Source organism: Colius striatus, chromosome 1 (assembly GCF_028858725.1).
Source record: "Colius striatus isolate bColStr4 chromosome 1, bColStr4.1.hap1, whole genome shotgun sequence".
NCBI lineage: Eukaryota > Metazoa > Chordata > Aves > Coliiformes > Coliidae > Colius > Colius striatus.
Window position 1 is genome coordinate 96,281,035 of NC_084759.1, and position 225,347 is coordinate 96,506,381.

At 44.0% G+C, this 225,347-nt stretch overlaps 2 protein-coding genes across 14 annotated transcripts; one reads left to right on the forward strand and one right to left on the reverse strand.

Annotated features, from left to right (window-relative positions):
• Nucleotides 1-1,631: 1,631 nt before the first annotated feature.
• On the reverse strand, nucleotides 1,632-6,642 carry SOD1 (superoxide dismutase 1). Its single transcript, XM_062001991.1, has 5 exons — nucleotides 6,411-6,642; nucleotides 5,676-5,769; nucleotides 5,110-5,179; nucleotides 2,777-2,891; nucleotides 1,632-1,939 (listed from the first exon to the last, which is right to left on the reverse strand). The coding sequence occupies exons 1-5, from the start codon at nucleotides 6,483-6,485 to the stop codon at nucleotides 1,829-1,831; spliced, it is 465 nt and encodes a 154-aa protein (XP_061857975.1). The 5' UTR covers nucleotides 6,486-6,642; the 3' UTR covers nucleotides 1,632-1,828.
• A 14,595-nt stretch (nucleotides 6,643-21,237) lies between these two features.
• TIAM1 (TIAM Rac1 associated GEF 1) lies at nucleotides 21,238-222,717 on the forward strand. Of its 13 annotated transcripts, XM_062002054.1 has the most exons (30): nucleotides 33,151-33,224; nucleotides 61,760-61,859; nucleotides 85,815-85,870; nucleotides 90,676-90,735; nucleotides 133,248-133,426; nucleotides 138,637-139,619; nucleotides 155,775-156,222; nucleotides 158,304-158,476; nucleotides 162,478-162,702; nucleotides 163,873-164,058; nucleotides 166,898-167,044; nucleotides 169,154-169,228; nucleotides 170,240-170,410; nucleotides 175,847-175,951; nucleotides 179,550-179,631; nucleotides 184,576-184,662; nucleotides 188,662-188,886; nucleotides 198,328-198,434; nucleotides 206,568-206,747; nucleotides 207,188-207,256; nucleotides 207,586-207,711; nucleotides 209,381-209,489; nucleotides 211,604-211,783; nucleotides 211,897-212,015; nucleotides 213,734-213,842; nucleotides 215,369-215,427; nucleotides 216,358-216,460; nucleotides 217,181-217,268; nucleotides 218,080-218,252; nucleotides 220,258-222,717. In XM_062002054.1, exons 6-30 carry the CDS (start codon nucleotides 138,648-138,650, stop codon nucleotides 220,740-220,742), a joined length of 4,803 nt encoding a protein of 1,600 aa, XP_061858038.1. In that variant the 5' UTR covers nucleotides 33,151-33,224; nucleotides 61,760-61,859; nucleotides 85,815-85,870; nucleotides 90,676-90,735; nucleotides 133,248-133,426; nucleotides 138,637-138,647; the 3' UTR covers nucleotides 220,743-222,717. The 13 variants fall into 13 exon arrangements, with proteins under 13 accessions (XP_061858028.1, XP_061857988.1, XP_061858019.1 ...); XM_062002072.1 differs by lacking the exon at nucleotides 61,760-61,859 and having other exon boundaries at nucleotides 33,152-33,224; XM_062002077.1 differs by lacking the exons at nucleotides 33,151-33,224; nucleotides 61,760-61,859 and adding an exon at nucleotides 73,961-74,021.
• Nucleotides 222,718-225,347: the final 2,630 nt, after the last annotated feature.

The window sequence follows — 225,347 nt, forward strand, 5'->3', positions numbered from 1 at the left end:
CAACTACTAAATCTCTGGCTTTAAAGACAGGTAACCCACAAGTGTGTGTCAAGATTAATTAGATCAGCACAAGCATCGTTAATGATAAAGATAATTAACGCCTCACTGACTGAGCCCACACCTGCCAGTCACCATGACTGATAGCCAAACCCAGCCTTTGCTCCAAGTCCTTCTGCCACAGCCATCAGCTGCTCAGACCCAGAGGAGGAGGCAGGCTGGTCAGTACTGGTGTGTACCCACCCAGCTCCCAGCACAGCCAGTGTCCAGCAAGGCACCGAGCTCTGCCTGCCCTTAGCGAGTACCGGCTGCTTTTGCCCACTCCAGGAAAGGGCAGAACCTTCCCCTATTTTTTCTGATAGCAAAGAGGTGATGCTGGTACTTGGGGGTGTTCAGCATCCAGCCTCCTGTGCTGCTTAAGGAGGGAGACGAAAGGTACAGCCTCTGAATTCTGCTGTAGCTGGTGCATAGTCCCTTCCACTTTCCTCCATAGGAAGAGGTACAGGTGGGTAGAAACTGCACACGCTCTTGCTCACTGCCAGCAGCAAGTGGAAGTTGTAAAGGCTTTTACAGGATTCCTGCTCACCCACCCAAAACTCTTCCCTTTGTAAAAAGCTAGACTAGAGTGCAGGTGTCTAAAATACAACCAACTGCTTCCATCAATCTCCACATACAAGATAAACAATGTTGATACAAGCCTTTGTTAAAATTAGTAATTTTCTCTATTAAAGGACTTTGAGATCTGTACATGGATGCTGGCAGTGGTACGTGGATGCTGGCAGTGGTACGTGGCCTCTACACTGCTAGAAAGCTTTCTGGACCTAAATACAAACTGGCTCTATTAGTCCTTTTAAGGAAAGACCTGTTCCTTGTTAGATGCTCCTGGGTTGTCTTCACCAAGACATCTGGCCCCTCACTGCACACCAGCCCAGCTCACACAGCCAGAGGTCTCCAGTGCTGGAGCCAGACCAAGCTGGAGGCTCCAGGTTGCCCCACCACACACACCCACTGCAGTCCCACATCCTTATATTTCACAGCAAGAAGGGACTTCTGCAAAAGAGCAGTTGTCCTTAAGTGGTACATAAACCCCTGCCAGAAACACGCAGAGGGTGTTAGGCTGTTATCCCAGCACATCAGATTGTCACAGGAAAACACGTGACAATGCAAGGATCAAGAAACACTGAACTTGGGTCTCCATTGTTTCAGGGTGATTTGCTGGAAACGGCTCACTGGATGCTACTGGCAAGTTCACTGAGAGGAAGAAGTCCCAGCCCAATTTCCACAGGAGCAACACAGCAGGCAGAAGGCTGGTGGCTGTTGGTCACTGTTTCATTTTATAGACAGGCAGACCAAGGTGCATTTGCCCAGCAAGTTTATTACACAAGATTGAAACCTACAAGTGCTGCAACTTCACCAGGAGGAAGCTCAGACACAGAGTGCCCCCCACTCTTTGGTGGGCAGGTGGTCCTCCCAGAGCTCCTCTGGCCAACCCTCTGAGTCACACCATCTACTAGAGGTTTTGGTGTAACCACTACTACAAACCTTCCATTACACAGAAGGGAGGGGGGTTCCAGTTAGTAAAGTCATACTTAATGGTGACACAGCAGATGCTTTAGCAGAAGACTACAAAGACATTCCATCAGCATCACTTTAATTGCAATATACATCATACAAAATTCAGTCTTCACCAGTTTAAGTGATACTCCAAATGCAGAGTAGTAATGAGATTAAGTGATAAATCTTTTGCTTGCACAGGGAAGGGCACATACAGCATTTGCAAAGAAATACAGCCCCTTCATCACTGCCATCGTGAGCATCTCGGATACTGCACTTAGCTCTTTGCTATTCCAATTACACCACAAGCTAAACGAGGGCCAGCATTTCCAGTTAATTTGCTCTCGTTGTCTCCCCCTCTACCCAGGTCATCGCTTTTTTCATGGACCTAGAGAGAGAATTGAAGATACCTTAATTCATGTTATTGCATCACCAATGAACTTTTTCCAGTCCCCACACAAGTGACAGCAGTGAGAAGCAGCACTGCCAGCTGCCTGCTGGGTGCCTCACACAACAGAGAACCATGCACGATGCCGACACAGTGCCTGTGCTAAAGGCTTTAGATTAGACTTGCCTAAAAACAGCAGTTGTCTCCATCTGAATTTGTTTGAACTGAAAGTCACGGAACCCCCATGCTTCAGAAAGTTGATGCTAGTCCAAAAGCAAGCTTGCACTTGCCTCAAGGCCACCCTTAGACCACCCTACTGACCACTGCACTGTGGCTGCAGTGCCTCAGCCGTGCTGCCCAAGGGCCACCAGTCCCAGCTCCTTCCCTGCAGAAGCTCGGCAGTCTCAGCACACACAGGAGTCCCAAGGGGCATAAGACTGACAGTGCTGGTGAGTGGCCAAGCCTGCTCTGCCTCCTTCCTTCCCAGAGGGGCCACAGCACAAGTAACACCAGCAGTTACCAGACACGTGTCTGGTGACCAGTGCCACTGCCATGCCTCTGACAACATTTGTGCCAGGCTTTAGTCACTTCCAGGTGGAAGAAGCACAGTTAAATGCAGAGGCACATCTGTGGAAGGCAGGCAGAAAATTAGGACCCCATGGCATTGAAGTACCATTTCAGGCAGAGCTTCAAAGAGCTCCCCACATGGGAAATCTTGCACTCCCAAGTTCTGTAACAAACACCAGGGACTGTCCTCCAGCACCAAAAAGTCTCCACTCACTGTTAAGACCGCTCCAGAGTTCCTTAAAGCATCCCAGGGGGCACCAAGACACTCACCACCATGGTACGTCCAATGATGCTGTGTGGTCCACTAAGAGAAATGACGGAATCTTGTATTTCCACATCTGCCACTCCTCCTTTAGCAGTCACGTTGCCAAGGTCTCCCACATGCCTACACAAAAAGGTGGGAAAACCATTAGAAAAAAAAATGGCTGAACCAAAAGATCTTTTAAGTGATGGCCTGGACACTACAATACCCACGGTGACTACCTACAAGTCCTCCACCATGTTATCTTAAACAGCATGCATGGCCTTTACCAACCAGCACAGGTCAACCTGGAACACTTCCACTACTTTAACTCCTTTAAATCAAGGGACAATGAAAATTCAGTCCTAGGTGGAACCTGAGAATGGAAGGCGAATAAACTTCAAGGGAAAGGAATGCCATCGCTCCCTAACACACCAAGCAAATGATGCTCAACCTACAAGGTCAAGAATTCCTCCATGCTGATGTCATCGTCCCTGCTCAAAGGAAGTCTCTCAAATTTGGCAAAACACCTTCCTTTCACATACAAGGTTTGGTGTAAACACAGCTGCTGTTCTTAAGAGCTTTTAATGTCTATCACAAGTCATCCATTCCACAAGCAGCTGCAGGCTTTGGGTTTAAAAAGGATTAGTAAAAGCAGTTTGTCAAGGGAGAGGTCAGAGAGAATGCAGTGAGCACTGGCTAAGATCTAGTCAGGGCCAGGGAGGACTTGTCCAGTTCACCTGGCAGTGTCCCCCACACTTGGCAATGTCCCCTACCACACAGCCTCTGTCAGAGCCACCTCTCCACTAGGATTTCCCTTCAGAGTTAAGCCTCAAGCAGTTTGGTTTTCATTGAACTAGCGGAAATTCCAGCACAGTTTTTCCCTATGCACCTGCCCCAAATAAACCGTTCACTCAAAAGAAGGCTGATGTTCTGTGAGGCTCTTCTATGCCCATTCAAAACCCTGAACACCAACCAACTTGTTTCTAAACATCAACTGAACACCAACTGAAGCCCAGTGCTCCCCATACACACAAAGCAAGTGGCTCAGCTCGCTGAATGCCATCAGCTTCTTAGATGGCACAGCTCCAACTCCGTGGTTTTAACCAGGCCCTATAAAATCAGGTCAAAGGCAGGTTTTCCTTTAGAAATTCAATTTAAGCTTCCAGGAAGCTTCAGTCAAGTTGCTTCAGCTCTATGTCAATGAAACCATGGTCTTACAGCCTCACAAGGAATTCCCCAGCCTCCACCTGCCCAGGCAGGCAGGTTACAGCAGGAGGATTTGACAAAAGGCAGAAGCCAGGCTGTTTCACGCAGTTCTGACCTTTAGCCCCGGGGCAGTCGGCTACCAGCAAAACCCACGTGCACACTATTTCATGCTGCTCCATCACCCAGGCAGCTGGCTAGCAGCCAGCTTGCTTGGTCTGGCATGCAGCCAATCACTCAGGTACACACTTTGGTCACAGAAGGTGCAGGTAGACACAAATATGAGCTAATCGCAGGCTAATCACAGCACCAGGCTGGCCTCAGTGCTCACGCAGATCCTACCTGTGCAAGGCCAGCCCATTTTTTACAGTTGCTGCTATCTCTACTCATTGCCACACTGCCCTTCAGCTCTTGTTCAGCCCCCTCCAAGTCTCCAAATCCAACCAGTTGCTTAGACCATTAGGTCTCAAACATGCAAGGGTTCTCTGAAGGTAACTGGATCCTGAAAACTGCTTCCAGGGGTCTCAGGTCCCATGAAGGCAGAGAGATATTCAACACAAGCATCAGCCTCTGTACTGACACTATGCACAGAGTCCCTGAGGACACACTGCAGGTAGTACAGTACCTAACCTAACAGGCTAAGAACAGCCCAGACCACTCAGAAAGCCAGGGTGTCTGGGCACACATGGCTTTGTACTCATCTTTCAGTCTCCCCTGAAGCCTCAGAACCTTCCACTGATGATCCATGACACAATAGCCTGCACACAGCTCAACAATTGACAGTTTAAGGCCTGCTCTCAAAAGCTGACTGGCCCCAAAAGAGCTGGCAAATCACCATCGACAAATAAGGCTTTGACACACCAATCTCCCCCACCTCCATTCTAAGCAACCCTCACTCACATTATTTCCTCTTCTCCTCAACAACATATCCCAAAAACTACATTTCAGCCATAGCCTTGGAGCCAAGGTGTCTAACACATCATAGTAGTTATTAGAGCCGTTGTTAAGTGACCCTAAAAATCCTGCAAGAATTATCAGCTTTCTCCTGGTATTGTCCTAGCATTATATTCATGTGGCCTCCCGAGCACAAAGTATCACTTAAACAGCTGCTGCATGAAGTAGCCACCCAGTCGGAGGCCAGGCACATTAAACTCACCTTTCTGCATCACCTGGTCCACCATGCTGCTTGCCTTCAGGATTGAAGTGAGGACCTGCACTGGTACATCCTGAAACAGAAGGTAGCCATCAAAACTAGATTTATTTTTTGCAGTAAACAGCAACAGTTTAAATCTGTTGCTTATACACCACACTGAGGCAGTCATCCCATAGCCAGAGGGAGTGAAGTTGCTCATGATGGAACAGCTACTCTCCTGTTAGATCTTCTACTAATCCTCTGGAAGTAAGTAACCTACTTATAAGTTCAGGAAAGTAAAATTACTCGTTCTAGAATGCTCGGGTCTCAGCTGAAGGCTTTCTTATTTCTTAACACTAGGTTAAAGTATTTAGGCTAGTGCTTTATACGTCAGATCCTGAATATCAGCCTGAACATGCTGAAGTACTAAGTGGGAAGCCATTCCTTAGGAAATGTCATAATTTCTTCATACAGCTTTGCAGTCATGCAACTGCACTTATACTAGTTGCTGCTGCAACACTAAAAGAAGCTCTTTAAAGCTAAGCAATCATGTTAGAGCTGTAAATCAAAAGCTTGCATAGACACCTTACCATTTGTATTGTCACCAAATTCATGGACATGGAAGCCATGATTTCCATCAGCCAAGCCATTGATCCTTCCAGTGACTTTTACTGGTCCATTGCCCTTTAATGGAAAGAATCTGTTACTACCAAAATGATTACGGCATTAAATGGCCTTGTGTCGAGTGAAGCTGCCACAGTCAGGGAGGACCAGAGCCTCCACCACGAGTTCGTTCACGCGCGAGCCTTTACCTTACATTAACCGATTCTATATCCCAACGGAGCATTTCACCCAACGTCTGCACTTACTCAGCCACATAAAAGACACTCTTTATGCTTTTAAGATGCAATACCGCTCCCACGCAGCCTACGTCTCTTCACCGAGTATAAACGACGGGGTCAGAAGGGCTGCGGCCGTTCAGCACCTCGAGATCCGGCAGGTCCCGCTCCGACAGCGGCAGCCAAGCTCCGCACGCAGAGCGAGGTCGGCTCCGGCAGCGAGGGCTGCGGCCCCCGCGGGCGCCCCCGCCGCCTCCCCCGGGGCGGCACACGGCGGCTGCCCGGCAGCACTCCACTGCCCCTCCCGTCCCCACGGCGGCCGTCGGGGCCGCAGCCCAGGCCCGGCGCGGCTCCCGCCGCACGGGGCGAAGGAGAGAGGAAGGGAAGGGAGGGAAGGGAGAGCCGCGCCAAGAGCCGCCCGCCCCACAGGATGACTCAGCACTCGCGGCGCGGAGGGACGGGGCCCGTCCCGGCGGCGGCCCTTGCCTGCTGCTGGAAGTGGATGACTCCCTGCACGGGGCCTTCTCCCTTCATCACGCACACGGCCTTCAGCGTCGCCATCTTCGCGCGGAGCGGCGGGCGGCAGTCACCGTCCAGCCCCAGCCACAGCACTGGGAAGCGGGGCCCGCCTCCTGCCGCCCTTATATAGAGCGCGGCCCGTCAGCACCGCGGCCAATCGCGGCGCGCCCGCCGCGCTCCTCGCGCAGTCACCGAGTGGGCTTCGGCCAATGGAGGGGGGCGGGCCTGCGGCCGCGCGCGGGCGGGCGCCAATCGGCGGCCCCGCCTCGGGGCTGAGGGGCGGGCGCGCCGCCCCCTCGCGGCGGGGCGGTTGCGTAACGCTGCCGGCGGCTGAGGCGCCGCGGCCGCCGCGGTCGGGGCGGGAGCTGGGTCGGGTCCCGGGCCTCGGCCTGAGCCGCGATTTGTCTCGATGGCCTCTGGGAATTTGCGTCTGCGTTTCACACCGTTGCGGCACCCGTGCCCCAAGGAACCTCTGTGCTCGCCAAAACCGGCTAGCTCCGGGGCTGGGTCTTCTAGTGTTATGTTTTCCCACAAGCACAAACCTTTTCCTTCAGGTGTGCCCGAAAGCATCGCACTGCTGCTTTCCTCTGCTGCAACCAGTTTTCTTGTAGTATCTTTGCATCTATTTAAATTTCCTCTGAAGGCTCCCGCAGCGAGAGCCAGGGCTGTTTAGCCTGGAGAAGACCAAGGGGAGGATGTCATCAGCGCTTATAAAGAGCAGATGTTGGGAGGATGGGGAGACACTTTTTTCTGTAGTGCTCAGTGAAAGGACAAGGGGTAACGGGCAGAAGCTGAGATGCAGGAAGTTCCACTTAAACACAGGAGAAACTTTGCTATGAGGGTGAAGGAGCCCTGGTACAGGCTGCCCGGGGAGGTTGTAGAGTCTCCTCTGGAGGCTTCCCACCTGAATGTGTTCCTGTGTGACCTGATCAAGGTAAACCTGCTTTAGCAGGGGTTTGACTGGATGATCTCTAGAGGTCCTTTCCAACTCCTGGCAGTCTGATTCTGTGATTTTCCAGTATTGCTGTAACTGCGGTGTGGCATGTCATGAACTCGTCCAAAATTCAAATGGAGTTCTGAAATTACCTCTCAATAACTGCATTTCAAAACAGTTGCCCTCCCAAGAAGGCATTTTGTACAGAAACCATCAAAGTTGCAATCTGAAGCTGGTGTTGCTTGACTGCTGACTGTTCTTGAAGGAACCTTTACACTTAGACTGACCATAGCGACAGGCTGGGTATGTAGCACGCAGCTGAGGGCTCTGCTGAAACCGGAAGGCCTCTTGAATCACCTCTTGCCTGAGGGATGTATAGAGGATAGCTAATGAAAGATTCTCTGTAGGCTGATAGCACTGGCAAACTAGATTCCAAAGGTTAACACCTTGGACTTGGGGAGCATACAGCTCTGCAGTTCTCTTCAAAGGTCTGCAACCTCTGAACATTTTAAGAATGAAGTACTGGTAATCCCGTGTTGCTTCTTTTTCTGCTGGGTTACTAAATTAAATTGGAAGAACAAAATTAGCTGTGACTTTAGGTAATCTGTGACTGGAGTATAAATTACTTAAAGCTAGGGGAGTTTTAAATCATGTGGTTGAGAATGCCGTATGGTCAGGGAAAGATGTACAAGGTTTGTTTCACATATCAGACTCAGCCACGACACCTGAGTCATGTCTCAGGTGGTATGACTGAAACAAACAGGGATTTGTTTACTTGAATGGTGTGTTACTCTGCTCAAGAGAGAAGAAGCAGGGGGAAAAAAACCCACATAAATACATGGAGACTATTTGTCTGAGAGATAGACAAAGATTTGTAGTTTAATCCCAGAAAGAAGCTGAGAGAAGAAGAGCTGGGCAGCTTCCCATCTAGGAAGTATCTTGGCCCTGTGAGGTCAACTCGCTACAATATCATTCCTGTTGTGCTTCGAGAGATGCTGTGAATGACTTGTGAGCAAACAGATCTGTGCTCACGGCACAACATGCAAGCCTTGAGTGCTTGCTAGATCAAGAGGAAATATACCAGTGCCCTGGAGGAGAATCTTGCTTGTTTTAAAATGATTTGTAAACTTGAAGGGAGAGAGGGGGGTAGCAGTGACTTGTTTTACTTGTAGTTATCTGTGGCTTCCTGTCTCCTATCTTTATTTGTCCATGCCCTTTTATAAAAAGGGGCATCTTGGGTGCAGTGTTATAGTGCTTTCTCTTATTTCTAGGCCTGTCTCCAAATCTGCCTACATTTTTATCAGACAGATTAATTCCTTCCTAAGTTTTCAAGATCTGTCTTTCTTCATGCCCTTACATGAATGTAGGACAAATGCGTAAGAACCAGCTGTATTTGGCTTCTTAATATGTGCAGTGAAATAACCTGCAATAATGGTTTCAGAGGTTTATCGCATTAGGCATCAATGTCAGGTTACCTGTAAAGGTGCCCTGAGGTGCCCTATACTTGTTAGGCAGAACGCAACTAATAAAGCAGATGTGCCAAGAGACACTGTGGTGAAGAGATTGGCAGTAGGAGGCTAAAGGAAAGATTTTAATTTCAAGGACTAATATACAAAACTATGCATGGTGCATGCAGAAAGAGATCAGTAATCTTATACCGACCTCACCCTGTAGAGTGTTTTCTATTATTCTCTTCTTCAGAAATATAATAGAAATACCAAAGTATAGGTGTATTCTTTCACATAAATCTCATACAACAAGACAGAGAAAGGGAATTGATTTGTTTTCTCCCACCTACTTCATTTAAACTGATTTATTTTCTTAAGTCTCACCAGTGGGTGAAAAAATGCACCCCAAAGAAGCTAAACAGGGTGTTTGGTAGCAATACTCAATTTTGTTGTTTGGAGTATCAGAGTGTAAGTAGAAAAGAAAGAAGAAAAATTGCAAGGTGGGATTCCAATCTTTGATAGTTGGAACTACAGTAGGACAGGTCTGGCAGACATGAGAAAGAGTGGCATCTCGATAATCTGAACATGAGCCAGCAATGTGCCCTCATGGCCAAGAAGGCCAATGGCATCTTGGGATGCATCAAGAAGAGTGTGGCCAGCAGGTCAAGGGAGGTTCTTCTCCCCCTCTACTCTGCCCTGGTGAGGCCTCATCTGGAGTCCTGTGTCCAGTTCTGGGCTCCTTGGCTCAAGAGGGACAGGGAAGTGCTGGAGAGAGTCTAGCACAGGGCCACAAGATGATCAGGGCACTGGAGCATCTTCCTCATGAGGAAAGGCTGTGGGAACTGGGGCTGTTTAGTCTGGAGGAGACTGAAGGGGGATCTTATTAATATTTACAAATATCTAAAGAGTGGATGTCAGGAGGTTGGGGCATCCCTTTTTTCTATAGTAGTTAGTAACAGGACAAGCGGTAATGGGATGAAGCTGGAACACAAAAAGTTACATTTAAACATAAGAAAAAACTATTTCACTGTTCAGGTGAGGGAGCCCTGGCACAGGCTGCCCAGAGGGGTTGTGGAGTCTCCTTCCTTGGAGGTCTTCAAGACCCGCCTGGACACGTTCCTATGTGACCTGATCTAGGTGGACCTGCTTCTGCAGGGGAGTTGCAGGGGGGCTCAGTTCCCACATCATAGTCCCAGAAAAAACAGACCAGGCTACTCAGCTTGGGGAAGAAAATGAAATAATTTAATCTGCCTCGAACTAAAACATGACAGAGATATCCAACTGGAAAATAATACAGAGAAGGACAAACGATGGAAGTTCAACCAGCTCTTTAAGATCACCTTTCCCCCACCCCTTCTCTCTTCCCTGGCTCAGAGCACTGAGCCCAGTGTCATTACTGCCTCCCCCTATAAGCAGTGCTGGAGGCAGGGAATAGGGGGTGCAGTCAGTCCTTTCCTGATGTCTCTTGCCACTTACCACAGTTCTGAGGAGAAGTGCTCCTCGACAGCTCTCCCTTGCTTTAGCTCGTGGTCTCCCATACACCAGGCAGTCCTGCATGGGCCACTCTGACAGGATGCTGCAACCCCAGTTCATCTTCTTTGGGTTGGAGTCCACTCTGCTCTTCCCCTTTGACCTAGGATCTCTAACTTTCACCCCCTCTGTCATGGGGCCTCTGTCTCTCTTCCCTTTTGTCACAGGGTCTCTGTCTCTTGGCATGGGCTGCAAGGGCGTCTTCTTTCCTTCTTTCCTGCCTATGGGGTCTGTGTGGTCTCTGCCATCTTGCCCTTCACTTCCATCTCCTCCCATGAACTTCAAATTCCTGTCCTTAAATAGTGATGGCAGAGGCACCAGATTGGCCCAGCTGGGCCAGATCCCATCCCAGAGCCGGGGGAAAGTCCGAGAACTCTTTACCAGGTCTGTACTGCAGCCCCCTCCCCGTTACCAAGCAAAAGTGGCTCCTCACAAACCCATGAGACTCCAGCACCTCAGTGTTCTTGTAGTGAGAGGCTGAGAACTGAACACAGTACTCAAGGTGCGGCCTCACCAGCACTGAGTATGGAGGGACAATCACTTCCCTGCTCCTGCTGGCCACACTATTTCTGATACAAGCTGGGATACCATTGTCCTTCTTGGCCACCTGAGCAAACTGCTGACTCATGTTCAGCCATTGCCAACTAACACCCCCAGGCCCTTTCTGCAGGACAGCTTTCCAGCCACTCTGCCCCAAGCCTGTAGTGTTGCATGGGGTTGTTGTGGCACAAGTGCAGGACCTGGCCCTTGGTCTTGTTGAACTTCATGCAGTTGGCCTCAGTCCATCAATCCAGGTCCCTCTGCAGAGCATTCCTGCCCTCAAGCAGGTCTATGCACCCACTGAGCTTGGTGTCATCTGCAAACTTATTGAGGGTGCACTTCTCATCCAGATGATTGATAAAGATGTTAAAACAGACTCCAGCACTGAGCCCTGGGGAACACCACTGGTGACCAGCTGCTAACTGGATTTAACACCATTCCTCACCACTCTCTGGGCCCAGCCATGCAGTTTTACACCCAACAAAGATTACGTTAGCATGACCTTAGTGTGGCACTAGAGAAGACTTTCTGCATTTCAGAGTCATCTAGTGCACAGAGAACACAATATATGCTTGCTTGTTCTGCCTTGCTTGGTAAGGAGAGAGCTGCACCACGTGTAGATTATTATTCTGTATTTTGAATGCTCTGGAAGAGGCTTGGGTTGGTGTGGTCTTTTTCCTTTGGGATCTCACAGTCTAGATCCGGAACCTCCTTGTGTCTAACACTTTGTCAGTGGACTCAGCTACCTACACATCAGTGTCTAGCACCATCCAAGGTACTCCAGGCTTAATCTCCTCTGACCTCTAGCTGCTGCAGAGGGACTTGTGGAGCTGCTGTTCCCTACCTGCCAGCCCCCTGTGCATCCTTGAAGGCATTCCAGAGCATTGCAAAGAGCACTAGATATCTATGCTGATAAGCCAAAACAAACCCTAAGCCGTTTTGTTGTCCTGGGCAAGATGTCATGTGCCATTAAAGCCTTCTTCTTTGATTACATGTGGGTAATGACACTTCCTTGCCACTAAGGGATGCTGAGCGAGGTAATTAACAGAGTTCATATTTGTATAGCATTTTGGAGATGAAATGTGTGTAAATGTTATTTCACTAGAAACTTGGTGATGGTGGCTCCCCAGTGGAAAGCCAATTAAGGGGTAGAGGCGCTGATAACCAAAGTATTCATGTAATTAAAACGGTGTCAGCTGGAAAAGCCTTTGTGTGGAACATACACAATTAAAAATAACATTCACTTTTAACAGCTGAACTGAGCTAATCTGCCTGCTGCAAGTCCCTCATCCTCCACTGCTTGACAAACTGAGCAAACCTGAAACATGAAACTCAAAGGAGAGGTTGTGTAAATGTTGATGAAGACCTTTGTACCCAGCATGGGGTTTGCAGCTGCAAGTTACAACCCTCCTGTGGCACTGGTGCTATTCAAGGTCTGCCCGCTGATTTTCTGATTTGTTTTTTTTTTTCTTTTTAGCTTGTTAACATTTACCAAGGGCTGCACTTTAAATATTTCAAGCAGTAGCAAAGCCCGTGCATGTTATTCCAGTGTGTGTTTCTCGTGAATTCAATGGGTCATACAGGTCCCTGGCAGAACCACATGGGAGGTAGGCAGGAACAGGCAGAGAAGATGCTCCTGGCAGTGCCTGCTGCCAGGGGGCATTTCAGGTTCCTAGTAGCTGCCAGTGCTGCATTAAAATGCTGACTATTTTAACATTATATTGCTAAGGCTATGCTATTGTTTACTTCCATCTCCCTAAAAGAGCAGAAGTAGTTTGTAAGAGGAACTGTAGCCCTCCATTTCTGCTCAAGTGGCAGTATGTGACCTTTGGCTAAAAGAAATCCTAAGAAAAGGAGGAGTTCCTGCCAGGCACAGCTGATCCTGCAGTGTCCTGCTTCAGAGCTCACAAAGGGGAGCTGCTGCACACCCACAGCCATTGGGTGAGTTTCCCTATCAAAAGTGCCCGACAGGCTTAAACTGGCAGCAGAGAGCAGCTAATAGTGCCCATCAGGACTGTTGTACGCAGGACAGGGTGAATGCACACATGGATTCTGGGGGTTCCCTGCTGTCTGCAGCAAAAACAATTTGCTGAGGTCTTTAAGGGAGCTGATGCTCTAGCTCATAGCGATGACTGCAGTCAGACTGAGCTGTGGGGAAACCTGTCTGAAGTTTAAAATGGCTTTTAAGCTATTAATATTTTTTTAAAATCAAGTTTGACTAGTTTATGTGAAATTCAAAAGAATATTTTGGTTAAAGTAATGAAAACCTTAATCTGAGACCTTATTCTCCTGTACATGCCCATTTTAAACAAGTGTTGCTCAGTCAGCCTCAGCACATAAACTCCTTACCTCAAGCAGTTTATTTGCTAATTTGGATTGTAGGCAGAGAAAGAAGCACAACGCCAGCCAGCAGCCAGGGAAACACCTGCCCCGGTGTGCAGCCTGCCGAGGTGATGGGCACCTCTTCTCTGGCTGTGGCAGCCCCTCGCAGCCCCCACCTCCTGCTGCTTGGGGGTCAGCCACGTGACTCTGTGCTGCAGCTGGGCAAAAATCAACCCCAGAGGGTTTGAGTTTCTGCTCCTGCAGGAACACAAGGCTGTAGGGTAGAGCAGAGTCCTCCAAGGCCTTCACCCTGTTTCTGGCAAACAGGCGACTCTTGAGCTGCCTGGCATGCCGCCAGGCCCTTGGGCAGTCCCATGCCAAGCCCAGGAGCAGCAGAGCAGGAGGTGCTGGAGTTCTGGCATCTTGGCCAGCTCTTATCAGGCATTTGCACAGGGCAGAAGGAATAGGGGTATGTGCGTGTTTGAAGGTCGTTTGAAGGTTGTTTTGTAGTCATGTGAACTCTGTGCTGCAGCTGAGCAAAAATCAGCCCCAGAGGGTTTGGGTTTCTGCTCCTACAGGAACATGGGGCTGTAGGCATGGCCAATGTAGGGCAGAGCAGAGTCCTGGCAAAGCTGAGGTGCAGAACCAGGGCTGCAAGGCACGCTTCAGGTTACTGGCAAGTCAAGTTTTTGTTATGGCAAAGTGAACGTGTTACCTTTGAAGCTGACCAAAGACAGAACATTGACCAAAAAGGTAATCTGAAAGACACTGTGTTGTTGGGCAGCGGCAGAGGTGTTTCATGAGCAAGAAGCAGAACTCAGCTTGGGTTTGTGCAGCTGTCAGTGAAACGAGGCTTCTGGGTGCTGTTTTAACATAAGCAATTAATAAGTAGGAATGCAGCTGCAAAATGCATTAGCCAGGTATTGTAATACAATTGCCACGGTACCACGTAATTAACATTTATGTGTCCCCTTGGCATCTGTTAGGAAGAGTTTTTTCCATATGTCAGCAGACATATCCAGCCTTGCCAAAAGGACGAAGTGCAGCACAGGAGAAAGCCTGCAGACTTTGCACCCAGCATGCACCCCGGGAACCGTCGTCCCTCTCGGTTTGTGTGATCTGGAATGCCTTCATAAAATGTGGCCAGAGCAGATAGGCAAGTTCCCAGTCAGGAATCATGCATTGTGACTGTTGGTGTTGGTGGATAGAAAGAAAAAATCCTCTTCCACATTCCCTTGTGTCAAGAGACTTTTACAAGCCTGCAGTGGGTCTCTGCCAGGGCTGAGCGTTGTCACTGTTCTGGAACAGGCTGCAGCATCCACAGAAACCTGCGCCTGATTGAACAGTGTCCAGCTCTGTTGGCACACTACCCAGTGCCGTGGTGCTGGCCGCTCCGAATGAGCACGTGGGCCCGGCAGGACAGTCCCTGCACCTTTCCAGAACTGGAGTAATTTAAGCCTACTGAGGGACCCTGGCAGGCGGCCCATGGTGTCAAGTGCCTGTGAACCCCTTGGCTCTGTGGGTCTGTCCATGACTGCAGCTACGGCATCCACCAGCTGGGGGGCAGTATCGCTTCCTGACTGCATGCTTGTTACATGGGAATCAGGGTTGATAACGAACTAAACATGAGTCAGCAACGTGCCCTCCTGGCCAAGAGGGCCGATGGCATCCTGGGATGGCCAGTAGATCAAGAAAAGTTCTTTTCCCCCTCTACTCTGCCCTAGTACATCTGGAGTACTGTGTTCAGTTCTGGGCTCCCCAGCTGAAGAGAGACAGGGAACTGATCGAGTCAAATGGAGGGCCACCAATATGATCAGGGGACTGGAACATCTTTCTTATGAGGAAAGGCTGTGGGACCTGGGGCTGTTTAGTCTGGAGAAGAGAAGACTGAGGGAGGACCTCATCGACACAAGTACCTATAGGGTGGATGTCAGGAGGATGGGGAGACACTTTTTTCTGTAGTGCCCAGTGACAGGACAAGAGGTAATGGGCACAAGCTGGAACACAAAATGTTCCAGGAGCCCTGGCACAGGCTGCCCAGGGAGGGTGTGGAGTCTCCTTCTCTGGAGGTTTGCAAACTCGCCTGGACATGTTGTGTGACCAGACTGAAGTGAACCTGCTTTAGCAGGAGGTTGGACTGGATGATCTCTAGAGGTCCCTTCCAACCCCTACCATTCTGTGATTCTGTGATTGTATGATTCTGTGATTCCTTAATCAGTCCCAGTCACTGTGATCCAGCATAATTTGCATAGTTTTCACAGGCAGGGATTTTCTAGCCAGGATCACTCTGTCATAATGTGGTTAAGGAGCAGCTCCATTTCCAGTTATGCCTGGAGGTCTGAGGGACAATGGCAACCTTTGGTCAGGGCAGGCTAGGTCTCTGTGGGGGCACCTGTCTCCACCATGGCATCTGCAGGAGGAGCAATCACTGTCACTGTGGTGAGTTTGCATCACTGTGCTGTGCGAACTTGCAGCAGAGGCAGTTTGTGTACGTTACCTTCCTCACCTGTGTGTGAAATGCCCTCATGTTTCTGATCAACATCCCTGTTGTCATCTTGGTTATGGCTGATTTCTGTGGTGGAGAAAGTACCCATTTCAGAGTTTTTGGGTCATATATCCCAGTTGTTCCTGGTTCTGAGTAGCTATGGGCCCGTGTGTGATACTTCTGAGATGGTTTGTTGCCAGCTCAGCAGGTATTATTTGGATGCCAGGACCTGCTGTATGCCTGGGGATAGTGGGGGAGCCCTTAGACTACCTGTTCAGGTCCATGTGTAGAGCATGACCTCAGCTCACAAGAGCTCCCATCACAGGACGACCACCTCTGGGCTGGTCAGTGAGTCATGTCCTTTGTCTCTCCAGATCCCATTCCTGCTTTCCTTTGCCTGTGAGACCCTCAGCTCCTCTCTCTTTTAAGCCACCATCCTGCTTCTTTACGGAGTTTTGTCATTGCTTTCACCTCAGCAGCCTCTGCACACCAACCTCTTCCTCTGTACCCATGAAAACCCTATGGAGCATGAAAAGAAATGAAATATTTTCTGTCTGAAAGCAGACAGAGAATTCCTCAGAATGGATCACCTTTCTGCTTCCTTCTCTTGCTTTGGAAGCGGGAGATGGTGTCCTCTAGCAGAGCCTGCTTCAAGTCCCCTGCACCAACGCTTGGGCGGATGCACAAACACGTCCTGGCCTCATTTTGTGGTCCTGCAGCTCTGCCTGCTCTATCTCAGCAGTTGTGGGAGAGGAGCAGAACAGAACAGGATGCAGATAACTGTGATTTAACTGTGGTGGCCTTTTGCTAATTGGGTTTTTGGAGGCTGTAGCAGTAGGTGCCAGGCTGATCTTTCTAGTTAGCACAAGCCATTGTGAAGAGAGCTTTCTCCTTGCCTCTTGCTAGATGACACTGAGTGTTCCTGTGGCACCCAGCTGTTCTCTAGGGGCTACATGGACTATGTAGGGGTGACAGGGTATGACCCTGTAACACACCATCACAGAAACAAATAAAACAAAGTTAGTTCTGCTCCACACCCTAAATTCACTTTAACACGCTCCCCCCATGGTTCTCAGCTGAAGGTACTCATGGCAAAAGGGCAGAACAGCTGAGTGCATCAGGTGCATGAAGAAAGATCACATAGAAACTCAGTGGCATGTGCAGCATTTAAGGGGATTAGTTGACAGAGAATAAGCTCCAGATGGTACTTGCAAAGACAACAGAGATGGGAAAGGGAAAATGGGCTGGAAACAAGCTAGATACAAACCTATGTGGAGTTTCTTACAGCCTGGACTCCGATGGGATCAAGTGTGAAAAACACCCGCTGTGTGAATGATTATAAACAGCGTAGAGGTAAGAGTTGAGAACTGATGTTTGTTCCGGTCAATTCAGGGTTTGTTAGCGCTGGCAAGTGTGTTAGTGCGTGGTAGCCACGCGATGGCAGTAGTGGACAGACGTTTCCTTCCACAGAACTTCAGCCCTTTGCTAAGATACGGAAAAAATGTAGCTAGAAAAAGAAGCAAGGTACTCAAACACGTTGGTTCTTCATACACACGACTGGCCCTGCCCTCTCTCATGTTAGTACTAGCATCTTCACCCTTCTTTAGGAAACCCAGACATGAAAAGAAGTTCCGTCTGCAGCTCGTAAACCAAGAGACCAACCACCAGCTTTTCTGAAGCAGCCACTTACTTAGTGCAGCCCATCTCATTTCATTTTTGGGCACTTGATTTTTAGCAGTATGGGATTCAGGCGAGCTCTGCTCAGATGAACCAGTAATGTGCAAGTTGGCCGTGTCAGACCCTGGGAAATATTCAGCTCTTCAGAGAAAATCCTTTGTGGGGGTCCCCTGCACCCATCTGCCAAGCATTGAGGTCTAGGGACTGTGAGAAACCAGAGCCCAGCTGAGCCAGACAAGGTTTTACAACTCATGCTTAATTCTCTGTTGGTGCATAGATGCATTTCAATTAAAATAAGACATAAAAGGAACATTTTGAGAAGACAGTTCTTGCTCCACTGAACAAAAACTGTTGTGGTAGGCTCCTTATTACTCCTCTTCCAGATTATCCTTTTAACCAGCCAACATGCTTCATGTCTAATCCCATTTAATACAGATTCCAGCTTCAGACCGTCCAGCAAAAGCAGGACGTGGCCAAGGCCTAATATTCTTTTGCATATGATTGATAACTTTAAGATTTGTGGGTAAGGGATCTGAGGAAGCAAAGGGAAGAAATGATGTAGGTTTAACAGCTCAACAAATATAAAATTGCCTTTTTGAATTAAGTTTTTAATTTGGAAACCTTGATGAATCTTTGGCTGTGTGACAACCACACACACACACAAAATCTTTCCTTATCCCCCAATGCCTGGAGAGGATAGCTGATAGTTTTCTGGAAGAGAGAATCTGTCTAACAAGGGTTGAAAACAACTGGTCTGAAAAGAGATCAGAAAGCCTTTACGTTTGTGCAGGTGGTTACTCTAATTCCTCTGGGGACACAGGGGAGATCTTTATTCGGTGTCTTACATCAGACCGTAATAAAAACAAGAGGCGTAAGGACTTGCTTATGGGGGGAAAAAAACCCATCCATTGCAGAATGTGGAACCAGTCTGTCATCTTCACGTGGTCCGTCTGGGGAAAAAGGATTTTAAAGTGAATAACACAGAGATGCTTTGTGAATTTTCTAATATTAGAATAATCGTATTTTCTAATATTGGAATAATCATGTAATGTAACTGGTTCCTGCCAGTAAAAATGGCAGGATCTGAGCTCTTGCTCTTTGGCAAAACTTAGGACTCACCAGGACAGAGAGAAGTGGGGAATATAGCAACCCCATATAACAGAAGCCCACTTGTATGCCTGAGATGGGAATATCAATTTAGGTAACATCTGTCTTCTGCATCATACCATTTCTCAATTTCACAGGCTGCTAAACAGTTCACCTTGCTTCAAAAATGAAAGCAAAATACCAAGAACACAAACTAATCCCATAACAAGATTTAGTAATGAAAGAGTGCAGGGACGGAGCTGGAGCTGAATTCCACGAGGAGCCTCCAAGTTTTTTGCTTCCTTCTCTCCCCTCATTTAGCCAAACCCTCTCAGAGCAGTGCTTATGGCTGGTCATATGTACTATGCTTGGCACAGGGCTGTTTTGTTCCCTCCACTTTCATCACAGACACAGAGTGTAGTTTGCCCGTGTAGGCAGAAAACAAAGGTCCATCACTGAGAAACTCTTTGCTGGAATGAAAGAGTAAAGTGACTTATTACCTTCATTAGCCTGACAGGGTTGAGTTATTGAAGGACAGCAAAAGCGCTCGTGTAAATAGAAATAATGGAACTAATAACCACAAATCAATAGGCACGAGCATTCCAGCAACATCTAACCCTCTCTGGTCTCCTCTGAGGTGGGATCTGACATCTGTCACAGCAGGCAAGGGAAGATGGATGGCTATGCCCTCAGCCCAGCCAGTTGTACACTCCTGAGCTGTAACAGCAAATTGCCTGCTCCAAAGCTTCTCAGAGCTTTAGAGTCTAAGCAGAAATTTCAAAAAAAGCCCCAGTTCAACGAAGTGACAGAGTGGTATAAAACTGTCTTGGAAGATGCATCTCCAGGGAAGTTAACTCAGAGCCTGGTTTTACCAGCTTTCTGCCTTTTGCCCCAAGTCTTACAGTACATATTCTGGCTTGTGAGAGTCCTTGCAGGTGGCGCTTTTGTTCATAGCTCCTCAAGAAGATGGAAAGTATGTCTCTAGTCGATGAGTATAGGAGGACCAATCAACTGGGTTCCTAGTTATCTGCACTAAATAATTATTAGGTCAGTGTTTTAGATCATTTCAATCATCCAGCCCCTCCAAGGTATGCCTGCTAACAGAGCAGGCTAGCTCATAGCCATGCACAGGGCATGTACTGTTTGGGTGCAAAGCTAGGATTCAGTCCTTGCTTTTCTTCTGTCCAGCAGGGCAAGCATTAGCCAGAGGTGTCAGAGAGGACTTTGGGACTTGCTTCCTCCCAGGGCTGGAGCCACTCATGCAGCAGTTGTGTCAGGCTCTCCTGCCACTGAGATGTGACCTGAGTCAAAGCCTCTGCTGCCGGGTCAGAGCAGCAACCCTCTTCCAAACCCCTTTAAACCACAATTTCTTCTCACCTCCTGCCAGCACATGATCAAAGCTGAGTTAGCAACAGAGAAGCAACCTGGTGCTTTCCCACAGTGGCCAAGAGTCACCAATTTATGTGGGACGCATATGCAAGGAATTGTCTCTTCTGTTGCCTGATTCTTCATCTTCCAGCACATCTTAACTATACCTGAAATCCCTTTCAAGACCAAGTCCCTTTCAAAGGGATTGCAAGTGCAAATGCCTGGGCCAACTGCTCAAAGCTTGTGGTCACTGATTTGCCAAACCATTTGTTAAGCTGTGTCTTTAGTTGCAGTAAGTGACTCCCTGCAGGTTCTTGGTTGACATTGGGAAGTCCTGTGAAATAAAGATTACACCAGTGTTGCTTGTGGCACCACAGACAGCAGGAGTAAGAATGACACCAGTTTGCACCGTCTGTTTACTTTGTTGATTTTGAGGAAAGGCAGTGAGACCCTAAGTGGCTACCTACAGAAGCAATGATGCTAACAGTACCTTAAAAATTTAGATAAATTGAAGGAAAGCTCACTGAGCCATCTCCCCCTCCCCTCCAATTCCTTCTTTCCTTTCCCCCTCTACACCTGCATGCGTGTGGGAGAAGATGGTCTGCAGCAACTCTGACCACTGTTTTTTGCTCTCTGTACTGCCATCTCCAAAGGACTAGGATGCTGGGAATACTTCCCATTGCTTTCCTCCCCTTGGGCAAGGACAGCATGGGCAGGCTATTCTCTAACACACTGTGAAGTGAAAGTTCACTTCTCTCTGGCTTTAATATTTTAAATTAATTATTCAGAGAGTCTGCAGGCACAATCACCTTTGCATAAGGAGCAGGTAATCATGGAAACATTAATATTTGAAGAAGAAAAGCTCCAGGCTAATGATTTAGACAAGAAAGACAGGGAGATTCACTCTCTATCACTTCATAAGCAGCTTTGTGCTTCTCTACATCTCATGGCCCTGACACACTATGGGGTAAAGTATGGTTAATTCTCCATAAATAAGTTTGTGTTGTAAGTTTGCCTCAAAAAGGCAAATTGATTCGATATCACTGGGGACAGAGGGCCTGGAGGTTCAGGTGAGGCTTGCTGCAGCCTGCTCACCTTTAAGCAATGGAGTAATTTACCCCTTTCCCCTGTCGTTCTGCAGGCTACAACCACGTTTCCTCAGATAGCCCTTTCAGGAGGCAGACCAGCAGGCAAATCCAACAAACTGCAAAGCTACATCCGTAAGACTTTGGGAGTACGTTCCTGCGGGTCTTCGTGCTGCTCAGAGTCAGTTTTAGCAATCAGGAAAACAGGTGAGAAGAGCCATGCTGAACACTGCCTGCAGGCGAGCGGCCTGCTGCTGCAGCACACAGGCTGGGGAGACACAGCTTTAAGCCATCTCTCCACAGAGCTGGGGCTGAGGCATGCCTAGCTTCTCGTGAATCTGCCCAGGAAAGGCCACAAGGTTGGACATGTAGTAGCCCAGACCTCAGCCCAGCAAGGCACCTGAGCAGGAAACAGGGAGAGCTTATAACGGCCTGTGCCAAAGCCAAGCCCTGCAGTTATCAGTGTCCTGGCGCACTGGTTGAACACAGACGTGGCGGTGCTCACCTACTGCAAGAAAACCCTCTGATGGCAACACAGTCCCTGGGATGCATCTCACTCCCTGTCCCTCCATGCTCCGGGGTGAGTTTAAAGCTATACCCTTTCTCCCCACTGGGGTTTGTTGCCTGACTAAGGCTGATGGGCAGCCTCTGATTCTGCATGGTCAGTTCCTGCTTACTCTCCTCTTCCCATGCTGAGATGGTGTGGGAACAGCAGGCCTTCAGCAACCACCTCTGTCCTCATGCCGGGGAGCAAGGGTGTGACACCTCATCCACCCTCTGGTCAAGGTGTAGGGAGAAATTCAGCCCTGTAAAACAAGCCAACATTCATTTAAGTTTTACATGCATGGTATCTGCTCTCCAGATAGTAACAGTGTGATGTACAGCCTCCTTGGAGGACTTTGTAAAATTTGTGGGATGTATAAATCCTACATAGCTCTCTAAAGGGGTTCAGTGATAATGTTGGCCGCTCCTGAGACTCTTACTGAGCAGCAATTTTCACACAACGCCGGTTGTAGGACCAGCAGTCTGTTAGTGTCACCTGAACCAAGTTCTCCTCGAGTTTTTACTGTGACTTCAGTCACTGCAGGAGGAATAACTTAGCTAGAGGAGAAAAACGAGTGAAGATGAGAAGAAAAGGGCAAGGAGGTTATGGAGCACCACAGTAATGGGGCAACCACAGTAATGGAGCATACAGAAACGAGAGGTGCTGAAGTGGTACTTTTTCCCTGCTGCTACCACCAGATGATGCTGCAGAGCAAGGGATCAGAAGCACTGAACCTACCTCTGTAAGGAGCCCCCATACTTATAAGCTGAGTAACACCATTTTCGAGACAAAATGACTTTTAAAAATCCATTCCTATTACTCATTCAGGTATTTCTTATACATGATCTCCGCAGAACAGCAGTACCTCTCCTGAATTACTCAGCCGAGCTCCTCACTAGGCCTCCCCAAAAACAGGGGTTACTACACAGCACTGGCTGCAAAACTTGTCATGGCACATCCCCACCCAGCAGAGTAGTCAGGGGCACACACCAGAAGCACACACCGGTGTCTGTGCCACTCAGTGCACTGCTGCTCTTGAAGAAATAACATGGGGGAAAACAGGCAGCCACTAGTCACCAGAATGAACTACAAAGGGCCCCCAGAGAAAGGTGTCCCAAACTGAAAATGCGTGAGGGAGGCTATTTTGCCTACAACAGACATTCTGAGGAGCAAAACACCTTCAAAAGGTGAATCTGGAATTAAAAAAACCTACTGGCTGAAATGACACCTCAGCTATAAAGAAGATACTAACTTTTAAGATAAATTCTATATAGGTGTTTCTCTCCTACTAGCACCTCAGTATCCCACAAGCAGTATTACCCACCTCTCCTACCACCTCTCCCTGGTGAGCACGTCACAAGTGCTGACTAAACTTGCTCTCAAATTGTCCAGGTGATTCACATAATTCAATGAAACCCAGAAAAACTCACCTCAATCTGTTCTTAACCTGAAGATTGCTACTTCTGTTTCAGAAGTGAGGAAGGTCTTGTGTGCCTGAAAGCTGCAGGCTTTTTTCAGTGAAAAGAACCTGCCAATCTCCCAGCGCCAAACCAAACTGCCTGTCCCCCTGAACACCTGATTTGTGGGCTTAGGCTGTGCTTTTCTCAATGGCAATGACACTTTGAGTGTCTTCTCTTTACTTTCCTCACCCAGTCCTCCCTCCACCATCTCCTTTTGCTGCACCAACACCCCCGTTGATAGCACTACTTGCTATACTCTTTACATTATAGCTAAACCAGTATGATAGCTATCTGTTAAAGGGAAGGTTCGTCTTTCCTTTTGGCTTGTACCAGCACCCACCTGTCCATCCTTCCAGCTTGCTCAGGGAGCTAGACCAAGAGAACACTGACATCTTGGTTTTGGAGAGTTAATTTCTGGATGACTGAGCTTGCTCATTGCAGGGTCAGATTATGCAAGGCAAGCAGTGAGGGAGTGAGACCAATACTACCGTTTTGCACTGTCATTTGCTGTCACAGGTGGCTTAGACGTAGCACCAAGCTACATGTTAAGAGAAGAAATGAGATGGGTTAACCTGCCTCGAGGTGCCACAGAAATCTATGTTCTCAGCCTGTGTCTCCTAATGGCAAAGCCCACTCTCTGTTGGGTAAGCTGTCTTCCTCACTCTGCCATTTTTAAGAGGTACCTTTCATGTAGGCACTTCCTTCCCATCTAGCTTTCAAAATTGTGGTTATTTCTGTCCTCTTAAAGTGCATCCTTGATGTTTCAGATATCACTAGTGCTCCCCTGTCACTCATGCACTCAACACACCAGTCTCTTGCTGTTTTACCCCACAACTCTGTGTTAGTGTGATTGCAGACAGAAAGGCAAAAGAGGAAAATGATGCCACAAAGTGTCATCTCTGTTCTCTCCTCTGCTGACCTTCATGGGTTCCTTGTGGTTCCTTTCACAAAGGCAAAAGCCAAACCAAAGCTTGCTGGGGTTTTAGTGAGGTGGTCACAAGGGCAAATGTCCTCTTTGGGATTTAGTTAAGGATAATAAATGATTTTCTGTCTGTGACCTACATCAGAGCTGAGGCCATGTTTCTAGTAGTAAAAGACTAATGCAATTACATGGATTTTGCTTAGGTTTACATGTGTTGGTTAAGCTAATCCAACAAGAGACAAATATTTTCAGTGATGGTCCATTTTTTTCCCCCTGCCTGCCTCATATAGGCTTTTCAGTAATGCATTCTTTATCCATAAATTGAGGTCAGTGCTCAGCTGAAACCTGGTCTACTGGAGGCTGATAGAATCCATCTGTCAGAGAAGGGAAGAGCATCTTTGATCATAGGCTTTCCAAGATAGTGAAGAGGGCTTTAAAGTTGCTGAGGGAGGAGAACCTCAATCTACCCCACTCCTGCCAGTTTGATGCTGGTGCCAGCGAGAGATGCCCAGAGGTTGGAGAAGGATCAGAGGTCAGCAAGAGAGCACCTGAACAGCAGCACAAAGGAATTCCAGCCACTCCAGCCAGTTAAGTCAGATTCATTGGGGGCACAACTTAAATGCTTCTATGCAAATGTGGGAAACATGGGGAATAAACAGGAGTGAAAGATATGTACATGTCTGCATGGCTATGATCTTACTGGCATTACAGAGACATGATGGGATGGTTCCTATGGCTGAACTGTTGGGAAGGAAGGATAAAAGCTGTTTAGGAAGGACAATCAGGGGAGATGAGGTGAGGGTATTGCTTTCTATGTCAATGACAGGCTAAAGGGCATGGAGCTCTGCCTGGAGTTGGGCGAGGAGCCAACAGAGAGCTTATGGGTCAAGATTAAAGGGAAAGTGGGGACAAGTGACATTATAGTGGGGTTCTGTTACAGGCCACCCAACCAGGAAAACCGAGAGGATGTCACAGGGTATGATCTTCATGGGAGATTTCAGCCACTTCAATACCTGCTGTAGGGTCAACAACAGCATGGTGCAAGCAATCCAGGAGATTCCTGGAATGCATTGATGATAGCTTCTGTCCCCACAGGGGGAACACAGAGAAATTGTCTGAGCAGCTAGGGATCAGATTAGGAAAGCTAAAGCCCTGATAGAATTAAGTTTGGACAAGGACGTCAAGGGTAAAAGAAAAGCTTCTATAGATATGTCAGTGATAAAAGGAAGACTAGGGAAAATGTAGTCCCTCTCCAGAAAGAAAGAGGAGACCTGGTTACATGGAATATGGAGAAAGCTGAGGTACTCTGTGACTTTTTTGCCTCAATCTTCACCATCAAGTGTTCCAGCCATACCGCTCAAGTCACAGAAGGCAAAGGCAGGGACAGGGAGAATCAAGATTCACCCACTCTAAGAGAAGATCAGGTTTGAGACCACTTAAGGAACCTGAAGGCACACAAGTCCATGAGACCTGATGAGATCCATCCATGAGTCCTGAGGGAACTGAGGATGAAGTGGCTAAGTGACTATCCATGGTATTTCAGAAGTAATGGCAGTCCAGTGAAGTTCCCACTGGTTGGAAAAGAGGAAGCATAGCCCTCATTTTTAAAAAGAGAACAAAGGAAGACCTGAGGGAACTGCAGGCCAGTCAGTCTCACCTCTGTTCCCAGCAAGACCATGGTGCAGGTCCTCCTGGAAACTATACTAAGGAACATTGTAAACAAGGAGATTAGTGACAGCCAACGCAGCTTCACCAAGGGCAAATTCTGCCTGACAAATTTAGTGGCCTTCTATGACAGGGTTAAAGCATTGGTTAATAAGGGAAGAGCAACTGGACTGGTGCAAAGCATTTGACACCATCCCACGTGACATCCATGTTTCTAAATGGGAGAGACATGGATCTGTCAGGTGGACCACTCAGTGGATAAGGAATTGGCTGGATGGTTGCACTCATAGTTGGGGTCAACGGCTTGATGTCTGAGTGAAGACACGAGTGGTGTTCCTCAGGGGTCAGTATTGGGACCAGTGCTGTTTAACATCTGTTGGTGACAAAGACAGTGGGACTGAGTGCACCCTCCGCAAGTTTGCTGATGGCACCAAGCTGTGTGGTGTGGTCAGCATGCTGGAGAGAAGGGATGGCATCCAGAAGGACCTTGACAGGCTTGAGAGGTGGGCCTGTGGGAACCTGATGGAGTTCCAACAAGGCCAAGTGCAAGGTCCTGCACATGGGTTGGGGTAATCCCAAGCACAAACACAGGGCAAGGCAGAGAATGGATTGAGAACAGCCCTGTAGAGAAGGACTTGGGAATGTTGATTGACAAGAAGCTCAGTGTGATCCAGCAATGTACATTTGCAGCCCATTAAGCCAACTGTGTCCTGGGCTGCATCAAAAGCAATGTGGCCAGCAGATTGAGGGAGGCAATTCTCCTCTACTCCACTTTCATAATATCCCATCTGGAGTACTGTGTTAAGCTCTGGGTCTTCCAGTGTCAGAAAGTCATGCAGTCATGGTGTGAGTCTAGAGGATGGCCACAAAGATGGTCTTAGGCACTTCTCCTGTGAAGACAGCCTGAGAGTTGGGTTGCTCAGCCTGGAGAAGAGAATGCTCTGGGAAGACCTTAGAGCAGCCTTCCAGTACCTAAACGGGGCCTCGGAGAAAGTCAGAGAGGGACTTCTTGCAAGCGCATGTAGTAACAGGACAAGAGGTAAAGGTTATAAATGGAAAGAGGGTAGATTTAGACTAGTTATAGGGAAGCACTGGAAAGAGGTTGCCCAGAGAGGTTGTGGCTGCTCCATCGCTGGAAGTCTTCCAGGCCAAGTTGGATGGGGCTTTCAGCACCTTGGTCTATGGAAGGTGTCATGGCAGCGAGGTGAAATTAGATGATCTTTAAAGTCCCTTCCAACCTAAAGCATTCTATGATTCTATTAAATTAGCAATGACTTTCAAAGAAATCCTTTAATACCAAAAAATGACAATAAAAACAAGGATTGAAAGCAAAGGCTATTGCCTTCACTATATGTGTCCTTATGGCATGAGCAATCATATCCCCAGGAAAGCTCAGGATTTGCCATTATCCAAAATACCCTGGTTTTACATATCACTTCACTTGCAACCAGCAGTGAACTAAGATAACAGAATTCTTCAAAAGAGAGGCTCAGATAAACGATAATTCATCAAATACATCTCCTCTTTTACATAATCCTAGATGTGCAATAATGTGATCCTACTATTAGCCTTTCTGCAGCCTGAACATTTGGCAGGAGAAATACTGGCTGAAAGAAACAGAGAAGGCATTATTATATTTTTGAAGCATGCAAAGACCTGGGAGAGCTTCTTTGAGGGACTATAAGGGGTAATAAATAGTTTTGCACTCATGGAAGCAGACCATCCCTGCTCAAAGGGATACTAAGCAGAGATAGTTACTTTCTACATATGGAGTTCAGGATCTTGGAACTAGGCTCAATTACTCGTACTTAAAATGCAGAAATAAACCTCCATTATTACATCGTTGTTCCTGTTTTCAAAGTAAGAAGAAGGCAACAACTTCTGGGTTGTGGTTTTTTTAAGTGACAGGCAAAACTGAAAAGAAAAGAAAATAAGGAAGCATGAAGTTCACCAGTACAGAACAAGTCCTAATTCAAGCCAATTTTGATGGCCTTGTTAGGACTTTGGTGGTAAGCAATCCTTATGCTAACTGTGTGCAGGATGTAACATGTCAGCTTACACACATGCAGCAGCACATCCTTGGAAGGATGTACAGGCAACAATCTACAACTATTTTTCAAATAACATATTTCTCTGGGTTTTTTTAACTCCTCGTTCAGTTTTTCAACTTGAAATGTCCTCTCCCACTTTGTCAGGTACGAGAGCATATTCTTTTGTGTAGAGAAGAAATATCAAGACAGGCATTGCAAGGGGAAAAAATGCTTTAATTCCAATAACTGAATTTTGCAAATAAACAAGGAATCTCTGTAGTGAAGAGAGAAATTTTCTATTGATCTTTCCTCATTCAAACACATTTTTCAGTAAGCAAATGCTGTTTCATATTTTCAATCATGGAACTACCATCACAGAATCACACAGAATCACAGAATGGTAGGGGTTGGAAAGGACCTCTAAAGATCATCTAGTCCAACCCAACCCAGCAACAGGTTATACTCTGTGAATTGACAACTATGTTTTTTTCCTGAGTGAGCTACTCCTGCATGCCCCTGTCAAAAATGACCATGTTTTTGCAACTTGATCATTCATAAACTCAGGCAGAATCTTTATAGGACAAGGCTTTAATTCTTGTTGAAAACAAGTTGGAAACTTGAAAACAAGGTTTGCTGATGTTGGGCAAATGGTTTTTAGCAAGGGGAGTTTTCTGCTCCGTCCTGTGTTCTGCTCCCTTTTCGAATTTTTGGGAGGAAACTGAACTTTTTATGCACACAATCACCGTGAGCCAAAAATAACAACTCTTAAATTAGCACTGAGTAGGTGGAGGGGTACAACTAGCACAGCAGTTTGCCATAACAGTCTGGATATATAAATGAAGAGATAGGACTTGACATGTGGAATAACTAGAACTGTCAGATGACTAATGGATTTCACTCATTATATGCCGAGGCCCTGGAAAAGTAGCTAATGAAGTGGGATTACTTAAAAACATGCCTGTATTAGCTGGCATAAGCCCCTGTAGTGCAGTCAGGTCTCTGAGATGCAGCCGCTGCCCACATGTGCCTAACTGCTTGAGCTGCATCTGTCTGGGGCTGCAGCAGGGGAGGAGTCAGCAGCATTGAGGAGGGGCAGGGGGATAGCTGTCCTGCACAGTTGTTTGAAATGACTCAACCCTGCACTGTGGCCTGTGCCTGCTTCCCTGCACAGGTTTCAGCCTCTGTCTCCTTTATACCTGCTGGTGCTGACATGAGCATCTCTAGAGCAGAATAGTGAATGGGATGCAGGAGCTGGTCTGGATGGGAAGCAGACCCTCTTCCCTCAGACACCTGCAGATGTGCAGAAATATCCCCTGACTGGATCTGATGGTAGATGTCACCTATAGGTCAATAGCCCTGATTCTTTTGGTTTCCCCCTGTTCTCGGGCATCTGCTGAAAGCCACACCAGTGTTCAAGCAAGTCGTGCACCATGATGTCAGGATGTGATAACACCTCTCTGGTGTTGGACTCTTGTCCACCACTGGACATGTCTTGCTAGCATTTTGCTTTATAAGCTGCTAGAAAATGTCCTGCCTCTCTTCACTGTTAGCTCTTTACCATTCTTCCCCACATACTGCAGCAAACCTATAGGACAGAATGGATACTGGGTTTGAGAGGAGCCTGGGGGATATGTTGTGCTGTTTGGTGCTCTTCAGGAGCTATGGGCTGAGAAATGGAGGCTACAGGGTGCAACAGGATCTGCCAACAGGATGATTGGCTGATTTATCACCTCATATTTGTCTCAAACCATTCTGACAGTTGTGGGATTTCTCCTTTGGACACATATGAAAGCCTCCATAGCAGAGGGATACTGGCAGACCAGAGTGTGTCAGGTGGAAGGACACAGAGGAAGGGGCTGGAGCTCATAGTATGCAAGGAGCACAGATTGCCCAGAAGCTGTGAAACCTGCAGCTTTGAAGATATTCAGAACCTGATGAAGCAAGTCCATGCACAACCTCCCTGACTATTAAACTTGCTTTGAGCAGGTTTGTCTAGAGGCTCACAGAGGTCCCTTTCACTTCACTTTCCTGTGATTTACAGTCCCACTGATGCTCCATGTAATAAAGAAGACCTTCTGTATCATATTGCTTCCCTCATCCCTCCTTAAAATACCACTCTGTTCTCCTCCCTTCACCCTCACTCATTTCAATGAAACTGTCTCTGAAATGCTTTGCTTACTGTGAGAGGTGGTAGCAGCTTGGTGTCTCCTCTGTAACACACGGACAATTCAGCATGCTCAGCTTAATCCAGTGCTGGCTTTCCTTTGCAGAATCACATAAAGTGAGAGTGCTTGGCTGCTTGTCCTGATTTTGCTCCGTGAGGATGGTCAATTATGAAAGCAGTCTGCTGCTGGATGTTATTGGCCTAACCTAGGAAATGACACAGTCTTCCTCAACCACTGCTTGGGTAAAGCAGCCCTGATGCATGGAGGATCTTCTGCTGTCTTTGGTAGCTTCTCCTTGCTCAACAAATGATGTTATCTCTTTTTTTTTTTTTTTTCCAATATCCCTTTTCCCTTCCCTTTCACCAGAAGTTTTCCAAAGTAGCAAATCAGATTGGATTTAGAAACCTCATTAACAACACAACTAATATCCAGGCTGTGAGACTTTAAATCTTCATGAGCTGTTATTATAAAGGACAGCACGTAACAAGAGTGTCCAAGTGTTAGCTGAGGAGCCAAGCACAGCCTATGAACCACAGGAGCAGATTTTCACTGGGCTGTGTGGAGCTGCTTGCAACGTGGAAGAAGTTGATCCTGGGCTGTGGGATTATACAGAAAAAAAGCAGTGCTATGCCAGGCACATCTGCCTGGTGGGACAGCACATAACCAGACTTAGTCTGACACATGACGACAAAGCAGCCTTGCCTAGCCTGACTTTGCCAAGCCAGAGACTCGGTTGCACTTGTGGCCAAAGGTACTGGTGATGCAAATGAGGCATGAAGCACACACAAAGAGCCTGAAGTGGAGGAGGTGCTTAAATTTGCAGGAGGGGAGGAAGACCAGGGTGCACAGGGCCACAGACTCACTGGAAGGCTGATGTTGGAAGGGAGCTCTGAAGATGACCTGGTCCAACCCCTTGCTCAGGCAGGACTAGCTACAGCCAGTTGCCCAGATAGGTTTTGACTGTCTCCAAGGTGGGGCTCTCCACAGGGTAACCATTTGCCACTTTTGCTGCAAGGGCACAAGGTCCTTTTTCTGCCAAGTCACTTTCCAGCTGGGTGGCCCCCAGCATATACTGATGCATTGGGTTACTCTTCCCCAGGTGCAGCAGTTTGCACTTCCCCTTGCTGAACTTCATGAAGTTCCTGTCAGCCCATTATCTCTAGCCTGTCTAGGTCCCTCTGGATGGCAGCAACACTCTCTATTTTGTGTTACTTTTCCCAGTTTTGTACTGTCTACAAACTTGCTGAGGGTACCTTCTGCCCCATAATCCAGATCATTAATGAAGATGTTGAACAAGACTGGCTGCAGTATTGACTCCTGGGTACACTGTTAATTACCAGCCTCCTATTGGACTTTGTGCTACTAAATCACCACCTTCTGGAAACAGCTGTTGAGCCAAATTTTCACTCCACCTCTCCGCTCATTCATCATCTTGTCTATGAGGGTCTTATGGGAAACAGTGTCAAAGTCAAAGCTGACAATACCGACTTGGTCTCCTCTCATCTACCACGCCAGACATTTCATTGTAGAATATTATCAGGTTGGTCAAGGATGACTTCCCTTTGTGATCTTAGTTGTGACTGAGTGCTCTCCTCCTGGTTTGGCATACTGTAGGAGGTGCAGCAGCCCTACACAGCGCTAGGATGGCTCTTGGGTACATGGAGATTTTGACATGCAACCATAGTTTGATGAGATTTGTTTGTAAACTGACGGACAGTTTGAAGATCTATTTTTAATTGATTAATGAATTATGAGCTATAAAACAAGCTGCACCCCTGGGGTAGCTGTCTCCTGCTTGGGTTTGTACAATTTACTCTGAGTGGCCAGCTGAGTAGCCCAGCTTTCCTAATCCAGGGCTGTAGCACACTATCAAATTTTAATAAGACCTCCTGGCCAAATCGGTGGAGAATTTTACCTAAAAGTCAATGTCAAGAAAAGACTTGAATTTAATCTTGCTGATTAAATACTTTGACTAAAGTGCTTGGTGTGGTAATGCCACTTAAAACTTGACATTAATTAATCAATAGCTTGATGGATTTGATTTGCAAGCAACATAGGGAGTATTTAGTTGAGATTTTGTATTTTTAAAAGTAGAACAAACACACAATGTTTGAAAAGAAAAGTTCTTTATTTGATATATATCCAAGCATTAACAATTGATTTGGATTTCCCCATATTAAGTTTCAAAGCTGATGAGGAGGTGCTTCCACTTTTTTTTGTGTTTAAAGATCAACTTACGTATTTTGGCAGGTTTTGTAAAATAAGACACAGGTCATGTTTATTTATTAGTGCATTTTAAAGTGTACTTATCCAGATTTGAGCTGAGTCACTACTTAAAAAAACCCACAACATTTTGGCAGCTGGGGCAATGCTCGTGACAAGGTGCTTGCTCTCTGACTCTCCTGTGGAACAGTCTGCACGCGTGATGCGCTGCTAAAGCACAAGGCTTAAATTCCTGCAAAGTCTTCAGCTGCAGAAACAGCACCGGAGCAGGCTGGCACGGGAGAAGAGCTATTGCACCCTATTCGAGTCTCTGAGCCATATAGATAGCTCTGGTAAAGGTCAGAGAAGGAAGGGGAATGTGGTGTGAGATGGTGCCCAAGAGAAGCAAGTGTGGACAAGGCCCAGGTGAAAGATTCGGGGCTACCAATGCGTGCTGGGTGATGGCTCCTTCTAAGTGTCTGGTGATGAATGCGAAGGAGGAAGAGATGGGGAAAGCTCAGCACCGCTCTAGGTGGCTTTGAGGGGGTTGGGAGCCAAACTGACCTCTGAGACAGTCAGGCCCCTTCCTCTCACGGCTCCGGATCCCCTCGAAACCAAGCTGACTTCTGAGGCGGTCAGACCCCCTTCCCCTCACAGCACCTACCCCGCTCGCAGGGGTCAGGAGCCCTCTGCCCGAACGGGGCGCGGCGCGGCTGCTCCTCCCTGCCGCGTCGGAACTGGGTCTGACTCCGAAGTCGCGCTCTCCCGCAGCCAATCGCGGTCGCCGCCGCCGCGCGCGCCAACTTCGCCCACCGCCTCCCGCTTCTCCGGGCTCCCGCCCCGGCCGGGCTCCCCCGCGCGGCCGGCGGCCCGCACGCCCCATCGCCCGCCGCGGCCGCGGGCTGCGCGGTGCGGAGCGGAGCGGAGAGGTGAACGTGGCCAGCACGCGGCGCCGCCCGCCCCCCTCCGCCCCCCGGGGAGCGGCCCCTCCCCTGCCGCCCGGGAGCCGCGTGGGCCATTGTCACACAACATTCCAACTCCGAACGCCCCGCTGTTCGCCGCCGCCGCCGCCCATTGGCTCTCCCGGCACGGATCGACTCACCCGGCAGCCAACGGACGCCGGTTTCCAAGGCGGCCGCCGGCGCCGCCCCTCGCAGCGCCGGCAGTAACAATATGGCAGCGGCGCCTATTGGTGGCGGCGCGGTGTGAGCGGCGGTGGCCGCGGGCGCCCGGCGGCGGCGGCGACGGGGAGCAGCAACCTGGGGCGGGCGGCGGCGGCGGCGGCCACGACCCCCGGCGCCGAGCCCGGCCGCGCCAGGTGAGTGGGCGACGGATCGCGTCCTTATCCTCCGTGTACGGCATCTCCTCTCACGCCGTTGCGCCCCGGCGGAGCTCCCCGCGCTGGGGGCGTTGTGCGGGGCCGCGGCTGCGGCCCGATTCACAGCCCCTCCGCCGCCGCCCGCACCGCGGGGCCCGGGCAGTGTTAGTGGTGGGGGTCGCGGCGGCGCTGCCCCGCTGCATGCGGGTGGGCGCCCGGCCCGCCGGGGCCCGCTTTATTGTTCACAGTGTGGGCCGCCGGCCGCGGGCACCGCTCCCCTCTCCGGTGCGGCGGCGCGGGGGTGGCCCCGCTGGGATGCCCGGGTCTTCGCCGTGGTCCGGCCGCGCGGCTCCGCAGCTGGCCCTGCCGCAGCCAGCCTCACGGAGCGCCGCTCCCGCGCCTAACATGTCACCGCCATCCCCCGAGGGGGCTGCGCGCGATCGCTGCGGGATCTGTCGGTTCCCCTCGGAGAGCCCCAGCAGCCGCTGCTGGCCCCGCGCGGGGAGGGGGCGGCAGCCGCGTCCCTTCGCCGCCGGGTGCTGCTGCCGCTGTGCTGTGGGTGACCGCCACGATACGGGGACGCAGCCGAGGTGTTACTTAGGGAACACGCACTTCATCAGCGTGTAGCGGGTAAGGGTCGTGTGCTTTCCCCGGCGGGTCACCGGAGACAGGGCACAGCCTGCCTGCCCTGCCCTTGCCGAAGTTAGGGGCTCCCGACTGATGCACGCAGCCCCGTGGCTTGACGAGAAAAAGCTGGCACAAATGCAGTCTTTTGGTAGAGCTGCAGGAGCGGGTGCGTAATTCCAGCGTGCTACCACGTTGGACTGGGAAGCGCTGGGAGAACGGACTTTCTGTTCCTCACTGGTCCTTCATTCCCGCTTCCCCCTCTCCGCGGCAGCCAGATGACCCTGGGCTAGTCAAAGCTGACTGGAGCTAGGAAATAGGCGGTACTCCTGACTTGTTCATCGTTTTGCTATGTATGAAATTCTGATTAAAAAATGTATTGGAATAAATTAGGGGATGCTGAGATCTGTGGAGTGATTACTTGGGTGCCTAATCTATGATTAGAGCATCTTCTACCCTTCCTGTATTGTGAAAACGCTCTGTCAATTTCAATGACACTTCAGTGTTTTTTATTAAACAAGGGCAAAAGAGACCTCCTTCACCTTAGCTGCAAGAGCCCGAACCGACAAAGAGCAACTTCCTTCCATGCCTCCTGCTTCGGCAGCTGTTGGAACCCCTCTGCAGAGTCCTTGCTCCCGTCCCTGTGTGGTCCCTGGCTGTCCTTCCCCTGGCAAAAGCTGCCTTGTTCAGGCGGAGTATTGCTTATCGGATTGCATGTAACGGTTGTCCTTGCTGCTTGCCGATGAGCGTGCATGGATGGGACAGTCCCATGGGATTTCCAAGTGACCTTGGAAAGTGCTGTGGATTTCTTTCTCAGCTTTTGCCTTAATTGCCCTCATATGCCACGAGCTCTTTGGTCTTTTGGGGACCAATTTATGCATAACTCCTGAGAAGTGTCTTAAAATCTGATCATCCCCCTAGGGGTAGTTGTTGCATATATCTGGTAATGGCAGTGAATGTGCTATGGTAGCACCTCCATACTACTTAAGGCAAAATGTGATTTAGGAGTGAGTGGGCAATGGGACTGGTTTTTCCCTTCTGAGCCCTGAAGTGGTGGAGGTGGAAAAAGAATGTGACATACCCCAGGGAACTTGGTTCACCTCTGCTTTGGTTACAGGCGGCTTAGTGCTGCTTCCAACTTTGCCAGTGGGAAGACTTGCTGCCCCAAGTCACATTCTCTGTGGAGGAAAAGGCTGTTTCCTTCTTAAAAAGCAGGGCAACTTGAAAATGTGATTTTTTTAAAAGGAATTCTTCCAACAGGAGTTTAATCTAGCCTTTTTGTTATTGTTGCATTAATGGTTCAGTTATGCTTTCCAGTATATCAAAGGCAATGTTCTGAAGTCCCTAAACAAATGCTTGTCATCTTTAATGATAACTGACTTTGGGATCTGTCTCTCCATGATCTCAGACAATGCTGACTGTTATCTGCCTTAAGGGAAACAAGATATACTGCTGTATTAAATGGCCTTTGTGTCTCCTCTGGTTGCTCTGGACCAAAATACAATTTAGTGAATCCCACCTGATGTCTGTCCAGTGATTCATCTGGACTTGCTTGGAAGAGGAAAGACAGTGGTGTTTTGCTTTTCTTTTCTGTCAGAGATGATTATGCTGTGTGGCCATGCACATTGGAAAAACCTCGTGAGACATCACTGCGTGGAAAGGGGGAAAAACCCCACATTTATCTAATACCAGAGCTCTGTGTTTCTCAGATGAAGTTCTTGTGCTGTAGTGAGGAGCATGGTATAAATAGCAATGCTAGGTTTTAGCCACTGAATTCAAAGTTATGGTTTCCACAGCAACCGGCACTCAGGCCTTCATTTATGTATGTAATGTTTCCCCCTTTTAATAAAGTAAAAGAAAAAAAATCTGGCTTTTGGTGTTGTGTTGTGTCCAATCCTCCTCTGCAAACACCCCACACTCATTCTTCATACTCTGCTTTTGAACACCCGCCTCTGCTTTCCTTCTCCCAATGGCAATTGTCTTGCTCCATTCCCAGCTCCATGCTTCTTGTTGCCTTCTCCTGGGCCAGTTGCTCAAGTCTCTGTACCAGATCTCAGCCTGTCCACCATGTTAATTGGTCTTCTGAGACCTCCTTTTGTAACCAGTGTTTGCTTCTGGCTGTGCCTGCAATGTGATAAGCACCACAGAAACACTAGGAGAAACAGCTCTCCTTTGAATTCTTGGCGTATCACTCAAACACTCACCTGTGTTTCCCCTCCCTCTTACCTGAAGGATCCTTGTCTTGATGGTAGGTAGGTGCACATGCTGTCCTGACTCTTGCTCAAGTCTCTCCCCTTGATGCTTAAAGGAGATGCAGAGAGAGAACCGTGCCCTGGGTGGCAGGCTGTGAGATGTGCCCTTCCTATATGAAAATCAGGATGCAGTGATTGTTTTTAAAAATGTTTGTCACACAAATGTGCAGCGTTGCTAAAGTGTTTTCATTTATAGCCAGGGGGTTGATGCATCTACATGGCTGTGTCCAAGTTACAGTTTCCAAAGCAACTGGAGCTTTGTATCTTGGAAGACTGTTAACTAAAGCATGAAACATCACATCAAATTTTCCTTTCTTAAATTCTATAATTTTAGCTACTGTTAAAAATGCAGCTGTGTTTATCTGAGAACATATTTAAAAACCTTGAATGACCAAACAGATCTCCAGATATATACCTCTATGATGAGAATAAGAATGGGAAACTTTATCCCCCAAAGTAATTATCCTTAGAGTTACAGCATAAGGCACTTCAGTAAAAAACCAACCAAGCAAAACCCAACAAAACCCCAACAACAACAACAAAAGAATGAAATGGAAGTGCCATGTCATCTGTATCTCTAACCAGAACTAATGACAAAAGTGCAATCTGGCAAAGTGGAGTGAAAAGGCTGATGTTGGCTGAAAGCAAACAGCAAGTGAAGGATTCCCATGGCTGGAGAGGTGATCCTAACAAGGAAGGGGATTCAAGATCCTCTGGATGTGGGAGCAGTTGGGCTGGCTGTGGTGCCAGAGGCTGGTGTGATATAATTTTTTTCTTTCCTTTTCTTTCCCTTCTCATTTGGCTGCTGCTTCTTGTGAAACTGGATCCCTCTTGGAGTGTTTCACAGATGCTCTTCCTCTGAGCAGTAGCGCTCAGGGCCTTTGTCATCAAAACAGGTCACTTGCCCATTATAACTCAATTTGAGCCAATATTACTTTAAAAAAAGTGGATATATCTGTATTTTAGGTTTTCTTCTTACTCTGTGAAGAATTTTATCAAGCATAGGCATGTCATTTCCTTTCAAATAGCCCTACTGGATACTCAAATTGGTTTGAGCAATGATGCTATAAAATGGTTTGTAGCTTACCTGTATCTCAGCCAGGAGGCTTTAAGTGTAAAAAGGCATTACAAAGAGAGTGTCCCAGGGGTCTTCCTTTCTATTTTTGTTGGTAACTTTCCAGCTCAATATTTTTCTTTTTATATATAGTTTGTTCCATTGATGTTGCCGCCTATAATAGCGTTGTCAGCAGCCTATGGTTTTTGCTTAATAAAATGGAGGAATGATTCTTTTCCTACAAGATGCTTTTTAAATGAAACTCAAACCCAAACTTTGTTCTCTTTGGTGTGCTGCCCAGAGTACAGAAACAAAATGATTGAAACAGCATCTGGCAAGGGCTAGAAGTGAGTTGTAATACCTTGAACTTCTCCCTGGGTCACTTTGAGCAAAGGTAGGGATTTTGTTTTCTCTGTAGTCAGCCCAACCTTTGTGATATGGCACAGACCAAGAAAGGATTTTAGCTTCTACGCCTAGCACATGGGAGCAAGCTGTTGCTGAGTAGTTGTAACCTACCTCCATTGCTTCCGTGGCAGGCGATGTTGCCTGCTGGGTGGTGAGGCAGAGAAAGCTGGTAACAAGCTGGGAGAAAAGCCAGATTCTTTGCTGGAATAGCTACCCGTTTATTTTTCTGCATGCTCAGAAAGTGCCAGTGTGTACTGTGCTATCAACTTAATTGTCTAAGCCTTTCTAAGTGAAGGTACCAATGCTGAGGTGCAACGTTGCATAAATGTGTCTATCTTGGCAGTGGGATGCTTAGTTTTACTTTTCTTCAGTGCACGATATACACACACCTTCTTCTTGACCTTCTCTGTTAATTTCGGTGTATCAAACCAGGTCTTCTAAAGGAGCCAGGGATTTGAGAGTTGGAAAAAGATACCTAATCCATTAACATTAAAGTAGACTTATTTTAAGAATGTCTTCCCTTGGAAGAGCAGGCAGTGAGTAAGGGTGGCGGGAAGGTCTTGTATTCTTAACCATGTGTTCTGGTGTGTCACCACAGCTCTTCAGTCCACCTGGGAATGTACAGGTGTAGTGCCTGACCAGCTGCTTCTGTGGTAACCATTGCTGAGGGAGTGATCTAACAAGGCTGCAGTTGGCTGGATTGTTGCTCCCATCTTGTATGTCTTCTACCTGGGAGGTCTCCCATGCAGTTTGGGTAAACACTTGGCTTCAAAAAGCCAGATGGAGGACAAGGGGGTTAAGATCAAAGATGAAAGAAGTTATTATTTATGCCTCAGAGATGAGAAGAGACAGTCTGGTCCAAAGTGTTGGATGTCACACTTTTAGAAGAATAGCTTATGAAGTATTCTGTTTGTGGTTTGTTTTGTTTTGGGTTTTTTTTCCCCCTCAGAAACCTTTTTTTTGGTTTTCAAAAAACATTTTAAAAGTTCAACTCTTTCAACCTAGGGAAGGTAGCCACTTTTGGCTGGAGCTTTGTGCTTGCTGAAAACAATCATTTTACCTTACAGTTGGAAACATTTCTTCTAGTAGCAGGAAATTCTGTATTTTGAATTTTGCAGCCCAGGCTGCAATAACACAAACACTCGTAACACCCTTGGTCACAGTTGTCTTGGGCGTGAGGGAATTCTCTAGTGCTTCACATTATTCAGCATGTCTTTATGTCTAATTGTTTTTCTCCTTCGTATGCTCTGTTCCTAAGATTAGTACAGTTTTCTTCCTCATGGATAAATAATTTAAGCACCTGAACTGATTAAATGCGTGCATCTGAGCTCAGAACAATCACAACTTTTTTTCTAAAATTTGATGCAAAGACTGAGTTTTCTGAAGAAGATTCAAAGCAACTGAAAATAGCTTCATCACAGAAACATCAAGCGTAACTTGAAAATTATTGCTATCATGTCACGGGTTCGGCAGTGTACATTTGCCTTCCCATTAGCGACGTCTCATTGAACAATCAAGGGTTTATTGACAACTCGTTTACTTTGCCTAATTGTATGACTTGCTGGAGGGCAGGACTGTCCTTCCCTTTGCAAAATGATGGCAAAGACTCTGATGCAAAGTGGGTCTGTGTGGCATAGTGACTTGATTGTCCTCAGGAAACGCTCTCCAGCAGAGCAAAGTTGACTGCAGGAGGTTTGAGGCAACTTCCAATGGTGGATTTGACTGTGCGTTACATCCACTGTGCCCGTTACCTGGCATGGCATAGGAAGATGCCAAGGTTCCTTGTGCTAAATTTGATGTCCCTGTTAAGTGACAGGGCTTGTGGTGGATGGCTGGCTGCTCCACAAAGTCTGGTCTCAGTTCAGTGGTGCCAGGAACAGCAGCTCAGAGCTGACAACAATCAGTGCTGGTGTAGGAGAGGTTTAAGAGCCAGGTGCTGTCAAGTTCCCCCTTTGCTGTTGCTTTTCCTGCTGCTGTGGGCTCATCTGAGGGCTCATGCGAAACCTTTGAGCTGGTAGAGGCAGATGTGTCTCTTGCCAGATAGGGTAGAAAGGCTGTAGCAGTGCTTCCTATCTGGAAAAGTCCTTTCTTCTAATTTTCTTTCCAAAATGTCTTTTCAAAGATGAACATTTCTCCTGCTTTCCCCATGTAAAGCCGTACACGCTTCACAGCTGCCTTTGGAGACCTGCAACCCCAAACAACTACCTAAGGGAAGAAGTATTTTTCCCTAATGTGAGAGCCATCTCATCCTGTGTCTTTATCAGTCAGTGCTTTGCCTTTTCATCTCAGGCTGGCTGACAATAGCACTTTCAGCTGACTGGAGTTTCCTCTCCCTTTGTTGTAAAAAATACTCTTAGGAGCTACTTTTACAGAGCAACTGCATATCTGTAGGCTAAAGTTAAACCACAGCTGGAAAACATCTCTCATCTCTCACTCAAAACATCTTCTATCTAGAGATTTAAAACCTCATGCCAGGAATCTGTGGCCTAATACTTTGCTCCTGATTTCCTGCTGTATCAGCTCACAAGAACATGAATACCTTGATTGCCTGTATCTTATCTGTCTATATTTGTTGAGGAAAATGGGAAGAAAACTTGTGCTGTTATGGAAATTTCGCTTTGTGTTTTGACCCTCTGCCCTGTATGGGGTGTTTTTTGTGTGTGTACAATAACCTATCTGACCATCTGTATTTGTCATCACAGTAGCCCTCCATCTGGCTTTGCATCCTCCCTGATAAGCAACACTCAGTGAGGCACCAGGCTTTCAGCAAACCAAGGCAGTTCCTGCATGGATCCAGTTACTGCTTGTCAGTTGGACCCATCCACCCACCACTGTGGCAGCAGTGGGGTTTTTTGTCGTGTTAGGGTTTTTTGCCTTTTTCTTTTTCCTTGTTTCAAATTGCCCATGTCTGTTAGGGTTAATTTCCTTTGCTTCTTTTAAAGCAAATCCTGTGCCTGGCATGGTTTGGGGACAGATGTGGCTTTGCTCATTAACCCCAGGCAGGCTTCTGACTGCTTCCCACCTGACTTCAGCTCTTGCCATCCTCATCTCAAAGTCTTTCCTCTCTCCTGTTTAGCACCTCCTCCTACTCCAGCACCACTTGATCTCTTGGGCTGTGGAGACCCCTAAACTTTGACAGCTCCCTGTCAGCTATTCCTTCCCGGTGAATGGCCTTGTGATGGAGCTGGACTTTCTGTGCTGTGCTCCACTACTCAGTCCCACCACTGTCCTCTCTGCTGGTGCTTTGCACATAACTTGCTGCTGTTAATCACCAGTGAAGTCTTGGGCAACACAGTCCCAGCTAATGCTCAAGCAGGGTTCAGTTTGGTTGCATCAACTCCTCATCTCTGCCTATCAAAAGCATGTCTTAAAACCTTAAGGGAGTACTGCTTTCTAACCACCTGATGAGTTCCTGCAGAGTTTCAGTGCTGAAACTTTTATGAAAGGCTTAATTCATGCCCTAACTGCACTTCTGTCCGCACCTGCATAATTTGCAGGAGGCCTCCATTTGTAGCTTGTTATTAATCATGGACCTTCTCTAGAGTTTTTGCAGATGTCTGTCCAACGCGATTGAAGAGGCACATTTAACACTCTTCTCCACTGACTGTGTGACAGGTGATTTGCTGAACCATAGTAAAAAATAAATAAATGCAGAAAGCCCTGACTTGAGTTAATTTTTCCAGTTGCTATCGTGTCATTTTATTGTTATACTATTAAGAGGTGACAGTGAGTTTTGACCTAAAGGGTCTGATACTTGCTGTGCAAGGAGATGGAGAGTTGTTACAGTGACGAAGCAGCGTGACAGCTACTGATACTTAACTTTTTCAACTTGGGTGCAAAAAAAGCATCTTCCCTAAAGAGACTTGACTTCCCTGCACTATTAGCCAAGACCAGGTGAGGGAGGAAAAATGCAAAACAGTGCAGAAAGTGCAGAAACTGGATGATGCAGGAAATGTTTTGGGTTGAGGCTGTAGCATATGCACTTTTTTAGCAGCTCTGCTTAAGTCACTTCTTGGCTGCTCAGATACAGCTGAAGCAAAAGAGCCCCAGAAGAATTTCTGCCAACATTACTGCCCCTGGTGCCCAAGCTGCTTCCTTCCAGATGAACCAAAGGTTTTCAGCCTGGCTCTCTCTTATGTTGTGCATCTGTGGGAGCTGGGACAGGTAAGACATGAGCTAGCTGTGATGATTTCAGATTCAGGAGGAAACTCCAGGAGCAGTTGAGGCTAGGCAGATGCTGTGCTTGTTTAGCCCGTGGGAAAAGCTTCCCAGACCCTAACTAGTACTGACATCTGCTTGTTTCTGGGGTGAAGGGTGCAGGAGGTGCTTTAGGGACCAACTGATTGCTCGGGGCCATGCATTTCCATGTTACTTAGCATTTTGGAGAGCCATTTTGGCAGGATTGTCTCTGTAACACTAACCAAGAAGAAAGACTATCAGCCTTAAGTGACCTTTTTCTTTAAGAATATTTATCTTATTTTGCTTGTAGACTTTAATGGACCTGTGTAAAAATTTTCAAGACTTGCTAATGGAGGGATGATGTTGAAGCATAGTGTGGTTATATGGAGTGTAGCAAGAGAAAAACCTATCCTGAAGACTCAGCATGTGATGGTGAGAAAACCTGTTGCACTGCTACAGCAGAGGAGGACAAATGTAGCTTCCATTTACTCTGTGCTTAAAAATGTACATGGAGTGTAAATCCTGCAATGTTTACTTGTCCTTTGCTTGGTCATCATTGTTTTCTTGGAAAGTCCCACCAATTGTATTAACTTAATGGCAGATCTGCTAATGAAGTCAATGGGTTCAGGATTTCACCCTGTGACACTGAAAACTGTTTATTCTGTTGCTATAGGCTGAGGGGTTATAAAAATGTGATTACTTCGTGCTGTCAGTTTGCAAAAGGGCAGTTGTGAGTAAGGAAACCTGAGCTGACAGAATTACCTGCCAAAATAATTAAGTGCATAGCTAAATGGATATAAAACGACCAGACAAGTAAATTGCTTCTGTACAAATAGCCTTTTCTCTTCTTTCTTTCTTTTTTTTTTTTTGAGGCTTGCTGAAGTGTAAAGATTTTTTGTGAAAATAAGGTGAGCAATTAGTATTAATTGATTTGGTTTTTAATATTGGTTGGGATGAACTTACTCAACATTAGCATGGAAATGTATGCAATTTCAGGAGAAATTGATTGCATTTCATTTCTTCCATGTGTAGCTTTCCCTTAAACTGCTAATGAAAGTTCTGTAACTGATGAGCAGAATGTTTCATTAAATGTGTGCTCAGCTTAGGGTAGTTAACTAAGTATCTTTTTGGGATCTCTTTTCCTTGATAGGCCTCTCCTTTGCTGGGTGTACAGTCTTGGATTTGCTTTTTTTCTATGTTTTTAAAAGACGTAAGTGGAGATAGTAAGTCTTTTGTGTCTATTCCTACATACCTCTTCAGAAACGATTTTGCACAGAAAGGTTGGGGTTTTTTTGTGTGTGTTTTGCCTTTGGTAGCAATTACTGCTGCTTGCAGTTGTGGCTTCCAGTTCAGAACAAAGCTGTTTTGTGTGCCTAGCCAGTAATAATTGTTGACAGTTGATAATTTTTTGAGACCTCTCATTGTGGCTGGGATTTGAATTATACCAACTGCTGCTGAACCCAAATTATAGGTTTTTAATTTTAGCTTCAGGGCTCCCACGCTGGAATGTTCTCTTTCCTCTGGTAATAAACAAAAAAAAAACCGTCAGTGCTAAAGGTCTTTTCTAAACCTACCAAGTAAGACACAGAACTGAAGTATTGGAAAGACTGCCTAAATTTCTATTCTTACCCTTGTCTGCTCTCAGACTTTCTTGGTAACACCTAGTTATCACCTCCCATGAGGCAGTTAAACTTGTTCTCTGCATGTTTAAATCTGCAATATATATGTTAGGTGGAATATATTGAGTAAGAGTGGAATTGCTGGGAACTCTGCACGTCTAGTTAGTGATGCAGCTCATGGACCACAAGCCATGTAGAACCTAGCCTGAGCAGCTGGAAACAGAGGGCAGCTGCTGCGCTGGACAAGGGCAGCTCGATGAGGAGCCTCCCCCCGGGCTGGGGTTGCTCCCCATGCCTGCACCAGCAACCAAAAGTTCCTGCTGTAGACAATCTTTCTTGCTTACAGCTTTGAATGAAGTAACTGATGTTACCTGGGCATTTTCCAATTTATTTTCTTGGTTAACTTTTTCATGAGTCGGATGGTATGAAAATGAATATGTCATTAACCAATGTCCAGGAATGCTGTTTGCTCAGAAGTGAGTAGGAGATTAAGTAATGAGTTAATTGTGATTATTCTGCTGGAATTCTCCTAATGTGCATAGACACAAGGAATGTATCCTTTCTGAAAGGGTTGTGTCTGGGGCTCACTTACGTAGGGGTGTGAGAAGGTGTCTGAATTGTGTTTCTCTGAAGAATTATTTTTTGGCAGTTCACATTGTTATCTCTGTTTCCCAAATTAAAACAGTTTAGCTTTCAGCATTGAATTGACCTGAAATTTTTACTTCTGCATGTGGGAATTGTTGGCAAAATATGATTTTAGGGAAGTGTTCTTTTTGCATCACAGGAAGGCTCAAGAAACTTGTGAGACTTGTCACTTGAGTCTGTAAGGAGGTAGCTGCCGAGGCAAGAACATTTAGCGTTGTTAATCGGGTACATATCATCCATATCAGAAATATGTTACGTGCAAAGCTTGTGATGGAGCAAGGGAAGGCCTGGATGGTATTGGCCAGCATTCATCAGTTTAGATGACCAGATCCATGGGTGGAGTTTGTTTGGTTTTTATTTTTTTGGTGCCTTGGGTCAGGAATGAATTAATTTTGATGTTAAAAACTTGGGCATAGGAGCAGTGGGGCCATTCATGGCTTTCCGAGGACAACCACTGAAGCATATGACTTAGTGGTTCACTAATTACATTACTCATTTCAGCTTGCTTGAGCCATCTGTGGTTAACACACTGCTGGCTCTGTACCACGGTGTTAAGGTCTGATGGCTGTAGGTGTTGCTCAAAAGAAAAGCTGGGCTTCATCTCTCTGCCAGACCCCTACAAATGGATGCCTTTCGACAAAGAGGTGTGGGACAAGTCTCCAAATATGAAGTGCTCCAAGTTCCTAGGAACAAGCTGGGTGTGGAAAAAAAAAAAAGCAATGCTTATAAAGTGTTAGGACTTCAAAAACTGGTGGTTTTCTGAGGAAAAACGGTATCTTTTCTGTATCTCTTTGTTGGCAGACAAAACTCTATCTTGTGTGCAAGTGTGCCTAGCCCCTACCAGCTGTGGGAAAGTGGAGGGAGTGAAGGATGGGGAACAAAATGCAGCAGTGAAACACAGGAAAGCTGCTATGGGAACCCTCTGGTATAAAAGACCCTGAGAAAGTGCCATTAGTATCAGCTGTGGGGGGTGTGTGTGGTGTGTGAATTTCTTGGAAATTGTGGATGGATAATCTATAAATGAGGTCTTCTGAAATGACAAAAACCTCCCTTGCTGTACCTTGGTTTCCATCTATGTTAAATTAGAAAACACGCTCTGTTTTTAACAAAGCAGACTTTGTTAGAAAGAAAACCTGTGAGTCTGGTTGCCCTTAAGCCAAGATTAAAATGTACTCATTTGGTATTTGGATGCAGTTATGAAGCCAAATGCTTGACTTAACTGAGGGATCCCACGTGTCATCCCCTTTGCTTACCTTTTCTCCTCATTGTGAGGTGAAATCTGCCCTGATGTCCTCCACTTGTGACCTTATCTGGGAGTGAAAGAGACTGGGGGACAGTGAGGAGGCATATGGAGAATGTAATGAATCTCAACTGTTGGTCCATTCCCACAGATCCTTCTCTGGTGGATCAGTGTGATTGTGGCTTCTGTGAATGGAGTCCTAAAATGCTGGAGGGCTTCCCCTGGCTTTGCACAGGTCTGTGTAGAGCAGGTGTGTCAGGCCAAGGAGCAGGAGAGGCAGCAGCAAAGATGGCTGAACTTTGTGCATAAAACCAAACTTTCATCTTGGTGTGGCTGGAGAAACAAAGCCATAATTTTTCTGCAGAGTATGCAAATAGTCTTTAAATACGGGAAAAGAGGAAGAGAAATTATGCTTCAGGTTGATCCTTGTGCTTGGAAGTGTGGGAGAAGATGTCTATGCCAGGGTCTTGCCTGACCTGTTTGTTCCATCCTGGGGTAGTGGGGGGAAAAACCCAAAGGGTATCTATCAGTAGAGCTCTGTACCAGAAACAGAAAAGACCATTTTTCTAGAACAATTTGAGCTGTGCTCTGTTGGCATACTGTAAGGGGCGTCAGCATTAGTGAACACATGGTTTTGCTGCTGGTAGAGAGCCCTCAGAATCCATGCCTGCTGAAATCCTAACCAAGGTCTGTGTAGGAGGTGGGGGGCACCCTAATGGGAATCATCATGATGTGGAATTTGGAATGGCAGCACATGAAATGCCTCAGGAGATTTGCCTGCTGCAGATGCTCGAAGTCTCAGGAGTCAGTGAACAACTGAGTCTCAGTCTGCTGAGAGGTAATTTATTCTTTCTCTTGATGGGCAGGAGAAGGAAAAGCTCATGCATAGTGCCTTTTGGCAAGTGCAAGAGGGAGTGAGCAGCAGCATAATGTGAGTGTCTTGGGCTGAGGATCCTGCTTGGCGACTTGCACAGCCCAAGGGCCATGGTCCGTGACAGCCAGCAAAAGCAGCAGCTCCGGGGAAGCTCCTAAGGGCTTGGTTTGACGCTGGGGAGTTGTGGCCAGTAATGCGTGGCAGGCCTACCCATGTAATTCCAGGCAAGGTAACAGCACTGGATGAGATGTCCTGACCCTACCAACCAGGCAGATAAAACAGACTGACAGCAAACAGGGTCTGCTGGTGCAGGCAGAGCTGGGTGAGGGGTGGGAGGTCAGAGGGATGCCTGGTCTCTGAGCTATGCAGCCCATAGGCCAAGAGCAGGCTTGTTTATGTCAGCAGAGCCTGACACGTCTTCAGGGGCTTTCACTCATAACTGATAGTAGTAAATGTTGCTCTCTTAGATCTGCTCAAATCCTTGTTGACAGAAGGAATGTGTAGGTTTCTCGCCTCATGCCTCCTCTGCTTCGGCACACTCTGCATGCACATACAGAGGGGGACTCATTTATCTGTTTTTCCTCTGGGTCACTGATAATCTTTAGGTGTTGGGACTGGGAAGCCTCCTGCTGGGTTTCAGTTCCTCTCTCGAATGGGAAAGGCTTGTTTGAAGAGGTATTTCAGCACCCAGCTGCAAACATGAGAGTCTTTTGGTTTTGTTGCTGAGTGACTATCTTCTGAAGACGTCTGTAATATGTGACCCTATTTGTACACATACACGATTTTCATCTGTGAGGATGCTATCTACTGAAGCTGCTGAGACCATGCCCTTTGTTGGAATGTGGGGAAAAAATGATGGACATGGTGAGGATTCAGCATAGTGTCTGTGACAGACAGAAGTCCGTCTTTAGGGCTGGTGGCTGTCCTTTAAAGGATGTATACCTTCTGTCAAGCAGAAGCTGAAAATTGCCTTATTTTTTGTACTTTTGAAGAGTTTCCAAGGAAGCAATAAGATTCATCAAGCATTTTGAAGGTTACCCAAGAGTGTTGTCCTGCCCAAAATCTGCATATAGGTTTTCCAGTACCAGTGTGCTTGCTTAGCTGATCTGCTAATCTAAGCATCTCTCTTCATGTCACTAAGTTATTTTCTTGGTCTCTGCTGTCAGTTGCACCTCAGTGGTTAAACTGCTGTGTTTAGTGAGCTGTGCCAGAAATTGCTTGCAGCTGAATCTGCTGTAAGAGGGCACTGGGTATAGTCTGTAGAAGTTAGTGAGAGAAGACTGGTACCGTCATTGTACATTTATGGTGACTGACAAACATTAGGAGAAGAGTAAGATTGGTAAGGCCAAACTCCATGAAGGAAATAAGCCATCACCAGCAGGTTGAAATGTGAGTATACATGTGTTTCTGAGATGGGGAGAAAATCTATGCTCAATTTGTTTTGTTTGTAGAACTGCTTTGGTCTTTTTGAAAATGAATAATTTATTCACTTACTATTAGCTCTAAGTGTATTGTCAGGTTTTCAGGTGTTAAGACCACCTTTGCTTCTGAAGTGATTATAAAAACATAAGCTCATGGGGAGACAAGAAGTTACAAATGTCTTCACCCAACTTGAGCTGGTAACTCTGTTTTTCTCCTCATTGTGGATAAAAAGAACAAGTTGTTCCAAGGTGATAATTGAGTCTCAAGTTTTACAGAAAATATCCCCCCCCTTTTTGTCATTTCTAATATATCTTTGCACTTAGACTTCACTTCATGTTACCCAAGTATTTATTGACATGGAGTTTTAACCTAAATAATATCAGAGGGAGGTTATTTCACCATGTTTCTGTGTGCCAGTTTCCCACTTCCCTCTACTTTCCTCCTCTGCCATTTGTCACAGACCTGCCAGTATTAAAGCAATGCATGTGTGAAGCTGTAAAAGACCTTCAAACCTTTACCCAGGGGCTCTGCAGTCCTGAGTCCTCCTCCGGCACACATGTTGCTGTGTTATGTGAGGCCTGTTGTCTGTTTTCACCCATGCATGGTAATCATAATCATCTCTTTAATAAATGTGGGTACACAGAAGTGTTTATACCATCAAAGCATCTGATGCAAACATACAATCTTCGCTTGGCACCTCCTTCCTTCCCCTGCGTACTTTAAAGCCTCCTTGAGATGGTGGGAGGAATTGGATGTGAAGCCCTCTCTATGTTTCTAAGAGAGCAGGAACTATACCTTCTCCTTTTATCCCCGTGAAAGACCAGTTTTTCTTCTTTTCTTTGGGATTTCCCTTTCTTGGTGGTGTCACAAGCCACACAAAATAGGAAGATGCCCAAAGTACATAGGAAGGGCAATTGTGTGTGTGTTGTTTTCTTCCTCCCTGCACTTGGCTGTGGCAAGTGGATCATTCTCTGATCCATAGCAGTATCTGGCCACTAAATGCTTGCCTGATGAATCGTAACCAGTGCGAAATTTGAAGATAACTTGTGTTGAGAAACATCACCTGCTTCTCACCCTCCCATCCTGTGGGTTAAGGGTGAGGGATACTTGGAGGTGTCCCCAGAACATGGGTACAGAAACACTCATGCTTGGCTTTGCAAGGCCGTGGGATGCCCCTCCCTGCTGCTTGCCATTTGTGCTGCCTGACCATTAAGAAGAAAGCACTGATACACACAGGATAGGTTTTGTTAAGGGGGCAACTGTTTTTGCTGTGTTTTACTACTATGCCATTTCCAGTCTGGTCTTCACAGGAGCTGCGCTCTTCCCTTTGCATTGTGCCTTGTCTACTAATTGCTCTCTTTACAGGGATTCTTGGTGCATGTTGCCTTCTCTCCAAATCTTTAGATATGTGTTTAAGACTTTTTTCTTCTCTCTTACTAAGTGCTGACAGGTAAATGCTGGTGGAACAGCTTATGTTTTTGAGGCATTAAAGATGACTGCATTTCTGAAGGAATTAACAAGTGATGGGATCTGATCTATCTGAGCATATTTCTTGCATGTGCTATTGCATATTTCAAGACTGGGACAATAATTGTTGTAGGTTTAACTTGGTAGCACATTGAGATGGACAATTTGGCTGAGTCTATAGACTTTAATACTTCAGTGGGACACGCTGTTCCAGCTAATACAAATTCAAAACTAAAGTCATCTTGTGCAGTGCCATAAAGCAAGTCCTAGCTTTGCCTAAGTGGGTTGTACAGTTGATATCGATGGAGTTCCTCCAGCTTGCCAACAAAGCTTAATCTAGCTTTAAATCTTGTCTCTCAAGTTAGACATAGCAGTGTTACTTGTCAGTGGATGCTTTCCTTCAAAATTGTTTTTGTAATGGTTAGTATAAGAAGATAATTTCTACCCTTCCAAGCTCTTGAAGAGATTGGATCAATTTGTCTTTTGTTAGCCTGTGCCAATATTTTCTGTATTTGAAATACCATTTCTCCTAGCTGAGATGAAAATGTTGAATTTCCCATTCTCATTTAACTTAAAATTGTTCTACATTTCAGGGGCTGAAAGTGTGTAGCATTGCTAAAGCAGACTGAGATACCCATAGGCTTTGTTGCAGAGAAAATATTCAAAAGCATAGTCTTTTTGTGTAACCTTTTTTTTCCTTTTTTTTTTTTAACAGAATAAGATAGGACTTGCAGATATCCTCAAGAGGATTTAAACACTGATACCTATCCATCCATCTACACAGTTAAAGCCACAATCATGTCAAAGTGATTGTCATACCCTGGGTTTCTCCCTTCAGATTTTTCAAAGGTTTGTTCTGATGTCTAGGTCTGTTTTAACCTCCTCATCTTGTTATCAGAGTCCCCATGCCACTTTCAACTCTCTTTGTATTTGGCTTGTAATACTTGCTTCCACTCCAAATGCCTAAAGTAAACCTGCTGCTCCTTTTGTCCAAGTAGTCTCTTTAGTTGTTTTCTTTTGGAGGTGAGTGTCTCCTGGCATACTGAGTATTTATTTGTTTTTAAGTGGTGTCAGGCTAGTGACCCGAAGGCTTGGTGTGCTTAAGCAGTTCAAATAAAATAGCCCTTGTCTCATAAATAAAACACTAATAAATAAAATAAAGTCTAACCAGGAGGATGTGAAGATCATAGGATGCTGCTGCCATATGGTTCAATTTCACTCCTTGTGGTACTAGGTAATGTCCCTGACGGGCTATAAGATCAGTATTCTACTGTAGAATAATTAAGAGAATCAGCTGCTTACATTGGGTACTTTTATTATCTGCCACAGTGAGTGAAACTTCTAGTGGTACTTGGAATGTGTTTACTGCTCCAGGTGTCACAGCCAGCCCCAACAAGGGCACAGGAGACTAAAGGCAGCCTCATCTGCAGCTAATGTGGCTTTGCAGGGCTCCGTGGCTGTCGAGAGGGCTTGGTGCAGATGAGAGTCTATGTGCAGTCTCAATAGGGCTGCTTCTACCGAAGGAATGTGTTTTTTATGTGGTTTTTTTTCCCTGCTGTCTTTTGAAAATGCAGCTGGTGATCCCTTCATTTCTGAAAAGCTGATCTTAGAAAGGCGCTGCAGAGCTTTCTTAAAATAGATAATTAAGTATGAATTTAAGCTTGTCTGTGTGAGAAACTAGCCAGCCTAGTTGTAATAGGATTGTTCCGGCTCGTTTTAATTGTGCTGATCTAACCTGTGAGATGCTTTAATACAGGGTAACATTTAGGAACAGACTTCTCTCTGAAAACTGCAGTAGAACCAAGCCATTGTGACTGTTTGAACCCTTCTTTGATGCCTGCTAGAGCTCTGAGACTTGCCAGCAGTTATGAGTGATCCAGGTAGCAAAGAACATTTCTAATGCTTGTTCTTACTAGTCCTTGCTGCTTGTGCTGTGGATCTGAATGTCTTTGCACTGCGAATGACCCACATCAGGGAGTAATGATAATAATATTTCATAAATATTTTAAATCAGGAGTTACTCATGCAAACAGTATTCAATTTAATTTATTTATTTAACTCAGTGTTAAGAAAAGAAATGTTGAACGCTCGGAAGTTTGGGGGAAACCCTGCCTGAAGACTGCTTGTGTGTATTCATCACAGCAGTCTTAAGTAAATGGTATGCAATTGTGTAATGAGTTTATTTTTTTTTCTTCCTAGGACCTTCGTTCAGGACGTTTCCTTTCAGCAAAGAATCAATAGATTTTTTTTAAACATCCCTTATGTAACCTTGAGAGAATATTTTAAGCAACAGTTTGCTTTTTCTCCCTTTTTCTTTATTAACAGTAGCTTGTGGAGAAATAGCAGGACATATTTTTGATGGGTTACTGTCGCTCTGTTTTGTATCTCTCTTGTGAATTTATGGAATTGCTATTCTTCCTCGGATATGGGAATTCCCTTTAGAAAAGATTTAGATGCAGGGGGAATTTGGGCTGTGTTTCATGTCCAGTCTTTGTTGGGCTAGAGTGATGATTATATTTCTATTAAATTCTTGTGCTACGAGCAAGGAGATGAGATGGGTAGTAACCCCTAAGTCTCAAAGCAAGGAGGGCTTGTCGCAACATCTCACTGAACAGAAGAAGCTTTTTGCTCTTCCCTGGGGAAGCAGCCTGGTTCCCTGGCTGACACTGTTGCTTGATGGAGGGGTCCAAAATCTCCTTCTGCAGCTTAAACATGGCTTCTATTGGTATTTTCCCCTTTGGGGTTTAGATCAAGCTTTTCATATAACGGTGTCACAAACTAAGGAGGAAAAAGTATGCAAAAACCTCCAAACACTACCTCTGAACACTTCACTGCAAAAGTATTTGACTTTAATGGCTTGTTTTAAGCCTTGGCTTCTGAGCTCCTTTCAAATAAGATGTATTGCTGAAAACAATTTGCAGTATTTCTTGAGTTGTGCCACTGAGTTTGGTGTGTGTGAGAGAATACCTTTCTTTTCCACAGTGAATGAACTGCTGTCAGGTCAGTTGTCCTTTTTGTGGAAGAAATTTCAAAAGACTAGAAGTATAAATTCTCTATCTTGACTTGAATGGGTAGCACTGCTGAAAACTTAATGGAATGGAATAGCCTGGATGACGATTTCTCTTCTGATGTGAGGAAGTTTTATATTCTTCTTTTCAATTGCCTGATGAGCTTTCTTCTTAACTACCTATGTATCTATCACATTTTTCTTTTTTTCCTTCAGAGCCAGTTCCCTCAGATGCTGGTCCTCTTAGGCAAGTTAGCAACACCAGTGCTGGTAGAGTAAATTGCTTTTAGAGATCCGACTGGGCCAACTGCCGGCATGTTTAATACAGCTCTGTACACTTGGTGTTTGTGTCAATAACCTCAGGCAGTTTGGAATGCTTCAACTATGTAGAAATTACACTGAAATAAAAAGTTTTTATACTCAAAGATAGTTTTCTGCACTAGAGGCAACAGTGACTTCCAATCTCTTTTTTTTTTTTTTCCCCTTGGTGCGTTGGTATGACCTTTGGTTGCCTCCTGCCTCACCATGAGCAGCTTTTGGCTTTGCTGCAGGTTGCTGTGAGAATGGGCAGTGGAGCATGCTGACTGTGTGAAAGCCATCTAAGGTAGCCCTGGGCACCTCTGTGACAGGTGGCATGGACTGAACCGGCCATAGCATTGCTGCTGCTCCCAGCCACCTCCTTGGGTGCCCTGGCAGGAAGGGTGGCAGGCAACACTCCCATGGGGAGCAAGGAGCAGTCCCAGAATGCCTCATGGGTGCTCCTGGAGAGAGATGGTACTTGGCCTGGTGAGGGGAGAAGGGCCAGTCTTTGCATTTATGAGGTTACCTCCTTCTTTCTGTTCACTTGCACACACTGATTTTTTTTCAAGGGAGTAATGACGACAGGGTAGAAGCAGATTGTACTCTGGAACAGTGTTTATATCACTTTGCAACAGCATTTATTTCCTGTGGGCAAAACCAAGTAGCAAACCTTTTGGATTGCAAAGAAACGTTAATTACTGTAGCATGTTCTTCTCTTTGACTTGACTCTTGTCATTTTAAGAGCCTAGGTATGGCTTTTTCCATAGCTTAGATTTGTTTTTGTGTGAAGTCGGAGTTATGTAATGAAAACGAATTTGTTTTCCATCAAAATGTTTTCCCTTAAATAAGTAGTGTCTGTAGCTGTGTAAAAAACAAGTAGTGTCTTTTGAAGTTCTCTCTTTTCTTTGATACTTATTTAATATGCTGCACATAATCGGCAATTTCCAATATTATTCTTTGTAATTGTTTTATGGTCATTGTCTGCTCTGGTTTAGAAAGGCTCATTAGAAAGAAAAGAACTTCATCCTCAGCTGAAGATTAATATTTATGATGTGTTATGTGCACTTGCTTTGGTGAGGGTAGTTTGCAGAAGATGTTTTTGCTGTTTCAGGTCCTGCTGCTGACAAAAGTGGCATTGACAAGGAAATTACTTTTTTTTCCTGTCTACTGTGCTTGAGCAGTTTGTGCTGCTTAGAAATGGTGGACTGTCTCAACTTTTGGCTTTCTGAGTTGGAAGGCGGACGGCTTTGCTGCAGCCCCCTTCCCTCTGGAGGACCTGACTCAAAGCTCATAGCAGAAATTACAATGACAGCGCTATCGTTGCATTCAGACCAAACAGGGAGCTTGTTGGGTTTCTGAGCAAATGGGAGCCCATGTGGTTGGGATTATGTAGTATTAAATGAAACAAAAAATGTGCAAATAAAATCTGGGTGCTCTGTGTGTTACTTACTGCTTGTACATCTCAAAGATTTATGCTGTGCCGTGGCAGGTCTGAGGACTGTATGGCATAGAATCATAGAATGGTAGGGGTTGGAAGGGACCTGTAGAGATCTTCCAGTTCAACCCCCCTGCAGAAGCAGGTTCACCTAGATCAGGTTGCATAGGAACATGTCCAGGTGGGTCTTAAAGACCTCCAAGGAAGGAGACTCCACACCCTCCCTGGGCAGCCTGTGCCAGGGCTCCCTCACCTGAACAGTGAAATAGTTTTTTCTTATATTTAAATAAAACTTTTTTTGTGTTCCAGCTTCATCCCATTACGCCTTGTCCTGTTGCTAGATACCATAGGAAAAAGGGATGTCCAGGTGTGGCTGTTATTAGGATGTTAGATTTGTAGACTGGAAATGGAAAGTGAGAATGTACAAGAATGGCACCTGATTTAAAGTACGCTTCAAAAACCAATATTTTGCAGAAAGAGCTATGTTGGCAAGGGGGTATGGAATCATCTTTCTTCCTTGCCTGCCTCTTGGCAGGGGAATACCTTGAGCAGGCAAATGGTCCAGTAAGCAGGCTGGTTTAGTGTCCTTGGCTGAGGAAGAGGCTAAGGAAGAAACTAGGACAGGCCTTACAGGAGGAATTCTTGGGAGACGTGCACAGGCCTTGATGCTCTGGGGATCTGCCTTTGTGGCTAAGGGGCAGGGACAGCACTTGCTTATGGCGACTGGAGACAAAGGCTGTAGATCTGTGTTTGTATAATGTGGGCACCTGAGATGTGGCTGCAACTCTTGAGGTCTGCAAGATATCTACAAATAATAATAGAGCTGCCCTGAGAGGGGTTTTTGCTTTCCTCACTGTTGCAGTGATGTTTATACACAATATGCTTTTTGAGGGACATCCCTGTTGTTTGCTGTTCACACTCATCTCAGCCTCTTATTTTGCAGTGTCTTGATGCTGGCATGGATTGGAACTGCCTCTTGTATAAAATGATGCAGTTCAACTGAAAACCATAAGCTTCGTTCAGCTCCACTGGGGTCATCAAGCTCTCTGGAGCCACGTCATATTGGAGATAGAGAGATAAGCTCCTTTGGATATGACACTGAAATACCACTGCAGTCCTGCTGAGATTTGGGCATCTGCTTAACTCTTAGGCTCATGATGTGTCAATATAAGCCATGCATGATTATGTAAAGCCAGGCACACGCCTTGGCCTCTGCAGGACTTATACCATCAAATGCAATGTGGAATAGCCTCTCTCTAATGGATATGTTGCAAGAAACAAACCAGGGTTTTAAAAATTACTATTCCACAACAGTTGCATTTCTTTTGTCACTCAATTGCATACATTTGCATTACACATACAGTTACATTTGCACTGAGGTGATTTGGAAGCACTAGCCTCTGAATGGTGTTCATAGAATCAGAGGATGGTAGGGGTTAGAAGTGACCTTTAGAAGTGATCTAGTCCACCCCCCCTGCCAAGGGAGGTCCATCTAGATTAGATCACACAGGAATGCATCCAGGTGGGTTTTGAAGACCTCCAGAGAAGGAGACTTCACACCCTCCCTGGGCAGCCTGTGCCAGGGCTCCCTCATCCTCACAGGGAAACAGTTTTTCCTTATATTTGAATTAAACATTTTGTATTCCAGCTTCTTTCCATTACCCCTTGTCCTGTCACTGGATACAACAGAAAAAAAGAGATGCCCCAACCTCCTGACATCCATCATTTAGATATTTGTAAATATTAATGAGATTCACCCACCCTCCCCCCACCCCCACAGTCTCCTCTTATCTAGACTAAAAAGATAAAAGACTGTTGATTAAGCAGTTACCCATCAGGAATTGACCTGGGGGCTTACAGAACTAAAAAGCCATGAATTATGACAGCCTTCAAGACCTTGGTCTTTAATTGAGGTTTTGCATCCTTTGTGCATCAGCGGCAGAAGGGGACTTACCAGTTGGTTGAATTCACAAAGACAGCCTGTTCACCTAGATGGGTGCACAGGGAAGAGAGACCAGACAGAGCAGTTCTTCTTGTTCCTGCTATCCACATTCTCAATCTTTTCAGAGCCTGCATTTTCAACAGCAAACATGCCTGTGCTGTTAACTTGGCTCAGTGGCATTTGTCTTGCCAAGTGAAGAACTCATCCCGAATGGATCCTGTGGGATCCATGGAGCCTCCCATTTTCCTCTGTAAGGAGAAGTTGTGCAGACTTCTAACTCAGGCATCAGCTTGGCCCCTGCTGACTTCAACAAGGCATGAGGGTGCTTGGAGAGGGGGAAAATCTAGCTCTAAAACTTTCCTGTAGTTTATGCATCGTTATTTTTTGCTGTACAGAATCAGAAAGGTCATTTATAGTAACCTTTTCTTCTTTGCTTAATTTCAACATGGCTGTTGTGTTTCTGGAATACTCTGGCTGCCTAGCTGAGTATGCTAATGTCTAAAGACAAGTCTGTATATCTTTGAGTAACTGGATACAGACCATCTTCCTACCATCATCTCAGCCTAAATAGCCATTTGCAGCTGGGCAAACCAGTAGCCAAATATAAGGGAAAAAGATACTTTTATTGTCGTAGTGGATTTGAATACTAGCTGCGTCGGTGAGCTATCGGCGATTGCAGGAAGTTGCCTTTGAAACTGTCATCATCATCTCCATCACTCATGCAGATGCTCCTTTGCCATTGGAACAAGACGCAAAAAAACCTTTTCAGAATGTTCCCTTTCTGAATTAAATGAGAAAATGTTTGTGGTTGTAGTATGTGTTACAGTATTTACAGCAGAGCTCTGCTGTAAATACAAGACTGAATTCAATAGTGGTGTTGATCTGCAGCTTGCTCAGTCCACCTCCCTCCCTGACTTTCAGCCCCTCAAGTGAATTACGCCTTGTGTTCACTGCAGAGCCATCTGTTTCCTTGTATGTTCTCTTTTGCTGCAGCCTGATTTGAATGGAAAGGTGAGTCTAAATACATATGATGAGAAGTGGCTCTTTTGTGCTTCAGACAGCTTGTCTTCCAGCAGAGGAGCCAAGTGATAAAAGAAACACTGGGTTTGTAGGTGTTCTGCGAATGTGCTCCCAATGCAATGGTCCAGGGGGTTATTTGGAGCACAACTGAGGAGCATCTGAGTTTTGGGATTAATTTGGCACCTGAAAGGTAAAGGTCTCTTGTGACTGGGCCTGAGCAGCCTTTTGAAGATGCTGAAAGCTGTATTATAACCTAAAGCTGCCAGGTAGCCCCATCCCCCCATGTCCTCCTGATTTATGCAGAGAACTGTTGCTGCTATCTAGGTTTTTTTGTGCTATCTCCTGTTACACTGTAAATGGTAATTTAATTTCCACATTTAGAGACCTTAATTAATTATGAATGAAATAATTTGTATGAATTTTAGAACTGAAAGCTGATGGATTAATGGCTCTCTGGAAGCACAGGGCTGCTTTACCAGAAGGGATTCAGCACAGGAGTGACTGTGCTAGCTCTGCCCTGTTCTGACCCAGGTGCAACCCTTTGGCATGGGATGGAAGGCGAAGGAATGAGGGTTTCCATCCTCTAGCATCCTGGGGAGGCTGGCACAAGAGAGGGGACAAGGAGAATGCTAGTGACTGTGTGGTGAGGTGTTCAGGGAGCCAGTCTGCTTGAAAGCACTCTTAGTAGGATTAATTTTCACCAAGGGTACACTTCTACCAGCACAGCCAGAGTTCCAAGGCCTTGGAGGCATCCAGGGCTGGAGAAGCAGAGTCTGTTATGCAGGGTGCAACAGCTTGGGCTTTGACTGAGACACTTGGCGTGGCGTGCAGCCCTGACTGTGTTGGCATCATGGAAGAGGTTTTGTGCACACCATTTTCCACTCCCTTGAGGATGATCGTGTCTGCCTGTTCTGCTTCCCCAAGCTCCCTGGCAGACTCAATCGCCATGTCAAGTAAGTTCAAGGTCCCCTTGATGGCTGATTTTAATAGTTCTGATGAAGCAGGAATTTGGTTCAAAATGCACATTGTCATATTTTATGCATGGTTGGATTTGCTTCCTGTCCAATGGAGTAGAACACTGTGCAGATCAGCTCTGCATGTCTCTCTTTGTGCCTTTTTATTTTCCTTTATTCTTCTTTCTTTAGGGATCACGGAGTTCATGGAAGCTTTTAAGCTTGGTCCTCAGGTCTCTCTACAGGCAAAACTTCCAATGATTTCAGCAGTCACCTCTGCTTTTGGCAGGAAACTGGTTGCTTGATGCCTGCAGACATCAATCATTTAAGGACTGCAACATTTATCGGGTGCTACTGGAATAGCTCTCTTCCTTCAAGTGTTTTGCATTTTGGAGCTCTTTACAATTCCCTTTTTCTTTCGTTATCATTCTGCAGAGGCTAGTGGGCCTAAAATTACATCTGCTGCGTCAGTCTCCTGGCTCTGGAGCAGCAGCGCCTGTTTGCCTGCCTGTGTGTGCGTGCATATTGCACTGTCCTCCTGCTCTCTCCGCCTGATCCTTTTTTTTATTCTTGGGGACAGGCAGGGTACAGAGCTGAGTCCAGTTTTAGATTCCAGGCACTTCTAGGACTGAAAGGGGTTTGTTTTCTTTTCCTAGAAGCTTTGTTTGCAAAAGAGAACAGTGAGCAGTCCAGCTTCTAGCAGTTTTATTTGGCGAAGTTTCCTACTTTGGGTTGTCTTTAGCTCTTCCTCTGCAGAATCGGTGGAAATGTTATTGTTTAATCCCAGCAGCTTTCCCAAAGTCACTGAGTTTGTGTTTCTGGCTCATCACCCTCCCATGTGCTGTGAGTATTTATCTCCAGTTAGCAGTCCCGCTGGATGATGCCTTGGCTTCCATGCAGGTCGGGTGTTGCGCAAGCTCTGTCTGTCTGGAGGGCAGATTGCCATCAACAGGCTTCAGTATTTTTTTTAATGAAACAATGCTTGATGTCCAGGGGTCAGCTGGAGGTGATGGTATCGTGTTCCTTGGAGTGACTGACAAGGCAGTGAAAAAGCTTTATGCTGCATAACTTGTTTGAGTGTATCGCCAAGCGTGATAAACAGCTCCCTTGGACCCTGCAGGCAGCGTGCAGGGAAGCTGGGTTAAGGTTTTAAGTCGTTTATAACCAACTATCAGAAAAACAGTCTAAACAGAAATGGTCAAATTACTTGTGAAGTCCCTGGTTTTGTATGACTTCTTCATACTTAATCATTTCTTTTCCAAGCTCATAATCCCATAGCATTTCTTTCACGAGGTATTAAAACAGAGTCTATGTGAAACAAATGCTGTTTGCAGAGCGCATAGGTGAAGGTGGTGACATAGGTCGATGTACTACACATCCTTGCCTTTAGGCTTCAAATGGTGCTCAAGAAGGTGAAAATTCCATCTGTGGTGAAGATGGGGCTAAATTATGGGACTTCTTCATTGGTCTCCCCGTTGCCCTGGCCCACCCCACAGAAGCAGGGAAGACTCACTGGTGGGGAGCGCTATTTCTGTCCCATTGCCCTTCTATGAGTCTGGCCAGAGCCCCACTGGACAATAGCGACCAGCTGCATTGGGTGAGTGCTCTGCCCAGGATCCCTCCCCATTTTACTCTGTTGACCTCTTGATCCTCATACCTTTCCAGTTTTTTGCACATGTTGTCCCTGGGAATCATCTAGCTGCCCAAATCTTTCTCTCTCTCTTTACAAAATATAGCTGACATTGTTCTTTAGTCCATCTCTGTTACTCCTAAACCATTGGTATTGTAGCCCAAGCTGCTTCTAGTGAAAATATGATTCCTGATGGTAAAAGAGGCACAAACTGGAAGCCTTTATGTTTTTGCATGTATTTACCCCAGTACTACTTGTGCTATGCTATTGTTAAAGTTTTCTTGAAGGTTTAAAGGAAAAAAAAAACCCCGTGTTTTCATAAATGTGTTGAACTGACACAGTCTGAGGAGGGACCTCATTAATGCTTACGAGTATTTGAAAAGTGTATGTCAAGAGGATGGGGCAACACTTTTTTCTGTAGTGTTTAGTGATAGGACTAGGGGTAATGGAAAGAAGCTGGAACACAAAAGGTTTCACTTAAGGAAAAAACTTCTTTCCTCTGAGGGTGAGGGAGCCCTGGCACAGGCTGCCCATAGAGGATGCGGAGTCTCCTTCTCTGGAGGTTTCCACCTGGGATGCATTCCTGTGTGACCTGAGTGAGATGGACCTGCTTTAGCTGGGGGGAAGTTGGACTAGACAATCATCAGAGGTCCTCTCCAACGCTCTTTCTTGTCTGTGAAATGAGAAAACAAGACATGTTCAGCTACTTCAGTATACACTCTGGCATATAGCCACAGCCTCTCTTACTGAATTGCCCAGCTGCTTTGTGAACCTGATCATAAAGGTCTGATTTACACTAGTTACACTAGTAACTATAGTTACTATTGTAACCTACACTAGGAAGATATTGGTTTTTTGTTTTTTCTTTTTTAAAAAAGGGCAGAAAAAGCAGAACTTCATAGCTTTCTTGGCTGTATGTTACTCCTGAATCATGCAACTTTTCCAGTTCCTTCTTGACAGTTAATGTGGTTGCTTAGTCTTGCTTTTATTTAAACCTGTAGCATTGAAACCACTGGTTTCTACAGGACAAAAATCAAATTACTATAGCTAATAATAACATACCATTGTGGCTGTTAATGAGATGGTGATACATGAGTAAAATACCAAGATGAGGAGGATCTATTTCTCTGAGATGATGTAACACTTTAAGTGTTGCTCCTCTTTTTCAGGATGTTGTGTTTGTTTTTCAAAAAAGGAAGAGAAGGGAGGAAAAAGAGCAGTAGAGAGGGTGAGACTCACTGTGCTATCCATGTCCCGCCCAACCTAGTTTGCCAGAAGGATAAAAGTCCTAGAGTTACGAGCTCCCTCCCTTCAAATCCTGAGGCGTGTGGCAGCCCCATGGGCATGAGAGCTCCAGCCTGTTGTAGGGAGCAGTAGAAACAGTGCCAGCGTCTCTGCTGCTGAGAGAACTGGGAAGGGATGGCTGCGAGGAGCACAGGCTGGACCAGTTCTACTCTCTGCTTGATTAATTCTACTTGATTATTTCTAATCATCAGTCTATGGAAAATCCCTGCACTCCTGGCTGGGATACTAATTATATCCCCATAAGTTTTGAAAGAACAGCATGTTTTTTTCCTAGTGAAACCCTGTGTGTGTTTCTGAAGGCTGTTCCTGTTCGGCGCAGTCCGTTGAGTGCCTGTAAGCGCTGATCTGGCGGATGTTTCATGTCACCCGTGGGCTCTGTTTGAGCTGTGCATGTTTGGGCTCAGCACCCCTGTGGGGCTGGTGGGTGGGCACGATGGGGTGTCTGTTCTCAGCCATGCTGGGTTGCAGCCTTTGCATCTCCCAGACGTGGGTGTGACTCCCCAGTGAGGTGAGCATAGAGATTTAACTCCTCATCTCTGTCTTCTTGTGCTGGCAGTTGCATGGGAGTTTTTTCAGAAGCAGGAGGTGGTGAATATTGCAGGTCAGGAGGTGTGTGAGCTGTGCAAAGCTTCTTAAAGGAGTTTTCATATGTGGCAAAGTATCAGGAAACATTATTACGCTTTTGATAGAGCTGTGGATTAGTCTGCCTTGCTTGTTACGCTCACACCTCCACCTCAAATCTGTCTGAAATAGTTTCAATACTCATTCTATTGACTTTTGGCCACTTCTAAACTAGTTTTAAAAAGTATCTGGAGCAAAAATGGGTCGCTTAGCAACCTGTTCCTGATGAGGTCTACTGGAGAATGGGTCAGTGATTAACAATTATGTACAATCGAGGTTAAAAATGCAGGGCAGCCTGCAACATTACTGCTCTGATGGCTAGAATACTTCTGTTACCATGCTGGGATTTATGGTGGTGGTAAGTAAATTTATATGAGTTGTAGTTATGACCTCATGAACACGATGATTCAAGACTTTGGTGTTATGAAATTGGTGTGAAGCCTCTTTTCTTTGCTGATATACTAGAAAGAAAGCATTAAATATCCATGGTATGAGTACAGAAGCATCATCTCTGCTTGACATATATTTTTTTCTCCCCAAGGCTCTGGGCCTTTCTCTGACACATCTGACTTCCCAGACAAACAGATCTACATGGGAGAATGGAAAACTCAGAGTCTATAGAGCAGAAATGCAAAGAAAAGGTGGGTTTCTGGTTTTGGTCACTTATCTGAATGTTAATGCACTGTTCCTCCAAGCAAGGAAACAGCAAATGCCACATCAGTTTGATGAATATATCTTTCTGAGCCTTATTTGGGCAACACAATTTTTTTCCCAAGTCCTTGGTGGTGCTTTGGTTTCTGGATCCTTGGCAGCTTTTTCTCCTTTCATGGAGTAGGAAAGGAAGTAGCTCGTTTCTGATTTCATTTACCTCAATAAATATCCCAGTACTTATCATTTCTGCAGGAACATACAGTGAGGATATCAATCATTAAAACAGCACTCCCATCTCTTAGATGTTTTTATGACTCTGGCAGTAAAATCAAGGTTGTTTTGCCAAGCCATTTACTTTCATTGTCTAATCAATTTCTAAAGGTTCTTGCCTATTTGCTTCTTTGTTTAATTCACCCTTCTTTTCAGGCTTACCCCCTCCCAGTCCTCATCCCAAACTTGAGAAATAAGGATCAGCTGACAGTGCCTCTTCAGCAGTCACGGGAAGTGCTGAATTCCAGGAGCCCTGACTGGTGGTGATTTATATTCCTAAGGGCTAATCTTCCATCACTGTCCAAAGCTGACAATGTCACAGGCGAGTGGGCAGCATTTTTCATTCACTCCCTTGACCTTTTTTTGTTTTTCCTGCTTCCACTGAATAGACTTATTCTGTGCCAACTTAACAAATATTTATTTTAAAAAGATCTCTTTCAGGCTAAAATTGCTCATCATGTTACTCACCGGCTACCACTGGTGAAGGAGTAAAGTCATCTTAATGTCCCTTTCCATACGAGTAAGAAGATGTCTTAATGAATGCTCTCCTTTTAGCAGTTTTGGTCCTTAAACATACTTTATTACTGTTGACTCTTTATGGTTTCTGTCTGCCAAAGTGAGGTTAAGTGGTAAAATCCATACTTGAGGCTTTGCAGATGCTTTTAGGTGTCATTAAAGGTCATTAATATGCAGAGCAACCCCATATGACAGAGGCTGCTGGGATAGGAAGTGAGATCCATCATCTGTTGTTAGAACTGCAGGATAACTTTAGGTCAGGAGAGATTGGTTACTGAGGCTGGATTTGGGCAAGAATTCTTAAATAGTAAGCTGAAAGAGTATGGGTGTGAGGTGGGGATGGAAGAAGGCAAACCTGAGCAGGTCTGGGGTTCCTCCCATCCTCATATTGCAGTGTTGGTTTGGATTGTCTTTTGAATCCCATGGTGCTTGCAGTCACTTCATTTACTAACTACAGAAAGACTATGCCCAAACTTGATAGTTTGGACTACATTTGTATAAATTGAATTAATAGCCAATTTTAGGCTATCTACTGCCTGCTTCTAAAGGTCAAATATTTTTTTCCCTTTTCCTGGCTTCTTGATTAGGATTTTAACTTCTGCCTTCCAAGGTTTTTTCTGGTTTGGCTTCTTTGCCACCAGAGACTGATTTCTATACCCACTTACCCTGAGGCAGGTGATTGCATGGGGAGTGCTTGTGCCTGTTGGTGACTGTCCAGATTTGCTGTGGCAGTGTTGCCAGATATCACTGCTCATTGCCCCATGCCCGTGCATGGCAGCCAGTTGGGTGCTCAGCCTCCTAGGGGATGAGATGGGAGATAGGAGTTTTAACCCAACAAGCTGCTGCTTTATTGGAAGACACTGGATGCTGCCCCTGCTCTCTGCTGTGTTTCCTGCTTGCTTTCAGTGGTACATCATAGTTTATTAAGACTTTCCATCTTCTGCAGTACAGGCCTAGTTTTTGTTGGGCAAGCACTTTGTTGTTTGCAGCAGGAGCTGTCTTGGGGCTGCTTGTGATGAAATGTCTGATCCTGTGGCTATAAAGATGCTTGCTGGGTAGCCTATGTGAGGTTTCTGCCTTTCTTCCCTTGCCTTGAAAGGCCTGGAATATCAGGGCTGGGGATAGCAGGAAGCAGGAGCATTTCCTGCAGACGTTCATGGCTCAGCAAGGAATAGAATAGAATAGTTTCAGCTGGAAGAGACCTTTAAGATCATCAGATCAACTCGTCCAGCCTTTGTCCCAGCCCTATCAATCATTAGAACGTTTCCCTAAGTGCAACATCCACGTGTCTCTTAAACACTTCCAGGGATGGTGACTCCACCACACCCTGAGCAGCCCCTTCCAATGTCTGACAACCCTTTCAGTAAAGACGTTTCCTTCTGCTGTCCAGCCTGAACCTCTGTTGGTGCAACTTGAAACCATTTCCTCTTGTTCTGTTACTTGTTACTAGGGAGAACAGACCAACCCCCATCTCGCTACAACTTCCTTTCAGGTAGTTAGGGAAGGGAGGCTGACTGAACAACAAATTATGTCTCGTCTTTAGCTACTTAAGAGTTTCTCCACCTTGGAATGTTCAAAAGATTGTTCTGTATGCTGGTTTCTGATACAAAACAAGCTGGAAATGTTAGTGGTTATGTTAATGTTGCTTCTGGCCCTTACGGCTTTCACTTTTGAAAAATAGAAATGGCGTTAATGTGCTTGGCCTGGAAGCTTTAATTTGATATGAATACTGTCAGCCATATTAAAAAGATGATAAATTGCACTGTTAAAAATGTGTGTTTGTTTCTAGTAGCAGCACTAGGGTAGAGCCACAAATAGCATAAAAGCAGAATCCTGGAAAATGCAGGTGTTTTGCCCCTCCTGGCTCTTGCCATGCTGTGCTGCACTGCTGTTTGCAGGTTCTGTCCCAGAGTTGCTTTTTGCCAGTGATGAAGCCAGCTCCCTGTGGCAGTGGGGTATCCATGTTATCCCATGTGGCCTTTCCTCAGGCTCCCTGCTGTCCGCTGGGTGGTGGGAGGGTTCCCAGGCATCCTCAGCACAGGACCCCCCTCTAGCACTGTCATGTTGGGTTTAACTGTGCACTGGCAGTGGCAAAAGCAGGGCTGCTTCCCGGCTACAGGCTGTTCCCCTGAAGTCTTGCTTTTTGGAGTGTTTTTGCCTGTTGTTGGTTGCTTTATATGCTCATTAAAAGCAGTAGGAATTCATGGGTAAAAGGCAAGATAGAAAATGTAACCCAGAGTAAACTCTAATAGATCTGTAGATGAAAACCAACTTGACATATTTCTGTATTTGAGATTTATAATCTAATCATTCCTTCACTTGCACAGCAGGGACTGAGACAGCATGTAGTTATTTACATATAGGGAACATTAAACAGCCACTTCTTTAAACCATATGTGAACATAAAATCCAACAACCACTGCTGAGTAATGGGTATCCGTGAAAGATAAGAATAAAAATAAAGCAGAAGCAAACATAATGAAAAGATATTATTGCAAGAAGTAGCTGTGACAGTGGTGTATTATATCCCTGAAATTGAAAATGTGACCCTGTAAATCTGTATCTTCCTGCCTCTTGAATTAACACTGAATACACTGAACATGTGCAGATGGTCTTCGTATTCCTCTCTGGTTGTAGTTAGCTGGTGATGCCTTACCACTTTGCATAAAGGATGGCATGCCGTGCCACATCAGTCCACACTGCTTTGGATTTGTTGTCATTGCTCTTTCAGGGCAGTTGGGATTCCTCAGAAACCTGGAACCTTCTTTTAATTAACCATCAGCTAACTTTGGGGCTAGCTTGGTTGCTCAGTGTACTAACCTGCCAGCCAGTGGAATGTCTGCCTGTCCTTCAAGATGTGGTGCCAGGTAGCTGGCTCTCAAAATGGCTCCAGTCCTGCAGGGATTAGGATTAATTTGTCCAAGTGCCGAGACACACTTCTGTGACTGTATTGCCTGAACTGTGATGCTGCCCACAGTGCTGGCATGGGCACCTTGGCTTTGCCATAGTCACTGTGGATAGTCGACAACTCCTGTGGCTATTGCCAGGCTGCTGCAATATAAAGCTTTATGTTTCAGATGGTTTAGTTTTGAGATTGGCAAAGGGATTAGGGGCTGTTAGTGTCTTTTCCTTCATCTTTATGGACAAAAATGTATGGAGAAATCTCTGCTCTCTCTGTATTGTGTAAAGTAAATACCTGTAGAGACTTTCCCTAAAATACTACGTTTTTATGTATTCTTTCCATCACTTACTTGGTTACACACTGCCTACTCTCTTCTTTTCCATCTCTAATGCTAATTATGAACAGAAACTTGAAAATAATTCCCTAATAAAGGAGAGGCATCCCCAAATGGATGCAACTGCATCCTGCAGAAGCCATGCTTAACCTATAGGTTTGATTTGATGATCAGGCCCCGATGCTGGGGTCTTGGCATGCAGGTTAGATGTAGAGAGCTGTTAGTTGTGAGAAATGTATTTCCTCCTGATAAATGCTCATCCGAATCTCATCATTATTGGAGTCTTCAGTGGTACTAGTGATGGTGAGCCTGAAAAGAGTAACTTTTGTTATTTTTTAGGATAAAAAGAAAAGCTAATTTCTGTGCTACAGAAGGATAAGACAATGAATTTCTATCATAGAACTAAACTACTGTTTCCTACTACTAAACCAGCATTTTAACAAAATGCTGTCACTGCATCTCTCTCTTAACCCTCTGCATTTCTCTATCCTGAAGGGAGGGTGATGAAAAATGTGGATGGCACGAGGCCTAAGAATTTTTTTTTCTTAAATCCCCACTATTTTTAGGTGGAACTTTAGCAATCTCAACTGTATTTTAATTTGGTTTGTGAAAGTATAATTACCACGAACAAGGTAAAAAACTAATTTGAACACAGCAAGTGTAGTAGAGAATCCAATTTTCAGAAATCAGTGGAAATGTAATTGGAGTCATTAAGTGCTGACTTCAGTAATTAAGAGTTGGTTTGTGACGTTTCAGACTTGCATTGCTAATCGTCCATGGAGGAGGTAGAAAAATATTTTGTTTGTTGTAAAAATGGTTGCTCCCCAGGCCTGAGTAGCTGATAGCATGCATGTTGTCTGGCAGCTCAGGCAAACCTACAACATTTGAGGTTTTATCACTCGGATCTCAAGCTCTTCATCCCTCCCTCCCTGCCTGCTGCTGCCATTAGTGCAGGATATGTGGGAGCGTGTTTTGAGGCTGTCATGTGCCAGGACCCATTCTTCCTGCTGTGTGGGATGCTGGTGCTGCCTCTTCTACTGCTGGGCAACCCCTCATGCTGGGGCATGGAGGAACTCCTAGGGGCTGGACTGCATGCCGAGGCATTCTTGGGATGGAAAAACCTGTCTGTGGCTGGGCAGGCATGGACTTCAGCTGTTATGTGTCTGGCCTCAGTTGGGGAGAGCACTTGAGCTGCCCTTGGGTCTTCTCTGGTCGAGAAGAGCCCCTGGTACAGGAACTGGACCAGTGCAAGAGCTGCACTGTCTCAAAATGGGGCCTGGCTACACTCAGACAAGATTTTGGTAGCATGGCGAATGGCTAGCAAGAGACTTCACTTCATTGACAGATGATGCCATGCAGTGTTGTGTCATAGAATACGGAGCTAAAGTGAGTCCTTCATGATAATATTCAGGAGAAGGATTTTTCTAAGCCAGAGGTGGCTGCCCAGCTCCTTCACCTATTCTGCATTCAAACTTTGATCTTGGATTGCAGGTTCATCTTGGTAAAATAACCGTATCTCTCTGCAAATTTAAAAGCTGTTAAAGTTGCATATAAAAGAAATCAGTGGTAGAAGTGCATCCTCGTCACTTCTTGTTTGCACAATTATCTCCAAGAAGTAGGAATGTTATTCATTTTTAACTCGTGCAGTTCCACAAGGATAGTTAGCACCTTTTTTTGTGATAATGTAGAAACCATTACAAAAATCTGACATGCTGATAGTTACCATATAAAACAAGCCTTATATTTACTTTCGTGTTAAAAATGCGAGTTTTGCAGAGCAATGGCATTTATAAGGCGTTTTTTCTCTCATTTTGTTGTTTTCCAAAACCCCAGACAAAGCTGTTGTTTGGGCCTCCAGCATAGAAGCTGATGTGACAGTTTTCCTGCTTTTGAGCCTTCACATCCACAAACAAATCCTTTGGCAGCTGAGACCTCTTGCCTGTGTTTGAGCTTGTAATTATCTTATAGCCTAGTGAAAGCCAGAGCTCAGCTAGGAAGTTGCTTAAAATGTGTCTTTAAAACTTTGACCTTGCTTATTTCTTAGGTGTGTGAAACCCACTGGCAGTTTAAACATTTGTTTTAACCATAAATCCCTTTAATTGCAGTTGTAGTGTTTCTGGCAGTGCCTTGCAAAAATGCATTTCCCTTCTGTTCCTAGGCTTTCTTGTGTACTTGTTCACATGTGGGCCATCCTCTGAAAAACATGAGATATTCTTTGAATTTGGGTACATGATGCATTGGGCAGCCAGGGGTGAGCACCCTTGGGGGTGATGCTCACAGGAGCAGCCTCCGCCACCCAGCTGTGTTCAGAAGAAGTAATCTTGGTGACCCTCTCCTGTCCCTTTGCAGCCATGTAGTTTTCTGGATAACACATTCAGAATCCCTATTAATGGCTGAACGTGGCACAGCAAAAGCCAGAGAAGCACTTTAAATAGTTAGAAGAGGTTGGAGAAATCATGCCCAGTTTTACTGTCCAGGCTGGCTAGTTGTCTTTGCCGCTTGGTCTTCCACGTGCCCAGCGAGCAGCTCTTGGTGACAGGCAATTTGCAGTCTGGGGTGTGAGCTATGCTTTCTGTAGCTTGTTGTGCCCCTCTCCCAGGCACTGGGCACCCTGCTATCTTCCTGCTTGCTGATTAAGCAAGTAATGAGGATACATTTTGCTTTAGGCATAATTTCTTTCCTGTTACTTTTGCTTCCCTTTTTGTTTTATCTCTTTAGACAGCCTGTGTTGCTGCCTAATTGGATTACTAAGTTGCTTACAGACTGTATGAGGACTGCACAGGATTGGGCTTGGACCAGTCACTGGAGCTTAGCAGTTTAGGGGGCTGAACATAGGGCAACAGCCTGCTGAGCTGCTATAGTCCTGTGTGGGCCTCTATTGAAAATAGCATTTCTCAATGAACCCTACAATGGCCACAGAGAGGAGCGGATCCATTGTCATAGAATGGTAGGATTGGAAGGGACCTTTAGAGATCATATAGTCGAACCCTGCTGCAGAAGCAGGTCCACTTAGATCAGGTCACATAGAAACGTGTCCAGGTGGGTCTTAAAGACCTCCAAGGAAGGAGACTCCACAATCCCTCTGGGCAGCCTGTGCCAGGGCTCCCTCACCTGAACAGTGAAATAGGTTTTTCTTATATTTAAATGGAACTTTTTGTGTTCCAGCTTCATCCCATTACCCCTTGTCTTCTTGCTAGATACCATCGAAAAAAGAGATGCCCCAACCTCCTGACACCCACCATTTAGATATTTGTAAATATTAATGAGATTCCCCCCTCCATCTTCTCCAGACCGAACAGCCCCAGTTGCTGCAGCCTTTCCTCATTAGGAAGATGCTCCAGTCCCCTGATTATCTTGGTGGCCCTATGCTGGACTCTCTCCAGCAGTTCCCTGTCCCTCTTGAGTTGGGGAGCCCAACACTGGACACAGGACTCCAGATGACAACATTCCTTCACCTGGATTTTTAGCTTTAGGGAGGAAAACTTTAAAAATTCAGTGTTTCAAAGTGTGCTGCATGGTGCATAGCCTTGAAGTAGGACTGACCATCTTCTGGGAGATGTATCTAAATGTAAAACCTTGAATGCAGTTCATATGTTTGCGTATTAGAAATGAACAGCTCTTAAAAAGTGTGCTCTGTATCTTAAACAAAATACCTCCTTGCAGTTTCCATGGCAAACTCTCCTTCATAATTTAATAACAGTCATAAATGGTTACATAAAACACACGTGCAACGCCACACCGTAGCTGAAGGCTGCACTTGTCAGCTCTGTGTTTGCTGTTTGTGCAGGGGAATGTGCTGGTACCTGATGATGAAGTTTCACCCAGGGTGCAGCCATTTGGTGCATCAGCCCTGCAACCCCAGTTGCTGGAGCTTGGCTCCCTGCTGAGGCTTCTTGTGGTTGTCCCAGTGCAGCCTTGTGACTCTAAGGAGAGACAACTGTAGTAGCTGTGAAGGCCATAATCTGTTAATGGGACTACATGGAAAAAAACTCAGAACCTCTGCTTTCAGGGTATCTCTCTGCAGATAGTCATGTCAATCTCTGTCTTTCCAGAGCTGCTATATTCATCTGGAAACCGTTAAACCTTTTTAAAATAAGAGTTCTTGCTAAGTTGACGTGTCAGACAATGTTTTTAAAACTTCATTCTTTTTTTTCATTCTTCAGTGACTTAGGTGTTTTCAAGAAAGAAAAAAAAAAAAAGCTATACCAATTCTGGGACAAGAGCTTCTGTTCTGTTCTACCTCTTAGGCTTTTACAGTTTAAGTGTGTGGGTGTCTTGTCATGTTGTTGTCTGTCCCCCACCATTTCTGTGCCTCTTCAGTTATGAGTCTTGTTTGTTTAAAATTTGTCACATGGACCCAGCAGCTGTTTAAAAAACAACCCCACAACACAAAGCAAAAAAAAACCAAACCCCAACAAAAAAGCAAACTTGGAAAACGCCAAGTGTGAAGTAGACCTCAAAGTTTTAGTGCTTGAAGCTTTGCAAGGCTGTATTTCCACTAAGGAGGGGGTTTCACTTTCCAGGCAAGAAGATGTTCATCTTACACTCAGTGTGTACATTGTTGAACCCTGCTGAAGGCTGCTCTGCCTGCACCCTGCTCTCCTACCTGTGTGAGGTTCTGTCAGTGGCAATCCCAGAAACGTGCCAATGGGTTTCCCAGATGGACACATTGATCCCAAGGGTATGGCTGTAGGTTGAGGAGACAGGACAGAGCTGCTGGAGTCAGCTGGGTGCATGGCATGCAACCAGCCTTGTGTGCATTTCCTTGACCTTGCCTGTTTCCTCATGGGATGCTGGTTCCCCAGACCCCTGCCTGTGGGCCATGTGGTGGTGGGGATGGACGCTGCATTTGGGGTTTGTCCTTGCCAGCTGCACTGCATGTGCAGGTGGGTAATGCCAAAGCATGCCCTCTGTCCACATGCCTTTCCTGTTAAACTGCGGGTATGTCCAGGGGTGTTATGTCACCTTGGGAAGACTGTGTGTGACAGATTACTTATGGATATTGTTGTGCTGCTTCTCCCTCCTTGTGGCACTGTCAATTTACAGGCAGTGTCTGCTTCTCCAGCCCTGTGCTCTCAGCACTTCCCAATTGCTGCACATATGGCGTGTGAAATTGCCGGGCGCTTGGCAGTGGAGTGGCAGACTGAACTCAGAATTTTCCCCTCTCCTCTGGAGGGAGGGGGCAAGAGTTTTAGTTCTTTTGTGTGTCTGAGTTCATATCGCAAAGTGTGTTGGAAGTAAGCCCACTGCTTGTGTGTAGAGAGGAGAGGAGGGATGCAGGGTAAGTGACAATAAAGACATCATCTTTCTTCGCTCCATCCAAGGAGCAAGACACTGTGGGATTTCCTACTTTTCCCTTTGACTGCCCCTGTGCTCACACGTTGGACCCGAGCATCTCTGTAGGAAGCCTGTGACGCCAGCAGCGTGTCCCTGCACTCTGGGCTGGTGGTGAGCTTGCCCGCTTGATAGCCAACATGTTGGGACCAGGGGCTGGGCAGGGAGAGGAGTGCGAAGCAAGAGGCTTTGCAGTCTTGGAGTCTCTGTTTAACCTTCTCCCCTCCTTTTTTAGTAGGGGGAAAGATGAGGGAGGTGGGGAAGGAGAATAGATGGTGTTGCTTCTATCTGTTTTGTGGCTGAGTTTTTTTTTTTTTTTTTGCTTTGCAATACTGTATGCCCCCAGGGCACCAGCCTTGCCAGCCTGCCCCTGACACCCTCTGCAGTGGAGAGGGGCACCGGGGCTGTCTGGGGGCTCTGGAGAGCTGTGTCAGCTTCCACCCGTGGCATTTTCAGCTCAGCTGGAGAGCATGGAGGCTTCACTTGTTTCTGATGAAAGCTGAAGCTCTGCTGAAAAGGGAGCAGCCTCCGAGGATGCTTCTGGCCTTGGATATGTCTGAGATGGGGTGCTTTCTCCTCCCCCTGCCTTTTCTGGTTTCCCCTTGGGTTTTTGCTAACTGTAAAGCTGCTAATGTAAAATGAAGGCATGGAAATTTCATATTGTAGCAATTAATCAGTCCTCCCTAATACTTTCCAGTTGTAAATTGCCAGTGCGAACAGATGCGTGCTGTTGCAACCGAGCAGCAGATCCTGCCAGGAGCTGATGGTGGGTTTGTTTGGTTGGTTACTGGTCTGAGGAAGCTGTAGCACACCCCTACCCAAGTATAGCGGTCTGATTAGTTCAACAGAAACTTTCCAGTTATTAGTTTAAATGTGTTTTTACTAATCTTTTTCCCCCCCCTACTCCTGTACTTAAGTGAAACTAAAATAGAAAAGGTGTTACATCGCCACAGGACAGCCAGCGCAAATTTCTAGGCTTTGGCTTTGTCCCTGCAGTGCGTGAGAGCCGGTCAGTAAATTCCTGTTTGATTTTGGTGGGTGTGGGATTATTTCTGCTGCGGGTCATACACACACAGATCTCCTTGTCAAGGATTTAGGGGGAAAAAAAAAAGCCAGCTGAGGAATTTTGCCTTTAACAATGCCTTGTGCACAGAAACGGGATTTCTTGCCCTCTGGCATCCCCAAGTCAGAGACCTTTGAGTAACAGAGGTCAGGATTTGGGAAGGGAGAGAGGAGGGTATTGGTTCAGGCTGCACCCCACTGATGTGACTTGTCGAGTGCAATCTATACAAAGCACTGCTGTTCCCATCTGCCCGTTGTCTGATGGATGGAGCCGGCTGGAGTGTTTTGATTAAAACATTACAGGGAGGGAAAAATAAGGAAGAAACTAAGCGCATTTCCTCTCTTAGATTTTTAGGAGACACTTAGGGAGTACGCTTGGATGAATAAGGGCAAAGGCAAATTGCAAAAAGCACTTACTAAACTTGTCTGGGGATTTCACCCCTGTAGTTCATAGCGTGAAAGCTGGGCTTTTCTTTAAGAAACAGAAATAAAAGCCGACAAGCCTAAAGACCCAGATTAATTTGGAAACTCTGCAGTTGGGGGAGGAGGGGTGGAAACAGAAGTGCAGTGACTCGGACTGACCTTTCTGTCAACTCTGCTGCTCTTCCAAAAATGTGTGCAGTGCCCGAGCTGTGGTTGACCTGCGGGGTACCCCGGGTGGCACAAGGCAGGCTGTGCTTCGGACACTGGGGTACCACCTTGCTCCCCAAAAGGAACCATATCTGCATGGCCGATGTGGGCTGAGGCTCTCTATGGCAGTCTGACCGATCAACGTAGTAGGATGCTGCTGAAGTAGCGGCACGAGGATCGGTCCCGAAAGTGCTGAGCAAGGCACGCAGGCTATTTTGCAACACGTAGCAGCTCTTTTGTGCAACTTACAGAAGCTGGCTCACAGTTATATGTGCTGTCCGATGTGGATTATTGGCTATTATAAAGGATTTCATTATCCTGGTGACCCAAAGTATCAAAAGAAACAGGCCTGTTCATGTTGAGCCGTGATGCTGAGCATTGTTACTTCACTTCCCCCTTGCTTTCTCCTCCCTCCTCTCCAACATAAAGCTACAAAGTGAAAGATGATACCAGGATTCCCCTTTCCCAGGCTGCTATATACAATTGTGTCTATGATCTTTGTTTACATAGATCTAAGGCAGATTAAAGCGCCTTTTAAAATCAGAGTAGTTGTCAGGAGACTGGGTGAGCCTGTGTACGTATCTCACTGAGAGTATTTCAGGCCTCCTGGTACCTTCCATCTTCCTTTCTTCATCTTACATTTGTGCAGCTGTGCATTTTTAGTCCTCCCCACAAGCTTCCTGCTGTTCTAGGAAAATTTTAACCATTTACGAAGTCTAGTAAAGCTACAGGCAGGTTTCATCCCAATATTTATTAATCCATATTCCCTTCAGTGGGAAGTGGAGAAGTCATCTTCCCTGACTGCTGCACCCCTTGGAGGGACATCAGTACCTCTGTAAGAAACCCATAGCAAAGCTCATACCCATAGCAAAGATGAGCCCTTTGCGTAACTAAGCTGCCAGTCTGCCTCTATGGACAAAGACTGAAGGACTGGCAAAGGCTTGGGGAGATGTAGTGGGACTTCCCAGATGGAAACAATTCTGCAGGAAATAAAAGCTGTGTCTCTTCATTCCTTGTCCAATCTCTGTCAATAGGATGGGTCTCCTGACTGCGATGAATTTCATTTGGATTAGAGATTATATCTCCCTTTAGTCTTCTGTACAGGTAGGTTATTATATGACTGATCTCTCTCCTGAAGTTGTTTAAAAAAAGCTAATAGTTGTAAGTGTTCATTTATGAATACCACATGTTCACCTCTACTGTAATTTATAATGGCATCTTGTTAGTTATTAGATTACTTTTCTGCCAAGGTTTTTACCTGTGTAGAACAGGAGTATTTACTGACAAATTTGTTAAAGCCTTTTGCCTGCTCTTCAGTTGATGATGGTTTGAGTAAAAAAAGATTTCTTTAGGAGCACGTCAGAGAAATCCTGTTTTGAGAAGCTGTTTGGTTTCTTAGGAGCGTGTGCACATGTGTTTTTCTCTTTATGATCTTAGGTTTCAATGGTATTTAAGCCCCGTTTTTCAAAATGGAGTTATTTAGAAACATTAGCTTCTTTAACAGTACCTAAAGTGAACATGACTGTTTCTGAAACTACTGCATGTGCATACCCATGTGTGCAGTACAGTCCTTACAGGGCCTGAGTGGCATCTTTGGATCACTGCAGAAATTTGGGAGCGCCTTACTCTTGCCTGTGCTTTGCCTTCAGGCAGTGCAGGTGACTCGGCTGGAGCTCACACAGCAGAACACACTGTGGACATGGAGAACTGCCAGGTTTTTGTGACTGGCTAGGGAAATCCCACATATAAAGCAGTCTCATTTGAAGAGGTTTTTGTGAGGCAGCTGGAAGAGAGCAAAACCTTGTGTTTGGTGTTATGGTTGATAAGCATTTGAAGGCAGCTGCGGTATGAGCTCTGAACAGTTCATCTAGGTCCTTATCTTTACTTGCCCAAATGCTCTATCAAGTAAGAGTTGATTTGTTTGCTGAGCAGAGGAACAGGAAGGCTGCCGCTTCATCTCTGGGCAGCAGTGAAGCTCTGAAAGTTCAGTAGAAACAGGGGAGAGCTTGCTGTCTGTTTTGGTACACTGACCTGTCCCTTGCATCCTCACATCTATATCCTCTGCCAGGACTGTGACAGCCCGTGGGCAGGGATGACCCTTGCAGGAGCTACCTGTGTCACACGCATGTATTTGAGGAATCAACAGCCTAGAGGTAAACAAGGCAGACAAACCTTCATCTGAAAACTGCTCTTTCCTAAGGGCAGGATGCTAGGGGAGTGGGCTATGATGGCACAGAAGGACAGATTGGAGTCTTGTGTGTTGCCTGGTTTGTGATTATTGCAGTGAAAAGAGCTGTAGCCCTGCTGACCCTCTAAGAGGCCTGTGAAAAGGCCCAGGACTGTAGTGGAGGTGTCTGCCCCGTTCAATGTCCATCTCTGCCTGTGGCAGAGGTTTCAGCTTCAGTACCAGTGGTCATTCTGCTCTTAGCATTGCTTCTACAGATTACAGTAGTAATCTTTGTCTGGTGGCTCTGCAGGTTTCACTTTGTGGTCTTCTCTGCAATGATGGAGGAAAAGAGCACATTAATTTAGTTTTAATGCTAGGTTATGTTGGGAGTACTATCTGTTACCAGTGAGGTACGCTCAAGTAGGCGCTGTTCATTTGACTATGAGTCCTAAGAAAGATTATTATATAAGCCTCTCCTCAACAGTTTAAAGCCTAATTAAATATTCTCTGTTCCCGGTTGTAAGGGAGATATTATTTTAATTACAGAGACTTTCTTCTGATACGCGGTGCACTCAGTTGCCAAGAAGAGTATGGTGGTTTTCTAAACTCAATCTGCATGCTTTCTTGTAATCTCAGTTGGGTTCACTGAAAAGCTGACCAGAAGATAGGGTAGTAAGGTATAAGTTATCCAGACTTTTCCAGTTTGTGTCATCCAAAGCTGGTATTTTTTAACATAAGCACACAAGTTTCTATTCTTCATTGTTTGTGGAGAAAATAGAAGATAGTTTGTAACCCTCTTCCCTTTGTCCTTTCTTTACCATCTTTGTCCTGTTAACTTTCAAAAGACATTTTGTGAACAGAAAGCCTGAAGTTTGAGTAGAAAAACTGTCGTAATCTCTTAAAAAACACACTACACTCTCCAGATGTTTAATGGGGTTGATGTGAAACAAGTCTCTAGTAATTTTGAAAATGAGAAGCTATGCATGCATAGAGCTCCTAGAAAACTAATCCATCAGTTATTTGTGGGGTTTTGAGCATTTGGAATGATTTCCTAATTTTGCAGGTGACTTAGCAGCAATCAAGGGCTAACCATTTCATTTCTGTCTGCCTCATTTACTCCCTGTGTAAAAGACAAATAATACTGATACGAGAGACTTGTATGAACAAATGCTTATGATTCTCTGGTGGTATGCCCTGCATATAACGTACTGTTTAGATATAGTTAATCCTGCCTTGGAGGCAGCAGGATGCCTTGTACAACCTTTTGAAATTTCTTTCAACCCTCTGATCTAGGCTCCATTGGCTCAAAACAAGCAGGCATGTTTCATGTAGGAGTTCAGCTGAGCTGTGGTGGAAGCCCTGACTGTGCTTCTGTGTAGCATGGCATTTCATTTGTTTTCTCACGTTACCGTGGTTAGTCATCTCTCATCTTAATTTTTCCTCCTGACTTGCAAACCAGATTCTTCTTGGTGGATGGTGTGTATCATTGCAAGAATTTGCCCTAGCAACCAGTTAGATTTCCAAAAATAGCTTATCCCATCGTTGCAGAGCATCTCTGAACCTCAGGATGTTGTACAGTGGTCTCGCTGAGTGGTTAAAGGCTATTGGATTGTTTCTAATGGTCAGACAAAAATAAACCATGCCACGAGTGGACTTGACTTTGTGTGCAGAGTGGTGTTATTTGAGACATGAGAGAAATTCCTGCAATGTTTATGTGCTGAAGAAAAATGCCTTTGAAGCCAAAGTATTTCTTTTGTGTATCCATGTGTATAATTTTGTTTACAGCTTGTTATCTGAGCAGTCATCTGCTCAGTGAGCACCTGATCTTGAAAGGCGTGTAGTGCCTGGGTTGGCCATGCCAGGTTTGAAGTTATCTACTTAAATGGCTGCTCATGAACCTTTTGCCCCTGGTACCTGGAGCAGCCTGGCAGCACTCTTCCTAGGCTGAGGAATGGGGTGGCCAATTAATGAGGTCTTTCCTTTGTGGGAACGTGGGTATATAGGTTTCTGCTGCTATTTGTTGTTGTTTTTGTGTGCTAGTCAGTCCAGGAAATAATTTAAGATACTTTTGGAGAGTGGCTGTTTTGTTTTCCCCATCTCTTCAGTCTAAGAGAATTCCAGTATTTGGGATATTGTTGCATTTCCGCAGCACTATAGGAGCATGAGAATTTATAGAGATGTGTTCAGATGCTGATCATCTTCTGCTGTGGCAATGCTTTTTGCAATAATTATCTTTTCATTGCTTTTGGAGGGCATTCTGCAGTCTGGCGTGCTGTTTCCTGATTATCAGCTTCAGTTCTCTTCCAAATCCTTTCCTCTAGCCATCTCCAGTTTTGCTATATTTAAAACTATCCCTTACAGCTCATATTTTTTTTAAGATCTTTCTCTGGATGTCTTTCTTCTTAACACAAATTCAAAATGAGGAATTTTAAATAACTTGACATCACTGTTGTGTTTTATGCATAGCTTTTAATTGCACTTGTGTTGAAAATGTAAATGCTGTCCTGTGAAACTTGAATAAATCAGAAATGTTCTCATTGTGCTGGGTCTTAAACTGGATTTGAATCAGAGAGGCAAGCAGTAAAGAGGCCTCTGTGGACTTGAATGATGAGCAGTGCCTTGGCAGTGATCAGAGGGCTTGGCTGGAAAGTGGCAGCCCAGGTTCAGATTCATAATCTTCCCAGCACACCTCTGATCCTTCCAGGTGAATGGCCACAGGATGGATGAGTCTTCTGGGATTACTCTTCTTGTTTGAATAGAAACTTTCATCCCTTGAACAAAAGACTTCTTATATTAAAATACATTTTTGTAGCTTTTTTTCTGGTATCATTTTTGACAGTCACCTTCTGATTTCACCTGGTTTGCCTGGAGGGGCACAACAACTAGAACCTGCAGGTGTGGCCCAGTCTGTAAGCAAAAAGAGCCAAATTCATGAGAGTTTAATGTTAGAACCCATTGCAACAGGCAATTTAGGAGTGGGCGGGAAGCACTCATGGAATATACTGTGCTTAAATGCCAAATGTGAGGCTCTTTGTGCAGTCACAGAGCATATTTACTCTACAAATTTCACTCTGCACTGTTTCTGTGAGGTAACTGTGTTTTGGAGGGATGGTTTCTCTTGCCTGGGCTTGCTTGTGTACTAAGGGAAATAGCTTGCAATGTAACTTGGTTATTTAAACAGCTAGCCTTCATCTTCCATGAGAACAACAAGCGTGTTCAATGAAAAAATAAAAGAAAGGCAAGATGTACTAGATACCAATTTCTATTTAGTATCATATTAACCAGTATAATACTAAATAAATTTTTTATCATGCCCATACACTTTTTCTTTTTAATGGTAGAATTTGCTGGAGAGTCGGATGGTTCTCCAGACATTTTGCTGAGAGGCCTCTTTGTCTTGATCTGATAAGAACTGTGAACATGGATTTCATGGTGTGAAACAATGTCAGAGACAACTGACATTCACAGTCTTGGGCCAAAGCCAAGTGATGTCCATAGAAAATTCTTAAGCTTGTGTTGGTGGGCTTTCCAAAACAGCTTATTTTTTTTATGTTGACCACCATAAACAGCTTTCAGTAATACAAAGAATGATGAGTTTATGTTGCTTTTCTCTTCAATGTGATGGGTCTGAGTCCGAAAAGCACCCTCTGTTAAGAGCTAAAGGAGGCAGACAAATGTGTAGTACCTGAGGGCTTGGCTTCTGATTTGATCAAGCTGTACCGTGCAAACTTTTCTTCCTCCTCTCTTTGGAAAGCTAAATGTTTCTTTAGTATTATACACTTATTTATTTACCCATATTCCTTTATAATATAGCTGTCACCAATTAAAAAAAAGAAAATCAACCAACTCAAACCCCAGAAGTGAATTGAAATAGTGGCAGATAATTCAGTTTGAATGTATGGTAACTTTTGGCCTTCGAAGGCCAGAAGTTACCTACATGGTTAGTATAGAAGATGGAGGACTGCTCAGATTGAAATGGGGTGCCGGACGCTGATTTCCTTTATGTATGTGGGAGAAAAGAAACAATTAGATGTAATATTTACACTGAATTACACAGAGGGATTTTTTCATTATTTCCTTTCTCTAGAGTATTCTATAGTCTCTAGCATATTTCTGCCATATGTGTTTAGTTTTCAGAAGTTTATATACAGTATCTACTTTCCGTTCCAAACAATATAACATTTATTACTAGTTTGGTGAGTTGTTGTTTTAAGGCGGAAAAATCTGTATGAAGCTGCCTGTAACTTCAAGTTCTGCTCTGGCACTATACCATATACAATATATACCATCTGCATCAAAGAGGTAATTTAAAAATCAACCAAGTCATCATGTGACTTAAAGTCATTCACAGTCATGAAAATCTTTTTGAGGGGTTTTCCTGATGCTTCCCTCTTGGTTTGTAAGATGGCTTTGAGCCGTGACTGAAGCAAGAAAATATAGCTCATGTTTTCAAAGTAGTGATGTGCAGTCTGAAAGTTGCTACAGTGACAAGCAACCCTGGTGCTGCTTTGGGGACCCATCCCTCCCTGCCCCTCCTGGAAAGCCCCTGTGCTCTGCTACTTGGCAGCTAGTGCTGTGCTGGAGGCAGAATTCAGCCCTGAGAAGAATCTATAGAGCCACAGCTGGGTTGTCCCCGAGCCCTGTGGCTCTATCACAGAATCACAGAATCTCAAGGGCTGGAAGGGACTTCGAAAGATCATCTAGTCTGGGGATGAGTCCTGGGCAAGGAACGGTGGAAAGCAGCAGCTCTCAGGTCACTTGTTTGTAGAAACAAGGGCAAAGACAGGGGCTGTAAAGTAGCCTGAGAGGTGCTGGATAAAGATGAGATGTGAGGAGACAGAAGCAGGCATCTTCTGCACCAAATAGTTTCTAGAGTCTCTTCCTAGCATCCTTTCCCAAGATGGTGAGAGTGTGCCAAAAACGAAATGACAAAGAAACACTCTGAGGCATCATAGAAGGAAGCTTTTTGATGAGAAATTACTCTCTGCTTACGGGTTGTGTGCTTGCAGCCTTATGAATGATGGGTAGAAAATCTGTATTTCACATAATAATAAATAAATAGAGGCATTGCTGCAGTGCTGTAACATTGTTATCCATGCTCACCTTTTTTTTTTCTTTAATTACTTACGCTTGATTGTTGCAATTGATTGCAATTGTGAGAGCTAATTCTAGTGCATAAATTCTATAATGGAAGCCTGCCAAGTGTTTGTGTAATGAAGGGTAGCAACTGCACAGAGTTTGGTACAGGGTACGTTTGTCTTCCTTTCTCAACCAAACGTTGGCAACCATTTCATGGGCTGATATATTAGTAATAGACAGTTTTCTCAAAGAAGAAAATTCAACCACTCCCCCTGTGAAAACAGAAGAGCAACTTAGATAACTGTGGTGAGTTTTAAGAACAAGCTGGATTTAATGCTGATGATACAGTGATCATTGCCTTAATTTTAGGACAAATAGCAAACCCAATTGGGTTCACTTCTAAACTTTGCATGATAGAATAGAGGGTAAATAATATTGTTCCAACCCTAAGAAACAAATCTAATATATTTAGCCGATGAAGTTAAAGTTTAGCAAATGGGTATATAGATCTGAGCCCTTAGAAAATGTCATGACAGTTTTCCTAGCAGCCTGGTTCCATTTCCGTGAAGTTTAATGTCAGGACTTTCAGGGAGAGGAGATTTAGTTGCCACAGGGTAAAAATCAGAGATTTATTTTCAAGTGAAATGTTAAGTCGGGAATAAATTTTCTTTCCATATCCACATTTTCTTGTGTCCTGGATTCAAGATATAGTAATTTTGGGTCTGTTTAATAGGACTTTTGTTTTCTTCGAAGTGCATTTGCCCAACAAGGAGGAAGAAGTTACAAGGGGTAAAGAGGATGTGAAGAGTGTAGATGGGTTTCTGGTGTTTAAGGTATGATTTTTACATGGATTTAAAATTCATACTAAAAAAAAAGAAACCAAAACCAACCAAACCAGAGCAGCTTATCTAATAGATTAGTTTTGGTACTCAAATTATTAGGTGAGCTCACTTGTAAGCGTGAAGTACTAAAACTAATTGGAACTCATGTCATCTTTCTCCCACAGGTTTTTGGTGTCTCCTCCCACTTTTGTGTTTTATACTGTCATTTCAATTGTGATTTGTCTTACATGCTTGTTTGAAAACAAGTCACATTTTCAAGCTCCCATTATACAAACATTTGTATTGGTCATCCTTCCAGAGTTGTTCACAGATGTACATGTTGGCGAACTGAGGACCAAGAATGAAACAGGTAGTGGATCCACCTTCCTGAAACATTGGGTCACTCTTTTGTGTTGGTTTGGAGCACTTTTAGTTCAGCTCTGTGCCATATTGGTTGTACTTTAGAAGATAGCCTGTCCCTGCAAATGCATTTTTAAAAAGGATACAACAGTTTAAATATGTTCAAGAGAATTAATTAAAATGCCTTTCAATTGAAAGGGAATGAGAGGTGGTGTGTTTTTAAAGTTTTTTGTTTTTCTTTCAAAATAAAGCTCCATCCTTGTGAAACATTTTGCATCAATTACAAAAAGAACTTCAGTACATTTTTCTAAAACTAGGAATGCGCCAACTGCATCTGCTAGGTGTAGGAGTGACATTTCAAAATCCTACTGACAGTCACATTATCAAATTAAACATCATCTTTCTCTTACTGGTGCTAGCTGAAGAGTTCCTTACTTTCTAGGGGTGAAATTATCCCTTTGGAAAACACTGGTATGGCATGGGCAACTTTGGACCAGAAGCAGAATAGAGCCTGCAAATCTCTACCATAGTAAAATTTACTTTCTATAAGAAAGCAAACTTAAAGGCTCCTTATCCTTAACTACATCACAACCTGTGCCAAGAAGAGGCATTCCTGAATTTTGTTTGCCAAGTCTGTTTGGTAAAGACACGTTTGTTGTCCTGGCACTGACGAGGTGGCTGTGGCTCCTGGTGGTGCTGTGATGCTGGCAGACCTGATAGCCGCTGGGGGTCTTTCTGCTCCTGCTGCCTGTGGCTACATGCTGGGGCAGGGCTGAGGGACTAAGCCTCCAACACACAGAACGTGTTTCTGCTTTGTGTGCTAGTCAGGGCCATCTCCAGTCTCTTCAGAAGAGTGTTAAAATGACTGTAAAAATCACCTCATTTAAATAGCATATTTATATGTCAGACCAGCTTATCAAAGAGGACTGAAGAAAGATAAAAAGTGTGAAATATTTTTTTGGGCAGTGATGAGTTTCACTGTTGGTTTGTAAGTTTTTTTTCAGATGATGAAATCATCGAACCACAGAATCGTAGACATGTTTAAATTGGAAAACACCTTTAAGATCATCAACTCCGACCGTTAACCTATTACTACCACATCCACCACTCAACCATGCCCCCAAGCACCACATCTACATGTCTTCTACATACCTCTAGGAATGGTGACTCAACCATTCCCTGAGCAGCTTCTTCCAATGCTTCACACCCTTTTAGTGAAGAAATGTTTCCTAATATCCAACCTAAACCTCCTGTGATGCAACTTGAGGCTGTTTCCTCTTGTCCTATCACTTGTTACTTGGCAGAAGACATCAACACCCACCTTGACACAACTTCCTTTGATAGAGTCTCCCTTTAGCCTCTTCTTCTCTAAAGAACCACATTTCTCTCAGCCAGTCCTCATAGTTTTGTGCTCGAGACACTTCACCAGCTTTGCTGCCCTTCTTTGGACGTTTGCCAGCACCTCAACACTACTGTAGTGAGTGGCCCAGAACTGAACACAGTATTCAAGGTGAGGCCTCACCAGGGAGCCAATCACTTCTCTGGTCCTACTGGACGTGCTATTTCTGCCACAAGCCAGGATTCCATTGGCCTTCTTGGCCACCTGAGCACACTGAGGGCTCATATTCATCTGACTGTCAACCAACAGTCCTCGGATCCTTTTTCTGCTGGACAGCTTTCCAGCCACACATACCCAAGCCTTGCATGGTGTTGTCTGAATAAAGGGCAGGTCCCGGCGCTAAGCCTTGTTGAACCTCACACAGTTGGCCTCAGCCTGTTGATCCAGCCTCTCCAGGTGCCTCTGAAGAGCCTTCTTACACTTCTACTTAACTTGGTGTCATCAGCAAACTTACTGAGGGGGCACTCGATCGTTAATAAAGATATTAAACAGATCTAACCCCAATACTGAGCCCTACTATAGTGATGTTCCACAGTCTTACGCGGTTGTAATTACCTACATACCGACATCAGGATTTTCACTAGCAGGCTACTAGGTACATTGGAGAATACGTCTGATGTCTGCATTAATGAGAATGAATTGTGATTTTTTTTTTTTTTTGAGAAGTGAAATGACAGAGCAAAGGTCATGCTGCAGCACTACAACACAGCTGGGAAGAAAATCTCTGCTGTATGTTGTCAAGCAAGCAGTGCTATTTCCAGTTCTAGTCTTTATTATTTTATTTGCAAAGTGTTGGCAGAGTTGTAGAGTTGTGTAGATTAGAAAAGCTCTCTAGTCTCACCTCCTCAAAAAGCATTTATAAACATTTTTATGTGTGTGAATACGTGTGATCTGGTGCAGATTCCTTATGCATATTGCCACCTTGTTTGATGCTGTTGCTGTTCTGAGAGGATTTCTTTGCCATGTTAGTCCAGAAGAGATGTACTCAGTCCTATAAAAACTTCACATCTTGCAGTCCTATCATAAAGAAAGCTATAACATGAACTTGAAGGGGTCATTGGAGAAACTTATGGAAAGACTGAAGTTGAAGGAAAGGACTGGGTAGGCATGGAGAAAATAATGCTAGCAACGTAGCAAACAGTGTAATAGAAGGCCAGAGCTGTGGACAGGACCACAAGACAAAAAAAGCAGTGATGGAAGAGAAGCAGTAAGATCAGAGAGGGTGTTTTGAAGGCAACACTGGAAATGGAAACAGAGGGGAGATTGTCCTCTTTGATCTCTTTGATATACAGATTCATAGAAACTTGAGGATTGAACAGTGGTGGTAGTCATCTGCACCTGCAGCTCTTTGTCCAAGAATCCTTGGGAATCTACTTTGAGACAAGATCTTCCAGAAGTACCTATGAAAGGAAGTTCATGTTGCTGTGAGCATAGATGAGCTTGTTCAACCAGGAGCCATTTCTGCAAGGGTTGCTCACACTCTGGGGAATCATTTGCAGAACAGAAACCATAGGTGAGGACCCCAATCCAGTCTGGTCTTCTGCATGCCATCAATCACAGCATGTCACGTACTTTCTTCCCAAGGCCTTTGATGTGTCAGTTCAGGTTGCTGTGTATCTCTTCAGATCTTTGGCTTCTTTCACCATGACTTTGTTTGATGACAGTCTGCTGTGCCCTTGGGTGAGTACCTCTGGCACCGTGTTGCTTCTGTGCTGAAATAGTTGTTCAGTTTGGCCTGCACAATATGCCTGCAGTAACATCAGAGCTGGCTAGAGGAGCTACTGCTTCAATGCGATAACAAGACAGGAATCCAGTGAAAGGGTTTATGCTGTCGCTGTCTCGTTGCCCAACACCTGCACTGCTGTATTACTTGGAAGCCCTCTCTGAGTTGGGGCTGTGCGGGCTTGTCGCTGCTGGAGGAATGACGTATGGAAGGGTGGTGAATGGTGGGAGCCATGGGAAAGCAGTCACTGTAGGGTGAGCCAGGTGACAGGTGAAGATGGCAACAAAGAGCTTGCACCTCAAGGAGGTATAGAGGAGAGTGGACATAGTGGTGGCAAGTGGCCAGCTACCAGGTGAGGGGAGAAGAGCTGCATCTGCAATCACTGGTGTCTGTGTCAAGGTATAAGCTGTGTTTTATGTAAAACTGCTCATCATACATGCAACATCTGCTTTCTTTTTCCCTCTTCAGACTTTTATATGTTCCTAAACTTTACAGTGTTTGAATAGCACAGTGCAATTAATAGCACTGGGTGACTGGGGGTAGGAACAGAGCAAGGGAGAGGGCACAGGGATCAGTGCTGCACAGAGGAGACAATGTCTGGGTTTGTAGGCTTGTGGGAATGCCCCAGATAAGGGAGAGAGGAAGAGGATGAGAAACGGATGTCAGAAGTGATGGGTCAGGGGTTTGGGGCTGTGAAAGGCACACTTCAGTGTCCAGCTGTAGGGGCAGAGCAAAACAGCATGGTTAAAGGATATCATGATGCTGCAAGGGTGGAGAGATGATGCAGCCCAGCAGAATAGGCTGGGGTTATTTCTAGGCACCTTGCAGACTAGGTAGGGCAACATAATTAGTGAAACTGTGTTAGAAATGGTTCATTGTGGAGTGGGATGCTGTGCTCCTGGGATAAGATTGGATATTCTCCTCAAGTGCTGAAGCCAAATCAGCTGTCTGCCTTAAAAGCTGGTTGAAAAGAACACAGAAGAAACTGTTCTGAGCAGTGTTGATGGTGTTGAAGGAGCATGGCTAGGGCCAGCCACAGCCTGTTCCCTGTTTCTCTTGGCTTACTTTTCATTAAAAAAAAACAACAAAACAAACCCAAAAACTTTCTTGAGCATCTGAGCATCTGCAGCCATACTTGGGTGGCATGAAGGAGCCAGTGGGAATGTGCAGCCTTGGGTCATAATGTCCCTTTCATGGTCTTTGTTTGAACTAATAGGGAAAGTTTATCCTGAGTGACATCTGCCCTTCAATTTTAGTATTACTGTCAATATTTAGTTGATGGGAGTGATCAGCACAGACAAAACCACCCTGTGGATCCCATTTGTCTTAACCTTTCCTTTTCTCTTAGTGTATGTTCCCGTTTGTGCTCAAGTGGAGCTGCTGCAAGATGAGTCAAAAGCATCTGTAAGTGCTACTGTTACATAAATACTTGCACATAAAGTTTCTCGAGAGCGCTGCCTGCTCTGTGGGCTGTCCCTGGGCTGCAGCATCAGACCTGCTGAGAGCTGCATGTTTAGAAAGCCGGGCTGATGTTCTCACAGAGATAGAGCTGTCTTGGCTGGCAGATGCTGCATAGCCAGGGTTTAGACTTGCTAATAGTGACTAAACTATGAGTTGTCAAGAATGTGTTGGAGGCGTCATATGAGGAAAAAATGAGATGAGGTAAGAGACAGGTCTTGGGCAAGAGCACAGAAGGGGGTAATGCAGTGAAAGAGAGAGGATATCACCATAGGTGAATGGTGAAACAGCATTAAAACAGGGTTTCAGTATTAGATGATGATTCAACAGGTATATACATGTGTCATGGAGGATAGGCCTTAGGAACAGGGCACTTTGAATAAATGAAACAGAAGTGTTCTAGCTCTAGTTTTTTAATGCAAGAGGTAGGTATGTTGCTGAGACGTGGAGACAGTTAGATGGTGGCTCAGCTGATAAAAGATGTGAGTTGGCATGATTAGTATTGGGCACAGGAATGGCCATGGGCAACTGTCAGTGCCCTGAGGTAAGAACATATGTGCAGTTTGGGGGGATCAGAGGCAGAAGGGATCAGAATGGGATGATTTGCCCCTGCCAGTAGCATGGTATGCTGGTGTGGTTTTACCCTACTACCCTAGCCCCAAGTTTTAGCACAGTCACTGAAATATAGAAGATGGATTTTTCCATCCATGCGTGTGTCCATGTTTCTTGTTTTCCCTTCATTCTGTGCTTTTGCTATCTCTGCTTTTGGGAGCTCTCCTTCTGACTGTTCTGCTCTAGATGGGCTCTTGGCCTTTAGCTTGTTATATTGCTGTCACTTCTGAAGTGACCTTGATCCTTATGATCCTTATGGCATATGTTCCCTCTGCCTTGTGCTCCTTGGGAGGGGATTGACAGACCCCTTGATTGTATAAATTGTCTTTGATAACATCTTTTAGAGAGGGGACACTAGGGAGATAGCACAACCATCTCTTTACACTGTACTTCAGCGGGGTGGCTATTACAAGCTGAGCTGGGAAGCTTGGCAGGGTAGTACAAGTTACGTGACAATTGCTTTTTTTTTTCCTCTAGATTTGCTGCAAGATGGGAGAAGCATTTGGACATGACCTGTCTATAGTTTGAGATAATTTCTGTGCTGGCAAACACAGAAAGAGATAAAGCAATGGAGAGCTAAGAGCTAAATCTCTTCTGTACAAATGCTGGGAACATAAGTAATAGGATTGCTGGAGTTACGTGTTTTCAAGGATAAGTACTGTATGACTGTATGACTGTTGCTGCCATTCTTAAACCAGAAGAAAGGCCTGGGGATTTGCAGTAGTTGTTGAGAATTTTTGGGCTTCGCTACCAGCTTCTAGAACAATAAAACGGAAGAAGAGCCCTTTTCAGAGAAGGCAAAATGGTTCCCTAACTGGGCTGAAGCTCCAGTTGAGGGGAGGCCTAGGAGAGGAGAATGGGAGCTCTCTGACTTCAGCATAGCCAGGTATCACAGATTTTTCTTACACAAAATACAGAGATAAGGAAACTGTAGATCTTCTACCTGAGCTTTTATTAATTTACAAAGTAAAAATTTACATTTAATAAGAAACATTTTTATTTGTTTTTCTGTGGACCTTTCAAAAGACATTAAAAACTGTGTGCATCCCGATCTCTGTGTTATATACTTATTATTGAAGCTACAGTTTTAAGGAGGCTGGATTTAGAAGATGTCAGAACTGAGGTTATCTGCCAAATCTTAACTTGACCTCTTTACATGTGAGCGCTTCAGTGCGGTATTTAATTACAGGATACCTGCCTTGCTCACAGCACGTTTACTTCCCGGTGGTGCTGATGGTTGCAGGTGGGAAGTGAAAGCTATCTCCGACCCTGGTTTTATTACAAGAGGGACTTGAGAATGGTGAAGAGGGGCAGGCTTCTCCTTGCTGTTGCTCTCTAGTTTGGGAAGCCTGTGGTCTGCTTCTCCTGAAGACTTGCTGGTCTGGATGGGTAAAAAAGTCTGGTCTAGGCTTGGTTTGTCTCAGGATCCATGACTCTGTCACTTATGCTCTTTGGCATCTAGCCAGGTGAGGGAGGGAAATGCCTCATGTGAGAGGGGGGCTGCTTTTGGGGCAGCTTTCTGTGGTGTAGGGCAGAGGCTGGCTTTCTGGGACAGAAGAAGGATTTTGGCATGCATGCACTATGACAGCCTATACAAGTGTTTGGTGTGAGTGTGCCAGAGGTGCTGGTCTGCACTTGAGCACGTGGCGACTGAAGCTCTCTGAAGCTGCTGCCACTCTGAGTGCTGGGCCTAGGCCAGTGCAGCCTCTCCCCAGGGCTTTCCGCACCCGTCCGGAGGCGGTGGGAAACGGGGGAAGCGCCCAGCCTGGCCCTGGGTATCGACGCAGATTTTAATCGTAGCGGAGCAACAGTTCTGCCCGTTGTTAGGATGCATGCCAGCGAGTTTTAAGACTTCCAAGCTGATTCTCTTCATGCAGGTGTAGTAATGCAGATAAACTTTCCCACAACTGTTGCTGCTCTACCCCTGGCCCTGCCTGAGCTCCTTACAGACACAGTTCCTCTCCTGCCAAGTCCTTCTTGCTCCACAAATTTTGTGTGTGGACCTTGTTGCATTTCGACCTGTTTACAGGGCAAGCATTTCTTTTCTGAAAACCTGGCTGTGCTGAGAGAAAACAACAACAAACACAAGGTAAAAAAGACTTTGGTAAATGACCGAGTGACTTTGTCTTGGCCCAGTTGCTGTTGGGAGCTTCTCTTCGCCTACATGAAGGTGGATCAGGAACTGGGTTGAGTATTTGAAGCTGCTGCCTACTGGCTGATGAGGGTCCTGCTCCAGCCTTGCTGCCTTTCGTCCTGGGTGGCATGGTGGCAAGCAGGCTGTGATGAGAAGCCTGCTTGATTTATTTCTAGTTTGGCTAACGGGATTGCTACGGTTTCTTGCTTTTTGTTGTTGCAGTTGCTAATCCTGCAGGCAAGCTGATTGTTCCTGTGTGTTCTTGGCTTTTGTTTACTTTTTGATGAAAATCCCCTTCTAGTGGTTTTGTTTTGTTTTGTTTGTCCCTCCCAGTACTGGTGTGACTAAATGGGAAAATGCTTTATCTTACCTGCAGCATAGTGGAGCTTTACCTGCCCTATAGGAAAGGAAAAGCTTTTATTTCTTTGAGTGGGTTGCTGGGAGAGGGGAGGTGTATCAATGCATCTGAGACATGTATCCAAACCCCAAATCTACTGCTGGAGTGAACTAACGTCCCTCCAGGGCGGTTGGTGGAGCCTGTGTAGGCTTTGGTGGATCCTTGCAGGGCAAACCAGGCTTGAAAGTTTTCATCTGAAAGCTGCTGTGTGGGGCATTGCTGCAGCATTTGGACTGTCTGCTCTGTAGCTCCCTCCTCTCTTTTTCAGCTGTGTTGCTCTTTAACTGTAGCCAGTATATTGTCAATTAGCAAAAGACCATTCATGTTGAACTATGGATGCATAAAACAGTGGTGGACTTTTAATTGGGTGGCTATTCAGAAGGCAGGTGCTTGCTCTTGGGGTTTAAGTTACCAAATTCATCAGAGCATTTCAACTTCTTGCATTTTAAATTCCCTGATCCTAAAGAACAAAGTCATTTTCTCAGCCTTAGAGGCTGACATCTGCTTGTAGGGATTAAGCGTGTTCCTGTAGCAGTGGGCACAGATTTTCTTTGTGGAAGAGGATGTATTGAAGAGAGTATTAAACCCTGGTACAAGTTCCCGTAGTGGGATGGGAATTGTTTTGCAGGTTTGGAGGGAGGCACGTCAGAGCTTGCTTATTTATTTGGCAGATGTCTGATGATGTTACATCATCTGCAGCACATGGAGCCTGCCAGCGTTTTGAAAGGGCTTAGTGCATTGTGGTGGGTCGAATGGCAATGGGAAGCTCTCCTCTTCCTGTTTTCTTGTTATGGGAAAACAACCATTTTAAATAATGAGCTGTCAGCAAGCTCTGCCTCCTCCAAACCTGTGTTTTGAGGTGATGTGAAAATGGTTGGTCAGGAAGAAGGGCCATAGAAAATCTCAGTTGGATGGCGCTCAGGGAGTCGTCAATCAACTCACGTTTCCAATCTCTGAACAGCATGTGGTGATGATATTTGCTGGGGATAAGTGACCTTTTACTACTTTAGTTGGACAGGCATTCTAGAGATTTATTTTTTCAATGTGTTCTGTTTTACTACCTTAAACCTACGTCAGTGCTTCCCATTCATTGTTTTGTGAGATTTAGGCTTAACCAAATTTGGCACACAAGTGGAATTTTGCTGACAGCATGCAGTTGGGAGCCTTTTATAAAACTTCTGGGAGCTTTTTATAAAACTCTAGATCAATAGAAATGGTACAATTAGCTAAACCCATGTCCAGTGGAAAGAGTTGCTTTTAAACAAGTAAATGTTCCCTGCAGGATTGGCAGCCCCAGATACCTTTGCCCTGAGCACCTGGAGCTGACTGACTGCAAACCAAAGGGAAACCAACTTAATTGGGTTTTGTGACTCTGGCAAGAAATAAACAGCAATAAATTGTGAGAAGCAATTTGGATCTGAATTATTCCCCCCTCCCCACATTAATAGGTCGAGGTGATGTTAGTAATAAAAATCTGGCCATCTCTTTGTCTGCTTTAGTTTGGCAGTGGTCTGTTGCAGGTAATGAGGGTCATGCCGATTAACTCCAGCTGTGTGCATCTGGCTTGATGTTTGAAGTTGACCTGTTAATCTTTTTCTTCTATTCCAGAAGCTACGCGGGACAACAAATGTTTCGGTACCTTCCCACTTACTTCCGTAACGTCCTCATGTGAGTAACAACCGGAGTTGTTTTGGTAAAGACTTTTACTGTTGTATCTTTTCGCAGCTTCTGCCCACCCTCCTTCTGCTTCGCTTACTTGTCCTTTCTTTTCTATATCCTAGGGAAATGCTCCATAGCCTGCAGAGGAGAATGAGCAGTCTCTTAGAGATAAAAATGTTAAGGCTTCTTTGAAATACACAATGTAATACATAGTGAAATGTTTATATGAAAAATCATGTCAGCAGCTGCATGTTTTATCAAAAAGAAAGTATATTCAGAAATGTTTATAGGAACATGACAGCACTAAATCTGGATAGTTGGTCACTAATCTTTGCAAAGATACAAAACTGATTAAATAAAAAAGTTCCCCTGAGGCACCCTATAACTTACAATATATGTATGACCCAGGCTTTTACAGGCTGCTCTCCCGCCCTTACTCTTCTCCACACTTCCTCCATGTGGTCACTCCAAATTGCTGCCAGCTGGCCTATTTGTCATGTGTGTTTGTTTGTGCTGCTTTTAATTTTTGACCTTTCAAAGAGACAGACAAAATCTGTGGCTTATGCAAATCTTTGAATTTGCAGCCCGCCTAACAGTGGGAAGGGAAAGTACAGGGAGTTTAAACCGCAGAGAGGAACAGATTCTGTTCTTTAGTGCCTCAGTGTTGACTATAGACCCTAGTGTGCCTATAAATGAGTTGAACTCTTGCCTGTTGTGTTTCAGCTTTTCTTACCTCCATCTTACCTCCTTCTACTCCTTAATTCAGGTGTCAGTTTGGTATTTCCAGCTTCACAGTCTGTTTTATTTGTTCCGTTTCTTTTTTCTTTCCGACTGAGTGGTTTTGTAGTGTGGTACCTCTGCAGAGAAACAAAACAAAAGAAAAAAAATGATTTTAAATAATATCAGCATTGTAGAGAAGGAATAATGAAACTAGAAGATCAATACAAATCATCAAACTGAATGCACCAGTATATGAATATATAGCAAAACAGTTAACAGAAAATGATAGTGAAATTGGGTGATATTTCCAGTTTCCCTAGAGTGAAAGCACATGCAGTTTACAGTGGATAATGAAATGTTATGGTTTGTATGTCTAATATGTTAATTCTGCCAGTGAAGTAGTCCCGAGGTTCCAATCCACCGTAAGGCTGACATTTCTGTTATAAAGAGATGCACAAACATTTATTGAGGATATAGACTGACAGCGCATCTTTAAAAAAAGGAGAAAAATGTGAAAGGTCTCCTGTTAATTTTCTCTTCCCTTCTCTTCCATTCCATCATATCAAATATTGACTAATGTCAAAGAGGCTGCAGCTCTGAAGGCTGTTGCTCCATTCATGGAAAACCCAAAAGTTAATTCCTTTTTTATTTTTTGTAGTGTGGGAAGGGGAATATTGTATGTGATGTTTTTGTGTTTGCGTACTGCTTGGGTTTTGTAAGAGGAAGTCTTCAAGGCACTTCCAGCTTGAGGCATCTGGCCCTGTCACACAACTGCATCACCAGGGTGAATCAGACCAAGGTACAGATCCAGTGTATTGTTCACTTGGTTAGCCATAAGCTGGCCCCATTTCCCTTCTGTGCTTTGCTGACGAGTGGTGGAAGCATGGCTCTGAGCTTAAGCTATCATTTTAATCAGGGCCATGTGTTCCTGCTCCCCTCCTTGCAGCAGAGCAGTTTGCAAGTTCAGAGAGCCAAAATGGCCAGAAAACAAAAATATGTTTTTTGGTACAGCTGTGTTTTATGAGCCAGAGTGCTAGAAGAGGGCTGGTAATTGACTGAAGGTGGAAACATGTAGGCAAGATGTGTCAGCCCTCATGTGGAATGGTTTATGTGAGGTGAGTAGGGGCAGGGATGGAGGGCAGGTGGCTGCCTGGGGATGCTTTTGGCCAACAGCACACATCCTTGCCTTCTTTCAGTGCCCGTTTGAGTAAAGATGTGTTACCACTTACTCCTATGTAGCAAAATCTATCAATATGATGATCAGCTTTAAGCAGATACCAGATCTGTTGTTTCTAATGTATCTAAAGTCAGTCCTGTGGCTAAATCTTTACTGAGGAATGACAGGCAGTTTCTGAGGCTGTCTGAAAGGCTTTGCTGCACCTTGCTTTTTAACAAAATGGACCATTAGAGGTCACGGGCAGCCCATGGAGCACAACAGGATTTCTTTTTCTCAACCCATCAGTGATGTCCCTTGGAAGCTTTGACATAAAGAGGAAAACTCCTCTTGCAGCCTAGTGCTTCCTACCACCATTTGCAATCTCTCCTTTCTAGTGCATTGGGACAATTTATCCCAGTGCTGGGAAGCCAGCTGCTTCCTAGTACTTCTGGACTCTGCTGAAGGCTGATTGAAACAAAAGAACAGTTTAGTGAAACATTTTGCGAAGCTTGGACTCTCCACCGTGTACTTTGGGACAGTCCTTCCCAATTCTCTTGATTTTGGATGGAGTTCTCAAGCACTTGAGCTCCTGCAGAGAGGGATCCTGCTTGTAAGGGGCTGCTTCTGCTGCTTGTTCTGCAGCACTCTGTGCCTTCAGCTCACAGCACTCTGTTTCTGACATGGATGTTTCTCTGAATGCTTTAGTGCATCCTCCTTCTGAACTGTGCATCTGTATGCTGCCTGCAATGAATAATTTCTCAAGTGTCGTTGTTACTGCATAAATATAGAACCACTCAGAGGTCTGGCCCTCCTTTTCACTATTCTAGGGCACAGATAGCTGTGGCTCCTTGTGGCCCCCTGTGGCTCTGCCCTTCTGCATCATCTGGGTATGCCATTTTTTAGGAGATTTGAGGAGAAAGGAAATGTGTTGCAACCTGTTTAGCGCTCTCATGGCCTCAGCAGTCTGTGTCATTAGGATCCTTCACTCCAAAGCCCAGTGATAGATGAACATCCTCGATTAACCCTTCGTTGCCAGCTATGAGATTGTGCTTTTTTTTTGCTGTGGATTTTAGAACTTCTTCACTTGTGTCCTGCAAGATGATGCCCAGGAGATACCTGCTTTAAGGACCAGCCAGAGATCCATACTGGGCAGGGAGTGAAGAAAAGGAGGCATCTCCCCAGATCTCTGGATCACTCATGCTGGGGGATCGCCTAATTGGAATACTCCAGGAGATCTGAGGCCTTCTGTGCTTTTATTCTGCTTTTGCAGGGGTCTCTCCAGGACTTAAATCTGTGGCTGATGTAGGAGGCTCCCTTTTCCTGCAGCCAGCTGTGTTGTTGAAATGGACAAGAAGATTGATGCTCACACCCTCTGTGCTGGCCCAACCTCAGCTAGACTGACCTCAGCTGTCCTCCAAATACCTAGGCTGGTTTTCACAGAACCCCAGAGTATGGAATGTGGTCATTGAAATTTGAAGAGTTCCCTTATCTGCTGAGTGCAGCTACAGTGGGAGAAGTGGGCCAAGTTATAAAAGTAATTTCTTCAATTTACTGAGTGCCACATTCTTGATATACTTAAGCACACACTCTCCGATCACTGCTTTTGTGCAATTAATACAACTGATGAAATGGAAGTATTTTATTGCTCTGCAGTGTATTTCTATGTTCTCCCTGCCATTGCCATGTGTATTGCCACTTTAATGCGTACCTACCATTATTCTTACCATGCAGCTGTCCCACTGTGTGTTAATCACGGGGCTTTTTTTGTGGGGAAAGGAATGGAATAGGGGAGAAGTATTTTGGTCACGCAGACTAATGCAGAAAAGGATCTGCCCTGATACTCTGACGTCTCCTAGAGCTTCTTACAGTTGGAACAGTGACAGCAGGCAGCATTGGAGTCCGCCTCCCAAATGTTGTGTTTAACCACAAATCAGGCTTTAACATTCAAGTAACAGGCAAATGCTGAAAAGCCTTGTAAGAAATTAAAGGAACAGGCAGGACTTTAAAAGGGAGAAAAAAAAAGTTGCAAATCAGGAAAATTAATCAGCAATTCCAGAACAATTATGATTTTCAGAGTATCAGGCTTTTGTCAGTAAAAGAGACCTCCCATGAGGTTGCTTAAGCAGTTAATCTGTGTGTAACTTCTTAGTCTAAGGGATCACTCAGAGAAATTATGCATATCTGAGCATTCAAAAATACATTTGTGCAAGTATAAAGACTAGGTCAAGTAGCAGTGGCATTAGAAGCTGCAGGCTCAGGCTCAGACATTAATGCAGATGTTCCGAAGGTGAGTGTGTAACACCATGCATATATACTGATGTATGTGTTTTCTCTCAGTGTTGCCACTGGTTTCCAAATACTGAAGAGTGGGCTTCTGCAAGCCCACTGTTTGACTATCACAAACCATAGATTCTTTGCCTGCTGTGTCTGTAACAAGCTGTGGCCTTCTTCCAAATAGAAGTTAGGAACAAGATTTGGAGACTCTTTATTTTCTTTTAAATTTACTGGTATCAAAAGAAAGCAGACTTCAGACTGCAATTCAGAGAAGACAATTTCAGTTGCTTCATGCTTTCCTCCTGCTCTTGTTCTGCACATCCTTTCCTTGCCTGCTAACCATGAAAAGAAGCCAACTTTTAAACACTGTTTTTTGGTCATGCTTCTCAGTTTCTTATTTCCTTAATAAAGAGAATCTGAACAATTTCCTCTAGTTTTGATGCTTTTCAGAGCAAAACGGACCAGTGGCATTTCTCAGTACTATCCTATGCTAGTATGCCTCTGCCATGGTTTGCTCTTGGCCTCCAAGCTACGGACAGAAATCCCTCTGATTTGTTCAGTTGTAGGTTGTGAATGAGGGTGTACCTAGAGATGTGCTCTCCAGACAGAGGAGGTTGCCATCCTGCTGCTACCAGGTAGTACTACAAACCTCTGTTGGAAGTCAGTGACTTTCAGGTTTGTTGGTGAAACTGTTTTAGTGAGTGTTCATGCTCTCTGCTAAACTGGACAACAGTGAGATGCTTTAACAGAGACCTGTTAAATTGTCTCCTCAGCTGTCTTGGACTGAAATGGTTTGAAGGTGCTATGGCCGGCCCTAGAGCTAGGTTAGTAGGCATGTTTGTCAGATGGTGTGGTTTGACTAAATCAAACCCTTCCATAAACAGTGAGGAGGCTTCAAGGCAGTGTAGCTATGTGGACCCAACACTGATGAAAGGTTCGTCTCCTCTTGATGTGGAGGTTTTCCTTCTCTTCCAGGCGTGGTCCAGTGCATTTGATTGATAATTGTTGGGGAGGGTGCCTCTGAGCCTGGACTCTGTTTCAGAGTTGCTCAGTTCAGAAGGCACATGTGGGAGTCTGCGAGCCAACCTTTTGCTCAAAGCAAGGCCAATTCTGGGACTAGACCAGGCTGCTTGGGGCTTTTCTCCAGGCAGGTCTTGAAAACCTCCAAGGATGGAGCTTGCACAGCCTCTCTGGAAAACATGATCCCACTTCGCTCTTCACCTGGAGCATCTTCATGATAAAGATCTCTCTATATCCCAACAGAACTGCCAGTAATTCACTTTATGACCACTGTAACACAGTATGCCTAGACTTGGCATGGACACCACTAAAATGGGTGCTTGATAGAGACTGTAGATGGAGACAAACTATGCCTTGAAAATTAAAGTTTTTTCATTGTGAGGAATGCAACACTGGCAAACAAGTAAGTAGATACAGAATTGTATGGGATGTGTCATGGCAGTGAATGAGGAAAATATAAATAGGAAAAATAGAAAACCAGCATATTTTTTATAAAACTGTGTTCATATTCAATTAAATAACTTGATGTGAGTTTTTAAAAGGGAAAAAGACCTCAAAAATAATGCAAAAGAAGAAAAAAGGGAAGGCACTAAGACATAGAGTGCCATATTTCCTTGAGTCTCCGTGAGACCTTTGGAGGATTGCAAGTCCAGATGTGCTAGCCCTGTGTGCCAACTATGGTGTTTATAACTTTGAGTCATCCTGTGAAAATTAGTGGTGGTAGCCCTCAGGGCAGATCCTGGAGCCAAGATCTCTGTTGACATTGGAGGGCTTTGGGTCAGGCTGTGAGTGAAGAGTGTCAGGTCAGGGCCTCCCGGGAGAGAGGTAATAACTGAATAGTGTGATTCCTGTGTCGTGCTCTGGTCTGGGGAAGTTGAAACCAGGTCAGGGCTTCTTTTCATTGAAGTGACATTGTGGGGAATTTTTTTACCATCTGGCTGTAAAGATTTGAAAAGAAGAGAGGAAATAAATTTGAGCTTGTTTTCTAAAAATGAGAACATGTGCAGTCGACCAGCATCTTTTATTTTTATGCAGCACATCTAAAATAGATACAGGTCTGCCTACTTTCTTAACATGCATCCGGCAGAAAGCAACAGCAGCAGTTTACGCTTCTGTACTGTTTCTTTCCATGAGGATCTCAGAATGCTTTGTGGGGAGAAGGAGGAAACTGCACCTTTAGCTTGGATCTGCCCAGTGGTCTGATCTCCAGTGTGGCCAGCAGTGGGAAGGCAGCATGAGGGCTTGCAGCAGGAGCTTTCTGAGCTGGTCTCATTCCCAAAGCCCGCTTTGGGAATGCTTTTGTGTCTGCAGCTGTGCAAGAGCATCCTTGATTTTGTAGGGGGTTCAGAGAAGCAGAGTGTGTGCATCTGCCTCTGTGACTCTCTGTTCTCCTGCCTGTCTTGTCAACTGGATTGATCCCTTCCCTGACTTGCCCACTCCTGCTGCTTGACAGTGAGCTGTTGAGAAAGTGTCTCAGCTTTGGTCACCCCTGCATTGTGAGGGCGGTGGTGGCAGTGACACGTGGAGATGGTGTTGATGCTCCTTTGGTCATCTTCAATTAAAAAAGCTCAGTGTGAGAGGGAGGGAGCAAGAACACTTGTGGTAGCCTGCTTGCACTGGTGAAAGGTGAGAGCTGGGTGCACAAGGAAGCGCTGCTCAGAAGAATTACTGGAAGGGGGATTTCTGTTTTGCTGTCAGAGGTAGCAGTCGTTTGTTGTCCATGTTGAAGCTTCATGCTTGATTTGTTAAGTCTGGAAAGGGGCAGTTGCTCAGAGTTACTTCCTTTGGATCTGCTGGGAGTGGAGGGAATTCTTCTCTACCCCTTGCTGCCTCAAACACACGAGAAACCTGTGGGAACTCACCTGCGTGTGCTTGCGGTCAGCATTTCTCCACCCAACAGGCAAACGAGTGCTGGAGGGAAGGAGTAGCATTGACCCTTCTGGCAATGCCCTTTCGACTTGAGTCAGGTTTTCACCCAGGGTGAGCTGGCCTTGCCCAGATCTGGTGTTAGTGACCGGGGACCAGAGCATCAGTTGTAATCCTGCCTCTGCTCAGGGTCTGTGGTCATGAGCAAACCACTTGCTCTCTGTTTGGCTGTGCAGGAGATGGGGATAATACTTGCCTCATAGGGCTCTTGTGAAAGTTAATTTGCCAATTATTTATAAAGCACATTGGAGTACTGCTTTACTGCTACACAGTGTTATCATAACATCTAATTTGTAATTTCTTATAATGCTTAATTCCCTTTCTGCTATAAATGCTGGCCTAACATAGGGACAACTCTGCCTGTGGTAGTCATCTCAGTGACTCAGAAGGAATAAGCGAGCTGGATTTGGTTTCTAAATGATCTCTTTTCCCCCCCTCTTCCTATGCCATCTTACCTGTAAAAACAATGTTCACTTTGGTGACCTGCTGTCTGGCTGGTGTCCATTGATGAGTTGCATCACCTGGATGGAAATGCCTGCCCTATTGGCAACCTACTTGCTTTTTCTGGGCTTTCCCCAGCCTCACAGCTCTGGGATCTTTCCTGCTGGGCTGGGGCAGGTGAGGGATAGCAGAAGGAAAAGGAGGAGCTGCCACAGGAAGATCTCTGCTCTCCCTTTCAATGGTATTGGGATAAAGAGTTGGGATAATGGGATGCAGAATTTTCTCTATTCTCCTCTAAGGCTTTTTTTTCCCCCATTCTTCCCCTTCTCCTTCCTCCTGTGTGTTTGTATCCCATATTGTGCTGCTGTATTTCATGTTGTGTGCAGCATCTTGTCTTTTCTTTGGCCAGAGCTGTTACAAGATTGCGTACAGCAATGTGTTGTTTTTCCTTCTCAAAATAAATAATACTCAGAGAGCTTTGCTGTACGTCACACATTGCAGGTTTTAATTGGCTTTGAGCAGCTTTGGGCTCTTTGGAAGGTGTGAAAATCCTATATTTTCAATACTTGAATGCTGTGAATCCAAAAGCTTGTGATACCTATTTTTAGTGTTGAAAGATTTTGACAACTAATGTAAGCCTACGATATCCATCATTTGACAGCATCATCACCAGCGTACAGCTTGTCATTCTCATTTTGAGTGGATTTTTCCAGTGAAATTAAAACTATTGGCAGAGATGGGGTGGAAGTGTGTCAGAAGGCAGCATGAAAATGACAGCCGCTACCGCCTAGTTTCTTTCAAAGAAACGAGAGGAGGTGTTTGGAGTAGAGATCTTGAATAAAATGTTCCTCCTCGAGCCTTCTCATAGGAAAAAGGAAACAATCCTTGTTTTGTTAAACTCTGGCTTTATCATTGTGCCACATGACAGTTGTGGGAAGGACCAAACAGGCTCATGGCCACTTCAGTGACATTTGTGTAATGCGGGTTGTTGTAGTGGTACCCATTTCCCTGGCCAGGACAAGCTGGTTTGGAGCCACTGTGCGCAGCCAAAGTCATGTATCCTATAAAACCATCTTGGTGCTGGGGAGGTGTAGAAGCTTCTGGAGACTCTGGGGTACGCATGTGTGTATGTGCTTGAGTGAGTGTCTAGAAATGTGGGTATTTTCTTGGGGCTAGATGACTAGAAGCAGGCCTTTTCTATGGATATTAATCCTGTATACACAGAGGTGTGTATTTTGCCTGCATGCACCTGGATGGTCCCAGTAGAGAGAGAAGGAGCCCTGCCTTTGCCTGTGAACTTACATGTGCTGAGGGTCTGTGAGCAAAGAGTGCTTCAAAGTGAGTGCGAGAACTGCCAGCCACGAACAGTGCAATGAAATGCCTACCTTACATTTTAACTTGTACTTGCTCCAGAGGTGGTTCATGCCTCTTGCCATTTGCCTTGGTTTCGCAGGCAAGTGTGCTGGCTCGTTGCCAGTATCCACTCCCTGTAGCTCATTAGAAACCTTGCAGTGTAACAACGGAGATCAGTTTTCCCATGAGTTGATATATCTGCTGACCTCTCCAAAGGTGAAAAAAAAAAAACCCAGCCCTGTAGTTCATTACCTTACTTTTGTAGAGGCTGAAAAGGACTATTTGTGGCTGAACAATACTTGCCTTTCACAGCTCCCTTCCTAATTCCAGATAGAAACATGAGGCTGAGAAAAATCTTTCTGATAACAGAGACTATGGATATGTTCAGTCAAGTATAAATTTTCATGGTGTTAACATTCTTTAATTGTCAGGGATTGGTTTGCAGGTTTTTATTGAGCAAAGTGAAGGCAGGCAGCATTAAACATCCAATTTGAGAGGGTAGAAGTTACTCTGGTGGTGGTGTGATGGTTTTTAACCAGTGTCCTCTTGTGAGCTTCCACCTCAGAGATCCAGTTTGAGAGCTGAGTCTTAAAAAAAAAAAAGCTAACCAAACAGCAGGCTAAGTTGACTTTTCTCCGCAATTTACCGTTAAATATAAGACAGCCTGAGCCAAATTGTGTCCCCGCCTACACAGAGACAGCCCTTTACTTTAGCAGTATTCTTGTCACAGTGCCTTCTGCTAGATGCTCCCAAGGAAGAGGGGATTACCAGGGTGAAAGCCAGTGCATGGCTTGGCGACATCATCCACAGTGATGTGCAAGAGCTGGCTTGAACTTTGAAGCCCAGGTCTCATTTGTAGGGCTGCAGTTTACAATGTTATGTGAAAAACGAGTGTATTGTCACAGTAACGTGTTCTGGGGTGTCTACCTGTACTGCCAGATTGGTATGTGGTTATGAGATGTTTGGAATAGCACCGAAACTGGTATTGGACATCAGCACCTTGGTGTTCCCCTAATGTTGTTCCTGACAGATGATAAGTGCTCTAGGTCATGTCCTGAAACATGCTTGACCAAAACAGGCAATAATCATGGTGGTTGAGACCATTAGAAACTACTGTGACTCTGAGGACTTGAAGAAAGACCTGAGTGGCTCCAGTTGTCTGCAGGATGGAGATGGGAAGCTTCTCCAAGGTGATCTGTTTGCCCAGGTCGAAGATAAGACAGATACAATCATGAATTTTTGAAGCACCTTGGCTTTGTAAAGTAAGCTGTAGTTAAAGAGATACGGTCTGCATTGCCCTGTGCAAGCGTGGCAGATGCTCTTCCTATCTTACCTTGCTGCTCTGCTTGGCATGAGTCAGTGTACTGAAGTGACTCCCATTTTTCTGCTCAAAGTGACAACCCATCGATAAAATGACGTTAACTGATGTGTCTTAATTAGCAGGTGTGCCAGGGTGTGAGAAGGCCTGGATGTTAATTAGGGTTGATAAATACACCTTTGTGCAGGATACAAACTTGGCTTGTGTCTGATGGGAGTCCCTCTTCCCTCTTCACCACTGAGAAACCGCTGTCCTGCAATGGACTATGCTGTACTGGGGGAGCTTTTCTCTGTGGTGAAGGTCGCCATGTCTCAGCTCAGGATGTCTCACCTGTGGACTCCCTGGAGGGTTGATGGGATTCGTCCTGCTGACACTGGAAGAAAAAGGAGCTTTCCCCAGTGCTATCATCCTTACTCAGCTGAGAAGGGGAGGGTAAATGCATGCTCTCATCGAGCTGCAGAGTTTAGCTGATGGCTGCTTCTTAAAGCTCCTGGAGGCGACGGTCCCTCCAGTCAGCTCAGTGGCTGGTCTGGCTGTCTCCAGCCTGTTTTGGGCAGAATATGCTAGGCTGTCTTAAAACAGGTTTCAGTAAGTCTTTGCTAATCGCTTAGTGCAGGAGAGCATTAAGATTTATGTAAGTTGTCTCACACGCCTTCAGAGGAAGCCCACATCAAAAGGCGTGTACCCAAATGCGTCAGCCAAGCTGGGGTGATGGGGCCAGGGCCTGGAAATGCCTGTTCTCCTGCAGCGGGCAGGTGTGAGCTGACGAGCCCTGGCACTGCACAGGAGGCTACTGTCAGACGGCAACTCTGCGCCTTCCCCAAGTGGCCGGGGCCACCTGCTCTCCGCATCCTGGAGCTGGTCAGCTTGCTTGCCCCAGCTAGGCTTCCCTGAAGGTCCATTGTCTTGTTTCTCGGCAAACCTTTGGAGGGGAGCAGGTTGGACAGTATGTGACTGGCCCGTGCTTCTCTCTCCAGCCCCTCCTGAGGATTGCAGCCAAAACCAGATCAACCAAATCAAGTGCTGTATCTAAGCTGCCTCTCGTCCCCAGGATCTCAGTGACATGATAGCACCTGCAGTTCTTTTGTGCATCTCTCTCCGTACATCAGTCCTGCTATTTATTACTTGTTGTTTCTTATTCTGGTGCTAACAGTTGTGACAGGAAGAGGAAATCACTGCTTTTCTTTTACCCATCTGCACTGATTTAAAATCCACCTGTGGTCAGGCTGACTTGGGACTTGCTGACTTAGGACTTGATTGTCTGAAGCTTTCTGAAAGCTCCCACTTGTACTCTTACAGTGAGTAGGGCACACATAGTTCATTTTTTTCCTGGGAGTTCTGGCCTTGACAAAGATTTGCTGTGGGTAGCAGCGAACCACCACTGCTGTGACAGTTTGTGACAAATTGACCGTCCGCTGGCGGCAAAAGGGTGTGCCTCCTTCAGTCCTCTTCAGCTGAAAAACACTTCAGACAATCACTTGCAATCTGTCATAGCAGGCTTCTATGTTCCTCTTTTAGGACTGGAGGAGCATAATTGCTTTGTATCTAGGGGAGCTTGTATGTGTGCAGGCCTGTGCATATGTACACATCGGTTTTCACATAATGGTGGAGCCGTTTTGATGGGAGCAATTAAGGGCGTTGGAGCTCTGAACACAGCTTTGCTTGTCGGGCTCTTCCAGTGGGCTGAAGCGGGTGAGTGCTGGCCGTGCCCGAGTGAACCCAAAGGCAGGTAGCAGCAGCCCCCGTCGCCTTCTGAGTCACCCGTAGCTTGCCAAACCTGCTTGCCTGCTCGGGGTTTGCTAGTTACTGGCACTGAAAACTTCTGGAGGAGGCAGTCTACTCGCCTGGGCTTTATCCCATTTGTTTATCCTGCCTGGCCTGCAAAGAAGAGCTGCTGGCTTTGCTCATTCTGTGTTTAAATCAACTGTAAGGCTAAGGATTGATGGTTTTCAGTGCTTTCTGGTCCAAATGGTACGTCTGATCCCATCCCTCTGATCCCATCCCTCCTTCAGCCTTTTTTCTGCTATTGAGGTGGAGGACTCAGGTGCTTATCAGGAGTGTGGTCACAGGGGGACCTCGTGCTTTCTAAGCGTGGGTGGATATATCGGAAGCATCTGAAGCTGAAAGTACTCAGATATAAAGTTAAACTAAACCTGCCGTTTGAAGTGGGCCAAAATTAACTGCTGTACCAGGAAACTCGGCTTGCATGCCTGTTTCTGATAATGGAAGTGTGTAAGAATGAGTGTGCTGCATCAAATCACTTCTACAACTACCTTGTTCCTGGCTGTCCCAAAATAGAATAATCTCTTCCCATCCTCTCCTCTAGCAGTTGTAGCACCCAGCTGTGTGGAGCCCCACAGCCTCGCTACAGCTATTTAATCATTGCAGTTGCACAACAGTGTATAACTCTGTGGGAGAACTGGGCTCTGGCACATACCTTTGGTCATTTCATTTTTTTCTTTTCCTAATGGTTTTATCCTTTTTCCAGTTGGTGGTTGTTGATGGGTTGCAGAGGGTATAACTGTAGTGATAGGGTTATTGCTTAATGTTCTCTATTTTTGAAGTTTCACACAGAGTTGTAAATGTTAATTAATTTGATTTTTGTTTGTAAAAAATATTTGCTCTGTGGTCTACTTCATTCTGAGAGTAGTTTGATGCCTGTTTTTCTTCTCCTGTGTAAATGGTGCAGAGTAAAGGTGGGGAGGTTGGCAGATAAACACAGATGGTTTAGGTTTTGTACTGATATTTCTTCTTTATAGCAACCATTAACCAACCCTGGTCTTGAGGACGATGCTGCTCAAATCCAAATCCAGAGACAATTACATGGAAGTAGCGAAATAAGTAAAACCAGATCCACGACTAAGTTCTATATCCCTGTAGTTTCTGATCCTGCAAACACTTTTGCACCTGGGGACAGGTTAGTGGGAGGCAATTGCCTGTGTGTTTTGAATGCATGTCCTCTACAGAAGCACCATCCAGATACCTAACCAGGGAGAAATCCTCAGGGATGTAAAGGAATTGAGGGCAGTGGCAGAGGGCACAGAATGGGTCAAAAGTTTTTTGTTTTCTGCCTTGCTGGTGTGTTGCTCTCAGAAAATGCAATGAAATGCCAAGGACGATGTAGTTGAGCAGCGTGAGGAAGGGGGCCACGTGGCTGGTTCACGCGCAGCTGATGTGCAAGTCACCTCTGTGGGTTGACTGGGTGTTTTAGTTCTTGGCTTCTCTCGCAGTGCGCCAGGCTGGTGAGTTAAAGTCACCCCGAAGGAGTGTCCTTAGAAATTCAGATTTCAAGAGCCAGCGGGGCTGAGTGGCAGCTCGTCTGAAGCCTGCGACGGGAGGAATTAATCAGGAGAGGGAGGGAGGAAAGACGGGAGGGAGGGATGGCAAAAACCCAAACCTTCAAACACACCCAATTGACCCATCTCATCTTAGCATGAAACTCAACGAGTTACACCCACTCCGAAGCAGAAGGGGAATGAAACGCTGGTGCTTCCTCATTTCTGTAACAGACAGCCGGGGCTTGGGAAATACAGCAGGCAAAGATGTTTGTGCTGTTGATGATGAGCGGTAAGCTACTTTGCGGGTGGCATTAACTTTTGTTTCCATTGCATGTGCCGGGCTGGGGGAGTGAGAGCAGCTGAAGCTCAGCTGGAGCTGGGAGAACATGTTTGTGGGGTGTAGCGTTCTCGTGTTGTCTAGGACACTGTGTGTCCAGGAAGCCTCAGGAGGCTTTCCTGTCCTAACTTCTGTCTTTCCTCAGCATGGATGGAGATGTTGCTTTCTCTGAGTTGTGTTTAATCATGTCATCAGGTGTTCGCTTTTCCAAGTATTGTTCTATTCGCAGGTAGCAGAAGCGCACTGGGTTCATTGCACACACTGAGAGCTCAGTGATTAAATGGGAACTGGGAACTTAGTAGCTAAATTCCCTGAGAGAGAAAATGTAGTATCATGTTACTTATTAAAGATGCTTCCCTTCTCCAGCTGTCTGGCTCTATTTTCAGTAATTACAGGTTGCCATGCTCTTTAATTGTTGAAAATGAGCCCTGTGAAAGGTTTCAACTTGAATTCGGCTCTGTTAGGTGTTTCTACAAGGTGGGGAAAGCTGAAAGGGCAGTGCTGCCACACCTCTCAGTAGGGGTGGGAAGGCCAGCTTTGGTGGGGTCTTGTGCTTGCCGAAGATCTGATAACACTGCAGGAGCAGGGGGAAGCTTTTCTGTATCGGGTTGCTCATTTTCCTCCTAGTTACTAGTGTGATCGCTTACCAAGTTATTTTATATACCGGTTACTATCTTTAAATCTAAATTGCCTAATTCTTGGGTTGGTGACAGGAAATGTGAGTACAGAGCCCCGGCCCTGCAATTACTGTGACTAAGCGTCAGGGCTGATAACCAATCGGGCAGCGATGTCTCCGGTCTGCCTGCCGTCGAGGGGCCAGCTCGCCATCCTCTCCCCGCTTACCACCCTGACCCACTGTCTTCAGAGCTGCTATAGAAACGTTGGATGTGGCTTCTGCTCCCTGAGAGGCACAGGCCTGCCGTCTGATGGGCAGGGTTCAGACCTGATTCAGAGCTGCACTGCAACCCATCAGCCATGAGTAATCTTCCTGTGCAGAGGCAAAGTATAATGTGCACCTTTTTTTTGGGGGAATGAAGTCACGCTGTAGCTGTTGGAAATGTTAGTGCTTTAATTGTTTCGTTTAATATACCAGAGACCTATTGTCAAGGTGGCTATTAATTCCTTTGATGGCATTTTCATCTTGCGGGAGTGATTTAAGTTTTCACATGTGATTAGCGCAGTGGAATGAAGGAAGCAGGTTTTGTGGGTGTTGGTGGGTTGTCTTTGTTTTTCCCTTCCCCCCCCAATCCTTTCAGAGTTAAAAGTGCTCTGTGCATTAACAAAAAATGTGTGGAAAATTGCTGCGTTAATCATGGCAAATAGAGCTAAGGAGTCATGTGCCAAAGTGTGGCATGCCTGGTTACGCTTCCTAGGGGAACTTGCTCTTTAAAGGATGCATGCTTGTTTTTAAGAAGGTTCCGACTTGTTTTGAGGCAGAAATGCTTTATTTTTTTCCAGAATGCCTGTTGGAAAAAATCTGCCAAACCACAAATTTGCATCATTTAGGCATTTACTTGAGCTTTATGCTTTTGCTCTGGGAAAACTGGTGGTAGAATTCCTATTGGTGGTGGCAGCGGCGAGGAGAAGCGGTGATTTTGCCCCATCACAGCAGCAGGAGGAAGCCTATTAGACCTGGGTTTTGGAGCAGATTCGTTTATCTTTAAAGTTACACATTATGTCCTGAGTTGTAGGTAATGCCTGTTTGAAAATGAACTCTGAAGAAAACACAGGTAGTTCAGAATCAGTGAATGCCTGGGCATCTTCCTGCCAGAAGCTGGGGCAGGAGCATGAGTGGGACAGAAATGGGAGCTCCTCTCCTGGGGCAACAGATTGGCCCAGGTCTAAAGCGTGGCATCACTGTGCGTGTTGAGGCCTTATGGAGTATGGCAACAGTTAGCCCTTTATTACTCCCCCTTCACTTTGGCTCTGATTAGTTAGCCAGTGCTGGTCTTTTGCCATGCTGTGAGGATTAATAGTGAAAAAAAAAAAAACAGAAGAGTCTTTCGTATGGGGGAAAAAGAGGTCACTAGACTAAAATACTAGTTCCTGAACAATTTATTAAAAAAAGAAAAATCCAATGCAAAATATTGATAATGTCAAATCATTAAAGAATTCATCAAGAAAGAAAATAACTCTCTACTGATACGTCTTTCTCAGTATTATTTTGTTAAACTAGTGGCAGTGTGGTGCATTTCTATCAGTTTTACGGCCCAGTAATCCATTGCTGGATGAGGGGAATATATTATTTATAGATTAGAGTGTTTTAACATCCTAGCTTTGGGTTGTTTAAGGAGGTCAGAATAGAGAGCAGTGGATGTGGATTAACCCAGCTGTGCTGCAAACATTGCAGAAGCAGAGGCAAAAAAGGGAAGTTACCATATAGATATTTATGTTTTTATTGTGTCTCACAAGGCATAGGTCACAGAAGATTTTGGGTTTTCTAGAACCAGAATGTGCTTTTATTGCTTGAGACATCTCAAATTTCAATGAATTGTAACAAACACAAACTTCCTTTTCCTCTGGTTCAGCAGGCTTGCTCTCTGCTACTTGTTGGCTTTCTCCGTGGGATGGTGTCAAGTGATTCAAGGAAGGTTGGATGTTTGTGATAAAAAACAAACCCCTCTTCCTTCTGGGGGGGAAACTGCTGTTTTGTTCCTGTGCGTGATGCCTCTCTCCATACTCAGCTCCATGCACAGGTCCTGGAAATACAGCCTCATCCATCAGCTGGTGCTGCAGCTGGTGTGAGAGGCTCGTGGGCAAACAGGTAGTTAGTTGATTCACTGCAGAGTGCTTTTAATGTAATTGCTTTTTGAGACTTCCAATTAGGTTTTCAATAAGAGTTAGAATGCGATGTTGAAAAGCCCTCGTAAAGCAAAGCAAATAAGCGATCCCAGCAGCGGTCAGTGGTGATTAGGCAGTGGGTGCATCTGGGTGCGTGTGGGCTGGAGAGTCCCGGGCTGCTGTCCTGAAAAGGGCTCTGTGTCCAGCCCTCACCTTGGCTCAAACACACAAGGCTCAGTGGTGTCACTGCTGCCAGCACCCACAGCAGCTCCTGCCATCCCTCTCTGCCTTTGGTGGCCTTCCCAGCAGTGAGGTCTGGGGTGGCAGGTTAGAGGTTAGCTCATGGGAGACCAGGAGTAGTTTTAACTCTTGCATTTTGTAGAATTGTCCAGAGTTGGTATAGATTATCGGGTAATTAAGAGCTCAAACTCACAGTAATGTTAATGGAGTTTAACAAATTGCCAAGCATTAGCTGGGCTGCAGGAACTGTGCGCACACTGGAAGGAGGAGCATAGCAGATGTACCCTGGTGCAACGAAGAGTGATGTAAGATCAATTGCATTACCTTCCATTGCCACAGGTGTACCTGAGTTACAGCTAATGAGCAGTACCTCTGTAGGAGCCTTGGGCCTGGCTGCAAATCACCTTGCATACATAGACGCTGCTGTAATGGCACGAGTGTTTGCAAGTGGGGACGTTTCATGAAAAGTTTGGGTCTGTCAAAAAGTGAAGCATATCGGTTACTTATGGACATAGGAATGTGTCTTGGTAGGTGTGCTTTTCTTTAGACATAAGGGGATAGAGGTAGTGCTGGTGGGCAGCCATAGTGGTGGGACGGATGTGTTTTGTTTCTGAAAAGGTAGAAACATTTTGCTCATGTGAAAGTTGATCTGCATTTCTATTTCTATTTCCCCTTACAAACATTTTGGAACTGGTGAGCTCAGTTTCATATGACTAGTGCAAGAAAATGGTTCACTTGTTGAGGGGATTTTATATTGGATAATAAGCACTTGAGCAGCATTGTCTTTATGAAACAGTTTTGTGGAGTTTTTTTTCCTCTGTATTAGTACTTGCAGTGCTAATGTTGTCACCCAGATGCATTGTAGCTTATGGGGTTGGCCATAGGGTGCTGCACAGCTGCTGGAAGGACGGGCAGGGTTGGTGGCCAGGGCAGCTCCCTGGCATATATGAGTGGTTCTGCTACACTGGCTTCTTGCTTCAGGGAGCTAAAGCTTCCTGTGTGCATGGGGAAATGTCTCTTTCAGGTAGTATTGGAGCTATCTGGGTGGTTGTCCTAGGTGCTGAGGGTTACCTCCTGGAAGAAAAAGGTCTCTGAAGACAGCAAGCAAGTCATAGCTGCAGATGAATGAGTCAGGGAATTTTCCAAACCTTGTTTGTAGCACATTGTTGGAAGCCAGAAAGCGGTGCTTGGAAGCCTATAAAATAGCAGAGGTGGGAGGGAAAAAACAAAGAGTGTAGATTTTACATTAATACCTGCCTGCACTGTTTTTGGAGGATGTGCAGAACACCTTGTGTTAGTCTGTCCTTCAATACACTATGTTGCTATGTGGCTGCTGATAACGCCCTAGCAGGAATTGGGCTTTTAAGTGAGAGGAGGCTTCACTGCTTGTATTAGAGCACTCTGAAAACCCTATGTCCTGACTTTCCCAGGTGAGCAACAACCCTCTGTTGTCCTGCAGCAGAGTCTCTCCTAATAAGTTGGAGGAAAAACAAATAAGCCTTCTTCTGTCTGCTTCCCAGATGAAAATTGTTTTGTTATTCATTTGCATTAACCTGGGTGGGGAGGCATATTCAGAGTGTGCTCCAGGCCCTTAGACATTGAAACGGAGACAAAGACTCCTCATTGCGCAAAGCCACCTCCGGGAAGGGAGGTGGGAAGCTGCAGGGTGTAGCCACCTCCCTGCAGCCTGGCAGGAGAGGGGACCAGGTCAGGACGAGGGATTTTGATCAAGGCCTGGGATGTGCAGGAGAAGGAGTATTAAGTGGTTACTACAAAACAAAATTCAGTTCAACAGAACTGCTTGATAGGCATATTTCTTGGCATTAACCGATACACCTAGCTGGATTTTAACAGTGTGCGTGGCATTAAATTAAATATTGCCAAAACACCCAAATCCAGTAATGTTGAAGGACAGGTATTATAAACTTCCCAATGTGAAATTAGTGAACGTGAGTGATCAATCAGAGGTTTAAAAAAATGCATCTGAATGACTGCTGCTCACTAGCTCTGTGCCTGCAGCAAGTGTCTGAGAAGATGATTTTTGGGTTATCCCAGCCATGGGAACATTGCTTCTTGACGCCAAAGTCTCATCTGCAAAGGAATCTCACACGTCCTCGCCCATGCCTGGGTTTTGCATGAACGCTGGCAAAACCTGGAAGACCCAAAACAGAGGTTGTCCACTGCTCCTTGGCTGCAGGGAGGCTGCTCTCCTCCCTTTGCAAGTTGCTTCCCATCTTGCCTGTTGAGGGGGGGAGGCCAACTTGTGGGGCAACCTGACATTGCTGCAGCCTGAGGGTTGTTGGAGGAAACCTGCAGACCAAGTGCCATGGAACTTGAGGCATTAACTACTCCCAGATTTCCTGGGAGGTGTGGAGGGGTATGTGTTATTAAGTGATTGCTGCAGGTTTATGCAGTGAATTAAAGTGGTTACTGAAACCTTTGCCAAGCATATGATGACTTTCACTGTAAGTGATGTGTAATACCTGCCAAAGGTTGTTTTGGTTAAAAATGATGTGCTTTTTTTTTTTAACAGCAACAAAGGAGCCTTCCCCCCCTTTGTACAATTGCAACCAAAAAAAAAAAAGCCTTTTTATATCTTTTTTCTGTTATGTGGGTGGAAAGTTGTGTTTTTTCTTGACTTTTATGGCATCTCAAAGTAAGTTAGCAAGGCAGTACTCCAAGACGTGTGAGCATAGGCAGTAGTAGGCACCAGAAATGCACATATCCTTGGTGTAAGCCTTGAGGCAGAATACAAAAATCAGTTCAGTTAGAAGTTGCAGATGAAATGACAAAAAAGCCAGTGGGAGTCCGTTTCCTTGCTGCTTTTTAAAAGCAAATTAATCTTAATGCTTTAGTAACATCTGGCTGATTTCTTGGTAATCTGTTTCTGGGAAGCACTTTTTTGTGTGTGTGCTTTGTTGTGGAATGATAAATCACTGTAATTTACCAGCTTGTTTTTAAAAAATTTTGGAAAGGCATACTATTTGATATGTTCCTTCAAGCTGTCATTCCTGCAGGCATATGAATGAATGCATGACATTTCAGTTTGTGTTTACTGTTTAAAACAGGTCTTTATGCTTGACGTGGTTACCTGAACATACCTTCAGGTTTGGAATTTGTGGGGTTTTTTAAAAAGGAAATTAGAAGAAATGGGAGACTTTTGAGAAGGAAGTAGATGGACTCAGTTGTTTTGGGCCACCTGGACTTGGTAAACCTGAATAAATATCCAGGGCTTCATAAAGACTTTGGACTCATTGGCATGGTCCTTATAAGCTCGTTCTCCCTTGCTGGGGAAGAAAGTCTGGCAGCACAAGCTGTCCCTCTGGTGTGTCGTCTCTGCAGCAGGCGGTTGAGGCCAGAGGAGAGCAAAGTTGTACATCCACATAGGTAGTCCAACAGCTGGAGTCTGTATTTTGAAGAGCTGTGAATTAAGTAATGTGGGGAACAAGCAGAATACAGCTGTCTGGGTACATGAGAAAACTGTGGCAGTACCTACCACAGTCAGCCTTTGATTCATGCTTCTGGGCAAAGAAAGAGAAAGAAATCAAGGCTTTTTCGAGACTACGGCCTTGAGAGTAAAAATGTCTTCAGGGCTGGGGTTGCTGGAGCTGTGTCTTTTGGAGAAGGAGGAAGGATTATTTGGAAATAGAGGCTTTGTGAGGAAGGTCTATTGGAGCCTATTTCAGGCTCATGAGTCTTCACAGCTAATGAAGAAACCTCATATTTCCAAGGGCTTCACAATTATCCTCATTGGGATCTCCTTTTCCAGGGAAAGGTGTTAAATAAGGAGGCAAGGAGAAGCTGGCAGTGAACAGACTGTGGGGAAAGGCAAGGATTTGGAACTGGATGGGGCTGGAGGTGAAAGAATTACAAGTAAGGGTTGTTCTCTCTGAATCAGGTATATTGGACATTGCTTAGAGGCTGCCATTTGTTGGTTAGTTCTAACTAACTAACAAAAAAGGGCTGAGCTACTTTATGCCTGCCCATAGCCTGGTCTTGATTGTCAAATGGTATGTGCTGATTTCTCCTAAGTATTAGGTACTGTATGAAAGGGGAGCTGAGATTGCCCCATTGCATGAGGCATGGTATCATTTCCTCCATGAGCACCAAATGAACGGCAACAAAATAACTGACAAGCCTGAGTCTACCATGATCTAGAAAACACTTAAAGCTTAAAGGATCACATATCCTTGTGTGATCGTAAAGCAGCTGGGAGCTCCAGTTTCAGTCCACCCTGGAGCTTTCAGATGCAACTGTAGTATAAATACAGCAGGGTCTGTGGCCACTTCTCAGGAGGTGATTGAGGTAGATGTCTCAGAGGAAAAATGTTTCAAGAGAATGTGCCCCTTGTGTGTATAAAACACAGATATAACAACTTGCAAAATGTATAGGAATTATGTCAGCTGAGTATGCTATTTTTGATAATTCAGCAATGTAGACCATCAGAGAGATGTGTCTTGTGAAAGCAAACAGTGAAGCACTCTAACAAATGTTTGTTTGATGCCAAGTATAAATGTGCAAGGGAAAAAAGGTTGAAGTCTTTGAAGGTTAATTAAAGGAACCCAATAAAACCATAGTTCCCAGACAGTGAGTGGTCAGGCAGGCAAAACTGCAAATAAATCTGTTAAGAGAAAAAGAACATCCTATATACTAAAATGTGTAGAGCTATAGAGATGGCAGGATAATAAAAGGCACAAGCTAGAACATAAGAAATTCCAAAGAAATATAAGGAAAACCTTCACTGTGAGGGTGAGGGAGCACTGGAACAGGCTGCCCAGATGGGTTTCTGGGTCTCCTTCTCTGGAGACATTCAAAACCCACTTGGACAAGTTCCTTTGTGACCTACTCTAGGTGGTCCTGCTCCAGCAGAGGGTTTGGACTAGATCTTTCAAGGTCCCTTCCAGCCCTCAAGATTCTGTGATTCTGTGTTGCTGTGGAGTAGCAAAGAGCTGTGAAGTTGCTATCCAGGGATGGTATCTTATTCCTTGGAGATGGCTTTTCCTCTGGAAGTGCCAGTGGAGGTTGTTGTTAGCTCAAGGGTTGGGAGGTCACTGTTCATTTGTAGTGTTTTTTGGGGAGGCAGAGCTTTGTGCTCATGAGATAAGCACAAAACAGTAACCTGAGTTACTGAGTAACTGAGTGAGGTTATGCAATATGCATCAGGTTCCTGATGTACATTCAGGGCTTTGCTGGATTCCTTTCTCACACCAAAAGCTTTACTTTTAACTTGGTTTTGGTGTTGATTTTCTGAAGAGGTGAAAGGAGGCTGCATCTAGTCAGGAGTATAGTCTGGTGTTTAGAAGAGGAGATGGGTTCCTGCCACTGATGAGTGTCCCACGGTTAAGCATGGTTGCGTGGTGCCTTTGTAAAGGAAATTGGCTTCTCACACACAGATTTTGTGAATTAAGGAACATTTTCAAAGTTTTCCTGATATTTATTGAATACAGTTTACACATTTTCAGTGCATTTTACTTGAAGTTGTTTCAGCCTGAAGCTGTTGTCTACAAGAGAAACAAGAAGTCTGAGGAATTGCCTTTGGAGCTAGTTTTGGGTTCAGCTGACCTCATTTCCAAGGCATAGACCTGCCTGCTAGCTTCTGTAAATACAAGCATCCTTGCACTGGGATGGGGTCCTAATCTGAGCTCCTGGGTTTCCTGGGGTCTGGGTGGGGGGCTGAATCCTGTTTGCCATCAAAACCTGCTCCAACTTTGCCATGCTTGTCACAAGCTTGTGGGTTGATCATCCTATTTTTGAAATTATTCCTATCCCGTGTTGCCTGAGATGACTGAATAACCCCCATCTGACTGGGATTTTCCTCCACACAGCGGGTTTAGGAGAAGCACAGCTGGCCATCGTTTGCTTGACTGTAATTTAGACAAGATTACAGGCAAGCTGCAGATAAGACAGGGTTTTTTTATGAGCAATCTTGAACCTGCTCATCAGAGTGTACATCTTCCTTTAAACTTACTGAGACTAACCATCTGCAGAGAGCTATTTCTGTACAGGAATCTCTTTAAAGTTTAATGCATTTTTTTCTCATTGAACCCCAAAATGAGTCACTTAAGAGAGTGGCATCATAAGTTCAAAACATTTACCCACCTGTTGCTTCCACTGACTTTTCTGTAACGTGTTTTAGTCCTAGGTTATTCAGAGAGAGAAGTAAAACAAATCCAACAGAGGACAGGTTTTGGCAGCCCATAATACTGATGAGAAGGAATTAAGGAATAAAGCATTTTCAGCAGGTATTTAAAAGTAAAACTTTTATCAAAGTCTCTTAAGAAAATGTGTGTTTGAATATGGGAAGATAAAAGCTTTTAGACAGTTTTCTTCCTCCCAAAACTACTGATTCATTCGCTAAATGGCAATAAAATTTCTTGCCTCCCTGCAATCTGCAGAAAAGTGTTAGTCACGTCTTAATGTTACTCAGAATTTGGTACAGCAACTTCATGTCTTTCTGGCAGCGCTTGTTTTTTGCTCACCAGAGGGTACCAAAACTTGTTGCTGTGAGATGTTTACTGAAATTTTCAGGAGGTCTCAGAAATTAATACATTTGTGTGTCTTCGCTCACCCACTTCCTCAGCTCCCTGCTCAAAGGACTTTCAAAGGCTTTGGGGGGTTGGCTCAGTTGAACTGGCAGGTACTCAAGGCTAGGCCCAGCTCACCACTGTCTCTGATGCTCAAGGTGCTCCTGGAGCTCAGGGAGTCTCCTAGCTGGAGCTCCTGAGAGGTAGGGGTTTGGGATGTTGTCAAATGAAAAGAATTTTTATATTGATACTGCTGGACCATGTTTCACATTTAAATTCTCTACTAGTAAAACTAGTGAGTGGATTATCTTCTTCTGACCTCTCTTTTTAAACCTAATAGATGAATGTTGGAGGCCAGAAGTTCATATTCTACCATGCCTGACCTACAATTTATTGCAATATTATTTCAGAGTAACTGAGTGAATCCTATAAGTCTGTATATCAGACTAATTCTGATCATCTCTTAGGAGGTGCATGTGATTCCTTTCACTTCATTTTAGAGAGGCCTTTACGTGAAACAAAGTGATAAAATTATGCAGTCTTAAGCAGAGTCCCATTTAATTTGTCACCACCATGTCATCTTCTTGAGCACCTCAGCTGTATCAATGGTTTTATTCTGACTTGTCAGAAAGCCTGGGTGTTGCAGGCCCAAATTTTTGGCTTGCAATCAAACAAAATCCTCTAAAATTTAAAAACTTACAAAAGAAGGGGCCTTGGCTCTAAACACGTGCCCTTCTTTGGAAAACATCCCCCATGCATCTGGTCTGACCGTTCTCTTAAAATCCTGTTGACTATGTGAAAACAAGCTGCATTGCTAAGTGTAAAGAAAACAAAAGGAACATGAATGTGCCTGATATAAGTACTGCAGGTTATTTCATCAGGCTGATAACAGAAAATAAGTCTACCCAGTGGAAGAGTGTTGTTTAGTGTTGTCGAATGCACTCAGTAGTACAGAATGTGATCTGAAATGCTACCTTTTAGCATTAGCTGTTTCACTGTAAATCGTGGATTTGAGGACTCAGGCTTTCTGATTGTTTCTGGCTGAATGTGATTATCTCAATAGCTACACTTGAAAGCTGTTATTTTATTTTCATTATGACATTGTAATAGTGCTCAAAGGATTAAACATAAATGTATGTGAAGAGCTTGATCTCTACAAGCATGAGGCATACAAATCATGTGCCTGGGCTGGGTTATGATGATTTTATATAGAAATTGAGTGTGGTTTTTTTTAAAATAAGTGACAATTTATGCTTCCAGTTTCTCACAGGCTGGTGCAGGTAGACGTTTTTTGGGGCTATCATCACTGGACTGTGCTGTTGGAGCTGGGCAGCTGACTCCTGAAGTCATGAGGATGCTCAGAGGGTGAAGCCAGTGCTGCGTCCCTCTGGAAATGCCTGGAGGTCCATAGACTCCCTAGATGAGAGTTTTCTTGCTTACATTGAGGCTTCTTTGCCTCCTTCAGCACAGTTACTTTTGGTGGTGCCAAGAACACCAGTGGAGTTGATTGTCTTGTGCACAGGGGATACAGCTGCAGTAGCAGAGGTCACCTGTACATTGATATCACTGTATCCGTCTCTCTACAAAATCACAGTAGAACTCAGTTTTTCTGGATTTTGTTGCCAAAAAGGTTGTATGGGGACCAGAGTTTAGATTTCTTCATCTCTCTAAAACTCCCAGTAGCTGAGAAGAGTTTGGAGTGTGAACGAGAGTAGTCACAGGGCCATAGGACACAGGGCATTGGTCGTGCCTGGAGCACTCAGCCTGGAAAGTGCATGAGAAAAGGTAGCTGAGGGTGTTGTCTTCTGTAACAGCAAATTAACTTGGGCACTGAGTCAGGGACTGCCCGCAGCTGTCCGTACTGTTCCTCTACTTCAGGTTACCGTCCCTGCAGCAGCAATGGTGGTGAAATACTGCGTCAGGTTCAGGGCAGTGCACTCGGGTACACCCATGGGGGTGGTTTGAGTTGCCGCACCCTAACCAGCCCTCCTGTTGATATTTATGGTCCCTCACGAATATGTGAAGAGATTAAGGCAGTGCAGTGAAATCACAAAATGTAAGAGTGAGGAGAAAAGAGAAAATACCATGTTAGCTAAACGTTATACTAAAACAACTTTATTTTCATAGTAGTTTGAACTTCAGGTGAAGTGATAAAGTTCTTTTAGATGTTCTTGATGGAGCTAATGCTACAGTGTCTCTTATTGCAGCAAAGTGATCCATAAAGGTGCACCAGGTTTTTCTTCCAAGTCCCGTAGGTTATCCTTTTAATTAAAAATGCAGTAAATTTAAGTGCTTTTTTAGTAAGAGACTGTTGAAAATATTAAAAATACAATGCTCTGTCAGTCCACCACAAGACTATCCTCATTTAAAATCAACAAATCTTTCCATAACAATTATTAGTTTTCAATTATTTCTGCCATTTTCCCAGATTAAAAATGGAATTATTGCTACTGGAAATCTAACTCTATTTACTGACTTGGCATGTAGAATTACTTCCTGGCTTCCTTCTGAAGGGCACTGTAATCTCCTTGGAAAAAGCTGGATGGCTGTTGCATCAATATTTCTATGAAGAAATATTTAAATGATTAAATTTAAATGATTAAATGGATTTAGGAAATATTGGTAAAATGTTGAGATTTTACTTAAAGCTGCTCTAATTAACAACATATTAATGCATTTAAGCCCGATGACAAAGCATCAAGTTAGTTTGTGTGACATCGATCTCAACTTCATGGTCAGTCTAGTCCAGGATGTCGTGTTTGATATCATGTCAGCTAGATTAAAATTTATGGTTAGCTGTCATGGAACTGAATGTGCTTTATTGTGATTTCTCTATATGCAAATACAAATTCATTCCAGTGTGCATAGCCTGTACTTCCATGCAGTGGCTTTCAATATCTTTTGGTCAATACCTCCCTAAAAACTGTTCCAGCACAGGCATGAGTCCCTTAGAAGTCAGTGAGCAGCGTGCTGTGTGCTGTAGCAGCTGTGGCTGTGCTTTCCCTCATCCCCTGGATTACCATTAACTGCTGCAGAGACCAAAGCTCAAAACTCACCAAACAGTCTGCTCTGGCATTTGAATGTGTGGGCTTAAGATATCACCTCTGCCCCATGGGTTAGTTGGGCTTTAGTGTTTAAGTTGTCACTTGCATACCTTCAAGTAGTGCAAGGACGGTCATTGTGAATTATATCCTTTCTGTAGCTAGGAATTTATCAACCTGTTGCACTTGGTGCAGCAAAGGAATCAACAAAATTAACAGCATTTTTGGTTTTCGGTTTTATGCTAAGAACTCTGTTCACTGTTGCTGAGGTTTGCTATTTAATGCTTGCCTTAAATACAGGCTAAGCTAGAAAATAAGTACAGTGGAACTTGTTCACACCACGTGGCATTCTTCTGAATATTTTCCTCAGACTTCATTAATGAATTAATTGGGCAAAATCACCAACAGCAGAGAAGAAATTGTGGATAGCGTATTAAGCAATGTAGACTGGAAGAAAACGTATAAGTAGCTTTCTCATACAATTCATAATTAAATTTAGTCCGAAGCCATTGTCTGACAGGTTAAACTGAGAGCTGTCCTCACGTCTCCATTAATCTTCATGTGAAAGTTCCCTAGAAGAAATGCTAGCCTAGGGATGGCTTCATTGCTGATAGGCATACTAGCAATCCTTGCTTTGCATTGATCCCTGCTTCAAGCTGCTCACTTGAGTAATGGTCTAATTCTGCCTGGAATTCTGCATAATTTTTTAATCCTGTTTCTTTTAATAAAGTTACTTGTCAGAGTGATATCTGAAATAATGACCTCAGTGTAGCACTGCAGGACAATACTTGACTTAGTCACGTGAGTGTTCGAATAAAAACATCCTTCGATTCCGATGGAAGCCACCTGCCATTACAGCAGTGCTCTGAGCTTTGCTCAGGTCTCACATTATAGCATTTAAATATCTTCCTCATGAGTGGACATCAGATTTCTGTGGGAGAAAAGAAGATGTATTCTGGAAATCTTGCATAAACAAATGACACTTGGTAAAATGGGATGCTGATGTGTTTTCTCTGCTAGTTAAAAAAGTTCCAGTAAAAAGGTCCCTTGATGATACAAAAATATCCCAGAATATTTTTCATCAGAAGAAGAAAATAGGAGCCAAAGCTGCCCTGTACCTTTTCCCTTTGAAGCCTATCTTACATATGTTATAATTTTCTTCATTTTTCATGATGTATTCACATCACAGAGAAATGTCAGGATAGGTTTCCTAAAAACAAAGGAATGAATGAGTAAAGTTTTTTTTCCTCTCTTATTGGCCCTTTTTCCCCCTTAAACCTGTTAGATTGGGCTTTAAAAAACAAAAGTCAAATCCCAAACGATGCAGTAAAACCAAAAGCGCCAGAGCAGGTGTTGCCCACTTGTTAAGGCAAGTTTAAGACTTGTTTCCTTTTCAAAATGCGGTTGGAAGGCAGGCTTTAAGCAGGAAGATCAAAATGGAACTATTGAGCATAAACGTACAAAGTTGGCCCCGTGCCCTAGAGTTGCATATTCACATGCAGCATTGTAAGAGCAGCAGATTATTAACCTTGCTGAGCTCCTGTGAGCACGTATAAATCCCCGTACAAAACCTTCCTAGAGTTTTCCCTGCCTTTTTGCTTGTTAGGAAGATTAACTGCAATCCCTTTCCTTTCCCATCTCATTCTGATATTCCAGCTCTCGTTAGCTGCCTCAAGGTCTAGGTTTTTCTCAATGCTTTGTGCCTCAAATTAAGCACCAGCTTTTATGAATGGTTTTGAGAGATTGCAATTGTATTATTCGGCAGAGAGTTGGCATAGCTTTCTGCCTACCCACAACTTAACTATTCTTCTGAAGACATTTCCTTACCAATGTATGCACCTCAGCGTTACAGTATTGGTTAGAGCCATCCAGGTAAGTGGGTTTTTTTGGTGTTTCAGTATATGATGAAAAATGGTCACAGCTTGTTATGTGCGTGCTTCCTCTGAGCACTGCAAGAGTTGTTTGACTGAAAGCCTTAACCCAACAGCCTGGGATGCACTTGGATGCACATTTGGCTGGAGCTTCCTGCATCTCCTATGTAAACACACATTTATTTCTATTTCAGTTTCACTTCCATGTTCAGATTTCACTGAGGCATTTATCCTCATCAGTATGGGAACTGTCAGCAAAGGCCTCTCCCTAATTTGCCAGTGAGGCTGGGGGAGGTTGTTTCCCTTGAAAAGTTCAAGGTGCTTATTGTTTAAAATGTTTCACAAGTTGCATTGTGCTGAGAAAAGCACATGGTGGGGCAGACTCTGCAAGCTGGAGCGGAAAGGCACCCTGCAAAAGTGATTATACATACCTTTTCACGGTTTGGGTTTAGGTTTGTGTTTTGGTTTTGTTTCATTTTTTTTCCTGGGAGGCAAAGGATAAGTTCAGGCATGTTAAAACCTGTGTGAAGAGTGATAATCGAGTGCCTCCCTGCTTTCCCACAGCAGGGCGTAGATAAGACACGCCAAACCTCGTGTCTGGCTGCTTTTGTTTGCAGCCCTCTCCTGTGGCAGCTGCTGCGTGGCTTCTGTTTTGAGATGAGAGCGATGACGTGGTCAAGGGGCAGTTTGCCTCTTTTTGTCCTCCCGTGGTACACAATCACCACTGGTATCTGTGAGCAGGTTGATGCCCATCCCTGTCCTCATCCCCATCCTGGAGGTCTGTGCCCTCCTCTCACCATGGTACTTGCTGCTGACCCCTAAATTGCTAGGCCAATGGTGCACAGGGCTCTTTCCCTGCCCCATCACCCTATCCCATGGAATGAGATCTCCTCCAAAAGCCACCTTTCCGCCCCATTCCTCTGTCCAGTGAAATCACTATCCAGTGAAAAATTTATTTTTCAGGATAAAGCAGAGCTCAAAGCACATGGAGGATGGTAGAAACTGGTCTCAAGCTATGTTCCAGCCATCACTGTAGTAGTTAATTTATTTCATTTCAAAATCATTGCAGACGCAGCTGGTGGTACAGTGGGATTTTGGTTGATGCTTGGAGGAGTGTCACTCGTTTTTAACAATATTACTCTTCAAATGTTTTTTTTTTTTTTATTTTATTTTTAAAAGAGCTTTACTGCCTCTGTGCATAATTATTAATTTAATCATTAAACCTAAAGTGAATGGTGGAAGTTGGTGAATCTGTCTGAAACACAGTGAACAAAGGAAACCTGTCAGATTTCTGTACCCTTTATAAATAATAAGCAGAACAGACCCAGAGGAATCCCACAAAAATATCAGTTGTTTAACTCACTGTTTGATGCACTATCAAAGATTACAGAAGTACTGGTAGCTAATTCATGTACAGTCATAGAATGATTTGGGTTGGAAGGGACCTTAAAGATCATTTATTTCCAACCTTCATTGCCATGGGCATGGGCACCTTCCACTAGAACAAGTTTCTCAAAGCCCCATCCACCCTGGCCTGGAACACCGCCAGGGATGGGGCATCTATGACGTCTTTGGACAACTGTCTCACCACCCTGACAGTGAGGAGCTTCTTCCTTACATCTCGTCTAAATCTACCCTCTTTCAGTCTAAAGCCATTACCCTTTGTCCTATCACTACATGTACTTGTAGAAGGTCCCTCTCCAGTCTTCTTGTTAGCTCCTTTAGGTACTGGAAGGCTGCTCTAAGGTCTCTCTGAAGCCTTCTCTTCTCCAGGCTAAACAACCCCAAGTCTCACAACCTATCTTCATAAGAGAGATGCTCCAGCTCCCTAATGGTCTTTTGACCCTCTGGACTCACTTTAACAAGCCCTTCTTATGTACAGGGCTCACCTTACAGTTGTGACTAGAAGGATATTATAGGGGAAGCTACAGCCTGCGAGATGGACTGAAAGGAGGGATGATTTTTGTCCAGCCTGTGCTGTCTTCATTTGACTGTCAAAAGTTTAAAGTGATAAACAGTTTTTGCAGAGGAACAAGAGCGTTTGGTTGCTTTTTGGGTACTCTGTCTGAACGTAACTGCTGTTGGACTTTCAGGTATTAAAGAAAAAAAAAAGTTAATAAGAGTGTTTTCAAAATGCTTACTGTAAGTTTCCTTTGAAGGATGAGGGGTTTTTTCCAATAAGAAAGTGAGATATGCTGCTGCCTGGGATGATTGCTGAGAGCTGGCAGCTGGGGAGACCAGCACTGATACCTGCCGCTCCCTCTTCTCCTCTTCACTGGGGCCAGTGAGACCCAGTCAGATTTCCTCCGCCAGAGCAGGAAGAATGTGGGGAGGAGGAGGAGCCTTCCCCACAGCCAGCCAGACCCTGGTGGGACAGCCCTTGAGAGAGGAGCAAGTGAAACTGGCTTTAAGGGTTCAGGCACAGCCGAGCTTCTGAGGAGACTGTGGGACAAAAAAAAAGAATGCTTAACATGACCACTGAGGAAATGATTTTTAGAAAAGCCAGAGAAATAGCATCTTGTTTCTTTGATGTTTTTTTCCCTTTCTGTCCTTTGCACTCATTTGCCCTTTTTTTGGTGCAAAAGTTACGTGCATGAGGCAGAGGAGACTTTCCCATTGCAATTCTGAAATGGTGGAAGCTGGACTAAGCTTTTGTTTTTGTATGCAATGCTTCAAACCTCATTACTTCTTCAGAGGCCTGATCCAAAGCCCCTTGAATTAATTTTCTACTGATTTCACTAAGGCTTTTGGGCAAGTTGCTTGAGAGAGCTGTTATTTCTGCAGGCGGGACGCTTCCTGGATCGCTCGTGTGGTGGCTTGTTCCGTGTGAGACCGATACGCATAAGCTCCACAGCTTCCTTTTGAAGAAAAGGATGGTGTCAGCACTGTGGAAGGAGAAGCTTTTTTCTTCCACTGACAGACCTGAGATTTCTGCCCACCCTTGGCGCAGCCAGAAGCTGGGAGACTCTCAGGCAAGAAGCAATCGGCTACAGTTATCTATGGCAAAAAGGAGAGCATTTGTGTTGCTGTGTGTTGCAACAACCAACCCAGAGGCTGCTTAGAACAGCCCAGGTTTTGCGCAACAGGGACCAACAGAGACAAGAGTGACTTTCCTCTCCTAGCAAGCTGAGAGCAGCAGGGCTGGCGGAGGAATAAAGAAAGGAGCAGGGTGCAACAAAGCTAGATAGATGTTAACAGCACGTCACTTGTGTGCTGCACCAGCACAGCCGCTTTACAGTAGTACAAAGCTTTCTTCATGTGGCTACCGCTTACTCCAGCAAAACAGTGCTTTTGCTGGAAAAGCCTATTCTAAGCTTGTTTTTCTTTAGGAGGGGGGAAAAAAAAAGTGTTACTATAAGTCCTGTCACAGTTTTGCTCCTATAACTGTATTGCAGTGGCCTCTGCAGGCATAATCAGAAGTCACGTTCCATCAAATTTGTGACTGACGTAGTTCTGCTGGCAATTATTTGTAATGTAGAACTATGCAGAACTGGCCTCAATTTTGAGACTATGCTTAGATTCCTCTACTTCTCAGAGCTGTCTTTCCTCCTTTAATGTACAAGAGATAAGTTTTTGAGAAAGATCTTGTAGGAGTTGGTTGAAAACTGTAAATGATAAAGTGCAAAACATTGACTGTTTTTCCCCCCTTCCTCTTCTTTTCATGTAGGTATGTCAGCTCTGAAGAGTGGTGGGAAAAAACCAAGTAAACAAATGGAGGAGGAAACTGCATTTTAAATATTTTGATTTCTCTGTTGAGTGACTTGAAGGGATGTGCAGCCCTTCAATGCTGAGTGATAAGCTGCTCTTTTAAGACAGGAAGTCTGTCTCTGGTGGCAAAACATCCAAAGGTCACCAGAGCATCTGTAGGGCAGACTCAGTACTAGCCATCTCAAAACTTAAACAGTAAAGGCTTGAAACAGCACAAAGAATATTGCCTTCCAAAAAGAGGTGCAAAGGCTGGTGCAGCAATGCAAACCCAAGGAGTCTTTGTACACAATTGTAAAGGTGTCCTTTGCTTTTCTCTTTTCAGCCCTCTAAAGGGCTTGCCTTTAAAATTCCCCTTTAAAATGGCAGTAGTCTCTTCTTGGAGGTATACCTACTCCCTACAAAAAATAAATTCTGCCCTTGGTCTGTAGGACCAAAGCAAAGACCTTGGAGGTCTTCAAGACCTGCCTGGACATGTTCCTATGCGACCTAATCTAGGTGGACCTGCTTCTGCAGGGGAGTTGAACTAGATGATCTATAAAGGTCCCTTCCAACCCCTACCATTCTGTGATTCTATGATCAATGTGGAGATAAAGATTAGGTTGCAGCTGCTGGTAGAAGGCACGGGAGAGTCACCTCTTCTTGTGGTTTTGGCACAAGAAGGAGGAAATGTGACTGTCAAGAGGACTGAAATTTAGTCATCCTGATACTATTTTTAACACCTACTTGAGTAAAACTCACTTTATCTGGTAACACAGTGGGGACTCTGTGCATACAGACGAAAAAGGTACTGGGGAATTCTTGGGAAAGTGTGGTCTTTCCTGCAGCTTGGAGATTGCTCCAATTGTCAGACAAATGCCGTTCTTGTGAATGCAGGAACTGTTGTGAGCTCAGGTGGGTTGAATAATTCACTTGTAATGTGGGCAAAGGTGAATATAGTCAGTGTGTCTGCAAATACCCCACGTGTACATTTACTGGGATTTTTATTTTCATTTGGGCTGGGAATGATGCCACAGAAAATATCAGTAGCTTTCTCAGCTACTAAAATCATCTACCACTCTTTAAAGAGGAAATGTTATTTTCTTTTAGGACTATTTTGAGCCACATACCAACGTGAAACACTGAAATGATGGAATGACACTGCTGCTGAAAATACAAAGTGTTGTATAGATTTACCGTGTCTTTGTTTGATGGTGTGTCTGATGTTTCACCAACTTGGCATTTTTGAAGAGGTGCAGCTATTGTTTCATGAGGAGCTTGTATTTATAATGCATATTTTAGGATTCCTACAAAAATCCCATTTAATACTTCAGCACTGTGTAATGTTTCGTTTATGTGACTGTACCCCGTAATAACTGCTAAAGGGAAAAGAACATACTCTTATAAGTATTAAAGCAGAACATTTTATTAGTGACCTTCTTTTATAAAAAGGCACTGAACCAGAGCTGACAGTAAGCACTTTTCCACCAATGCTCTGCTTGTGCTACAGTTGGATAGTGTCTGTAGCACTCACTCTAATAAATAGCTCTATAGGGTGACTTTCCAGTAATGTTTCACTTCGGGCCAGGCAATCAGTTTTTCTTTCCTGGTGAGTGGTTTATTTGCTGAAATGTGGTTTATGAGTTTGGGACAGCTAAGAAACTCTGGAGCCAGTTATAAGCTGTGGAGGGCCACAGTCTAGTGATTCTGTGTTGTTGGGACTCTCAGGAGGGATGAGCAGATGAGTGACAGGATTCAAGGCTCTGAGTGATCACTACAACTACAAGTTTGACTTAAACTCAATGAAGTTATTTTCAACTGAAGATGTAATTTTCCAGATAGACTGATAAAATAGAGTGGCTTCCCCATCCTCACCCTTGCACATTTGCATGCACCCACATGCTGCTTTCTATCCTGTATCCAAGAGGATGTAACTCTTCCAGAACTAAGGAGGTCCAGATGAAAGACTTCTCTCTGGTGAGCCTAAAGTCTCCATTTTCCACCTCTCCTGTGGGAAGCACCTTCACAGGAGTCTTACTTGTGTTACTACAATATCAGATGTTCCCGAAACAGTTGTCCTCAGTTTGTGTTCTGATTAGTTGCTTATGTTTTTCATGTAATATTTTAATATTGAGATACTAAGAGAAAGTGAGAGCCCGGTGCTGGAAAATTCCCACGTAGGATTTGGAACATCTATCCTTGCTACTTCTCTGGCAATACTTCTTGAATCATTTTCAAAAGAAGAAGAAAACAAGCTCTTTTTGGCAGTCTGCTCTGTGGGATGACAGGAGCTCAAAGGTACAAGACCCACAGCTGGTTATGTGGCAGTGCTGGCGTCACATGAACTACAGGTAGCTTATGTGTGCCAGCAACAGTGTTTTACCTTTATTGACCATAGTTTACAAAGCCAGAGGAGAACTTGAACCAACTACTGTGCCTGCCAAACTATGGAGGATTAGAGCAGCAGCATCAATAAGTTACTTTTTTCATATTGCTGAGGAACAACTTGAGTTTTCACATCTTTTGAAAGGACATGCTCTCTCCCTTCATGCAACCTCAGTGCATGGATCCCAACAAGGCTGGTCAGTTCATGAAATCCAGGGCAGTAATCATCTCCTGGACAAGCCATCTGGACCTCTTTGCCACATGCTTGTGTCCCAGTTGTGTGCAGTTTTGCTATTCTAGAGGCAAAGTTGAATCTGTCTATGAGCAATTACCGTGCAAAACTTCTCTAGTCTTCAATCCTTTCCATTCAGGTGTGTCTTGAGAGAAAAAAATCACCCTGGCTTGCTCCTGTATTAACCTTTGCCACAGATGTCGAGGACTGTGCATGTTATTTCTGATGAGATCAATGTCTTCTGTGGCAGCATCCTCTCCTGCTGGGCAAGTCTATCTTGGTATATCTTTTGATTGTATTTGCTTTTTTTTTTTTGGTCATTTTTATCACATTGGGAGCTTACGATCCTCTGGGGTCAACACAAGACAAAAGGTCTCTTTGGTATTGTGACTTTTTCTAGATCTGTGTGATCAGCACAAGTCACTGGTACTTTCTTTCTTTGCATGTCACCATTGAAAACATGAATAAACCTAGTCCCTTGAGCCAGATAATTCTCCTTTCAGCACAACCTCTTTGCAAAGTTTCTCATGCATATCATAATTCCTATACCAGTTTTTGTCAAATTCAGTATAACTAGTAGTTTCCTGGAAAGATATCTTCTGTCTTTCCTAGAGAATGGATCATCCTGATGGAGAAAGTAATCAGAGTACCACAGCCTGTATTGCATTTTATTAAATTTCCCTTTCTTCCCATGTCATCCCCTGTTCTGTCTCTTAGATGTGCTCTCCAGCCTTGCCTGCTATTGAGGCCAGACAGGTGGGTATATCATTGCTGGGATCTCTTGTTCTCCAGTTCCAGGCAGGATCCTGATCTGCAGGTTTTAGTATTAAAAAATCTTGTCCATATCCCTGTGGTTGCTTGCACGACTTCCCTCATAGTTTTGAGATGCAGATTCTAGGCTCCTGCTGACTGGCACATTTTAAGCTCTTTGAATTTTGCTCCACAGATACCTCAGATGTGGTGATTCACATGTCTTGCTCCCCCATGAAAACGAAGACAAAGCATTCATTTTATTTTGAGGCCACATTCGAGAGCTGATGGGTTTTGGTTTTCCATCATGCAGCTATCTTAGCCTGACTTTTGATAATTTTGGCTTTTCCTTTCAAAAACATTTGCTGATAAGTCGTTTTCCTTTCTCTGTGGCAGGCCTCTGTGTTCCCTGCCCAGCTCCTCCTGGGTGGGGGCTCATCCCCTGAGCCCCGAGGGTGTCTTCCCCTGGGATTACCATCCCTCCTGGGTTTTTGCTCCTTCTTAATTAAAGGAGCAACACCCAACGTGTGGCCTTTAGTGTTGTGTGTTCCTCCCGCAGGGAAGAGCTATCAGCAAGAGCTTTGTCAGGAGATGTGATGTACGAGTTGTGACTAAAACCTGCAAACCCAGATAAACTCAACTGCGGTGCGAGTACATCTCTGCGATGGTGTTTCAGTGATCAGGTTCTGTCAAGACGTGCAAGATAAAATCTGAATGCTTAATTTAACTTTTGACAGTGCCAAGCTGGTACAGACCAGCCGAGTTTTGCATGAGTGTTTCCTTTTTTTCTACATGCTGGAGAAATGATGAGGGCTTATACTATGGTAATACCAGACTGAGAAACCTGCTCTGTTGCAGTTGATACCATCACACCAGGTGAAAACAGCAGCCATTTGGTCATATGCTTGCTTGCCTCTCCTCCCAAGCTCTGAATAAACAGTAGTTATAATCTCTAGTGTGGGGTTTTATGAAACAGGACTGCCTTTTCAGCTGGGGCTCCTTTTTGTTTCTCCCATCCTCTCTGGCAGCTCTGGTGGGAGTGCTCAGCAAAAACTGAGGCAGGTAGTCCTATTGGTAGTCTTACTTTATGGCCTGAGTGAACTGCTGTCTTGAGCTTCTTCACCTGGCCCTGCCCCTCCAGAACAACCCGGCTGTGGCATTGACAACACATCAGGCAGTAAGCTCTCTTGTTTTCGGGAAGCATGGGATGTTTAATGTGTGCTATCTGCTGGTTAAACGTGGCTTTCCTCCTTGGAGTCACTCAGTACCCTTTTAAATTGGGGATATGGCCATCTTGGGTCTTCTGGCAGTTGATGAGAGCACTATGTTCACACTTCCCAGAGAGGAAAAGGAGCTATGGGATGTCTCCCCATATTGCCCAGGGAGTGCAGGAGGCAGACTGCCAGGCAGGCATTGATCCACATTCTACAGTGCTGCAGCTCCTGACCTCTCCGTCCTAGCCCAGCACACCGGCCCTGGCAAACAATTTCAGTGAAGGCTGAATCTTGCAAGGTACTGACTTAAAAGTAGGAAATCACAAAGAGAGACAGTGGTACCAAAAATTCTGCAAGGCATACTATAAACTAAAAGGGCATCCTCGGCTTCAGTACTTTTCCTTATTATGCTTGTGACCTGATCGCAGAAGCTGTTGTTACTTTTACATCCTTTCTACTAATTATGTAGCATACCTTATAATACTTTCATACCTCAGTGAGATACCTCATTCTCTTGTCAGAGAGAGTGTGACCAAAATATGAAAGCTACTCTGACTGTGCATTTGCAAGAGTATAATTTGCTGCATGTTTTTCTGTAGACCACTGGAACCTCTCCTCAGTATTTCAGTTGGGGTATCTAAAATTAGATACCTGTCGTCGTATCTTAGGCACCATCTTAATGATCTGTGTGAGGTCTTTGGCGCTGCTTGAAAATCAGATTACTTACCTCTGTGCTTAAGTGAGGATATACACTAAAGGTTTCCTCTCCAATTCTCCCTCCCTCAATTGTTGGACTTAATTTTTTTCCCCAACATTTTAATCCTTCACATCCTGCCTCAGTGGCTCCCTGATCACTGAAGCCAAGGATATTAATTTTTATTGCCAGAGACTGTGGTGCTGGGTAGTTGTTCTGTGTGTGTCCTGCTCTGCTTCTCCCTCCTCCAGCTGTGCCCAATGTCAGCTGTGCCCTGAGTGCTGTGATGGATCCATTCGGGGTTCTGTCTCCTTAACTTTTTCTTGTCATTTTCCTGATAAAATGGGAGATTTTTTAATGCGTTTTGGCACATCCCCTCCTCATTGTGTATCAGCAGTTCTCTGCTCATTTGGCACAAGCAGAAAGTCCTTTTCAAGCAAAATGTAGTAACAATAATGTATAACCTAAAGGTAAATAGACAACCAGCACCTTATTTTTATTTCAGCTGCATTTTGTGCATTCTTTTTATTCTTTTAAGTAGCCCATAAATGCACATGCAGTCCTTGCAGCAACCTTTCTCTTTCTCATCCTCCATGGAGGCCAAGCAGGCTCCTTCTTCCCTGCAGCTCCCTCGAGGCTTAGCGCTGGCTGCAGCTCTCTGGAGTGGGTTATAAAGCCCTTCCACTTCCCAGCACACAGAGCGCAAGCTGCTCTTCGCCTGCCCCGCAGGCTCCAGGGAGTTGCCCTCCTGGCTTCCCATAGATTTGCTTATGTCTGATGATCTGAAATTAGAATCCTTCCCCTGCTTTGCCCTTTTCTGTAAACGTGTCAAACCTTGCAGATTTCCCGTAGGGAAGAAAAGGGGATTTTCCCACCATTAAAAATAAAATGGAAGAGAAGGGGAAAGACTTAAAACATGTTCAGATACTTGTAAAAATGATTAAAAAACAAACAAACCCGCAACCATGTCAATTATTCACATCCCCTCGTATAAATATAGAAACTCTGAAGAGGGGGCTTCCCCTGGGCTACCTGCTTCTCTGTGAAGTTATTACCAAAGCCCCACAGTGCTTCGTCAGTACCATGCTTCTGATTCTGTTTTCTTTACCTGTTATTTGGGAATGGTTGACTGTTGGCTATACGGAGGTTTTAGGTCTCCTGAGAGACCTTCATCCATCTCTCTCTTTTTGCCTTTTCTTCCCTCCCTTACAAGTTCTCATAGGTGTGGTGCTACAGCTGGAGGAACAAAGCTTCCCACATCTTTCCTTTATGAGTTCTTCACAAAGAGGACGTGGGTTTATTTTTCTTTCCCCTCCTCTTCATCTGGAGCAATCACCTAACATTGTTCTAACCATGACAGACACAAAGGTTGTGTTTTAGTGAGGCAGTTGCAAGGTGGTTTTGCAATTCCAGCTCAGCTGGCCAATACTTGTGGGTGTGTGGATGAATCCTCCAACCTTGACTGGATGGTCATCATAATCAGACTTCAGTTTCAGGAGTGGCTGTTGTCTTTGAAAGGTAGCATAAGCAGTGGTTGGCTTAAAATGATTTTTTTTTAACAAAAAATGCAAGGTTTCTACGGTATTTTTATATGGCGTAGAAATAAAACACAAAAAAGAGTATATTTGCCATTTATTTTCACTGTTTAAAAGTGAACCAGCTTTTGCAGTCCACTGGAGTTGTTCTTGCAGCTCGGTGTTGTGTATAGTTTCAATGACTGCATTGAGAATGGGGAAGCTTGGAGTGTTTCTGAATTACATTTCTGAACCTTTGGATGCACCTGTCATGGAAAGCCCTCTCAGACAAAGATCTGGGCATGGAGCAGCCTCTCTCCTTCCATCATCCATCCATCCATCCAACCATCCATCCAACCATCCATCCATCCATCCATCCATCCATCCATCCATCTCCTGTGGATTGCAGTATTTTGTTTTGCAGAGGGCCAGCTCAGGGATATGGGATGAGGGGAGCCAGAATTGTCAGGGTACCAGGACCCAGGAGCATACTGGAGTATTTGCCTTCTTCTCAGGGTAGGTTGATGATAGATTGATGTTGGCAGCCATTCACATTAGCTAGAGGTAATAGAGGATAACAAAATGTGGCCTCCAGTTACAAATAAAGGACCTGATTCTCCATTTCAGGAGACAGGATCGAACCCGGGAGTTACAATGATGTGGAATTGGGATTATGGGTGGTGAATTCAGCCCAGAGCTACTGATAATTATTAAATAGTTTCTGTAAGAAACGACTGCTGCTTTCTGTCTGTATCTGTACGTCCTGATGGTTTATGGTAGAATTACCGAGGACTTCTCAAAAGCTGAATGAAGATTAGCCTAATGACCAACTGATCTCACATCTGCAGTTGCATTTGTTATCAGAGAAAAATTATCCATCAAGAAAATAAAAACAGAATTGAAAGAGGACTATTGTCCTTCTAGACAACTTTTCATGTTCACTGGACAAAGGGATATACTTGCATACTAACTTTTCCATGCTGCTGTCCACAAGCAAAAAGAAAACAGATGTGCTATGTTTTTTCCCTGATCTCTTGGCATTACAGACTGCTCCCAGCATGTGAAAGTCAAACCTCTCTTTGCTATACCTAGAATCACAGGTAGCAGATGTGATGAATAACACGGTGCTCTTTTAATATATCCTGCTTCCTTACTATACATTCATTTAATCCATTCATGATGGTTTGCTATGAGCTTCCTCGGTTCGGATTGACTGAAGTTGCTGTGTGATGAGCCCTATGGGAAATCCTTGGCCTGATTTTTCAAGGCACTGTTTTGTGGCTATGAAATAAATACAGCTGTGCTACTTCCAAACCTTAAAAGAACAAGAGGAGTTGCATTGACGTATGTAGACATTGGCATACATGCATACAGGCAGCATAGATGTGTGTGTGTGTGTGTGTGTGTGTGTGTGTGTGTGCGCACATTTGCAGGAGTCAGTTCTGAGACAGAATATTTTGTCTTGAGCATAGAAGCTTGGAAATCCTGATTTGATATTTCTTTTTTAATGATATTAACTTCCATGTGTGAATGTTTGCAACTGTCCATCTACCATAAGAGCAATTACTGGTGAATTACTGGTGATCTAAATACATGGTCAGCTTCCCTTTTAGTCAGGCTTCCCTGATGAAGAGTCCACAGGAGCAAATGTGTCCTGTGTGGAGAAGGGCTCTGTGCTGGGAGGTAAGCCATTGGGCTGTGCTTGTGCTTACTTCTGCCTTTCCTCCTGATGGAGGAGCGAGGACATGCCCATTTGCCAGGACCTTGTTAGACAGCCTGCTTCAGCACTGCAGAGCCCCAGCAGTTCTGCTGCAGCACAGCCTGGGCTGCCAGGGAACTGGGAAGCATGGGGGCAAGGACTACTGATATTGATGTGTGCATTAATGGCAGACAAGTGGAAGTAAGAAAAGAAAATGTTCTTGAGTACTCTTGCTTGGTTTCATTTGAGATAGACTTCCCAAGTCGCAAAAGTTAATAAGGACAAACTTTTTCAGGAAAGAATCTGTGGCTAATGATAAATCCTCTCTTCTGGAGGACCCATACTCATCTGTTCATGGCAAAGGATATTTGCAGCCCCTCTGATGCACTGGAGTGAGGATTTGGATAATTTGGTATCCAGTTGTAAACATCCACTTCAGATCATCCTACCTTTTTAACAAATGGATGGAAGAAGAATAAGAATGAATTTTGTTGGAGGAGAACAATGTGGGGATGTTTTAGTTTGTTTCTTACAGAAGTGACCAGAGTTTGCTTCAGCCTGGAGTGGATTTTTCTGAGTTCTTCTCAAAGGCCTCTTCAGGATGGAAAATTTGATAAGATGCTTGGTTGCATCTATTTTTTTTCTTCTTTTGACCAAGTTTTCTGGTGCAGGAGCAGGCAGATCTGAAATAAGATGGTTGCAATTCCTTTTTCTTCGGAGGTGAGGAATGCACATTGTGGGGTTGCTTGGTGTACAGTGGATGCAGGTGGAAGCCTCTTGCCTCTAGGACCTTGTTTGTCAGCAAGATTCCCGTCTTGCAAATTATTGGCAGCTGGCATGGTAATGAGTCCATTTCAATATAAATGAGCTTCATTTTATTAATTTCTGCCAGCTTCTGAGCAATTCATGAACTGCTTTTCAGATCTCAACCAACAGCTTGGGGGAAGAGGGGGAGGTGGGGATTGGAGAGGGGAACATGAAGAAGGAGAAAGAAAATGAGAATGTTTTTAATTTAGAAAGGAGACAGTGACTCTCATCTCTTTTGAGAATCCAGCCAAGAGCGAGGATCACAATTTCCCCAATTTCAAGCAGCTCTAATAACATGAAGGGCATCAGTAATCTCATCCAAGGTTTTTGTTCCTCAAGACTTTTGGAAAAGTTTCTAACTCTCAAAACTCTGCGTGCAATCTTGATGTTTCTCTCACAGTGTTTGGCTGGGAGAAGAAGGAGTTGGGTGACTTGAGAATGCACTCAGCCCTCCACTGAGTTTGTAGTTCTTGATATCTCACAGGACTGGACCTTGATCTGATGTACTTGCAAGGCAGCTTGCCAGTGATATCAGGCCAAGAAAGGGCCAGGTTTTGATACACAAGTCTGTGCATGTGTGTGACTTGAGGACTATTATGAAGACTTGTTTTAGGTCTAAATAAATGCAGGCTGGTCTCATGTGTCTGCACCTTAGTGAATACAATTAACCTGACAATCCTTTCACCGTGCTCAAAAATGTATGTTAATGCTCTGCCCTACTGTCTGATTTGCCCTTGAAAAATGTTAATGAAATCTCTGTTTGGATAGCTGCCCTTTTTGTAAATTAGACAGCCTGCACAGAGAAATTGCCTCAAAGGTCTTACAGTTTCAGGCCTGTTCCCTGGGCAGTTGGGTCCCTTCTTGCTGCCAGAAGTTAAATTCAGGTTTATTGAAAAGTGCCTTTCTAGGTAGTTGTCTTCAGGCATGTTTTTGGACCCAAGGTTTTCTAGTCCTGCCTGAGACAGACTGTCCTCAGCAGGAGCATGTTAATGTTTATGGGGATTTTTATTGTACAAAGTGGTGGGAAGTGAAACTCTCCACGTTCTGTAGTTTGGGCTGACGGTGCTTGACTGTGTTTTTCATTTAGTCTGCTATCATCAGATGTCATCATTTAAATTTAAGCACAGCATTCACATGCTGTTTTGCACAGCATTTCTTAGGTAAGTGATGACAACGGGACCTGGCAGAAGACATCCTCGTGTGTAGCTATTCCTTTGTCTGATTTTCTTGTTTGTTTTTTTGTCTCCCCTCTTTCTCCCCAGGTTTTTGGCATGTAGTCATAGACTCTGACGTGAGAGTAATGGAGTCGCTGAGTGGCAGGTGCTGACAGCTTCTGCAGTCCCAGTAACTGTTCATTTTGGTATCATTTGCAATTCTATACCTCTAAATGCCACATCTCTCTGGGGGAAGGTTGCGCTGGATACCAGTACTGCCTTGGAAGGTACATGCGTGTCCATATATTTTTCTTTAGGAGTTTGCTGTGTTGTGTAATGGTTCGGGGAGGGGAAAGAATAGATAAGCTGCATGTGGTTTATGGCTAAGCCCATTTAGCAATACAAAGGCATTTTGAATGGCTATCAAGCAGCTACCCATGACATCCCTTCCTCTGCTCTCCTCCTCCTACTTGTATTGCCTGCAGGGCCTTTTTGGAGTCCATCTTGTGCTTCAACTTATGTGAAATTGGCTTAGAAAAAAGAAATGGCTGGTTAAAAGGTTCTGATTTGAAAACAATTAAATATACAGCTGGAGTTTCCGAGAAACTCAAAGGCTTAGTGTGGAATTTCAACCTCTCTCTCTTGCCCTTTTGAAAAAGCACATTTTAATTACAATAAAATGTGTATGTTCACACTTGGTTATTAGTCTTGTACATTTTTCTATATGATTCTTGTGAGTTCAGTAAAAATCTTTGTTGTTGGCTGGGAGATTCTAGCAAAAGTTTATTTCTGTAGGCTCATTGCTCACTGTGGATTTAATCATTGTTCCGATTCTCACAGCCTTCAAGCTCTGCTCCAGGAGAAAAATACAGATTTGTCACCGAGGCCTCCCACTAGAATCTAATTTTAAATTTGCAATCTGTTGTCTTGCAAGGTGCTTCAAATTTGGTTGGAAAGTTAATATATTTCAGATTTTCTTCTGGAAACTAATGGCCCTACTTTTTGCAAGTTTGAGAGTTAGTAACTTTGGTTTAATTGGAATTAGTATTTGGGTCTTGTAATTATTTTAAGAAATGTTTAATACTGGGGTAAGGGAAGAGAAAGGAAACTACTGCTTTCAAATATAATTGTATTCTTTGAGGGGGATCATGATCAGTGGTCATCTAGAATGTGATCATCTTTATGTGTAATCATATCATCTAAGACTCATCCAGCAAAAACTCAGCAGTTCAGCTAGAGGTCAGCCTGCTTGTTTAGGGTAAAAGATGTAGGGAACACTTTTTTCCCAAAGCTTTGCGGCAGAGTTGTGTTCTCTCTGCTGATATCATAATGTTGATATCAGTTGTAAGTTTTGGTTTAAAAAAAAAAGACACGGCTCAAACCCCTGTACTGTCTCTTGATGTGCAAACTGTCTAAAAAATTACCTTCCTGGTCCCTTGAAGACTTCCACAATTTTGACATTTTCCCTGCTTTGAACCAGGAAAGAACAGATCTTCTGGGACAGACAGCCCTTTCCTAAAGCAGCTGATAGCTCGATGGTTAGGCCGCTTCTTGAAGATGTGGAGGAACAAGTTGCCACCCTTCGTTTTCCTGATTTGGGCTGCAGATATGTATCTCAGTCTTCTGCAAGCAACTGAGTCACTGAGCTGGTGCCTTATTCAGGAGACGTGCCTGTCTCCCTGCCTCAATCTTCCAATCTCTCCCTCTTGGAGTGGAAGAGCCTTTCACCAAAAGCAGTCTATTCCCATGAAAGTTTGGGGTTTTGATGAATTAACATTTTCTGCTGAAAAAATTCCAACTCATACTGCTTGCACGTGGTCTGTGTGCGCTGATCTGTGCTAGCTTTGGAGAATAATTCAGAACAGATTGTTGACACGTCACAATCCTTGGTTGAGCACGACAGGCCTGTTTAAAGCATCAAGGCCCATCACACTTGATTTATGTCATATCCTGGTGGTACCTTGATAGGTCTTTAATGATCACCTTTGGATTCGTTGGGTGAATTAACAAGGGGAGCCTTTGTCCTACCGATGTTTGTATGCAACTCCCATTAACATTACTCATTTTCTTAATATGATACAGATATTTTTCATTGAGTGTGCTAAATTCAGTTAAGCCTTAGACAGGCAGCATCTGGCAGTCGTAGCTGGAGCAGTTTAAGACATTTCTGCCCCAGGGTGTCTGCCGCTGCCTCTGGGAGAGGGAGGCTGGGGCACCCGCTTCTGCTAGCTGAGGATGCAGGCATCTGCTTCAGTGTGAATTCAGTTTCAGAGCTGCCTTTCCACATCTGCCTGAGCTGACCTAACATCTCACTGCTGCCAAAAAAGGGGGGAAGTGCCACTCGCTGTCCCCTCTTCCGTGGCTCCTGTGTCACCCTCCAGCCATTCTGCCTTGTCCTTGCCTCACCGTGTCCCCAGATGGGCACCCTTGTGCATGCCTCTGGCATGTGCCAGTTCAATTCACTATCTCAGCAAAAATAAACTAATAATATCATTCTTTTTTTTTTTTTTTCCCCTGTATTTATTTTCTGCTCTTTTAATGGAATTGGCTGCATGAGCACCTGGATTAGTTCAGAGTAGCTGGTGGAAATGCTTAGCCAGAAATGCAGAGGGGGGCAAAAATGGGAATGAGAAGGTAGAAAGGGGATCCCTTCCAGAGGGAACCATTGATCTCAGGCACCCCACAAGAGATGACCCTCAGCTTGACCTGGTGGGGTTGACTGTCCTTACCCAAGGCAGGCTCAGCTTGTAGTCCTGCATCTCTCAGCGGAGGTGACTCTGCCAGGTGACAAGCCCCAGGGGTGGGCTGATGTTTTGTTGCTGCGGCTAGATCAGCTGTACCACGTCTGCTTGCAGCCCTCTTGCACCCATGCAAACCTGCAATGTAATGCTGGGGAAGTGAGTGGGATGAGGGTAGAGCCTTTTCTTGGACTCAGGAGTGAGAAATCGGCTAACCGGGGATAGATAGCTGTCTGTGGAATTTGAAAACGACTCCTCACCTAGAGCGCCAATCCACTGAATTAAAAAGGGACAGCTCTTTACTTTGAAGTCTGACACTTCTTGTCAGTATCTAGCAGATACTTCTCATTGTGTGAAATCACTCAGTAAACATTCCTGTCCGTCTGTAGAGGAAAGACTTTCCTCCTTCCATGAGAGGGATTCTAGTGTTGTTTCCTCACGGGCTGCAGCTTGAGCTGCTTCTCCTTTCCCTTCCAAATCATTTGTGATTCTGTTACTTTTTGGCTGGTTCAAGTTTTGCCTAGTGTGCATGGAGGCAATTTTGAGGTGGTGGCACAGGACTACTTTCTGTACTTGCGCTGCTTGGCATTTTCTTCAGCAAGAGTGCCTCACTGTGTGGTGTGTGGGGGACGCTCCTGCCTTTCGGCTGCTCTGTTTCTGAAGGTAAAGAGCCACTCTTCAATCATTCAGGGTTTCAAGAGGACTTTAAAAACTACTCTTTCTCCTTAGATAAATGGGGATAAATGGCTGCATGCTCTGCAGTTTGTGGAAATACTATTGCATGAAAGGGTGGCTAGCAAGAATCTCAGGATCGACGGGGCTAAAAACGTTGCTCTGTGAGGTTTTCTTTTGCAAGATGGAGAGCATTGAGGTCTGGGTTTAGAGATCAATGTGGAAGACAAAGTGCAGTTTTTGTACTTTAAAAAGTTTTAGAAGTAAAAGCTAGCTGATGTGTTTTTCCATCCAGTCTGTATCAAAGGGATGTAGCTTTTAAGGAATAATAAACCCCGTCTAGGGATTTATAATGCTGATTTGTTTGGGTTTTTTTAGATTAAAACCTGCCCTCTCTTCAGCACATTCATTTTTCTTATCGATGCATGATAACCAAGTCTCATGACAGTCAATGGGAGTTCAGCCATTAATTTCAGTAGATGTAGAATATTTCCTGGTATAGTTCACTTCACATGTGATTGTATTTATTTTAGATATAGAAATGTTCAGACATTTACAGAGATGTCTGTTGCTCCAGCACAGGACTGGTTTTTAGCCTCAGATGTGACCTATTTAGCTGGGCTGAAGAGTAGGGAAATGCAGTCCTCTGCCGCTGGACAGAAGTATCACTATGGAAGTTCACTTCTACCATATGCGCCCAGGGCAGCATGTGGCAGAAGTGCTGTGCCTATGTCCAGCACAATCAATTCCTTGCTTTCTATGTAATTTATGTAGGCAGCAGCAATGTGTGTTTAGGTAGTGAGAGAAAAGATGTGATCACATTTATTCTGCCAGCATCTGTCTCAATACCCATTGGAGCATCTTGTTAAAGGAGAGGAAATTGCTCCAAGAAATGAAAAACTCCACATTATTTTACTGCCGGCACAGCTTTTTATATTTTTTTTACCAAGACTAATAGGAATACCTCAAAATGAGAAAGTTTTGTCTTCGAATTTCTGTTCAAGATTTATAGACTATTTATCTAGATATACTTGTCTTGTGTGTAGTTCAAGGTCTCCCATTTAATTTTGAATGGCCATGTAGTTTAACATTTACTTTTCTTCTTCCTCTTGATCTTTGGCCAGAAGGAGCCAATACTACTATTAAAATATTTCTGACATTTGTTGAGTGAGATCGCAAACCTCAAAGTGTTTTCCGAGGTTGAATCCAGATCATCACTCCTATCTTCTGGATGGGAAACCTATTTCATGTCAGGGCATGTGCAACTGAATAATGCAGGAGGCTGGGTACAGAGATGGGGACGGAAACCTGGTCCCTCTGTTCCAGCTCAGTCTTCTTTTTGCTAGATCAAAGCACATAGATCTAGCTATCTGCCTCAGAGTGAGTAGGAAGGAAAGGTTATTTTTGTTTAGTCTGAGTCACTCATGCTAATTTATTTTTCATAATATGGCTTTCTTGTGCAGGGCGCTCTGTACCTGCTTAATGTTGCACTGCTTTTTTGTTCCAGAAATCAAACTTATCATTACATTGCTGCTGAACAGCTGAATTTGTCCTTTGCTATTTGGTGCTTCAGTGTGCAATTCCTAGCAAAAAAAACCGCCAAGGGGAATCTCAGATAAAGGTGTATATCCATCTGCCTTTTGGCATCTTGTCACATGCAGATGAAGAATAGCTGTTGTTTTTTTGAGTTTGTATTGTTGACTGGAACTGTGAAGCTAATGCAAAGAGTCAAGTGAATATGTGCAGAGCTGAGATTGCCAGTGCACTTTTGTGGTAAGCTGCCTCCAGTTCACTTCAAGGTTCAATCTTTCCCTCTTCTACACTCTTCATTTACACCAGCGTAGCTATCATTTGACTTTTTCCCATATATTGACTGAGTTGTGTTTATGAGTTTGCTGTTACAGTTACTCACTGCTTTAATTCTGTGTGTTTGGTTGCTGCTGTTAAAGCACCCAGGGGAAGCTGTGGTGTAGGTTTTGGGACAGGTTCATTAAAAAATAAATAAGATCTTTTGGGTGTACTGGGGTGTCTTCTTGCCTGCGTGTTTGGCTGCTGCCTTTAACAGTTCCTGCTTTTGTCCCTTGCAGATCGTGACGCCATGGGAAATGCGGAGAGCCAGAGCGTGGAGCACGCTTTCTATGGAGACAAGCACGCCAGCCTGGGCCGCAAGCACACTTCCCGCTCTCTTCGCCTCTCCAATAAAGCCTCTCGCCGGACGCGGCACGCGTCTTCTGGGAAAATTATCCACCGTAACTCAGAAGTGAGCACCCGTTCCAGCAGCACCCCCAGCATCCCTCAGTCCCTGGCGGAGAATGGCCTGGAGCCCTTCACCCAGGAGGCCAACCTAGAGGACTTTGGCAGTCCCATCTGGGTGGACCGTGTGGACATGGGCCTGCGGCCTGTTTCCTACCACACCGACTCCTCCGTAACCCCCAGCGTGGACAGCAGCACCGTCCTCACCGCCGCCTCTGTCCAGAGCATGCCCGACTCCGAGGAGAGCAGGCTCTATGGGGACGAGCCACCATTCCTGGCAGAGGGTGACAGGAGGTCACATCGATATGCGGCCAATGGGACAAATTTCATGGAGACAGCCAGCTTCAAGAAGAAGCGCTCCAAATCAGCTGACATCTGGCGCGAGGACAGCTTGGAGTTTTCGCTTTCTGACCTCAGCCAGGAGCATTTAACGAGCAACGAAGAGATCCTGGGCTTGACTGAGGAGAAGGATGCTGAGGCCAGCCGCGGGCCGGAGGCCAGCAGCAGCCCCCAGCCGCTGGTCACCTGCCAACGTGCCAACTCTATGAGTGACTTGTATTCCCCCAAAACTCCAAGCACTACCGTCAACGGAGGCCCACGAAATGCCTTTGGAGGGTACTGCCGGAATTTAGTTTCTGACATTCCAGACATTGGGAGCCATAAGATGACATCGGTTACCGCTGAGGATGCGCCTTCTTCCTACAGCAATTACAATACGTTGCCGTGTAGGAAATCCCACTGCCTTTCTGAAGGGGCCACCAACCCACAAATGAGCCATAGTAACAGCATGCAAGGCAGGAGGGCAAAAACTACTCAGGTAAGGCAGTTTTCTTCTGTGTAAAACAGAAGCATATGGCATTTGCTGTGTCTGTAGATAAAGATATTCCAGGTTCTTCCAGGCTCTGTTTTCCTTCAATAACCCCTTTCCAAGAAGAAGACTGTATCCAAGAGAGAGCCAAATGGTCTCCAGAGCTGGCTCGATCCCATCACCGCTCCCTTCCTTATCTGCAGCTCTTAGCCTTTCTCGCTCTTCATTGCCTCTGGAAGACATAAATCTCCATTTGCCAGCTAAAGACTTTTCCTGTGTGTTTTGCAGTGCTGACAGTGCCTTTTTTTTCCAGGGTAGCTGCCAAAACCAATCACTCCACTAGGGGAGCTTGCGCGCATTGGTTTTGTCTCTCTCCTCTGCCCTCCCTGCCCTGTCTCCCTCCCCTGCCTGCACACGTGCAAACACTCCTTGGCTCTTGTGGCTGGAAGCAAAGGAAAAACCTGTGAGTGTTTCCACTCCTCTCCAAGGTAAACACTCACTGGGATGAAATTTCACTCTTCTAATTACCTGATGTTCACATCTGTGCAAAACATCACCCAGAAACAGTGCTGTCCCCTTACAGGAGACTGCCAGTCTTGCAAGCTGTGGTGCTCACGTTCTGTAAACTGGAAAATGATGAGGGATGTAGATGTATGGAGAAGATGCTGCTTCTCCTAGACAACGAGGATGTCATTCCCCTCATCCTTCATCATTTTAACAGACAGCCCGGAGCCAAGATGAGCTTTTCAATCTTGTGCCCTTCTGCGCTCCACACACCAGTCCCGTGACCTTTGCTTTGACGGCTGCTGCTTGGTCTTTATTATGTTTTGCTTTGCTTTTCTTGGCCGTGTTTTGTGAGATTGAGTTATACAACACCGCCTCATGCTGCAAACAGCAATTCTGCTAACAGATAAGTGGCAAACTGCTCTCAGAGATAGGGACAAAGGAGCTACAAATCCTGCCTGCCCATGCAAGCTGCATGTGGCATACATATTGGAGGCATTTTGCACTCATTTTAAGTTGATTTGTCTCACTTACTGGATCTTCTCAGAGCAGGGGTCCAGCTGCCTAATGGAAGAGGCTGGCTGTGCCATTTTTTATGTGTGCTATTTTTTAGCTGTGGGCACCAGCTCAGAAACATGGCCGGGGGACACAGACAGAACAGTCTGACGACACAGGTCAGAGCCATGCACCAGATTGCACGCTTCAGCGGCTCCCCTGATTTCATTGCATGGCTGCTCCTCCACAGACCATGCGACATGCACACACTGCACCGCGTGACCCAGAAAAAGACGAGGCAGCACGTTGCATCAAGGTCGGAGGCTGGCGGGCTCACGTCCTGCTGCCGGGCTGAGCTGTTGGCAGGATACCAGCGCTAGAGATCCCAGGCTAAGCAGCGCAAGTCGGGCAGGTTGCAGCGTGCCGCAGGGGAGGAGTGGGGCTGCGGAGGTGCGGACGGCTGTTGGAGGGTGAAAGGAAGTGTGTACCCTTCCATCAGCTGGCACTGATGGAGAGCTGATGGGAAGGGGTTACTGAGTAACTTACTGTCTGTGCTTGATCTGCGGAATTGCACTGTTTCTAAATATAGAAATGATATGCTAAAACAAATGCTGCAGTGTCCCACAACAGTGGCTTTGTACTTCAAGGATCAGCTCTTTATTTTCAGAGGTATTTTTACGGTGCCCCCATCAAGGCAGCACAGGATAAAAAGCAAGAGGATGACAACAAGAGAGAAAAAAAGAATGTTACTTGGCAGCCATGAACGTTTTGTGGAGATTGTTAGGTGCAACTGCTGCCTCCAGCCCTCTTTCAAGTGTATTTAAGAAAAAGAGACCAGTGTCACTGGTGAACAGTGAAGCATTTGTTTTTCTTCTTGGTGTCTGTCTTGGCATTAAGAAGATTCCTCTGAGGCACTCAGTGAAAGTCATGAATTTGCATAGCATTTTGTGAGGCCTCAGCCCTACCCAGGGAAATCACTTTGTGGGGCTGGTTTCTCTAGACCCATCCCCTGAGCTTGGAGACAGTGGCCATAAGGAATCCCAGTAGTGATTATTACCACCTATGAATTCCACAAAATTAAAGCTTTGGAAAGGACAAAATTCCATCCAAGTCTTTAATCCTAGAAGCGTATGGTAAGTATAAGATACGTGTCAGCAATGAAGTCATGTTAGCCCAAGCCTACCTTTAGAAAGCTTAGGGAAATGACTATCATTATATGTTTGATAGAGCAAAAAGGAAGTCCACATTTGCACACAAAGTAAAAGGATGAATTCCTTGGTGAGTTTGATTAGGTAGCTTTGGATGGGGAGAGAGGGAGGAAACTACCAACCTGTCTCTGTACCAGGTCTCCAGTATGACAGTATCTCAGCACTTTACTCATCTTTACTTGACACCTTTGGTGTCATGTAGTGTGATGATTACTCTACCTGAGATGGTGGAAGCTGAGATGTAGATGTGCTCCTTGGCTCTCTGTTGATCTGTGCCAAACAGTACTTGTGCACAGTTTAGGGAATTTTGTTTCCCTCTGCTCTTCCCAATCTTTCAACACTTTTTCAAGGGGTATCACACTCCTGATGGCTACCTTGAGCATTGCCTCAGAGCCTGCCATTATGTGACTTTACGCTGTAAAACACTGTGTGTTATGAAATCAGTTTAGTGGACTGAGGCAAAACTTTCATGTTTTTTTTCCATACTTTTAAACTGCTTTCCCTGATCCTGATTCCACAAAATAATAGTAACAGCCTAGAACCCACAGGGGCACCACACAGAGGTGACCCAAGAGCTAAGTGTAATAGAGTATTGGACACAGTTTTCCCTCTTAATCTCCAGGACAGTGATTTGTCACTGTGTTATTTAAGAGTGTAGAGGTAGCTCTCTTTTTCAAAGTCATCTAACTGATCTTCATAGACAACAGTGAGGTTTCTGCTCAGCTCACTGTTGCCCATTGTCACAAGAATTTGTATTTGCCAGTGGTTTGGTTTTTTTCTTTCCAGATTTTTGAAAGTTGTAGCTGGGATATTTGCATGACATTTTTAGTCTGATCTGCCTTGGTGCTAGAAATACTGAACAGTCCTGATGACTACTTGTAAGTAGCTTTTGAATAGTCTAGTTCCCAAAGAGGTCCCTGAAAGCAGAAGACACTAAGTACAGCGTAAGTCCGAGACCACGACAATGGGCCTGTGCCCTTGTTTGGTTCCTGGATCCAGCCACAGTTACATGCATTGTTCAACTGTATGTACAGTACAGGCTCAAGTTATCAGAAGTTGTCAGTAGCTCTAATTTTTGTGGTGTGCTGACCACTGCTACTGGGAAAACGCATCCTTGAATGTATCACAGAAAGGAAGTGCAGGAATCACAACTGTAAGTGTTTTGTTCTAATGCCTTATCCATGGGTTCTTTACAACTATGTGGGTTACATAAAGTGAAAAAAAAAAGAGAAGAAAATCTCTCCCTTCCAAATTTAAACCTTAAATTGAACTGTGGGAGTCACTTTCCACTAATTGAGGAGGAGAGCTTTTAATACTAGAGAGACAATTATATTCAATATGCACAAGCGATTAATATTCACAGGGTGGCTTTGGGGCACCCACGCAGCAGTTGTTTTTCATCACATTTTAACATTAAGGGTTCAGAACTGCTGAAGCAAGACTTCCCGGAGAGCTCTGCTGGGATACTGTTTGGCTCTTGGAACTGATGTGATGTAGGTGGAAAAAAACCTTAATTGGCTGACATTTTCACCCGTGTTTTGCTTAAAGAGAGACAGACTCTGGTTGGATACAGCTTGTTCTAACTGTGGGTTGTGAGGTCCCCAAGATCCTACAGCCTGCTTGTTGAGGTCCAGATCTTGTGAAATGGCCCTGTTGTGTTCTGCTTGCAGCTAAACACCTGCCTGCAGGAGACTCTCTTCCTCCGCCTGGGGATGTTCAGAGACAAATATAACTACATGCTCCCCTAATGTTACAAGCCCTAACTGAAGTTTTGGGAGGGTAATTAGGGAATGGAAACCATAAGATATGGGTAAGATATGCGTTAGTGCCACTCTCAAGCCCATCTTGCTGCCTCCTTATTCCATGTTCTCCCTCTGTGGATCATTTATGGCTTAGACCATCAAATGGAGGGATATAGCCTTGTGTGGGGCATGGACTTGTTTTGGCATTTCAGACTCCACTATAAGGGTAGTCAGGTGAAGACATCCTGCATGTACAGAAGATCATGAGGCAAAATCCGCGTGCCAGGCCATGATGCCAGCAGCGCATCTATCTGTTCATGAATACGTGCTGTGAACCGGCATGAGCCAGCCCTACCTGATATTGACTCCAGCCCTGCAGGTCCTGCTCCTCCCCATCTGGTTTCCCTGATGATTGAGGTGGTAATGGCAGTGGCCATTGAAGCCAGAGACCAACGTGGGCTTCCAGTGCTGGTGTTTGCTTTGTGGGGGTAGACATTAGGAATAGTTCTTGGCAGGTGTGAAGCTGTGGGTGGACTGTCTTCTCTAGAGGAGTGGTGGTATTTTACAAGAAGTATTAAAATCCACAGAGACATGGTGGCCAAACCATTTCTGCAAGGTCAGCCACTCACATATGAGAAGGGTGGCTCATTCCTCTCTGAACTTTATTGCCCGATTTGTGATTTCCTCTGGAAAGCTGAGTTCCAGTGTTAGCATTACAATAGTGCAGTCCAAGTTTCTTAACATAACTTTTAAGAAGGAGCAGCAAGAAAACGTCCCTCAACTCTGCAGGGAAAGTGAAGGCTTTTTTCCATGTCTTCAGTCCAGTGTTTGTTGTGAAACTGAGCAGGGGGAGAGTGAACAAACTTCCTGCCCAACTGACTTGGAAACTGCCCTCCTTCAGCTCCAGTTGAGCCCCAGGCTATGTCCTTGGCATGTTAAACCCCCTTTTGTCCAATTTTCAAGTTTACTATTTTTAGTCTTCAGTAGGTAGCCTGGAGGAATTTTGGATCTCAAACCTTAAAACAAACAAACAAAAATCCTACATATAAAAAAATGTGCAGAATACGCAGGAGATGAAACCATGTTTTTTGTGGGAGTTAGATCAGGATGTACCTGTCTAAAAACCAGTCTAAAATTAGAATATATTTCCAATTGATTTTTTTTTAACTATCTCAGGGAATTTTGTAACAGGTTATAGTGTTTCATTACCTGCTGTACGATGGCTGAACTCCAGAGAGATGACACTTGTTTTTAAGTTGTGTAAAACTTTTTCCACAAATGGTTTTATGTCATAAAAGATAAAACCTCAAAATATAAAAGGACTGTACTGGATCAGACATGTGAAAGCACTATCCAGTACCTTGTTCCTCAAATACCAAGTGCTCAGGAAAAGAAAGAAAGAGAGAAACTGGAACAGTATTGGATGAGCTTTCCTTTAGGGCATTCTTTCTGATCCTAGAAAATTAGTGATTTGAGTCTTCCTGAGCAAGGAATGCATCCAAGAGTGTTGAGTTGACCCGCCCTTCATGAATTCTCTTTTCTGAAATAATTTTCTCTTTCTGGCTTCTGCTGCATCCTGTTCATTCTCTACATAACACTTGTGACCTTACAGACTGCTCTTAGAGCCTTCCTCAATCATGGCTTTTCCAGGCAGAGCAGCTTCAGCAGCTGAAGCTCTGCTCTGTACATCTCAGTCTGTAGTGTGGAAAATGTAGCTGTTTTCAGCGTAAACATGTTTCTTATTCAGATTGACTCAGACCTTTAATCTTAGTCATTTGACTCTGGATGGAATTGAGGAAAGACATAAAGACAAAGTCATGTATCATTAAATTATAATTAATAACACATACTTTAGTAAGTGCCTAAAAGTAAGATATTACTGGTTTTCTGTTGTAGTGTGCATCTCTCTGACTCGAGCTCACGTTCATCCAGTCCTATTAATGCCTTTCAGACAGCAGTTGTTCCGAAGATCTTGAGTAGAACCTGAGCTGTGCTGAAAGTCTCCAAAAGCTGGAGATCCTCAGGTTGGATGGTTTGGATCCTCAGGTTGGATGATTTGGCTCATCTGAATCCCACTGGAGAGCACTGGTCAACCAGTCAGTTTGCTGAGCCTCCAGGAAAACGTTACTGAAGTAAAACATTTCTGTTTTCAGCTACTGGCTAAGGGGCATCAAGTTTAAGGAAGAAGGCTTGGGGGAAAAGAGGAACCACCTGTTTTTCTGGCAGCCCAAGTTTGCACCAATGTAATCTGCTTTGGAATCCACATCTTGGGTCCTGCGGGCACCTCTCAGTGGGTCTGAAGGACCAAACACATTAAATGACTAAACCAAATGAACTGTTTATAGCCTGTCTAACTGGAAGTGGATTCAAGGATTCAGAGTGAGCCTGGAGAAGAGCTTGAATAGAGGGTTTTAGACCCCAACTCAGGGGACTTCTCTGCTATGTCACCAGACTGCCTTTCCCAAATGGATGAGATTAGATCAGGTATTGCTTATTCAGGGTATTTTAAAGCAAATATCAGTCACTCCCTTCAGAGCACACAAGCCCTGGGCCTCAATATTGTCAGGGAGAGGAGCATGCAAAAATGAGTGTTTTGGTCTTCATGGACAATATTTTGATACTCTTTTGAAGATCTTAATTTGTTTTTCTTCCTTTGTTCTTGATTTGAAGCCAGCAGAAAGCAAATCATCAGTTCTGGTATCTGATCTAGCTGCATTCAGGCATGTTTTTTTTAAAGAATAGGACTTTGTCATTTACACGTCTGAAGTGCTTGTACCATTGTCAGTAACTGTATTCTCTGTAAAGCTATATACACTGTATGGTTTTAGTTTCAAGTACTTTCCCACTTAAAAATCACAGACAGGTTTCCCCAGCTGCTTGTTTGCTGGGTTGTGCTTACTTAGATGGATGCAATTTGCAGAAGTGATCCTTTCCAATGAAGTGCTCCATTGAAATGTTTCTTTTCAGAGAGCTTCAGCATATGGTCCTGTGACTAGTCATCATCCCAGATGGCAGACATTTCCCTGCTCCCTTAAGTTAGGTGATTGTTTAGGTGAACACCTCCCAGATGATATGTTTTTATTTCAAGCTGGTGTTCTAGCACCTTTCCCCCTTCTCCGCTTCTGCCTTCTCAGTTACGTTTCTTGGGAAGAATTGCCTGTTCTTGGTGCTGAGTGAACAAAAAGTAACCTAACCCTGTATTTTTTACTTCAAGGATTCTGGTTAGGCATGTTGCCATTTGTTTAACTCGAGCACAGTTAGGCTGCTTGCATTACTTTATGGTTAGCTCAATCCTTCTAGAAACTTTCTTCATCTGGGTGGTCCATTGGGATGAAGACAAGGTAAGTTTTGGGAGGTCCTCAATTGTATTGTTTGGGAACAGAGGGATTAAACGCTGCAGTGCTCAAGAACTGAAACTTCCTGCCACTGCTAGGGATGGAAAGCGGGTAGCCACCTCGTGTCTATGCAGGTGAGGAAGCTGTATGCAGGGACCATACTGCAAGACGCTGTTGATTCTCATTTATAGTACTCCTTAAAACCCATTAAAAGTCAGTGCTGAAGCGAAGGCAGAGCTGATATGCTTACATCCCATGACAGGGCTTCATGCTCTTTCCTGCTAGGGGCCTTGTCGTCCTTTGTGCATTCTCTCACAGGCTTGGATTTCTCTCACGTTATTAAAAAGCAAAATCAAAACATCCTCTGCCTTCCCTTTACTCAATATTTTAGCTCTTAGGGATGTAAAACTAACTTTCTGAACGCGAACAGATTACAAACTGATGCCACAGCTGTCCCAAGTCAGTGAATAGATTTGCACAGTACCTTGGAGAGAAAGGTAAAGCCATCCCATGTATTTCCCTGCTAGTTTATGGGGAAAAGTTTCATTTCAGCATTTTCAGTCTCACAGCTGAAAAATCTTCCAGGGTTGTGCCTTCTTGACTGCTGCAGGAGTCCCGGTGGGTCCATAATTTGCCTTGAAGGCATCTATGTCAGCTAAGAAAACCGGGCTCCTTGGGGAGGCATGGTGGTCTACAGAGGTGATCTTTCTGGAAAGGACCACATATTAGCTGGAAAACATCCAGCTGCCTGGGGAGTCAGTGAATCAAAAATATTCCCAACTCCAATGTTAGAGGCACCAAGCTAACATGATAGCTTAACATGGAGTTCAGGAGCCAAATGTAATACTGGGGTAACAGCAGTCATGTGTATCAGTCAGACCTGCCTGCAAAGGAAATGGAGTTGATGGATGCTTGATATCTTTCTGTTTGCTACCTGCCTGTCCTGCAGGTGCAAAATGGATGCACATCTCCTTCGCACATTTGAATATGTCTGACTGTCTTGCACAGTACCTTGTCTGTCTTTCCAAGGTGCCAAATACTATATGCCATTCACCAAGAAAAGTTCACAAAAGAATCTTGGAACTAAAACCCGTCCACACCTTAAGACTTCCCCAGGGATTATTGTCCAGAAACCCGTGTCTGTGATTCACCCTTTCATAATAGAAGTGAAGCTTACTGCTAGGAGAAATACCTAGAGGCCTGGACTAGTACCTTTTTTGTCAGGAGTAAGTTTGATTTCAGAGAACCACAGCCAAAACCTGCTTGCTTATAAAATCGCTTTGAGGAGCTTTAATAACACATATGAGGGTTGTTGGTTTGGGTTTGTTTTTTGGTGATTTTGTTTGTTTGTTTGTTTGTTAATTTCAATTATTTTGGACATCTGAAGAACTGTTGCACCAGTGTGGTAAGTGTATAGAAGAGGGAACCAAAGCTGCTTGTACGTATCCATATCCGATCTCTTTGAATTCCCTAAGGTAACAAACCCAGCATCTATCTCAGTGTGGTATCCACATACAAATTGCAGTTGGCTTGTAGCTGTACCCACCCAACTTGGGAGCCCTTCTTGGAGGTGTAAACAGACCCAAGTAATTCAACAGAAAACTGCACTTGGTCCGTATTGGTTTGTGGCTGTCAGTTCGGTTCTCCAAATCCTGTTGTTAATCTGGTGCACCCTGGCTATTTCTCACATACTACTGTGCTGTTGTACACAGGCATGTAGGTATCTTCTAAACCTTCTCTCCTTTCGACTCCCAGCATCTGATTGAGGGACTTAGTTTATTGCTGCCATAGCAGTTCTTCTTCATATCAGTCAGTATTATAATCCCTTTGACTTAATGATGAGTTGTGTAGACATGATTCAGTACATTTACAAGTTCTCAAAACTGTATTCCTCTCTGACAGAATGAGCTGTGGAGCTGCTTTTGTGTCTCTCCATGGTGGCGTTAAAAATCATTTCTCCCACTGTGGTTTCAATTGCAATTTATGATTTATCTTTGCTTCTTGGAATGTTTTGACTCTTTTCAAGACAGATAAATCTACTGCATTCATTACCAGGTGTTTAAGTTACTCTGAAGAAATTATTTCATTTTGATTTGGAGAGAAATGTACCTTAACAGACCACCTTGACCATCAAGTGGTGGCAAAGTCAGTACTGAAAAGAAAGGAAAAACACTTATCAGGCCAATCTTTTTCTACATGGGAGCTTCAAAGAGACACCAGGCACATAAAAGCATGCAAATTATCAGGCTGCTTACCCATCTATTTTAAATGTACTCTGTGGTGCTTGCCTAACTAGCAGCCAGACAGGTTATGTGCAATTTCAGACTGTTGCTGACTGTGAGCAGTTTATTGCTCTGTTGCTAAACAGGATGGGGAACAGAGGATATTGCACTCTTTTGGAGGGAGCCCCTTCCAAGAAAACAAACCCCACTCAGTTACCTTTTACTAGCAAGTACTTTTAATCTAATGGTTAATTTAGAAAGAAGTACTAACCACATGAGGAACTGTTTATGTTAGAGAAGTAAGAGTTTTCCTACTAAATCAGTCCCATGTGCCTAAGTGCCCATGAATCACTGTTGTCAGTCAAGCAGGAGAAAGTGATTCACCAAGCTATTTTAATAGTGTCTGTAACAGGGCTGTTGGTGGGAAGTTTGCTAAGTGCATTGTTACAGCGAGTTCTCTGAATGTGTCCAGTTATGAGTTGGATGGCTTATCCCATCCAGCAATCTCTTGCTCCCAGACGCCAGTACCAAATGTGTTCAACCAGGGGACAAAGACACTTGGAATCTGCCCTAAAACTTTTTGCTTGATCTTTACTAGCTGAAGGTAGACATTTTTTCCTAAAGCAAAAGAGTTTTTTTTCTGTGTGTCTTCTAAATCTAGCACAAATTTTTTAACAGAAGTGGCTGTAGCGGACATATAGAGGTATGAATATCATTGGAATATGCAAAAGCTACAGCATCAAGTACATTAGCTGGTTATTGCTTGCATTACAGTTCTATTCCCCACTGGTTTGCTTTGCATGAAACCCAGTGCTCATGTGAAGAAAAAACATATATTTAAATGGGTTGCTAATACTTTCACTAATATTTTTCCCAATTGGTTCATCAGTTAATTTGTTCTCTGCATTTGATGGAGCTGTGATAATTCCACTTCATTACACTTGAATGCTATTAGGGCTGTTAGTAGTTGTCCTGGCACGTGGCCTGTTTGCTGTGTTCTTGTTGGTAACAATGGCACCATTCAGTCTGTCTCTGATTTCTCATTCTGTGACATACCACTCTGGCATTGGACATTCCACCCTTCACTCTGCTTTTCCTCCAATACTGTGTGCTGGATGTCCTTTCATAAACCCTGGACACTTAAAACTGATATGGTAGTACTGCCAGTGTAACGATGGCACTCCTCCATCATCTTCAGCACCGGTGCAGGGATCCCAGGTCCTGGTGGATGCTTTGCTACTACTTACTGCCTCCCGATCGAGGCACACAGTGCAGCACAGTGTCTAGAGCTTGTTTAGTTCCCTTCTTCAGCCAGTAGTCTTAGTGCAACTTTCTCTTTGCTTTCCACAGAGCAATCTTAAATCAAAGGGGCAAAGCCTCCTATTTATTCAGTTTGTTGTCTCTATGGACCAAGACCTCTTCCGTTTGCAAAATGCCAAGAAGTGCTATTCCCACGACTTTCCCCATATCTCTGTCTTGGAGGAAATACGCTTTCTTTTCTTTGCTATGTACTTTCTACTTGGTGTGACCAATTTAATGATTTCCACCTCCCTCTTGCTTTGCCCTCTTGTCCTCTCAGTCCCAAAGCTAGGTAAACACCAGTGTGAAGGCTGAGCAGGCCAGCCCAGATTTTAGTTCCAGTCTTGCATTTGGTTCTGGAATGATCTCTCTGGACAAAAATATTCTTCTGTGTGGAGACAGCTGTTTGCCAGCCTGAAAATACAAAACACAAGATCTCTGATGAGATTCAAAATATCAGGTGCAGTGTCCTGAAGCTTATACAGGGCTGAATGAAACTTTTGGGGTTTTTTAGCCAGTGAAATAAAATAGAGCCTCTTGATTATAGAGATCACATATCCAGAGTAATATGCTGGTGTGTATAATGTGTGTATAATATCCAAATCTGCAGGCTTCAGAAACATGCATTCTACAGTTGTCAGCTGTCCCCCAGCTCCCACAATATGCCTGGCACATGCCATTGGTATCCTGGTGGACAGCCGCTGGGATGCTGGGCAGCAGACAGATGGGCAAAAACTGAGCTGTGTCTGTAGTTCACTCTCATTCTCAAGAGTCTTTGCCTAGGAACTCCTTCAAAGAAGTGAAATATCTGTTTTGTTAACAAGCCTCTGTGGCACATCCCATCATGGACCATTGGGATGGTAATAAGTCCTCCTCCAAGGAGAGAGACATTGCTGTTGCCTGTGGGCCTTTTTGAGAACCTGAGCAGGAAACATGAGTAATTTTTTAAAACTAGATTTAAAAATAACTGTTATCAAGGCTACACAATGTTCATTTTATTCAGGGAAGTAGCCTTTGTTGGCCACATCAGTAGGTACTTTGAAGCTGGGCACCAAAGATAGGCAAATGTATCCACATTCATCTCATCTGTGGAGAGACACGCTGCTCACAGTGTGAGGTGGGACGCTCAGTTTTCAGCATCCTCATTTGAAAATTTGCCTGAGTATTTCTATACCCACAGTGGTGTGTTCATCAACCCCTGCTACAGTTTGTTGCTAGGCTTGAGAGTGTTACCCCTTTGGCCTTGGCACATTTCTGTGGAAGCACAATACTTAACCTCTGTACTTTCTGCTGAAGTCTTAATTGAATGCCCTCCAGTGTGTGGATTATACCACTGTGAGACCGCCAGAGCAGATGCCGGATGCCTCTTGAGATCTTTTCATACCCTCTGATGAGAATGGGCTGACATTGCAGCAGGAACTCAGAAGTCAGAGACCTGTGCAATAAATGCTCTTAACCCTGCTAACCCTGAGACCGATCTTCTCATACAGCAGTCTTCCGAAAGCGCGAAGCTCACTCAATGCCACGTTTCATAATTCATGAGCATGAACAATATTAGCAGGCTGTAGGTTGTGAACTGTTCTGACCCTTGTATGCTCAGACCCTCCTCCTACCAAAGGGCTTTCATCTTTGATACAGGATATTTAAGAGAGGAGAAGGGAATGCAGGGAGCAGAGGGAGATTAGGGGTAGGGCTAAAGCATCATGCTGAAAAGATCCTTTGACCCCTTTGACCTATCACTTGCGTTGTAGTAAAGATTATTAAGATGTTTGCAAAATGGACCACAATTTAAGCTCATAAGTGTATATAGCATTCACTCTGAGTTTCAATCCTTTCATATTTTTTTATTCATAGTAAGCCGCTATTCCCGTGAATCAGTTACGGAGTATAATCCCCATTTATGGACAGGCAAACTGAGGCAATTAATGCTATGTCTCATGAAGGTTACTCAAGAAGAAGGCTGGGTCACACCAGGCATGAGGAACCCTGAGAGTCTGCATTGCTGTGCTATGCTTGAACATCTCTAGGTGCACTTCTGTTTTGGAAAAAATTGTCTGTCTGCTAAAAAACACCAAGAAAGTTAAGTGCATACTCTGGCTGGAAAAAAAAGACATATCTTCTGTCCTTCAAGTTGGTGGTCTGTTTTAGTAGCTTTTTATTTTTTTTAAAAACTGACTAATTACACATACAGAATCACAGAATCTTAAGGGTTGGAAGGGACCTCAAAAGATCGTCTAGTCCAACCCTCTGCCAGAGCAGGACCACCTAGAGTAGGTCACACAGGAACTCGTCCAGGTGCATTTTGAATGTCTCCAGAGAAGGAGACTCAACAATTCATCTGGGCGGCCCGTTCCAGTGCTCCCTCACCCTCACAGTGAAGAAGTTTTTCCTTATATTTCTTTGGAACCTCCTATGTTCCAGCTTGTATCCATTTGTCCTTTGTCCTATCATTGGATATCATTGAGAAGAGCTTGGCACTATCCCTCTGACACCCACCCTTTACATATTTGTAAATATTAATGAGATAACCTCTCAATCTCCTCCAAGCTAAAGAACCCCAGCTCCCTCAGCCTTTCATCATAAGAGAGATGCTCCACTCTCTTAATTATCTTAGTGACTCTGTGCTGAACTCTCTCCAGCAGCTCCGTGTCCTTCTGGAACTCAGGGACCCAGAACTGGACACAATATTCCAGACGTGATCTCAGGAGGGCAGAATAGAGGAGGAGGGGAACCTCTCTCAACCTACTGCCCACAGCCCTTGTAATACACCCCAGGATGCCATTGGCCTTCGTGGCCACGAGGTCACATAGCTGGCTCATGCTCATTCTGCTGTCCACCAAGACCCCCAGGTCCCTTTCCCCTACACTAGTCTCTAACAGTTCATTCCCCAACCTGTACTGGTACATGGGGTTGTTCTTTCCCAGATGCCCTTTTTGAATTTCATTAGATTTCTCCCCACCCAACCCTCCAGCCTGTCCAGGTCTCATCAAATGGCAGCACAGCCTTCTGGTGTGTCAGCCACTCCCCCCAGTTCAGTATCATCAGCAAACTTGCTGACAGTGCCCTCTGTTCCCTCATCAAGGTCATTAATGAATATATTGAACAGTATCGGTCCCAGCACTGACCCCTGAGGGATCCCCCTGGACACAGGCCTCCAACTAGACCCTGCCTCATTGATCACAACTTCAACCAGTTAACAATCCACCTCACTACCATCTAGTTAAAGCATGAGATATGCTTCCTAAATTTATATCAGCTACAATTTTGGAACTGACTCTAAATTTTTTTGTATTGCATGGATGAAATAATCATGAGACAGATTGTATATTGATTAAATTATCAACCTGAGATAAAAACCTCAAATAATTTCTGTTGCCGCTGTTCCATAATGTTCACTGCAGAATACACATTTGTTTATGCTGTATGAGTGACATGCTTTTCTCTTTTAAAAAAAACATGGAGGAAGAAGGCCTCAGAAACTCAAACCCCAGATATCTTACATGAATAACTACCCCAGTGAACCTGAGAGATCCGGTTCAGTTCTTTGGTGCTCTGGTTTTATGCTGATGTAGCTCGTGTTGGCAGAGAGGCAGCACCTTGGGTGTGTGAGCGTTGAGCAGCGTGCCAGCCCTGGCTCCCTGATGCATGGGGTCTCAGATGGAGCACTGTCATCAGAAGTCACACCATCCAGCTTTTTGTGATGATGGGAGTGCAAAATCTCGCTCACAGCAGTGTTTTGTAAACACCGGTTTCTGAGCAGCACTGGTTCCCCTTTCCAGATATTCCTCCTTTACAAGAAATTGGAAGATAATTGGCTTCCAAAAAACAAGTGTATTGGAACAGAAGGAACGAACGTGTGGTTGTGAAAACTGCTTTGTACGGGTAGATGACTGCACTTACAGGAAGCCCTGCTCAGCTCATTCAGATGCAGTGGGAATAGAGGAATAGCGGCCTGTCCAGCACAGCTTGCCTATCGCTGTGCATTTCACTAAATAATCAGACTGACTAGGATAACTATGCCCACTGACTGGAGAAGGAAGCACTTATTCTTCCAGCTGGACTCCCAAGTCTCCCTTGTGAGGTAGTGTTTATAAAGAACAGGCCCATCCGTTACAAATTAATGCCTTAAAAGTTAGTCAAATTCAGCAACACCCCTCCCCTCCCCCTAAGCTTTCCTCATCCAGCTCTTGCTCCACAGGAGGAAAGTTTCAAACAGGGCTTGGTGGAAGGTTTCTCAGTTTCTGCAGATCTGGTCTTGGATACATAGAAAACTGCTGCTTGAACCAACACCTAGAAGCTTATTTTCTCTCAAAATAAATACTGCATTTTGACACCTCTTCTCAGAGACTCCTCATTTAAAAAAAACCCAAAACCAACAACTTGTAAATCAAGCACCAGCTGCTCTCGCAGGAGAGGTAGAGATGAAATTCCTGTTGTTTTGGCTGTATTTCTCACCTTTTTGTTTCTTCTTCCCTGGCTCCCTCATCTCCCAATTATCTAACATATTTGTCTCCAGTTACAGGTCTTGGCCTTTATTTTTCCTCCTTCAAAACCTGCCAGGAATGCCTTTGGATGCTGAGATGGTAGTGCTTAGCCCTCTTTGGATACTAAGCCTTGTTGCAGGGGGCAGGCTGAGTCACTAAGCTTTCAAAACCTGAATTTGCTCCTGTTGTTTCCTGTCTTGCTCAAGCTGGACATGTTCTTGTCTCTCTGATCCTTCAACTGCAACGGTCTTCTGTTGCTGTATTTTGACAAAGTCTGTCATCGTGGGATTTGGCAGGGAGTGTCACGTTGCCCATCATTAGGGTTTGTGATGTAGAAATGACACAAACCAGAAATAATCTCAAATACATTAACTTCTGAGGAGAAAAAAAGTACCCTTTTTAGTTATATAATTTGCAAATGACAATCTTGGGATGTCTAAAATGTATCTTCAACCGTAGGTGTGAAAGTACAACGTCAATGTTTTCTTTTCAAAATGCGTAGGTTGATCGCTGCTCTTCTTGACACTGCCAGTTTTTGCTACCATATGTTCTCCTTTTGCAAAACCTTTAGCACTTTTAACTTTGCTTAATGTAAACAGATGATGCTGCATGTTATATTCCAAAGTGCTAAGGCTGTAGAGGCACCACCTGAAATTGCACGTGTGTGTGACCAGTCTTTCCTAAACTGTGATGGAAGTTCTGCCTATCCCACCCTTTCTTCCAGTTGTTTGTCTTCAGAAGAGATAGAGAGGAGGCATTTCCAGTGCCAGACAAAATGGGAGTAAAGAAATGTGTCTCTATCAGAGTGTTTGTGTCTTTAGAAGGCCAGGTTTGCCCAGACTCTTTGTCTCACGCTGTGTCTCTCTTGCAACTAGGACGTCAATGCAGGCGAGGGGAGCGAGTTCACTGACAGTGGGATCGAAGGGGCAGCCACCGACACCGATCTCCTTTCTAGACGCTCCAATGCTACCAACTCCAGTTACTCCCCAACAGCCAGTCGGGCCTTCATCGGCAGCGACAGTGGGAGCAGCTCGACAGGCGATGGGCTTCGCCAGGGTGTGTACGAGAACTTCCGCCGGGAGCTGGAAATGAGCACCACCAACAGCGAGAATCTGGAGGAGGCCGGCTCTGCCTTGAGCGACGAGCAGAGCAGCGGCACCCTCAGCTCCCCGGGGCAGTCTGACATCCTCCTGACAGCTGCCCAGGGCACGGTACGGAAAGCCGGAGCTCTGGCAGTGAAAAACTTCCTCGTGCACAAAAAGAACAAGAAAGTGGAGTCGGCCACACGCAGGAAATGGAAGCACTACTGGGTTTCCCTGAAAGGTACAGAGTGAGTGTGTGAGGGTTTGTCCAGATGAGCGTCAGTGGTTGTCCTGTGGGTTGTGTATTGCTGCAGATGAAGAAACAAATAGCCTAGACTTAACAAAAGCTGCTGTGAACTTCAGTATCATTAACATCAAGTATGAGGAAGTGATGCTGATGTTTTTCAGAGGAAGGAGTTAATTTCATGGTTGTTTTTGTGTTCACATTATGGCACAAGTATAGTCCAAGACACATGAGTGTGCTGCACTGAAGTGGGGTTCATATGGTGCTTCAAGTCCTGCAGGCACCTCCTGGAGTGTCTTCTCTGAACATTGAGTGTTTTGCTTTACAAAGCATGGCTTGCTGACAAACTAAATGCCTGTGTACAGCTGCAGACACGTGACTGTGTGAGTTAGCTAGTGATGATGCCGGCATGGATTCAAACAGGGGCTTTGTTTTTTTGTGCTTTCCTCTTGTAACTCACGTGCTTGGTGCTGTTAACAGAGCAGCAAAACTCAGGAGCTGGCCTCCTAAAGTGACCCCTAATTAATCTTCATGCAGTTGCATGTGCAGCAGAAGTGGGAAGCAATGCTTGCAGGGTTTTGGGACTGGTATCACTCTCCTCTGCCACGACTGGCCTTGGTTGTGAGCCAGAGGAGGCACAGCCATGTCTCCTGCTGTAGGTGAGATTACTGAAAAACTCTGTCCAGTTAAAGTCCTGTTTTTCCTGCAGAGCACTTTTTAATTTTTTTTTTTTTTGGCAGCATGACATTAAAGCCAACAGAAAAGTTAGATGCCAGCTCTTCTTTGGGGTGATTGGGGAGACTGAGGAGATGAAAGAGGGGAGAGGGAGGGCTGAGGGGCAGGGGGGAGCCCTAATCTCCTGGGAGGGGGTCCCTGTGGCAGGAAGGTCTTGCTGTGAGGAGGAGACAAACAAAGGGCCATCTGGGAGGAAAAAGGAGAAGGATGAGCGAAAAGGCAATGTTATTTTAAAGTGCTTTGACTCAAGTGGAGTGTTTTCTCCTTAGATTGCTGTGCCTCAATAATGTTAGTGTTTAAACGAGACTTTGAAGTTAACAGCTGCTATTGTTTGGCTGCAAATAGTTTTCTGAGAGGCTGGGTAACAGGGCATCCCTTTGCACTGAGAGGGCTATTATCAATGGCAGAGAAACAATGTGCCACCTTTAGTTTAAAACAACTGTAGATAATGTTGGAAGGTAGGGGAGAAAGAGACCGTTTTTTTTAAGTCTCTGCAATTGCAGACTTGCTATATACCCTTTTTTTCCCCCAGAGAAAAGATCATTTTTTAAGATTATTTTGTAAAACCAAGCAAGTTGTTTGCTGTCCCAGATAAAATCCATTTTTTATTTTGGTCACATTGCTGTAAGCCAGAGCTGAAAAGTTATAGTGGAATAAGGATTTTGTTTATACTTTTTGGGATTTTTTTTTGTTGGTTTTTTAGAGTTCTTTTTTTGTACATCAGTCCTTAAGTGAGCAGAGCTCATTCCAGTCCATTTTTCTTCCAGTTACTCATCTACATCCAGTAATTAAATCACTTGCAGGGATTGTAGCAGCTAGCAGGAGGCTGAGGCAGGGCCATAGAGATGTGCCTAGGGGGCCTGTCTGCTCAGGGGGCCAGCAAGTGGGGCTAGTTGTGCAGTTGTGAGGCACTGCCAGGGGAGACACACTCTCATCTCACATCTGCATCCTCGTTTTGAGGTGGTGTGGCTCTGGAAGACCCCCACTTTAGGGCTTATAATGATGTTTCTTGTCTGGGACTGTATTTTACTACCAGTGACTTTCTCAGTTCGCTTCTGCAGCCATTTTAGCAATCTTAGGGTGAAAAAACATGGCTCCCTGGAGCATGGCTCAAAGTACCATACAGCTTATAGTGTGCCCAAAACCACCACCTTGTCGGGCTGAAAACTGGGCCATTGATGGTGCTTCCCGCTGTGGGGCTGAAAACCTGAACAGGCCTTTGCAAATCCTCTGTCATCCCTCATCATACCAGTTTTATAGTCCTGAGTATTAAAGATGAGTAGTTGCAGGGCAGGTGTTATGTTTAAATGTGTTGCTTGCTAATACATTATCCTCTCTTTTAGGATGCACGTTGTTTTTCTATGAGACTGATGGCAGATCTGGCATTGACCACAACAGCATCCCAAAGCACGCTGTCTGGGTGGAAAACAGCATAGTGCAAGCAGTGCCTGAACACCCCAAGAAAGACTTTGTGTTCTGTCTCAGCAACTCCCTTGGGGATGCTTTCCTCTTTCAGGTTGGTCTTTTTCGAGGGTTTTACAAAGTCGTTCTCTCTTTCTGTCTCTGACCATGGAGGAAATCCTAACTCTGTTTGAAATCAATGGAAAAATCCTGCTGACTCCAGTAGGCGTGGGATTTTCTTCTGGCAGCACTAGGGGAAGAACAGGATATATTCAGTAAAAGCTACTCAAGAGACCCACCACCACACGTGAATCACTGTCAGATTTGCTATTTTTATTGACTGACCAGACCCTCTTTGTGTATATGCCTGGAACAAAGAAAGAATTAAGAAATATTTTTACATCCCTGTAAAAACTGGGAATTTTGCATGGTTTGACAGTGTGCTTATGACACACAGACCAAACAAGTTGCCATATAGTAAATACAGTAGCGCATTAAGTCTGCTGTCTCATAAGGAACATGTATTGAAGATGGCACCTTGCGGAAAGGCTCAAGGGGTTTACAAGACCAAAAGGAGTCTGAAGTGCAAGGGGGCATTTGGACCTCCAGATACTCTCTCAATGGTACTGCAGAATCCAGTTACCCCTTGCTCATACAGACCTTAGTCAACATCTCAGTGTTGCCCAAGAGGAGACTGGAAGTGCATGTTTAGGGTTTTTAATCAGAAAATAGAAGTGTCCTGAATTTCTCAGAAGTGTTTGAATATTAATTAATGTGTTTCACTGATAAAGATTTCTGTATTTTGGTAACTGCTGCTTCCCAAAGTGATTTTTAGGTTGGCATTCAATTCCACTTTCTTGTTGCAAATTGTTATTAATCAAGGTGTGACACTCTTTTATTTGTAATTGCCAGCCTGTGATGAGTAGTGCCATTTCTTCCTCTTGCTTCAGTTTTCTTCACTGGAGGGATCCTTTATTTCTTTCCGTTTCTAGTGACTATATATTTGGAGTTTTTTGCCTTCTTAAATCAGAAGCTACTCTGTGGTAGGATGTGCCTCCATTTTATCACTCTCCTGTACTCCAGAGGAAATCTTTAAAATTACACTGTCTGGTAGGTCCTTGAAGCTGCCCCAAACAAGATTAGATTCTCAAAAATAGTGCAAAATAAAAAAGCTTTACTGACTCAAAGGAAGCAGTGCTGGCTTACATCTTGAAGAGACTGAGTATCTGTTTGCAGATGAAAAAAAAAATACCATTTTTTGTGGACTAGCTTCTCTACCACTTCAGTCTGATTTTTCCTCAGCTCACAGTGTAACGCTGCCCCTTTCTACTGCTGCCTTTCCTGGGAAGGGTACGTATATTTTGTCACCTACAGGGCTTCATCCAGGAGGTAAATGTGGTGCTTATGGTCTCAGCATGTGCTTGAAAGGTTGTGGAGCACCACCTCCTCTTGATATACTGGTATGAGCTGTAAAATCGTTTATGTGCAGTTTTCTAAGGAAAAACCTTCATTCTTGTAAAATTAATGCTGGTGGATGCTAAGTACTGAAAAGGTCACATTCAGTACATATCTTTTATAGCAACAAAGGGCCTTATTCATTAAAAGTCCTGTGTCATTATGCCATAGGTAGCTTTTCATGTAACTTTGTGGGGAAGAGCAAAAATGAGCCTTTTCAAATGAAACCAAATAATTTCTGTTGCCTTGCAGATTTTTTTCCTTGCTGAGTCCCTTCTGCCATAGAACCCATGCATCGCTAGTGAAGCAGAAGAGGAAGAAGGGATGGGTTTGGGGGAGAAGGGAAGGAGACCAACTGCAGTGGTGGAAGTAATGTGCTGTAGGATTTGCTTGGCTGCTCTCAGGGCAGCTGATGCACGTGTGTGGCTGTTGGGCGGCGTTACTTAACTGCTCAGGTCACACGCGTCCGTCCACACATAACACAGTACTGTAGTAGCAGTTTTGATGAGAAGAAACCACAGACCTGCAGAAGGCTATTTCTGTCCTGTGCTTAGAGAAAAAAAGTAGGGTTGCTTTGTAATGTGTACAGATATTGGACATCTTGTAACAAGCCTTCCCACTGCATTGCACCTAGAGACATCACATACCTCCTACACAATGATTCCTTGCTCAGTCAGTTCTTGTCGTGCCTACACAAATCCATTACTTGAAGATGTCACATGCATTCTCCAGGAGCTCGGAGCAACTTGTGACACCATATACTTATGTATCAGATGTTTGCAAGTTGTTTGTGTGGTTCTTTCTGTTGAGAAGTGCAGTGATTCCCCTTGCCTACTCATCTATCAGAAGAGTCTTCAGTGTCTAAAATCCATTCCAGTTTCTTTTTTCCCCACTGAAAAGAAAACTGAACCTAATGGTATATATGTAAGATTTAAAATTTGAATAAGATAAAAGCATGACCTCCTACTGTTAATGCATTTGCTAGAAGTAAACAGAACTTACCATCTCTTAAGTCCAGGGCTACACTCTTCTCTACTGGGGGCTAGTTTTTACCACCTGACTTCAGGCAAAGTGTTCATCATTCTACAGATAATTTCTCTCTTTTCAGCAGAAGTTCTTAAGCAAAGGGGACTCAACACATCTTCAACAGTGGTGATAGGACATTGTGAGACCCTGTTTATGAATGAAAGCTTGACCTGGGCAAGGGTCTTGACCAATTCAAGTGATATACTTTGTACAGTGCCAACTGAAGACAAGAAAATTTGGAATAAGAGATTGGTCTTGCCAGTGTAGGCTCTATCTTGTGCTTAGGGCTTCTGAGCTAAGTAACACGATGTTATTCTGGGATATGTGTGTTTCACCCACTTCAGTGTGACAAAAGTTTTGGGAGCATCAGCCTAAGTCCAGCTGGTGCAGGACACATGATTTCCGGAGGCGGGCTTCTGTGAGACTCTCTCCTTGGCTTCAGTAAGCCACGTCCTTTGCCATTAGTTGTGACTGTCAGGAGGACAGTGAGGATGACCTCCTTCATCTATGCTAGCAACTGGAGAAGCCATACTGTGCTGCCTATTAATAGATCAGGTATCATCAGGAAGTTTAATTAGAACAAAGTGGTTTGACACCTTGTTACTTTTTCAGCAGTGAGCCAAATACTGGTGTGATTAGTGCTAAAGGCTGACATGCAGAGAAGAGAAAGTCTACTGCAATCCAGAGTTGGCTGTAACTTTTTTTTTTTATAACCTACTGTAAAAAGAAATCAAGTTTAGTACGAGCCTAAGAAGATTTATTTTTTTTATTTGGAAGTGTGGAAAAGGAACGCTTGGAAAGATTCTTTCTGTGTCAAAAGCCTTCAATCATAATAGTGCACTTCCAGAAAAATGTACTGGTATCCCATGCCCCAGTCCAGTATCTAATGGACTCACAGAATGGTTTGGGTTGGAAAGGGACCTTAAAGATGACCTAGTTCCAACACCCCTTGGATGGGCAGGGACACTTTCCACTAGACCAAATTGCTCAAAGCCCCATCCAACCTGGCCTGGGGAGGGGAAGTGTTCACTTGTCCTGTGCTGTCACATACATGCTTGGGAAGGGACAGCACCAGAGCCATAAAAATTATGATAAGCCTGCCTTTAATGGTAACAGGGTTGTCTTCAGAGTGCTTTGGGATCTTCAGAAGTGGAAAGCTTGTTTGTCTATGCTTCATAATAAAGTTATAGATATCAAGATCATGTTTTATACCATTGATTTGTTACTAACTGTTGCATACTAAAGAAGCTATCCATAGTGGGAAAAGCACAGAGGCTGCTACATTCCCTGCCTTAAGGAACTGGGACGTTTAAAAAACATCATTAAATGTTGAGCTACAAATTATAGCAGCACTGCACGGAACGTGGAAGGTAATTCCTGAGACCTTGCTGGGAAACACTGTACAGCTGCAAATCACAGATATAGATGTAATTCTAAGTATTGAATGCCTAGTGCTGAGTTAAAAATGGCCTGCTTAAGAATTATGGGGTTTTTATTACTTCCCTCGTAAGTGGATTTAAGGCTTTGAATCTTAAGATCAAAGGGAAAGGGAACTCCTTGGAATTGCATTTGTTAATCTCCAATCAATTTTAAAGAGAATCCTGACTTCTTTCTTCCCTCTTTCCCTCTCTTCAGACCTCTAGCCAGACCGAACTGGAGAACTGGATCACAGCAATCCATTCAGCCTGTGCAACCGCAGTGGCAAGGCAACATCACAAAGAGGACACCGTCAAGCTTCTGAAGACAGAGATAAAAAAGCTGGAGCAGAAGATTGATATGGATGAGAAGATGAAGAAAATGGGTGAAATGCAGCTGTCCTCAGTAACTGACTCCAAGAAGAAGAAGACCATACTGGATCAAGTAATCTCGCTTGATTATATAAAATAAGCCCCTAGCAAATATTTAAGACCTTCTTTGGAGTAGTGGTACCTCAGTCTGCTCCCACTGTATATGCACTGGCAGAGCTCCCCAGAGCAGACAGGATCATCCCTGGTTTCTGCTTTTAACAAGGGCCTGCCTTGACCTGATGGCCTCAGCCCTGGCTGCCCCTTGGGACCGCTTCTTCATACTTCAAGCAGACAATATAGTTGCGTTTCAGAAGCAGAGAGCCTAGAGCAGATGTCTCTCCAGCTGCTGCAGTGACACCTTATTTTAGGAAACTAACATATGGCTCCTGCTTCACTAGTTTGTAGCTCTTTTAGCATGGCTGCCCAACGTATCTGTAATGCAAACCATAAGGAGTGGCCAGGGCCCTAATGCGCTAAGCTAAAGAGATTTCATACCCCCTGGAAGCCTGTGAGAAGAGGGGTGAGAGGGGTGAGATGCTCGCCTCTGTTGAAAAGGCTTCACTCAAAGGCTGTCAGTCACAGTAAGAGGGAAGAGCAGTCTCTCTTTATGTAACTCAGTTTTTCTAAACGCTTTGAAACTGTTTCCTATCAGCAATTTGAATTATTTAAATAAGTCCTTACATAGGCTGATTATAGTGCTCTTCTGCTGATAAGATTAATTATCCCCAGTGTACTACACTTTTTCAAGTATGGCGAGCTTCGTTGATGCTTACAGCAATGCTGCTGCTGCCGCTGCTGATTTGGGGTGCTCCGTATGTGGAATTTGGTGGGGTTTGGTCTTCTTGTTTCTCAGATGCCTTTGATGCATGAAAGAAGGCTCTTAAGGGACTGCTCAGAAGAGAATCCTGGAACACAAAGAAAATAGAAAATGAAAATTTAATCCTATTAATTAGCATTGTATCAAAGGAACAGTTGTCCCAGGAGAAGACTTCTGCCATGAATGTAAAAAAAGTTGTTTTCCATCTGATGAAAAGTTTTTATTATTTGTGTCCTTTTTCGGATTGGAGGGATAGGGGAAAGTGGGAAATAAGGGGAATTAATATTTCTTAAGTGTGATTGCTATTGGTGAAAAAGGTGTGTAACTGGGAACAGCAGAATTTTTTCAAGATGTTTATCACCCTGTTCTTTCTCCTCTCCCCTTCTTTTCTCATGTTTCTTGCTCCTCAATCTTTGCTGTACACAGATCTTTGTTTGGGAACAAAACCTTGAACAGTTCCAGATGGACCTGTTTCGATACCGCTGCTACTTGGCTAGTCTCCAAGGAGGGGAGCTCCCAAACCCTAAAAGACTGCTTGCTTTTGCCAGCCGTCCAACGAAAGTTGCGATGGGCCGTCTTGGAATCTTTTCAGTCTCCTCATTTCATGCACTGGTAAGTTTGAACAGAGGCTAGGGGTCACCTTTGCCAAGCTGCAAATCACTTCACACATCCGGTGCAAAGGTCACATCAACAAATAGCAGTCAGTACCTGGGGGGTGAGGTCTTGCTTTCATATTATTATTCTGGAAAGGGGTCTGTGTCCTGGATATAGACTAAAAAGCAGATGCTTACAAGCCATGTGAAAGTGGAAGAACCATGCTTCTCCTAAACATATGATTTTGAATTTCCAGATTTGTGCTGTAAGCATGCTTTCTATAAACAGATTTTCCTGTTACAAGAACAGGCAAATCTCTAATGTCTGTGGACATGAACTTAATCCAATGTCCTGTGAAGTCAACAAGAGTCTTTTTGAGGCCCTCAGCACGTGTCGGCATAGACCTTCTCAGGCATGGCTTGCTTTCTACCATATGGATGAAGCTATTGACCAATTAGTCTTAATATCTAATCTCCAGTGTCTCCAGACACATGATGTACTATAAGGGAGGTGAAATGATCTTCTCTGCTACTTATGGTGTGGCAAATAACATTTCAAATGATTGTTTAAACAATGTTACAACCCAGCTCTTAAAAATACAAGGAAATGTATTGCAAAGTGGTGGTTTTTAAATGAATTTAACTCAAGTTCCTGTAGTTTCGGCTTGGAGTCCTAGAGTTTCACAGAAATAGCTGAGCTCCACTGCTGTCTTGTAGATGTCAGCTGTACTCTTCCATAGAAAAGCTGTAATTCAATCAGGGTATTTTATTCTTTTATATATGAAAAGATTAGCGTCATCATCCTGATAATTGCTGGTGGATTTATATTTTTTTTAAGTGTCGGGCTATAATTTGCATTTATGCTTATTTTTTTGCATCTAGTAAAGCACTGAGTGTTAGTCTGAAAAACAGTCTGCCTCTTCATGCTGGTGTCTCTTGAGAGCCAAGTGAAAAAAAATGTTTTGAATATGTTGTGTTGGAAAAGACACGTGCTTTCTTCTACTTTAAGCAGAATCTCGTGTCCTCTTTTGCCCTCAATAGTATGGAGATGGTGCAGTGAGTCTCGAACTCGAGCTGGGTGCTACATAGTGATAGCATAGCATCCTGAAGGTGTTCCTTGCTACATTAGTCAGAGGATGTGCTAAGTCTCCCAAGTGTCTCTGCACAAACATCCTATGTAGAAAAACAGAATCATAGAATGGCAGGAGTTGGAAGGGGCCTTTAGAGATCATCCAGTCTAACCCCCTGCTAAAGCAGGTTCACTTCAATCAGGTTGCACAGGTATGCGTCCAGGTGGGTTTGAAAACCTCCAGAGAAGGAGACTCCACACCCTCCCTGGGCAGCCTGTGCCAGGGCTCCCTCACTCTCACAGGAAAGAAGCTTTTCCTTGTGTTTAAGTGCAACTTTTTGTGTTCCAGCTTTTGACCATTACCCCTAGTCCTGTCACTGGACATTACAGAAAAAAATGCCACTCTGTCCTCCTGACATCCACCCTTTAGATACTTACAAGTTTTAATGAGGTCCCCCCTTAGTCTTCTCTTTTCTAGGCTAAACTGGCCCAGGTCCTGCAGCCTGAGATACAGCTAAAAAACGTCTCATGGTCCAGGCTGTGGAAATGGCGACACTTGCAGTACTATTTCAGTTCTCCTTTTCCTTAATTTCTTAACCTTTCCCAAGGAGAATCACCATGATTCATACCATGATGGTTCCCCGGGTACACAAGCCAGCTTTTCTGTTCATCCTGTCATTCTAAGAGTTTTTGTATCTGCTACACCCAAACAACCGGTTCCTCAGCTCTGTAGCTTGGGGCATCACTCAGAGGTCGGGCTGTTCCCACTGGGGTTGCCAAACGACAGTCACATTTTGCTGGTTTCGGCTGTGGGAACCCAGCACAAAGGTGTTGCAGGAAGCATAAAGCCAAGTTGGTGGGGTGAGCCTGTCTGCCCTGCCCGTCTGTCAAGCTGTGCCTTGCGCTCCCATCGAGAGCTGCCATCTCCTGCCACTCCTTCTCACAGGAGAGGAGGCCCCTCTCCCCAGGACCCCTCTGCCTGTGAAATCTGCTTAAACTTTGGCCTAAACACTTCACCCTTGACTAATGTCACACTAATTTCTACCAGAGCTGCTTCATTTGGGAAATGATCCCCAAATATTTCGTCTCTGTAAAGGCAAAATATCTTTAACCTTCAAAGGTGTTGCCACAGGCCGTTTTTCAAGTACCCAAGCACTTGAAACTGCTCTAATCAAAAGGATCATTTCAGCTCACCTTTTTCTTCCAGTGTTTTGCACACTCTTTCAAGTTTTACTCACTCTTTCCAATGTTGCTGTCTTTAAGGACACAGCAGGTTTGAAATACCTTGCCCTATTTGCAAGCCTTTATCTGTCCTTGCAGCAGTTGTGAGCCAGTTCCAGGATGCCCAGAGTGCTTCCACTGGAAAGACCATAAAGCTTTTGGGAAGAAAGAGATAAATTTGGAAATCTCATGTTTTGTGTGTCCAGTTTCCAAGCCTTGGATACGATAAAAACAAACAAACAAACCCCAAAACCCAAACAGTTCACTCTTGCTGTGGCTTTGCTCTATGATTAGACTGCTAAGAAGTAACTCTGACTATATGCCAAAACATGGGAGTGTGGTGCTGTCCATTTTAATTTTTGATGTTTGACATTGGAAGAAGTGAGTTAAATTGCAGTGAGAAGTAAATAGCCTGTCAGCATCACCGTTGTCCCTGTTGTGAGTACATGTTGTTGCCATAGTATTCACCTTTTGTTTCAAACCAGATTCCACTGCTTGTTAGATTATGTAAGACTTGGTGCAGTTGGATGCTGCGACCTTTGATTTTAAAACCATGTGGCATTGACAGGTGGCAGCTCGCACTGGGGAGTCTGGAGTGAGGAGAAGGACACAGGCCATGTCCAGATCTGCCAGTAAACGGAGAAGCAGGTTTTCTTCTCTTTGGGGACTGGATACTACCTCGAAGAAAAAGCAAGGGAGGCCAAGCATTAATCAGGTAAGTGTGTGGAAGTTTGTGATATTGTTATTTTCAAGGCTGATTTGTTTAGCGTGCAGAATGCAGCTCTTGCAAAGACTTACATCAAGCACTTACACATCCAACCTTTTCCTTGCCTGTTTAGTCTTTCATGGCGTATAGTCATCTTGTCCCACATCCACTTCAAATATCAGTGACTGTAATTACAGATAATTATACAGCAGCTCCTATCAAACAAGTTTTGGAGTTTGCACCTTCTTTAGGTAAATTGGTTGCATTTCTGCTGTTCTTGCATTCCTTCTGCTTCTGCTTTTGGTGTTTGGAGTTTTTCCCTAAACTCAGGAGTAACAAAGCACCAGTGTAAAACAGAACACAACTTTGGAAGGAGAAAAAAAAAAGTGTAGACTTGTTTGTTTTTTAAATTAAAATTACGAGTTTGTAGAACACTTTAATTATAACTAAGTTTGGGGGAAACTTCTTAAAGTAACAAAAACTGCATTTAGTAGGCACTGTCCCTGTTTTGCATCAGATTTTTAAAAAGGCAAAAGCTGAAACGTTTCTACCCAGACACTGCAAAGATCTTACACTAGAAACATGTTTCAGTGTGGTAGGAAGGTGCTTCCCTGTTATTCTTTTCAAACTCCCCTAATTATAGCTTTCAATTTTTAAGAGCCATACCTCATCTAATTGCAGGAAATGTAGGCTTTGCTTTTCTTTCTCTCCTTTCACTTTTTGAGGGGAGAAAGGCTTGGGACACTTTTTGTTCTGCACCCTGTGATTTCTTCTTCCTTCTGTTAAAGCAGTAGTGGGTGTTTGTTTTGTTTACCTGAGGATGAATGCTGCAAAATTATTTAGCTTGTTTTTAGTGAGCCATTAAAAGTTCACCTAACATTTAGCAGCTGAATGAAAGCTCAGGGGTTTTGCTGGGAAGCAGCAGATGCCTCCGTGAGCGCATTCCCAATTCTTCGCGCTAGTGCTGTGGCTTCTCCATTGCTCTGTACTTACTTTACCTAAATCAAGCACAATCCCTTGTCCCGAGCTAGGATTCTCTCTGTGCTGTGTCTTTAGATCTGTTTGGTTGGGCTTGTTCCTCCTGAATTCACCCTTTTTTTTCTTCCTGTGGGGATAAATGCATTCTTCATGCTTCTTTCTCCCACACCCACCCCTGCCCCCCTCACTCCTCAGTAAGCACAGGCGTGAAAAGGGATTTTGTTCTAGGTTAAAGAAAAAATCATACCGGAGAGAGTCAAAGAAAAAAGTAACATTTTGATAAAGAAACAGAATGTCTAAATGTAGTGCCTGAGCACATTTCCCCTGCTTGTGTGTAGCAGTATGCAAAGTATTGCCAAGTTGAAGCAGTAAACTGGAAAACCCTAAAGAATAGTGACCTTCTCCCATCCTGTATGGTCCCTGCTTTGTTTGAGGAATAGAATAGTTAACAGCCAAACCCAGCAACTTGATCATAAAGTTGTGCTCATGTGGAGCTATAAACCTGAACTTTTTGGTTTTAATTATAAGCTTCTGCTGCAGTAATAACCCTGGGTTGCCTGTCTGATGAAGTCCTGTGCTGATTTGGCGTGGATCCTGTAAATATTCACATTCTGTCATTCCTTCTGCACAGAATCCTGTTGATTTTGGCTCTTGTTCTCATGCTGGGTTACCAGCTCTTATTTCATTAGCAAAGGGCTACACTGACTTGTGGTACTTGAATGTTTGGAAAGTAGTTTTTGGAAGCTGGCTTATTACAAAAAAAAGCCAGAAGTGGAACCCTTCTGATTTCTCAGCCTGAGCAGAGATGGAGAAGCATCCATTTCCATCACTTTGCAGGTGTGGAAAGTGAGCACAAAGGGAGATAACAATTTGTCCATCTCCACCAAGTAACTTAGTGACAGGCCACTAAGCAGAAGCAGCCTCTGCTCTTTCATCGTGGTACCCCATCAGTAGCTTGTCCTTCATCCCTCTCCGCTTTTAACAAGCTGATCTTTTCCTGTGTGTTGGGGTGAAAGTTTTTATTTTTCAATTTGATTTCCATACTGGATGTTAGATAGACTGTTCTCCCCTTAGTATGTGCTGCAGACAGCAGGAAAATGCATTCATGTTTTAAAGAAGAATCTCGCTGTTGTTCCTCAGGTGTTTGGTGAAGGAGTTGATTCAGTAAAGAAATCTCTTGAAGGAATCTTTGACGATACGGTCCCAGATGGCAAGGTAAAACACCAGCTCTCCATCTGCTTCCTTCCCCTCCATTTTGCAGCATTGATTCTGGGACAAGAGAGGGGACATGGAGTTCCTGAGGACCCTCTGTGCGCTACAGAGCTTGGTAGTTGCTCTGGAAGGGTTTGAACAGGTTGCCCACAGTCAAAAGGGCCTAAGCACAGCTGGAGGTGCCAGACCCAAAGGGTTGTTAGCACTGTGTGCCAGGGAAGTGCCTGCCCACACAAGGACCTGGAGATGCTGGTTCTGGAAAATAACTCCTTGTGGCAGCCATATGGGGTTTTCATAATTTAGGGTTGGCACAATTATGAAGCACAGTTCTTTCTCTCTTTTTTTCTCACGTGCTTCTGTGAGCTTCTGCATTTGCAGCCACAATTACATCTGCTTTCTCTTTCCCCAGAGAAAGTCAGCTATAAAACAGTTTTAAGACAGTGCTAAGAGGCACATTCTTCATGTAGGGAATATGGGTTTAGCTGAATGAGCCTACTTACAGCAAACAGGGATTCAGCAGCTCCATTACTTCCTCGGGAGTTATTGCTCAGAGTGCAACTTGGAGGTATAAAAGACAGTAAATTCAAAACAAATGCTAAGTTGCTATTTTGCCATTTCTAGGTATAAGAACTAGTGTCTACAGTAGTTTTGTTGCCCTTGGATTGGATTATCCAGAAACACAATGCATTTCAGCTTGAATTTTACATTTTTTTATGTCACTATTATTTTTTGTTACATTCCTAGCATTTCCAGTAGCCATAAGGTGAAATCCCAGGAAAAGCACATTACACCAGTGTAGCTGTGTGGGTGGCATGGGAAGGCACACTTTATACTGCACAACTAAAACTGCAGAGTTTCCTGTCCAGACAAGCCTTCAATCTAAGCTTATGAATAAAATGCCTTGTCTACAAGAAGGCTTTTTGATACAGCGTATAATGTTCCTTACGCTCATTACTGATGAAAGAGGGAGATGATATTTGGCTGGGGGAGTCACAATGGATTTTGTCTGTTTAGAGGGAAAAAGAAGTGGCACTGAGCAGTGTCCATCAGCACAATCCCGACTGTGATATTTGGGTTCATGAGTATTTCACGCCATCTTGGTTCTGCCTGCCGAACAACCAGCCTGCTCTGACAGTCATCCGTCCTGGGGACACCACGAGAGACGTGCTGGAAGTGATTTGCAAGGTAAAGGCTGCGAGCGTGCCCTGGATCGGAGTGAGGTGTTGACAATGCTGAACCCTTTCAAGTTGAACCTCAGGGTGACTTTCTCAGATGCTGGTGCTCAGACTGCACTGTGTTGGGGGATCAGTTGTATCTTAGAGGAAAACCATGAATTATACTGAAATTTTCACGCTAGCACCACACAAGAAAATTCCTACAGATGGAGCTAAACTTGGCATGGGTGTAGGGAGAGGAAGGAAGACTAGTTTTTGCCCTTTCCACTCTGACCACTGTGCATGAGCCCCTGAAGTGCCTTTACACCCTGCCTCTGCCTCTACTGCCACCTCTCACGTACTTGCCTACCCATTCCCTCTCCACTGAGGACTAAGCTGTGTGTAGGGCCTTTCTGCTCTACCCGTAAGCCCCTGAATGTCCTGGCCCCCAGGCCACTTCCTTTCGTTGGATGCCCTGTGCATGCACTACTCTGCCATGCACTGCATAGCCTGACCACTCCAGTTCCTTCACTTCTGCCAAGCCCTCCCAAGGCCCATTCTTTCCTCTGCCAGGCAAGCAGGGTGATCTCACCCTTTCCCAGGTGCCAGGTTGTCTTGTTTCCAGGTGCTATTCCTCCTTCCTTCCCCCTGCCACTTCATCCCCTCCGGCTGGCATGAGGGAGGAAGGCACATAGAAAACAGGAGCTTACTCCTACCAGTAGGAGAAGGTGCTTGTGTTTACTGTCTGCTTTGTGGAGTCAGACTCACCTCATGTAGGTGGTAGGAGGGAAGGGAGAGGAAAACTTTTATCTGCATTTGGTGGAGGTGGAAGAAAAGCCACCTGGATTTCTTTGCAGTATGAAGTATCAGAGACATTTGGCCGTTAAAAAGAGTTACATCTCAGCAGAGAAATTGAAAGCTTTGACAAATTAAATAGAGGCTTTCAGTTCTGGCAGGCACATAATGTATGTTTTCTGCTCACGGACTGACTGCAAACTAGACCCAACTCGTGCCACGTGCTGTTCTCAAAAGTGAGTCCTCTTTTGTACAACAACAGCAAAAGAAAAGAAAACATGTATTATTATTAAGAGCTTAACTTTGGGGACTTTTAGAACATGTTGCATGTGCTTCCAAAGAGAGAGAAGGTGAGAGAAAGGCATTTGTTTGCAATAATTATACAGTGTGCTTGTCTCTCTGCCAGGTGCACTAGTAAAGAGTGCTGCGGCTTCTGAAAGCTCTTCATTGTACTCAGGAAAAGATGACATTTTTGGAGAGAGACATAATAGGCAAGCTGGATGACACATTATTAGTAATGATTTATTTTTAAGGTTCATATTTTCCTTTGGATAAGACTGATTAACTGAGTGGGCCAAATCCTTAGCTGGAGTAAATTGATGTAGCTCCACTGGTTTCAGTAGGTGCTTGCTGTGAATCTGGTCTCTCACTGTGTGTTTGATTGTGGTGGGTGGTAGTGCATAAGGAGAATGGGAGGTGGGCGAATGTTTGTTTTTTGAAGAGCTATTATCTGTTTCTTTCCTTTCTGTAAGTGTTTTCAGTCTGGAAAACGTTGATGGATGTCTTCTTTTCTGTAGCATTTAATAACCAATCTCTTTCTTCTGTCTCTTGCATTCAGCTCATTTTTTTCCCCTTTAATATCTGATCCACATCATTTCACATCAGTTTGCCATCTGCCATCTGAGAGCCAGTCAAGTTCTGGTATAGTAAACATTTCAAGATCTACATTTCATATAAACCTCCTCATGTTTGTAGATGTGGTTAAATCTATCTGTGCTGTTAAACCAAGCTTGATTATTCTGTTGGAGAAGATTAAGTGCATTCAAGTCATTGCAGAAAATATGTTCTTATACTAACATTGCTGCTTGTTATTATACAGTGAGTTAGGTTTTGGAGATTGCTTTGTGACACTTTTATGATTCAAGATTGGTGGGAGGAGAGTTTAAAGCATATTTTAAAGTGGTTTCTTGAAGATTTCTTCTAAGATTTAACTAATAAAATCACTTGGAAGGCAGGAAAAGTCAGGTATATGCCTTAAATTGTTTCCTGTGATCAGTGTGAAAGTATGTATACGTATTACTAACATTTGCATAATGGTGTGTCTTGAAATTGAGTAGAAACACACACACTGGATTTGTGGATTTAGGCAGAGTCAGTATGGAGAGAATAACATTAAAAATCAAGCATAGAAGACTATGTGGCATTTTGTCTTTTGGCTGAACAGGATAAAAAATCAAGGAGCAAAAAAAGTTCTATTTTCTCACGATTTATATTACTCAAATAGACCTGTGTGAGGGTCATGAAGCATTAGGTCTCTGGGTCTGTGCCTAAAGTCTCTGAAAAGTTACTTAAGCGTGATGGTCTGTGTGCTTACTTCGGTTTTGAACTGGTGTTTTCCTACTGAAGAAGCTTAGCCCACGCAAGAATGAAGCTGGAGTAATATGCTGGGATACTCTCATTTCAGTACTGAGGAAGGTCCCCCTCAACAAGCCAAAAGAATATGCCTGTCCCTTGCTGTAACTAGAAGGGATGAATAGTTGAGGTTGTGTGCCGACTCGACCTGTTACACCATGAGAAGCCTGTTGAATCGGATCGCATCCCAGGCTGTAAATTCTTCTTCAAGAGCACGTTGGTTAAGCTGTTGCTGGTTAAGCTGTCAGGTTGTGCTTTAAATTGGGTTAGCTGCTTAATTTAGTCCAGACATAGCCAGAGTTATTAGGAGAGAAATAAATAAACCAAGAAGCTTATTTGGACAGCTAAAAAGTATTTTGGGTGGTCTCGAAAGGATATTAAAATCACTAAAGCTGCTCTGTTTCTGTTCCCACCTTCCTGCATATGGATGCAGCCAGATCAGCAACAAAAAAGTGGGTTAATGGTATGGCTTTTAGGGCAGACTGGCTATGACTGCTTATGCTGTGGCTCGTGTGCTGCACCATCACAGCTTTAATGGTGATGAGTCTCATTGCCTGACTTGAATGGGATTGCAATGTAGTGGATGAATGGCATCCACCCCTGCTGATGGTGTTTCTTGGCTCAAAACATATGTGAATTTTATTCAGTGATCTCTTTAGAAGCTACTGTGCTCTGGCATAGTTCAGGGCTTCGGTGCAGCATTGGTCACTATGCAGATGCAAATGGGTCATTCAGATGGCTCTGAACTGGGCCTGGTGGGATGCCCCCAGCCCTGTGGGGAGCCCTGGATGGCTGAGCGTAGGCTGCTTGCCCCACAAGTGCAGCTAAGACAGCTCCTGGCCAGTGCCCAATAGCTGAAGGCCCTAGACTGGATAAATTCAGTCCGCTCACAACAGACTGTGATTTCTCTTGGCCTGGGGCAGGCTGGAAAGCATCCCTTTTGGTCTCCTCTGCAAGGGGAGAATGTTTGGAGCCACAGACACAAATACCTGGCTGCAGATGGGGAAGTTCTCTCCCAGCTCTGGGCTTTAGTTGATGACTTGTAGCTTGTCAGCATAGGTCTGGCTGACATACATGGGCTGATGCTGCATGGAATGCAGCACGTGTTAGAGAGCTTTGGCACAGGAGATAACACCGTGGTGGCAGGAGGAGGCTGCCAAATTGCCAAGCTTCTTTTTCTGCTGGTGTGGTTTTTCCACACAGAATTTTTTTCCCCGCTGCTTTTGTTGTAAATGGCTTAAGAATTTAATGGACTTTCAGAAAGATTTATCACAGACTTCTCTCTCCAGACGTGGGATATGTTATCTGTGGGTTTGTACCTCCTCTGTATGTTTTTGTTTAATTGGTGTACAAAGCACTCTTCAGTTTGCGTCTAGGGATAGTGAACTAATCTGACCATAAACTAATGTAGGACTCCTCTGTATCATTTCTGAACCATTAGAGCCAATTCTGCTTCCCTTTAATTTCTGGAGTGTTAGTGTATATGTGTGTGTGTGTGTGTATGAGAGAGAACTGGTTAAAATGGTCAGTAAACAAAGAACAAAGCACTCAAAGTGCTTATTAAAAATGACGAAAGGGGAGAGGGCAAGGATCTCCTACATTCAGCTGGTTTTATTTTGGCTCTTGATAGCTTTCAAATTCTTTAATTAAATAACTACGTATTTGTCTGAGTTATGGAGGTTTTTGCATTTCAGATACTCGATTTCATATGAGGATAATTTGATCTTTGAACTGGACATATTTGAGTGTAGAGCTACGTGAAGTGCAGCAACAGAACTGTCTTTTGGTCCTTTATTTTTTTTTTCATTCTTACTGATATATCTTTTCTTATTTGTTGGCTAATCTAGACTTTCAAAAACATTCACTGTTCTCTGAGTATTTGCTGAAGGGTTTGCTAGGTCAGTGTGTGATCTTTTCCACAGGTCACTCGGTGTACATTACTCATCATCTATGCTGTGTGATCAGTCAGCTGAGTCCCGGTGTATCATTGTCTTGGCTTGAACTGGATAAGCAAAGATGTACAAAACATAATAAATAGACAGTAATGACGTGCTTGCATGAATTTTCAGATGAGACATTGTTTTTAGTACAGCTTAGGAAACTTTGGTAATTTGCTGTTATGATGAGGGCAATGTATAAAAGCATATAATAATGCGATTTCAAAAGTGACAATAAGGACAATGTACCTTCTGTGTTTGTGAATCACTTTGGGATTTTTCATTAGCTTTAGTAACAATTTATGAACTTTGAAAATAACTTCTGAATGACATCCTTTGTGTTTATCGTAATTCTAATGTGTTTTCATTACACACTGCATTAACCTCTGCTTAAATCAAGCTTATTAATCATGCTGAGAAAAGGTCGTTAACATCTCCCAGACCAAATGCCATATCTTTAGCTAATTATAACTAATTCATTAAAACAGTGTGACCTGTTTCCAGTGGGATGTAATCCAGTATGCGACTCTTGGCTTCTTTTAGCCTTGTAAAGCCAGTACTCTGAGGTGGTTTGGATTTAGAGGACATTCAGGGCTTTTTTTTTAATATTAATCTTGCTTGAAATTTACTGCATCAAACTTACCCCACTAAATTATAAGGATGCTAAAAAACTCCAAACAAACAGAAAAAAGAAAATCATGTTAAATTTATATCTGTTAGTAGAACATGTATTTTCCTCCGTGCAATTTTAAATGCCCTTTGTATACATAGGTATGCTCTGAGTCTTCTGCTGTTATAGTTTTTGCTTATTTCTGCAATAGCATGGAAGGGAGCAGAAGTGCCAGATAAGCAGAGCCAAAGAGGTTGCTTGGAGTACTAGCACTGCCCTTGACATTCTGGTCACTGGTTAAATGAACAATTATTTCTGAGGAAGAGTAGGAGGTTCAGGTTCTTGTTCAAGTTAGGAGATCACAGGCCTCATGTGAAAGATGGTGCTGGGGCATTTTTCGTGCTATGAGTGTCAGGCCGTTCTCTAAGTGTAGAAGATATGAGCCATTGTTTTGATTGCTTTTTTTCTAAAGCCTCTTCTCCATTTCTTGCAGACACACCAGCTGGATCACTCTGCTCACTACCTGCGTCTTAAGTTCCTGATTGAAAACCAGATCCAATTTTATGTACCAAAGCCAGAAGAGGATATCTATGAACTGGTAATGCTATCTACTGAGCAAAATTAAATGACACTTGGTAGGACACTATTAATTAGTGTTTATCTGACATTTGTAATATGCAGAGTTATGCTTTTTAACTTGCAATTATAGTGCTTTGCAGACCATAGCAAATTGGCCTACAGTAATGTAATCTCCCCAAACATTTCATCTTGAGGAGAGTAGGTGTTTAGCTTATGTTTGTACATCCATGCATCTGTCTGGAAGAGAGAAAGGAGGAACAGCCGCAGGTAATGTGTGAAAACCACTATAACTTATGTTAAAGGTAAACTTCTGTCAAGAGTGCCTTTTCTTGTTGTTCATATTATCTATGGTGGTTTTAAAGACATAGTATTAAGGCCTGAGTATTGTTCTGATCCCTTTGTCTGAGTTTTAAAGAGGAGGGAAATTCTCAAGCAGTTGGGCTTTTTTGTTCATTGTTTTGTTGTTCTGGGGTTTCTTTCAGTAAATGAAAAGGTAAATGTTGAGGTTAAAAAGCTGAGAAAATATACTTTCCTAATTGCTTCAGTTGGCTGTTTTCATACGATTCATCTCAAAAGCAGACTTCAAAGGAATTTTGAAATGAGAGATTAAAAAAAGAGCAAACAGAATTAATGTCATGCTTTAACTCTGTGTTACTACACATGCATGCTGTAAGCTTTTAAAAGTTCTCTTCATTGGTGGTTGTTTTATTTGTAAGAAGTAAAACTTGGCCAGTTATGGATGCTTTTCTTCATTATTAACACTGTCAACAAAATAAAAAAGGATGAGAAGGTGCTAGTGGAGTACTAAGACTGGAAAGTGAAATATAGCTGGGAAAAATTAAAACTCGGAGTAGACAGATTTTAGCTTTCCATTGCATGGAAGGACTGTAGTGACTTATGTTGAGAAGATATAGGACTGACATAGTCATTGGTCATTGTTTACCCTGAAAAAATGAAATTAAACCAAAACTCTGCAGTCGATGGGACTGTGTACATGCTGAAAGTGTTTCAGGGTTTTAGCTAATGTAGTAACATTAAAACAACACACATTTTATATTTGTTTTTCTGTGTGTGCTTATTTCTTGAGAAAATGTCAGTTATTTAAGTTTTTAATTAAATTATTCCAGTGCAATATGGTAGAACTAACACTTCTATTTATATAGTCTCCTGAGTAACTGTTTATAGTATCATCTAATGTTGATGTCACCTTGCTAGAGCTGTCTTCCATCTTCTAAAATGCTTTTCCAGACACATATTGCTGCAGAAAAGTTATTTCTTATAATGTCACTCCTTTTTCTTTCAGAATATATCACATTTAAGTAAAAAATTGAGATTAAATACCTATATTCCATTCCTCTTCAAAACACTAATGGTAACACTTTGTGTACTGAAGTCTTTCAAAAATTCACAAGCTCAGTTTATTATGTGTTAAAAATGTTTCTGATGGCTCCGAATGTGTTTAATATTAGGTGCTGTACCAGGCAGTTATACTTTTAAGCACCTTTTATTGTAGACTAAGTGTTGGAGTGTTTTGACTGAAGCTTGACATGCCAGACTTTTTACTTTGGGTAGGATAGCACTTGTAGGTGGAAGCAGGAGACCGGAGACTTCCCTGAAAATCTTGCAGGTAGGATGAGTCTGAGATGAAGTCATTGGGGCTGCTGGAAAAGGCAGCCTTGGGAAAGGGTGCTGGGACAAGACCAAAAGTGGTAGAAGGAAAAAGGGAAAGCCAAAAGTCTTCAGGGAAAAAAAAAAAAAATCCCAAGAAAAAACCCACCACCACCACCACCACTACTACTACTACTACTACTAACTATCCCAAAGCTTCTATGAGAAGCACTGTGAGAGACTGTCACTTCTCCAAGGTCAATGCAGCTGCTGTCAGGAGGAAATTTTGTCCCTGAGTACTTCCTGGCAACCGCTCTGGGATGCTCCCACTATTGCTGTCAAATCTCTCCATGCAGAGCCCCGGGCCTCATGTGTCTGTGGTGGCCATGAGGCCAGCAGCTTCATGGTGTGAGCCACCATAGTCAGGTTCACAGGGCTCAAAAATGCAAGCAGCACCTCAGGGCTGCTCTTGAACTGGCTTTCTTCTTTGGGAAGCTCAGTTGCAGTCTGTGCATCCCAGTTATTTGTCTTCCATTCAATAGAGGTTCTTGCTTGAGAGGCAGCGAGTGGCTCTTGTATCCCTGCGAGGGCTTGTCAGCCATCCTTCTTGGTTCTGGTCCTGCACGCTCAGTTTATATGACTGCAGGGATCAGAGACAAGTTTAATTCTGAATATACTGCTATTTTCACTCCTTATTTTCTGTCTCCTCTTTTTAAAACCCTTGCTGAAATACAGCTGAGATTTTTGTAAATGTCATTTGACTGTTTTTCAAGGTCTGAACAATACATTACCGTATTTGAAAGCTGCATTTTAAAATATTGTTACTGATGCAAGCAGAAGATAAAATTGTATTTGTATTAATAAAAACCCTTTACTAATAAGTTACTAATATTTTTTTAAGGAATGGTTTAAATATTTCAGTCCAAACACTGATGTCAGTTTCCAAAATTTGATTACTTTGAATTGCTTTTTTACACTCTCCTATCCAGAACATAAACAAAGATAATGTTTACCTGTGGGCTCTCATTCACCTGTGAGCGTGATTTTTTCCAAAGACATCAGGATGGTTTGTTACTGAATTGCTAGCCTGTGCTATGGAAAAAATAGCTTCCAACCTGTGCTGAGATAGAGCTTTCCAATGTGTCAAGGCTGTCTTACAAGGATTAAGCCAGCACTGGCTCCCAAGGGTGCCAGCTCAGAGGCTCTAAATATCTTACTTTGTCTGGAAAAGTGGGATTTCCTTGCCTCAGGTCAGATGACAAGGCCCAGTACAAGTTCATTTGTTAAGAGCTGGGAGCAGGTACAATAGTGAGCCACACAAGACAGGAGAATGTTAGTGACTTCAGAGCACAAAATATGGTTGAAGGGTGTAGCCCTGCTGAGGGGTTGCTTGGCTCCTGAAGGGCAGAGTGAATTACACCTGGGTGGGTAGACTTCTGGGTTATTACCTAGGTGTGAATTTGTGCCAGTCTCCCAGGAAGGGTGTTAATGATCATTTGAGAGACTTGTGAACTTTTCTTGGTACAAATAAACATAAACATGTTAAAGGTAAAATTTCATGTTAAGAGCCACCTGTCAAATCTGGTAGTCCTCTAACAATAATGAAATGTATTTAAGAAACTCTTTACAATTTTAATACTATTGAACATTTGAATTCCTGCAATGTCTTAATCAAAATACTGTAAAAATGTCAGATGCTGACTGCCCATAAAATACAATAAGAATAGAAGCTCTGTTTCTTGTGAACTCAAAATGATCTTGACCAAGTGAAATAAAGACATCCTTGCTTTTATGATGGTGGTAAAACATTGCTTCCTCCTTTTTAACTATGTTCTAACAATAAGGCTTAGTGATACTACTAATACATCTCATGAATGTGGAGAATGACTGTTTGATAATGACCACAGTCCATTCTTCCACCTCCAATTAAAAGTAAAAATCTGTTGAAAAATTTACAGTTGATATGTCTTCCCACAGTAACATTTTTTAACATTTTTTTTTCTATTCAGCTGTACAAAGAAATAGAAATATGTCAGAAAATTACACAGCACATTCAAATAGAGAAGTCTGATGCATCCTCTGATATTTATGGTGAGTTTCTCCTTGATACGTTTTTATTTTTCTACCAAGTTAGTTCTAGCATGAGCAGGTTCTTGCTTGCTATTCATTGATATACCTGAAAGGCTTGTTGAACACAGTAAAAATAGCACATCTGACTCCTCTGCTATCCACAGCAAGCTCGCTTCCCTGCCCTGGAGCAGGACAGTTTTATTTGTAGTGCACTGAATACTCTTTCTCCTGGTGCTCAAGCTGTAGGATGTGCAACTCTTTGATAAGAGCTACCCTGGAAGAAAGGACAAATGTTTTCTTGTTGTTTCTCAAAACACCACCTACAGAGGTTGTGCAGCTGAGTGCTTCTCTGCCAGTTGTCATATCTTACATGAATGCCTGCATCACGATGTTCACAGGGGCTCTGCAGTGGGGCTTGGGAAAGGGCTGCTGATGTGAGTTACTGCTGCTGGCAGGCTAGAAGGCTTTCCCCCCCTTCCCTCCTTCCACTAAGCATGAACATCACTATGGGTAGGAGTCATCATAGGGGCTGCAACCAGGCAGCTGTCCCAAGAGAGGCTGTTTGGCTGCTTTCCCCACCTGCCAAGGACAAGCAAGGCAGACACCTGTCTCACTTTGACTTCTCTGAGGCTGGGGAAGCCTGGCCCCAGTGCATGCCCTTGAGGATGTCCTGTGGACTCTTGGAGGTGCATAAAACACAAGGCAGGAGAAGTCCATCCTGTGTAATTTCAGCAAAATCCCTAATGTTTGCATGGGGGTGGTGGTATTTCTTAGCTTTCAAGTATTTCAAGTTACAGACCTCCAGCCTGATGAGTTTGCCCTTTGGTCTGGCAATTAAAGTTCTGTAGTGTATTTTGAAGTTATTTGTGCAACCACCCCTGCCGGAAGCCAATCTGCATCTTTTCACTGTTTATCTAAATATTCTTGTTTTAATGTCTAGAATAATTCTGAATTCTCAAACTGTTTATTATACAGCTGCAGGCCATTTGAATATTGAGCTCTGCTACAAAGCTCTGCTACTGACTGCAGTTTGAATATTGAAGGCCTAATAAAGGAATATTAACCAGCACAGTGATGGCCCTAGGTTCAGTAATTATGCTGTGCCTGAAAGCACTACAAGAGTAAGGGGTAGTGTGGCATTTCTTGTTTATTTCTTTCCTTTTTTTTAAGTGATAGATGGGAAAGACCGTGAAATGCTCTGTCATGTCCTGTGAAATGAGATCATCTGTGAGACGTGGGTTTTATCTGTTCAGTGGTTCCGACCTTTCAGGGAGGGAATGTTAAATGCACCCCCCCAAAGCTGACTTTGCTCTCAGTGAAAGAAAATGACAAAACTTACTTTGGCTCTAAAAGGCAGTGGTAGACCATATGTGTCTCATAGAAACAGTGACAAGTGTGTGCTGAAATACGTGTGTGTGGGAAGCAGAGGTGAAGTGTTGATCTTGTCTCAGTGCTGGGGAAGGCTAGGGTTCCTCCTGAGATGCTTTCCCATCCTGTATGTTAGATGTATTTGAGTTTTTGGTTCTTTTAGTCTCTTTATAGGATTAGCATTGCTAATATGTACTTTTACAATGCAGAGGGAAAGCTGCATCACGTGCACAAGTTCTGGTGACACAAAGATCAGAGCTATAAAGTTTCAGCATAGGTTCTTTTTAACAGGGTTGCTTAAGGGTTCTTGCTACTGATTTTGTTTTGAAAATAAGCTACATCGATAACATGACTGTACAACCTCCAAGCATCTAAAGCACCCATGTAACTCTTGTGTGAGCAGGGCTGCCTTTAGAATTGGTTCTGAATCAGCTGGGTAGTGCTGGAGGCTCACCCCCTCACAGGCACTTCAACAAGCGCTGGGAGCAGCAGGTCAGGAGACACTAGCAGAACTGAATGTCTGGAGTGCTAAGGGACTTTGATGATTACTTATTTTTTCCTTTCAGCTTTGTTAAAGCCTCATAATTAGTGCATATTTTAAAAACATGTATCGAAATTCCATGTGCCTTGATTCCTCCAGAAGAACTGGGAAAGTCTTCATTTTGAAAATGGATGAGATTATGAAAATCAGCAGTGACATTACCTGTTGCTGTTGCTAGTATTCCAGCTATAGCAACAATAACACTTGTAAATCACCTTGAATTTTTAAGATCCTTCTCAAGCAGCTATTCATTAATCCCAACAACGTAGATTTAGTGCTGCTATCTCCATTTAACAGACACGGTACCAAAGATAGGGAGGCAGAATGCTTTCACTAAGGGGTGCAATTAAGACAGGCCAGTACAGCTTACTAGCCGAGCAGAAAGATAATAATAGAAGTGAATAGCTGTCTGCTGGCTTTACAAACTGTTTTGGACCAGCCTAGAGATTGTGGTGCTGGGGACTGGGCAGTGCTGCTCCTTCAGGTGTTAGCATGCCTTTGGAGCAGCTTTGACATCATGCCTGAACACACCTTGAGTGTGATGTAAAGAGGATAAAGCAGGGCATTTCAGGGAAGGTTCACCAGGGAACATTTTGTAGTGTTTCTACACCCAACAGTGTGCCTGTGGGTAAGAGGCACTCCTGGAGTGTCTGGCCAGTGTGTTGGACTTTGCCAGTGTTAAACCTGTCAGCCTCTTTACAAAGGTTGTGTGGGCAGAAATCAGGATGTAAGAGCCTATTGCTTCCAGCTCCTGTATGCACTAGGAACATGCTGGCATTTTTGTTAGCAACTGTCTATCTCAGAGGACCAAGGTAATTTCCTGGAGGCGGATTTGTTCGGGTATTGTGCTGGTTCAGTGAGGCCATGTGCACTTACAGATGCAGACTTTTGTTCTCCTGTCATCAAAACTTTGCAGTGAAGAAAAGGCTCTGTCTGGGTCACCACCCATCTCTTCACACCTGTGTTTCAGAGTCCATATGCAGTTTGATAATAATCTTTTTGGCAGTGATGACATCTTATGCAATCACCGTTGTGTCCACCCACTCTTGCCCTTCCTCTCATGCAGTGCTTGTACGTGTGTTTGCATGGAGCACCTGCAGAATTCAGACAGATGGAAATGATACATTTGTACTGTACATGTGTATATACAAACTACATATACATATATAGGCACATAAACACTTCAGGGAAGGTACTTGTCATCTGGATGAGTTCCCTGCTCTGCTTTACTGCATGGCTGTGAAAGCACTGGCACTGGTACTGTGGGTCAGGCATGCTGCTTCAAATTGTTCATGAGATTCAGCCACAATCACAACTGCAGAAATAAAGCAATTTATCTATGTTTGGGGTACAGTCATATACCCCTTCTCTGGAGGGATTAAGTGTGTTTGTGAGATAGCCATTTCAAGGCTGTTGCCAGTTGCCCATCTTTCATCTCTTAAAGCTGATGACAATGTGCAATTGCTCCTTACACCCGTTCTGCCAGTAATTACTGCTCAGGACTTATGTTTGAGGGGTTTTTTTTTGACCGAAAGATGAATTAAAACACAACACGTGCATGTAGCCTTAACAGATTAGAGGAGACAGAGATCTTCTCATGGAGGAGAACGGGAGCTTGGAATTGCTTGGGCGTGCTAATCTCTTCACCTTCACAGGGAGAGCTTGAGATGCAACTCAGCCTTGTTTTAACTGTATGATAGTTGGCCACAAACCAGCATTCCAGTTACAAAATGGTGATGGTGTTACTAACTGGTAATTTGTGCTGACTAAAACTGCAGTCTTGGGCATGTTCCACTGTGCTTCTGTGTAAGGGTTTTCCAGGTAGGCTTTGTGGTGATGACAACCAATAACTACTATATTTTACAACTGCTCTTTGTTTAGTTGAGAGCTTTTCTCTTTGCCAAAGTTGGTGTGTTAAGTGAGCTTCACAAATTTCATTTTGTTCAGGCTGAGGAGCTTGCATACAGATTCCAAGTATCTCAGTAAGTCATGGAGGGCCATATGCTCCTCACTTTTAGGCTGCCACATTCTTCTTCCTCTTTTTTTTTTTTTTAAATGATGGATGAAAAAATAACTTCTCATCCATAAGCATCAACTTGAAGGCTCTCAGCACATCTGCATGTCTTGGCTGGTGGCTGATTCTGTCTCAAACAGATGTCTACCCCCAGAGGTTTGTAAATGTTTTTCTATTTGGAAAAGGAGAGAGCAAATGGTCACCTGCATCTATTTAGGGAGTAATGAAGTTTCAAAAAAGCAAATGTTCTGTTTTAGATAACTCTCAACAGTAAATAAACAAACTGTATTTAACCACATTGTATTTCCTTTACACATCGTTATCTTACATAGTGTCAAGCACAAATGGCAAGAAAATCACCAAACCCAAATGTGAAGTACCATTTGCACTGCTTAAGACCATGTCAGTACTTCATTATAAGGCTGTTCTGCAGGTCTCTAATGTAGCTATGAAATGTGCACGGAGCTAAGACTTGATAAATGACATGTTGTGCCAGGAGCAGCTGAGAAAAGAAAGGGGAAAAGGGAAAGGGTCATCTTTACAAACTTGTCCAGTCCAGGAATTTAAAAGAGTAAAAGCTGGCATTCTACTTTAGCAGAAGCTGTTATGCCTCGCCTGAGTTCCAGATGTCGTCAGCCATAACTCTCCGTTCCCTGGCTTTTGTCCGTTTGGGTCACAAACCACAGCTCTGTGCAGCTTTCGTCTGCAAACAACAAAACTTCTTGAAGTAACGTTTTCTGGCAAGAGAATTGGAAGTCTGTTCCAATGTTCTGTAACTGTGGTATCCTCAAATAAAGATGTAGATGATTTATATATATATATTTTTATATATAAACTCAGAAATTCAGTTCAGGTTTTTGTTAAAGCCACTTTTGTTTTGTAATTTCCCTTTACATTTGTAAACGTTTAAGGGAGAGGAGGAAGGAGGAATTCATGCCTGCTGGCTGCAGGGACAGCACAGCCTTAACTGTAGCATGTGCAGTTGTCAGGATATACTGGAAGTGGTGGCTTGTTCTAACCAGCTTGTTGGGTATGTCCCTAGGTTTCTCTCTGTCCTCTGTGGAAGAAGAAGGGATTCGTCGACTGTATGTGAATGGTGTCAAAGAGACAGGCCTAGCTTTCAAGAAAGGTAAAAGACTTTTTAAAGTGTTTTTGGTACTGTTTGTTTAATCCTGTTATAGACCATGAGCTTGTTGGGACAGGAGGTTGATGATCACATTGAACTGGGATCCCAGAGAACATGGTCTTTTGGGAATCATAGAATCACAGAATAGTAGGGGTTGGAGGGGACCTTTAGAGATCATCTAGTCCAACCCCTCAACAGAAGCAGGTCCACCTAGATCAAGTTGCACAGGAACATGTCCAGGCGTGTCTTGAAGACCTCCAAGGTAGGAGACTCCACACCCTCCCTGGGCAGCCTGTGCCAGGGCTCCCTCACCCTCACAGTAAAACAGTTTTTTCTTATATTCAAGGTGAACTTTTTGTATTCCAGCTTTTTGTCCATTACCCCTTGTCCTGTTGCTAGATACCATAGAAAAAAGGGATGAAGAACCTGAGTATCGAATACATGGCTGTTCTGCTCTTGGGATCAGCTATGCTATGCAGTCATCCTCTTTGTTTTGACTTGTTGTGTATGTAGCAAGAGTCAGCATGTCCCTTGCAGCTAGAAAGAGTAGCAGGAGCCCTCTCAAATCAGTCCCTGAAGGATAAACAGGTACAGTAGAAGTCATCATAGTGCTCTCTGTGGCTGGAATTACTGCCTCTAGTTTTGCTTCCAGCCTTTGCAGGAAGCCTGACAGCACCTGGATCAGAAACTGGCAGTGATAACTAGGCTGCCAGGCTTGTCCCAGGGCAGGGCACGGTATGGTTTAACTGCAGCTTTCCCAAGCTGAGGTCAAACGTAACACTGCTATGCCCTTACTGCTTTTCCCTTTTGTTGTCCTTTCGGATGTGCCAGCACTGCTACTCGTGCAGTTATGAGATGGACTGGTCAGGATGCTGGGGCAGATGAAACCTAACTGGATTTTGAAGCGTAACATGGGGAGCATAAAGAGTGAGAAGACTCTCATCTCTTAATAACCTATCAGTGTATGCAGAGACCTCAGAAACACCCTCAGAGTTTTCTTGGTGGGTGGTTATTTGGTCTTGCAGAGCTTATTCAATGTCTAGCTGTTGCTGAAAGCAATGGGGGCTGGTGTCCCTCAAACTGCTCCAGCCCTTTGCCTTGCACTGACTCCGGCAGTCTGCTGAGACAGTTCAGCTCACTGACCTGACAGGAAACTCTGCTGTGGCACAAATGTATGTCCACTTTTCTGATCTGCCAGCAAGCAGAGCTAGTTGGTGTTGGAGTGAGGCGAGCAGCTGAAGTGACACATTGGAGAGACAGGACTGCACAGATAGGCACTGGGAAGGGAGAAGAAGGAGGCAGGGGAGATGGAACACTTCTGGCTTCAGGGAGCCTCGAATTGGCTTAGCTGTAGCCTGTAACTCTAACTTAGGAAAACCATATACGTAGTTCTGGAGGGCTGCTGCCTCTGTCTATTAAGCTTGAAAAGACCATATTTCTTTTCCTTCCTCACCCCACCTCAGGCCCATATGATTCTCTGGCTGACAGGGTGGGTATTCTGCCAAAAGCCTGGAATGGACGCTGGGGAGTGGCTCTCTTCCAGCCTGACACAGGGAAATAAAGCCTTGTGGGTTTCCTGTAGGGAGCAAAGAGAATATGATGGTGAGGGGTTTCATCAGATCTTCCTTATTTTGCTCTTAGTTAATGTTTGAGCAACAATTTAAACTAAGGCATGAACAGACTGCCTCCTGTGGAGCTGAAATGCTAAAACATACTTTCACTGATATGTTGCTCTCCATAATTGATACGAAAAGCCACTTCTGTATGAACAGTACTTGACAGGATATTGTGACAAGACACTACCCAGAGTTAGCAGAAAGCAGGGAGGAAAACTCTCTTCCTCCCATTACTTACACGCATGTTTGCATTTGACTGCACTTTGTAGAGTAAGCCTAACAAGATGAGATACAGTATTTCATTTTCAATCTTTTCTCCAATCAGAAAAATGAAATTTCATTTTCTCCTAATAATTTTTATGATTTTTTCTTTTCTCTTCCCGTTGGTCTGCATTAGCCAGACCATTGTTGGAATTTGAGGTGCTTGATTGTACTGAGATAGACATGATGCTTTATCCCAAATGATTCAAAATAAGGATTGCAAAGAGGAAGTGAAGCCCTAGATATGATGTTTATGGTTGCAGGCATATTAATGTGCTACTATTATGACATGGCATTGCTATGTAGAATAAATGAAATAATGCTAAATGCTTGACTTGCCTTGTTTTGTCCTTGTTTCAAATATGATTTTACAGTCCATTTATTTTGTAGCTATCCTATCTAGTTCATTTAATTCTCTCCAAAACTGCTTGCCACACTACAGTTTCTGGGCACAATTGCATGCATTTAGAAAGGCCTCAATTTTCCTAAAGAAGACTGAAACTCATTAGCTTTCTCCTTTCCATGTTTCTTTCCTGAATGTGGGTAGGTAATCTTTCTGGAGGATGCATCTCAGCTTGCTGTTCAGGCCCATCAAGTTGGGCCGTAAATCTGGGTTTTAAGGATGGCAAGGCTCATAGTTTCTATGGTAGCCCAGCCATAGAACTGCATGGCATGAGGGTAGGTCACCTCCACAGGACAGCTCTTTTGACCCGGTAAATTCCAACTGTCATCCCTGTAAATGTCAGGATGGTGTCTGGGATGCCACGGTGGTCCTGTTGGTGCCCAGTGGGCTGGCTCCTAGGGGCATGCCTGTGGAGGACTGCCAGCTTGGAGACAAAAGCTGCAGCTGCAGGAGCAATTCCGACCATACCCTGGTGTGCTGCTGCCTGCCTGACCCTAAAGATTATTTGGGATTAAATCCTGGTCCAGTTTGCTGCTGTTAGTTGGAGAGTGGGCTGGGCTGGCTGAGGGGAAGGTCAGATTTCCTGCAGCACCTCAGAGGGCTGTGTGTTTTCTGTTGGCATTGCCGTGTCACCCCTGAAGTGAATGAGAGTCAGCTGTTTCATCTGCAGATCCTCTTTTCCCAAGGGCGCTGGTGCTATAAATAACTCCTGAAATCAGACTGCAAAAAAATCACGACTAACTTAGCAAGCACTAAAATTTGCCTTTTGAAGATCCATGTTCTAGGACGTGTTTCAGATAAGGCCAGAGAGGAGGCTGTCTAAAGTCCTACACTGTACACCTTGGCTGAGTGGGAAACATTTTCTCTCTTCCTAGGTGTATGGATAGGTCACCACTTAGAATAAAAGCCTTCACTTACATGGAATGGAAAGTTAATAGCCAGAGTCAAGCCAGCCCAGCTACTCCATCCTTTCCCTATCCTGTGTGCAGTGCCTCAGAACCACAGAATCTTAAGGGTTGGAAGGGACCTCGAAAGATCATCTAGTCCAATCCCCCTGCCAGAGCAGGATCACCTACAGTAGGTCACACAGGAAGTCGTCCAGGTGGGTTTCGAATGTCTTCAGAGAAGGAGACTCCACAGCCTATCTGGGCAGCCTGTTCCAGTGCTCTGTCAGCCTCACAGTGAAGAAATATTTCTTTGGAACCTCTTGTGTACCAGTTTATACCCAATGCCCCTTGTCCTATCATTGGACATCACTGAACAGCCTGGCTCCATCCTCCTGACACTCAACCTTTACATATTTGTAAACATTAATGGGGTCACCCCTCAGTCTCCTCCAAACTGAAGAGCCCCAGCTCTGTCCGCCTTTCATAAGTCTGACTCTGTCCTTTGGTGTGTATTTATTTATGAGCAATGTGTTGTGTAGGGTGGTGTGTGGTACAGCGTCTGTTCCTTTGCAGAATGATGTGAGGGAAAAGGAGATAACTTGTTGCTGCTGTGTTGTGAAGGACTTCTGAGCACTGCACTCTCAGGGATAGTACTGGAGTACCAGCCTGACAACACGTCTCACAAAAGTCCATCACATTTCAGTATCATTTGCAGTCATAAATGTTTAGTTATGTCTAGACACAGTACTGTCTGGCACCTCATAGACACCCTTGATGTGTGTCGGTCACAGAAAGGTTACTGTGCAAGTCTTACCTGTTCCTTTCTGTGTTGCAGGCCTGAAAGCTGGTGATGAAATTGTGGAGATTAACAAGAAAGCTGCTGAGGATCTGGACTCAGCTTTGCTGAAAGATGCCCTTGTTCAGCCCTCACTGAGTCTTACCGTGCGCACCTATCCTGAGGTAGAGGAGGGGCAGAAACTAACGCAGCCACCACCACGTCGCTTGGAAAACCCATCTGATTTGAGTGACAGCACCCTGCCATTTGCTGGGAGCAACCAAGGTACTGAATTAAATGGAGAAATTACCAGGAGGAGGATTCATGCTTACGATGTGCTGGTGTAATCCTGTTGCTCCCTACATGTAACTTCTGTGGTGGAACTGAGAGGAATTAGAGTCTGAATGCACTGGGTGCATAATACATGGGAGCTCTGTAAGCTCTGGAGGTATATTATGAGGTGGTATTGAAGGATGGCTGCATATAGGGTTAGGCTGTGAAACGTGTGTCATTGATGAATGTATGTCACATCATCTAACTGTGCCTTCAGTGAACTGCAGAACTAATTGCTTGCTTCTGGGCTGCTTAGAAAGTGCCTTTATCTCTGGATTTGCCCACAGGATATATGTATGGCAGGGAAGGAGGAGGGGATAAGCATTCAACCTCTCTATCAAACACATAGGAGCTCTGTATTTTTGATGAGATGCATAAATAACTCACAAGGACAGTTCAGAACACCTGAAGGTAGGGATTGACATTACAGCCAAACATATCTAACTGCTCCCACAGCACACTGCGGTGGGAAAGGGCATTCCTTCCCACCACACTACCCTGTTCAGAGGAATAAACTGGCAGAAAATTAACCCCTAGCAAATGTGAGTTGTCTGCCGCTAGTTTAGCTTCCTGAACCAGCTGAGGACAAGCATTCATGCTGGGAGGATAGAAATGGCTGCAGAAAAACAGCTAGCCGTTCCCTCTGAAAGAGAACAGTGTTGGGAATTGCACTGGGATAGCAGGAAAGCTCCTTCACCATGTCTCCTCTTACTTGCCGGCTTAGTCTAGTTTTAGTTGCCGGCTTCTAAATATCTTCTCCCTACTCAAAAACAGAAGAGAGGATACTGGATGTAGCTGCTTGTTTTAGTTTTTTTTTTAATAATTTAAAATACAGGGAAAAATCAATGGAATGGCCAAAGAGATGTAATCTGTACATAATCAAAACTATTCTGAGCTGAGGTAAATTTTGACTTTCGGTCAAGAGTAAATGGCATCTGAATATGTCAACATACTTTGTTTTCTCCTCAAACTAAAGGTTTCATAAATGTCAAAATAATTGTTTTGACAACTATGAAACGGTTTTGTTTTGGGCATTTGGAATAAAAAGCTGAAGTAGGAGTGAGGCTGATAATTGCACTTCACTGGTGTAAAAGTGAGCCTTCTTCCAGGGCATGGTCTATCTGATTGCTGAAATCCTTTGGTGTAGGGGCTTCTGGGATGAGTCCGTGCAAACTGGAGCTAACCCAGGAGCAGTGTGGGTGCATTAGAATGATGCTGAGCTGCAGGAAATGAGCCACAGTGAAAAACAGTTTGCTTGGGCTCAAGACCACATTGACTCGTGTCTGCCTGCAAGGGGTCAGGGAGGTACAGTCTGTCTTTCAATGCTTCTGGATGCTGCTCTCATTTTGCGTAAAATATTTACTGAAAGTGGTCTAGCAAAAATGCCATTGTTCAGGTGATGGGCACACGTAGTGGTGAGAGGGAAAGCTGGACCACGTGTCTGATATTGGGGAGTGTAATATTAATAGCAAGAGGAGTAGCATGAACAAGAAAGCTTAAAAACAGCTTATTGCAAATACCTCTGAAGGAACTGATAAAAGCAACCCCATGTAAGATATGGGATAACTCCCCAAAGGCAGTTAAAATTCAACTTTTTCAGAAGAACATTTCCCCCTTTTAGTTTTCATTGAACTTTTCCCAGTTAGGCTTTTTTGCTGAAAAATCGAGCACGAGTTGCACATTTTTGTAGGTGGCCACAAGATGCCCCCATTTCCTACATAACATCAGCTCTTCATGGGCCCTTAACATTTTGTCTTGCCTCTGCTTTTTCACTGAAACTCCACGTGCTGAGTCCTCATACCCTGACTTTTCAGTGAAGTGAGTGTCTGCCCTGTGTGCAAAGAACTGGGACTTGAGTATTTACGCAACATAGTGATTTCTAAAGCAGAGCAGTCACATTTTGTAACACAGGGTCTCAACAGCTCTTTTCAACAAGAGCTGTTTCTCTGCTGCTGTCAGTTCTCTGCATCACTATTTTGTGGGTGTTTGCGGGGTCCTTTACCTTGCTGAGCGTGAGATAGTGCACAGTTTGCCAAATGTGTCTGGAGAGCTTAGCATTTATGCCTTGTAATGTTGTCCAGTAATAACCCTGTGTGCCCCACATGAAATGAAGATACAGGACATGGCTAATGGACATGTCACCGCTAAAACAGACCTCCCGCCTTTGCTGCTTTGTAGATATGAATTCCTTTGTGCAGCTTTCAACTTGAGTCACGCCTGTCCTCCTTTGTAAGCTTCTCCTGAGCTGGGTTTTTGTCGCTGTCGCAGTGGTGTGGAACAGCTGCTTGTTTTTCCATGTCCTGTGGTGAGCACATGAACTGTGTGGTGGGCCAAAGCACTTCCTTCATAAATAACTCTACAGGACCTGGGTTAAGCTTTGGGGCTTCCTTTTCCCTTCCTCAAACTGGGAAGAATACTTCTTTAACCAACAACAGCAACTTAATAGCCCATTGGCAGATGTGCAGGTGTTTCTGGCGGTTTCTGAAAGCACCTGTAGTTGCCATATGAAATATGCCTCTGAAGAATGACACTAAGATGGTGTTTAAAGCTAAACAGTGCTGATGATCTAATTTGGGATGACTTAAACTGAAGTGGGAGTGAAATCAAGGATCTGCACCCAAGTATGTGATTGGGAGGCAAGCTCTTTGATCTTCCCCATCAATTTCTCTCTATTTAGATGTTTATAGGAGACAGTGTTTTACAAAAGCCTTTCTTCTTCCAGCCCTGTGCTTTTTCAAGTATTCATTACCAAAAATGGGATCCACATGAAATTTTAAAGAGGGGTACATGTTTTTATTTGAGACACTGTATCTTCAATTTTTGGTCTCAGCTCCACAGCATCTTGTAGAGAGCAGTGAGGTACGACATATCCACTGACCCATTTATTTGTGTGCTTGTTGATCACTGGCAGTTTGGCCGACGAGGCAAATCAGCCTACTGATTTCTATTATTCGCTTTATTTATAGCATGCAGACTTTCTTCAAACCTGAAGTTGTCTAGCTTCCCTTTCAGCAGGGATGTGAAACAGTTCTGGGCCAGAATGCTAGCAGGTAGAAATCACCTGTAGGCATACCCGTTCTCCAGAAATTCAGGGTCTGTTTGGCTGATCATGCTGGTGTCCTATCATTATCTTCTTCACTAGAAATCCTTCATCAGCCATGAAGACAGCAATGGGTAGATTTTGTGTGTGTGCGTGTGTGTGTGAGGGAAATCATATTGTGTGTTTTCAACAGAAAGAAGCTGTGTTACCTCTTTCTCAAGGAAGCTTTCCTAATGCCTTATTACTCAGTGGGAGCTCTTCCAGGAGCAAAGTGGGGCTGCGTTTCTGAGAGTTGACCTCTCTGAAGTGACTGACCATGCTCCTGTGTACTGAGGTTGGGGCTAGAGCTGCAAATAGCTCTGTGGCAGTGGTTACTTCATTGTGTTTACTTAACAAGTTATTCTTGAAATGACTTTGGATTTTATATCCAAAAGATGATGAAAAACATCATCTTGGGTAAGATATATACTTTCCCCTAGGGATTCACACTGCATCAGTTTTGCAGAGGCACAAGTTTTGTTCTTTTAATCTATTACCGTTTTTCCTGGCTTCCTGTCTTCTCTCCTGCTAATGCAGTCTGCATAAATCTGGTGGAGGAGGACTAGCTCTCATTCTGTCTAGAGCCCTGCAGCATGTTTTCACTATTGCCTAAAAGGATCAGTGAGAGCTGTCTCCCTTTCCCATGAGGAGTATTTTCTTTCCTTATTCTGCCCTGCTCAGCCCGGGGAATGAGAGGTTGAAAGCTGGAAACACAGCAATGCATTTCTCCAAAGTCACAAAGAAGATATTTTGTTATTAGAAGGAGATTTGGGAATGGAAGTAGTATCCTTATTTGCTTGTGGTCTCCCCACAATTCACCACTTTTTGTTTGTTAAACTCTAGGGTACAGTTTCAGAGGTTTAGGTTTTGCATGCATCTATATTTTGGAGACCTCTACTATAAGAGATAACTCTGCAGGGACAACTGTGAGGCATATAAATCAAAATGCAGAATGTATAAATGATAAAATTTCAATGGGTGTATTAATCTTCTAGATATGAAGTAGCTAGGTATTTTTAAAGAGTCTATTATTTTGTCACTCAGAAAGTAGGAGAACCATGGGCTGAAGCTAACACACTCTCTAAAGACTATGGTATAAAACTGAAACAAACTGTCATTGCACTGTAAGATTGGCTGTTAATTTTCATTCCATCCTCGTCCTGTCACAGGTCCCCTTAGGCTAAGTAATTTGCATTTCAGAACAAGCTGAGGCTAACTAAGCTTAATTTCTTCAGGGTGCTTTTCCTGAGGCAGAGGACTTAATTTCATACCTTTTCTAGCATGTTAAAAAATACTGTTATCATTCAGTGCTTGATTTAACAATTCCAGGGGCATTTACTGCAGCAGCGATCTGAGAGTCTTGCATATAATTAATCAGAGACTTGCAGAACTGTTGTTCATAAACTCTATTTTCTAAGAGCTTAAAAGCCGAAGCTCAAGGGTGTTGCTTCAATCAGAACTTTGTTCCGAGGTCTCGGTCACGGCTTTTCTAAAGACTGTCAGATCTGCTGTTGAAATAAACAGCGTGGCTATTAACCTGTTCATTTTTTCATTGCGGCGTCAGGTTTCTGACCCTTCTTCTTATTGTAGCTGCAGGAAACGTATTCCTGGTTCCCTCCTTTCTCATCTTCCGAATTCTCTTGCTGTGCTGCTGCTCCCTCTGCCGGCTCCGACAGCCCCAGGCTGCAGCATGGAACTTGCCAAAGAAAAGACTCTTTTCTTCTCGTCAGTGTCCCTGGTTTCCAAGGTCCCTGAGCACGTGCTTCATTTTTACATCTATAAAAATTCCAGTTTACTCCTAAGGGGCTACTCCAGCATATTACAAGTGTCTGACTAGGCCTCTGGCCTGTAGAGGGTGAAATGTGCGGCACGATTGGTACAGAAAAGGCTTCAGTGAATCTGCATTTTCCCCAGGAAGAGTGATTAAACTGAATTACATTCAGCAGAATTTTTCTGTATTTGAGCACTTTATTATCTATATGAAATGGAAAGAGCAGCAATAGAGTTTGTTTGAAGGGGAAAAAAAAATATGATGGGATGGGGTTTGTTTTGTAACTCTGGAGGAAAGGCAGAGTTTCCCAGTTTTTTCCCATACTCTTCTTTGACAGCTCAGCAAACTCAAACTGTGAAAGTTGTAGCTCAATTTTGCAGGTCTTTGGAGAAGTTATCAACTCTTTGGATCTTCCAAATGGGACAGAATGCCCCAATGTAAAAACGATATTTCTTTCTTTCACATTTCAGTGTTGCAAAGCTGAACATAATTCTTCTGAAAAAGAAAAAAAAATGCATACTCCCTTTTTTAAAAATTGTGGGTTTATAGGCAAAATTTTGCCTTAAAAATTTAATCCGAGAGACAGATTAAATTTGTATTGAAACAATTTGTATTGAAATTGTTCTCTTTAATGACTGAGGCTGTTCTGAAAGGTAGTCTTGTCAAAACAGGGCTGTTCCTCAACAGCATTTGGAATGACACTTTGTTTAAGGAAGCTACTTTTGAACTACCCAAGAAAGCATTACCCTTTCTTTTAAGATTACAGTCAAACACGAGCCACTGAAAGCAACTGGCCTCTGAAACCTCTGCAGTACTTCTTGCAGTAGCACAGACACCCGCGTGTCTTGTCTGGGATTCTGGTGGAGTAGTAACATTCTACCTGCTCCGTGTTTTGCAGTTGCGGCTTGGGTGGGAGTCGCTCCTGTTTTTCCCACTGAAAGTGATTAAGCAATAGCTAAATTTGACTTCTAGTATCTCTGAGTTTCATCTGTGAAAGAAGTATTGGAGGAGCACGTCACACTTTTGCAGGCAGCAAGTGTTGGCAGGTGGTCAGGGAAGGACGTGGGTTGAGCTCCTCAGTCCCTGATGCTGGCTGGCTGCAGCAGTCCCATAGCAATCGCTTAGTCACACGTCAAGGTGTTGTGTGAGGCACTGAGATGTGCAAAACAACCAGCCCAGGAAACTGAGGCACCTTAAGGTTACAAACTAAAGCATTCAACCAACAGAGCCCGTTTTTGCCTCTCGCCCACAGCACATGATAGACTTGCAGATTGCTGCCCTTGCCCTTTGCTGCCACTGAGAGGACTACATTCGGTATTGCATGTGCCACACGCTTGGGAATCAGGCATGAAAATGCAAGGTTTTCCGATTCGTGTGCTGCTTTTTTTGTTAGTAGGATGCACATTTCTGAGCTTTGCACCAGAGCTGACAGAGCTTGGCTAGCAGTATTTATTTCCAAAGCATTAAAAAAAAAAAAAAAGAAGAGAAAAGCTGGCAACAAGAAGTGGGCTGAAGAGCAATACTAAATATTATGGAAGTCTCATTAAAATCTCAAGCGACAGCAGACCTGCAGATTGGAAGCAGCAGCTGTGGAAAATTTTAGCCAAGTGTTGGAATGGTGCTTAAGCTTTACGTGATTCTGGCTTTTAAGACCCAGCACCTTTGCTCCAGTGATATAAGACTTCCTTTTATTATGTTAGTTATAGCCATAAGTAGGAGTTAGTTAATGGTCATTAGTCATAATGGCATGGATATTGCACTGCTGATGGCCATGCAGATTTGGCCCCCTTTTCCTGCTGCTTTTTGAATTTCTCTTTCTAATTCCTTAATGTCAAGTGAAACCCATCTGTTATCGTCCCCGTCAAATGGTAGTGGCTGAGCAGTGTTCAGGTACTGCAGAAGGAAATGAGCACATTGTCCTCAGAGCTCCTTGCAGAGCTAAATAAAGATTTACAGCGCAAAAATAAAATGATGTCATGAACCTGACAGAAGTGGGGATGGTAACTGGAAGGCATTAAAAGGCAGGAATGTGCAGCATTATTGAACCGATTCCTTGCATTTAACAACCAGCAGATAAACCTGCTAAAGTTGACATTGGCTTTGGCAGCTTAAGACATTAGAAATACCCTGAGCACATGTACTGTGTGACTGCTCATTAAGGCGCAAATGAAAGATTGCTGTCTACTGGGTAAAAGTGTTTATACTGCAGGAAACAGATTAAGTGGTGTTTTAATATACAGGAAAAGAAAAAGTGGTAGCTTAAAAGCAAAAACGAAAACCCCCAAACAAACATTATTTGCCTTGGCTTGGGGTGAGAAACAGCTGTAGGATGTATTTCACGTGGCTTATAATTGGAAATTAATTGCAGTGAAAAAACCCAGACTGCCCAAAATAAATTATGACACATAGCACATTTTGTTCTCTTATTTATTAATGGATAGCTTAAAGGTTTTAAGATTTTTTTCCCCATTAGTGAGAGACCAGAAACCTGATAGTCGCAGCTGATGAAGTCTTGACAAGGCTCAGAAAACCTGTCTTCCTACAGGACAAACAATTCTCAAGTATATATTGTGTTACCAAACAACCCCTACAGTCACATCTTTTCAGAAGGTAAACTCTCTTCCAAAAGCTCAGCTATGAACTACCTTTTATGTCCTCTTCATCTCATTTGATGTCCAATTTAGCTCCATCCTAGTGTGCAGAATACATTCTGAATTTATTTCCAGATTTCTGAATTCTGAATTTTCCTAATTATTTCCAGACTCAACAAAGTGAAAATCTTGTACCATCTTGAAAATTGGTTTTGGTAATTGGGGTCTCAAAATATGTTTTGTTCTAGTATAAATATAAACAAATGTAGTTGTAGTTTGTTGTTTCACCATCTTTTGATTTTAAAGAAGCTTGCAATTTTATCTGAATTAAAAAAGACCATCCACACTATTACAGCCTTTTTGGCCAAACCGCATAGTGTTTAACCGAAATGCATCAGTATAACAGATGTGTGTTATCATCACTGTGGCTTTTTTACTCACAGCATTGCTGTCTAGCCAAATGCTCCTTATGGACAAATATACGTGACTTACCTAAATTGAAATGTCTAACTGAAAAATAGCAAGTAACAGGAGAGTCGTGATGGGAGTAACGTAGAAATGATGCTGCATCCAATGTGCTAAATCGCTGTTAATCTTTGTGAAATGTCCGTGTTTCACCTCAGTAGTGAACAGGAGGGGATAGCTGCTGGACCACTGCGTGCCGACAACATCATACTATGCTGTTGGGCTGCTCCTATTCATAAGACTAGCAAACAAAAAACCCACAACAGTTTTGAAAATAATTCTGTTCTGCTATAGAAAAGTTTCAGTTTTCCACCAAAATGCTGAAATGCTGCATCGTAATGATGCAACCAAAAGCTGTGTTAATATAGTCTGTGCAGTCTTGGGTTTTGAAAAGTGAGGCTTTGCTATGTTGCTGTGTTTATTGAACTTTGATAAGGATTTTCTGCATTACCTAAAGAATAAATGTAATGGAATGAAAGGTATAATTGCTGGTGGAACATTCGCTGTTCTATTAGTGAACTATGGAGTGTCCCTTTATGCTGGCTTGAAGATTAATGGGGGCATCTTGGAGAGTTAACTGAGGCATTCCTGGCAGAGTTCAGTCCGTCAGTGGTCACTGCAATTTGCCATAGATAGAACTTGAATGTGCATGAAATCTGGTTTTCTGTGAAGACTGCCTAAGGTACAGTAGTGCTGCTTCTTGCAGCTACTTGAGCCAGAGAAAGAGATCTCAAAAAAAGTTATTTGTATATAGACCTCTCAGGCTAGGATTGGTGCTCTTCTCTCTTTTGTCACTTGCAGGTAACTAATCATTTACTTACCAATCATGAAGGAGTTATTAGCTGTTCAACCACATAGTCTCCAGAAGAGGGCTCAGGCATAGGGGTGGATCGTTGTTGCCACATACCGATAGAAACAAAATTTAGTTTTTAGTTAATGCAGTAGACTCCTAAAAACTGCAAAGTCTGAGTTTGTTCCATTAAAGATCCACATAGAAACTCAGTAGTGGGCGTGTTAGGGCAAAACCGCAAGCAATTGGAAATAACCGCATTTAACTTAACTTGGAGGAAGGGCTGACCAAGACTTGTTTCTTGGCATGGTCTGCCTGTTCACATACTGCAGTTTCCATCTGAAACCACTGAAGTATAAAGGTAGGTAATTGTTTGGCAGCCAAGAAATTAATACCAAACATAAGAATTTCAGTGTTGCATTTAAGCCTTATCTCTGAATCTCCTTTGGTAGTTTCCAACTAAATAGGGTGTCTGGCCATAACCTGTGTGTTATTACACCTGTAGTTAAACCTGGCCCCTGCTCTAAAACGAGGTGTTCCTTTGAGGTCACTGAGTGCCTCTGGCACAACATCTTGTTGGCACGTACTTGTGTGCAGGATGGGGCCTGGCCCGCCATGGGAACTCCACGTCTGCTGCGTTGAGTTTTTTTAATTTGTGTAAATTCTGGTTGAGTTTTCACACACATTTCCATTTCAGCAGGGCACTCACTTTGCGGCGACCCAGACAGCTCTGTTGAGACAGCTCCAGAAGAGGCAGAAGCACAAGACTTGGAGTCATCTGATGAGGCTGATAAGATGAGCAAGGTGAGAAAATTTCATTTTCACATGACACAGGAGCAAAGGCACAGTACAGTCACAGCTGGTGTGCTGGCTACACAGCTGCACACAATTAGAGCATCTTTCTTGGGAAAATGGAAATCTTTTTTTAAGGTGTTTACGGATGATATTGAATGTAATAAATTACAGCTTTGATTATGGCACATCACTACCTCTTAAGCAAGACTTGTGCTCTTTTTCCAGGATTGGTTCACATCTTCAGTATCTTGTGATAATACTCCTAGATAATTTTTAAATGGGGTCTTTTATCACCTTCTTCACCAGGGCAGGTCAGCTGAATCGAAAGATGCTGAAAGAGAGTGCATTATTACTATTTCTTCTTATTTCTTGATTTCTAGGCATGGAAGGAATGTAAGTTAAACAGCATTTCCTTAAATCAATAGCATACTGCACATGGTAGTTTTTAAATGCAAACTAATTATAGCCAATCTACCTTAAATTGAATACAAACTCTCCAATTACATCTAAGAGGTTGTGCAAATGGGTTGCTAATTGCCATCTATTAAGGGATGGGTTTCACAGTGGTTGGTTTTTCACTTGCTCTGCTGTTGGGGAGCTTTATTAGTTGTGGTGATTAGTAGCTTCTGAGGCAGAATCAAGTGAGACACTGATTGCTTTTACATATTACTTGCATAGGTGATGGTAAGAGCTTACAGCTATTTTTCTACAGAATTAATGATCTAATGAGAATCAGATCTCAGTTTGTACTTCTGTACATGTTTTGAGGTTTTTTTCTCAGCTGTTGTTTTAAGTAAAATGTGTCATGGTGAGCTCTGAGCTGATCGCTATGCTATTCTACTCCATTATTGTAGCAAAAGGAAGGAAAAGACCTTGGCCTCTTGTTTCCTGATCTCTTATGTCACACTAGCCTCTAGTTTTGTCTTTGATAGCCATACAGTGGAAGCCAGATAAGGGAAAGCATTCCTATGCATTAAATATATGCAGTGCTTGCATACAGAGGTTTGTCATACGGTTTGTTTCCAGGTTTTAGTACGGAACCTTTTCTTGTAAGTACAAAGAATTTATTCTTCAGTAAGTAGAAGTGTTTGTTGATGCTTTGGTGTTTTTAACTGTAAATACGTGGGATTTTCATATGCTCTGAGAGTAGCCTCTTCTGTTAAACACTGAAGCTGTGGAAGAGCACAGAGCATAACACAGAGCTGCTTGGGGAATAAATGTTCTCACTGTGTTTTCTGTAGCTTTCTATTTCTGAACTGTGTGACAGGCTGTGGGGTTCCATTTTGCATCTTGCCTCCTGGATCTTCAGAGCTGTAATTGCCTGAAGCAAGGCATAAGGATTACATGATTAGCCCCGTGGCTCAGAAGATTTAGTTAAACTGAGAAATGTGAGTTAGCAGCTCTAATGCTTGATATTTGTATATTGGAAGAGTAGCTCATAACTCTTAACAAGCCTCAATTTCCAATGAGAGGAACACCTGTCTTACTGTAAATGAAATGTTGCCATCACGACATGTTTTCTTTTGAAACTCAGAAATATGCCTTGTTTTGTTTGCGTGAGATGGGGGAGTGAGGCATCTTACTTTGTATTCTGTTTGTTGTGAGAGAAATTGCTTGAAATGTCCCCCATTAAAAAAAAAGACCTGTATGCATATAGTGTATGTACAATGTGCTCAGTTTGGCAGACTCGCCATTGTCTGTGACAATGCCATTGTCCCTGTTCACACAGAAGAGCTCTGTACTAAGTGGGCTTTTTTTGAGGTTCCTCTCTAAAAAAAAAAGCTATAGAAACCTTCAAATCATTCTGTAATGCCTATAGAGAAACTCCCAAATTATTCTGCAGTGCCTTCCAGTATATAGTAAAGAAAAAAATGCCCAATAAATGGGAGGGTTTTCCTAATCCACTTGCTTTTCTATGTGCTTGGGAAAGCTGATCTATCAGTGTGGGGAGTAAGGAGACTGCAAGATGTTTTTTCCATGGAAAGTCACCACTTGTCTGGTACTGTGCGGGGGGGGGGGGCAAAAAAGCAGAGGTGTTATCCTGTCTGTGCCTTGGCACACCTTTCCATGCTTCTAGGATTATGGCACAGACAATTAAGCTGATGTCCTCAGCGCTGTTTTACACAGGTTATTTTTGTACGTGGGCAATGAAACGCTTTGCCCTCCGTACTACCAGGATGGGCATCTTCCCCTCTATCACACTACTGCCACAGCTTCCAGTCTTCCTTGGATGGTGGAGTTCAGGGGAGACTCCCTTTATTTTCTGCTCTTTGTTGCAAAAGAAAGACAGGAGCACTCTTACCCATTCAGGGCTGGGCAGCAGAGGAAATCCATTTTGACTCTGCTGGAGCCTCCCAGCTAAAACGCAGAGTTCCTTTTCTTTCAGCCCAGATGCAGCGTTAGCAGCTGAAGATCCGAAAATAGCATTTGGGGTTGTCTTTTTGCCTTGTGATAGCATGATCCTGAGGCAGGGCTTAATCCTGCAAGCACCACCGCTCTCTGCTGTGGTGCTGGCTGTCTGCTGGTGCCTGCAGAGTGCTGCCAGGGAGCAGAGCTCCCAGCTTCTCTGAGGAAACTTCCCAGCTCTCCAGCCAGCAAAGCGATCCTGGGGGAGAGTTAATAATTCATGGGAAAAGGAGAGGAACGCAGCGCCGCAGCTGTCCTTCATCTGCTCTCGTAGCACAGGTTGGGTAGGTTTTAATGCAGGTAAGCTGTGTGAAATGTTACCAAAAGCTGGGCCTGGGTCCCTTCTGACTTACCTGTAATTTTCTTATGAAGATTATAGGTGGATTTATAACACAGGAAGTACTTGAATGTGTCTTCCTTTCTTCTCCTCCTCCCTCCTAGCTGTCTCTTTCCCTTCCCCCAGCCCAGCATGTGTGCACGTGGGTGTGTGTTTCCTTAGCATTGGTGCCTCCTTTGTTTCTTAATCTGGAAAAGCCTACAAGCTGTTGATGGTGGTGAAGGATGTGGAAGGTATGCCAGTAGCTCTGAGTGTTCCTCCATTTGCTAAAAGTCTTACATTCTGGTTATCCCGAAGACCTGATAACATAGACTTTAGTTCTCCATCACTATTGTCAAAGGAGTTCATTACAATGGTAAGCAAGAATGAGGTGTAGAACTACTCTGATACAATGCTAGAAACCCATAGCCAAGGTATAGTAAGGCATCAGCTGTGCTGCGGTGTAGTATAGCTGCTGATTTCTGAATATGCTCCCTATCTAATTTCATGATGCTTTCTCTGTGTTGACCAGCCCTCTCAGGTACAGTATCTGGCGGGTACAGTATATCTAGGTAAACAATGAGCAGGCACACTTTCTGGGTGCAGAAACTCTGTTTCTTTAAGCCTGGCAGCTGGCAGTAGCCTGATCTGTGCTCCCAGTTGCTTCTGCTCAAGGATGCACTCCTGACTTTCCTTGCACCCCTTATTTCATATGAGAACAAAGAGAAGGAGAGAAATAGGAAGGAAAAGAGTGAAGGAAAGCCTACTCTTTGCTACCTCTTCAGGCTTGTTTTCATCTAGTGTGTGAATTCAAGTTTCAGGCTGTTCATGAAATCTAGATGATGCCCCTCTATCAGTCCCCTGTTAAACAGAATATTGGGAACATTTCCTACGAGAGTAATTTCTGAAATAGTTACTTCTGAATATTGTAGAATAAATCAAATCTGAAAGGAAGTACCTTGAAAACTGAGTATATGTGCGAGTTCTTAATGTTGTAGGTTTCCAAAGGCTAAGACAGGTGTTGTGTTGCATCTCAAGATCTGGTTTTGTGCATATATGTTTTTTACCGATCCCTTGACTTGAACTGGGGATGTGTTTTAAAAACTGTCATAGATTAAAATACTGCAGGACACTCCTTTTCCCCTATTTCTAATTTAAAGACATCTTGAAAGCTAATTACCTTACAGCACTCGTGCGTGCAGGAGCGTGCTGTGATGGCCTCTGTGTATGTATACATGCTTACACCATTTAGAGGTATTTTTTTTTCCGGAGAAAATAGGTCATCTTCTCTCTGCAGCATTATTCAAGACTAGAATTAAGTTTCAAAACCTTCAGTGTGTTGCAATAGACGTGAAAGGATTAAAACAGGGATTTGAGGGGTAGGCTTTTGCAGTGGCATAACTGGCTTTTTAAAGTTCTTTTAATTCTATGCCTGTGTCCCTTCAGATGTTTAATATTCTTCAGCAGTGCCATTTGTAGCCAATCGGCTTGTGCTCAGCCACAGGCATCAGACATTTATATTCCCAGGCTGCCTTCACCTCTGCTTTTGCTGCATTTCAGCTTCTCTCTGCTGAAGTTCTCCCCTTAATGAGTCTATGAAAAGCAGCGTTGAGTTCTCAGCTTCGACTGGTAACTGGCTTTTAATTCCAGCTGATGCGGTGAGTGAACGAGGCCGGCGGCAAATGACATATGCGGGAAGGCTTTGCTTAGAGAAATATGGTCAGTGCCCTTCCTTATTAAAATGCAGCCACCGTCTGCGGTGCTCGCTAAGTAAGCAGCACGGAGTATCTGTTTGGAGTGGGAAAAGCCTTTCGGATCGGCTGAAGATGTGCAGAGCTGGGATTTGGCTGCTAGATGAGTGACGGCTCTGGCATTGCTGCCTTCCCAGCGATGTCAGCTCTTTGGAGAGCTAACCGTAAAAGCAAGGGCGAAAGCGCTGGGAGAGCCGGTGACTCTCTGTACCGTGTGCTGTATTCGGTGAGCAGATCTCCTGTGCAACACGACTAGGCTAAGTAATTAGCAGTTAAACAAATTTTTCGTGCTGCTTTAATTTTCAGGTTATAAATTCGGAGCTGTGCTGTAATGTATATGCCCTGTGGAGGGTTTTTGTTGTTGTGCTGTGTTGTTGGCAGTCCTGGCAATGTATGAAAGGATGCATTTTAGTCTAGTTTTGTTTGAGAGATCAATGCTGCTTAGAGTTATCCTTCTGTGGCAGAACAGAAGTACCGTGTGCCTTTCAAGGGGGCAGTCTGCCTGATGCCCAGGCACCTGTGTGTCTTTATACATTAAGTGCAAGAGAAAATGGTCCTCTGCTTTCAAAAGGCAGGCAGCCAAAACCCCCCACTGTCCGGAGCATCTGTGTGGTTGATGAGTTTAAGGACTTGCTTCTCCTGCATGGAAAGGATGTGAGCTTAGCTCTTCTGTTGAGCCCCCAGCAGAGGAGGGGTTAAGCTACTCGCAGAGTACCTAACTTCACTTTACAGCCCAGTTGTGCCAGCCCTCTGTCTCATTTTAAAGTTGCTAAATGAGTTTACTCACAGAATTGTGCCTGAAGTGTGATGTGGTAATTCTCCTAGAGAAGTCCTGGTTCAGTGCTATCATTGTTACAGCTGACAGACAGAGCTGATACTGGGAGAGAAAAGAATCTGTTTCTGTTCCAAATCTTCACCACTTTAACCACTTTCTCTAGGAAAATGGGGACAGAAAAGCTTTGTTAATACTGTTTGTGAGTTTTCAGCGAAACAGTTGTGTTCTGAACCTCCCTAGGTACAATATGAATCTGCTTTCTGTCTAGAAATTGATCACTGGGATTTTTCTGAAGTAAATGTAGACAGGATTACATTCAGCAATGAAACAAGGCCATTTGTTCAATGAACAAGCAGGAGAATAGGTTTGTGAACGTTACTGTGTTTGAGATATTTGTCTGCCCAAAGAGTATCAGGTAAGTGGTATTTGGGAAATACATAAAAAGATGTGAGGCAGAGCAGTATCAAGGAGGAGTGTGTTGCTGCTGACTGAGGCTAGGCATGGCTGAAGTCAGCAAATGGCTTATTTAGCATGCACAACTGGTGATAAGGCTTTTAGAAGTGTTTTTAGATTTCCTTTTTGGCATATGGGAGTAACTATGCCTTCAAGGGCAAACTGTGGGCTTGTATGACAGTTATCCCGTTTTCAACTATTTGTTAGCATTTAACTGGTGTTTCATGGTGTAGGTGGGTTTTTGCTCTCTCTTTCTGGATGACCCATCTTTCTCTGTAATTTGTTGCAAGTGCATACACAGGATGGTGAGCTGTCTGCAGAGTGTTTTGAACTGTCATCAACTGCTTGAAACACTTGGTTTATTTTTGGATTTTTATTCCATACTGTGTTTTATACATTATATTTATTCATACATTTGGCTCTTAAAACAAAATGCCACTTGGTATGTCTTCCTCAAATATTCTTTCACAAAGTGGTCTTAACAAAGCTAAAGGTTTCTGAGCAAACCCTGTATATCCTGGGTCTGTGCAGGCTCAGATTAACATATATTAATTGTCAATTCTTTGTCCCTTTCCAGCACAGCAGGTAATCCAGGCAGGTATTTTTTTGCCTGTGCTGAAGCAAGCTTTCAGCTCTGCACTGTGTGAATTTGGGGCTGTTGGCATCAGGCTCACACCTGTTAAAACCTAGTGCAAGCTTAACCTAAAGGTTTAGCTATGCTTTATTCTTAAAGAGTATAGGTGGACCCTTGCTGAGAAATAAGAGCAATTACTTTGACTAATAAATCTTAACTCTGGGTGTCGTGCTATTATCAGAAACTGAGTTAGTCGGAAATGGACTGGTACTACACCCCGCTTCTTCCTGCCCTCAACTTAGAACATTTATCCTTTCCTCCTCAACGGAATTAAACCTCAGATACTGAAGATGAATATTTTTTCCTGTAGTGAACTGTGTCCAAGAGTCATTTTTGTATAGATAGTCAGTTACAATTAGTTTGTTGCTTACACTTGTCCTGAAGAAAGCAATCTTTTGCATAATAAGCAACTTTACTAATATGCCTTGCAGTGGTACACTCAGGTGAGCGGTTATAGCCATAAGGAAATAAGCACTTGTGTCAGGAAATCCCTTACTTGTCACTGGCATGCTTAGTGCTCCTCTTGGACTTTATGGCAATGTAGATGCACTGAGAGAGAAAAACAGCTCTGTGTGAGTAGATTGCACAGCTTAAAAATTGCATTTTTTTTTCAGTACTGGGTCATCATGAAGGTGTGGGGTAGTGCAGGCTCTGGATGAGCTTGTTGCTACCAGTTTTTGCAAGTGAAGTGTCTCCAAAGTTCAAGGTGATGATGTGATTGTCTTTTTTCTTTTTTTTTTTTTTTTCTGATTGGTTTGGGGTTTTCTTTGTTGTTTGGGTTTTGTTTGTTTTTTCCTTCTCTTTCTGCATAGTCTGTGAACAACCTAATTTTGAGTCAGTTGTTTTAGTGTGGAGAGCTATAAAGGGAGTGCTGGAAAGCCACTAAATTTGGATTGAGATACCATGACAGGATTAGATGCAGAAGGTTAGAGAGGTGTGATCAAGTTCAGCAGCTTTTTTCGCTCCTATGCCCTCTCCAGGTCTGTGGGAGGAATGGAGCCAAGGGCACGCTGCTGCTTTGGCAACCCTAGAAGGCTGGGCTTGTCATCACTGACACCAGAGATTATACACAGTCCAAAGTTTTCAGCGTAACAGAAAATGTGAGAATATATCTTTAACATGAGGAGGTGAAGAGAGGATAACTGTCTTTATATGTAGACGGCTGATTAAACATTAAAGAAACCAACTAGATATAGCAGCACTGAAAAGCTTGACTTATGAGGAAGAAATTTGCCTTGCAAGGCGTGTTTCCAGGCACAGAACATATCTAGAGTTACCTTCCCAAAGAGCTTGCGCTTGAAGCCTTGGGAGGCTTTGGTTCCCCAGATGACTCTGCTTCCCTGAAAAAATGCTCAAATGGTTCCTGTCTCCACATTGTCTCCTTGTCTGTGTTGACACAGCTATTCACAGCACTGTTGCAAACTAGATTAGGGAACTGGCAGAGCGCTGGGATGTGTGTTATGTTTGCATCCCAATTCATGGGCCTGTTTGTTTGTTTTTCAGTCTTAAGTGCTGGACAAGCCTGTTTCAATTAAAAGTTCATGCTTATCTGAAACCAGGAATGTTATTGAACAGCACTTCAATTAACTTGAATTGTGCATTTTTTCTTTTCTCTTTTTTGCCTCTCCTTAACCCCAGTTAGTGAGAGATAGAATGGACAGATATATGATGTGTGCACATCTGGACTTTGGTGTCTGTTAAAAAGCCCCCAAGCTGCAACTGCTTGACTGCAAAGGCTTCTCAGCTCCATCGTTCCTATAGTTCTTAAAATGTTACCATTGGTCTTTCCTCTTCCTTCTTTTTAAAGAGCACAGAGCAAGTCGCTGCTTTCTGTCGCAGTCTGCATGAAATGAACCCTTCTGATTCAAGTGCTCATCCTCAGGAATTTACAGGACCCCACCAGGCCACCATGAGACAACTCACAGACGCAGATAAACTGCGAAAGGTTATCTGTGAACTTCTCGAGACGGAACGCACCTATGTCAAAGTAAGGGGTCTTGATGTGTTGTTTCCCTCTACTAATATTTCTCCTCCTTCTGGAAAATGTTCTTAGTTTCTTCTCTAATACTTCAAGTTACGTTTCATGCACATAACTCTTAGTTAACTTGCTCTCTAGGGACAGAATGTAGAATTGAATGTAAGCTAAATCTCTGAAATTGGTAGGCTTTCCAAATTCTTATTCTGTTATTTTGCAGTTACTCAGCTGGTGTGCAGAGGGCACTGCTCAATGAGATCTGGTATTGATTTTTAAAGTAAAAGTGTGTAAATCTTTCCTTTTACTACCTTAAATTCCATGAAACCCAACTGTTTTGTCTTAATGTGTGAAGGGGAAAAATTCATAGACTAGGTAAACTTCAACTATTCAGAGATAGTTTGAGGAAGCAACATGGGAATCTTTTTTTTTTTTTTTTTTTTCTGAATTTTTAGGACTTAAATTGTCTAATGGAGAGATACCTGAAGCCTCTACAGAAAGAAACGTTCCTCACACCAGATGAGGTATGTTAACTGTTGCCTATCTTTTTGCTAGATTAGCTTATGCACAACCCTTTGCTCTATCCACCCCCCCAGCTTGACTGTCTTGCTTGAGGAAGAGATATGGAGAAATTTTGAATTCTATTTCTTCTAAAATAATGAACTGAACAGAGTATGAAGGTACTGCTCAATAATGTGTAGTCTGTAGCTTTTTTTTCCATGACATCACACTGATTATACAATTGGACTAAGAATTACTGAAGTTCTAGAAAATGTGATTTAACTGCAAAGATGATATTGTCAGCATCTTTCTTCATACTTTTTTCTTTTACTTTTTGTATCCCTCCTATTAGCTGGATGTTCTCTTTGGGAATCTGACTGAAATGGTAGCATTCCAGGTAGAGTTCTTGAAAACTCTTGAAGATGGAGTAAGGCTGGTTCCAGACCTGGAAAAGCTTGAAAAAGTTGAACAATTTAAGGTAGTCTCACTATTTACATTCTGAGTAGTCTTTTAAAACTCTTCATTGTATTTGTCTCACTGCTGCCACTGTTCATGTAAAATGTACATGTACTTATTTATACATGAGATTAAATTTTAGCTAATGCTGGAGCTGTTTGAGTAACATCCTGCGTCAGCTGTAGTTTATGCTACTTTTAGCCATAGAGAGCCCTAGAAACCTGTAATGCTTTTAGATACTATTCTTGCCCCTCTGCCAGATTTCAAGTATTGGCCTGTGAGGAAAAGCTAGAAATGGCAAGTTCCATAAAATCTTTGTTTTGACAAGTCTAACACAGCATTTCAGAAGCCCACTAGGACTAAATATCAGAAGAGTAAGCCAAATTCTGTATTTGGGCTTTTGATGCATGACGGAAATCTATGGCAAATACTTCCAGCTAGCAGCAGATGTGCATCAAAGGTAGAAATATAAACTAAAGAGATATAAACTTCATTCTTAAAGGAAAATGAGGAAGGAGACATTTTGTTTTATTTATAGTGCAGTCATGAAGTGGATATATGGCAAGCAGCTAATACAGTGTTCTGTCTTTTTGGAGTTTTACACTTGCTTTGAGCACTCACCTTGATAGAGGACAGGATATCTTTATGAATAATAATAATTCCACTGAGATTGTTCTTCAGCTAACAGACAGCCCTGGAAGAACTACTGAAAGAATTTGTCTTTTGTGTATATGTGGCTTTGCCATCAGATCCTTGTTTAAAATAAGCATCAATCATGTATGCCGCCCTTGCGTAACTACAACAGCTTTTGTTTTGTACGAAAGGTGCCCTTTACAGAGAGCGCAGGGACACTTTTTTAGTAGGTAGGAGCCCCTCTGTGACCACTGTGTATGTGCTCTCAGCTTTGAGAGACGTGGGGAAGAAACTTCCTACAGAGAAGACACTGTCTTCTGAGTGATGCTGTTTCCACTTCTTTCCATAAAAGGCACATCAGCTTCACGTCCAGTTCTGTCCTATGGCCATGATCTGAGAGCAGTGTGCAAAATGGAACTTCAGGGCTTTGTGGTTTCAGTTCTGCAGATTACTTCCCTCTGCTGACTCATATGCAAGTTGCCTATGTGTTGTCTCACCCTCCTCACCCCATCTATTCTCATTCCTAGGTGGGTAGCAGAGCAAATGCTTAACTGTGACATAGACATCTTAGGGAAAGATTGTGTTTGGCCCTTAACACAAACTCATTTTCAAGAGAGTGAAGACTTTGGTGTGTCTATGCAGAGCAATAATAGTCTTGCTTGCAGCTTCTTAGGGTCTTGATCCATTACAAAGTCAGATACATCCAGTCCTTCCTGTGGCCTCTGGTCATTACTTAGATCAATAAGATTTTAAGCTCAGACATTGAAATAAAGTTCTGGAGCTGGGAATCTAGTTCCCTTTCTAGACAGTTGAGTTTCCAGATCATCCTAACTAGAACTTGGCTAATGATATTAACCACATAGCCTGAATCCAGGCACCAAGACTGGGCTTGTTTCTTGCTGGATGGTGTGAAAAGGCTAAAAATGCAGTGTCCTGTCATCCAAAACCTAAATGGAAACTTCAGATAACCTGGCAGAAGGGAAAATAACTGACTTTCATGTGTTTTTTTTCTCTTGCCTACCTGTCTTTTGTTTTGTTTTGTTTTTTTTAAATCCCAGAAAGTGTTGTTTTCCTTGGGTGGATCCTTTCTTTACTACGCTGACCGGTTCAAGCTGTACAGTGCCTTCTGTGCCAGCCACACAAAAGTCCCCAAAGTACTGGTGAAAGGTAAGAGCCAAGTGCTGGACAAACAGATCTGGGCATGCAGAGAGAGAGATGTCCAAACCAGCATGTTGCTGTGACTAGTGCAAGTTGTCTTCGTGGATGCTGAGAGGTGGCTACTGCACCCCAGACCATGCAAGAAAAGTTGTGGCAGACACATGCAAACCTGGCTGCTCTGCAGGAGCCTTCACAGTAGGGAAGTGAGTCTACCTGGCCTGAGAGGCTTGCAGAGAGCTCCATGCTCTTGGACCACCATCGATGTAATGATACCCAAGTAGCACATTACAAGAGGTTGTTAACCTCACGTGTAGTTTTTTCTTCCCCCCCCAACGCTTAATTTATTCTCCTCTCACATGTTCGGTTTCAGTCATGTGGGGAGTGGAAAGATTTCATAAATGGGGTATGTGGCATGTGCTAATGGATCACTGTGTACTTTGGAACCAGGAGTGGTGATACAGGTAATGACCTCTGGATCCTCCTAGAGTTTATGCTATAAATCCTTGCTAGTGGCGATCTCGCTGAAGCTCCAGCCAATGTGGTTGAATGCTGACAGCCACTAGGAAAGGATCAGCCTGGGAGAATGTTTTATGGAAGCTGTCTAAATATTTTAACTTCACTGTGCACACGCTCGCTCTCTCTCTCTTCCCCCCTCGCTTCCCCCTCTTGCCTTTTTTCCAATGTGCCTGAGAAGTTTCCATGTCCAAATGCCTAGCAGAGCTTGGCTTGCTGAGATGGAGATAAATGGACTTTGGTCTGGCTTATAAATGCTCATGGGCTTCCTTGCCTTGGAGTGATGTTTTTTCCCTTGTGAAAGTGCTAATCTCTTTGAGTTAGCAGCGCTTCATGCAATTTGTTTTTGGACAAGACATTAAAAAACCAAATGCTTCCAGTTGTAGGAGCAATGCCATGAAGGAGGAATGATTTTTCAAAGAACATCTGGATGCCTGATAATCCAAATTTGTGGGCTTTTTTGCTTTTGTCACATTTTTGGTTTTGTTTTTTGCTGTGCACTTTTTTTGTCATTTCTACTTGTAAACTCTTATTTACCAGACTGCAGAGAATACTTGGCAGCTCTGTGAAATACATGAATGCATGATTTGTTGCTTGTCACATCCATGCTTTCTTTCAGCATTGTTTTGTTAGACCTCAGTGTTAAGGCTGTAGATTAGGTAGGTTTGGTTGTTTTATTTTGCTTTTTTGTTGCTGACTGTATTTATAAATGAGAAATGGTTGTGCTTGAATTATGGCACAAAGATAAATCTCTTAAAAAGCCTGGAAGTGTATTTCCAGTGTAATTTGGTGTCCTTAGCTGTTGGCAGGAGACTTTTGGATTTGAAACTGAATTACTTTGTTGAAATCAGGTGACTGTCTGCTAAAAAAATCACCCAACCTTGGCAGAGAACATGACTCTAATAAAAGCAATTATGTGAAATTGCTCCTGCACTGAATAACTTGTATGTCTGAAAATGCTACCTTTTCCTTACTTACCTCCCTGGACAAATTCATGTTTTAATAGAAGGAGCAACAGAGCAAATGGTATTTTTATAAGTTCAGTAGCTGTCAGGTAGAAAAGATGACAGCAATTGGATGTCCAGTGTGCCAGTGCTCCCAAGATCTGGTGTACTGTCGTAAGTTTACAGCTTCCTGCCTCCTGGGTAGTTCTTGATTTTTGTTGTTGTCCAGTATTGGATTTTAAGGTTTAATGTGGTAACAATAACCAGACTCCCCAGTGGTATAGCTGCGCCTTTCAGACTAGATTAATGAGAACTAGCTTCTTACAGATGCCCAATTCAAGCCTCCTCTTAAATGAAGCAGATAATTAAAATAATTTATGCTGCTGTAACATAATTGCAAGGCCATAAATACTGTGGGTAGTGAAAAAGAAAACCCTCAAACTTCAAGTATTGATACAGTAGGTGAGTGCCTGATGTTAAATCATAAATAGCATGTCTGTGGCAAGGCATCAGTAACTCACAATCTGAAGCGCATAAATCTAATACTGTGGACCTGAGAAATCTGCATGTCTGTGCAAAATGTCTATCTGGGTAAATGAACCTAAAACTGGAGAAGGAACTGTTTTGATTTTTGATTTATCCAATTGCTTCATTTTAATCTTCCAGCCAAGACAGATACTGCTTTCAAGGCATTTCTGGATGCTCAGAATCCTCGACGGCAGCACTCCTCCACGCTGGAGTCTTACCTCATCAAACCCATCCAGCGGATACTGAAATACCCTCTCCTGCTGAAGGAGCTCTTTGCTCTGACAGATGTAGACAGCGAAGAACATTATCACCTTGATGGTAACATTGTGCTTCCCTGTCTAACCTCTGGTCTGGAACCCTTGTCCTGCCCTTTCCACTCAGAAGTTTAAAAATATCTTTTGTTTCTTCCCCTATCTCTGTCTTTCTTCTAGTGGCCATAAAAACAATGAACAAAGTTGCCAGCCACATTAATGAAATGCAGAAAATCCATGAAGAATATGGGGCAGTGTTTGACCAACTCATAGCGGAACAAACAGGGGAGAAAAAAGAGGTAACAGATGATCAGATTTTAGAGAAAAAGGCTGTTATTTTAGTACCTGTAGTGTAAATGTTGAATTGTATCAAGTATTTAGTTCTGTGCTGTGTCATTTCAGTCAATCCTGGTGCAAACAGATTAAATCCTAATTCAAAAACTGCTTTTATGTGTATGGTTTGATGACTGAGATCAATGTAAAGCAGTAGCGGTTTCGTTCACCTTCTATGTTGTGATTGACTGAAAATCACACCCCAGCCTGCAGTTTACTATTTTTATGTCCATGTCTTGGCTCTTCTCGTTGCACAGAAGTAATCTCGCCCCACTGGTCTGAGTGGAGTGGCATGCTGAGGCGAGCCTGTACTTAACTCTTTAGTCACTTTGAAGAGATCAAACTGTGGGGTGCAATGTATGAGAAATGTGCTATTTCTCTTTTAGAACCTGTGTTAGTGGGCTTTGATATGTGAGAGACCCTTGGGCTTAGGGCTGGATGCTTCATACAATGTGTATGCAAATGTGTCAAGGTCCTGACTGACCATCTCAGAAACCTGTAGAAGGTGTCTTGAAGTTTAAGACTGAGACTTGGACTCATCATTTACTGATAAAATATAGGTCTGCAGTCCAGCAGGTCAGGGAAGGAGAGTGGTGGGCAATAAGAGGAAAATCGAGTAAGATCAAGGAGGACTCAGCAGTGATGTAGGTGAAGGCTGGAGAAACACATGACCATATGAATTAATGGTAATGGGTTTTGCCAGAAGCCAGGATGAAGAACAAATGAAAGAAGTATTGGGCTATAAGGCAAAAGAAGTGAGGGATTGAGTAGGGGTGAGGAAGCTTTGTGTTTAAGAGCTGGATAGCAGCAGCAGCAGGGAGAGAGTATCAGATGATGGGTTGAGGGCAGAGACTAGGGTTGGCACTGGCAAGCAGCAGTGGGGAGGGAGCATGCCATGATATCTGTTGGGAGAGCAATTGTAGTTTGGTGTTAATCTAGGAGAGGAGACAGTAACCACTTAGTGTCGCTGTTGTTATCGGGTTGTTGTGTTTGTTATCTGTGGTTTCCTTTGGCAAAAGTCAGGCTTCGCTGAGAGAAGGGTGAAGGAATGGGCTAACATGGCCCCTAAACTGGGGATGGCCCTTCATTTGTCACTCCAGGAGATCATGAGTTAAAATAGAAGATCCAGTTGCTGCAGTATTAATAGATACCTCACAACAGCTATGAACTCCTTTGTTAGACCATTTCCAGCTATGTGGTTTCCACAGAGGAGCCTTTGGGTGAAAACATGAGCCATGGTAACTGTGGGGAGGAAGTGCTTTGGCTGCTTCACATGACGTGGTCTCTAAACTTTAGTTCAGACTCTGTGTCTAAGATGTGGGCTATGCTTAAATGTTCAGACAAAATAGAAAGAAAGCAACAGGGAGAAAGATGAACAAAGGAGAAGAAAAATGCAAGAAGTCAGGGTTTTACCCTGACTTCCCACCATATTGCAAGACCCAGACTCTGAGTTTGACTTGTCTTAGTTTATGTTTGCTGATTGAGGATTTACAGGCATCAGTTGCTAAATGTCACAGTCCGTTTGCATGCACTTGCAGTCATCTGGTGAAATATTCCAAAAGTTGGCTTGTGGAGTGGTTTTTGTTTGTTTAGGAATAAACTTCAAGCAAGTTTTCTTGAACTGAAAATTCAAGTAAGCTTTCTTGAACTGATGACACGTTGTGCATGTGTTTTATGTTGGCAGGTTGCAGACCTTTCAATGGGGGACTTGCTCTTGCATAATACAGTGATATGGCTGAATCCTCCTGCTTCACTGGGGAAATGGAAGAAGGAACCTGAACTGGCAGCATTTGGTTTGTATCCTAGTCATTTTATTTCAAATGCCTAAAAGACTGTCAACCATGCCTTAGCAGATATTTGTTGAAGGTAGCTGAGCATTGCCTTCTGCAAGGTTGGCTGAAGCCTAAACCCATATTTCTCTCTTCACTGCAATAGTCCAATTCTGATCTGTGTTGATCTAAATCTGGTGAAGAGTTTGGAGATGACTGCTGTAATAGTATAAGAGTTTCTTAAACCTATATCCAAGACAATGAATTGAGAGCTATGTAGAAAGATATTTGTCTTTGAAAAGATACAGTTTGGTAGTCTGTGTGATGCCAAGTCACTGTATTTCACATCCCGTAGACTTGGTTGAAGACTTGAAGAGGCTTTGCATTTTTTGTCTGTGCCCTTTGCCAAAAAAGACTTGTATGTCTAAGCTTTAAATAGTGCTTAAGAGCTAAGCCAGGACTCCTAGTGAGTTGTTTTAGAGTGGTCTGTCTCCCTCTGAGTAGTTTACCTTGGATGGCCAAACTAGAAATTAAAACTGCTACTGGCATAAGATCTCGAGGTCTTTGCACTGTGTTGGAGTATGGACTCTTGGAAAGTTATATCATTGCTTGCATTGGCTAAATCATCAGACTTTCAGAATTGTATCAAGTAATGCAGAGCGTGCAAAGTTTTCTTTATTTGTTCTTAAATTTCTTTACATGCAGGGGGCTTTTTTCCTTACTGTTCCCAGAAAACGATGGTGGTTAGGAAGCCAATAACTTTTTATTTTTGGTTTTGTTTTATAACAGATAGCGAAGGAAGACGCTTTCAGCTTTACTCTGTAAGAGCCTATAAAAATTGACTGCTTTCCAGTAAAGCAGGAAAAGATCTGATCATACCCTGAGGCTGAGGGGCCTCATGAAAGCTCCTAGGAATATGTACCAACTCTTAGTTACTCCAAAACGCTTTAATTTGGTTTCATAAAATGTCCAAAATTAAGTGTCTGTGCAATTCAATCCTAAAACAAAGGAGGTGTTTGAAGCCTGAATAAAGAGATCACAGGAAAACTGAAGTCTTGAAAGACAAATTCCATGTTCAACTGGATGTTATGTGGCAAACGAGGAATCAGATTACACCTCTGCCTGCCAGTTGTGCTCACTTTTAAATTCAATATAGACCATTGTCCCAACTGGAAGGGATTCAAATTCTGTCCAAGCAGAATGTCATCTGCTGACTAGCTCTGTGTAGCTGAATGCTACTTATTTGTCTGAGGTGAACTTTGAAAACTTTTAATCTCCCTGACTAAAGTTTTGTATAGACCAGTTGAATAGTTGTTTGGATAACTGGTAACTTAAAGTTTCAAGTGACTTTGAAATAACCTGGTTTTGTGTGGTAAAAGCTGTTGAGCCTGGGTTTTTGGGAAGAATAAGCAAAAGGGCTGTTAGGTTTCCTCCTGCCTTCCATCCCTGACTTAGGTGAGGGCTATCTGAGGAGTTGAAAGGTCTGTGTGCTTGGACCTGCTCCCAACATTACTGACTACATGGCTTTTGTTTCTAACTTTCTCCTCTAGTGTTCAAAACTGCTGTGGTCCTTGTATACAAGGACGGTTCCAAACAGAAGAAGAAACTTGTAAGTTGCATGGATTATTTTGATGATGCTGTGTTTGTTCGTGGTGCTGAGATCAAGATTTGCTTTCCATAAAGCTGTGGTGCTAGAGTGTGCTTTTGCATATGTGATCCTTGTTCTCTGCCACAGCACTAAGGTTTAGAGTAATGCTGTTTGGCCTGGGCTCCACAAGCATTCGTTTTGTTTATGCTTTGCTCTCTGCTGGACCAGTCATCCCAGCGGCCTGCTACATCCATTCCATGCTGTGGAGTGTGCTTTCAAGAAACAAGGTGTCACCTTTAACATCTCTCTTGTGTTTGGCTCTTTGATCAAATGTGAATCAGATATGAGAGCTGATGACTGTCAACTTAGTGGAACACGATACCCTCACTTCACTTCTGGCTGTTGCATGTCACTGAGCAAGTGCTGACTGCTTTTAGCTACGTTAGGTTTGCCTACAGTATGTACCAGGAGGCCCTACTGAAGTTTGGGATCAAAAGTTAAAAGCTAAGCTTGACAGGAAACACATGCCTTGCCACAGTAGAAAACACAGTTTATGTTATTACAGAAAAGTTTTTAATTCCCTAAAATGCGATTTGAAATGCTTGTATTGTTTTCTAAAGTCAACTGGCCACAATGTAACTGCAGAGTGTCCAAGGCAAAACTTATGCCTCTTTGTGAGTGTATGGAGGAGAGAATGCAGCATTGATCTCGAATGACTTTTGAAGGCAATAATAAGAGTCGATTGGTCTAATGGTTACTTTTGTCTGGATTTTATCAAGACCTTCCTAGATAGGCACTTCAGTGATGACTGGTTACTAAGATGATGAAGTGAGAGTGCAGGAATTGCAACAAGTCTCTAGCTGGACGTTCTCAGTGCAAACCAAAGGAAACTTTTGTGCCTGATTATCCTGAGGTGTCTCATTTCCTAACAGTATTTTGAAATTCTTCCAGGGAGGATCACACAGAGCTTCAATTTATGAAGACTGGGATCCGTTCCGCTTTCGCCACATGATACCTTTAGAAGCGCTGCAAGTTCGAGCGTTGGCAAGTGCAGGTAATGTTCCTGCTGTGTGAATTTGGACAGGTTCTTAATGTTTGATCTAGGGGCATTGACTGACCAATATTTGTCTTTAATACTTATGTATTCTATGGCCTGAAAAAGCAACCCACATCCTCAGCGTCCATAACAGCCCCGGAGAAAGATGAAGGGGCAGAAGCTGCAGTTGTGGATCTCCAGCCTGTCAGGGTTCTGGAAAAACAGGACAAAATTGCTGTTGCCTCTGATTTGCTCTGTTCCTACTCTAGAGACTGGAAAGCAGTCTTGCAGCTGTGAGGATGCAGACCTAGTGAATTTTTGTTGCCATGGTTCATGGCTTCACATGAAGCTTATAGTATTAAAAATTTCAAGGTTTTAAACAATTTGCTCCTTTTCTAACGCATAAGTGAAAGTGGATAAAACATAGGAGGTGGCTTTAAAATGTGCCAGTGCTCTACAGAATACCTGAAAAGCTGGATTGGACTTTTTTCCCGCCATATTTTTGTGGGACTGAATGAGTGCATGTAAAATACTACTAGATTTTCGTGAATTTCAGTGTCTGTTGTTTCATTAGTCAGCAGCCCACTGCTGCTTTTCAGACGTGGGTTAATATTATTTGCTTTGTGTTATTTGTTGTCTTAGTCTTAAAGCATTTCTTTGGGCTTATGGAATAAATACTTTAATTGAGGTTAAATATGAGAAACTGTTATATGAAATCCTGCTTGCTTTTCACTTTAGATGCAGAGACCAATTCTGTATGTGAGATTGTACATGTTAAATCTGAGTCTGAAGGCAGGCCAGAAAGAACATTTCACCTTTGCTGTAGGTAAGTGTGTTTCCCTGTTTTTAATGGCAGCTGCATCTGAATCCCAGCTTGCCCATGTCATTCCTTTCAGGCAATCTGGGATCACCTAGTAGGGAAAGTGAGGAGAGAATGTTAAAGCCTTACTTCTGTCAGTCAGAATTCTGTAAAATGTATTAAAATAGAGATATATCAGCCTCCCACTTTTATGGGAATATCGTTATTCCAATTTTCCTTTCACAAATTTACACCCAGTTAAACTCCAGCACTGGATCTTTACGCCAGGTAGCTGCCAGCATGTCATGTTCAGCTTATACCTTTCATACCACCAAGTTCCAACCTCTGCTCTTAAAGCATTGACTTTTCCTGAAATAAACCTTGTCTGTTTTTGTAGTAGTGGTGGTGGTACACAGGCCCACCAGGGTCCAGCACATACCAAGCCGATTCTTACTACTGGGTAGTAAGAGAATTGCAGGACTTCTGTTTGGTGTGTGCTTATGAAAGACAAAATGAGATTTAATTGGCCACTGTAGGTCAGCTTGATATGTATGGGCCAGAGCAAAGTGTGTGGCTGTTACGCCTCAAGAGGGTGAAAGGCTAAATGTTTTGTTAATGAACAGCGTCTTTGATTCCTTGGATGTCCGTTGCGAGTGCCATAGATTTAGCTTTGCTTTGAAAATACCGTATTAAATGAAGTCTTCTCTGGGGAAAGTGCTGCCAGTCGGTTTGTGCTGTCTTAAATTACAGACCTGGTCATTATTTATCTCATTTACAGCGAGCTTTTAGCTGTTCCCGAGAGATAACGCTGCCTTTTGTATTCTTGCTTGTTTTTCAGTTCACCAGAACACAGGAAGGACTTTCTGAAGGCAGTGCACTCGATTCTGCGGGATAAACACAGAAGGCAGCTTCTTAAAACTGAAAGTTTGCCCTCATCCCAGCAATATGTTCCTTTTGGTGGAAAAAGATTGTGTGCTCTAAAAGGTGCAAGGCCAGCCATGAACAGGGCAGGTACTGTAGGGCTACAGACTTTCAAGATCCCAGTAACCCCAGCACCGTTGTAGGACATGTGGTGGTGTCTGTTACTTGTATATTAGGATTAGCATTCTCTCCACGTATGTAAAAAAAACCTGCTGGTTTTTCATGCTTCACCTCCTTGAGAGCCTTAAATTGCCTCTATTTCCCTTGCTTTGCACTCAAGGCTCAGTTTCAGAGCGGCCCTTCTGGCATGGAAGAGGGAGAAATGGGATTCCGGTCAATACCGATTGGCTGTGCACTTTAATCTGGAAGCGGGGTTCAGCTAAACAAAGCAGAGGCCCACTGCATATTTCTTAAAAGCATGTACAGAATTTTGAACTAACGCTAGCACTTTTAAAACTGAAATGCACAAGAGAAATAAGCTTCCCTGAGCAAGTGACTTGGTTTGAAGAGAGAGCTTCATATGACTTGCATTATAGCCTTTTCAGCACTATTGCTAAAGGGCATGTGCTTCTACTTCTCGCATTTTGAGAAGCATGCACTTGATACTAGTGTTTTTGTAGTGGCCTGTCCTAAAACATGGATTTTCCTTTTCAGTTGACTTCAGGCAAAAACAATGAGAAAAATCCCAGGGAAAAGCAGGTTTTAATTTTCTTAACACTAGATGATGGAGGGAAGAAACATTGCTTCCAACTGAAAAGTACACAGCACTGCTGTGTGTTTTGTTCTGGTCTGCTGTTGTTTGGTCTTGTGATGGTTTTTTGGGGTGGTTTTTTTTTTTTCTGCTCATTGGATCCAGCAATGTAGACAACCAGGCTTTCTGTTCCTCTTCTGTAATGGGCTGGCCAGACCAATAACATTTGCAGCATGGCTTCTCACTCGGGGTGTTGCTAGCCATCTGCCTCAGAGAGACATAAAATCGTAAGAGGAAGAGCCAAAGGAGGGCCAAAATGCAACCCCTTTTGTGCAGTGCTGCCTCAGTCAGCCTGTGGGGCTGATCTGCTGTAGAAGCCAAACCTTCTTTTAGTTTGGCTCGTTGCTGCATTTGCATGATGAATTCTGCAGAGATTAAAGTCTCCTCTTCTTGAGTCCAGACCTCTCGCTACAGTTAAAATTTGCAACTCCTGAGCTGTTGTAATTTAACGCATGTTTTGAGGCTCAGGGCTATGAACATGTAACCCCTCCTCCAAGCCAGGGTTTAATAAATCCATACTGAACATGCTAAGGTGCTGTTTAGTGGAAGGGGACAAACTAGAACCTCGGAGTTCACCTGCTTGCCATGGAGCTACGTGTGTGTACACGTAAAGTGCCGGATTGCCTGCAGGTCCTTCAGCTGCAGGATTCATCCCCTGCTTTACTTCTCAATCCTGCTATGAAGATGTTCCAACACAGAAGATGTGAGTTTTCTAATTGGGCCAGCTGCAAAAGCTAGTAGACCAGCTGATGCTGAGTAAGGAACTTCTGAAAGTTTTTCTGGGTTTGGGGTTTTCTCTTCTTACCCCCAGCAGGGAGGGAGCAGGGAGGGAGCATCAGAGCCTGAACAGGGAACTTACTTTCCTATAAATAATGCAACAGTTGCAGCATCTTCAGCATAAAGGTATCTACGTGGAAACCTATAGTGTTGCTTTTGCCCGAGATAAAGCAGTTTCCTGTGTCGAGGTGTAAGGCTAGTCGGTTTCTGCAGTGTGCTGACAGCAGGGCACTGCGTGTGAGAAGCTGTGCTGAACAGATGCCCTTTGTGCTGGCTGGCTGGCTGCCTACCGCTTAGGAGGAACAGTAATTGTGGGCCATTATCCCAACCGAGGATCTGAGTAGCAGAAAGTCCCTTTTTTCAGCTGGAGAGAGACCTGTGCTGAGGAGCTGAGTGAAGTGTGACTTGCCTGCAGGGAGGATGCTGAGTGACTAGGTCATTCGTGGGAGTCTACCTGCTTTTGTGCCTTTTGTGTTAAATAAAGGGCCTCTGGAAGACTTAAAGTTTTTTGAGAGAGTTGTACCATGTGTAAAAAGCCTGTGGGGTTTTATCTTTGTGTGTGCACAGTGTCAGCCCCAAGCAAGTCTCTTGGGAGAAGGAGGCGGCGGCTGGCCCGAAACAGGTTTACCATTGACTCAGATGCCGTCTACACGAGCAGCCCTGAAAAAGAGCCCCAGCAGCCCACGCACGGTGGGGACACTGACCGCTGGGTAGAGGAACAGTTTGACCTTGCTCGGTATGAGGAGCAGGAGGACATCAAGGAAACGGACATCCTCAGCGATGACGATGAGTACTGCGAGGCCATGAGAGGAGCCGTGGCTGACCGAGACCTCCAGGAACGGCTGCAGGCGGCCTCCATCACGAGCGGCCAGCCGGGCCGGGGAGACCGCCCGCGCCCGCCCACGGACACGCACGCCTCCAGGATGACCCAGCTGAAGAAGCAAGCGGCCCTGTCCGGCATCAACGGTGACGTGGAGGGCCACGGCGAGGAGGTCATCTGGGTCAGGCGTGAAGACTTTATCCCCAGCAGGAAACTGAACACAGAGCTCTAAAACCCGGTCTCCCCCCTTCCCCGCCTGGATGCGTAGGTCTCCCCGTCCCATCCCTCCCTCCTGCCCCTGCACACCGCGCAGTGCCGGTCCCGATAGATTGCACACTTGCACACACCATTTCGGCAGCTGAATTGGTCCGAAGCCATGCGGCCACACTTTAGGCAACAGTAAAAACCGCTCAAAACCTGGAACGGAAATAAGCTTAAGGTTCTGTCTTACATTACCAAGGGCTTTCACACTATTTTTATTTATTCTAAAATAATCAGGGGCTGAAATTCAAACATGGGGAGCGTATCGTCACTAGAAAACAAATGACTCTGGATGTCTTAACCTATGTGCAGCAAACTAGCTTAAACAATAGCACAACGAACAGAAGGTTTTGTAGCCGTAAAACGCCAGTCGCAGGCCCATCTCCTTAATGAGGAAACTGCCTTTTTAACGTGTACAGTTGCAGTATTCTTATTACTTTTTTCCCCTCTTTAAATGTAAGAGAATATACGTGTATTTTAGGTACCTGTGAGGAAAGGTTAGAGTTTATGTTGTGTTAAGTCTTCTCGGTCTGTGGCTGGTCTAATGTCAATGTTGGAAGCTCTAGTTTTACATAATTATTATAAAGATGCCAAACTCTCTTAAAAGAGATCCAAATTTAACACTTGAAGAAATATTTTTTTGTATTTTACCTGAGATGCAGGGGCACAAAGGGATGAGAGTTACAGCCTTAGCGTAGCTCCACGTCTGGGATACGAGGCTAGCTTTTTGCAGAGGGTTAGGAATGGTGGTTTTATATTTAAATATGAACTGGAAACTCTTATTTAGGTATAACTTTCTTCAGGAAAAGGATTATTGTATATGTTTGAGGCTGGAGTTTAGTTAGATAATGAAAATAATAAAATGACATGACTGAATCGTAGCGGACCAAACCGATCCGTGGTGGAACCTCGCCGGAGCCAGCGTAAGCAACGTCACCGATCCGTTTGGTCTGCTCTCTCCGTCAGAGTTTGGGCTTAGGGGACAGGGAATTCATGGCCAAAAAAACTGACCTCATCCACTCTCCTAATGTGGGTGAAACTAGTGTATTTTAATTCCTTTATAAAAGCTTTTTCCACTGCAATAGAGTGTGAACAAGTTCTACACGAACAAACCTCTTGAACATTTAAAATCTTTTATTTAAACATCTAAAACAGGGTAAAATGTGACTAAAATCTTGCGGTTTTTAAGTAGACTTCCAGATACAAAACACAAAATAGCACTTTTTCTTTTTTTTAAGATTTATATAGCTTTCCTCATTTCAGTTTCACCTATAGGAAAAAGAGGAAGATTATATGAAATTTTCTTTTATTTTCTTTCTTTTTTTTTGTGTGGTGTCTATTGATGTTTGACACATCAGTAGGTACTTTGAAAACCTGAAATTTTATAATAGCTTTAGGATTATATTTTATAAAATCCACTCTGACTATATTTTAAAACATAACAAAAAACTTCTCCCCCCAAAAAAATCCATCACTGTCTTTTGTGTCCCAGCTAGCATTCTCCCCTTGTTATTCCCCCTCCCACCACCCACCGCCCCTTTCTGGTTTCTGGTGCACTATAATTGATCTTATGAAAGCTTTCTCTATTAACTTTTTGCTATCCTCTGATTTCTTTTCGTAAAAGCTTTAGAAAAGGTTTCTATACCCTTTGTATTATCACGTCATTGTTTTATATCATCTACCTGTCGGTTGTGTCCCAGCGTATTGGAGAAGCGGAGGTTTTAGCTGTGCTATGCTGTACCCAGCGGAATACAGGCAGCGCTGAAATATCCTGGAAGGCCGGTACTGGGAAGGTACCGTTGTTCTTGTACATAATGTCATGACATGTCTATGTCAAAGGTTCTTATATATTTCTTTTATAAGCTGAAAGAAGGTCTATTTTTATGTTTTTAGTTCTATGAATGGAACGTTGTAAATGCCTGTCAGAAATAAAATACTGGAAAAAAAACACCAAAAGGCAAGAGAGTTGTGTGTGTAAGTGTGTGTGCTCCAAGGCAGCAGCTTCACTCAGTAGAGGCAAGCAAAGAAGCAAGTCCTACAGTAGATGAAGCTGTTGGGATTGCTCTCCTGGCTTTAATAACTTGTAGGGAGTCTGCTTAATAACAAAGCTTCCGCCCTTAGCAGCGTGTGGATATTCCACCCTGTGTTGTGTCTGGATATTCCCTCAGAATGGGTGCAACCTGTCTTGGCTCTGCTTTTTGTGGGGATCTGAGCTCGAGTAAATGACAGCTCCTTTGGTTAGCACATGCCAAGTGGCAGCCTGTACCAAGTGAAAGGCTGGCGCAACCTCACTGGCCTCCCTTCTAAGTCCCTCCTCTTTTTTGTTTGTTTATTTCCCCAATGGAAGATCCAAGCTCGGAGAATGGAAAACAAGACAGACGCGAGATCAAATGCTAGATGCAGGTATTTGCCTAGAGTGCCTATTTGACAAGCCTCTTGGCTCAAAATGAAGCTTTCTCTTTTTAGGGGGACTGTCGATGTTAAAATGGCATGTTCAAGTCTGTAACTCACAACACTGTTCCCCAAATCCGTGAAATGATGTCAGCCTCTACTGAAACACGAGTTCAAAGTGTGCTAGTGCTTGCTTGCGTGCTCAGCAGAGGACAAATGTGAACAAGCATGAGCTTCTATTTTAAATGCCATATTTATTTAGTTGGGTTCAGTGTTCTTCTCTTCCACAGTTCCGTTTTTACTAGCTGCTGCAACTGACTTCAGCTTTCACATTGTAGATGAAGCTGCTTAAAGAGCTTGTCCTGCTGCGACAGCATCATGCCTTACATTAAAAATTCAAGTTATGTAGCTCATTTATCACATGCCAGGCCTTGCACAGAAGGTGTAATAGGTGAAAAGTTTAATGCTAAGGTCTAGTTCTCGTATTCTCACCCACCAGTTGCTGTAGCTTAGGAAGGAGCCCTCAGGTAATGCTCAGCTCATATTTTGCAGAAGTGGGAGATGCAGTTTTCCTTGTTAATGTCTGTAACTAGTCATGCCTCTTTCTTTTTCTCTACTGGTCACAAGGAATCTTAAGCGTGTATTTTGAGAGGGGAAAAAGTAGGCAAATTCCTGAATCATTTGTTACGTTAGAAGAGCTTTCCCCTCTCACCATGGGTGGTGGTTTGGAAAAGCCTCTTCCCTTTCAGGTGCTGAATTTTAGCCCAAATGTAAGGAGTGCACCGTGGGTTTGTGTTCTGTGCAGCCTGGGCAGGAGCTTCCCTGGCCTGTGGGAGAGACCCTGACTCCCGTGACTTTTCTTTAGGAAAACTGTCAGTTTGGGCTATGTGTGTGGATTCTGGCAGGGTGTTCCTAAAAGATGTGCTGGTGAACACTAGGGAATTGATTTATTAGAAAATAGGTATTACTGACAGAGCCTTGCACAGCCCCTTGGTCTTGCCTGTGGTAGTACAACAGCAGCAGTCTTCTGTGGGGAGAGCGCGGGCACCTGTAGCACTGAGAGGAGTGTTTTTCTAAACTCTAGTTTTACCAGTCTGTTTTTTGTTGCCTTCTCTAGCCCAGGCTTCAGGACAACACAGGAAATACTTTGTTTCTGAGGCTATTGTCTCTGCAAATGACATGTCAGGAACGTGACCCTGCTCTGTGCATGTGGCTATTTTAAATGTGGCCAGATAATTGTAGAGACAGCGAACAGTGCTTCCCACAGCTCACGTTCCCATTCCTGGTGTCTTTGGCAACTTGTTTTCCATTCCTTTTAATTTCATTCTCAGTAGTTGCTGAGATACTTCTGCTGAACACCATAGACTTTTCTTTTTGTAATCTTTGCAGTTACAAGACCTGCCATGCATGTTGGTTGCATACTGTCAGCATGTCAGTGTTAATGAATCCATTGCAGCATTTTGGAAGCTGGCTGCAGCTCTGCCTTACTCTGGAGGGAAATGAGGGGAAAGAAAGCCTTTGAAAAATTACTTCCTCTCTTTCTCTTTTCCTTCAGCCACATCCTGTTAATAATACATAGTACCTCTGCCTTGTACGTGAGCATCAGCTTGAGTAGGTTTTTGCGATAATGAAATCTTCTAGCAGCCTCAGGGCCTGGGTAAATTGTTCCCATTTTAAGCCTGACTAATGAAGGTAGGTGGAAGAGTACATGGAAGGTTGGGCAGCGAGCCTGTGGTACTGGTGAAACGCTTATGGGAGGCTCTTTAGGCATCAGTCTGGATGATGCTTCCTTTTTGTTAGTGTAAAGAAGTAATTTGCTGTAGTGAAGAATCCTTCCTTGTGGCAGCCTAATCAAGTCACACTGGGTGCCTGGGCAGCAAGGCTTGCTTTGGCTATTACGTACAGCTGTGGTAGTGAGTTTGCTTTCTCCTTTCAACTCTGTGTTTCCAATCAGTTTAACAAGAAGGGGAAGGATGATGATGATGAGTCAGGGAATAATTGTAACCAATTAAGCTTTTTTCATCCAGATGTCCTTTGCCAAAGAGTCTCAGAGGTCTGGTACCCAGACACAGATGTGCCACTTTCTTTTGCTCGTTCTGCATTTTGGTCCCACTACTTTCATTTTACACCTACTAACTTTCTACATTGAAGGGAACTGAAGAGTCAATCTCTATTCCTTTCCACA

Bases quoted from the DNA above. Each gene is read 5' to 3' on its own strand.
- SOD1 (XM_062001991.1), bottom strand. From the start codon at position 6,485: ATGGCGACGCTGAAGGCCGTGTGCGTGATGAAGGGAGAAGGCCCCGTG. The intron at 5,770-6,410 runs GCAAGGGCCGCC...TTTCCATTAAAG, and splicing joins TCATCCACTTCCAGCAGCAG to GGCAATGGACCAGTAAAAGT. The intron at 5,180-5,675 runs GTAAGGTGTCTA...CTTCTGTTTCAG, and splicing joins ATTTGGTGACAATACAAATG to GATGTACCAGTGCAGGTCCT.
- TIAM1 (XM_062002004.1), top strand. From the start codon at position 21,465: ATGCATCTCACTCCCTGTCCCTCCATGCTCCGGG. The intron at 158,477-162,477 runs GTTGGTCTTTTT...CCCTCTCTTCAG, and splicing joins GGGATGCTTTCCTCTTTCAG to ACCTCTAGCCAGACCGAACT. The intron at 217,269-218,079 runs GTAAGTGTGTTT...CTTGTTTTTCAG, and splicing joins ACATTTCACCTTTGCTGTAG to TTCACCAGAACACAGGAAGG.